Source organism: Agelaius phoeniceus, chromosome 31 (genome assembly GCF_051311805.1).
Source record: "Agelaius phoeniceus isolate bAgePho1 chromosome 31, bAgePho1.hap1, whole genome shotgun sequence".
In the NCBI taxonomy this organism is placed as follows: Eukaryota; Metazoa; Chordata; class Aves; order Passeriformes; family Icteridae; genus Agelaius; species Agelaius phoeniceus.
The window spans coordinates 555,997-769,971 of record NC_135295.1 but is presented as its reverse complement, the minus strand read 5'-3'; the positions used below and the strand labels follow the sequence as shown (position 1 = coordinate 769,971).

Sequence of the window (213,975 nt, the reverse complement as noted above, 5' to 3'; positions counted from 1 at the left end):
CCTGGCTGCCCTGGATCCTACACACTTCATCTTGCCCATGGCTGTGCCAGGAGATGGCAGCACGGCCAGCATGCCTCACCAGGCTGGGTGCTCCACACCAGATCCCTGTCCCAGCACAGCTCCTGCTGCACCGTGCCGTGTGCCACAATGCTCCTGGCCGTGTGGCACAGCCCTGCAGCAGCAGGGACAGGAACCTGCCTGGGCTGGGTGCAATGCTCCCTGTCCCATCCAGGCACCCCAGGATCCCCGTGTGCTCCCCAGCTGGGAGGGCCCTGTCCCCCACCTCCCATCCCTTCTGTGCCTGACCTTGGTGTCTCCCAGCCCCAGGGCCCATCAGTGCCTGCTCTGGCTCTCTTATTGACAGGGCTGGCGGCTGCTGGGCCAGCACCCCTCCCCACAGCCCTTCATTAGCTCGGCTGTCAGGCTGCATCACATCACCCAGCGCCACACACGCCCCCGGCTCTGGCACTGCTGCTGCCACGTGTGTCCCTGCTGTCCCCACTGCCACCTCATCGTGGCTGAAGCCTCTGACCCCCAAGGCCGGGCTGTGTCCCTGTCTTTCCCATGGCACTCAGGATTCTGGCTGCCCCATGTCCTGTCCCATTAGTCCCTCAAAGCCTGAGCCCCCACAAAGCCCCTGGTGCAATTCCCAAGGCTGATGTGTCCCACTGCAGCAAAGCACTGCTGTGGTGTGGGAGGGCTGTGCTTGCAGCACTCTGTGATATCCCATGTGCCCTCATCACTGGGCACCACCACCTTGGTCCCAGCAGCTGCCTCAGTGTGGATTGGGGTCCTGCCTCAGTCACCCAGCATGGATGGGGCCACATCCTCAACCTGGATGCAGCAGGGTGACAGGCAGCCCTACCAGCTGCTCCTTGGAAGAGACACCCCTGTGACTTCCAGCAGCTCCCCAAAGCAAGGGGATGTGAGGCACAACTCCCCCGTGTCAATGGGGCTCGTCCTTGGGCAGGGTCATGTGCAGCAGCCCCTTGGTGGCACAGGGCCCACAGGCCAGGGCTGGCCCCCGGTATTGACAGCCCTGCTAATGACAGGGAGTGTCACCAGGGGCAGGAGCAGGCGGCGCGGGGTCATCGACCGCATCGACCGCAGCAAGGGCGCGGGGGTCCGTGGAGGGGGCAGGGGGACGTCAATGGGTGGTAATTAATGGGAACGAGGCCACGTGTGTGGGGCCAGGGCTGTCGCTGGCCACGTCCCTCTGCTCGCTGCAGCCGAGCGCGGTTATAAACGGCAGCCAGGCGACCCCCAAGCCAGAGCGCAGCAGAGTCCCCCAGGCTGGCCCAGGTAAGATGGTGATGGATGTGGGGTCCCTTTGGCCCCATGGCATGCTGCTCCGTGCCAGTGCATGTCATGGTTTGCCCTGCCATGCCATGCCATGCCACGAGACCAAGCCTGCACTGCCCTGCTCCTGCTTCATCCCGGCCACAGGACGCCTCCTGCTCCAGCACTGCATCCTGAGCAGCCCAGTACCAGCACAGCTGCCCAGCAGGCTCCAGGCACTGAGGTGAGGTTGGGTGCTGCCTCTGCAGTGCCTCAGGGGTTATACCTGGGGCCCAGTACCAGCACAGCTGCCCAGCAGGCTCCAGGCACTGAGGTGAGGTTGGGTGCTGCCTCTGCAGTGCCTTGGGGATTATATCTGGGTACCCCTCCCACCCCAGCTCTCAGCATATTCTTCTTTTTCTCTTACAGGCAGCTGAGCTCCGGGTCCTCCCACCTCTGTCTGCCCCTGTCTCTGTCTGATATGTTTGATATTAGGTTGTTTTATTGGAAAACCAACTAAATATCAAACATATTCTTACAGCGCCAGGGATGCCCAGCACCGACTTGGCCAGATGCTGCCTGTGCCGTATCTCAGGCAGGGGGACCCTCTGCACCCTGTCCTGCATCCTCTGCTAGTCCTCACTGCCACAATAAAACCTGTCTGCCCATCTCCATGGGATTGAGAGGGGGAGCCCAGAGCCGTCCTGGGGGTTGGCGGAGGTTTGGGATGGCAGCGGGGTCAGCGCTTGCCACCTGTCCCCCCGCTCACGCCAGGGATGATGACAATACAAAGGCCCGTGGCCCTGTGCCCAGCACTGCCTCCACTGCCCTGGCATGGGGGTGTTATTTATGGAGGTGCAGCCACTGCTCAGGGCCCTTGGTAGGCACTGTCCCCCCTCCAGTGCCCTGCCCAGGGTACCTAGAGCTGCCACCAGCTCTCTGTTCCCTGGGTCCCTGGGTGCTGACCCCTTTAGCCCTCAACATCTGTCCCTGGGTGGGAGCAGTGGATTTTCCATGGGAGATCCTAACCTGATTTGTGGGGCCGGTGGGACCTGTGGGCCAGCACGAGGAGGCTGCAAATCCCTCAGCTGCGGACGAAGTGTCACCACTTGCCCTGAGAATTCCTCCCTGCGCCTGGGGAATGTGCTCCTCCAGCTGCCAACAGCATCCTCCCCCTCAGCACCAAGCACCACCACAGCTGGAGCTGGGCTTGAGGCTCAGCAGGCTCCTGGGGGGCTCTGCCCCTGGCTCTGGGGGCAGTTTCCCCTGCTGCTCCCTGCAGAGCCAAACACTCTCGGCCAAGCCCCTGCTCCCAAAATAGTGCCAGAATGATCTTGCCCTTTTCTATGCCGCCCCCAGGCAGGGGTAAATGTCAGCCCAGGGCCACCAAAACATCCCAAGGAGGAGGCAAATGGGGGGCGAGGACTTCATGCCAGTTCTGCACGGACCCAGTTCAGCATCCTGAGGAAGCACTTGGGGCACCAGCCAGGGTGTCCTGTTGCACAAGGGGAGGGGGCACCTGGAACAATGCAGGACCCCCTGTCACAGACCTGCTGCTGCTTTTTATAACGCCCCAGCTGTCCTCGGGAGCCCAAATAAGGCTGTGACCACCCGGAGCCCCCAGGACACACAATGGGTCCCGAGCACAGACTTTTTGGGAAGGTGGGGAGGCGGGTCAGCCCAAGAAAGGCAAAGGCACTGTGCTGGGCAGAGCTGATAAACAGTCAGTGGGGCACAGGCACCACAGCTGCCCTAGCCACCCCATTGTCTGTGTGCATCCCGCTGCCCGTGGCCCACCGAGGATGGAGGCCATCAAGAAGAAGATGCAGATGCTGAAGCTGGACAAGGAGAACGCCCTGGACCGGGCAGAGCAGGCAGAGGCTGAGCAGAAGCAGGCGGAGGAGCGGAGCAAGCAGGTACGGCAGAGAGCCACAGCCCCCAGCCCTCCGGACCCTGTGCTGGGTTATGCTGAGCCCAGACCCAGCAGAGACTCTGCCTGGGGTATGAGAGTGTGTTGTATTGCACTAAATAGTTTATTTAGTTGTAAGTGTGTGACAGCTGCCACTATCCCCCAGCTCAAGGGCACTCCGAGGGTGGGACAGCCCTGGGGTGTGGGAATGGGGTGGACACTGTGGGGCAGAGCTGGCCCCAAGGAAGGGGCAGGAGGGATGCCATGGGGCAGAGCTGAGCCTGGGATGGGGCAGGCAGGGTTCTCTCGGGGTGCAGGGGTTCAGAGTGGTGCCCACCTGTGGTGACACCACTGTCCTTCCAGCTGGAGGATGAGCTGGCTGCCATGCAGAAGAAGCTAAAGGGGACAGAGGATGAACTGGACAAATACTCTGAGGCCCTGAAGGACGCCCAGGAGAAGCTGGAGCTGGCAGAGAAGAAGGCGGCGGACGTATGTATGGGGTGCAGGGTGGAAGCTGAGTGCTGCCTTGCCCCCCTTCCTGGTGGGACCGCAGCCCTTCCCTACGCCCTGGGGACACAGGAAGGTCCCTGTCCAGCTCAGTGTGCTCCCGGAAAAAATCTGTAGGTGCCTTTGAGCAGAGAATGGCCCTGTGAAGGACAAATCCGGAGGGCAGAGCTGGGCAGTGAGTGTGGGATATGGGGTCCACGTGTCCCCGGGAAACTCTGAGTCACGGCTGGGGGTGGTGGAGCCGAGCTCCGGGAAGGAGAAGGAGGAGGGGAGAGCTCTCCTGCCCCTGCAGGCGGGGGCTCATGGGCAGCGTGAGCATTGCACAGCCCGGCTATTGTTGTCCGCTGTTTCCAGGAAAACAATGGTGCGAGCGGTGCAGGGTTTCAGCCGGCGGCGGCATCGAGAGGCATGAGGCCCCGCTCGTCACCTGTCAGGACCTGGCTGTCCTTGAGAGGCCGGGATGCCTCAGGGTCCGGTGTCAGAGCCACGCAGCCCAGCTCTGATGCAGAGAAGGCAGGAGCCGCCCTCTCCCACCGTGCTCGTGGGGAAGCGCCTGAGCCCCAGCGCAGCGCCTGGGCTGCTCTCGCCGGGAGCTCCAGAGCCCTGGAGCTTTGCTGCAGGTCCCTGCGGCCAGCCCTGCACTGGAACTGGCTTGTGTCGAGTGCAGCATTGCAGAGCTCTTCCTGCCCTCACACCCTTCTTGCCCCACCTTTGCTCCTTGTTGGCATTTTCCCTGCTGTCACCACATCTCCGCTTGGATCCCTCTCAGTGCACCTGCAGCCCCTTTTTCCCGGCTGCTGCCGCCAGGGTGGCCCATGGGGGTCCCCCAGTTTCCCCTTGGCTCTGGGAAGTGGAGAGATTTTGCACCCTGGAGCACTGAAAGGGCAGAGCTGCCTCCCGGGTGCTTCCAGCCCGACAGAGCCCTTTGGATTCCCACCTGACCCCTGGAAACATGCCGTGCCATACTGTGCCATGCCAGGCAAATGCTCCTGCAGCAAGTACCTGCCTGGCTGCCGAGGGTTTCAGGCAGGCAGCTCGGAGCCCTTCCCTTCTATCCACACACTTGAAGCATTGACAAATAGGGGAATGAGAGCAGTAACAGGGTTCGGTGATGTGTTTACCGAGCTCTTGGGGGGCTCCATGACCCTCATGCCACGGAGGAACACAGCTCCCAGCTCTGATCTTCGCAGAGTTATCCTCCTGACACGGGAGGGTTCTCACCGCGGGATTTCACACATGGAAGTGGAGCGGGAGCCTGGCGGCCACAGCCCTGCCCTGGCTGGGAGGAAGGAGCGGGATGTGCTGCAGGGCTCCGAGCCCCGCAGACTCCGGAGGCTCCCGGAGCCCGTGCCCGAACCAGCCCCGGGGCGGGTGTGAGGGGGGTTCCGTGGGGCAGGGCCCGTGTGGATCCTCCGGGCCCGGTGAGGCCGTGCCTGCTCCCCGTGACACACGAGGCCACTCCCGGTGCCCCCACGCCCATATCGGGCGGGTCCCGCTGGACCCAGGTGCCCGTGGGGCACACCGCGGTGTTCTCCCCCGGCCCGGTGCCGGTGCCCTCATTCCCGCCGGTGCCGATGTGCGTCCCCCACCCGGTGATGGTGCCCTATTCCCGCCCGGTGCCAATGAGTATCCCGCCGCCCGGTGCCGGTGCTCCATTCCCGCCCGGTGCCAATGAGTATCCCGCCGCCCGGTGCCGGTGCTCCATTCCCGCCGGTGCTGATGTGTGTCCTCCGCCCGTTGATGGTGTCCCATTCCCGCCCGGTGCCCCCATTCCCGCCGGTGCCCCCGCCACGCCCCGGGCGCGGCGGCCGCTCCTCATCTCCCCGGTAACGCGCCCGCGGGGCGGGTCGGAAGTGACGTCACTTCCGTCCGGCCGTTCCGGGCGCGGTCCCGGTGTCTGGGGGTGGCGGGGCTGGAGCGGAGGCACCGAGCATGGCCGGGGCCACCACTATCGAGGCGGTGAAGCGCAAGATCCAGGTGCTGCAGCAGCAGGCGGACGATGCGGAGGAGCGGGCGGAGCGGCTGCAGCGGGAGGTGGAAGCCGAGCGCCGCAACCGCGAGCAGGTACCGCCGGTGCCGCCGCCGCCGCGCGGGGGCAGAGCCGGGCGGGCGGCGCGCCCGGGGCCGGGGGTCGCTCCGAGCCGCGGGGATGCCGGCCCGGGCCGAAGGGTCCGCCGGGAGCGGCGCTCTCGCTCTGTGTCCGTGGCTCCCCCTGGGACCCGCCCGTGGTGCTGAGCAGACACCGGGGCCGGGGGGGGCGGCCTGGCGTTGTTTCGCTGTTCCCGGTGTCCCGGGACGGACAGCAGCGGCGGAGGAGCCGGCCGGGGGGAGGAGGGGGAGGCCCCGGCCATCTTGTGCGGCCCCGAGCCCGGAGCTGCGCGGGTAAGATGGAAGGAAGGAGCGGGTTCCCTCGGGATGCGGCCGGCGCAGGAGCCCTCCCGAGCCCCGCATCCCGCCCGGCCCGGCGAGCGGGGCTCTGCGCTACCGGTACCGGCAGGGGAGAGCAGGGTGGGAGCGCCTGAAAGGGAGGAAGGAGCGGCGACAGCAGGATCTGAGCTGGCAGCGCTGTGCTCACCGCCGGAAAGGCCGGGGACAGGGGCGAGGTGACACGGGCAGGACCTCGAGGTGACACGGGCAGGACCTCGAGGTGGCCACGGGCAGGACCTCGAGGTGGCCACGGGCAGGACCTCGAGGTGGCACAGGCAGGACCTCGAGGTGACACGGGCAGGACCTCGAGGTGACCACGGGCAGGACCTCGAGGTGACACGGGCAGGACCTCGAGGTGGCACAGGCAGGACCTCGAGGTGGCCGCCTCACTTGGGTCTGGGACACAGGCAAAGCTGGCAGCGTTTTGGGGACAGGGATGAGGTGACACAGATGAGGTCCTTGCTCGAATCTAAGCGTGACTCTCGTTGGATTTGCAGTGATTTTGCTGCATTTGATGTGAAACTGGGTGTCCCCCCGAGTGCCCGAGCCTGTGTCTGTGACAGAACTGTGGCACTGCCAGGGATGGATCAGGCTCTGCTGCCCAGATCCATGGCAGAAGCTCCTGCCACTCCCAGGCCTCAGCTGGCTCTTTCTTTGCAGCCACATAAGGAATTCTCTTTGCAATAGCAGCATTGTCACGGGTACAGGCGTATTTTTCCCAGCTCCCTGAATCTCCTTCAGGGGAGAGAACCAGTGCTCCCAGTATGGTGCCCAGGACTTGCCTGGGTCCTGGGGAGTCCTCTTGACTCTCTTGGGACAGCAGTTGTGAGTTCTGAAGGCCTGGATGAGCTTCTCCTTTGTTTTGCTGGGCTCCAGGTGCTCCCTGGTTCAGGGCTGCCTTTGTGAAGGAAGCATGGAATAACAGAAATGTGCCCCTTGTACCAGGGGCGTCTGAAAGAGTCACCTGGAAGTGTCACCCCATGCTCTGGGGAAGCCTGACAGTTTCATCTGTATCTAGAGAGAAGCAGCAGAACAGGAGGTATAAGGACCCTGCTGCAGCAGGGGAGAGGCACTTCCTCAAAATGCAGGGTGGTTTTTGGGTGGTTTTTGGGTTGAACGCTGCTTGCAGGAAGTCAGGGCTGAGTGATGCAGTTCAAAGGGTCAAGAAGTGGAGGCCCACTGCACTGGGAGAAGGAAGGAGGAGGTCCTCAGCAGCTGGTAGCCCCTTTAATAGGGCAAAGATGCAGTCAGGCATCAAGTCTCCTTCTGGTTCTGTTTAAGGTATTGCTGTGCTCCTCTTCAAGCAGATCACTTCCCCTTTCAGCAGGGTGGGTGCTGGCTCTGGGCACCAAAGGGGTGTGGGTTTCTCCAGAGCTGGGTGTACCTGCATGGGAGCTCCTCTGTGCCCTCCCAGCCTGGCCTTGGAACCTGCCAGGGGAGCCTCGGTGGAGGGAAGAGCTCAGACAGCTCCTCTGGGAGCTGGATGCAGCCAGTGTGGGACCCCACTGTAACACTGGTGCCTTTCATCACTCTGCTCCTCCCTCCTCGGCGTGGTGTGGCTGGGAGGGTGCTTTGTTATGTGCAGCTGGGGTATTTTGTGCCTGTGCCTGGGTTTCTGCAAATCACAGTGCTGGCCTGGAATGGCTGCACTCCTGCCTGCCTGCCTGCCTTTGTAATCCTGTTGGGGAGCAGGATCCTGGACTCCCCAGGGGGCTCCAGTGGGATGTCAGAGTTCCTAAAGCATCTGGGCTCCCCTGGGCTTTGGCTGGAGTGGATGTGGCTGTAAGCAGGGGCCTCATGGCCAATCAGGTCATGCCCCCAGGGTCCCAAAAAAGATGGCAGCGAGTCTGTAGTTGACTGTTTAGTCTGGGTCTGATCCAGAAGAGGAGTGCCGCTGAAGGGATTTTCATCCTTGGCCTTGAGGTGCTTTGTTTTCAGCAGCACTGAAGGGCAGTTCCTGTCCTCTGTATCTGCCCTGGCTGTGTCCTGACTCGAGGCTGGAGCAAGCCACAGGGTGATGGCAGTGCTGTATTACCAGTGGCTCTGAGCATGGTCTGTGCTCCCCACCATAGCCCAGCACTTTGGGGGCTGGCTTGTACCTTGTGGCCTCTTTGGAGGCTGACTAGGGCATGGATTGCAGTGCTTGGGGTGGGGGGTGGGATGGCCTCTGATCTGTGCCAGTTCCTTAAAGCCCCAGTCACATTTCTGGCAAATGTCTGCAGGCTGTCAGCAGTTTCACCAGCTCCCAATGTGTATGACTGAACCAAGGCACCTATTGCTGGGGAGCAGCCTCCTTCACCTGTCTCAAGGCTGGAGAAGGCTTTTGCTCCTTCTCTGGATTTGCTGGGAGGAAGGAAGCCTCAAGCACTGCAGGCTCTCTGTGGGGCTGTGGGCTCTGCAGCAACAAGCCCTGGGGCTGGGCAGCACCTTGTGAGCAGCCCAGCTTGCCAGCAGCACCCAGCACAGCCTGGCACATCGCTGGACATGTTAATCCTTCTCACCTTGCTGGTGAGAGGGTTTGCCTCAAGCAATGCTCATGTCCAGATCACAGCAGTAAGCTGACTCTCTGCTAAGTGGCAGCTGTCAGCACACTCTGGTGTGGTGGATAAACAGGACTGATGAATGGCCTGGCAGGATCCTGGCAGCTGCAGAGGCAGCCCTTGGTGTAAATCATCTCCTTCGTGTTTATGGCCTAAACTCAGAGCAGTGCAGGCTGGCAGCGAGAAGCCTGCAGAGCTAAGTGTGCTGCTTTCCTCTGGGAGAGTGGCTGAAGCATCCTGGGTTTGCTTTGTGTTCCTGTGTGCTGCTGCTGCCCCCGTGGCAGATCTCAGCTGCCAAGCCTGCCCAGGCTGAGTGCCCTCCTCTGCTCCCTGCAGGCTGAGGCAGAGGTGGCATCTTTGAATCGCCGGATCCAGCTGGTAGAGGAGGAGTTGGACCGAGCTCAGGAGCGCCTTGCCACAGCTCTGCAGAAGCTGGAAGAGGCAGAGAAGGCAGCAGATGAGAGTGAAAGGTGAGCAAGGACTCCTGCTTGCACTCTGTCAGACACTGAGGGTCCGGTGCCATCAACTTTTTGGTGCCATCAACTTTTTGGTGCCATCAACTTTTTGGGGGAAGAGATCCCACACCAAGGCTTGAGGGAGTCAGTGCCTGCTCAGAGCAGCTAAACCAATGCTGATGAACTTGAGGCTGCTGATGGCCTTGATTGTCCTGGAACCTGAGGCAAGGGAGTGAGGAAGTGCCATGTGCCACCATGCATCCCCTCCTGCAAAGGAGGAGAAATACACGGGTTCAGGGACACCACTGCCTTGCAAAGGTGGCTGTGGGTGGGGCAGCCTCTGTGCCAGCATGCTCCCTAACTGGCAGATGTCCCCTGACCTGGCCTGTGATTCAGAGGGGAGTGGTCCATTTCCAGCTGTCTGATGTGCTTCCTCCTGCACACACCGTGAGCAGCCTGACCCAGCTGCTGGCCTGCCATAGAGAGACTTGGCTCTTCTTCATTCCAGATGGGGAAGTGCTTGGCTTGGCTGTGAGTCCCTAAGAAAGCTGGGCTTGTTCTCAGCAGCACTGCACTGCCCTTGGCCTGGGAACCCAGTGGTCTGCTGGGGGAATGTTCCACAGAACAGTTAATTCCAAGCAATTGAGGTTGCTGTATTCACATCAGCCCAGAGGCCTCTGCCTTCTGCATTCAGAGGAATCATGGTTTATTGAGAAGCACTGTGCTTCCTGGGACTGCTGCTAATGCTCTGCAACTCATTGCACTGCTGGCTTGTCCAAGATTGTTTCCCACATCTCCCCTCCTTGTGCTTGCTTTTGGGCAGAGGCATGAAAGTCATTGAAAACAGAGCTCTGAAGGATGAGGAGAAGATGGAACTGCAGGAGATCCAGCTCAAAGAAGCCAAGCACATTGCAGAGGAGGCAGACAGGAAGTATGAGGAGGTGAGACCTTGAATCCTCTTCCTGCTGACAGCAAGTCTGGCTCTCAGCAGAGCCACATCAGTGCTCTGCCTGGCCAAAAGCTTCCCACAGCTCCAGTGGCTCCTGCAGGCATTCCTCCCTTCAATGCTCTGCAGAGCCTACAAGCTCAAAACTCTCCTCCTTCCTCTTGACTCTGCTTGTCCTTTCCAGGTTGCTCGGAAACTGGTGATCATTGAAGGGGATCTGGAGCGCACTGAGGAGAGAGCTGAGCTCGCAGAGTCGTGAGTAGTTCTGCTTGCATGCACCTGCCAGGTCTGCCTCTGCATGGGCACTAACACTGCATTGCCAACCTTGTTACACAAGGCCTGAAGCACAGGGTGGGTTTGGATCTGCAAAGAAAAGCAGTGAAAGCACTTCCCTCCTTGAAACAGGATTAGTTCCACCTAGGACATGGAGTTGGTGATGTGATTTGCCTTGGGTGGAGACACTCTGGCCCTTTGCATGGACTCACTCCCTAGTCATGGAGGCTGCAGAGCCTTCCTCAGCTCAGCATTCACAGCACTGCTTCGTGTGTGCAGTCACAAGATGGTTCACAGTGCTTGTACTCAAGTGGCAGAGGCCTCCTGGGCCAGGGACTGAGGCGCCCTACGGAGTGGCTGAGGCTGCTCTCTGGGCCTCTCCAAGTATTTGCAGTAACCACTACAGGCTTCTGCACTGCTGAGCAGAAATCTGGGCTTCCTCTGCTCAGAGCAGAGACACAAATCCTGGTGTTTGGGCTCCTTTCATGTGTCCAGGTGCTTTAGCTGATCCTTGAGGAGCTGGTCAGGGCCTTTCTGTGCTCTGGGCCTTGTCTAACACAGTTGGTGTGGATGCAGCAGCAGCAGCACTGTGCTTCCCGCCCAGATGTGCATGTTGTGACCATGACTTTTTTGTGTTTCCCTTCCCCACCCTTTTTTGCTCTGTGGTGGTGTGGTTCTGGTGCTCCTTTTGACCTTGCCCCCACCTGGCTTGTGCCCCTGTGTGACCGTCACTAACAGTCATTGCCGGGAGCTGCAGGAGCAGATCAGAGTGATGGACCAGAACTTGAAGTGTCTGTCTGTTGCCGAAGAAAAGGTACTAACCTTTCCCTTCTTGAACCATTAAACCAAAACTCATGTGGTCTCCTCACTATGCTCCTCCCCTCAGCTTAACTGCGTCTCTCTCTTGCTCTCTCCTGGAACATTCTGTCTTCTCTGCCCATAAATGTCCCTTTTTGAGTGGTGGTGGTGGTGGCTGTCCTTCTGTCCATCAGAACAGCTTCCCTCCATACAGCACACTAAAAGTGAAGCTTCTCCTTGGAGACTCCAAGTCTGGCAGAAACCTGTGTCCACATCTCGCTGCTCAGCCCTGTGCCCCGTGCATGTGCTGGCAGAACATCTCAAACATGAGCTCAGAGGCCAAAAGGGAACTTGCTTTCTGCACAGGTGCCTCAAAGCAGGGTCCCATCCAGTCTGATCTCAGACAGTCTCCTAAAGAACTTCCTGATCTTCCCTGCACGTGGATTCACTTCTTGTCTCCTGTCTTTCCCTCCCACTTCTTCTTTTCCTTTTTTTTCCCCCCTTTCCTTACAAAACCCCACAGTAAATGTTCCGAGCTGGAGGAGGAGCTGAAGAATGTCACCAACAATCTCAAGTCTCTTGAGGCTCAGGCTGAGAAGGTAGGGCTGCCTGTCCCAGGGCCAGAAACATTGCTGTTGTGCTAGGAGGGTAAACAGCAGAGCACCCACTGAGGTGGAAATGATTCAACTGCAGTCTTAAGCAAGCCAGGAGCACTGTGCTTGCTCTGCTGGGAGGGCTGAGGTATTTCATTGGAGGGTTTGGAAGCTGGGGTGGGGGAAGCCTGGCTGCCCTTCCCTGCCTTGGGGCAGACTCAATCAGCCAGGATGTTTAAGCTGCTAAAATGTTAAGATGAGAATTTTTCTGCATCCAAGTTTGTGTTCCATGCGTGATGTGAGACTTGCCACCTGCCCCAGTCCTGTTGGATTTGGGTGAGGATGTGAACCACTCCCAGGTGGAAAGTTTCTGCTGTCATGTGTGCTGCAGTGAGGAGTTTATGCTGCCCTCTGTAGTTGTGGGCTCTCTGGAGAGGGAGGTATCTGGGGCTGCTGACTGCTGACTCCTTTTCCACAGTACTCCCAAAAAGAGGATAAATATGAAGAAGAGATCAAGATTCTGACTGATAAACTCAAAGAGGTGAGTGGCCATGTCAGGATGGCCCAGCTGGGTGAGCTGGCCTCAGCTTGACTGGGAAGAGGTGTGAAGTCCCTGTCCTTGGACTGGTGCCCTTTCCTGTTGCCCTCACTGGTTTATTTCTGTCTGGCAGGCAGAGACCCGCGCTGAGTTTGCTGAACGCTCTGTAGCCAAGCTGGAGAAGACCATTGATGATCTGGAAGGTACATTCTGGGGATAGGAAACCAAGCAATGGGTGTTGAGTGAGAAGCTGAGCAGGGCTGTGTCTCAGGTAGCTGGAGAGCAGGCAGGCTGCTGTGCTCCTCATTGCTTGGAGCATTGTCCCACTTGGCCTCCATGGTGAGGCTTGGCAAGAGTCCTGCCCTGTGCCTCTGCTCTGAAAACAGTTCCCCTGTGCTGCAGCAGGTCTCAAGCTCTTGATCCAAACACCTGGCCTTATCTAGATAGCTTCTGTATTTTGGTGGTGATGTCCTAAGGAATGTAACTAGATCCCTGTGGCCCAGCTTAATCCAACTCTTTTAGGAGTGGCATAGGAAAGAAACACCTGCACTTGTAAGAATTGGTCACAATAACATACTTGTGTTATGCACAGAACATCAAGCACGTGCTGGCTGCTGCAAATGGGGTCTTGCAGGTCAACCCCAGGAGTCAGTGAGTGTGAAACAGCCCCCATGAAGGCTCAGACTGCCCAGTGTGAGTCCTGAACCAAGGTTAAATCCCCAGCAGTTCAGCCCACAGGGTAATCAGCCTGTGCCAAGGGGGGGTTCCTTTCCTCCTCCCATCCCTTCACACAGTCCTCCAGGAGGACTCCTGAGGCCAGCCATTGCAGAACCTTGCCCCAAGCCACAGAAGGAGAAGGGTTCAGCTGCCTCCCTTAAATCTGGGACCGTGGCCAGATTCTTTTGTGGATTGCTGTGGCTGGAGTGGTGATGCTGGGAAACCAAAACCCTTACAGGTCTCCTACCTTGACCACAGGTGTGCCTTTGTGGTCTTCTAGTGCCAGCTCTTGGAGATACAAAGCATTATCCTGCTGTCTGGAGTCACTCTGGAGGTTTATTATCTAGAAATAGCAATGGTGTCAGCTGAGCTGTTCCAGAACTGCAGCCAAGCAGCAATCTGAGCCACCTCATGGTCCAGGACAAGCTTTTATTTGGAACTGCAAAAAGTCCTCCAAATCCCTGCATGCTCCCCTTGAAACCTGTTGATTGAGAGTTGGCTCTGGTCTACAGCCTTGCTGCTGAGGTGACCTAGTTCATGACAAATGACAAAGTTGCCCAGGCTCTGTGAGGCTGTTAACAGCATGCCCAGCTGTACTACAGCCCAGCTGCCAGAGCTGGAGCTGTCTGTGCCAGCTCTGCAGGGCTCAGGGATGTGTCAGCACAGTTCCAGGCCCACCCCTCCCTGGAGGCAGAGAGCTGCCTGTCTACTCCATTATCTGATGGAGAACACTGGTGTGGCCAGTCTGCTCCCCCACCTCACTGCATCCTGCAGGATTGGAATTTCCTCTGATGCCCAGCTCTATTGCATGACTGACTTCTCCCAAGCCAGTCTTTGCATTAAGACACAGGTGAGAACAAAGCACCTCAATTATCAGTGCTCTCCTTAGGTGTAACAAGCTTCTCTCTAAGTGGATGGAGTTGCCTTTCCCTGCTGCTCCTCCTGACACTGGTTCCTGCTGACCTAGCTGGACAGCTTGTTTTTACAAGGTGATGTGGTTTGAGTGCTTGGCTCTGCTGCCCTCGGAGCTGGATTGTAATCCTGGAAGGCACTTGTGGGTCACTTGGGTCCTCAGGCTGCTGGAACCCTCCTGTTCATTGTTGGGGATGAGCACAGAGTCGTGATGGCTCCACATCTAACTTCATTTGCTTCTGTTCGTGTACGCCATCGTGCTTTTCCCGACCCGGAGTGTTGGAAGAACTCTTTGCCTTCCCTCATTGTTTTCCTTTTGTTCTCCTCCTAAACCTCTTCTAGATGAGCTCTATGCCCAGAAACTGAAGTACAAAGCAATTAGTGAGGAGCTGGACCACGCCCTGAATGACATGACTTCCATGTAAATATGAGCTGGCTGGCGTTCGCCTCTCGCTTCAGCAGCCTGGACCGCCAGTGCTTGCTTGGTTTGCTGTGGTTTCTGTAGTTGGAGAATTGTCCAGGTTACTTCTACAGATCTGCCCAAGGAGCCCCAGCATGCCATCCTCTAACTCTAGGTCCTGGTGGTCTGCATGTGTAACCAAGTGCTGTGCTGGCCTGAAAGGGTTCTGACTTAAATTTGAGTGCAATTCCCATTCCCACTGGGAAAGGCTTTCTCAGGAAATGTGGCTTTGTCATCTGCTGGAGCCACTGGGCCATGGTCTCAGGATTCCTTCTGGAAGAGGCTGTGGATAGTGCTCAGGTGGATTCCTTAGGAATTGCCACAATAGGCTTGAGATGGGCCAGATCATGAACTGATCTGTGGAAGTAGCTGAACTTGTGTGTTTCTGCAACTTTGCTCCTTAGCTTTGTTCAGATCTGCAGTGGGTGCTGCTAACAACTGCTCCTTTTGGTCCTTGCACTAACCCAGGAGAGGCCAGGTCCTCACCCCACAGAGAAGAGCCTTAACACGAGTGTCCCAACGTTCCCCAAGCAGAGTTTGCTGTGCACAAACACCGAGGCTTTTCTTAAAATTAGTGTCTCCTTCTGTCTCACACAGATAAGTCTTGTGGTTCCAAACTCCACTTTGGATTTGTCTCTCTGCTTGGTGGCTTGTTCTGCATCTGCACCCGGCATTCACGCTCTCTTCATCTCACTCTGAATTCCAGTACCTCTTTCCAGTTTCTGTGCACAGGGCATCCCTGGGAATGGGTGCTGTAAAGACACAGAAGCAGCAGCCCCCCAGTTCTGCTGCACTTGCTCCCAAACAAAGCTTCCTCTGTGTGACCTGATGTGCCAGACACAGCCTGCTCTGAGGGGCTGCCCTTTCTGTGTCGGGGGAGCGGGGAGGATGTTGTTCTCATCTGCATATCTTGTGTGGAGCCATAAAGCTCTTTTTGTATTTCTCTTGCCTCTTGCTCGAGCATGATGTCACCTTTTTTTAAGGAAAAACAGTTCCTGTATAAATGGCTGTTGCTTTGGAGAAATGGGTTTCTAGTGACCACTTGCTGCTTTAGAGTAACTGTCTCAGCATTGCCTTCCAACTGGAGTCACTCTCAGTGGAGCACAGACCTCACTTGCACGCTGGATTTTTCTTTGAGGTGTGTCACTGGCTCCCAGATGTGATGGCAGCTTTGCAGACAGGGCCTGTGGGGTCAAACTGGAGGCTGGGGGTTGCAGCAGGAGGCCCTGAAGCTGTGCCTGACTGAAGACACTCCTCATTCCTGCCTGCTTTGGAGTGCTCACCAGCACTGGTTGCCAAGCACTGGCTTGCAGTGGGAGGTCACACACCTGATAGCTGTTAGCCAGGGCATGGAAGCCAATAAATCCTGTGTGAGCTCTGGCTGGTTTCCACTGGGGCAGAACTGGTTGGGTGTGAGGTGCTGCCTGTGCCAAGGGGAAGGATGTGTGGCCTCTTGCTTCAGGAATGAGAAGGCACTGCAGCAGGGCTGTGAGCATCTGAGCCAGGGAATCTTTTGCAGAGCCCTTCCCTCCCCATGCAGGGGCTGGGGGCTGCAGGATCCTTCTAGAAATGTGGCATGGAGCTTCCCACTGAGCACTGGCACTGGGCTGTGAGTGCCTGGCGTGTGTCACTGCTGGAGCTGTTGCTGGTTGATGTGGTATGATAAACACTGGTCACCCTCAGCACAGTATGTGCTGCCTCATGGTGGTTGGTCAAATTCTTTTTCCTTTCTGGATCTGTTCATCTGCCCCAGTGCCCGAAGAGCCCTCCGTGAGCAGAGTTCTGATGCCATGGCACACTTCCCGTGGCTGTCTCAGGTTTGTGCCCTTCTGCTCTCCACGTGACAGCACTGGCAGTCAGGATACTCTAGACACACTCATCTGCCCCAGCCTGTCCCACTCTGCCTTTGGTGGCAGGTGGGGAAGGGAGGGAGCATTCAAGGGATCTCAAAAGTGTGGGCTGACTCTCCTGGCATGTGGGGCTGTGCCCCATCAGCACAAAGCAGTGTCCTAGTTTGAAAAGTGAGTGAGTTTTTTGGGATGCTGTGGTCAAGCAGGAACACAGAACTCTTCAGTAACCCCACTGCAGCTGAGTTGAGGATCTGGATCCTGTGGGAGGGCAGGGCTTCTGTAAACGTGAAGGTTTCCAGTCCAGTGTTCCACTGTCAGCTCTCAAGACAATAGGGACACCATCATTTTCTGCCAGTATTTCAAGGGAGGGTGTCAGAGGAGGGACCAGGTTCTGCTCAGTGCTGCCCAGCAGTAGGACAGGCAAACATGGAAATGGATGCCCAGGAAGTCCCACCTGAACACAAGGAAGGATTTCTTTCCTGTGTTGGTAACTGAGCACTGAGCAGATTGCCCAGATACCGTGTGAAGTCTCCCTCACTCGAGATATCCCAGAATGATCTGGACACCATCCTGTGCCAGGTGCTCTGGGCTGACCCTGCTTGAGCAGGGAGGTTGGACCTGAACCACAGTGGTCCCTTTGAACCTCACCCCTTCTGTGATTGTCAGTGGTGGGAGGTGGCAGCCTCACACAGGGTGGTTGCACCCTGCCTCTCGCTGTGGGGAGCTGGTGGCTCTGCTCTGCTCAGTGGTGTTCCCAGGAATGTTATCTAAGGCTGGGCTGTGGCAGGCCCTTTCCCCACTCATCCAGAAGGAATCCACTCTGGGTGGTGGATGGGGATGTGGGTGGGTGATGCAATGGTTACCCTGGGAGGTTTTTGGAGGCATCTGGTCTGACTGGATTGCTGGGCCTGTGCAGGCTGGTTCCAGGGAGCTGTGCTGTGCTGTGGGAGTGCTGCAAACTCAGGTGAACTGACCAGGAGGGCCAGCTCCTGGGGCTCCCCACGTCCTGGGGCTCCCTGAGTGCCAGGGATAGCTGGTGAGGCTGCCCTGGGGGTGGGCAGAGATAGGAGCAGGCCAAACATGGTGTGGCTGCTGCAGACCTGGCCAGGTGTTCCATGTGGAGAAGCTGTTCCTGAAGTGTGGGAAGTTTAGTCATGCTAAACACTCCAGTCTGCTGCCTTGTGTGGGTGAATCATCAGCTCCCTGTGCACAAGCAGGAATGTTTGCTTGGGAGCTGCAGCTGTTGCACCAAGTTCTGCTGAGCACAGTTCACTCTCATCCTCTGCCACTGGGGAGGCCCAGGACCAGCCTGGATCTCTCAGGTCTGGGGACAGACATTGGGGCTGCTCAGAGCACCATGGAGCCAGAGTCCCTCACAACAGCAACAGCAGCTGTTGTGCAAGGCATGGGCCAGGATGCCACGCACCCACAACTTCCCTCAACTTCCCCATTGTGGTAGGTCAAAAATCAAGTTCTCTGCCTGTGCCTTGGTCCCTTGGTAGGGCCAATCAATCAGCATTACTGCCCTCTCCTGCAGAGTGAGGTGCAGTTAGAGGGTCCTGAGGGCTGAGAGAAGCTGAGAGTGAAGCTGAAGTTGAGCTTTCCCCTCTGGGTGCTGGTGTTACACTGGAGGGACTGAGCTGAGACTCTGGGGAGGGTGATGTGCTTTGACTCCTCCATGTAAACCACTCCACTTTCTGGAATTTTACCCAGCTAGGTCTTGTTCAAGAGCAAAATATTCTGAGATTGAAAGCAATGAGGACAGGTCCCCTTCAGGGGGTGCCCGTCACTCTTGCAGTGAGAATGACACAGGAACAGGCAGGAGGCAGGATTGTAGAAAGAGCAAAGAAGGTTTTATTCAAGAGAACCACGTGGTTTAAATAGAGTGATACGATAGATTCTATTTGATTGGCTAACTAACAAAAACATCTTCCTCACACACTGTCTTTGAGAAGAACAGAAAGACGAAAAAACACCACCTGCAGATTGTTTATACTTCAAAAGTTATCACATCCTTATAACTCCCTAAAAATTCTCACAAGCCACTGTGAGAAGCAGTGTTTGTTTCTCTCTGTCTGTCCCATGGCATCCACAGGTGCCTGAGAGTCTTGGGGACCTCATGGCACAAAGATTAGAGGGGAAGCCAAGGCCAAGGCTGTGCTCTGGGCTCACTCCTCCAGCAGAGGCATCACACTGTGTGTCACTGCAGGTGGTGCTGGTCACTTCTGCCAGGCTGGAAGATGATGTGTAAGGGGTTTATTTTCCTGCCTGGAATTCCCCAAAGTGCAGGAATTGGAGCTGTCAGGCTGGGAGGACTCTGCCCATGCAAATGAGCAGGAGAGATGCTGAATGTGTTCTCTGTAGTGGCTGGACATTGCCACCCAGCCCTGAGAAGTGACAGATCTGGAAAGGGACCAAGCTTGCTGATGAGCATGAGTGTGGCTGCTGGACCTCTGTGGGGCTCTAAGGACAGGGACTGCAGAGGCCACAGCTGCAAAGGCAGTGGCAGCTTGTGCCTTGCTCATGGAGCTGTTCTGGGGCAGATGTAAAAGAGGACCCTGTGCTCCAGAGGTCCCTCTGTCCTGTGCCTGAAGCTGCCTCCAGTCCTAACTGGGCTGTTGGGAGCACCAGGCATGTTCTCAGAGGAGGGTTCTCCAGGGCAGGGATGAGATGTTCCCACTCTCAGTTCTTCTGGTGTGCCTGTCCTGCTGTTCAAACCCTGTCATTCCCGCTGCAGTGTGGTGTGGCTCCCTCTGGAAGCTGTTTCAGGTACAGCTGTGGCAGGACTCGTTTCTGCAGCGTGCTCCACAGGCTTAAAGCACATCCCAGATCTCTGTCCTTGCTGGGGTCCAGCCCAGCCCTGCCTGCAGGCTCCTCTTGTGGGTGTCTCTTCTTCCTTTCTTTGCCTTTGCACATCTTGGGCAGCACTTTCACTTCTGCCCACACTTGGCTTCCTCTGTCATCTTCCTGGGCTGAAGCACAAGTTAGAGAAAGACAAACTTTTGGGAATAGCTGTCTGTCCTCAGAAGCACACACTGTGGAGACAGCTTGTTTGATGTGCTCATCTTGGTGCTCTACTAACCTTTCCCTTTCTCTCTTTTTCTCTTTCCCTCTTGTTTCCCTTATCCTGTCGCTGCTGCAGAGCGCCTGTACAGCCAGCTTGAGAAAAACCGCCTGCTCTCTAACGAGCTGAAGTTAATGCTGCATGATCTGTGTGACTGAGAAGGGGCCCACTAATCCCATTAACAGCTTATTGCCACCACCACTGCTGTGGACCACACTGAAATCTGATCATTAACACTGGCAGACTTGCCAGTTTTATGCAATTGCTGCTTTTTAATGAGGCACTTGGATTTATCCTGTAATTTATTTAAGCTTTTTTTTTAATATATAAAGGTAACTTCTATTCTTGGTGAAGTCACCCCCAGGCTTGGCTGGGTTTTGACCAGTCTTGTTGGCTTGTCCAGGGGGTCCTGCCTGGCTCCTCCATGGAACCAGAATTGCTGCACCTCCCAAATGAGGGGTGGGCTGAAGTTAGACTTATGTCTGCTTGAAGCTGCCTGTCAAGTGCTACAACTTAATTTACTATTAGCTGAATGACTGTAGGATTTCCTGGTGCATGGAATGATGGCTTCTACCAATAAAGGACTGACCCTGTGGTCTGTGAGACACTGCACACCTGTAGTACGTTCCTATTTAGGGGAGCCCTAACTGAGAAGGTTTGGGGGCAGCAGTAATTTCCCAGGCCCGACCCCAGTGCAGCTGGAATGGGTTGGGAAAGCTCACAGACATCTTGACAGCAAGTGCCAAAATGCACAGCCTGGAGCTGTGTCCTGGGTGCCTGCAGGGAGTATTGAAATGCTGCTGCTGTTGCTCATGCTCGAGGAAGGCTGTTCTCTCTCTGTGCAGTTTCTGGCCCTGGGGAGGTTGGGAGTGGCTTTGGCAATCTGCCTGTACCTAAAGGACGTTTTTCCACAGCCTGTCTGTCCCGTGTCCCAGCGTGTGGATGTCTCCAGTGATATGGGTGGGCTCACCTTTGGAGTGAAGCCTACTTAGAGCACTAGCTGCTGATCTGCTCTCCTCCTGGCTTAAGGAACATGTGAGAATTGACTGCACAGCTGCCTGCAGTGTTGGGCAGGCTGCAGCTCCCTCACTCCTCACTCTGCCTGTCACTGCCCCAGCTCCTGCTGCCCTTGGGGCTGGTGGTCTGCTCCCTGCTGCTGCCCTGTACCGAGGGGAAGGGGGGCACAACCAGCTGGAGTTCCAGGGGTGTTTTGCTCTTGGGTGCCTTGCTGGGCCACTGTGTGTGTCAGCTGTGGAGGTGTGGAAGCCCTGGGAAGAGCTGGCTGCACTCAGAGACGCCTGCATGTGAAACACTGACCAGAACTCTGGCTAAAGGTGCACCGTGGCCATTCTGGGAGCACCAGCAGTGTGAGAGGCGAGGGCTACACACGAGCCAGGTAACCTCAAAGCTTCCAGCTGCACCCAGCCAGGCTTCCAGCTGCACTCCAGCCCCAGGATCGCTGCAGCTGCGTGGGCAAGGGGCTGGCACAGGCTTTCTTTGGCAAAGGACTCTCCCTTGTCTGATGCTGATTTGTAACTCTGGACTCTTGTTCTTGGCAGATAAACTGAAATCCACCAAAGAGGAGCATCTCTGCACGCAAAGAATGCTGGACCAGACCCTGCTAGACCTGAATGAGATGTAAAGGATCCCTGCCACTGCCTCTGCCATGCGATGCCAGCCCAGCTGCTGCTGCCCTCTAACCCTGGCACCAGAGTTTACTTTCTGTTGCCAACTCGACCAAACACAAATCTCCTTAGTTCCAGGGTTAAAGGCCACCAGGTTGGGCAGAGCTTCAAACAGCATCATTAAGGGAAGTAAACAATGCAATAATGTTTGGAGAGCATGTTTGAGATGTACACATTTTGTAACTACCTTTTTTTGTAGCGACCATTATAAACATTCCAAATAACGTGTGAGGCTGGTGAGCTACACTTCAGAGCTCTTGGCTTTAGAATTTGGTATTAACCTTCTGTTAATTGGCTCTGGGCCACCCTGCTTTGGCAGGGCAGGAAACAGATACGATGGTTCTGGATGTGAGTCAGAGTAGCCAGGCTAGGGTGACAGCCTGTTGAGAGAACTTCCTTTTCCAGGAGCTGTTTGCCAAAAGCACAGTTCAGTTTTTCAGCTTTAAGGTAGCTCTGTGTTGGGAAGGAACAACTTGGGTGAAAGGTGTCCTTTTTCGGGGGTTGTTGTTTTTTTCTTAAGCCAAGCCAGTCATCTGAACAATTGAACCAATTGAACTTCACAGGGATTGTGTCCCTTTCCCTCCACACCTGAAGGGCTTAGAGAAGCCACTGTCCCTGTAACCCATTGCTACCCTGGAGCTGACTTTGCCTTCACTAAGTGCTGATGCACCAAGCTTCACTGCTCATCACTGGGTTACACTTAACAACTTAAGAAAAACAGCCTTGTGTCCTTGGAGAAGTGTTTTTGCCTACCTGGAGGGAGGGAGCCAAGCCTTCCCTCCTGCCCAGGACTGCTCTTAATTGTCTTAATTGATTCCAAGCCATCTCTCTGTGCATTGCTGATGTGTTGTGTTGTGAGGTGTGAGTGTGGCGCTGCCATGCTCGCAGTAACTTGTGGTTGGAGCATGCTGCCTGGTTGTAGCAGTTTTTGGGGCCAATCTGGAGACAAAAAACATATCCAGTGTTTTGATACTAAATTGAAAAATTGTGTTACTGTCTTTTGAAATAAAAACTGATCCCTCCACATGGCTGCTGGCTGCAGAGCTTTACTGTGTGGGCTTGTGGGGGATGAGGGTGGGGATGAAGACTGGTGTAGGTGCCCATCCCTGTAATGGTGTTCACAGGGGTCTGAGGATGAGGGAAGAGAGGAGGAGGATCTGACTCCATGTTTCAGAAGGCTTGATTTATTATTTTATGATATATATTATATTAAAACTATACTAAAAGAATAGAAGAAGGGATTTCATCAGAAGGCTGGCTAAGAATAGCAAAAGAAAGAATGATAACAAAGGTTTATGTGTTGGACAGAGAGTCCGAGCCAGCTGGGCTGTGATTGACCATTAATCAGAAACAACCCCATGAGCCCAATCCCAGATGCACCTGTTGCATTCCACAGCAGCAGATAACCATTGGTTACATGTTGTTCCTGAGGCCTCTCAGCTTCTCAGGAAATGAAAGGATTTTCCATAAAAGATGTTTGTGTCACATCCCTTGGGGCTGGGAGCAGGCCCAGGGTAAGGAGCATTTCCCATGGCAGGGGTGCAAAAGCAGGACTGTGCTGATGAGTTCCTCAGCCAGTTTGGAGCCCACTGAGTTGGGTGGAAGTGTTAATCTGCACAGCCTGGCTCCAGTAGCGTGACAGTCAACAAAGCCAAGTGCCAGGGACTGTCTTTGGGTCACCACAACCTGCTGCAGTGCTCCAGGCTTAGGCAAAAGTGGCTGCAGAGCTGGAAAATAACCTGGGAGTGCTGGTTGGCAGCAGCTGCACACAAAACACACAAACTGGGGTGTGCCCAGCTGGGCAGGAGGCCAAGGGCCCCTGGCTGGTACCAGCCATGGTGTGGCACTGGGAGCAGGCAGTGCCTGTCCCCTGTGCTGGGCACTGCTGAGGAACCACAAACCCTGGGGTCACAGGGGAAGGGTTCCCCTCCCTGAGCAGCAGCAGAAGAAGAACTTGGATGATGAATGACCCAAAAACCCCCATGCCCTGTTTCCCTGCACTGCCAGTGGGAAGGAGGGAGGGGCTGGGGGGAGGAAGGTGTTTTAAGGGCTTGTTTTACCTCTCATTATCCTCCTCTGATTCTGTCAGTAATAAATTCACTTTGCAACCCTTAGCTGAGCCTGTTTTGCCCTTGAAGTGTTTTCTCCCAGTCCTTATCTCAATTCATTAAACCCTATATTATTGTTTTTTCTCTCCTGTACCCAGCTGTGCCAGGGGAGGGTGAACCAGTGGCTCTCCTGGGTGCCTGGTGTTGGGCCAGTGCCAAACCATTGCAATCCAATCTAATCCCTGCCCTCTGGCAGTGGGAAGCCATCCCCCCTCATGCTGGCACTCCAGGCCCTTGTCCCAAGCTCCTCTCCAGCTTTGTAGGAGCCCCTTTAGGCACTGAAAAGCTGCATTTTCCTGAGCTGGGGAAGGTTCGGAGAGTAGAAGGAACCATCTTGAAAAAAAACCCCAAATTTTGAGCTCAGGGTCTTCCCATGGGGAAATGGGCATGGCTGTGAGGCAGGAAGCTCTCACCTGGTTTAGTGGCCTGGAGGTGCAAGAGGCTGCTGCAAATCTGACAGGAGTGGGGCTGAGGGGATGCTGTCCTGCCTGGTGTCAACACCAAACCTGGAGCTGAGGGACAGTCAGAATGAAACAAAAGTTCTTGCACACAATTAGAACTTGCCCTTAAACACGATGAATCTGAATATTGCTGTCCTCTATTATGGCACCTTGAGGGTCCTGTGCTCCCCCAGAGGTTGGGCAGAGCTGTGCAAAGTGTGGGCCTGGCACTGCATCCTCCTCTCTTTGCTCACCTGAGTCCCCCTGGCACAGAGCTCCAGCTGGATCCGATCTCCCAGTGTGCCCCCATCCTCATCTATGACCAATCTGACTGGTAATAAAAAGAGGCTGTAAAGGCAAACAGGATATTTTGGAGCCTCATTCCAAGTTTCTCCGATTTTCTTCAACCGGATTCCAAGTTTCTCCAAGTTTTTTCAACTTCCCTGAGTAGTTAGTTGGGTGCTCTGAGGACATGCCTATTCTCTTTTGATAAAATAAAAATAAAGAAAGAATTCTTGCACCACAACAAGGATGTTCACATGTTAGCCCATTTGCTCTTCCTGATTGCACTGTGCTGTAGAAGCTGAATTTTTAGGCAAAGTAAGTAAATTATAAAACTCAATTATAAATCCCTTATGTTTCTTTCTTCTCCAGGAATATATTCTTTCTTTGTAACAGCTTCCATCCCATTGGCAGTGGACAGCTCAGTCTTCAGGCAGAGGCAGCTTGAAAATGCAGTGATTTGAAAACCGAAGCTGGCATTTCTCCACCTGATGGGCTTCTCTCTAAATCCCAGCAGTTAACTCAGCTGCAGACTGGCAGCAGTGGGCCCCAGAGCTGGGAAAGCCTCTGTCAGGGTTGCCTTTGTGAGACTTCTCTGCTGCTTGCTGTTTTTTTTTTTTTTCACTGTGGAGTGTTTGGATTCAGGAATTAGTTGTCAAATGATTTGGATACTTAGAGGATGAAGAATGAGAATGCTTCTGCTTCAGTCCCTGCTTCCAGAAAAGTTTCACAGTGACCATTGTGCCTGTTCCTCGCTGAAATCTGGGCTCTGGCAATGGGAACATGTGTCTGGTACAGAAATCAGCATTGCTGCCACTCTCATTGCTCTGGGACAAAGCCTAATGCAACTTCCAGCTTTCCAAACCAATTTTGGAGTGCTTCCACTATTAATCCTAGGATTAATAATTCTTAAAAATAGACTTGCATTTCTTAATGAAAACCACGTTCCCAAGTTGTTGCTGATGGCTCTTGGGAGCAAACCTCGTGTTTTATTTCAGGTTTCACCATCTGCACAGGAGACAGGAGGACGCTGCAAGTGAAGCTGTATCTGGTGGCTCTGTGAGTTTATGACACCAAAGTGTATTTATCTGATGGGAATATGTGTTTACTTAACAACGAGCAGCTGCCAAATGGAGTGCTGTGGGTAATTGGGCTACAGATTTTAGCACTAATAAGGAAAGAAGAGAGTAAGAAGGAACTTAACCCTCGCTGTGATGTTATCTCAGTCTCTCCCTCACACACAATTCTATTCCCATATATTCACCAAAAATCCTCTGTGTGACAAACCCCTACAGAAATGCAAAATTCTGGGAGTATTTTTGGAAAGTGCACTGGGTTTTCCTTGGAAGGGAACACACTGTCCACTGGCTCTGACAATTCACAGAACCTGACAATAACCCAGCACTGTAAAACAGAATTGTTTTCTGTTCTGCAGGTAAGAGGCAAAGGTGGTAGTAATTTTCCTCAGGTTTTTTTCTCTCTAGTCCCTCAGGCCATATAGGAACACTCTTGTTCACATCTGTGTGAAAGAAACTGCTCCCTGCTTCAGGTTATGCCATATTCCATAGAGTTCAAACACTCACAGACTGCTTTGGGCTGGGAGGCACCTTCAAGATCAACCCATTCCCCCCCTGTGCCATGGGCAGGGACATTTCCAATGAACCAGGCAGTTTCAAATCCCTGAACGCTTCCAAGGATGGGGCAGTCACAGCTTCTCTGAGCAAACCCAGGGCCTCACCAGCCTCACAGGGAAAAACCCCCAATATCCCACCCAACCCTGCCCTTTGGCATTGGGAAGCCAATGAGTGCCTTGTTCTGACATTCCAGGCACTTCTCCAAAGTCTCCCTACCTTCATCTTTTCCCTCCTGCTCCTCACCCAGACAAAGCTTCTCCATGATGCTGACTATTGTTAGGAAAATAAATCCACAAACACCAGAGGTTTATGTCCAAAAAGGAGATAGAAGAGTCCTTTCTGGCTTTATCAGAGTAAAGGGAGAGGCCATGGGGCATTCCCCTGGGATCTCTCAAATTTCTGGAGGATGCAGCCTCCTTTTTATCCCAATTTCCTGGCTGCATTTCCCTTCTCTCTTTCCCCATTTCTGAGGTACTTGAGAGGTTCAGACTTCCCAGAACACCTGATACCAGAGACTTCCCTCTAATGTATAACCCTCCCTTTTAATTTTTAATTCTTATGGAATTTAGGGGGTTTTTCTTCCCCATTGTTTCTTTCACTTTTCAATGTCTAATTTCATTTATCAGCAGACCTAAAGTTTATTTGCAAAAGCAAATCTCTTTTTCCACTCATCAATCAGTGGAATCCTTCCCATCGTTTCTTTTATCTTCCAGAGCTAGTTTTATCCACCAGCAGACCCACAGCTTGTTTGTAAAGACAAATCTGCTATTCCTCTCACTATTGTGAAAAATGCATGCATTTTATGATTGGCTTTTAGCAAATACTAAAATGGGTACTATATGTGTTAGAAAGTAATGCTGTATTAATTCTCTTAAGTACTGTGTTAAATAGAGTTTTAGGTTATAACAAAATGGTAAAATAGAAACTATGCTATGTAAGATACTTTTTTTTTTTGGTAAAGAAAGGACTTGCAGTGAGATAGCAGCTACAGGACACCTCAATCTTTCAGAGAAAAAGAATTTATTGCTCATTATCAGCAGAAATGAACTTCTTCCCACCTCAAAGGCGCTGTCAGGATTCAGAGGAAGAAGTTGATGATGACCAGACAGAATCCTGTGTTTGAATGGAATTTATGCATCATATATGAGGTGTATGAATATGCAATAGGTTATTGTTTTTAAGGGTTAATCCTTTGTTAATGTGGAGCCTTTTTCGGGCTCGTGCTGCCCAGAAAAAGGCACCTGGACATCCTAACTCTTTGTCTCTATTGTCTCATATTGTCCTAATTCAATTTGTCCAAATTGTTATTACTCTTAATTGTATTACTAATTTTTTAATAACCATTTTATTACTGTTAAACTTTTAAAAGCTGGTGCCATGTCACCCAACCCAGCTTCCTCCCTCCTGTCCAACCCAACTGCTTTGTGAACTGGGTGCTGAAGCTCCACCAGGATGAAGAGGAGGGACAAACAGAGTGAGACTGGCTATGCATGGACCCAGGAGTGGGGGATGTAGGGCTGGGAGAGGGACAGTCTGGGGGAAACAATTTTTTCTCTCTTGGAAACAGAATTTTGAGGCTGGATGATTGCATCCCGTAGGAGAAGCTCTGAGTCATTCTGTGGGAAATTTAACTCACCCTCTGCAAACCAGCCACAGAGCTGCTTGGGAAGGGCTTTATTGGGCAAAGCTGGTGCCAGCAGGAGGGGAAGCAAACCCCACCCATTCCCAGGGAACAGGGCTCGGTGTGTCCTGCTCTTGTTCACCTTGCAGCAGGAGCCTCCTGGTGCAGAGGGTTTGCAGCCTGGTTCTGTGGGCCCAGCAAAACCTCCCCGTGTCCAGGCAGGGAGCAGGGGCCCAGCAGGATCTGCCAGCACCCCTGAGCTGTCAGGACTCTTGAGGCAGGGCATGAAGGAAGCTCAAACCCACAGGATCCAGGCAGCCCATCCTGTGGCCTCCCTCAGCCCCAGTGGCGGAGTTTAGCTCTGCTCTCCTTGGGGTGGCTCTCGGGCGTTGGCGCTGCCAGGGAGAGGAGGTTCTCAGGCTCCAGCACAAACATGCCATACAGGTTCCAGAGCAGCATGGCCAGGAGCGGCAGGAAGGTCATGCTGAAGCCAAAGGCACGGAAGGAGCGGCCGATGGCGTAGGACATCCAGAAAATCAACCTGGAGAAGGCAGAGGGTGCGGGCTGAGAGCCAAGGTGATGCTATGGGGCTGGCACTCAGTGCTTCTGTAGGAAGAGGAACCCTTCCTGGCTCTGGTGAGCTGCTGCCAGAGTGGGAGTTTGCTCCAAGGGGTGGTGTTGGCACTGACAGAGCCTGGGGTGAAGGAGCCCCTTACCTGGAGATGGCGAAGAGCCCTGTGAGCAGTGGGATGAGCTTGAGGAGCTCCTGTGGGAGGTAGGTGGCCAGCACAGCCATGTTGAAGAAGTAGAGGATGAAGAGGTGGACAGACTGGGAGACGTAAGTGCGGTGGATCTCCACCTCCCTGTGGAGCTCTCCAAAGGGCTCCAGGGCAGAGGAGCAGAGGCGGGAGATGCCGCTGACGATCATTCCTGAGGGACAGAGAGAGGGGCTCAGTGCGTGCCCAGAGGAACCACAGTGGGGTTTGGGGAGCACCAGGAGGGGAGAAAAAACCCCCATCTGCTGCTCCTGGTGGGAGCAACAGAGCCACAAAGAGCTCAGCCCCAGGGCAAAGCGCTCAGGCCCCAGCCCGTGGCTCACCCAGCACGATGGGGAAGGTGGCGAAGGTGGCACAGCGCAATGTGTAGACCAGGCGGGCGCTGACGGTGGGCAGCAGCGGGGCATCGAAGGGCAAGAAGATGTAGGCTCCATAGAGGAGGCAAGGGCAGAGCAGCAGGGCCCCTGCCACCGCTGCCACGGCCTTGAGGTTATCAGTGCCACAGTCCCTGGCGCACGGGCACTGCGAGCCCTCGGCCGGGGGCTTGGCCACGCGCCCCTCAAAGCCCGGCGGGTTCCTGTAGCGCGAGGGGCCGGGGGGGAGGAAGACCTGCTTGTGGTGGAGGCTGCTGGGTCTGTCACTGGGGGGGACACTGGGGGGAACGTCCCCCCTGCTCTCCTCCCGGGGCCGTGGGGTTGGGTGCTGCTTCTGCTTGAGGGGCCTTTGCTCGATGCACTGCGGGTCAATGGGCACAAAAACGTGGGATGCCATCACGGGCAGCTGGGGAGCTTCCTCATCCTCAGCCTCGACTGTGGGGCAGGTGGGAACAGCTTCCTCTGGGTCTTCACGGCTCCCCTCAGGACTCGAGCGCTTCTTGGTCTCCACGAGCTCCAGCTGGCCCTGGGCATTGTGCTGACTCTGGTCCCAGGGCAGGGTGGCATCAGGGTCCCCCAGGTGCTCATCCGGGGCTGGTGGCACCTTGTCCAGGGCCACCTTCCCCAGGTCCAGCAGAGCCACCTCCTCAGGGGGCAGGACAGGGTCTGCAGCAGCCATGAGAGTGTTCAGTTCCACACTGCCAGGGAGGCAGCCAGGGGCTGCTAACACTGCTGCCTGCACTTGAGGTGTTCAGAGGGGACAAAGTTCCTGTCCTTTCTGCTTTCACCCTGGGGAAAGGAGACAGATAAATTTACATCAGAAATGAGAGGCTTGGGGTCACGTGCACAGCCCCAGTTACAAAGTGGGAGCAAACTGGCACTCCTGGAGCCCCCAACACGCACCTGTCCTTGCACTAGGAGGGGAAAGCAGTGCCTGGTGTCCCCTGGCAGCGGGGTCAGGTTCTGTCCCTCCCAGGTGCACCCTGGAGGTGCAGGTCTGGCTGCAAAACAGGGGCAGCCTGGGAATTGCTTCCCCTGCTGAACAAACATCCCGGGGGTTCTGGTGGGCACAGATACACCTGGCTCCTCGGTGGCTCCCTCCTGGGCCAGGACCAGCCAAGCCCTGGGGAGAGGTGACCTGGCTGCTCCCCAAAACCGTGGGGACAGCGTGCACGGGCCAGGTTTGCTGCCTCTTGTAGCTGAGGCTGATGTGAGGTGGGCAAAAGGGGCTGCAGGGTGCCCTTCCATGGGTGCAGGAGGCACAGGCAGAGCTCCCATGTTGTTACCCTTCAGGAGAACCTTGCCTCTTGCCCTGTCCCACATGTCCCCCCTGTCACAGCAAACTTATCTTAGCAGTATTACAACTGAGAAAATCAAAGTAGATTCTCTCTTTCCTCAACAATTTTAAGTTTGTCCAGAAGTTTGACAAGGAGAAAACTTGAACAAAACATCTGTTTGAGTGTGCTCGAGTCCAAACTGAAGGAAGGGATTTTTTTTCCTAGAATTGCTGGAGACAGAGCTAACCAGCCCTAAGTAAATAAATACTCTGACAAAAACTGGCAGCCATATGAATTAGATACTCACAACTCTCACTCAAGTTCATTTCCAGTGGAGGGCTGAGATTTTTTCCCCAACGAACTGCCAATAATCCATAAGCAGATTTTAACTATCAACAGGTTATATGGGAAAAGACTGGAGCAAAACCAAAGCACATTCAGTGCACCCTCAGGAGCCCATCGGGCGTGGGGAAACTGAGGCACGGAGCCACTTAGGGCTTCCTCCGAGCTCCACACACGGAAGAAAGGCTGAAACAGCTTCTTAGGCCTCCCACGCCTCCCAGCACCCGATCCGGGACCCCAGCCCCAGTCGGAGCCCCCAGCCCCAATCGCAGCCCCCAGCCCCTTCCCCTGGCCCCATCACTCACTCGGGCACAGGCCAGGGGCCACGGGGGATTCCAGCTCCATGGATCCCCAGCTCTGCGGGACCCTGCGCGATCCCAGCCGCCTCCGCACCTCAAACCTGCCCGACCGGCTCAGGTGGGGCGGGAGCTCCGCCCGTCCCGGCCCCGTGTGAAGCACAAAGCTGGGGTTGGTGGCAGGCGCGTACGGGCAATGCGCGTGTGAAAAAATGCGTGTGTTTTATGACCGGCTTTTCGCAAATATTGAAATGAATATTATATGTGTTGTGTTAGGAAGTAATGCTGTATTCATTCTCTTGTGTTAAATGTAGTTTTAGGTTATAAAAATTGTTAAAATGGAAACGATGCTGTGTAGGACACTTTTTTTAAAGGACTCGCAGCGAGATAGCAGCCACAGGACACCTCAATCTTTCAGAGAAAAAGAATTTATTACTCCATTATCAGAAGAAACGAACTTCTTCCTGCCTCGAAGGCGCTGTCAGGATTCAGAGGAAGAAGTTGATGATGACCAGACAGAATCCTGTGTTTGAATGGAATTTATGCATCATGGATGAAGTGTATGAATATGCAACAGGCTGTTGTTTTTAAGGGTTAATCCTTTGTTAACGCAAATCACTTGTTTTTAAAATTTTAAAAGTTTAATAGTAATAAAGTGGTTATATAAAAATAGTAATACAATTAAGAGTAATAACAATTTGGGCAAATTGAATTAGGACAATATGAGACAATAGAGACAAAGAGTTAGGATGTCCAGGTACCTTTTTCTGGGCAGCACCAGCCCGAAAAAGGACCCCCGTTAACAAAGGATTAACCCTTAAAAATACACATCTATATAAAAATAAAATACACGTCTAATACACATCCCAGCCTACATTAGCGTCACCTAACACAATGCTGGAAATACCAAGTATTTTTATTTTATTGAGCAACTTTTCTTACAGAAATTAGAAAAAGTTACGTGCCGGCATAGTTATGTTTACAAAAGGTGAGAGAGAAGGTTCAGCTTGAAGACACCACTTGGGGGAGGACCCGCACGGGTGCCTGGCCGGTCCCTCGGGACCCCCGGCACAGCGGGATCCCAGAGCAGGGAGGGATTCCTGCACCTTCCCCCCGCTCCCGGCCCCACAGCCACGGAGGGGACTCTGCTCCAGCCCTCGACCGGGACAAGGGGACTCCAGACAGGGGGTCCCGGGCCCGCCCTGGCCCTCAGCCCGGCCGTGAGGCGGCCGCCGCCATGTTGCCAGCACCAAGTGCGGGCGGCTCTCGCGCGGCTCTCGCGAGACGAGGTCGCCCCCGCCGCCGCCCTGCCCGCCCGGCGCGGCGCCGCCGCCGCCGCGGGAAATCTCGCGAGAGCTGCGAGGGACAGGGGGCAGCCATGGCGGCCGAGCGGGCCCGGGGGCGGCGGCGGCGGCGGCGCGGGCGGTGCTGAGGGGCCGCGGGGCCGGGCCGGGCCCGCCGCGGGCGCCATGAGCCAGGGTGGCGGGGCCGCCAGCGAGAGCGGCGAGCCGGAGGCCAAGGTGCTGCACACCAAGCGGCTGTACCGGTGAGGAGAGGGGCCGGAGGGGATGGAGGGGCCGACAAGAGGAGGGACCCGGTGTCGGGAAGGGGCTGGGGCGGCTCCAGATGAGGCTGGGGAGAACCGGAGTGGAGGGGGTCAGGGGGTTACTCAAGGGGACGGGGAAGGATCTGGGGAGGGAGGGAGGGAGGGTAACAGGGGGTGCCCGAGGAGAGCAGAGGGAGAATGGGGCTGGGCAGGGTCCGGCGGGGACTGTGGGTGACGGGAGGGAAGGGGATTGGGGCGGGGGAGGTCGGGCCAGGCTGGGGAGGACCAGGGTGAAAGAGTTGGCGAGATATAGGGAGGATAAAGGAAAGGAGATGGGGGAGTTGTCAGTGAGGATGGAAGGAAAGGAGATGGGGGAGTTGTCAGTGAAGGATTCGGGTGACTGAGGAAGGAGATGGTGGAATTGAGGTAACAGCAGGGATGGATGGGGTTGGGGTGCCTCTGGAATCCAGGGGAATCCAGGAGAGACTGGGGGAACGAGGGCACAGGGGATCAGAGAAGGTGGGGAAAGGAGATGATGGAATTTAGGGAAGATTGAAGTGAAGTTGTGAGGAAATCCAGGGAAAGGATGCAGTGCAAAGGGAGAGGAGAAGGGGGAGGTTTAGGGAAGACCAGGGAAAGGGAATGTGGGGAAGGGGAGTTGTATGAGATCCAGAGGGGACAAGCAATACGTGGAGGGGTTCCAGTGGGGAAAAGGAGTCTGGTGGCTCCAGGTCAGATGAATCAGACCAAGGGACTGTGGGAAATCCAGGCCAGGTGGGGGAATGCAGAGATGGGGGAAGGAGATAGGTGGGAGAGCAGGAAAGGGATCAGGGGTAAGGGCACACCAGGATGATGAGTAAGGACATGGGAGGTGGAAAAAGGAGTTCTGTGGGATTCAGGGAGAACGATGGGGGCTGAGTGGAAAGGAGTTGTTAGGATACAGTGGGATAAAGGTGAGATGTGGGGTCATCCAGGGAGAGGGGAGTTGGAGAGCGTGTCCCTGGCTTTGGCAGTAGGCAGGGATTATGTGAGAAGTGCTGGAGGAGAGGATGTGATAAGCAGGAGTGTGAGCTGGGGAACTTTGCTGCTGTGTGGAGGACAGCACAGCTCCAGCTGCAGATCTTTCCAGTTAATACTCCCTGGGACTCTGGTCCCACATTTCCACACTCCTGCTGGCCTTGGTGAGCTCAGTCCCCCTCTGCTCTGCTCCTGACCTGTTTTGTGAGGGCAGCCCCGAAACTGTTCACTTCTGGCTCAGGTACCCTATCAGTACAACAGATCCACAGGAGTTCCAGCAGCAGGTCTCAAAGATGAGCAAAGTGATGGAGACAAGAGATGAATTTTACACGGGGGTCCATTTCTTTTTGTCTTGCTGACATTGGCTGTGTCCTTGCACCTCGTGGCACCTCACTGCCTGCCCTCCTCTAGAGCAGGGCAGGGTTTTGCCTCCCCACCAGTAACTGCAGCTTTGGGTGGTGGTTATTTTGCCTTGGAGCACCTCGGGCTGGGGGCTCTGTGTCTGCTGCTGCCACGCTGAGACACCTGCAGTGATCTCCAGCTGGAGCAGCAGAGTGTGGGACAGGCCTGGAGAGGATGTGCACCAGGTGTGTGCTTCTGCCTGCAAAACAGAAGGGGTCCTGTTGAAACCATGCTTGTCATGGTTCCAGACCTGCTCTGCTTTGCTTTCCTGCTGCTGCTCAGCTCATCTGTCAAGTGGAACCTCACGTTCTGCTGCAGAGAACAGCCTGTGGCCAGATGAGGGATTGTCATCCTTGCAAGGGAGGGCTTGTTTTCTCTTGGAATTTTTGTAGCAGGATAAGGTGTGTGGTTGCTTTGGAGCGTTTTTACAGTAGAAAAAGAACCACCCTCTTCCTTTAGTGAGGAGGAAGCATTGTGATTTTAGCACAGGATTTATAGTGCCTGCAGTGGCCTCAAATTTCCATCTCTGTGGCTGACAGTTCTCTGAGCAGTTCCCACCTGAACGTTCTCCTGTCAGTTCCCACTTCAGGCTGAAACAGAGAGGAATTTGGAATTTCCTGCCCCCCCAGCTGCCCGTTGTGTGCTGAGTGTGGCCTGAGAGCTCATGACTGTCACACTAAGTGGCGCCTTTGAGTCACAGATGCGTGAATGCCCCAGCTCTGAACGGCGATCCCATGGGATCAGCCTGTGGGAGCTGAGCTCAGGTCTCCAGGGTCCTTGGCAGCATGTTGGCTGTCAGAGTGTCCTGTCAGAGATGAGGGTGCCCATTGCTGCTCATAGAGCACCACTTAGATCTTTTCCAAGTCTTTCTAGGTTGACAGTTCCCAGGTTTCACCTTGGAATGTGGCAGCTGCATTACCGTGGGTGTGCTTTTACAATGCATGTTGTAGCATGAGGTGACCAGGTTTATTTTACAGCTTTCTGGGTAACCATTAGCTCGTGGACTCAGTGCTGCTGTGGCTGTGTGGAGCCTGTTCCAGGCAGTGTGATTTGTGGACTGACACGTGCCAGAGCACAGCTAAATGACTTGCAGGTCTTTTCTCTTAATAATATCTTACTCCTCAGACACTGTGCCTCTTAGTGATGTCCTAAATAAAGAAACAGAGGGGACAAATAATTCTCCCTGCTGTCCTGCTCCATCCCAGACTGTTCATGGAGGAGAAGGGACAGATCAGTGTCTGCATGGCTCGAGAGCACTTGGCATTGGCCTCTTTCCACCCTGCTTGGCACCATGTGCTGTATTTGTTTCCTTTAATAGACTGGCATCTGATGTGCCTCCTTTGTGGCTCTGATATGCTGTCTGAAAGCAGTGTTTAAACACAGCAGGTGGAAAAATGGGTCCTGGGATAGGATTTGTGCTCTTAACTGCTAGGGAAAGTTGGGAAAGTTCAACCCTTGGTGTTGGGCCAGTGAGGGCACAGATGCTAAAGTGCATTTCCAGCAGTGCATGGTCCATAGCACCTGTGTTGGTGTTTCCCAGCATTTCTGGAGTGAGGCTGGCTCCTGTCCCTTTTGTCCTCACTGAATCCTCTTTCCTCAGCACCACAATTGTGGGATCCTGGCAGGGAACTGCCAGCTGTCACAGATTCTGCTTTGCTCCTGCATCCTTCTCTTGCAGCAGCACCACAGGGCCTGTGTGGATGTGGACAAGGCAATGTTTCAGCCCTTAGGGCTGGTGAACCACATCCCAGTGTGTCAGCCTTGCTGCTCTCTGCTCGTGAGCTCTGTTTCTTTACAAACACTGAAAGAACAGCAGAAATATCAAATGTGTGCGTGTGCCCATCCATGGGCTGTTGTAGAAAATCAGGTTGTATGGCAGATGCCCTCTGGGCCACCTTGAGGGGAAGTTGATACCCTTCTGTCCCTAGAAGGAAACATTTCTGTACTTCTCATTTGGCAGGCCACTGGGATCATTCCCCACATGGGCTGTCATGGACACCTGCAGCTCACACACAGCTGAGATTTGTTGCTCACAGAATGTTACTTTACAGCTGCTTTACTGCCTGTATTGTCAGGAATCAATAATTGGAGCTTATTTGTAGTTCTCTCTCTGGGAATCAAATGAACCAGCAGTTCCTCTTTCCTCTGCTCACCCTTTGAGAGGAATCCAGTCAGCTCCTGTGTGCTGGAAGGGACTGTGCAGTCCCAGGCTACAGGAAGGAGATGTGCATTGCCTGTGCTTTGTGAGGAAGCTAAACTGGGAGCTTTTTGGATTGTCCCAATATGAGCTTGCAGGGATGCTGCACTCTCAGTGCCTGTTACCTGTAAACCAAAATGTATTTTATCTGCTTCTTCCCTTGCTATGAGGGTATGAAGCTGTCAGAGTTTGCAAGTGCCCTTCAGGCCATATGAGAAAGAGGACAGTGAGTAGGAGGGGCTGGATGTCGAGAACATAACAGGATTTTTTGTGTGATTCTTACTATCTCCTTGGTTTTCTTCATGATTATACAGTAGGAAATTGGTTCAAGTCCATGGTGTTCTCCCAAGGCATTGCATGAGATGCTTCTATTCCCTTTTCCTCTCAGTTTCTGTGGTTTCTGGAAACAACTGAGATTTCTTTACCTTGAGTGAGAGGCATAGCAGGAGATATGGGACATTTTCTCTGTGAGCTCTGGAGTGTCCTGGGCCTTTTTTCAGGGGGCTTCCTTTGGGTGTAGTGAGCTTGTGAAGAGAGATTTGCCTTGCTGGGAAGGTGCTGGCGTAGGAAACTGTTGGTTACTTTGCTGTAACATCTTTAGTTCTCAAGGAAGTGGTGGTGGTTTCAATCTCCCAGACCATGGGCTTGCAGGCTTTGGTTTGGGGGTGCCCTGTGCTCCATTTGTCCACCAGCAGTGCAGGCTCAGTCTCTGTGAGGTGCTGGGGGTGTGATGGGGGAGTTCCCAACCTGCAGGAGATTTTGGGAGGGGCAGCAGACTGGCTGCAGCCCCACTCTGCTCTGCTTGGTGGGAGTTTGCTCTGCTCCTGCCTTCTTTTGTGTTCCCAGCACATCATGATTGTCTTCAGCTCCTTGTTCCAGCAGCTCTTGGTGGGACAGGAATTGGAGCAAATGAGGAGTGGCCGTGGGTGGGGTAGGTCTGAAGCTGAGGGGGAGAACAAGGACCACTGGGGTTTGGTAGCTGGGTAAAGTTAACTTCAGGAGAGGCTTTGGTGACCTTGGATTCAGGCAGAGCAAAGGCAGAGGCTGGAGGTGACCTCTTGTGCAGGAAGGGTTGACAGTTCTTGTGCTTTATTGAGCTGTCCCTGAGCTGTTGGTGAGGTTCAGCACTAATGGTGCTGAAAGTCCTGGCTTTGTTTCACTGCAGCCTTCAGAGCTGTGCTGTGATTTGTTCACAGCTACAAACTTTGGAGTGTTTGAGATTTCCACCCAGTGTGGGATTCTTCCTCCAGGAGCAGGGTCTTGGACAATGATTCACCAAAGTACTTTTTTGCATGGCTCAAAGGTTTGGAGGTTGTTCACTCTGTCTTTTGAGGGAGAAAACCTTGAAACAAAATTCCTCTCTTAGGCTGGGTTTGAATATCTGTTACCTGTCACTGAGGGAACTTCAGGGGTTCAACCAGTGAATCCCTGTAACAAAGATGAGGAAGTTTTGGCAAATGAGAGACTTGTGTTGCCTTCTTTTGTAGGCAGATTGGTAAGAAAACAGGAGTTGGTGGAGGTTTGAATCTTACACCATTAAAACTTACCCCATCAAAACAGTAGTTTTTAGAATTCAATCCATTTTTTTTTAATCACAGAGTTCAAGACATTTAAATTAATCTGAATGTAGGTATAGCAGGTTTAATTGCTGAAGTTGCCAATGAGTCCAGAGACATTTCTGATTTTGCAGCTGTAGAAATAATTGATGTATTTGGTCAGACAGGCACCTGCAGAAAAATGCCTATAATGTGTGTAACTCTGCTTTTTCCTGTGTTCCATAACCTCCTTCAAACAGAGTGCAAAAAGGAGATCAGTGTGTGTGTGGTGGGTGGTACAGGGCAGTGTGCTGACAGTGGGACTGAACAGGCCAGTGTGGTTCTTTGTGCAGACTCTGTGCAGTGATCCCAGGTGAATTCCTCTCCTGAAACTCTTGGTTCTCATGCAGGGCCGTGGTTGAGGCCGTGCACCGGCTGGATCTCATCCTTGGCAATAAGGCAGCTTACCAGGATGTGTTCAAGCCTGAGAACATCAGCTTGAGGAACAAGTAAGTCGGGCAGCATGCTTGTGTTTTGGGTTTGGCTGGGGAAAATCCCTGTGAAGCAGCACATGGAGCTATTGAATCTGCAGTTTTAATGTTTATTTGGTTTGTAGTGCACCTGTTGACCTGGGATCCTTCCAGGTTTTGCAAGCAGAGGCTGGGTTTCAAACCTGTATTTGAGCAATGCAATCCATGGTTTTCCTGGATATCACTGATACAAATAAATTGTCTTTGTGTTGGTCAGTTCTTTCCTTGTAATAAAAACTGTGGGGCAGAAATTTCTTACACGTGTGTAAAATCTTCTATCAGGGGTCAGGGTTGCTGAGCAAGGAGGATTATTCTTACCAACTTTTGAAGCTGTCAAGCCAATTCTTGTCATTGCTGCACTTCAGGAAGTCACTGATGGCCAGCTGAGCCCAGAGAGCACTGCTTTAAGTATTTTGCTTTTCCTGGTGCTCTTGTGTGGGAGTGATCCAGGCAGATGGCCTGGCTCAGCCCTTGTGATGGATTTGGATTTTCCTCTTCTGTGCTTCTGTAGTGGCAGCTGTGTTTGAGGCTGTAGGACTCACTGACAATGCTCTGCTCTCTGTCCCAGGCTGAGGGAGCTGTGTGTGAAGCTGATGTTCCTGCATCCAGTGGATTATGGAAGAAAAGCAGAAGAACTGCTCTGGAGAAAGGTTTACTATGAAGTTATCCAGCTCATTAAAACAAATAAAAAGGCAGGTATCTATGGCTCTGGCATGAGAAGGTCTCTCTGTGCAGTGGGTGAGGCAAAGTTCAAAGCTTCATTTGCTTGGAGGAGCTGGGCACTCTCAGATTCCTGTGGGGCTGCCCTGTGCCTTTGTGTGGCAGTGGGCAGTTAAGCACTCATGTGCTGTTGAGGGACCTGCCATTACAGAGGGCATTCCAACAGAATTTGCTTTTTTTTTTGTGTTCTCCTTTTCATGAGATAGACCTCTCCAGGTAGAGTGGTTGTTTTAAGAGGCTTTATCAGTGCTGATTGTTTTTACAAGAGTTGATCACTGGAAGATCCTCAGTGCTTTCTGATTCCATCAGCTCTCCTGGCTTTCCAGGGGTCTGGGTGCATTTAAGGTGCTCTAACCAGATACTTTGATTTTATTGATTTTATTTTTACAAGTATTTCTCCTTGATGCTAACCCTTACTAAATACTACTAGGGGAGCACTGTTGAGCAGGAGGAGGTACAGAGCTGTGCAAAACCAATCTCTTGCTTTCCACTCAGTACAGCTGAGCCTAAACTGTGCCCAGGGCTGCATTAACGTGCTCCTTTTCCCTCTCCCAGCACATCCACAGCCGCAGCACCCTGGAGTGTGCATACAGGACTCACCTGGTGGCTGGCATAGGATTCTACCAGCACCTCCTGCTCTACATCCAGTCCCACTACCAGCTGGAGCTGCAGTGCTGCATTGACTGGACACACGTGACAGACCCTCTCATAGGTTTGTGCTCAAGGTGTTTGGTTCATAAATTCATGGGAAGTCACCCCCACAGGTTACTTCCCCTTGCACTAGTCCATCTTTGTTTCAGCATTCAAGGGAATTTTTTTTTTCTCTGATTAGCAAGGTCTCTGTTTAGAACTGACTGTCCTGCTTTCTTTTCCATGCCACTTTTTCTTTGAAATAGTACTAAATTAGGGAAGACAGAAGGGTTTCTGATAGAAAGAAAACATTGTGAGAAAATTCTTTACTAAAAGTGTCTGGTGATGGCAAACTTTTATGGAAAACTGGAGCACTGCTGGCTGTATAGAATGATTTTAAAAGCTTACTTAAAGCAGACAAACAGGGGAATAGCTTCTTGAAATCAACAGATTTCTGTCTGTACATCCTATTCAGTAGATGTAAGACTCTTCCCCCTTTTGGTCCCTCTCCTTGTAGGCTGCAAGAAACCTGTTTCTGCATCAGAGAAGGAGATGGAGTGGGCACAGATGGCCTGTCACCGGTGTCTGGTTTATCTGGGAGATCTAGGTAAGGGCACCATTGCCTCTCAGGGCAGCCTTTACAATGGCAAAAAGATGCTGCCTCTACCCACCATGTGAGGCTGGTGCTGCTGGGCACCAGCCAAGGTTGCTTGCAGGTTTTGTTTCCCTCTGACACCTTTGTCACAAGCTGAAATCCTCATGGCTGAACTGCTGCAAGTTACAGGAGCTCTGTATTTGGTCAGGTAGATGAGGAATTTGCTGCTGCTAAGCAGCTGTAGCCATGGCTGTGAGAGTGGAAACCTTTGCAGCACGAGGGATCAAAGAGAGTTCACTTCAGACTGCTTAGTTGTGACTTAAAAACCACTTCCATCAGCACCAGTGGGACTGAAAATCAGATTTAGGCAATATTGTGCATCAGTCCAGAGTTTTGCCTCTGCAAAGCTCCAGTGTCATTGTGCTTGGCTGTGTGGCATCCTTTTTCTAGCAGGCATGACTGTCCCACAGTCACGACCTCCTGAAGTGTGTGGTAAGTGTGTCAGCTTCTTGATAGTGAGCATGTGGGAGTAAAGGCAGGAGGGAGCAGCTGTGTGGAGAGCAGCTCTTGGAAGAGTGCTGCAGGTACATGTGTCTGACACTGCAGCCTCCAAGCTGCTGAAAGCTCTTTGGCATTAGTGTTGCATATGAATCAGCCTAAGAATGGCATTGCAAATAAATGCCTTGAGGGGGTAGTAGGAATGACTTACCTGAGTGGTGGGAGAGAAATGTGCTCACCTTTTCACAGTGCTGTCACCTAAGGTTTCCAAAATGCCTACATTTGTCAAAAAAAAAAAAAAAAGGGGGAGAAAATAAATGAATCAAGCTCAGTCTAGCCACAGTCAGGTATTTTAGTAAGTCAGCTGATTTGATTTCACACCCTGATGTTCTAGAATAGAGTCTGAGGGACAGGAAAATGTACACAACTCGGAGTTACTTCAAGGATAGGTGACTCAGCACTTAACACATGGAGCAGAAGAACAAATTCCTTTTGCTCATGTGATGCTGCAAGTGTGGCAGGCTCTGCCCTTGGCTGGAAAGGGCAGGAATTGTGGTGTGTGCTGTGAGCAGGTGGAAGAAAAGTGGTTCAGACAAAGCCTGTGTGTTGCAGGCTTTGCCAAGAGCAGTTCTTTGGTGGATTTGTTGACTTGGCCAGTGTCTCAAGTTTTGTGGTGTTGCTAATGGGGAAGCTGTGCTGCTGTGCAGCAGGTGCTGCCTTTGGGTTTGTGATGCAGGGTGTGTGTGGTTTCCTTTCAGCTCGCTATCAGAATGAGCTGGCAGGTGTGGACACGGAGCTGCTGGCTGAGAGATTTTACTATCAAGCCCTTTCTGTTGCACCACAAGTTGGTGAGTGACTTCCCATGAATGTATAGTTGTTAAAATCGTGTTGCTGCAACATAAGAACAATGCAGTGCTACACTGGTTATATCCTGCAGCTGAGAGAGGACTGGTTTTATCCTCTGGTTAAAGTTGCTTCCTTTGAGAACTTTTTTTGCTGGGCTTTTAGATTTTTTTAATTGGATTTTCTCTGTCTCTGCTGGGAGGTTTTCAGGTGATTTTTCTTTTGCTGGCAAGCCAAACAAAGGAGTTAAAGCCAGGTTGCTCTTTGCCAGTGACCTCACTGTACTGATCTGAGAACCTCTGAGAAGCTCAGACTTCCCTGACTGTGGTGATGCTGCACCTCTGGGCTAAGCACAGATGCCGCTCTCCATTGCCAGGAGCAGAGCATTATCAGTCACCTTCCCCTTTTACCCATGAAAAAAAAAAAAAATCTCATGTGCTGCTTCCTCCTTCAGAAGTGCCTCCTTCTGGGAACCCATCAGTGCTGGAGTAGAGGCTGTGTCATACCTAAAGTGTGTGATTCCAGCCAAATGTTCTTTACATGCTGTCTTTGCAGAGTTCTCACTGAACTGTTTGAAAGGCTGTTCTCAAATAAAAGTGGCAAAAGTTTCTGCACCACAGGAGCTGCAATAGAGCTCTCAGATGCTGATAAGATGATTCTGTCAGGGAATATGGAGTCAAGGCCACACCACTGTTAATACAAAGGAGGAGGTGTTTGCTCTTCTCTCTGTCATAGATAACTGGCACAAGGTGGGGAGGATCTAAAAGCTCTGTAAAATGGAAAACAGACCCTGGATGGTGGAAGGATTGAATAGTCCAGAGCTTTGTGCTACAGCTTTACTACTCTTTGTGTCTCCTGGCTTCCCTCCTATGTGGAAATGTAGTGAAAGGATCTACTTTCTAGCCAGGGCCATTGGAGAATTCCAAGTAAATTCCATTGCCCCTCTCCTTCCTGACAGGAATGCCCTTCAACCAACTGGGGACATTGGCAGGGAGCAAGTACTACAATGTGGAAGCGACCTACTGCTACCTACGCTGGTGAGTTCCTGCACATCTGCATGTCCTGAGCAGGGAGGCTGTGCTCTGCTGCTCTGGGGGCCAGATCCCCTTCTCCTTACTTTGAACTTGGCACTGGTTTTGGCAAATGAATTTTAGGGGAGGGGAGAGAGATGAGTTTGGTTTGCCCTTGAGTAGGACTGGTAGTAATGAGAGTGAGCCTCGGTCAACCCCAACCCAAACCCAACCCAACCCAAACCAAACCCAACCAAACCCAACCAAACCCAACCAAACCCAACCCAAACCCAACCCAACCCAAACCAAACCCCAACCAAACCCAACCCAAACCAAACCCAACCAAACCCAACCAAACCCAACCAAACCAAACCCAACCAAACCAAACCCAAACCAAACCCAAACCAAACCCAACCCAAACCAAACCCAACCAAACCCAAACCAAACCCAACCCAACCCAAACCCAACCAAACCCAACCAACCCAAACCCAACCCAAACCCAACCAAACCCAAACCCAACCAAACCCAACCAAACCCAACCAAACCCAACCAAACCCAACCAAACCCAACCAAACCATTGTGCTGGTTACTAATCAGCCCTGGAGGGCTTCCTCCAGGCTGGAAGTGGGCTGGAGGTGCTGAGGGAGGCACTCTGTGGTGTGAGCAGGGTAGAATTCCTGGCTTGAAGGCAGTGATTTGAGAATATGTGTGTAAGCAGGGCAGGTGGAAGCTGTGAGGCAGCTCAAGTGCAGTTTGCAGCCATTGGTGGGAGTTTGGTTGCCCAGCATGTCCAGAAAGCAGCACTGGGTACCTGTGCTCATGCCTCAATGCCTGAATAACTTAAAGCCCTAAAGTGTGAGCAGCCTTGTGGAGAAATAAAGAACTTTGGCTGTGTTCTGTTTTGGTGCTTTAGCATCCAGTCTGAAGTGTCCTTTGAAGGTGCCTATGGGAACCTGAAGAGGCTGTATGACAAAGCAGCCAAGATGTACCATCAGCTGAAGAAATGTGAGACCAGGAAGTTGTCTCCAAGCAAGAAACGGTAAGAAGGGAAGGAAAAGCAGAGGTGCAGGCTGAGAGTTTGCAGTGGGTTGAGAGTAATGTCCTTGTGGGGAGTGGAGCTGGTGGATGGGCCATTTAGCACAGTGACTGTTCCCAGAATTTTGAAAGCCTCACTCTAGATCCCAATCTTGCTGTCTTGGGTCATAATTTCAGGAGAAAACCTAATGCTGACCAGGTGTAGAGTTTGCATTGAGAGATTTTCTCACTCTTCCCTGGAGCTGGGGACTGTTCATGAGGGTTGGGGCATAGTGGTGAAAGTTGGCAGTGTATAAACTGTCTTCTTTCTCTCCAATTTCATCAGAATGGGCTTCTCAGTTGAGACCTGATTTACCTGCTAATAGAGTTCTGTATCTGTGATAGGGCACCTGCTTCACAGTGTTTTCTCCTCCATCTTTTTAGAGGAAAAGACATTAAGAGGTTGCTGGTGAGCTTCATGTACCTGCAGAGTCTTTTGCAGCCAAAGAGCAGGTAAGGTTGTGCTGGATTGTGTCTTCTGTTGACAATCAGTTCACTGCACTTGGAAGTCTGTAACCAAACACCCTGTTCAAAGAAACACCAAAACCTGGTTGTGTTGGAATAAATGGGAAGCTTTGTGTAGCTGTGTGATTTTGGGCTTTTAGATTTTTTTATTGGATTTTCTCTGTCTCTGCTGGGAGGTTTTCAGGTGATTTTAAATAAATCTTTTACTCCTTGAAACAGAGCAGGTGTTTTAAAGGGCTTAAATACAAGCTGTGGTTAAATTCATTGTGGAATGGTTTAGGTTGGAAGGGACCTTTTGGGGGTCTGGTACTTCCCCCAAGTGGTGTTCACTGTGAAAGTAGATGCAGATGTGAATTTGGATGAGCTTGCTCAGAGTTTCATCACACTGGGTTTTGATGGATCCAAGGACAGAAATCCCACACCTTGCTGGTCCCCTTTCCAGTCTTTGACCACCTTCAGCACAGAATTTTTTTCTCCTTGCATCTAATATAAATTTTCTTTTCTGCAGTGTGTAGCCATAATTTCTCTTCTTTTTGCTGTGCACCACTAAGGAGAGGCTTATTGAGTCCTCTGTAATCACAGCTGGAACAGAAGACAACCCTCCTATGCCTTCTGTCTTTCAGGCTGAACAAACTTGATTCTCTTTGCTTCTTGTCATCCATCAGTTCCTCTGCTGGACTAAACCCAGTTTGTCAGTGTGGTTTTGTTTAATGTTTCTTTTTGTCCTGTGGATCCAGAGCCTGGGTACAGTGCTCCAGATGCCACCTTGAGTGCTGAATAGAGAGGGAGAGCACGTCCTCAACCTGCTGGCTCTGCCCTTGGTCATGCAGCCCAGTATGGGATTGGCTTTCCAATGCTGCCTTGTACTGAGGTGGAACTACAAGGCTCCTGTAATATCCACTCAACTTGTATTTAGAACATAAGAAATTTGGGAATTACTTTAATTTCCCAAGCAGACTTTCCCCTGAGAAGGCTTTGCTGGAAATTTCACAAGCAGGTCTGTTTTATTGTAACTAGGAGGCTCCCACAGCCCATTGGATTGATCTCATGGATGCTTCCTTTGGAGGACTGAATAGCTGTGGAGGATTTTGGAATATTCTGGGCTGTAGGAGAGACATGGGAGGAGGAAAAACTGAATCCTGTGTGTTTGGCAGTGTAATACTTTTCACTGAGCAGTGCATCTAGAACTTTTGCTCCCTTTAGCATTTAAGTGCCTTGTGTATCTTAATGGCCACTGCTGAGCTCCCAGGGGGAAATTAATCTGGTTTTTGGTGACCCTCTCTAGGTATTGTTTGTCTTTAGTTAAGCAGCTTTCAAAGAGGAAAACATAATCTGATTAATGTCATTTACTTCCCTGGTGCTTCATCCTGCCTGGTGCTAAAGAACAGCCTGACTGCCAGTTCTGGTTCAGTTTCTGGGCAGACATGCCAGGAGCAGAGTCTTGAGTTAATAATGCTTATTTATTTTTCACTCTTTTTTAAGCTCTTTGGATTCTGAGCTGACATCTCTCTGCCAGTCTGTGCTGGAGGATTTCAACCTGTGCTTGTTCTACCTGCCCTCTCCTCCTAACCTGAGCTCAACCAGTGAAGATGAAGAAGAGTATGAGAGTGGCTACTCCTTCCTTCCTGATCTCCTGATCTTTCGCATGGTGATCATCTGCCTCATGAGCGTTCACAGCCTCAAGAGGGCAGGTAAGCAATGCTTGCTCTGCTTTGGGAATTTCCTGGTGAGCATCCAGCAGCACAGTTAGTCTGGGGAACTGGTGTCTGAGCTGGTGCAGTGCTCACCTCCTCCATCATCTCACTGTGCTGTCTGCTTGCAGGTTCCAAGCAGTACAGTGCAGCCATTGCCTTCACGCTGGCTCTCTTCTCTCACCTGATAAATCACGTCAATATTCGCCTCCAGGCTGAGCTAGAAGAAGGGGAAAATCCTGTCCCAGCCTTTCAGAGTGATGGCACAGGTAAGAGAACAGAGGTGGCAGCACCTGGGTCTCCCAGGCTGCCTGCCTACAGGGCTGTCTTTCCCCTTTCTCCCCTGGGCATGGGTTTTGTAGTGTGTATTGATTTTTTATTTCTGGTGTGGAATCCCCAAAGGGGGTTGATGTGCTGAGTTGTCTCCACTTGGATGCTCTTTCTGAGTATCTGAATCACCTCAGGATGGACATGTTACTTTCTTTATAAGGAGATTGCTTTCTGCACCTCTTGGCAGCTCATTCATCATCTGTTTATCCCAATCTGAGATTTTATTCTCTGCCTCTGTTTGCTGTTGGCTGCTTTCCTGCTCCACTGAGGAGATGATCTCGGGTAAAACACTTGGGCTGAGGGAGGCAGAAGGGGCAGAGTGGGGCTGAAGGAGACAGGCCCTCTCAGCATACCTCAATTCTGCTTAGGCAAGGGGGTTTTATTGAGCAGTGACTAAAACTGCTAAACCTTTCCCCTGCAAACAGTCCATTGGCTATACCTCACTGAATGCAGAGTGAGGGAGTTTCTGGTAAAAGCAGCAAGGAATGACCCCTCCTCTGCACGTTTTGAAGCTGGCACAGTGATTCAGGGCTGCTAGAAAGGCTCCATGCATGTTGGTCAGGTCAGTGTAGTTACAGAGCACGTGCTCAGTGGGTCACTCAGCTCTGACTGTAGACAGCTGGGGAGGAGAGTTGGAATTCAGCTCTGTTCTATTCTGGTGTAGCAGCCTTGAGCACTGAGGCTGCCTAGTAGCAGAGTATTACATATATTATATATAGTACTATATATATATAGAGTATTATATATATTATATATAGTACTATATATATAGAGTATTGTATATATTATATATAGTACTATATATATAGAGTATTGTATATATTATATATAGTACTATACATAGAGAGTATTATATATATTATATATAGTACTATATATAGAGTATTATATATATTATATATAGTACTATATATAGAGTATTGTATATATTATATATAGTACTATATATATAGAGTATTATATATAGTACTGCCAGCTTGGGCAGTAGGAATTCTGACTTCCCAGGTGCTTTTAGAAAGTGAATCTTTCTTCTGGGGTTGCTTTTTCTGTGGTGGAAGACACTGATGGAAGTGATGGCTGACCTCTGCAGCCCTGGACCCAGGGCTGGCCAGCAGCAGCCTGTGGAGCACACTGTGACTTTACCTTTTATTCTCCCTGGAAATGCAGATGACCAGGAGCCACGGGAGCCTGTGAACTCAATAGAGAAGGAAGCTGAAGCTGAGCTGGCCAATCATCAGCCCAGTGAGGAGCAGAGGAAGAACGACTGCAAGAAAAGCAAGAAATACTCTCGTCTGTCCTGCCTGCGCCGCCGCCGCCACGCCCAGAAGGTGGATGAGAGCGACCTGAGCGAGGGCTTTGACTCTGACTCCAGCCAGAGCTCCATCAAGGGCAGTGATGGCTCAGAGAGTGGTTCAGAGAAGAGTGATGAGGAAGCAGAAGCTGCTTTTGATGTGGAGACAGACTCCGACATGAACAGCCAAGAATCTCGGTCTGACTTGGAGGACATGGAGGATGAACCGGGTGAGGAAGGCAGCAGCCAAGGCAAAAGTGGGCCCAAAGAGGCCTTAAAAAACTGTGTGGATAGCAGTGGGCTGGGAGACTCCAAGAGCCCAAGCATCTCTAAAAGTGAAGCTGTGGATGCAGCAGTCAATGGGCCAGCTTCCCTGAGCACTAATGATGCAAGCATAGCCAGTAACCTGCAGGCCATGTCCACCCAGCTCTTCCAGACCAAACGCTGCTTTCGCTTGGCTCCCACCTTCAGCAACATCCTCCTGAAACCCAGCAGTGAACCACCTGCCTTGAAGGATGGCCTAGAGAGCAAGCCATGTGTCAATGGAGATCTGGAGAAGCCCAGCTTGGCAGAGCAAGGTAAGGGCCTTGTTACTGCAATTATGTGTAGGAAACTGCAAACTGTAGCAGTCTGTTTGCTAAATTCAACATTTCCCATGGTGCAAGCTCTCTCCTTTGACTGGGTCTGGAGGAGCAGGTTGCCTAAGTAGTGGGCAGGCCTTGGGTTGGACATTTCCTGACAGAGAAGCTTTACTTTTACTGCCCAGCATGCAGGAATTGTGCACTGAGCAAAGGAATCACCTGTGGCCAGCCAGGGTTACCAGAACTACCACTGTTCTGCAGACTAAATGCTGAGCAGCTGTGATAATCACAGGCTCACAGGCTAGTTTGTTTGGAAGGGACTTTAAAGCCCATGTCATTTCATCCCTCTTTCACTAGGCTGCTCCAACCTGGCCTTAAACACTTCAGGAATGGGGCAGCCACAGTTTCTCTTGGCAACCTGTGCCAGAGCTTCACCACCCTCACAGGGAGCAATTTCTTCCTAATACCAGATCTAAATTTACCTTGCTTCAGTTTAAAGCCATTCCCCCTTGTCCTATCCAGGACCTTGTCAAAGTCCCTCACCAGCTCCCTGGGAGCCCCTTTAGGCCCTGGCAGGAGCTCTGAGGTCTCCCTGGAGCCTTTACTCCTCTAAGCTGAACACTCCCAGAGTATTATATATATTATATATAGTACTGCCAGCCTGTGTCCAGAGCAGAGGAGCTCCAGAGCCCTCAGATCATCTCTGTGGCCTCCCCTGGACTCACTGCAGCAGCTCCTTGTCCTCCCTGTGCTGGGGAGCCCAGAGCTGGGGCAGCTCTGCAGGGCAGGGTCTCAGCAGAGCAGAGGGGCAGAATCCCCCCCTCACACGCTGCCCACGCTGCTGGGGATGAGCCCAGGGCAGTTTTGGCTTTCTGGGCTCCCAGTGCACGTTACCACAGCGTGCTGAGCTTCTTGTCAAAGTCCCCACATCCTTCCCAGGGCTGCTCTCCATCCATTCTCCCCCAGCCTGTGTTTGTGCTTGCCCCAATGCAGGTTCAACATTTCTCCTTGCCCTTGCAATTCCTTCTGGGCTTGGCACAGACCCAGCCCTCTCCAGCCTTTCCAGGTTCCTCTGGTGCCATCCCTTCCCTCCAACATGTGACCCCACCACACAACCCTGTTGTCAGCAAGCTGGTTGAGGGTAAACTTGATCTCACTGTGACACCAGCAAAGATGTTAAAAAGTGCTGGTCCCAAGCCCTGAGGATGCCCCTTGTCACTGCTCTCCACTTGGACATGGAGCTGTTGGCTGCAGCTCTTTACCCATGACTATCCAGCCAAGTCTTTGTCCATTAAGTGGTCTATCCCTCAAATCCAGTAAAGAGACAAGGATGTTGTGCAGGACAGTGTCAAATGCTCTGCACAAACCTAGGTGGGTGAGCTCAGTTGCTCTTCCCTCATCCTCCACTGCTATAACCCCATTGTAGAAAGCCAGTGAATTTTTCAGGCATGATTTGCTGTAGTGAAGCCATTTTGGCTCCAGAGGATGATTCCAGCAGGTATTAAAAATTGCATCTTCCATTTTTCCCTTTGTGAAATATCCAGTCAGACACTTACTGTTGCTTCTGGTGACAGGAAGTTGTCCATGAGAGGACAGATTATCAGCCCCAATGCTCATGTGGAAATTTGTGTGGAAGATGTGACCCAGGTGCACGTGAGAGGTGTTGAGGGTCTCTGTGTGACCCCCCAGATTTGCCTCACTGACTGTTCATGCTGAACCCCTGGGAGATGTGCAGCAGGTGGAGCTGCCATGTCTCCATTACCACTCACCTTACACACCTGAGTGATGTTCTGGGCAAAAACAGCTGCAAAGGGAGATCTGATAAACTACAGGGAATTGTTTGTGCTTCACATAAAACTACATGGGCCTGTTCAGTCTTGTTTTTCACTCCTCCCAGCTTCCCTGGAGCAAGGAAACATTCTACATCCTGCTCCCAAATCCAGCTGGCCTACAGCACTGGCAAGATTCAGGCTTTGCCTGGGCCAGCATTTGAAGGCACAGTATTAGATCATGTTAGTGTTGACTGGCTCCTGGCACTGCTCCATGGCCACATGAGAGAGATGGGGGAAGAAACAAATGGGCTTTGGTGTGTTTAACCCTTTCCCTCAGTGTTATCTTGCTGTTGTGTGGCCACAATACCTTTCCAGGTGTAGAAAATGAGAGATGGAATGAGTTCAGGGTGTACTTTTTAGCTTTGAGCTCTCCTCATGTGTGCTGTATCCAAACTGCTTTTTCATGGTGTAACACTGTCAGTGGTGGGTTCTGAATAAATCATTTCCTTTCTTGTGATTCTGAGGCTTTATGGAATGCCCACAGCTGTGCTGATGGGAAGCACTGGTAGCACTTGAAATGAGGATCTGTAGCAAAATGTGTGGGTGATTCCCACCTTGACCTCAGGTCACCTGTGTCACATGTGATTCCCACTGGCAATGGCTTTGAGAACCTCAGCTCTGGAGAGCCAGAAGAGTGTGAAGAAAATGTTCAATATTTAAAATTCTCTGACTCACAGGACAGCCCTGCCATTTCCTGCTCTTGCCTGGCTCCCAGCTGGGAGCATGTTGGCCTCAGGGCTCTGTTCCCTGCAGGAGCTGCTCTGGGCCCTGGCACTGCCCCACTCTGTCAGGGTGGAGGCTGCTGCAGAGCTTAGGCACTGGTCAGACCTTCACAGGGAGATTTTAACCCTCTTATCTCAAGGAGAAGGAAATGCAGGGGTGATACACTCCAGTAACAGCACAGGGGACAGGGACTGGTTTTTTGAGGATGTGTGGAGGCACCCAGTATTTCAACTCAACTGTTACAAGCCCAGTGCTGTTCTGACTTGACACCTCAGGGGATTTAACAGCTGCCATCTTGTGCTTGCCTTTGTTTTCCAGATGATGTGTCTGACTCTGAAGAAAGCATTTCAAGTAACAAATCCTGCAGAAATGAGCGATCCCTTCAGGAGAAGTTGGAGATTGTGACCAATGAAGGGCTGCTGCTTACTGTGAAAGTGTTCCTGGACTGGCTGAGGACAAACACAGACCTCATCATTATGTGTGCTCAGGTGGGGATGGGGTCAGGGCTCTCTACAAGCTTGTGTCAGCTTCCCTGGGCTGGTTGCAGCCATGGCCCCAGTCCTGGGCAAAGGGTGATTTATGTCCCCCAGCAGCTGAATTCAGCTACTCTGGGCTAAGAAGGATGGTGAGGTTTACTCTTTATAAAGTGTTCTGAGGGTTGTATACATCTGTCATGATATTATATATGGCCTTTTGTGTTCTGTTCCTGCAGAGCTCTCAGAGCCTGTGGAACAGGCTGTCTGTGCTCCTGAACCTTCTGCCTTCTGCTGCAGACCTGCAGGAATCAGGTACTGGAGAAAGAATGGCAATGTCATGTTTTACCAAGCCATCAGTGATTCCCAGGGTGTGTGAGAGCCCAGGGAGGGAGATTTCCTAGTAGCAGCTTTTATAAGCACTATAGGAAGTAAAACATGCATGTGTGTTGTTGTTTTTTGGTTTTATTTTTTTTGTGTAAGCATCATTCCAGTTAAATACTCTCCCATAGTCTTTAGAATCATATAATCACAATAATCACAGAACATCCTGAGTTGGAAGAGACCCCTCACCTCGCTCCAGGATTGAGTTCAACTCCTGGCCCTGACATTTCAACTCCAAAAACCACACACAAAAAATGCTATATCAATGCATTAATGTGGCTGGCAGCATACTGAAACACTGGCACCAACGTGTGAGAATCCATGTGTGGCCAGCAGGAGTGAAATTCACTGCCAGTAGCAGGAGTAAGGCTGTGATTTTACCATGGTAATCCTGGAAAATAGTTTCAGAGCTCCAGCTGCTCCTGATGTGCTCTGTGCCTCTTCAGGGCTGAGCCTGAAGTTCCCAATGGTTTGTGAGAAGCTGAGTTTAAACAGGGTTGCTCATCAACAGGTGGGAAAGTGTCCCTCCAAACAGGAGATTCCCCAGAGTCCCCTGGCAGATTGTTTGGGGGAGTTGCTCTGTATATTGTGGGTGGTCTGATGGTTCCTCCTTCCTCAGGTGCTCACAGATCACGTTTCACTAACACCTCTGCCCCACCATTACAGACCATGTCCCTTAAAGACTTCTCCTCTTAGCCCCCTCACCAGCTGTTCTGCTCTCCTCCTTGTCCCTCCTCTCCAGGGCTGGCCCTGTGTGATGAAGTCAAGGATATGCTGAGTGATGCTGAGCTGCCAGACCTGAAGGCCAACCTGCTGCTCCCTGAGGACGTGGCCCTGCGCAATCTCCCCCCTCTGAAAAATGCACACAAGAGGTTTAACTTCGAGCAGGATCGGCCCATTTTCTCTGCAGTCGAGGAGGTGAGTTGGGCTAAATCCTGGAAAAAAAAAACAGATACAACCTGGATTGTTGTGTTATGTGGTTCCTTTTCCTAGCACTGAAGGCTTGAGCAGAGGTTTATGGGGCAGGTGTGGCAGGGTGCTGCTGATTTTTCCTGATTTTCTTGGGTTGAGGAAACCCCAGACTTGCTGGCACTGTGATGGTGTTCACAGGGGTCCGAGGATGAGGGAAGAGATGAGGATCTGACTCCATGTTCCAGAAGGCTTGATTTATTATTTTATGATATATATATTATATTTAAACTATACTAAAAGAATAGAAGAGAGGATTTCATCAGAAGGCTGGCTAAGAATAGAAAAAGAAGGAAAAAATAACAAAGGCTTGTGTCTTGGACAGAGTCCGAGCCAGCTGGGCTGTGATTGGCCATTAATTAGACATATCCAACATGGGCCAATCCCAGATGCACCTGTTGCATTCCACAGCAGCAGATAACCATTGGTTACATTTTGTTCCTGAGGCCTCTCAGCTTTTCAGGAGAAAAAGTCCTAAGGAAAGGATTTTTCCTAAAAGATGTCTGTGACACTGGCACCCCTGAACCTTCTGGCCAGCTGTAGCCTTTCCTGCAGTCTCTGACTTCAGAAGAGATGACAAACATCCATCAGAAGTGGGCATTTAATATCAGTTCCTGCCTTTTTCAAGAGTGTGGGCTGCAGGTGGGCACTGCCTCAGGCACAGCCTGAGTGGTGGCTCTGACTTGGAGCTGCTCCTCCCTTGCAGTCTGTCGTGCGCATCTGCTGCATTCGGAGCTTCGGCCACTTCATCACCCACTTGCAAGGCAGCATCCTGCAGTTCAACTCAGAGCTTGGGATCTTCATCAGCATAGCACAGTCTGAGCAAGACAACTTGTTGCACCAGGCCCAGGCTCAGTTCCACATGGTGAGTTGGTAGAGGTGAATGAATCCTCTGTATTCTCTGTTTCCTGTAGGTTACTATGAGGTTGTAACTATAATCACAGATCTTTGGGAGGAGATGAAAGTTCTGTTTCTTAAAGCTGTTCCACTTTTCACTCTGGAAGTGTATATTAGTGTCAGCTGGTGTGTTTCCTGCTAACTGATATGGAAGTTTGGTTTTGCAACTAGGCTGCAGAGGAAGCTCGGCGGAACAGGCTCATGAGAGACATGGCTCAGCTTCGGCTGCAGGTAGGAGACTCCAGTTCCAGCCTGAAAACCAGCAGGGTACTGGCTGGAATGTCAGAACCTGGGAAGGGAAGGGGGAACTCTCTGCTCCTGTCCCACACAGAGGCAGTAAGTCCATTCTGCATAGGTTGAACTGTAGAGTATCTCGGGTTGGAAGGGATCCTATAAGGATCAGGAGTCCAAGTCCCTGCTCCTCACAGGGTGCTTTGAACTGAATGCCCACGAGTGTAGTTCAGGCATTCCTTGAGCTCTGGCAGGCTTGGTGCAACAGCCACTTTCCTGGGGAGCTTGTTCCCCCTCTGGGGGAAGAACCGTTTCCTAATGTTCAGCATGAACTTGTCCTGATGCAGCAATGAAGCTAGAAATGAAATGTTTTTATATTTCCTCCTTGCTAGTCACTGGAGAGAGGATGTCAGCACCTCCTGCTTGCTGACCCCCTCAAGGAAGATGCAGGCTGTGATGGGGAAGTCACCCTCAGCCTTCTCTGCCCCAAGCTGAGCAAACTGAGTGACCTCAGCCACCTGAGGCCTTTCACCATCCTGGTTATCCCACTCTGGGCACTCTCTAATATTTCAATGCCCCTCTTACATCAAAGTGCCCCAAACTGTTCCCATTACTCAGGGTGGGGCTGCACTGGGCAGTGCAGAGTGAGATCCTCTTCTCTTGCTCACCCTCTGCTGCATCCAGCCCTCTGTTCTGTGTGCTTGGAGGCTGAAAGGGCCTGGTGGAGCTTTGCAGGGCAACTCTTGTCCTGTTTGATGATTTGTTTCAGCATCAATGTGAAACGAGTCTCTTTGCCATGTGTGTTTTCAGCTGGAGGTGTCTCAGCTGGAAGGCAGTCTCCAGCAGCCCAAGGCACAGTCAGCCATGTCTCCTTACCTGGTTCCTGACACCCAGGCCCTCTGCCAGCACCTGGCTCTTGTCAAGCAGCTGGCCACAAGTGGGAGGTTCATCATCATCATCCCTCGAACAGGTATGGGGACTCCACAGCAGGTAACTGCCAGTGGCTGCCCCCTGACCCTTCTGTGCTGGGAGCAGGCCCCAGGGGCCTGCCTGGGTGCTGCCTTTCCCTCGTCCTGCTCTTAGCCTTCACTTCATCTGGAACAGTTGCAAAACCCTTTTGATGTGTTGCTTTTGGGGCCTGTTCTGTGTGTGTGGCCCATGCTTGGGATTTTGACAGAGTGTGTCAGAAGAGCTGAGAGGAGAGAGGTCCTGTTCCCCCCGTGCCTCTCCTGTGGCAGCTGTACACTGGGACAGTGTTCTGTGCAATGGGGAGTACTTGGCACCTCTGGATTAGTTTGCAGAAGTAGAAGTGTAAACAAGATGGTTTTGGTTTTTTGTTTTTTGTTCCTGTTAGTTATCGATGGCCTGGACTTCCTGAAAAAGGAGAACGCCGGTGCTAGGGACAGCATTCGGTATCTGGAGGCAGAATTTAAAAAGGGAAACAGGTGAGAGCAGGACAGGGGTGGGATTTTCCTTTGGTTTTGGAATGGGTGGGCTTTGGGTGGGAACAAGCAGTGGATTCCTTGGAGCAGACTGAGGAGTGGGCCCAGGAAGAACCAGAGTTCAGGAATGGGAAGGAGCAGATGCAGCAGGTGGCTCTTCAGCTGTGAAGTGCAGAAGCTTCTGAGCAATGGTGGAGTTGCATCCCTGTTGCTGTATAAACTGGAGCAGTGACCTTTGCCACTGCACTGAGAGTGCTGGAAGAGCTGAATTGTGCCTGGGTGCTCTGCAGAAACACAGCTGAAAGGACAAACTGCATCTCTGGGGTCAATGCCAGGCCTGGTGGTGCTGTGAGCACCGTGTGGGAATGGTGTGAGGCAGGGAGGGGATGGGAGGGATTCACAGAGCATTCCTTGCATGGATGTTTGGGTGTTAAATTTGGGTTGGGGGAAGGCCTCCAGCACCCAGAGGAGCTGCTGTGGAGCACTGACTTCAGCTGTGTGAGTCTCCATATGAGCTCAGAGATTCTGCTTTTCCTTAGGTACATTCGTTGCCAGAAAGATGTTGGGAAGAGCTTTGAGAGGCATAAATTGAAGAGACAAGATTTAGATGCCTGGTAAGATTTCAGCATCTGAAGGTGCCTGAGCTGGGCTCACAGCAGGCAGGTGGCTTTGGGGAGAGCTGTTAGCACTGGGAGCAATTGCAGAGCTTGTTCTATGTGAGTCATGATGGAATTCCTTGGAGATAAGGACAGCCACCTGTGCATGCTACACAAAGCACTCTGTGCTCAGAAAGATCTCAGAAAAGTCCTTAATGGCCACAGGAAAGCAACCCTGCTTTCCATTTATTGTCCTGAGCAGATGTGGCCTTCCTGCTGACCTTCCCCTCTGTTTGTCTTTTCTGTCAGGAATCTCTATAAAATACTGGACAGCTGCAAGCAGCTGACAGTGTCCCAGGGCAGTGGGGAGGATGACACCACGGGCATGGTCACCATCATCACAGGCTTCCAGCTGGAGGACCCGAGCTCCTTCTCAGTGCCCATGCAGGTCAGTAGATCTTGTCTGCCTGAGCTGAGCCGTTCTGTTTCCTAGCAAGGATATAATGTGATTGATTGGAAAGAGATTTTTAAAATGTTTTTCACTTTGGCTAATCCCCAAAGTTTGGTTTCCCCAAAGTTACTTTATATGTTGAGATTCCTTATTCCCTCAAGGCTTCTTGATTTTATGATACAGAGTATTCTGGGACAGGTGAGAGAATTTAATCCCATGTCTGTGCAGGCCTCTTGTACCAGAGCAATGAGAATTGGGAGGATTTGGCCTTCCAGCTGTGCCAGGCTGCCAGAGAGTCCCCAGGCTGGGAACGGCAGCAAGTTAAAAATGAACCCCCTTTTTTGTGTGTTAAAAATGAACCACCTTTTTTCTGTGTTAAAAATGAACCCCCTTTTTTCTGTGTTAAAAATGAACCCCCTTTTTTCTGTGTTAAAAATGAACCCCCTTTTTTGTGTGTTAAAAATGAACCCCCTTTTTTGTGTGTTAAAAATGAACCCCCTTTTTTGTGTGTTAAAAATGAACCACCTTTTTTGTGTGTTAAAAATGAACCACCTTTTTTGTGTGTTAAAAATTAACCACCTGTTTTCTGTGTTAAAAATGAGCCACCTTTTTTGTGTGTTAAAAATGAACCACCTTTTTTCTGTGTTAAAAATTAACCACCTGTTTTTCTGTGTTTGCTTACAGTCTGCCATCCAGGCAGCTGCCAACGCCAGCATAGAGATAAAAAATGTTCTGGAGTTCTACAAGCAGTGGAAAGAGATGGGCTGATGGTCAGAAAGGCTTCGGGTTGGTGAACCTTTCTCTCCCCCTCTCGCAACGTGCAGCGTCTGAACGAAGGAAACAACAATCTGGGCGACACTTAAGACACGAAGAAGCAGCAGCAGCAGCAGCAACAGCAACAAAAATACCTACCCAAATGAATTAAAAAAAAAGAACAAAAACAAAAACAAAACAAAAATGCAAAGTGGGCACGCACACTGACACCCTCCACCTGCATCCTGAGCAGACGGCTGTACAGCTCTGATGGGCCCAGCTGCTCTGAGAGAGGCCCCTCGGAATGGCCGGGGCAGAGCTCTGCCCTTCTCCCAGTGGGCAGAGATGGGCGAGAGACAGGCAGTCCTGCATCCCCCTCCTTCCTCCCAAAGCTTGCTTGGCCAGCAGAAGCAGGCTGGTGGTTCAAAGCATGGACTTCACTTCAGCAAAACCAAACCAGCGCAGCAGGAACGGAACCCTCCGGCTTGGGGAAGAAGATGCAAAGAGTGTTTTGCTCTTGTTTGGCAATCTGGGGACAGGAAAGTGGATAGTATTTCTCTCCCCCCCACCTCCTCCTTTTGAATTAATTTTTTTTTTTTTCCAAGGGTTTTTTTTTTCCTTTTAATTTTTAGTTTTTATATATATGAATAATATTACAAAAAAAAAAAAAAAAAAGAGGAGTTCCTTTGGGGTTTTGGATACTCTTCCAACGTCAGAAAGAAAAGGAAACACTCTATTTAAAAGGGGGAAGAAGCTCTTAATATAATTTTTTTTTTTGCCTTAGAACAAGCATATTTATTTCCTTTCCCAGGCCCCCATGGAGCAGGCTCAGTGCAAAGGGATGTTGGCCTGTGAGGAGGGAGCAGCCCCACGTTGCACTCCACTCTCCCTGGGAGCTGCACGCTTCATGAGCAACACAAGCTCCACCACGCTGCTCCAGGGAGGCCACAGGACTCTGCCTCCATCCCCAGCTTCTCCCACTATGCATTAGACCTTGGAGAAAAGGAGGAATCTGGCAGAACTGCTGAAAGAGAGAGAAGAGCCGGGTGGGATTCATACACCATTAAGGCTCAAATGCTTGGCTTGAGCACTGCAACACTGGGATGGAGCAGATGTCTCCAAAGGACCCAAAGCCTCTTTTTCATTGTTTCTTTTTTCCCTTTTTTTTTTTCCCCACTAAATCTTTCAATAGGGTGTGGAGGAGGAAGGAGAATCTCAAAGCCATTATCTTCTGCTGGTTGTTCAATGCACCACTGCTGCAATGCTGTGCTAGAGATGGTGACAGAGCTGGAGCGTTTGTGTCCCCTTTTGTCACATCCCTCTGGGCTGGCAGAGGCTGTGCAGGAGCACTGAGCTCACAGACTGCTCCCTGCTTTTGGCATCCCAAACAGGAGGGCTGGTGCTACCTGCAAGGATGCTGGGAGAGCCCAGGGGAGCTGGGAGGGATCCTGCAGAGCTCCATCCTGGCAGCATCTCCCTCAGCCTGTGTCTGACACGCTGTCCCTCGGCCGGTGCTCGCATGTGAAGCTGCAGGTTGCTCCCAGGGCAGCAGGAGAGGGGCTGGGCAGTCTCCTCATGCTCCCTCTTCTTGCCTCTGTGTGCCCATGAAGAGATGTCTCCATCCACATGAACCAGCAGCAGCTATGCAAGTACAAACCACTGGAGTCTTCTATCTGTGTTCTCACATGGGCCAGCCAGAAACTGCTACAGCCAGAGAGCAAAACATGAGAAGTGGAGTCACATCCTCCACTCTGTGCAGGCTCTGAGCATGGTGTGTTGGACTGCAGGGGCAGGGTGTTCCTTGTTTTCAGGTAAAAACTAAAAATACCAGCACAAGTACCAGAGGATTCATTTCTGTTCCAGTTCCAGCTCCTTTACAGCGCAGCAGAGGGAAATGCCAACCTCCCTGGTACAGCTGGTCCATCCCTGGCTGTGAGGGACAGGGGTTTCCCTGCAGGATCTTCTCCTGGAACTCACAGTACTTTGCTTGGCTAAGCCAAGAGAAGGTCACGTGCAGGTCAGAGACTCTGGCACACCTGGGGGATTCTTGGAGATCTGAATGGGTTGTGAAGCTCCCAGTCACTCTTCCCTCCAGTGGTTTTATTTGGAGTCCTTTGTTTGTGGAGCTCATTATTTCTGTTCCATGGGGTGGAAAAACAAGAAGGGAATCTCCTTGTGGGACTGTTGTTGAGGTGAAGCCCTCCTTGTCTGGTGGGGGGCACAGAGTTGATGTGCTCTGCTTTTCCCTGCTGCTGAAGAAACCCCCCCTGATCCTGGCTGCTGAGCACAGCAGAGGGGCTGAGCTTGGAGTGTTTGTCCTGAGAGCCTCAGTGTCACCCTTGTGGCTGCTGGAGAGAAGCATTGCAGGGCTCTGGTCAAAGCAGTGAGGAGCTGGGGGCAGCCTTCAGCTTCACCCTGGGCTGAGGTTGAGCATTCCTTGGCTCCTGGCTGGACCTTGAGGGGAGAGAGAAGAGCAGTACAGGTAAAGCAGCGGCCCAGAGGGAATTCCTGTCTTGCTGCTGGCCAGTGTTTCTCTTGATGGCAAGTGTTTTCAGTTCTTGCAGCTCCCACAGCTGTGCAGGGTGGCGGCTGGGAGCCAAGGGCTGGGCAGGCTGAGGAGGAGGAGGAGGAGCTGTGTTCTGAGCCACTGAGGCCTTGGTTGGGCACAGCATCCAGTTTAAGAACAAAAGGAAATAAACTCATTTTCTGTAACCAGAGGCAGAGGAGCTGCTGTGAGCCCATGTGGCAACAACAGGGGCTGCTCACAGCTCTCTCTCAGTCACTGCTCTCCTCCTCTGAGGGGTTGGTTTAATATCCCAGGGGTTTGCACACCTGCAGGGCTGAAAGAAGCCCCTCACCATGCAATGGGCAATCCTGACTGCCCCCATGGCACCTTCCACTCTGGGCTGCATGGGGAGGGATTGTCACCTTTAAAAAGGACACCTGAAGGGTCCCTGTGCTGCCCTCTTCCTGTCCAGAGCACTGTGCTTGAGGAGCTGGTGAATGGTTTTGGATTTGCATCCCCAGTCAGAGATGGCTGGAGCTGAACACCTGGGAGGCTCCAGAGTGTGGGGGCAGCCTTGGGGAGGTGGCACTGAGTGTCCTCCAGCAGGCCTGGCCTTCTGAGGGGGCTCAGCCTATCCTCCCCTGGCCTGGGGTAAAGCAAGGCCCTGCTCCTATCCCAACGCTCAGGATGAGCTGGAGTTTCCTCCTTGCACAGCTCTGCTCTGTCCCAGGGCCCTGAGTTTCTCCCCTGGCTGCTCAGAGAGGCTCTGGGGTGGAAGCCAAGGGGTTGTTCTGTGGAAGGCTCTGTGGTGCTGCAGTGGGGGCTCCCTGAGAGCCCCCCAGCCTGTGCAAGGCAGAACTGTGAGCTGCCTCACCAGGACAGCATCAGGCAGGGTGGAGGCTGCAGGCTCTGCCCGTGGCTCCTCCTGCACCAGCTGTGAGCCAGTCCAGTAGTGCCTGCTGTGCTGGGAAGGAGAGCAAACAGACAAACCAGCTTGTGGGCTGAAAACAAGAGTTTTCATGTGTTCTGGTGTGTTTCTTGGGTTTGGTTTTTCTCTTCATTGCCACCCTGTTGAGCGGTTCGGGGTTGTTGGGGTGACCCCACGCTGGGAGGACACAGGTCTGTGGTGGCTGAGGCTGGCTGGGCTGTCCCCAAACCATGGTGGACACAGTCACTGGTGCTTGTTGGGCTTCTGCTCCATGGTTTCATGGGCTGTTCCAAGCAGCTCCTCTGCTCCCATCCTCGCTTGGCTTGAGGCCGCCCGCAACGCCTCGGATTTTGTCTCACATCTTCAATTTTGGGCTCTTTTCCTTGTGGGTGTGCAGCAGCAGCGGGCAGGGACAGGGCAGGCTGGCACAGGGCTGGTGTTGCTGGCCTTGCACTGGCACTGAGGGGATGTGGGTTGGAGGCGAGGGACAATCACCTCTCCTCAGCCCTCGTGTGGCTCACGGGCCTGCAGAGCCAGGGAGGACTGGGGGGACACGGGGCCCAGCTGGGCGAGCAGGGGCTGGGGCTCCCAGCGTTTGTCTGACCATGGTCTGAGCACAGCAACTGGCTTAATAAAATACCAGATGTTTGTACTGTGTGTCCTGTGCTCATTCCCAGCCCATCCCACCTTTGCTGAGCAGCCCAGGGGCTGAGTGCATTTTCCATCTGTAAATCCACCCAAATCTGCTTTGCTGACCAGACTTTCCAGGAAGGGAAGTGCAGGTGGGTCCTTCCTTAGCCCTGTGGTGGGAATAGCATTTCCCTTGCTGTCTCTGTGATTTGGGATGACTTCATCCTCTTGCTAGGACTCTGCTGCCACAGGAGCACCCCTGGCCTACCTCATCAGGGCCTTTGCAGCTCCACTTTTAATGGAGGAAAGGGGGTGGAGAAGTGGGAGACAGGGAAAGTGTAAATTTTTAAAATCTGTGACTTCCCAGTGTCCATTCAAGGGGCTGGGAGAGGGTGGGCTGGGGGCTTCAGGCTGCAGATTGGGCTGTGTGAGGGTCCCACCATGCCCTGGTGCCAAAGGAGAGAAAATAAATGAAAATTCCTGCCCTGAATTCATTGCTGCCAGAGCTCCCTGATCTGCTTCCCCTGGTGGGGAGCACTGAGCACTGCCGTAATTCTCTCTCCCTCTTGGCTTCTTTGGAGGCTGCCACCGGGCAGGAAGGTCAGAGGTGTTAAAAGGAAGGGAAAGGGGCTGGGGGTGAGACCTGCACCCTCTTTTGGGTGTTGTTGGGTGTCCTGCAGTGTCCCTGTCCTGCAGTGTCCCTCTCCCAACTCCCTCTGCACCCAGTCTGTGCCTCAGCTCTTCCAGTGCAAAGATTCCATGAATTCACCCCTTAAATTCCCTTCTCCAGCAGTGATTCCACGAATTTGGGGTCCCCACGGTGGACCCAGCAGTGTAAGCGTGCACGTGTCAAGGTTAATGAGTAATTAAGGTGGTTTGTGATGGAATTCCGGGGCAGGGGTGCATGGATCAGTAACCCCACACTGGGAGAAACAATTTTCAATTAAACGGGAACGATGATGGGGCAGCTCTGGGCTGGGAGCAGGACCTGGGGCTGGTAGCACCGCTCCTCCTCGGAGCCTGGGGGTCACAGGGAGGGAACCCCGGCCTCCTCAGCTGGGTGGGCTTGGGTGACACTGAGCACACCCCGAACCCTCCCAGCCACCCACACCCCAGCCTTGGGGAGGAACTGGCTCCACGTTTGCATTTATTTCTTTCCAGGGCGAACAGAAAGGGTGGGAGGGTGCAGGTGCAGAGGGGAAGGGGCTGGCGGGGGGGTTTCTGGAGCTCAGCCCCCTCCCCGAGCAGGGCTGGGCTTACACCAGCCCATAGTAGCGCCGATAGGCTTCCTGCAGCCCGATCTGATCCGCCAGCTCGTCACAGTCGGGGTTGAGCTCGCACACCTCGCGCTTGGCCTCCAGCGGGTCCGGCGGGGCTCCAGGGCCGCTGCTGGGGACAAAGGGGGCACCCAGGGGGTGTGAGGGGTCCTGGGCCGGCAAATCTCCCCCAGCCGGAGCCCGCCATGCTCACCTGCCATAGCCGAGATTGCGCTTCTGCCTCTGCACCAGCTCGGCGCTGGCGCGTCTGGAGACAAAGGCTGCGGGGACAGGGGGGTCAGGGGGGTCCCATCCCCTGTCCCTGTCCCTGTCCCCAGGGCAGTGGGGCCGCGTCACTCACCTGCGGAGCCGGGCGAGTCCTTGGTGCCGGCAGAGCCACCGGCAGCTGCGGGTGACACGGAGAGGGGTGGGCTCAGAGGGGGGGTCCGGGCTCAGAGGGGGGGTCCGGAGGGGGGGTGGGCTCAGAGGGGGTGACACGGAGGGGGGGTGGGCTCAGAGGGGGGGTCCGGAGAGGGGGGGGTGGGCTCAGAGGGGGGGTCCGGAGGGGGGGTGGGCTCAGAGGGGGTGACACGGAGGGGGGGTGGGCTCAGAGGGGGGGTCCGGAGGGGGGGGTGGGCTCAGAGGGGGGGGTCCCGAGGGGGGGGGTGGGCTCAGAGGGGGGGTCCGGAGGGGGGGTGGGCTCAGAGGGGGGGTCCGGAGAGGGGGGGGTGGGCTCAGAGGGGGGGTCCCTCTCTTCCATCCTGCTCTGCTCTGACCCCGCTCCTTTTGGAGCTCCCATCCCTCCCCGAGGCCCCCTAATCTGCTGAAGGATGTCCCGGTCCCTGTCTCCCCATTGCAGCCCCGTGCGCCCTGCCCCAAAGCTCAGCAGAGTTTCCCCAGTCCCTTTGCTCCCTCCAGAGCCCTTCCCAGGGCACAGAATCACCCCCAATATCCACAGAATCACCCTCAGGGTACAGAATCACCCCCAGTGTCCACAGAATCACCCTCAGAGTACAGAATCACCCCCAGTGTCCACAAAATCACCCTCAGTGTCCACAGAATCACCCCCAGGACACAGAATCATCCCCAGTGCCCAGAATCACCCCCAGTGGGCACAGAATCATCCCCAGTGTCCACAGAATCACCCCCATGGCACAGAATCACCCCCAGTTCCACAGAATCACCCCCAGTGCCCACAGAATCACCCCCAGTGCCCAGAATCACCCCCAGTGCCCACAGAATCACCCCCATGGCACAGAATCACCCCCAGTGCCCAGAATCAGCCCCAGTTCCACAGAATCACCGCCAGTGTCCACAGAATCACCCCCAGTGCCCAGAATCAGCCCCAGTTCCACAGAATCAGCCCCAGTTCCACAGAATCACCCCCAGTGCCCCCACCAGCCCTCACTCCCCCCTACCTCTGCGGCAGAGGCCGAGGGTGAGCAGGGCCAGGAGGGTCAGCAGGAGCAGGGACTTCATGGTGCCTCCCTGTGCTGGGCTGAGCACAGCCCTGGCTCCCTGGGTGTCTTTATAGGGTCCTGTGGCCTGGGCAAGGGGGGGGCCTGGCCTCCCCAGGGTTATTTCCAGCACATCCGCCATGGCCGGAGCTGCTGGCAGAGGTGGCAATTGTGGTTTGGGATGAACTTGGTCCCCTGTGCCCAGCCAGAGCCCACAAAGGGAGGGAGAAGCGGCCCCAGGCCAGGGGGGATTTGCTGGTGGGCCCAGCCCTGCCAGCCTGGCAGTGCCCAGTCCCCATGGGATGGGTGAGGGGGCACTGGGGGCTCCTCTCCCACTGCTGCATCCCAGAATCGTCTGCTGGGACACAGGGACACTTTCCTGCCAAAACCTCGGGGTTCCCTCCCTGTGCAGGGCCAAAGGGAAGCTGCTGGCCCAGTTTTGGGGGAGCAGCAGCTGCTGCTTTTGGGCAATGTGGCCCTGGGGGAGGGTGGGCTGTCGCAGACATCTTTCATGAAAAATCCTTTCTTAAGATTTTTCCTTGTGAGAAGTTGCAGTTTCAACAACCAAAGTAAACAATGGTTATCTGCTGCTGTGGAATGCAACAGGTAGACCTGTGATTGGTCTCCTGTGGGTTTTTGGATTTCTTGACCACTCATGGCAGAGCTGGCTCTTGCTCTGTCTGAGACACAGATCTTTGTTATTCATTCTTTTCTATTCTTAGCTTAGCTAGCTGCTGAAGAAACCTTTTCCTTTCTATTGCTTTTAGTATAGTCTTAATGTAACATATATCATAAAATAATAAATCAAGCCTTCTGATCATGGAGTCAACATTCTCATCTCTTCTTCATCCTGAAAACCCTTGTGACCACGGTCACAGTGGGCAGGTGCCCATGGCCTTGGGCTCTGCACAGCTCCTCCTGCCACGGGCAGAGGCTGCAGGGCAGAGCTCTTGAGTAACATTTCTCTTTCACATCCTGACCAGTTTTTTTTGATCCTGTAAATCCCAGCCCTGTCTTGGGAAGCGGAACTGGAGGGCAGACAGAGCTGCTGAGGCAAAGCCTTTGTCAGACAAAGCCATAAAATACAGAGTACGTGGGCCAAGAGCACAGCAGGAGCCAAGCTGGGAACAACCAGCCCCAGTTTATTGATGAGATTCCAGCACAGTGAGGGGAGGCAGAGGGGAAATGCTGCAGCCACTGTGCAGCTCTAATTGCTGACAGAGGTTGGGGTGTGGTGGAGCAGCCACGGCCCCTCCCCAGATGGGCACAGGGCAGAAACCTCGGAGCTGTGCCCTCAGAACCTCTCCCAGCCCTCAGCAGGTGCAGGGGGACTCTCCTCCCTCCCTGCCCAGCCCCAGGACAGCCTGGCCATGCTGGAGGAACACTCACAGGTGGGGCTGTGCCAGGGAGATCCCTTGGCTTCCCCAGCCCACAAACAGACGAGGCAGAACAGACAACTCTGGGTGGGGAAAACCAGCCTGGCTCCGGAAGGTTCCACAGGAAAAACACGAAAACCCTGTGCTACAAACCCACAAAGTGGAGGCAGGGCTGTTCCAACCTCTGCACGGATCCCTGGGTATCTCAGGCTGCTGGGAGGGGACCAGGGCTAGAAAATAACTTTAGAAGAGAACAGAATGAATTGGAACGAGGAACTTGGGGCAGCAGCTGCTGCCACATCTGCAAGGGCAGTGAACACAGGCAGTGAATGAACCTGCCAGCAAAGGCAGGAGCCTTGGCTGTGACCCACTTGTGGGCTCCTCAGGCCTGGGCACAGCCTGGCCTGGGGCTTAAGGCACTGCATTTTGTCTAACACACACCTAAAACAGCTACAAACCCCCAAATGTGGCTTTGGAAACTGGAATCTGGCCTGTCCCAGCACTGAGTGGAGCAGAGGAGAGCACAGACACACTTTGTGGCACTCCTCTGTCTAGCTGAGCAGGAAACAGGGAATTGCCATCCATTTCCAAAGATCCCAGTGGGGCTGTTTTTGTTTCTTTTCTTTTTTCTTTTTTTAATCAACCCATGCCAGTCCAGCAGCTGTTTCAGTCCCTCTGCAGTCTCCAGATGGGGTGATGGGGTGATTCTCAGTTTGGGTTCTGCACACACCTTGTCCCATCAGTGCTCTGGGATGATGAACAGCCTCAGCAGAGCCTGTGGGACATCACTGGGGCTCCTGGAGTGTCATGATGAGCTCTCGTTGCTCCTTAGTGATTGCCTGGAGGGAACACAACCCACAGAGCTCAGCACGATGCTTCTCCCACCCTGCCACACTCCTCAGGGTGGAATGTCCCCTGCAGGCACAGAACACCCCCTCACCTCCCCTGGGACCACCCCACACCCCACCCACTGCACAGGGAAAAGCACCTGAGACCCCCAATGTCCACAATAAAGTTGCAGCAGGACTTGGCTGCTGGGAGGTCCTGGGGAAGTGGGGGGGTTTGAAAGACATTGCAGGCCCCACTGCAGCAGGTGCTGTGAGGAGGAGGTTGGGTTGGGTTGGGTTAGGTTGGGCTGGTTTGGTTTGGGTTGAGTTGGTTTGGATTGGGTTGGGTTGGTTGGTCTGGTTTGGTTTGTTTGGTTTGGGTTGGTCTGGGTTGGTTTGATCTGGTTTGGGTTGGTTTAGATTGGGTTTGGTTTGGTCTGGTTTGGTTTGGGTTGGGTTGGTTTGGTTTGGTCTGGTTTAGATTGGGTTTGGTTTGGGTTGGTCTGGTTTGGGTTGGTTTAGATTGGTTTGGGTTGGGTTGGTTGAGATCGGGTTTGGTTTGGGTTGGTCTGGTTTGGGTTGGTTAGTTTGGTTTGTGTTGGGTTGGGTTGGTTTGGTCTGGTTTGGGTTGGGTTGGTCTGGTTTGGTTTGGTTTGGGTTGGGTTGGTTGAGATCGGGTTTGGTTCGGTTTGGTCTGGTTTGGGTTGGGTTGGGTTGGTTTAGATTGGGTTTGGTTTGTTTGGTCTGGTTTGGGTTGGGTTGGGTTGGTTTAGATTGGGTTTGGTTTGTTTGGTCTGGTTTGGGTTGGGTTGGTTTGGTTTGGTCTGGTTTAGATTGGGTTTGGTTTGGGTTGGTCTGGTTTGGGTTGGGTTGGGTTGGTTTAGATCGGGTTTGGTTTGGTCTGGTTTGGGTTGGGTTGATCTGGTTTAGATTGGGTTTGGTTTGGGTTGGTCTGGTCTGGTTTGGGTTGGGTTTGTTTGGTCTGGTTTGGGTTGGGTTGGTTAAGATCGGGTTTGGTTCGGTTTGCTCTGGTTTGGGTTTCTCTGCCGTGTTTTACCTGCCAGGCCTGCTGGCGCGCCTGGATCCTCTGCTGCAGCTCTGCAATGCTGTCCCTCCCCGTGAGCACATCCTGGGCCAGGCTGCTGCTCCTGTGCTGCCGCTCGTGCAGCGCCCGGCGCAGGTGGGAGCGGTGCCGCAGCAGGAACGGCACCAGGGCGCTGCGCACGTCCTGCGCCGGGACCCCGCTGGGCCGCCTGCAACGGAAAAACAGCAACAGAGCAACACAGAAACACAGAACACAGCACACAGCATATAGCACACAGCACACAGAACACAGCACACAGAACACAGCAACAGAGCAACAGAGCAACAGAGAACACAGCACACAGCACCCAGCACATAGCACACAGCATACAGCACACAACACACAGCAACACAGCACCCAGCAACACAGCACACAGAACACAGCACACAGCATCCAACACACAGCAACAGAGCAACAGAGCACACAACACACAGCAACAGAGCAACACAGAACACAGCACACAGCACACAGCATATAGCACACAGCATACAGCACACAACACACAGCAACAGAGCACACAACACACAGAACACAGCACACAGAACACAGCACCCAGCATATAGCACACAGCATACAGCACACAACACACAGCACCCAGCAACACAGCACACAGAACACAGCACACAGCATCCAACACACAGCAACAGAGCAACAGAGCACACAACACACAGAACACAGCACCCAACACACAGCAACACAGCACCCAGCATATAGCACACAGCAACAGAGCAACACAGAACACAGCACATGGCACCCAGCACACAACACACAGCACCCAGAACACAGCACACAACACACAGCACCCAGCAACACAGCACACAACACACAGCAACACAGCACCCAGAACACAGCACACAACACACAGCAACACAGCACCCAGAACACAGCACACAACACACAGCAACACAGCACCCAGAACACAGCACACAACACACAGCAACACAGCACCCAGAACACAGCACACAACACACAGCAACACAGCACCCAGCATATAGCACACAACACACAGCACACAGCACCCAGCACACAGCACCCAGAACACACAGCACACAGCACACAGAACACAGCACCACAGCACCCAGCACACACAGCACCCAGCATCCACAGCACACAGCACCCAGAACACAGCACACAGCACCCAGCACCCAGCCTGCCCTGGGAATCAGCATCACAGGGGCTGGGACAGCTGCAAAATCAGGCCTCAGAGACAGCACAAGTGTCATCAGAGCTCAGCAGTAGCCATGAGATTGGTCAGCAGGAAAGTTACGTGAGAAGGAGGAAGTAAGGATGAGAAGAATGGTCTGGGTATTAACATGTCGCAGGCATCTTTTATGAAAAATCCTTTCTTGAGGATTTTTCCTCCTGAGAAGCTGGGAGGCCTCAGGAACAAAATGTAACCAATGGTTATCTGCTGCTGTGGAATGCAACAGGTGCATCTGGGATTGGGCTCATGTGGTTGTTTCTAATTAATGGCCAATCACAGTCAGCTGGCTCAGACAGAGAGCCCGAGCCACAAGCCTTTGTTATCATTCCTTTTTTTTCTATTCTTAGCCTGCCTTCTGATGAAATCCTTTCTTCTATTCTTTTAGTATAGTTTTAATGTAATATATATCATAAAATAATAAATCAAGCCTTCTGAAACATGGAGTCAGATCCTCGTCTCTTCCCTCATCCTCAGACCCCTGTGAACACTGCCACATTAACAGACCATTGCACCTGTACTTTTGTAAACCTGGGAGGCTCCAGAGTGTGGGAGCAGCCTTGGGGAGGTGGCACTGAGTGTCCTGCAGCAGGCCTGGCCTTCTGAGGGGGCTCAGCATATCCTCCCCTGGCCTGGGGTAAAGCAAGGCCCTGCTCCTATCCCAACAATCAGGATGAGCTGGAGTTTCCTCCTTGAACAGATCTGCTCTAAGGGCCAGAGCAGATTCACAAGGATCTTCTACTTGTCTAGAATAGCTCCCTAAGCTAAAGAAAAGTACATCTAGCAAGATATTAGGAAGTTCTAAGCTTAATAATGGAGCTGTGTGCATTGTGTTTTAAGGCTTACAAGCAGGTACTGTATTTGAAATAAGCAAACGTTGTTCAACCAAAGGTGCTTATAGTGGTTGGATAGAACTACTGTCAATGTGCTTTTGCTTTGTGTGATTGGTCAAAAAACTTTGAAAGTGAGTTGTAACATTGAGTTCTTTGTCTGCTGCCTGGGACGTGAGCTGCTGGCATTTCCCACTGTGATAATCATGTAATGAGACTGATGCTGGAAAATAAAACAGCTCAGGCAGCAGTCCCGTCCCATTTGTGATTTGTACACAAACCCTGGCCACAGATACTGCCCAGCACTGGTCCCACACAGCTGCTGAGCTGCTGCCAGCTGGGATCAGCTCTGTGGCTCCCACAGTTTCCTCTGGCACAGGGAACCCAGCACAGCCAGAGCCCCACTGGAGGGCACAGGGAGCTCTTCCCCAAGCCTGGCCCTAAGTGGGTGCTTGGAACAGGCAGGATGTCCTCACCCCCTCAGCACAGACACACAAAATTTTGTGTTTCTGGTCACAATCCCCAGCCTCTCCAGTGTCTGCTGAGGCCCTGAGCCAGGGACACAAAGGGCACACAGGGGGACTCTGCTGTTGGACAGGTGCTGTGCCCAAATCCCATCAGCCCTCGGGATTGTCCCCCCAGCTCAGTGGCACTGACCTCCCTGCACTAAGGAAATGAGTGGAAATGGATCCTGGACCCAGAGAAGCACAGATTAAAGTGATTTCTGTGTGTTTTAGGCCCAGTGACACTGCTGTAAAGATACAGCACCTTTCAGACCCTTCCTTGCAGCACGAGGCCAGCAGGACACCCAAACACAGCCCAGGAAGTGCCCGGTGCCCTTGGGGGAGCAGCACCCCCACCCCTGGCCCTCCATACCACGCTGGCTCCTCCCGGTCCTTCGCCTCCTCCACGATCTTATCCAGCAAACTGAAGAGTGCCTCCAGATTCCCTTCATCTTTCACCTCCTGGATCTCCTCCTGTGGAGGAAGGGACACGAGGTGAACAAACACAGGCACCACTCTGCTTGTGAGCCTTTGCTGCTCATGGAATCAGGGAATTGTTTGGGTTCAAAGGGACCTTAAAAAGCACATCTCGTTCCACCTTCCACTATCCCAGCTTGCTCCAAACCCTGTCCAACCTGGCCTTAAATTCTGGGCACCTGTGCCAGGGCCTCCCCACCCTCACAGGGAAGAATTCCTTCCCAAAATCCCATCTAACCCTGCCCTCTGGCAGGGGGAAGCCATTCCCCTTGTCCTGTCACTGCATCCCTTATCCAAAGTGTTTCTGGCTTTGTCCTGGATGAAAAGCTGGAGTCCTGGATGATGAACACCCTGGGAATCACAATTCCTGGGGGTATTTAACAGATGTGTGGATGTGGCACTCAGGGACATGGTTTAGGGGTGGCCTTGGCAGTGCTGGGGAAATGCCTGGACTCCAAAGTCCCAGTGGTGTTTTCCTGAACAATCCTACACATTTTTCTAGGGAATGCAGAACTCTGGAGAGCAGCCTCAACTTTCTGCTTTACATTTAGGAAATATATTTGCTGCCCTTAATATCAACCTGTTCAGCACTTTTCCACTGGGCTTTGAACCCCCTTTTGGACACTCCAAACCCCTCTGCAGCCCCTCAGACCCCCGGGTGGCTCCCCTGCTCACCTTTATGGATGTCTGGAGCTGGGAGATGAACTGATCGTAGATGCTCCTGGTCAGCTGCGGCTGCAGCTTGTAGAAGCAGCGGTAGCAGCTGACAAACCTCTGGTAGCTGCAAGGAGGGCAGGATCAGGACCGGAGCCAGGTTAGCACTGGGGTCACGGCACGGCTGGGACTGGGGTCATGGTGGGGTCGGGTCAGGGCCAGGCTCAGAACCGGGTCCGGTGGTGTTACCGGGGATCCGGTGAGCCCAGGATCACAGCACGGCTGGGACGGAGTCAGGGCCATGTTCAGAGCCGGGTCCGGGGCTGCTCCCGGGGCTCCGGTGGGCTCAGAGTCATGGCAGGGTTGGGGCCGGGGGCACGGTGGGGCCGGGTCGAGTCAGGCCCAGAGCCGGATCCGGGGCTGTTCCCGGGGGTCCGGTGGGCTCAGGGTCAGGGCCAGGCTCAGAGCCGGCTGCTCCCGGGGCTCCGGTGTGCCCAGGGTCACGGCACGGTTGGCACCGGGCTCAGGGCTCCCTCCCCGCCCCGCAAGACCCCGCTCCCGCCTCACCTCCCCGCGGCCACCAGTTTCTCCAGGAACGCGTCCACCACGGTGCTGAACACCTGGGCGCGCCCCGGGGCCGCCGTCGGTTCCGGGCCGTCCCCGCCATCGGCCCCGCCGTCCTCAGCCCCGCCCGCGCCGCCATCGCCGCCCGCCGCCGCCATGGCCCGGCGCGCGCCGCCGCCGCTGCCGCCCATTGGCCGGGGCGCCGGGCCCCGCCCACAACGGCCGCCAGCGCGGGAACGGAGCGCGGAAAGCGCGCGGGAAAAACGCGCGGGAATGGAGCGCGGGAAGCGCGCGGGAACGGAGCGCGAGAAGGGCGCGGCCGCTCCCGGTCCGAACCAAACCGCGACAAAAACACCGCGGTCAGAAACTGCCGCCTCCCGGAGCGGGGCTGTACCCGGTCCGAACCAAACCACGACAAAAACACCGCGGTCAGAAACTGCCGCCTCCCGGAGCGGGGCTGCGCCCGGCCCCGAAGCGAAGCAGCGTGACCAAACCGTCCTTCTCTTCCCAGTGCTCGCCCTGCCCCCCAGCGACTTTGAGTGAAATAAAACGATCAAGCCTGAAGAGTTCAAGGAGAAAAGAAACAAAGTTCAGCTCGGTTAGAGAATAAAAAAAGCGACATTTCCCATGGAACAGGCAAGCAGGAGCCAGCCCGCGGCTCTGGGTCACAGCTGCTTGCAGGCGTTCCGCGTGCTCCAGCCGGTTCTCGCTCAGCCGCTGAGCTCTCAGGCAGCTCACGTCCCTCTCCTAGTCCAAAGGCTAAGGGTGAAACCCTTCCTGTGGCACGACAAAAAGCAGCAGCCTCCCCACGCATGGAGAGTCATGTGCTTTTAAACGCAGGCACCAAACTGAAGGTCTCTCAAGTTTTATTAGTTGTCAAGAACGTTGCTGGTTACGAGAGGAACATTAAGTTTGACAGTGTCTCCCCACACTGGTGCTGCCGCCCCTCTGTTCTGCACACTGCACCTGGCAGAGGTGGATCGTTTTTGTTCCTGTTAATATCAGTGTTAACATCCTGCTGCTTTGTGGTTTGGGGTGCTGTTGTTCTGCTTTTGAGAGCAGAATCTATTATTAGAGCAAGAGCCGACTGGTGTCAACCTTTAAACAACAAACAGGTGAGTGGAGCCGGTGCAGAAGGTGCTGCTCCGACAACTCCACCAGCGGCTCCAGCATCCAGTGCCTTTCTGAGCACTGCAGGAACCAAAACTGGGATGAAGAGGGCTCTCACCCACAGCCCCATCACAGCACTGCACCTTAGAATCAAGCCCTGCCCTTAGCAGAGAAGCCTCTCCCACCTCAGCAGCAGCTTCAGCACTCTCCATCTCCAGCCGGGCAGGAACAACACTGGGGTGAAGGGCAGAGCCACACTTGGTGAATCCCCTCGGAAAGAGACAGCAAAGTGGAGCCCAGCAACAGCCATGGGTCAGCAGGATCAACACCTCAACCAAAATTCCTGGTTATGGCAGAAGGGGAATGGAGGTGGTGCACTCTGTTGTGTGGAGGTGCACCCCAAACCCCCCCAGGTAAGCACCACGTGTGGGCTGGCAGCATGAAAGGCAAATCTCAACCACCAAGAGCAGCAGAGTGCAGTCAAACAACCCCCTCCCTCCCCTCCCCAAAAAGCAGCCTCTGGTTTCATCCCCCTGAAGTTTTCACCTGGTAAAATACACAGACCATAGCTCAGGCTTCTGATCCAGCAATTGTGCAAAACATTATCCTTGCCCTTCCCAAACTGGAAGAGCAGAATTTAAACTGATGAAGTGAACCATCACTTCTTATTCAATATAAACATGCCTGTCAGGTTTGAACTGGATCAAAAGCCAGCACAAGGTTTTTCCTTCCCCACGTCCCATCTAATTGTAGCTCAAAGCCCATTCAGTTCTCAACCAGCTGCTGGCAGCACCACGATCAAACACTTCCAAGCTGCATTTCTGGGCTTAAACTAACTAAGGTGGGAAGTGGCCACAGCCACTCTGAACATGCAGGATTGACACACTGAACGAGGCCACAGGACAACCATTCAGTACTCCAGAAATCAGAATAAGCTTCCCTAAAATAATAATAAAAAAATTAAATTACAACAGATTAAAAACACAGGTTAGGTGTCAAAACTGCCATCAGCTAATTCCAAACAGCCAGCTCAGCTTCCCCACTTGCTATCAGCCAGCTTGCTGTTTGGAGGATGAGAGACAGGGAACATTTTCCAAGAATATACAAAACAAGTATGTAGATCTATTCAAAACGCAGGAAATCAGGTCTGAAGTGGTTCCAGGTTACTCTTTGTCTCACATCTTCTAGAAATAAAAGCAGGTAATTGGAGAAAGTCACTTGTCTATTTTCTGCTTCCAGCTTCCCACAGCACAAACTGCCACTAGAGACATCCCAGCAGAGGGTCCTGCTGCAGGCTGTGAGACTCCTTGGAAGTTTGGCAAAGATGAAAATAATTTAAAGAGAATAAACTGGCTTTTTGCTTAAGCCAGTAAGTCTTTAATTAAAAAAAAAAAAAAAAAAAAGGAATTACTAACTTGCCAGGATGCATTCACACACCTGGAATGGACTGTTCCAGGCAAAGAGCACTGCCAAAGGTCACAGTTGAAGCAAAACCAGCAGCAGACCATTGCATGACACTCAGATCTAAAGAGGTGAAGTGCAGCTGCTTTTGCAACTGCCTTGTGCTGTGAAAGCAGCCAGAGACCAAGGCGCAGCAGCTGCGTCGCATCCCAGGCTCTCCCCTGCAAGAGTCCAAACTCAGAGAGTTCACAGGAAGGTTCTTCCTTCCCCCAGCTGCCTCTACCAGTGCCTTGAGTCCACCAGCTCTGGGCGCAGGCTCAGCTTCTTCAGCGTTTCATAGCCCACCACGATGACGATGGTGGAAGGAGTGGCCGAAATGATGCGGGCAGAGAGGCCTTTAGTCAGCCCCCAGGGACCTTCCTCTGCAATGAGCTGTTTGAAGGTGAGAATGATGGAGCTCTTGCCTTCCACCTGCAATGCCAGAACAAACATTGACAGAGCTGCCAGGCTCCATGCTGAGCTGCTCTGGGGCTCTGCTGCAGCTGAACACTCTGGAGACAACAGATCAGCCTTGATCTGGTCTCCAGAAGTCCCTGAGGAGGGCAGCAAAAAAAGCACCAAGTCCTAAGAAGGCAGCAGGAAGCACCTCTCCCTTTCTGAAGGGAAAGCCTGTCTGAGCAGGCCAGGCTGGCACTGCCAGCCCGGGCTCCTCTTGCTAATGCTGAGGGCTGATTAAGCAGCTGCTTCCCAGGATGAAAGGCCCAGGGAGAGAAGGGAAATAGCTCATCTGAAACCACAGAGATGAGAGAGCCCAGGCTGAACCCCACCCTGCTGTGTGCCAAACAGGCTGAGCTCTTACCTGGACCCGAGCCCTCACCACATCCATGGGGTTGGTGAGAGTGGAGGCTGTGGCAGCTGCAAGGGGCCCCGAAATCGCCTGCAGAAGGAGGTGGGGACAGTCTTTAGGAGTCAAACTCGAAAGCTGTTCTGGGAACAGGAGAGAGAGGAAAGTTTCAGACTTTCAGTTTATAACTTCCTTAACTCCACCCACTAAACTCCAGCTGATTTGCAGCCTGCCAGCTCCTCTTGCAGAATCTCCAAGTGGTGCTTCCTAACCAACCAGAAAGCTGGCACAGCACAGGGAGCAGGACTCATCACACTGCTGGCTCCAGGACACTCCCCATGCTTTGTGCCACAGCCTCCCAGGCCTGTGGGGCAAACTGGACACAATCAGCTTCCACACCCCCAAAAGAGGGCATGAAAATAGCCACCCTCTTTAGAAGGTGGAGGAAGCCTTGAGACAAGGCTCCACTGGAAGGTGTCTGCAGAGATTTGTACAGAAAGCTGTCACTACTGGGCACACTGTCCAGGAGATAGCCTGGTGTAGTGCTGATCCCACATCTCCTGACTCTGCTCCTGCTGCCATGGCCAACAGGATTTGAATCTCCCACACTTGGATTGGCTGAAGTTGGACAGATGAGTGTTCTGCAGCCCCATTTTTTGGACAATGAGGAAGCCTGGCTGGCAGGAGGGACGGAAGCAGCTCTGTTTGAGACTTTGAACACTGACTGGAATCAGGGCCAGCAGCGTCCTTTGAACCCAAGGAGGGTTCAGTGACCCCAGCTGCTGCTGCTGCAGGGACAGAGCACTGGGAAATGCAGCCAGAGCAGATTCATTGACTGCTGGGGTTTATGTTTCCCAGCATCTCAATTTCTACTGAGAAGACAGGAAAAGAGCAAACACCTGAAAGCTGAGAGCTTTGGTTTCTCCATATCAACTGCCTTTTCTTACATGCTCTCATTTGAGCCCTTTGGGCATGAAAATCTTACAGTTAGTACACTGGGTTTTGGTCTTATGAACAGTTGACAGGGAGACTGATGGGAACACTCCCACAAAGCACAGACCAACGTGCCAAGCTGCCCCTGCCATTTAAATGCAGCCTGGATGCAGAACCAATGCTTCCTCTAGCTACCAGAACTCTGGAAAGCACACAGGACCTTTGAGACATCTGGGTTTTGAAGAATCCTCCAAGATGTACTTTAGGCCCAGCACAGCAAAACCCAAACTGCTCATTACCACCACCTTTTGTCAGAAATTAGGTAACCAGATGCCTAAAGACCATGTGCAAAGCTGCAGGGCAGAAATCTAAAGGATCATCAGAGGTGGAAATAAACCTCAGCTGGCCAATACCTTTAGCCTTTGGAAACAAGGAGTGCAAGAACTGAGCTAGGGAGAAAGAACTTCCTACTGAGTGCAGTTTTCCATCACAAGACTCAGTGCCAATTTTGAAGTTGCCAAAACTGAAGCAACACCTGACAGAAATCCAGGGGAGATTCAGCCCTTGTCTCTGCCTGTTGTTTGGCTTTGCCATGAGAATTGTGGCTCTAAAAGTCCCTTTGCCATCTATGAGATTGCTGAGTTCACCTGAACTGAAAGATGAACTATACTTACATGATGGCTCCAAAACTCTGCCTTCCTCACTCCTGTGGAGAAGGCACTACTTGGGATTAGTGGGAGAGAAAGTTAAAGCAGATGCATAAAGCCCCACTTGCTTGGAGCCATCCAGTTTGCAGTCCTATAGCACCCAGACCCCTTGCTCTGCATTGAAACACTGCTGCTCTGTTAAATTCCCACCCAACACCTGCAGAATTCCCAGATGCAGCTCCTTAGTTCAGGGCAGATTCTGCTCCCACCCCCAGAGAGAAAGCAAATCCCGCTGAATCCACAGTGCCAAGAGTCCATCCAAGGGGCTCCTGGGATAAGATACATTTCCAGCCTCCTTTCACTTACCAGCATAGAAGTGGTAGAAGGGCCACCAGACCGCACTGTTGGGAATATAAGTGAGCAGCGAGGCCACATAACCCCGGTAGAAACCTCTCAAACCGTCAGCCTTGAAAATCTGTACAATGATATCCTTGGTTTGGCCAAAGACCAGCAGACGTTTGCCATCTTGGTTCTGCACCTTGAACCTGCCCATGCTTTCCCCTTTCCTCTGCATCATGAGGTGCTGGGAGACGACATCGATGGGCACTGTGATGCTCTGGGCCACCAGGGAGGCCGAGCCTCCGGCCACCAGGGATTTGACGGCGTTGTTGTTGTTGTAGCGCGAGACGTATTTGCGCGTCAGCTCGTAGGTGGTGACGTAGCACTGCCCTGAGATCAGCGTGAAGGTGTTCACCAGGAAGCCTCGGTACAGCCCCGCCGTCCCTTCTGTCCGCAGGATTTTCACAAAGGCATCGAAGGTGCCGTTGTAGAGGCTCTTGCCCTTCTGGACCTGCAGCCGCGTCCGGATGAGCGTGAAGGGGTAAACGCTCACCCGGATCATCATGGTCATGCAAATGCCAAACACGTAGAATTTCCTTTTGTCCAGGTGCTCCCACTCGATGATGGGGATGTTGCGTTTGTCCTCCATGGCTCCCCTGGGGTCAGGCAGGACAGGTCCAGGTCTCCCTCAAAGGTACAGAGCAGATCCAGGCCCAGCTTTCCAGCCTTGAGCAAGCAGACTGCAAGTGCTGGCACCTGAAATGAGAGACCCCTTGGGTAGAGGACAAAGCCCCACTCTCTACAACCTCCCACATCACCTCAACCTTGGCTGGCTCTCCTCGAGCACACAGCTGTAGCCATGATATTTTCTGAAAAATCCTTTCCTTAGGATTTTTCCTCCTGAGAAGCTGAGAGGCCTCAGGAACAAAATGGAAACAATGGTTATCTGCTGCTGTGGAATGCAACAGGTGCATCTGAGATTGGTATTAATGGCCTGTCACAGCCCAGCTGGCTCAGACTCTCTGTCAGACACAGACCTTTATTATTTATTCCTTTTTTTTTCTATTCTTAGCCAGCCTTCTGATGAAATCCTTTCTTCTATTCTTTTAGTATAGTTTAAATATAATATATATCATGAAATAATAAATCAAGCCTTCTGGAACATGGAGTCAGATCCTCATCTCTTCCCTCATCCTCGGACGCCTGTGAACACGGTCACACACAGCAAGCCTTGCACAGCACAGAGCATGTGCCTGATGGTGACACCTTCAGATGTCACTTTCTGTAACCTCCAGAGGCAGGGCCCTACCATGTGCCTGATGGTGACACCTTCAGATGTCACTGTGGCTGTTTTCTGAGCTCCAGCAGCAGCTCTCAGCACAGCCCAGGCTGCTCTGGGGAAAAGCAAAGCTCCCGTGCTCTCAGAAGCAGATGAGCACCACTCCAGCAGCACACACACCTTTTGATGGGCACACAAGATCAGGGATGGCCAACCAAAGCAGCTTCTCCCCAGTCATTCCAGGTCTGTCATGCTCCCAGGTGTCAGGACATCACTTTTCAGTTCCAGGATCTGTACAAAGAAGAAAGTCACAAGTCCTTTTGTGTTCCCTGCAATGAATTAGACCCATTTCTTTGGCCACTTCCATTCTTATCTTCCTAAAGCTGGAGGGCGATGAGAAGAAAAGAACAACAATGGGAAAACAAGGCAAGACAACCATGTAGAGTCTCCACATTGATGACCAGGATCCTGAAAAGAAAGGGTTAAATCACAGCCCAGGATCTCTCTGTGGAGCTGCTTGTCAGCTACATGAGCAAAGTTCACCCTCCCTTCCAACACTCCACTGCTGCTCCTGGTCTGATAACCCCCCTTCCACTGCTGGCTGTGGAATGGGGAGGATGAGGAGGGAGGGGCTGGTTCAGCCTCCCCCAGCCCCAATTGCTGCAGCTCATCACCAGGTCCCAGCAGGCTCCTGGTACTTTCAGCTGCTGTAATTAGTAAATTAACTTGCTGCACGATTAACCAAGCTTGGGCTAAGGGAACCTACACACAGGGCCAGGCAGCAGGAGAAGCACAGCTCAGAGAATTACCCAAAACAACATGGACCAGTTCACTGCCAGTAAGGACTTACTTTCACATCAAATTTAAAAAAAAAAAATGGGGTGTTTGGGTGGCTGAACTTTTGGGAAAGGCTTGACTGCAGCTGGATCATAACCTGTATTCCAGGCACTGGCAGTGTGTGCCCAGGCAGGAGCTGAAGTGCTGGAGAGCAGAGCCAGAGCAAGGAACAGGAACAAAGGAGCCAAAACCTCAATCTGAAAACAGATTCAGCAAGTGAGAACTCAAAGGGATGGGCAGCCAGCACCACACACTGATCTGGGGGCATTCACATCACCAAGCCACAAGATCAGTGCCTAAAGGAGCTCCAAGGGACAGGGACTTGGGACAAGGGGACAGGACAGGACAGGGGGAATGGCTTCCCTCCGAGCAAGAGCAGGGTTAGGTGGGATATTGGGGAGGAATTGTTCTCTGGGAGGGTGGGCACAGAGAAGCTGTGGCTGCCCCATCCCTGGCAGTGTCCAAGGCCAGGCTGGACAGGGCTTGGAGCAAACCTGGATAGTGGAAGGTGTCCTGCCCATGGCAGGGGGTGGGATGAGAGGAGCTTTAAGGTCCTTCCAACCCAAACCAGTCTGGGATTCTTAGGGAAATGTTGAAACACTTCAAAATTGATGAAGAACTCACACAGGCCAGAGACATTCTGTTAGAAACACAGTAACAAAACAACTGGAAGTTGTTTACCTCTGGCACAGAGAAGAAATTGCAGTTATGAAATTAAGGCAGATCAGAGGTGGGTGTGCCATAAAGTGACCATTTCATTGCCCATTGGCCAACAGAATATTTGCTGAACAGGAGCAAACAGCATTACAGACTACCACAGCTCCTGCAGGTGGACAGGGGAGTTAAAAACACCCAAAATCCCACCTTTTCACCATTGTAAAGAGAGCTACACTTCATCCTGCCAGCCAAGGCACAACAAACACCCCAGCCTGGATTGCTTTAGTTACAATTACAGCCCGACTGGGTTTGCCAATGTTGACATGATTTGACACACAAAGCTTCCTGCACAGGAATTATCTGTGCATAGCACCTATGAAAACACAACTTGGTTCTTGTTAAGAGTCCCACTAGCTTAATGTTTCAATTAAAAAATTAAAATAGATTCTAGCCAATATGATTCCCTAGTGAAGCCTGAGGGTTTAGTCCATACTCCAAATTCCTCTGCCACCCAGAGATGGAATTGAGCTCCCCACAAAAGAAAGGGAAGGGCTGCCTGCAAAAAACATTCTCATCACTGTAATATGGAAAACAAAACAACAACAATAATAATAAGCCCTTGATCTTTATTTAGTTTTATGTGCTCTAGTGCTTTGGGTTCAGAATTTCAGCCACAACTCCTTGAGGAAACAGCTGTACTTTCTTTGGACTCCCACCAATAACTCCTCTCATTCAGGATCTGAATTAGACAAAGTCACTTTAACCCCTTGCTCTGAGGCACTCAAAGTCCCCTCCTGTGTGGAAGAAGGAAGGGATCCTGGCAGCTCCAGGGATGACCAGCATGGCTGCAATTCTTTCTTTGCCAACACAAAAAAGCATTTCTTTTGCTCAGAGCATTTTAATCTTCCAGAAATCTGGACCATGGCCTTGCTCAGGGATCCCGTCACACTCATTAAGATTTGATAATCTTTCAAGTAATTTTAGGGAGACTGATATAAAAGTAATCCAGCTCCATCTCCTAAGAATTGACCTGCCCTCCAAAACAAGGTACAAGCACACAACACCTCACACATCCTTAAACTCTGGAGCAGCTTCTGTGCCAAAACCACCCCTCAGTGGTTCCTTCCCACCATGCACAAAACAGCATTTCTTGAACTTCTGCCTGGAAATCCAAGCAGGGGGTACCAAGCAGGGCATCCCTGCTCTCTCATCTGGGCACAGCCTCAGTCTCCCACACACAAAATTCAGTATAAACCCCCCCAGTTCATGTTCTTTAATGCCACCCTGGCAGTCTGGTCCCCAAACTGCTCGTTGCTGCAGCTGGAGCTCAAGATACTTCTCTGGCAAACACAGACAGGGCTTTGTGTGCCCCGGGCAGGGATGTGCCCTGCCCAGCATGCTAATGCCTCAGCACCAGCCTGGGAACCATCTGCAGCCAGCCCGAGGCTGCCTGGCACCTCCAAGGGCACAGAATCACACAACAGGCCGAGCTGGACAGGGCCCAGCAGGGGCCAGCTCCGGAATGAATGGATCGTTTGGGGATGGAGCCCTGACCTTGGGGTTATCAGCACCACATCAGCTCATGGAGCTGGGCTGAGGCACCACATCCAGCTCAGCACATCCAGCTCACTGAGCTGAGCTCAGGCACCACATCCAGCTCATGGAGCTGAGCTCAGGCACCACATCCAGCTCATGGAGCTGAGCTCAGGCACCACATCCAGCTCATGGAGCTGAACTAAGGCACCACATCCAGCTCATGGAGCTGAGCTCAGGCCCCACATCCAGCTCATGGAGCTGAGCTCAGGCACCACATCCAGCTCACCAGATCCAACTCATGGAGCTGAGCTGAGACACCACATCCAGCTCACCAGATCCAGCTCATGGAGCTGAGCTAAGGCCCCACATCCAGCTCACTGAGCTCAGCTGAGACACCACATCCAGCTCACCGAGCTGAGCCAAGGCACCACATCCAGCTCACCACATCCAGCTCACCACATCCAGCTCACCACATCCAGCTCACCACATCCAGCTCACCACATCCAGCTCAACGAGCTAAATCCGCTCCTCACACTCACCCCGCGGTGGGAGGGGATCCAACCCCTCCAGGGAGGCAGTCCTGGCTCTCACCCCAGCCCCGCTGACAGCCGCAGCTCCCGGCACAGCTGTGGCTCTGTAAGCGATGTGGCAGCGGCGCTCTGGGGACAGCACTGCCTTCCCCAGCACCCCCGCGCCGGGGCACGAGCCCCCCGATCCCACCCCCGGGTGAAACGCCCGCCTCCGATCCCCGGCCACAGGAGCTCGGCCGAGCTCTGGGGCAGAGAACAGCGGCACAGCTCGGTCCGGGAGCTGCTCAAGGTCACTGCGTGGCCGGACGCGTCCCCAGCCCCGCGGCTCGGTGTCCCCGCTGTCCCCAAGCCGCCGTATCCCCTACAGCTCTGGGGGGCTCCGGCCGCTTCCCCACCCATCCCGGGGAGGGCTTCGGCCTCTGCCCTGGGGAGGGTCCTGGACCCTCCAGCTCCTCTGCCCGCGCCCATTCAAGCCCTGTCCCGCCCGCCCCGGGGGTCTCACCGAGGGGGCTCCGGGCCCTTCCCCGCCCGCCCGGGACCCTCCGGGCCTCTCTCCCGGGGTCTTCCAAGGCCAAAGGGTCTCACACCAACCCCCTCCCCGCTTTACGTGGGCCCCCCGTCCGCCGCCCCTCTCCTCCACCTGCCGCCCTCCCGTCCAGCCGCGCCGCCTCCACACCTGCCCAGACCCCGCTCGGCAGCCGCCGCCCGCACCGGCGCCGCACCGGGCCGGGCCACCACCGTCAGGCCCTGCCGCACCGCGGCTGGCCCGGTCCAGGCCTCATCCCGGCCTGGCCCCGGCCCTGGTCCCGGTCCCGGCAGCCGCTCACCTGACGGCGGCGGGAGGGAGCCCCGAGGAGCCCCCGGCCGGGCCGGCCCCGCCGCCCCATGGCCGCTCCCCGGCCGGAAGTGACCGGCGGCGTCAGCACCGGAGAACTGCCGCCATCTTAGGAGCGGGCAGAGGTCGCACCGGAAGTGTCCACGCGCTTCCGGCCCGCAGTAAAGAGGGCGGCCGGGCCTTAAAGGGACCGCGCCGAATTACGGCTCTTAAAGGGCCAGCGGCTGGAGGGGGAAACAGCACGGGGGCACCCACAGGAAGGAGTGATGGGTGTGAGAGAGCTGTCCCCCCTCCCCGCTCTCCCTGCCCCTCGCTGCATGTGCACGCTGCACAGGAGCACAGGTCCCTGCACGCCCACGAGTGTCCCTGCCCACTCACGGGTGTCTCTGAATGCCTACAGGTGTCCCTGCACACCCACGAGTGTCCCTGCACAGCCACGAGTGTCCCTGCACACCCTCATGTGCCCACGCGTTCCCCTGGCCCAGCCTTGCACACCCCAAAAGGCCCTCAGGGCTTCTCCACGGACCCAGCAATGTCAGGCGTTGAGTTTTCCTTTTTTTAATAAAAAAAGCAAAGAGCAGGAAAATGTACAGCTGGGTTGGCTTTGAAAAGGCGGCTCAAGGATGCTGGAAATGGGGTGGGGGGGACAGTCAGGGAGCAGTGGGGGCACCCAAGGGACCATGGAGCACTGAGGGGTGGGTGGCAGTGCAGGGTGGGTGCCCACAGGGCTGGATTAGGGAGCCCATCCAGCACAGCTTGCCTCATCCTGAGGTTTTTATGGAACCTGTTTTTTCCTGGTGTCAGCATCCACCATTCCCAGCCATGCCCACCCCATGGTGACATTTCTCCTCTGTGCCACATCCTTTGCCTGTCCCCATGACCTCTTTCCCTGTCCCACTCCCTTGCTCCCAGGGCCCATTCCACCCTCACCCCCGGAATGTGAACCTTAGGTTAAAACAGGTGTATTAAATAAAACAAAACAAAAAAAACCCCCATGCTGAGGTTTTTATACAACCTGGGTTTTTTTCCTGGTGTCAGCATCCACTGTTTCCAGCCATGCCCACCCCACATCCTTGCCCCACAGTGACATTCCTCCTCTGTGCCACATCCATGACCTCTCTCCCTGTCCCACTCCCTTGCTCCCAGAGCCCGTTCCACCCTCACCCCCAGAATGCGAGCCTTAGGTTAAAACAGGTGTATTAAATAAAACAAAAACAAAACCAAAAAAAACCCTTTCACAGTCCCACCCCTCCCCACATCCCCCCTCCCCAGGGTCTCCCTGACCCACTGCCAGTGTCACGCCGTGTCCCCTGCCGGCACGTGCAGCCTGTTGTTGTCCACGTCGACGTCCCCACCAAGCTGGAGGCAGCACGCCTGGGAGCCTTCGTCCTCCTCCTCCTCCTCAGTGGCAGCTCCGGGTGCCGGGGGCTCCCCGGTGCCCCCGTTGAGGGGCACCTTCTCCCTCTGGCGTGACGGGGGGCTGTGGGGCGTGCTGCAGCCCCTCACCTTGCTGCGAGCTCTCAGCTGGTCCCGGTAGGCCATGAGGGCCAGGCAGGCGGCCCCGGCCAGCGTCACGGCCAGCAGCACCGTCACCGTGACAAACTGGGACCAGTACGAGCGGGGGGGCGAGCTCTCCTGGCCCAGCTGGGCCGCGCCAGAGTCCCTGAGCTGGTAGCGAGCCACGGTCCAGGTGTAGCCGTTCTCTGTGGCCTGGCAGGTGTAGGTGCCCTCCATTCCCTGCTGCATGATGACCACCAGAGTGTGGTCAGGCTGCACCACCGTGTGCCCCTGGGCACTGCCAGGCTGCTGCCAGCTGTAGGTGGCCAGGGCGGAGCGGCGAGGGCACGGCAGCTGGACCACGGCGTTCAGCGCGGGGCTGAGCCCTGTGGGTGTGGAGAACAGAGTGATGTGGGTCACCTGAGGCATAGTGGAACATTTTCTAGGGTAGAAATCTATTTTGATTTAGGTAGAGTGTACATCTTTAAGTATGTAGCTTGCTGCGTAGTCTAGCGGCAAAAAGCCTAAGTGTTGCAGATATCTTTTATGAAAAATCCTTTCCTTAGGACTTTTTCTCCTGAAAAGCTGAGAGGCCTCAGGAACAAAATGTAACCAATGGTTATCTGCTGCTGTGGAATGCAACAGGTGCATCTGGGATTGGTCTCATGTGGTTGTTTCTAATTAATGGCCAATCACAGTCAGCTGGCTTGGACTCTGTCCAAGCCACAAGCCTTTGTTATCATTCCTTCTTTTTCTATTCTTAGCCAGCCTTCGGATGAAATCCTTTCTTCTATTCTTTTAGTATAGTTTTAATATATCATAAAATAATAAATCAAGCCTTCTAAAACGTAGAGTCGAATCCCCGTCTCTTCCCTCAACCTGAGACCCCTGTGAACACCATCACACCTAAGCTCAGAGAAACTGCTTCAGTGAAAGACAGAGATAAGGGGGTAGGAGACAGAAAGTGATAGAGAGAGACAGAGACTGCTGTGAGAGCAACTCAAACCTGACCTAGGAATTTTTTCTGATAAAGAAGAACTAGCGGGAAATGTCACGCGAAATTCGTAAAAATAAATATGTAAATATTTATAAAATATAATATGAATATTTATAAATGTATAATGTAAATATTTATAAATATAAATGTCAGTATTTATAAAAGAAATATTGTGAAACTGTATGCATGTCTGTTTGAGAGGGGGACCTGAAGTTCCCAGAAGTACGCATGTGACCTTAAGGGAACCATTCCCACATGCATCCAGCGCTGTAATAAACATACCGGCTTTACAACTTCCACAAAAGCTGTAGAGTTTTGTTTATCCCTGCAAAACACACCCCATCAGCCCCATCCCACCCCCCGTGTACCCCCATACTCAACCCTGCACAGCGGGATCCTCCGGTGCCCCCCAGGAGCGGGGCATGGCCGCGCTCCTCCCGCGGTGGCACACGGCGTCCGGTCTTCCCCTCTCAACATCCTGCAGCCACTCACTCCTGCAGCCAGGAGAGAGGGGTCAGCAGCATCCCAGCGACCCCCAGAGCCCCTCCAGCACCCATCCTGCTGCTCACTTGTTCTCACTGGCCAGGTGGGCGGGCAGGCAGGCGCCCCTGGGGCTGTGCCAGGCGCAGTAGGGGTCCCGTGCCAGCACGCACTCGGCACAGCTCTGGTGCAGGCTGCAGTTGGCCAGCGGGACCTGCAGGACTCCTCTGGAGTAGCCCACGTAGAGGATGCCCTGGGGAGGGAGAGGAGCAGGGCTGAGCTTTCCCCCAGTGCTGGTTTTGGGTGGCTGTTGGGTGTCTGGGTGCTCACACCTGCCCTACCTTCCCTGGTGCCAGCAGCAGGTTCTTCACCGGCTCTGGCGCTGCAAAGAGCTGGATGCTCTCCACGATGTGGGCACTCTCAGGCAGCTCCACTGCCTTGTGCAGGAGACCTTTGTCTGTGGGGCATGGGGGACATTGCTGAGGCTTTGGAACTGGAGGGGATGGGATGGGTGACCCTGTGTGCCCCCCGTATCACCCCACCTGTGGCCAGGAACATGACACGGTACTTGGTGCCCAGCACGCCGTGAGTCTCGTGCACCGTGATGCGCGTGTAGGTGACATCAGACTTCACCAGGAGAGGCTGCCCATGGAGGGGTGACACCTTCCCGTCCATCAGGAAATGGTTCTTCATGAAGCTGAGGGCCATGTCTGAGGAGGCACCCATGGAGCACTGTGGGGGAACAGAGGGGTTTGTGCTGGGGTGGGAAACTGAGACACGAGGAGGGGAGGATGTGCTGCCAGAACCACGCTGCCCTGGCCAGCATCAGTGGGGTGCAGAGGGACCCCTCTCCTTTCCCATCCCACCTGCAGGTGTGGGCACACAGGGATACACAGAGCCCATCTCCTGGGGACCAGCATTGTCCCCTGGTGGGGAGCACACCCCTGAGTGGGCAACACTCACACTGCCAGGCCGGGGACTCATGTCAGGGCCACTGTAGACGGTCCAGCGAGAGCTCTCCTTGTTCAACTCCTTGTACTTGCCCTCGAAGACCTCCTCCAGATCCTCCTGTCTGTAGGCACAGACAGCGGCGCTGCCCGCCCTGCCTGCCTGCCTGCAGGGAGGGAGGGACAGCTGGTGGGCAGCAGCAGGGCACGGGCCCCTGGGCTCCCTCCACAGCCCTGGGTGCTCATCAGTGCGAGGTGAACAGCCCTGGGCACTCCCCAGTGCCAGGTGAACAGCCCTGGGCACTCCCCAGTGTGAGGTGAGCAGCCCTGAGCACTCCCCAGTGCCAGGTGAACAGCCCTGGGCACTCCCCAGTGTGAGGTGAGCAGCCCTGGGCACTCCCCAGTGCCAGGTGAACAGCCCTGGGCACTCCCCAGTGTGAGGTGAACGGCCCTGGGCACTCCCCAGTGCCAGGTGAACAGCCCTGGGCACTCACCACTGTGAGGTGAACGGCCCTGGGCACTCCCCAGTGTGAGGTGAACAGCCCTGGGCACTCCCCAGTGCCAGGTGAACGGCCCTGGGCACTCACCAGTGTGAGGTGAACAGCCCTGGGCACTCACCAGTGTGAGGTGAACGGCCCTGGGCACTCACCAGTGTGAGGTGAGCAGCCCTGGGCACTCACCACTGTGAGGTGAACGGCCCTGGGCACTCCCCACTGCAAAGTGAACAGCCCTGGGCACTCATCAGTGTGAGGTGAACAGCCCTGGGCACTCACCACTGTGAGGTGAACACCGCGTAGAAATCGGCGCAGCCGTCGCTGTCGCTGTCGTTGCAGGGCAGAGCAAAGGCATGGTGGATGACGTTGAAGGGGAAGTGGCCGGGCTCGGAGCACTCCAGCTGCGCCTTCAGGAAAGTTGTCCACTTCTTCTGCAGCACCTTGTCCCCCCCTACATCGCTCTGCAGGAGGGTGATCATGACCAAAGTGACAAGACCCCTTTGCCATTATCCCCCATCATCTTTGCTATCACAGTACAACTATCATCCCCATTATGGTCTCTTGTCACTGTCCCTGTCCCCTTGTCTCCTGTCACATCATCATCGTCCCCCACTGTCGCTCTGATTTTTTAAGATTTTCTAAGCTTTCTGATGTTGACGTTCTTGTAGCAAACTTTCTCACACACTTTCTGTAAATAACTCATTGCTTTGCATTCTTTTACAGAAGAAATTTGATAGACTGTTAGTTTGTCCAGTGTCATTGGAGAGGTGGCACTGTCACCCTCCAACCCACTGTCACTTTTAGAAAACTATAAATGTTAAAGCCAGATAATAAACTTCCCTTTTTTTCTTCTTCACCTTGAGAGCAGCAGCGTGCGCTTGTGTTCTTTCATGTCCTACAGTGACAGCCCATCGCTGTACCCCCAGTGCAGCCCACCACCATTCCCTGCCGTCACACCTTGCAGACACGGGCCACCCGTGGCACCAGGAGCCTCTCAAAGAAGTCGAACTCCTCCGCTGTCTCCTCGAAGAAGAAGTAGACCTTGTCATCCCGAGGGAGGCTGAAGGAGGCCACGAAGGCGGCGTCGGCTGCAGGCACAGGTGGGTGAGAAGCTGGAGCCATGGAGGGCTGCAGCACCTCCCTCCCCAGGTGCAGCACCTTCCCTCTGCTCACCCGAGAGCCAGCGAAGGAAGTCGTCTGTCTTGAGCAGGGTGCGGGTGCCCAGCGAGCGGGAGATGATGGGCTCGTTGCCCTGGAAGTTGTTCATGGTGCCAGCATAGAGCTCTCCATCTGCCCAGGGACACAGAGGGCGCTGAGCCATGGTGAGGACCCCCCACCCTCGCCCTCCACTGCATGGGAGCCCAGCTGAGAGGCCACTGGGCCCATACTCACCCACCAGCAGGGCCGTGTAAGTGTGCTGGGGATCGAAGGGGCACTGGCCCTTCCCGTCCAGGAAGGACTGTCCTCTGCCACTGGTCAGTGTGAAGCTTTCCAGGTGCTGTGCAAAAGGGGAGAAAAATCAGCCAAAGGACTGAAAACAACCCCAAATCTGTAGGGAATGAGTGTGGAATACCTTGCAGACATAGGGTGGCCCATGTCTTCAAGGTGGGTGCAGGGATGATGACAGAGGATGCTGGGGGTACCCGGCTCCTGTCACCTTCCCCCATTTTCATTTTGGGGAGTGGCAGTCCCCACCACGTGCTCAGCATGGAGGAGGCTGAGGCAGGGACAGAGAGCCTGGAGTCACCTGAAGGGACCCAAAATTGGGGTTTCCCTGCCCAGAGGAGGAGTTGCTGGCAGCTGAATGAGAATCACCAAAGGCTCCTTTAGCAGATGGGACACCAAGATGTCCCTTGGGGGGGACACCCAGCACCCCCATGATGCAGCTCACTTCTGGGCCCATATTTTGTGGGTCCTCACAAAATACAACCCCAGAGAGCCCCAGGATCCTGGGGAGGACACTCACAACGTAGGTGCATGCAGGGCTGAAGGCGTAGGTCCCACAGGCGTAGAGGTGGGTCTGGTTCAGGGCCACCAGGACTCGGATGAAGTTGAAGCACTCAGTCTGAGGGGGAAAGAGTTGGGTGCTGAGCACCCTCATAGCTTTGTGGGACCCCTGAGCCCCCCCAGGGCCAGCTCACCTCTTGGCTCTTCTTCTTAAAAGCACATTTAGATGTTTTCTCATCTGTGGGTCCCCACTTTATCTACAAAGGAAACTAAGATGTTCCTGGGCTGTCGAGCCCAGCCCTACGGGAAAACCGAACCACAGCAGAGGCGCCTCCCTCTCCCACCTCCCCAAAAGGTGGTGCTGCTGCTCACCGAGGCTTTGGCACGGATGCTGCCGGGGGTGCCAACGGTGAGGGCCAGCAGCCAGTCGCGTGCCCCCACGTAGAGCTCCTCCTCGCTCTCATCCAGGAGGAAGATGTCGTAGTGGGACACGTTGTCCTGGCTGAAGTGGGTGAGGGTCCGCCGGGGGTCCCCTGGCAGGAGCAGAGGGGGTGAGGGGAGCCCAGGGGTCTCACACACCCACACACAGCCCCACCACCGCCCTCCGTGTGCGGATGTGGCAGCAGCTGTCAGTGCAGCTCTGTTTAGCCTCACCACAGGAAATGGGGTGCAGTTCTTCCCCTTCAGATCTCATATCACCATCACCCCTTCACCCTCCAGCTCCCCACTTCCCACTGTCCCCTCCAGCTCCTGCTGCAAGAGCTGAACATCCCCAGGCTGCAGACCGCCAGAAATGGGGTGCATTTCCCCCCAGGCTGTGCCTGTGATGCTTTGGGGCCATGGCCAAGGGTAGTGCTCTGTTTGGGGGATGCACTGCCCCAGAGTGCCACCCTGGAGGGGTTACAAGCCCCTGAGGTGCCAGGTTTGGGGTGTCACCAGCCCCCAGGATACAGCCAGAGATTGCAGATTCTCGTTCATCCCCAGCAGGCACCGAAACTGGGGGATTTTTGCAATTCTGGGCATGGCTGCATGGGGAAAGGGAAGTGACAGCGCAATCAGGGCTGGAAAGGCACGACCCTGCCATGGGGCACAGACCCTCCTGATTGGCACATCACAGCCCCCCAGTCCCCTGCTTTGCCACCATGCCGTGCCCTGTCCCTTCCAGAGGCAGCTTTTCATCCCCCCAGGGTGACCCTGAGCAGACCCTGGCTGCCAGCTGGGTGACAAAATCACTGTAGGATCTGCCCCATTGGGTGTTGAGGTGCCAGGAAACCTCATCTACTCTCATCCCCTCCACACCACCTGCAGCCACTGGTGCTGTCCCCAACCCACTGAGCATCACTGATGGGCCAGGGGTGGCTACACTGGGGAAAACCCCAAGGTTCCTGATGCTGTCACTGTCCCCAGCCCCACTGAGGGTCACTGATGGGCCAGGGGTGGCTACACTGGGGGACACCCCAAGGTTCCTGATGCTGCCACTGTCCCCAACCTACTGAGCATCACTGATGGGCCAGGGGTGGCTACACTGGGGGACACCCCAAGGTTCCTGATGCTGTCACTGTCCCCAACCCCACTGAGGGTCACTGGTGGGCCAGGGGTGGCTACACTGGGGGACACCCCAAGGTTCCTGATGCTGCCACTGTCCCCAACCCCACTGAGCATCACTGATGGGCCAGGGGTGGCTACACTGGGGGACACCCCAAGGTTCCCGATGCTGGATGCTCAGCCCTGGGGATGGACACTGTCCCACGCAGAGGCTGTGTGCCCCCGTCCCCAGCTGTGTGCCCCCGTCCCCAGCTGTGTGCCCCCCTCCCCAGCTGTCCCCGCTGTCCCCGGGCTGTACTCACCGCTGGGGAAGGCGAGGCGGGGCAGGGGCTCGGCGCAGAGCAGGGCAGCCGGCACCACCACCCCGCAGAGCAGGCGGAGGGCGGCGGGCATGGCTGGGGGCGGCAGGGCTGTGCCCCAGGAGGGTCCCACCACCATCCCTGCGGGGAGGGACAGGGTTCAGGACTCACGCTGCTGCTGTCGGGCTGGCTGCGTGTCGCTGCACCCGGCGGAAACCAGAGGGGGGAAGCGGCACCCGAGAGAGGGAGGGGGGACGGGGGTGCCTGCAGTGCTTCCCCCCCCCAGTTTGGGCACGAACTTCCCATTGCCAGACCAGCACCCAGAGAGGTGCCCTCGGCCCCTGGGCTCCTCACCAGCATCTCTGGCACGGTCAGGATGTCCCCTCGCCGTGTGGGGCTCCTGTAGCACAATGTCTGGCACAGAGATGTCCCCTCACCCTTTGGGGCTCCTCACCAAAATCTTGGCACAGTCAGGATGTCCCCTCTCCCTCTGGGTTCCTGCACCACAATCTCTGGCACAGTCAGAGAAGTGCTGTCAACTTCTGGGGCTCCTGTACCAAAATTCTGGCACAGTCAGAGATGTCCCCTCACCCTCTGGGGCTCCTCACCACAATCTCTGTTACAGTCAGGATGTCCCCTCACCCTCTGGATTCCAGCACCAACATCTCTGGCACAGTCAGAGATGTGCCCTTGTCATGTGGGGCTCCTGCACCACAATCTCTGGCACAGAGATGTCCCCTCGGCCTCTGTGCTCCTGCACCAACATCTCTGTTACAGTCAGAGATGTCCCCTCGACATGTGGGGCTCCTCACCAACATCTCTGGCACAGTCAGAGATGTCCCCTCACCCTTTGGGGCTCCTGCACCAACATTTCTGCACAGAGATGTCCCCTTGCCATGTGGGGCTCCTGCACCAACATCTCTGGCACATTCAGAGATGTCCCCTCACCCTCTGGGCTCCTGCACCACAATCTCTGGCACATTCAAAGATGTCCCCTCTCCCTCTGGGGTTCCTGCACAGGACTCTGGCAAAGAGGCATCCAGAGGCTCCTGCCTTTGTCCCCAGAGCCTCAGAGCCCATCCCCACCAGGGATTCCTCTGCCTGGCTCCATCAGTTATCACAACATCCACAAAATGGTGAGGAACACACACAGGAACCCCCTTCTTGCAGCTCTTTCTGCAGCACCGGGGAAAGAGCCACATCTGCAGAAGCTGGCGGCGCCCAAACCCCTTTGCCCATGGCCACCGCGTCCCCAGCGAGCAGCATTACCTCTCTGGCAGCCGAGGACGGAGCCTCTCACCTCCAGCCCTGCCACAGGGGCCCCAGGCAGGTGCCCGAGCCCCGGGGGCTGCGGCCACGAGCGTCCCGCGGCTCCATGCCCGGATCTGCTCCAAGCTCCCAGCCCGGCTCTGCTGAGCCCGACCCAGCCCAGCCCAGCCCCGCGTGGCTCCGGGAACCTGAAAGTCCTGCTGGAAGAGGACGAGCCCCGGCAGGTTGGGGCAGTGGGTGCCTGAGCCCGCCTCCCCTGCCTCGCACCCCCGCGGGGACAGCAGCGGAGCCTGGTGGAGGCAGCCGGGATGGGAACCGGGATGGGAACCGGGATGGGAACCGGGATGGGAACCGGGGAGCTCTGCTCCTCCAGCTGGGTGCCCAGGGGGTGGCAAAGTGGGGGACAAGGATGTGCCCATGTGCCAGGCTTTGCTCGCTCAAAATCTTTGGGGTGAGGAAAATAAACGGCATTTTTCCTGTGGATTGTGCGGGCCAACAGCAGGCCCGAGCATCAACCCCAAAACAGCCCCATGGGGACAGGCATCACCCAGAAAACCTGCACCCCAAAAGAGCCCCATGGGGCACCCCAAAACAGCCCCATGGGGACAGGCATCACCCAGAAAACCTGCACCCCAAAAGAGCCCCATGGGGCACCCCAAAACAGCCCCATGGGGACAGGCATCACCCAGAAAACCTGCACCCCAAAAGAGCCCCATGGGGCACCCCAAAACAGCCCCATGGGGCACCCACAAACAGCCCCATGGGGACAGACATCACCCAGAAAATCAAACCTTAAAACAGCCCCATGGGGCACCCCAAAACAGCCCCATGGGGCACCCACAAACAGCCCCATGGGGCACCCCAAAACAGCCCCATGGGGCACCCACAAACAGCCCCATGGGGACAGGCATCACCCAGAAAACCAAACTCCAAGGGGGAACAAGGCTCCCCAAAATAGCCCCATGGGGACTCCCACAAACAGCCCCATGGGGCACCCCAAAACAGCCCCATGGGGACAGGCATCACCCAGAAAATCAAACCCCCAGGGGGGAGCAGTGGTCCCCAAAACAGCCCCATGGGGCACCCAAAAACAGCCCCATGGGGCACCCTCAAAGTGCCCCGTGGGGACAGGTATCACCCAGAAAACCTGCACCCCAAAACAGCCCCATGGGGCACCCCAAAACAGCCCCATGGAGCACCCTCACAAAGCTCCCACAGCTGTTCCACAATCCCATTTTCCCCTGGAGATTCCATCCTCAAGCCCAGGCTGCTCTGGGATGGCTGTAGGCGAGAAACCCCCCAAAACCAAAGCCCTGGAGCTGCTCAGCATACCTGAGGCACCCCAATATCCCTGTGGACAAGGCTGAGGAGCATCCTGCCCTGCTGGGGCCTCCTTACCTGCCTCTGCCACGGCCCGAGCAGCCCAGGGGAGCCCCGGGAGGGCAGAGCTGTGCTCAGCACCTTGCTTGGCTGGGACAGAAGCTCCTTGTGAGCACAGAACACAGAAAGTAGGTTACTCTGCCCCGGATTTCCCACTTGGCACGGGGCTGCTGGGGGACGGGGCCGCACGGAGCCTCGGACCGGCCCCATTGTTCTGCCCTGGGCTGCAGCCACCGAGGCCGTGGAGGGGGGGATGGAAACGGGAGCAGAGGCTCCTCAGAGAGGCTGGAGATTTGATTTGGCTCCTCAGAGAGGCTGGAGATTTGATTTGGGGCTGTGGCGAGGCTGAGGAAACCACCAGTGTTGCCCAGCGTGAGGCAAGGCTGACGCAAGATGTGAGGTGACCGCAGCCCCAAGGCTGCCCCTGGAATCCCCTCTCAGCCTCGTCTCTCCTCTTTTTTGGGCCCCCTGGTCATGGTGGGCTGGGGATGTAATTTACAGGGTCCCTCTGTAGGATTTGGCACACGGGAGGGAGACCAAGGGTGGTTCAGTTCCCCCTGGTGCTTTCAGGCTGAGCACAGCTGGGGTTTGTTTCGTGGGTCTTGCTCCTGCTGGGGTCTCCTCCTGGAGGATTCCCTCTAAGGCAGGGAGCGTTGTGCTGTCAGTGAGCACAGAGCCACAGGATGGAGCCAGGCCCAGCCCTGGTGCTCCCCAAGGTGGGCTCTGAGGGGTGCAGGGCAGCTGTGGAGCTGGTGGCACCGATGTGCCGGCTGCTCAGGCATTCCCCCTGCCTCAATTTCCAAGAGTTTGGTCCTTCTCTGCAGCAGCTGGGCTGCAATTCCCTGGCCATGTCAGCTCCCAGGAGCATCCCCGTGGGGTGGGGGTGCAGGAATGCTCCCAACACCCACGAGGGGCTGGGGCAGCTGGGCCTGGGGGAAGCCCCGAGATCCAGATGTGTGGGGGAAGCCCCGAGATCCAGATGTGTGGGGGAAGCCCCGAGACCCAGATGTGTGGGAGATGGAAGGCAAGGCAGGAGGGGGAGGGCCAAAGGCACGGGAGGATGGAGGGGAGGAATCTGGGGGCTGATTGTGCCGGTTGTGTGGGGTTGCTCCGTACAAAGGGTGGGGAGAGCTGGGGGGTGCGGGTCAGAGAGAGGAGGATGCACGGGAGGGAGCTGAGGGGTGCAGGAGGTGTGGAGGGGTGCACAGCAGGTGGGGGAAAGGGAAATTTGGGAGGAATGTGAAGGCAGGGGGTGCGGGGGGTACCGGGGGGGTACCGGGGGTCACCCCAGGGCCGCCGCCTCATCCTCTTTGTTGTTGTTGCTGGCAGCATCAGCGCTGGGGGTCCCCCAAGCCCAACCCCACTATGGCGATTTCCCCCTTCCCCCTCCACCTCCCGCCCCCGCCGAGCCTCCCCAGAGCCCCCGGGGCCCCCCGGCCGCCCCCGGCCCCGGTGGCGGAGCGGCGGTACCGACCTGCGGCGGGCGGGCGGGAGCAGCATCCCCCGGCCCCGCATCCGGCTCACGTCGCCATGGCTACGGCTGTACCGCGGCCCCCCCGCACCGACAGACCCTGACGGACGGACGGACTGACGGACACGGGGCTGCGCAGCCCAAACAGCCCCGCACCGACAGACCCGGACGGACGGACGGACTGACGGACACGGGGCTGCGCAGCCCAAACACCCCCGCACCGACAGACCCTGACGGACGGACTGACGGACACGGGGCTGCGCAGCCCAAACACCCCCGCACCGGGGCACGGAGGGGCCTCTACCGCCCCCCACCCCACACAACACCGAGCCGGCAGCCCCAGGAGGGGCAGGGACACCCCTCTGCCCCCACGATGTGTGTTACATCCTCTCCTGACACGTTCCTGTGTCCCCAGAGCTACGCTGGGGTCCTTCATCCCAGCTGTGCCCTCAGCTTTTGGCAACAAGTCCCTGCACCCCCATCTCAGCACCCCCAGATCCAGACCCCATCCCTGCACCCCCAAACCCACACCCCATATGTGCACCCCCAAACCCACACCCTATATCTGCACCCCCAAACCCACACCCCATCCATGCACCCCCAAACCCACACCCCATATCTGCACCCCCAAACCCACACCCTATCCCTGCACCCCCAAACCCACACCCCATATGTGCACCCCCAAACCCACACCCTATATGTGCACCCCCAAACCCACACCCTATATCTCTACCCCCAAACCCACACCCCATCCCTGCACCCCCAAACCCACACCTTATATCTGCACCCCCAAACCCACACCCCATATCTGCACCCCCAAACCCACACCCCATCCCTGCACCCCCAAACCCACACCCCATCCATGCACCCCCAAACCCACACCCCATCCCTGCACCCCCAAACCCACACCCCATATCTGCACCCCCAAACCCACACCCTATATCTGCACCCCCCAAACCCCATCCCTGCACCCCCAGACCCCATCCCTGCACCCCTCCACACCCACATCCCATCCTGCACCCCCAGACCCCATATCTGCACCCCACACCCCATCCCTGCACCCCTACACACACACCCCCCATATCTGCACCCCCCAAACCCCATCCCTGCACCCCATTCCTGTCTCAGCCCTCCCACTGGACCCATCTCAGGTGAGTGCTGCTGGCTCTGGCTTCCCCTGCTGTGGATTTGGGGGGTCCCTGGAGCGCCTTGGGGTGCAGCCGTGGCACCAGGCTGCACTGCAGGTCCCCCCCCTTGCCCCCAGCATCCACAAATTCTGCTTTAGGGCATTTCCCCCTTGGAATTCCCCTTGCAGGAAGCCTGGCCTGGCTGGAGCTTGCAGACCTCACTGTGGAGCTTTCTCCCTTCCCCTTCCCAAGCTGTGTGGGAACCCCAAAACAGGATCCCCAGGCACCACTTCCTCCCCCCTGTGCAGCCACCTCAGCCCTGCACAGGAGAGGTGCCAGCCCTGCACCAGCTGGGGAGCAGTGGCAGCACCCCAAAAACCTCCAGCATTGCCCTGCACCAGCTGGGGAGCAGCAGCAGCATCCCCAAAACCCTCCAGCATTGCCCTGCCAGGGCTGGAGAGAAGCAGCAGCACCCCAAAACCCTGCAGCATTGCCCTGCCAGGGCTGGGGTGCAGCAGCAGCATCCCCAAACCCTGCAGCATTGCCCTGCCAGGGTTGGGGTGCAGCAGCAGCACCCCCAAACCCTGCAGCATTGCCCTGCCAGGGCTGGGGAGCAGCACCAGCATCCCCAAACCCTGCAGCATTGCCCTGCCAGTGCTGGGGTGCAGCAGCAGCATCCCCAAAAACCTCCAGCCTGCAGCATTGCCCTGCCAGGGCTGGGGAGCAGAGCCAAGTGCCCCTGCAGCTGCCAGGCTTTGGGAGGTTGGAGCCTTGTGCAGGCATCTGGAAGGAGTTGGTGCCTTGTGCCCAGCAGCACTGGCAGCTGAGCTGGAGCTGGACGCTCCTCAAGGCTGAGCTGCAGCCCCTCAGCCCTGTCTGGACACCCCCAGGGTGCTCTGGGGGGCTCCTCTGACCTGCAGCACATTGGGGTGCAGCTCTGGGGGGTAGCAGTGGCCACAGGCTCACATCTCAACCCCCCCTTTGGGATTAGCAGGGTGGCTTGACCTTAATCTCCCTGGGCATGCAGGGGCCTGGAGGGGCTGCCCTGGGGCTGGCAGGGCCCCCAGCACCCCTGGGCCATGCCCTGCCTGGCAAACCCTGGTGCCTTGCCAGACACTGGAGTCAGGCCCAGCTCTGCCCCATCCCAGTGGTTGCTCCTTGTGCTGCACTTTCCCCCCCCAAAAAAATCTGGTGGTCCTCAAAGCCCAGGGTGCCTCTGAGAGACCCCAACGTGGCCATGGCCCTGCTCTGGGACCCCCATCTCCCTGCTGCCACAGCCTCAGGGCTCAGATCCGTGGCACAACAGGAGGAGAGGGACAAACCTGACCTCGAGTCAAGGCTTTGGCTGGAGTAGGGCTGGGGCTCTTCCACGGGCTCTTTGTCCCCACAGGGCTGTGTGAGGTCCCTGTGGGCTGTAGCTCCCTCTGGGCTGTGTGAGGTCCCCATGGGCTGCACGTGGCTCCACAGGGATGTGCAAAGGTCCCTGTGGGGTTGTGCAAGGCCCACACCAGGGTGTGCAGGGTCCCTGTGGGGAGTGCATGTGCCCCATGGGGCTCTGTAAGGAGCCCAAAATGTCTGCATGGTCCTTACAGGGCTCTGCAATGGCCCTGGAGGCTCAGTAAGGAACCCAATCATGTCAATATTGTCCTTAGAGGGGTGTGCAGTGTCCCTGGGGCTGTGCAGAGACCCCAAGGGGCTCTGTAAGGAGCCCAAAATGTCAGTATTGTCCCCTGGGAGCTGTGCAGAACCCCCATGGGGTTCCAGCTCAGCCTTTGCCCAGTGCCAGGACACCGTGTGCCCGTGGGGGACATGGGGAGGATCCAGGGTTCAGTTCCCTGTTGCATTTCCCCATGGCAGTTCCCCATGGCAGTTCCCGTGTCTCCTGAGCTGTCTCCTCCCAGGAACAGCAGCACAAGATGCCAGCAGCATGGCTGGCTTCCCCCATCGCTCCAGAACTTGCTGTTTTGGGCACAACCTCGTGACTTTTGGGGGGCAGGAACCCTGGGGAAGGGTTGAATGCCCACGGAAGGGGACAGGCTGTGGCAGCAATGCGGGGGTGGCTGTCCCAGCGTGGTGTCCCTGAGCTGGCAGGAAGGGGAGGCAAACAGCACAGAGAGGGGCTCAGCGTGTCCCCTCTCATGCTGTGGGCCTCTGTCACCTCCCTGCTCCCCTCTCCTGGAAGGGGAGATGGCACCTCGCCCACCTCGCTGCTTCTCCACAGCCTCCCTTGAAGCTGGGAGGTGGCACCAACACCCAGCACCCCCTGGCACCCCCTGCGCCCCCAAACCTCAGCCCTGCTGAGCCCAAACCTGGGGTGATGCGAGCCCACACAGCACGGGGGACCCGGGCACCCAAGCACAGGGGCAGGGGTGCCCCCAGGCTGGGCACCCCGGGCACCTACCTGGCAGTGCCTGCGCCCCGGCCGCCCGCCCGCCTGCGTCCCTCGCTCACATCGCGGCTCCGCAGCGCTGTGCCTGGTAAAGCCGATTATGCAGCGGCTTTACAGCTCCCCTCCCCAGCGTCCTGCCTGGCTGCAGTGCCTGGCACGGCCCGGGGGCACGGGGGGTCCCTTGGCAGAGTGGTAGGAGCAAAGCTTCGCTCGGGTTCTGTGCACCCCTAGCCCATCCCAGCTTGGGGAGTGTTGGGTCTCCAAAACCCCCAAGAGGAATCTCTGAGTCTTTACCTCAAATTCCAGCCCATCCCATCCCAGCTTGGGGATTGTTCGGTCTCCAAAAGCCCCAAGAAGAATCTCTGAGTCTTTATCTCAAATTCCAGCCCCCCCCTCAGCCCATCCCATCCCATCCCAGCTTGGGGAATGTTGGGTCTCCAAAACCCCCAAGAGGAATTTCTGAGTCTTTACTTCAAATTCCAGCCCCCCAGCCCATCCCATCCCATCCCATCCCATCCCATCCCATCCCATCCCATCCCATCCCATCCCATCCCATCCCATCCCATCCCGGGGATTGTTCAGTCTCCAAAAGCCCCAAGAGGAATCTCTGAGTCTTTACCTCCTGTCCAGTCCCTCTCCTGGTCCAGCTCTTAGCAACCCACCCCATTTCCCCCCATCCACAGTGGGTGCTGAGCCCCAGCCCAGCCTGTGGGGTGCAAAGAGATCCCTCTGGGGGCGTCCCTTTGCTGCTGGGGGGGCAGCACAGCACCCCCAAATCCCCCTGGAGAGCAATGATGACAGCACACAGCATGGGAAGGGTTCAGCTGTATTTTGGAAGAAAGTACAGGCAGTAATACAGAAGCTTTGCAAGCATAGATACATAACAACCTCCCCAAAACCCACTGGAGTGGGGGGCTTGTCCTGGCACCTTCTCCAGCTCCACCCCTCTGCTGCACTTGAGGTCGGGGGGGGGCTGCAGGCGTTTCCCAATCAAGGCAAAAAGCCAAGAGATCTGCCAATGGCTGGATGGGCTCCTGCCAAGGGGGCAGCTGCATCTATCAGAGCCCCAAATCTGCCCCACTCGAACAAAAAGCCTTCCTAGATGCTTTCCTGGCAAACCAGCTCTGACCTGGACTGAACATCTTTCTCTTAATCCCTGAAACAGCTCCTGAGCTCCGGCCACCAGAGATGAGCCCGAATGACTGCAGGAGAGGGAAGGTGGGGGTGAACCCCTCTGGATCAGTGGGGGATGAACCCTTTGGGGGATGAACCCCTCTGGATCAATGGGGGATGAACCCTTTGGGGGATGAACCCCTCTGGATCAATGGGGATGAACCCCTCTGGAGAGTGAACCCCTCTGGATGCAGTGGGGGATGAAACCCTCTGGGGGATGAACTCCTCTGGATGCAGTAAGGGATGAACCCCTCTGGATGCAGTGGGGGATGAACCCCTCTGGATGCAGATGGGGGTGAACCCCTCTGGGGGGATGAACCCCTTTGGATGCAGTGGGGATGAACCCCTTTGGATGCAGGGGGAATGACCCCTTTGGGGGGTGAACCCCTCTGGATGCAGTGGGGATGAACCCCTCTGGATGCAGTGGAGGTGAACCCCTCTGGGGGGATGAACCCCTCTGGATGCAGTAAGGGATGAACCCCTCTGGATGCAGTGGGGGTGAACCCCTCTGGGGGGATGAACCCCTCTGGATGCAGTAAGGGATGAACCCCTCTGGATGCAGTGGGGGTGAACCCCTCTGGGGGGATGAACCCCTCTGGATGCAGTGGGGATGAACCCCTCTGGGGGGATGAACCCCTCTGGGGGGATGAACCCCTCTGGATTCAGTGGGGATGAACCCCTCTGGGGGGATGAACCCCTCTGGATGCAGTGGGGATGAACCCCTCTGGATGCAGATGGGGGTGAACCCCTCTGGATTCAGTAGGGGATGAACCCCTCTGGATGCAGGGGGAATGACTCCTTTGGGGGATGAACCCCTCTGGATGCAGTGGAGGTGAACCCCTCTGGGGGGATGAACCCCTCTGGGGGGATGAACCCCTCTGGATTCAGTGGCTCTCAAAGAGGGGGCCTGGGGGGCCCTGCTGGGGCTGAGCTGGTGGGACTGAGGTCCATCACCCAAATCCATCTGGTCCCAAAATGCAGCTCCGGTCTTTTCACTTGCCCTGCTCCATCTCCACTCCAGTGGGGCTCCCAGCCCAACCCCAACCTCAGCTAAGGCACAACTTGGCTGATTTAGAAAAAGGGCAAGAGGTGCCTGGGATGGGGAATAAGGGGGATACAGTACATAGAGCAGGGAGTGCAGGCGGGCAGGGGGCTGGGGAGGGGGCAATGCCCACACAGGGACGTGGGCATCGCCCGCGAGCTGCCGGGAGCCCCCGCGCCAGCACCGCCAGGAATCACAACTCAAAAACGAGACAAAAAAAAAGGGAATTTTGGCTTCAGATCCCAAGAAAAAGGGTTGTAAAGGCACTGTGCTCCACTTGGGACAGGACAGCAGGCCCTGTGGCACGCAGCTCCAGTGGGTATGGCTGCGCTTCTCCCTGTCCTATGTAAAAAGCTTTGGCAAAAAAGGTACAATGGAAGGAGCATTTCAACTACAAACTCCTCCTGCATGGCTGCTCTGTAAACACAGTTCTTTGCTGTCTTTGGCTGAAGTTCTAAAAAATATTTGAAGCTGAAAAGCTATTTTTTGGTTTGGTTTTCTTTATATAGAAATAGATTTTTTTCTTTACAAAAAAAAAATCAAAGCATCTTTTAGCACTTTTAATATATATATATATAAAATTCCTGCTATAGAAAAAAAAACACCTTGGTTTTTGATATCTTGTTTTTTTAAAGGGAAAAAAATTTCTGTTGCTTTGGGAAAAAAAAAACAAACCTAGCTGGAGACGGGCAGGAACCACAGGAATGCGCCATGGAATTACATGATGCTGCAGTTCTGCACAGCCTGAGCCTGCAAGGGAGAAAGAAAAAAAGAGAGTTAAGAAGACCCCAGTGTCACCATCCACTTGCTCTGCCTGCAAAGTGTCCAGTGGGATCCTTTGGATGCCCACAGTGCCCCCACACACTCCTCCATCCTGGCCCTTGGGGTGTGATAAATAAATCCTCCCAAGCTGGGATGTTCAGAGTTCCAAAATTTGAGAATTAGTGGTAGGTGATATATGAGGATTATAATATTGACTAAGAGTATCAATATAGAATATATTGTATATTAATCTAATATATAGATACAAGGTGCTGAAATGTTCACATTACCAGCATGAGTGCTCAGCAGCAGTGGAATGAATGATGTGGTGTCACAGACATCTTTTCTGAAAAATCTTTTTTTTAAGATTATTTTTCTTGAGAAGCTGAGAGGCTTCAAGAACAAAATGTAAACAATGGTTATCTGCTGCTGTAGAATGCAACAGGTAGATCTGTGATTGGTCTCATAGAGTTGTTTTTAATAATGGCCAATCACAGTCAGCTGGCTCAGACTCTCTGTCCGAGCCACAAACTTTTGTTATCATTCTTTTTTTTTTCTATTTTTAGCTAGCTTTTTGATGAAACCTTTTCTTTTATTCTTTTTGTATAGTTTTAATATAATATATATCATAAAATAATAAATCAAGCCTTCTGAAACACGGAGTCAGATCCTCCTCATCTCTTCCCTCATCCTAAGACCCCTGTGAACACGGTCACAATGGGGAATGCTCTGGGGTGCCGAGTGGGGATGAGTGTGAGATGGAACGGGGTGGGAAGCATCACTTTCCAATCCCTCTCAGAAGCTCCCATCCCTTATAAAGAGGTTTGTGTGAGCTGGAAGAGGAAGAGCGGGGAGAAGGAGAGCAGGGAGGGGGACAGCATTGCAGAGAAAGGACAGTGCCAGGACAGGGCGCCCCAGCAGCACGGGGCCGGCTGGCACTGGCACTGGCACTGGCACTGGCACTGGCACTGGCACTGGCACTGGCACTGGCACTGGCACTGACCTGCCTGCGGGGGCTGGAGCTCCCCAGGAGGTAGTTCCTGGTCACCAGGCTGTCCCCGAGGCCGATGCCAGAGTCGCCCATGCTGCGGTAGCTGCGGGTGACGGTGACGCTGGAGCTGGACGAGCCCGAGGACATGGAGGTGATGCCGGCGTTCTGGGAGCCCGACTTGTCAGCTGGCTGGCCACACGTGCCACACACCACGGTGCGGGAGCGCAGGTTGTACTCGCCAGGGTCCCCAGAGCCACTGCAGCCCTGCACACGGGGGGACAGACGGACAGAAGGGACTCAGGGCCCTGCCAGAGCGTGCCCTGCACAGAGTCCCTGCCCTGGGGATGGTGGCAGCACCAGGGTGACACAGGAGAGCTCTTGAGGAGAGCCTGGCTCACCTGTCCTCTCCATCATGTGGTTTAGAAATAATATTTAATTAATAATAAATAATGTAATATAATATAATGTAATATAATGTAATGTAATGTAATGTAATATAATATAATGTAATGTAATGTAATGTAATATAATGTAATATAATATAATATAATTGCTATATTATATTATATTACATTCTATTCTATTCTATTCTATATATAATATATATTATAATTATATATATTATATATATTATATTTAAAATATATTACATATATACACATATATATACATATATACATCTATACATACAACATATACATAACATATATAATATAATATAATATAATATAATATAATATAATATAATATAATATAATATAATATAATGTAATGTAATGTAATATATTTGTTTTTATTTATTTATTATTTAAATAATATTTAATTAATAATTAATAGTATTTAATTACTGCGTTTCTAATCCCAAGTGACTGGGGCCAGCACGCTGCCAGTGGGTGATCAGGAGAGGACAGAGCAGAGTGGGTGATCCTCAGTGAGAGGACAGAGCAGCTGCTGACAAGAGGTGTCATCCATCAACTTCCCACCATCCTATCCTCCAAGCAATGCTCAGCCTCCCTCTGACTCTTCTGAGCCTTTTCATGGCACGTCAGGGTTCTTTAGGCTTGGAGACGACTTCCAGCAAGGTCTTCAGAGCTTTTTTAGTGAGCAGCACTCTGCTTCAGATGCCAGAGGTCTGTGTGGCTTCTCTGATGCTGCTGTTTCTACAGCAGCCTCCCCACTGCCTTCTCCTGTATGCCTGATCCTGCTCCGAGCTCCCTCCCACCCTCCCTGAAGCTGCACCCCCTTGGAACCAGCAGCACCCCCTACCCAGGGCCCTACTCACATGGTGGTGGCGGTGGTGGATGCTCATTTCATCATCATCCTCATCCTCATCGTCATTGATGATCACAGTGCGCACCAGTTTCCTCATGGCCACCTCCTGCAGGGGACAGGGGGTCAGTTGGGAGGGTCAGTGCCTGCCACCCCCCATCCCCGTGCCAGAGCTGCTCTCACCTCCCCGTTGGAGTTGATGAGGGCGGTGCGCAGGCTGTCCCCGGAGCCCCAGCTGCTCTGGGCTTTCCACACCAGGTTGCTGGGGGGGCTGTGGGTTGCTCCAGCTCCCGAGGCCCAGATCTAGGGAGAAAAGCAGGAGCAAAGTGACTTCTTCTGGTCTGCAGACTCCACAGCCTGGCGGGTCTATCACCACACACCAACCACTCCATGTGAGTGGCCTGGCAAGGTTTGGGATCTTGGCAAGGTTTGGGATCTTGCCTGGATCCTCCACCAGGCAGGGACTCACCGTGACCACCTGGCCAGCCTTCAGGGTGAACTTCGGGGGGAAGCGGTAGGTGAGGGGGGGATCATCCCCATTCTGCCTCTTGATCTGCCAGTTCCCCATGGCCTGGTCCTGTGAGAGAGAGCAGCAACCCTCAGAACCCTGGTTCCTCCCCAGCTTGTCCCATTCACCTCCTGCCCGTAGGGTGAAGCAGGGCTGAACCTCACCCCTAGGGTGTCAGCACCCAGGACACCCCTCTGGCTGTCCTGAGCAGCCCAGACCCTGCCAGGGGGCTCAGGGAGCCTGGCACAGAGCCCACAATGCCTGTGTGGGTTTGATTATGACCTGTGGAGCAAGTCACCAACCTTGTATGAAGATCAGCAAGCCATGACAGTTTAAGTAGAATAATAGTGAAATTATCACAAGGTGAAAAAATAGATTTTGGGGTTTTCAGAATGGGGGTTCAGGGGCAAGATGGAGGGATTTGGGCGTGTCCAGCCTTTCTCCTTCTTCTTCTTGGTCTCTATCTTCTGCTGTGATGGTGGCACTTTTGGCTTGGTTTAGAGTAGAAGCTCAGTGTCTAACATAGGTGATAGGTATTGGGAAGTAATTGTAAATATTGTACAGGTAGTTTTTAGTATAAAAAGACAACACCACCCTGGGGCAGGGCAGAGTGGTGAGAGAACACCTGAACAGACCTCGGCAGCACAGGAGAAAGAATTTTATAGATAAGAAACAATTAACAACCTTGAGACCAAGAAATGAAGAGCCCTGACTCCTTCAAGCACCGGGCTGGGAAAAGAGACTTTGGATCTCACCCCAAAGGCAAACTCACCTCGTTGGACTTGTTCCTGAGACGGACAAATTTGCCCTCCAGGTCCACCTCCTCCACGCCAACACGGCCACTGGTCCGGGCATGGTGGGAGAAGCTGGTCCGGCTCTCGCTGTCCTCCAGCTTCCTCTTCTTGGAGGAGCCTGGGGTGGACAGGTGGCTTCGGGATGCACCTTTGTGGGATGAAGGGCTGGGGGACAGCCTCAGCCTGGCAGGGGAAGAAGAGGAGATGAAGCCAGTGAGGACACAAAGGTTGGGACCCTGTTGAGGATTGCAATGCAAGGTGTTTTTTCAATTGCCATCTGCATGGCAGATTATCTTTGTCAAGTGGGCAGTTTGCTTTATCTCTCTCTTTGAGTGACCACATTCACACCTCCCTGGGAGGGGACACTGCTGATAACAGCTATGGAATGTCCCTGCATGGCTGATAAGAAGTATAACATCCCATTGGGAGATGCCCCGCCCAGAGGGAGGAGCCAAGCATTGCTACCCGGATATAATCCAGAGGTTTGGAGACACCAGCACGGCTTCTCCACGGGATTCCCCAGAGGAACAGCAGCAGCCTCTCCTTCCACTGGATCCTCAGAGGAAGAATACATCCTTCTCTGCAGGACCCCCTTGCTCCAACAGAACCACCCCCTGACACTGCAGGAGGGCTGCAGCCACATTTCCAATGGGACTGCCACCAACACCCTGACCCACAGGGTGTCAGGCTGGGTTCTGACTCTGGCAGTGTTGTTCTAGTGCACTGCATTGTTTATTTTATCCTTTTTTTTTTTCCTTTTCCCTATTAAAGAACTGTTATTTCCTACTCCCATATTTTTGCCCGAGAGCCCCTTAATTTAAAATTTACAGCAATTCAGAGGGGTGGGGAGGGTTTACATTCTCCATTTCAGGGGAGGCTCCTGCCTTCCTTAGCAGACTCCTGCCTTTCCAAACCGAGACAGACCCGCGTGGCCCAGAGCTGGGCACAGCACCCTGAGCTCACCGCTCCTCCTCTCCCTCCAGCAGCTTGCGGTAGGCGTTGATCTCCATATCCAGGGCCAGCTTGATGTCCAGCAGCTCCTGGTACTCATCCAGCTGCTGCTGCATGCGCGCCCTCATCTCGGCCATCTCCCGCTCCTTGTCGGACAGCAGGCGCCGGTTGGTCTCGCGTTCCCTGGCCAGAATGTCCTCCAGGTCGTGCAGCTTCGCCTCCTTGGCAGCCAGCTGCGGGGAGGGGACAGATTGGTCTCCTTGAGCCAGGTCTTATAAGCTCTTGGAGGTCTATATGACACCCGAGATAGCTCAGCCACCTCAGAGGGCATCAAATCGGCAGGAAGAGTTTTAATAAAAGGCCAAATAGCAGCTCTTTACAGAGAAAAACCGGGTCAGGGGCATGAGGCTCTTGCTCCTGGTAAAACACCTCACAAAAGCAATTACTGCCTTTGTTCTCTTCTTTTTCTAGTAAATTGCCTAGATGGGACTTTTTGGCTTCTGTCCAATTGGCTATCCTTAAATTTGATGTGAAGTCCCCAAGTTCCTATGAGGTGTCTTTTCACCCAACTGAGGAGAGAAACTTCTGAGCTTTTTTCCTTTTTTAAAGAGACAAAGGATAATTTGGTCACTCCATCAACAGGGGGGGCACATCCCTGCAGGGTGGGAAGGTGAGGGCGAGCCACCCCACCTGGGACCATCCCTAGGGCAGACATCCCAAGGAACCCTTTTGTCTCAACCCACCTGCTTCTGCAGCTGGCTGACTTCTGAGGAGAGGTTGTCAATGCGGATTCGGGTCTGCTGCAGCTCCTCATGGGCAGCACCCACCATGTTGCTGTTCCTCTCAGCTGACTGCTTGGCATTCTCCAGCTGGGGGACAGGACAGGGACATCAGCACCTCATCACCCGCCGCCCACCTGCCCTCTTTGGGGTTGGAGGGAGAGGAGAGGAGAGGAGAGGAGAGGAGAGGAGAGGAGAGGAGAGGAGAGGAGAGGAGAGGAGAGGAGAGGAGAGGAGAGGAGAGGAGAGGAGAGGAGAGAAGAGAAGAGAAGAGAAGAGAAGAGAAGAGAAGAGAAGAGAAGAGAAGAGAAGAGAAGAGAAGAGAAGAGAAGAGAAGAGAAGAGAAGAGAAGAGAAGAGAAGAGAAGAGAAGAGAAGAGAAGAGAAGAGAAGAGAAAGGAGCGTGGGGGATCTGCTCACCTTCGCCCCGTAGGTTTTCTCCAGTTCCTCCTTGTAAAGCCTGATCTGGGCCTCGTGCTGGCTGCGCAGCTCCTGCAGGGCCTCGGACAGTTTGCTCTCAAACTCGCGCTGCCGCCCGTTGTCGATCTCCACCAGCCGCGTCTCGTGGCGCCGCTTGGTCTCCCGCAGCTCCTGGGGACAGCAGGGGACACTGGGTTGTCACAGACACCTTTCATAAAAACTCCTTTCCTTAGGGTTTTTTCCTCCTGAGAAGCTGAGAGGCCTCAGGAGAAAAAACGTAACCAATGGTTATCTGCTGCTGTGGAATGCAACAGGTGCATCTGGGATTGGGCTCATGTGGTTGTTTCTAATTAATGGCCAATCACAGCCCAGCTGGCTCGGACTGTCTCAGTCACAAGCCTTTGTTATCATGTGTGATGGTGTTCACAGGGGTCTTAGGTTGAGGAAGAGACGAGGATTTGACTCCATGTTTTATTATTTTATGATATATATCATATTAAAACTATACTAAAAGAATAGAAGAAAGGATTTAATTACAAGGCTAGCTAAGAATAGAATAAGAAAGAATGATAACAAAGGTTTGTGGCTCGGACTCTCTATCAGAACCAGCTGGGCTGTGATTGGCCATTAATTAGAAATATCCAACATGGGCCAATCCCAGATCCACCTGTTGCATTCCACAGCAGCAGATAATCAATGGTTACATTTTGTTCCTGAGGCCTCTCAGCTTTTCAGGAGGAAAAATCCCAAGGAAAGGATTTTTCATAAAAGATGTCTGTGACAATCATTCTTTTTCTGTTCTTGGCCAGCCTTCTGATGAAATCCTTTCTTCTATTCTTTTAGTATAGTTTTAATATAATATATATCATAAAATAATAAATCAAGCCTCCTGAAACATGGAGACAACGTTCTCATCTCTTCCCTCGTCCTGGGACCCCTATGAGCACAGCCACACTGGGTCACCTCAGGGAGGGGACACAGCACAGCCAGGGGGTGATCCCAGCCCTGTGATGTGGCAGCACCTCACAGCTCACCTCGCTGTAGATGTTCTTCTGGAATTCCAGCTCCTCCTTCAGGGTCTGCAGCCGGTTCTCGGCATCCACACGCCGCAGCATCTCATCCTGCAGCTGCTTCTTGGCTTCGCCCAAGGCACTTTCCAGCTGCCAGGGGGATGGAGAAGGAACATCACAGAGGGCTCTGGGCATTGCTGGGGACCCACCACCCAACTGCATCTGCCCCACAGCCCCAGGCAGCCCCAGGCAGGGGGGTAAAAAGGGATCCTTGGCTCAGCTGCCGCTGCTCACCTTGGCCACCTGTCCCCTCAGGTCCCGCACTTCATTTTCCAGATTCCTCTTCTCACCCAGGGCCGTGGAGAGTGCAGCCTCCTTGGAGTTAAGCAAAGCCTCCACATCCTTAAGGCGTGCCTGGGCAGTCAGCAGGTCCCCTTCCTTCTTGGCATTCCTGCAAGGCAAAGGGTGGCACAGGTGAGTGGCACAGCAGGAATAATCACAGTCATCAGGAAATTGTGGAGCTGCTTTGGTTCAAAGGGACCTTAAGGCTTATCTAGTTCCACACCCTGCCATGGGCAGGGACATCTTTCACTATCCCAGGTTGCTCCAAGCCCTGTCCAACCTGGCCTGGAACACCTCCAGGGATCCAGGGGCAGCCACAGCTGCTCTGGGCAACCTGTGCCAGGGCCCCACCACCGTCACAGGGAAGAATTTGTTCCCAATATCCCATCCATCCCTGCTCTCTGGCAGGGGAATGGCTTCCCCCTGTCCTGTCACTGCATACCCTTGTCTGAAATCCCTCTCAAAACTTTCTAGTCCCTCTAAGTACTGAAAGAGACTCTAAGGCCTCATCAAACTTCTCATCCACCAAAACCTCCCAGTTCTTCTCCTCAGGGCTGTTCTCAGAAAAGCCTTTGCACTGCACCCCGAGCACAAAGAGTGTCACTGCAGCTCCCCTCTGATCACTCCCAAAAGGGCTGCACTGCTGTCCCTAAGAACCACCCACAAGAGGAGCAGCACATCCCAGCCAGCACAGCCAGCCCTGGCTGGGACACTGGGAAGCAGGAAGGGCTGGGGATGACGGGCAGGGCAGGAGGAGGGCCAGGCTGCAGCACCCAGGTGCAATCTGCACACCCACAGCACGGCAGGAGAGCAGGGCTGAGAGGCTGGGGCTGGCCTGGCCCCGTGTGCTGGGCAGGGTGGTGGGACACTGCAACTCCCTGGCACCCCCAGAAATGGTAAAAGTCTCTTTTCCCAGCCTGGCTGTTGAAGAATGAGTTGGAACTCTTCAGTTCTCAATCTCAAGGTTGTTTATTGTGTCTTATCTATAAAAAATTTTCTCCTGCCCTGCTGAGGCCCATCCAGCAGGGCAGTTCCAGGCACTCTGCCTGCCCCCAGGGCAGGGTTATGTCTTTATACTAAAAACTACCTGTACAATATTTACAATTACTTCCCAATACCTATCACCCATGTTAGACACTGAGCTTCTACTCTAAACCAATCCAAAAGTGCCACCATCACAGCAGAAGACAGAGACCAAGAAGAAGAAGGAGAAAGGCTGGACATGCCCAGTTCCCTCCATCTTGCCCCCTGAACCCCCATACCAAAAACCCCAAAATCGACTTTTCCGCCCCGTGATAACTTCACTAATATTCTACCTAAACTGTCGTGGCTTGCTGATCTTCATACAAGGTTGGTCATTTGCTCCATGGGTCAAATAATCAAAACCACAGGTGTTTTGGGCTCTGAGCCCCTGGCAGGGGTCTGTGACCGTGTTCACAGGGGTCCCAGGATGAGGGAAGGGATGAGGATCTGACTCCATGTTTCAGGAGGTTTGATTTATTATTTTATTATATATATTACATTAAAACTATACTAAAAGAATAGAAGAAAGGATTTCATCAGAAGGCTGGCTAAGAATAGAATAGGAAGGAATGATAACAAAGGTTTGGGGCTCGAACAGAGAGTCTGAGCCAGCTGGGCTGTGATTGGCCATTAATTAGAAACAACCACATGAGCCCAATCCCAGATGCACCTGTTGCATTCCACAGCAGCAGATAACCATTGGTTACATTTTGTTCCCCAGCTTCTCAGGAGGAAAAAACCCTAAGGAAAGGATTTTCCACGAGAGATGCCTGTGACAGGGGTCTTGGCCGTTCTGGACAGCCAGAGGGATGCCCTGGGCTCCCACTGAGCTCAGCTGGTGCTCAGTGGACGCGGAGCTGTGGTGCCTCATCCCCCCAGCCCCACCTCTGCCATCCCCACCCACCATCCTGGCCCCTCTCTCTGTTCCAGCCACTCCTCATCCCCGCCGTGTGACCGGGGAACCTGATCTGACTGCGCACCAAAACACAGCCTGAAGCTATTTCGGTCGCTCCTATAAAAAGAAAACACCCAAGGGCTCCCCAGCAAGCCCGGGCTGGGACTGTCACCCCCTCGTGGGGCCAGGAGGGAGCACCAGGGCTGGGACACGGCGGTGACAAACCCAGGGAGTGGCTGAAGCACTCGGCCCATCCATGGCAGCGCCCAGAGCCCATCCCAGAGCACCAGGAGCAGAGCCAGGAGAGGCGGGACGGCGCTCCCAGACTCGCAGGGGAGGGATGTTGGAAGCTCCTGCATTGGCCAGCAGCAGATTTTCCTGCATTTCGTTTTGTTTCCCGCCCTGAGAAGTTCTTCTGTTATTTTGGGTTTCAAAAGCCCGGGTTTCAAAATCCCAGGCTACTGTTTTTAAGTGCAAACCTCCCTTCAAATCCCAGGATATTCCATGTTAAAAGAGCAGGAATTCCACTTAAGTACAGTTAAAAAAAAAAAAAAAAACAAACAAAAAACCCCACAATTCCTACACGTACAGTAACAAAATTCAGAATCACTCAAAGTGCTGCTGTCAGGAAAAGCAGAGCCCAAGGGTCTCTGGGAATCCAGGAGCAGCTTGCAGACTTTTTCTTGGAAGTGAGTGAAGATCTGTATTCTGCCTCTCTCTCAATTTCTGAGAGCTCCTTTCCCAGCCCAGAACACTCTTTATTGTGGTGCAAAGGGCTCAGTGTAACGCGTTGGGTCTGTACTGAATTCTAGAACGTATCTGTGGTGGGATTTTCATATTTTAATGTTTGGGGCTCTCAGGTAAGAGGGTCTCAATGCTATGCACAGAGTATGATTTCATAGCCCATAAATTCCATAAACCAGCCTCTTTTATGTCTAAATAGCATTTCAGCAGTCTAGAGAATTTGGAATTTTGCCCACGGAGGAATAACTGACCAAGAAACGCTGCTGGTCCCTCTTTTCCAGTAAACCACAGTCTCATTTGCTGCTGGAGCTCTTTCCTGTCCAACCCCCTCCTTTGGTGCCAGTGACTCACAGGACAAGAATGCCAGCTGGGAGTGGGTCCCAGGCTGCTCCAAGGCTCGCTGAGTTTTCCCATCTGGCCCTGGCTCAGCCCCGTGGCCAGCGTGGCCACCCCAGCACGGCTGGTGGGGAGCAGCCCTGTCCTTCCTGAGGAGTGATGGGGCTGCTCCTCATCCCTGGGGTTTGGGGTCCTCCTCATCCCGGGGTTTTTGGGGCTTCTGATCATCCCTGGGGCTTGGGGCTGCTCCTCATCCCTGGGGTTTGGGGTCCTCCTCATCCCTGGGGTTTGGGGCTGCTCCTCATCCCTGGGGTTTGGGGCTGCTCCTCATCCCTGGGGTTTGGGGCTGCTCTCTGCTCATCCCTGGGGTTTTCCTGCTGCTCTCTGCTCATCCCTGGGGTTTGGGGCTTCTCCTCATCCCTGGGGTTTTTCTGCTGCTCTCTCCTCATCCCTGGGGTTTGGGGCTGCTCCTCATCCCTGGGGTTTGGGGCTGCTCTCTGCTCATCCCTGGGGTTTGGGGTCCTCCTCATCCCTGGGGCTTGGGGTCCTCCTCATCCCTGGAATTTGGAGCTGCTCCTCATCCCTGGGGCTTGGGGCTGCTCCTCATCCCTGGGGTTTGGGGTCCTCCTCATTCCTGGGGTTTGGGGCTGCTCTCTGCTCATCCCTGGGGTTTGGGGCTGCTCCTCACCCCTGGGGCTTGGGGTCCTCCTCATCCCTGGGGTTTGGGGTCCTCCTCATCCCTGGGGCTTGGGGCTGCTCTCTGCTCATCCTTGGGGTTTGGGGTCCTCCTCATTCCTGGGGCTTGGGGCTGCTCTCTGCTCATCCCTGGGGCTTGGGGCTGCTCTCTGCTCATCCCTGGGGTTTGGGGTTGCTCTCTGCTCATCCCTGGGGTTTTCCTGCTGCTCTCTGCTCATCCCTGGGGTTTTCCTGCTGCTCTCTGCTCATCCCTGGGGGTTTCCTGCTGCTTTTTGCTCATCCCTGAGGGTTTGGGTACAGCTGGAGGACTCTGGCTCGTTGGGATGGGGCTCCAGCACGACCTGGATGGTGTCACTCTTTCAAGGGACAGCAGTTCCATTAACCAGGGACAAACAGAGGGAAAAACACTGAGGGTTACACTGGTGCCTGCAGCAGATTTGCCTCTCCAGGGACCAGAAGCATCCAGGGCTCTGGGCATCAAGGCCTGGAAAGCCCAGCCTCAAAGACAAATCCCTTTTGCTCAGAAGCCTCCTGTGCTCAGCTCTGGGTTCCAGTGTGAGGAGGAGAACCAGGAGCCTGGAGCTCACCAGGCTGAGCTGAGACACAAATCCTCTCCTGTCCTCTGTTCTGGGGGGTCCAGTCAGGCTCCCTGGGCCCTGAGCATCTCCCCCATGCTCCCTCCACACACACCCTGACCCCAAAGGTGGCAGCAGCCTCTGGATAAGGAATCAGCACACGGGTGAGTCCTCTCTGGCTATGGGGACCCCAACCACTTCAGGCCAGCCCTGGTGATCCCTGCTCCAGCCCAGCCAAGGTTTGAGTTTTCCCCTCTCCTGCCCTCAGGTCCTGCTTTTATTCCAGGGAAGCCTCACGGGCTCCAGCTGGCGCTGGGCTAAAAATAAAAACTTCCATGGCAGCTGTGTCACTCCCACTTCCCTGGAGAGGAGGACGAAGGCAGACCTTCCTCCTCCTCCCCAGAGGGTTTCACTGGTCTCTGCCAGAGCCTACAAGATCCCAAATTCCCCAGTGAAAGGGGAAGCAGAGACTCATTCTGGAGGGCTGGGTGCCTCCAAATCCCACAGGATTTGATCCCCTGTGCTGCGAGAGCCACGGGTGAACACAATCCAAGAGGAGAAAAAACAACAGAGGCATCAAATCCCCAAGAAACAAATGTCTCAGGAGAAAAGATGGAGGGAAAAGGGGCCTCAAGACATTTTATTTTTAGCTTTTAAAAGCAGGAAGAAGGGAAAAAAAAAAAAAAGATTGAAAATTGCAGCTGAGCTGCCAGAAAATCCAAATGTTAATGGAAAGTTGGATCTGCTCTGGCTGCGCTCAGCACAGACAGACACGAGGCTGTGAAGTCAGAGGGGGCTCAGGGACAGCCCCACTGAGCTGCATCTGCTACTGCTCCCCCCTTCTCTGCCCCAAAAACCCCAGCCAGGAAACCTGGCAGGTCTGGGCTCTCCCTCTGGAAAAGTCAAGGCAGGCCAGAGTTGTTGGAGCAGCTCCAGGCATGAGCCCACCAGGCTGCTGGAGAGGTGCCAGCCCTCCCTGAGATGCCAGAGCCCACTCAGTGCATTTTCAGGAAACACTCTTTGGTTTCCCTCTCCACTATTGATCCCCACAAGTGTCGCTGAAGCATGGGCAGCACTGAGCTTTGTGCACTGGGAGAGGATCAATGAGTGGGATGGAGCTTGCAGAGGCACAGATCCCCTCCTTCCCTGCCTCCCAACGGCAGCTGCCCCACCCTGGAAAAGCTGCCAGCTCAGGGAACTCGCTGGCTCCTGCCCCATCCACAAATCTTCATGGAGCTCTGCAAATCCATGATTTGGGAGGCCCAGCCTGCAGGTCTCAGTCCCACCTGGCTGCCAGGGCCCACAGCTGCCAGCTCCTGGCTATCCCAGGAAAGGCTTTCACACATTTACAGCTTGGGAAGGAGGGGCAGTGTGTGCCCAGATCGCTGGGAGGACCCAGGAAATCTGCTTTGCTCCACCTTGGGCAGGCTGCTCTCCGTGGCACTGCCTCCAGTGCCAGGGATGTGTGCCAGGGTCACCACACTGCCATGGTTGGACGCTGGCACAATGCCAGTGTCCCCATGAAAATGCATCGTCCCTGGTGTCTGCTGTGAGATGTGACCAGGAGCAGAGCAAAGCAGGCTCCAGCTTAGGGATCAAGAGGAGAAAACTTTATTAACCTACAGCTATATGTAAAAAAAAAAAAAAAAAAAGAAAAAAAAACCACACAGAAAGAATGAAAACCTTCCAAAAAAACCATTCCTCCTCCCCTCACCAAATTTCCAGCACATCTATCTCTCAGATCACTAACTCTCAGTCCATCACCACCCTTTAGATAATCAATTCTCAGTTCATCAGGGAGTGAGGAGTCTCTCTTGTGTTATAGGCTTCTTCAGGAAACACAGCTGAGACCCTGTGTGTGCTCCATGTCACACGTGGCACCGTGTCACAGCCATGCCAGGGACCATCACCCCACTGCAGGCATTGCTCCCCACTCCCAGGGGCTGTTTCCCCTTCAAGGATTGTGCCCCCACCCCAGAGAGCAGGGCCCCACAGGATGAGGAGAGGCAGAGCTGGAAAAGCCCTGCAGCAGGGCAATGGGAATGTGGCAAAGCAGCTTCTCCCAGCTTCTGACTCATCTGTGCCGCAGCAGCTCTGCCAAATCACCAGGATAAACACGGGCTGGTCTCCATGCAGGGGAGCTGCAAATAGCCAGCATGATGCACAGCAAGGACAGTGTCTGCACGGAGCCAGCATCCTGTGGGGCACCAGAGGCAGCTGGGCATGCCAGCACCAGCTGTGGGCATGGAAACAGCTCCCACATCTGGCACCGGTGGTGCCAAGGACCCCTCCCGGTGCCAGGGTCAGCGCCGGCCCTGCCACACGCTCCTGATGCACTCATGGCCATGGGGCTGAGGGGCTTGTCCAGCTCCACACGGCCCCTGTGGAGCACAAAGAGCTCACTGGCACCTCCCAGGAGCTGGGCTTCCCCTCCTGGGATCGGGATCTGGCCTCTCATTGCGCCCTTAAAATGAACCAAAACTGCTGCTTCGGTGGGAACCAGGACAAAGCCTTTCATGGGGAGGCAAACAGACCCCCCTGTCTAGGATTCCCCAAATCCAAGATGTTCTTAAAATCAACCAAAACTGCTGCTTAAAATGAGCTTAAAATGAACCAAAACTGCTGCTTAAAATGAGCTTAAATTGAACCAAAACTGCTGCTTAAAATGAGCTTAAAATGAACCAAAACTGCTGCTTTGTTGGGAACCAAGACAAAGCCTTCAATGGGGAGGCAAACAGACCCCCCTGTCTAGGATTCCCCAAATCCAAGATGTTCTTAAAATCAACCAAAAGTGCTGCTTAAAATGAACTTAAAATGAGCTTAAAATGAGCTTAAAATGAACCAAAACTGCTGCTTTGTTGGGAACCAAGACAAAGCCTTTCATGGGGAGGCAAACAGACCCCCCTGTCTAGGATTCCCCAAATCCAAGATGTTCTTAAAATCAACCAAAACTGCTGCTTAAAATGAGCTTAAAATGAACCAAAACTGCTGCTTCATTGGGAACCAGGACAAAGCCTTTCGTGGGGAGGCAAACAGACCCCCCTGTCTAGGATTCCCCGAACCCAAGATGTTCTTAACATGAACCAAAACTGCTGCTTAAAATGAGCTTAAAATGAGCTTAAAATGAACCAAAAGTGCTGCTTAAAATGAGCTTAAAATGAGCTTAAAATGAACCAAAACTGCTGCTTCGTTGGGAACCAGGACAAAGCCTTTCATGGGGAGGCAAACAGACCCCCCTGTCTAGGATTCCCCAAATCCAAGATGTTCTTAAAATCAACCAAAACTGCTGCTTAAAATGAGCTTAAAATGAACCAAAACTGCTGCTTCATTGGGAACCAGGACAAAGCCTTTCATGGAGAGGCAAACAGACCCCCCTGTCTAGGATTCCCCAAATCCAAGCTGCTCCTGTCCCTCCACAGCTCCCATCAGCAGGAGCACATCACCTGGAGGCTGTGGGTGCACACCTGACCATGCTGACACCCTCAGGAATCAGCCACACACGTCCCTCTGAAGGTCTGGAGAAGCTTTTCTCCTCCTGGATGCAGCAGAACAAAGACCTGTCACCCTTCACCCTCCCTTCCTGCCACGGGAGAAGCACTTCAGCCTCAGCAGCACCACAACAGCCACGCTCTGCTCAAGAGCTCCGAGCACTTTTCTGACAATAAACAGAATATTAATTGTTCAGAATTAACAATGCTGCAGCTCAGTGCTGGCTGGGGAGCCCCAGAGTGGCTCACTCCCTGTCCAGGCTGTCACGCCAGCTGGTGACTCACCAGCAGCTCAAATGGAAATCCCAAATCACCAACTGACGCTGCTGCTTCTGCTGCTTGGGCTGAGTCCCCCACAGTAACAGCCCCTGGGTTTGGAGGGGGTTCCAGAGCTGGAAAAGGGGGTTTTGCCCTTTTGCCACGTGGGAGTCATCAGGGGAATGGGAAGGATTTGGTTTTCCATGGCCCCACGTTGTGGTTTTGGGAGAGGTTTGTGTCAGGCATAAATCTGAGCCTCTGCACAAAGAGCAGGACTTGCCCTTCATGCACAAGTGTCCCAGCTTGGAATATGCATCACAACACCCCAGTTTTGTGCCTGCCAGATCCTGGCTGTCTGGGAGACCCTCTGGCAGCTTGGGACCCCCTGTTACCCACCAGCTCCTTTTCTCAGCTCCCTGCCAAAAGCTTTTCCAGGGTGCAGCAATGCAAAGAGAGGGAGACAGATGCAAAGAAGATGCAAAGCGCGAGGAGGATCAGCCCTGGAGTCCCCAGTGCTGGGGGCAGCACAGGGAGCCCAGCAAAATGAGGGCAGGGTGTCCCTGTGGGGAATTCTGCCACCAAGCCCTGGGTTACCTGGAACCAGCCTGGGGGGACGTGCAAAGTGCTGCCAGTTGAAACTTGATTTAGCACAGCTGGCCCAGTCCCAGGTCTGTTAGCAGAGCTGGTCCTGAAGAGCTTGGGGATTACAAGGCATTGAGAAAACCTGGCCCGTGTCTGTGCAGGTCCTGAGGGGGTTGAGCCTGGGGTTTCCTTGCTTGGAAAAACTGCATTTTCCACTGGAAAAAATCACCAAGCACCTGAACAGGCTGCCCAGGGCAGTGGTGGAGCTTCCCCCTTCCTGGAGAGATTTAACAGACAGGTGGATGTGGCATTTGGGGACAGGGCTTAGTGGTGGCCTTTGGGGGAAGTCAATGATCTTGGAGCCAACCTGAATTATTATTTGATTTTATGCCTTTATGAACCTGAACATCTCAACTTCTCAGAACACCAAGATCAAACATTGGCCAACCCCACTGCAGCCCAGGCTCAGCACAACCCAAACCCATGCACTCCAAACAGGCCAGCCTGCCTTTTCCTAGCTTGCCATGAAATCATGAATTGGGTCAGCTACAAGACACTTGATGGCCTGGGATTGAACCATCCTAAATATAGATTAAAGCAATAATACCCTTTATCAAGAAAAAAATAAACTTGCTAACGAAAGCTGAGCTGGAAAGTGAATTTTTTTAGACACAACTCAAATATGTTAATACACCACCTTCCACACTGCTCAAATCCACCTTCTGAGGGCAAGATTTCAGTGAGAAAAAAAAGCTTTGAGATCATGGAATATTCTCAGTTGGAAGGGACCCACAAGGAGCACAGATTTCAACTCCTGCACAGGACAGCCCCAAAAACCCCCACCATGTGCTCGAGGGCGTTGTCAGCTTGTTTTTCCCAATCCAGGATTTGCTAACGGTTTGCAGTGCTGTCTATTGCTGACTAAAGCCAAAGCCTTTGGGAAGAGGAGGGAAGAATGAAATTCCAAGTCTTGATGCCACTACTCTGAACACTCACCGTTTTAACGAGTCAGATTTGTACCATAAATATGGTTAAATTACACAATTAAGTAATAACAAATTAACAATTAAGCTTTGGACTGGATGAAGTAGAAGGAGTTTTGCCCAGCCTTGATTATCTTACTCCAAACACAGCAAAAGCAAAAGCTTTTGAATAATTGAGCTAAAACTTAATGGTAAAGTTGTGGGTTTGGGGTTTTTTTTTTTCCCACCCAGAGCAGCTCTGAGTGCTGCCCCTCCAGGGAAGCCCCAGAACATTCCGTTCACTCCAACACATCCCAAACCCATAAACCAGCACCTCAAAGCATGAAGACAAAGCAGAGATTCCCGGTGTTTCCCTGGGAGATTGGGCACGGTGGGAGCCTTACAAAAGAAGTTAAAAACAGGGAGCTGAGTCACTGTGTTAGTCATGCCTTCAGGACAGGAGCAGTGGGGGAAAACAACCCTAAACTGGTGTTGAGCTGGGAGCTGGTGACACAGCCAGGATGTGCAGCAGGGATGCAATGCCAGGGAGGCAATCCCAGCCCCAGCAGCAAGGAAACACGCTGCCACTGTGCAGATGTGGCTACAAATCCCTTCCCTCTGCCCTCATGTGCAGCTCCTGAGCCCAAAGTGGGGTGGGAAGGATGAGGATGTCACCCTGTACCTGCTGCACCTGATCCACAATGGAAACCTGTGCAAGGTGGGACAAGGCAGAAAGGAGGCAAGAGAGGTAAAACAGCCCCAACAGCAAGGAAACACGCTGCCACTGTGCAGATGTGGCTACAAATCCCTTCCCCTGTGCAGCTCTTGAGCCCAAAGAGGGGTGGGAAGGATGAGGAGGTCGCTCTGTACCTGCTGCATCCTGATCCACAATGGAAACAGGGCCCTGTGTCAGCTGGGACAAGGCAGAAAGGAGCCAAGAGAGGAAAACCAGCCCCAGCAGCAGGGAAACACGCTGCCACTGTGCAGATGTGGCTGTAACTCACTTCCCTCTGCTCTCATGTGCAGCTCCTGAGCCCAAAATGGGGTGGGAAGGGTGAGGATGTCGCTCTGTACCTGCTGCATCCTGATCCACAATGGAAACCTGTGCAAGCTGGGACAAGGCAGAAAGGAGGCAAGAGAGGTAAAACAGCCCCAGCAGCAAGGAAACACGCTGCCACTGTGCAGATGTGGCTGTAACTCCTTCCCTCTGCCCTCATGTGCAGCTCTTGAGCCCAAAATGGGGTGGGAAGGGATGAGGATGTCACCCTGTACCTGCTGCATCCTGATCCACAATGGAAACCTGTGCAAGGTGGGACAAGGCAGAAAGGAGGCAAGAGAGGCAGAGCAGGGGATGAGTTCAAGGCCTCCTTTTTCTCTTCAGAAGCAGCAGCAGCTCGCCCCGTTTTTCATAAATTGGGTACGCAAAGCTTCTGGCCAGCAACATTTGCTTAAGAAACAAAGCAGGGGATTGTTGGGTGCAGATGCCACGCATTCTCCCGGGAGCAGAAGGCTTTGCTAGCCGGATCCAGCAGCAGATAAAGGCACACAAGGTGTTTACATTGCCCACAGGGTCTGTTTGCATGTGGCGGCGGCTGCAGCGAGTCACTGCCGGCACCGGGAGCTCCAGCTGCTGCTGGGGTGGCTCTGGGGATGGATGGGGATGGGATTCCAGCAGGAAAACGCGGCTCAGCACAGGGATGGGCAGCCACCAAGGTGCCTTCTGCACTGTGCCTTGTGCAGGGCTACCACGGAGCCCAGACCTGCTTGGCACGTGGGCAGGAAATCAGCACTTCCCCAGAGCGAGGGCTGCAGTTGTGGCATCCCTAGAAAGCACAATTTAACCCCAATTGCTGCTTGCACGGGACTGCCCGTGAGCAGGAGCACCGTGAGATGCTCCAGCCTCCCCACCAGGTCCTTCCTGCCCAGCCTCACCTGCCCACCACACACCCACCACCCAAACCCACCCCAATCTGGGTTTTTTTGCCCTGGAACTGGCACAAAGCAGCATCTCTGCCCTGAAAACGGGGCCTGGTAGGCACCCAAACAGCAAAACACAGTGGCCAGGGCTGAGGCTGCTCTCCTCAATGCTCCCCTTCCCCCTAAAGACCCCAACACGGAGGCTCAACTTGGAAACCCTCCCCAGTTTGTCCCAGTATAGCCTGGTGCCTGGCAGGGGAGCATCCTGGCAGCCCAGGGTGCTGCTGGGCCCTGTGCCACGGTGCCAGGAAGGAAGGAAGGGGCAGAACTGGGCTGCAGGGCAGGGGGGCCCCCCCAAAGCACAGCCCAGAGCCAGATGCTGGGCATGAGTCACCTCCCTGCTCTGCCCTGAGCCCTGGCACGGGGCTGTGATGGAGGGCACACGGCTCTTCACAGAGGAGCCATGGAAAATGAGATATTAGTGAAGACTGGAATTGAGAGAAGTCGATTCTGCTCTGTTTGGGTGGCATCAACAGTGTTAATTGCAGAGGGAGACGGGCAGTGGGACCAGGGTGTGCTCCAGGGCTTTGTTTGTCACCAGGGCTTTGTAGGATTGAAAAATGATTTGCATCAGGTCAAGAAGCAGCTTCTGACATCTGGAGGAAGCTGTACAGTTATTTTCTCTCCTTTTCCTCAGTCAGAGTTGTTACAAAAGGCACAGTTGGAAGGCAGTTATTTTATTTCTTTTTCTCACTCAAAATTCTTGCATTGCCTGAGGTTTTATCTTGAGCCCTTGGCTGTGATTAAAAATCGTTTGAGTGTTGATTGGGATCGGTGAGAGGAAGAGATGGGAGGGGTAAAAGCAGAGGGATGTGGTGTGTGGGCAGAGTTTGGTGCTAGAGAGCAGGGACAGGATCCCAGGGATGGATGGAGAGGATCCCAGGGATGGATGGAGAGGATCCCAGGGATGGATGGAGAGGATCCAAGGGATGGATGGAAAGGATCCAAGGGATGGATGGAAAGGATCCAAGGGATGGATGGAGAGGATCCCAGGGATGGATGGAGAGGATCCAAGGGATGGATGGAGAGGATCCCAGGGATGGATGGATGGAGAGGATCCCAGGGATGGATGGAGAGGATCCCAGGGATGGACGGAGAGGATCCCAGGGATGGATGGAGATAATCCCAGGGATGGATGGAGAGGATCCCAGGGATGGATGGATGGAGAGGATCCCAGGGATGGATGGATGGAGATGATCCCAGGGATGGATGGAGAGGATGCCAGGGATGGATGGAGAGGATCCCAGGGATGGATGGAGAGGATCCCAGGGATGGATGGAGAGGATCCCAGGGATGGATGGAGAGGATCCCAGGGATGGATGGAGAAGATCCAAGGGATGGATGGAGATGATCCCAGGGATGGATGGAGAGGATCCAAGGGATGGATGGAGATGATCCCAGGGATGGATGGAGAGGATCCAAGGGATGGATGGAGAGGATCCAAGGGATGGATGGAGAGGATCCCAGGGATGGATGGCAAGGGATGGATGGAGAGGATCCCAGGGATGGATGGAGAGGATCCCAGGGATGGATGGAGAGGATCCAAGAGATGAATGTAGAGGATCCCAGGGATGGAGCAGCTCTGCTGTGGAAAGAGGGGACTGGCAGCTGGCCACCCCTCGGTGCCCATGGGCACAGGGGCAGAGCTTCCTTTGGGCTCCCACCCCTTTTGGAGCCCACTTTGCACCCCCACACCAACAGCTGGGATGTTTGCTTGGGCTCATGTGACTGCAGGGGGCTTTAGGGAGAAACTGTGTCAGCAAGCTGTTAATAAATAACCACAAGAAAGTGAAAGTTCTTAGCTCCAGTTGAGCGCTGCAGCTGCAGCGTGGTCATGCCAAGCTCTGCCTGACCAGGGTGGTGGCACTGGATTGGGTGGCAGGAGGACAGGCAGGAGGACGTGTGTGTGTGTGTGTGTGCAAAGCAGCAGCCAGAGCAAGTGCCTGGAGGTGGCTTTTGTGCAAGAGGGAGGAGAGACCTCTGCTATCAGAACCTTGCTCCTACAGAGGTGCTTGTGAGCCACTCACAGCCCGACAGAAAAATTCAACAGGAGAGCCCGTGTTTGTTATTGTAGAGCTTCAGGAGAGCCCGTGTTTGTTATTCAGCAGCTTCAGGAGAGCCCATGTTTGATATTCTAGAGCTTCAGGAGAGCCCATGTTTGTTATTCAGCAGCTTCAGGAGAGCCCATGTTTGTTATACAGCAGCTTCAGGAGAGCCCATGTTTGTTACTCTAGAGCTTCAGGAGAGCCCATGTTTGTTATTCTAGAGCTTCAGGAGAGCCCATGTTTGTTACTCTAGAGCTTCAGGAGAGCCCATGTTTGTTATACAGCAGCTTCAGGAGAGCCCCTGTTTGATATTCTAGAGCTTCAGGAGAGCCCATGTTTGATATTCTAGAGCTTCAGGAGAGCCCATGTTTGTTATACAGCAGCTTCAGGAGAGCCCATGTTTGTTATTCAGCAGCTTCAGGAGAGCCCATGTTTGTTCCTACCTGGCTCTGCCACCTCTCTGCAGAGACACAGCACCAACGCCTGCAAGTTGCAACCCCATAATTAAAGAAGGTACAGTACAGGCAGGGCAGCACCCACCCTGTGTGCTGGGGAACTTTGTCCCTGCTGTTGCTGCAATTCCCAGCTCTGCTAACCATGGGAGGCAGAAATAGAGCGTTGGCTGCAGCCTGGGGGACACCCCAAGCCAAGGGCTCCTTCACCTTCACTGGAAAAAGGTAATTGCTTTATGACAGAGAACCTGAAATGTTGACTCAGCCTCACCAGGAACAGAGGTGTCCCAACCCCAGCTGGGTTTTGTGGTGTCTCTGTGGGCTGAGCTCATTGCACCTCATTAACCAACTTCCACACCCTTTGGCTTTCCCCAACACCCACACAGCCCTGGATACCACACCATGGCTCATGGACATGCTGAGACATCCTTCATGTGCAGGAACAAGGAAAAATGAGGGGATTTTATTACACTCTTATCAAGGTTGTGGAGTGACTGGGCGAAGCAGAATGACTTTAAAGTGGGAGGACAATTTAGACAAGGTATTGGGAGGAAACTCTTCCCTGTGAGGGTGGTGAGGCCCTGGCATTGCTCAGAGAAGCTGTGGCTGCCCCATGTCTCGAAGGTAGATGAGGGTCTGGCTGTCACAGAGATGTTTCTGCAGCCAGGGCTGCAGCTGCCACTGCACCAGGCAGGGCTGGGGGACCGTGCCAGCCCCCACAGTTGTTCAGCCTCACACTGGGGACATTCAGGCCTGGGCAGGGAGGGGAAGGGAGCAGAGGCAGGTGGGCAGCCAGGCCTGACACCGTGCTGTGTGATGGCAGCTGTCAGCAGGGACAGGTTTTACATGGCACCAGCCTCAGCTGTTTGGGAACATGCTGAGCTGGTCACAAAGGAACAGGCTCAGCAAACAACCTCACAAAGAGCAGGATGGTGAAACAGGTAATGCAGCCAAGTGGCAGGACAGTGGGAGGTGATTCCCAGCTCACCCTGAACCCACTGGGCTGACACTTCCTGGGGAATCCTCCATGACAGCTCTAATTTTGGCCAGGACCAGAGGGAGAACTCTGGTGACTTCCTCCTTTCCTGGCTGCCAGCAGCACAAAAGGAAACTACCCCTCCCAAAGGGCATGAATTCAGCAGAATAAGGAGCTGGCAGCCGTCCCACATGTCCCACCCTGGCTGTGTCACCTTCTCTGTCTGCCTCCCTGAGCACCACACAGGGGAACTCCCCGTTCTCTGGGCTCTGGAGCTTGAGTGTTGATGGGATTCTGAACAGTGAAGTGACACGTGCAAGGCTGAAAAACACTTGTGGCAGCATGTGAGACCAGGCAGGCTGGGATGGATCCCTTCCCACACCAAACACAGCCCTGAATCTCTTGGCAGTCGCTTCTCTTTAATCCCCAGCTCCAAAGAAAAGGTCCTTAATTTTCCAGAGGTCCTAATTTTTTCCTCTCATCCTAAATATATTTGAGGCAACAGGATTTCCTCTGACTCCCCTCATCCCTGGGAAAGGTGAGGGCATGAGCTGTGGCTGGCAAACACAGCAATGGGAGCGAGGTCACAAACCAAAACTGCCGGAGCACGTTTCTCTGCCACAATTTTTTTCTTGGAAAAAGAGGGGCTGGGTGTTTGCACAGGCAAGAATTCCTCTCCACTGGGAACAACTAATGAAAACCTTCTCCTGGAAGAAATGCTTTGCCACAGAGCCCTGCAGCGTGCCAGGAGGGCTGGAATGCCCAGCCACCCTGAGCTGCTGGCTGCACGTGTCAGGGGACACCCTGTGCGTCCACAGGGCCGCAGATTCAGGGGGGCTGGCGTGTTTAAGAGGGTCCCAGAGGGCCACAGAGGTCTGGATCAGCCCAGCCCTGTGCTGATGGCTCCCCCCAAAGTATCCCCCAGCTGCACAAGCTGCTCTTTGTTTGCTCAGAAAGGGCAAGGCCTCCTCCCAGCCAAAGCATTCCCTCCCTGGCAGGGATTCCATGAGGCAGACGGGGGAGAAACCCAGGAGCCTGAGGTTTCACCCCACGCAAAATGTTCCAGCACGAGCTCATTGCTGCTGAAGGAAGTGCAATTCCCTCCTCCCCCTCCCAGAAGCACTGAGCCTTAATTCTTTTTCCTCCCTTTTTTTCAACTGAACAGGTTTCATTTACCTGTTCCTGCCTGGAGGGTCACAAAGCATGGGGCAGAACCCCCTTGGGCTGGGGAAGGCTTGTGGAGTTCTCCTCCTGGCATCCCAGGGCTGCCTCCCTGGCTCTGCCCTTGGATGAGCTCCCCCCTCCACAAGGGGGGAGATTTGTCCTCATTAGGGCCAGGGAGGAAGAGGCACTGCCAAGGCAATGCCTTAATCAGGTTAGGGGCTGCAATTCAGGAAGGCATTGCTCATCAGTGTGCTGCTAACGAGGGCTGGTTCCTGCCTGCAGAGGGGAGCTGGTCACCCATGGAGTGGGCACTGAATTCCTCAGGGCTCTCTCCTGGGACTGAAGGTGCCAAGGGCTGTGTTCTACACCCCCTGTGTCCCCAGGCTGGGGCCTGCACTGTGGGATGGGATGAACGCCCATGGAGCAAGGCAGGGGCTGTGGCTCTGTTCACCCTGTGAGTCAGAAGGCAGCGTAAGGAGAGGGAGCAATGGGCAGCACCCAGCACAGAGCATCTCTCCAGCTCCATGGAGGTGCCCATGGAGGTCTCCAGGAGCATCTCTCCAGCTCCATGGAGGTCTCCCAGAGCATCTCTCCAGCTCCATGGAGGTGCCATGCTGGAATCCAGGTGTCCTCCAAGGACGGGACAGAAGCTTGAGGACACCAGGGACGGGGCATTTCAGACTGGTCTGGGAGGGGACGATGCCGGTGTTGCCAGCACCCCTGAGTCACCAGGCACCCTCCCCACACCCTCTGCCTCTCCTGAAGCGTGGCCACAGCATAGCCAGAGGCCATCCAGGGCTGGGGAAAAGCAGCACTGGGAGTGAGGTCACAAACCAAAACTGCCGGAGCACGTTTCTCTGCCATCATTTTTCTTGGAAAAAGAGGCACCAGGACAGGCAGGACTGCCCAGAGGGGTCCCTTGTCCTGGGGTACAACCAGAATCAGGCTGCTGAGGGTCCCTGTGCCAAGAGCCAGGTGGGCACTTTGGGAAACCCCTCCTGGATCACCACAGGCAGTGGGAAGATCCCACTGGAAACTTTCCCAAGAGAAGATCAGTTGGCCAGGAGCAGAGGGGAGGCAGCCCAGCTCCTCTCAGACCCTCCTCCACCCATGCAGCTCTTGCACTGCTACTGGTTAGACTGGTCTGTGTTTGCCCAGCCTGTCCCCCTGCAGCCAGCAGCTCTTTCCCCACCCCAGACAGAGCACGCAGCACCCGGGGCCGTGTCACATCATGCCCTGGCATCCCGGCCCCCCGCCCTCCCTCTGTGCTGGCCAGACAACCCCTGCACCAGGCAGCGGCGATGCTGCGGCTGCTGATAACGCAGCGCCGGGAGCCTGCCCTGAGGGAGATACCCGCGCTTCTCCGGGGCTGACGGGCACAGCGAGGGGCGCAGAGAGCTGCCAGTTACTCATTAGCCAAAGTCTCACCGTGTCAAGGACGGTGAAACGGCCCCAGGGGTGACACAAGGGCTCAGGGTGGGCGGGGAGAGGCGGCAGAGCGGGCACATCCCTGCCCAAGTGGATGGCAGGGAGGAGAACAGCGTCACAACAGCGGGGTCCTCCTGATCCCCCCGACAGCTCTGACCCCTCCGCGGGGCTGGGCTCGTTGCCTCACGCCCCAAAAGTTCGGGACACCCCAGTCAAAGTGAGCACAAGGAGCAGCATCGCAGCTCAGCAGCCGATTGTGCTGCCCTCTGAGCAGCCCCGGCACACCGGGCAGGTGCCCGGGGACACAAAATGAGCTGCAGCCTCCTTGTAAGGGTTTTGGGGTTGGAGAGCAGCCCTCACACCGCGTCCTAAGAAGACGGGACAAAGCAGAGGCAGGAATGAACAGCAGCGGCTTCCCCCGCATCTCCGCTCTTCCATCGCGCCGTGACTCAGAGGTGACTCAACACAGAAACAGCCCTGGAAACACCCCTGGCCCCCCGAGCCCGCGCCCCTGCTGCTCTCCCAAACCCACCGAAACCCATTGCTCGAGCACAAGCTGCTCTCGGGGAACCCCCACGAGTCACGGCACTCTTTCAGGGGCACAGTCTTTCAAGCACAGCAGCTCCCGGAGCGCAGGGAAAAATTCCACAGCCGTTTCCCAGCTCCCCTCCAGCCGAGGCTGCGGGCCGGGCATTTTTTCCAGCCCTCGAAAGATCGTGGCCAAGATAGTTCTGGGTTTGCATAAAGCAGAAAAAAAGCCTTTTAGACAGCTCAGCTCCTCCTCTCAGCAGCATCCGGATCCTCGAGATCCGGGAACAGGGATCTGCAAACCGCCTTTATCCGAGGACGAAGCAGCGGCGGCGCACGGGAAATAGAAAGCTAAATATAAACGCACACGGCTCCAACAGGCAGCACAGTCCCTCCCTCCCTCCCAGGTAGAATATTTATGTCATCTGCTAAGGAAGTTAATTTTAGCCTCATTTGGTACAGGCTCGAAACGAGGAGTCCAGAATAAGAGGCAAAAGATCAGACGGAATAAGAGGGGGCAGTCCCGCCGCTGCCCAGCCCGAAGGCGGCTGCGAGCCAAAGGTGATGACGGAAAGGAGCGGCACTCGGCGAACTGAGCGCCACAGGGACATGTCCCGACTCTGCACGGGCTGGCAGAGCCCGGGGGAAACCCAGCGCCAGCCTCTGCTTGGCCAGCAGCGACATTGGCCAGGGAGCCCCGTGTCCTCAGGGGACCTGCGCCGGTAACCGGGGACAGCCCCGAGGAGGGCAGGGGCACCCGGTGGCAGCAGGGAGGGGTCCACGAGGGGGGCATTTCAGCCGGCAAGGAGGGAAAGAAACGAGCCCGGAGGAATTCGAGCCTCAACGGGAGCCTCAACATCACCCGGTGACAGCTGCTGGGAGGGGGACACGAGCGCTGCCCGCATATTTCTTCCCCCCAAAACCAGGGACCCCACAGGGTGGGAGCAGCTTGGCACAGGGAGGGTTAAGGCAAACAAAAACCTGGAGCAGGTTCTTTAACCGGTGCCAAAGACAGCAAAGGAAAATAGGACGAGCAGGCGAAATCCGTAGGCAGGACAGAGCCAGCTGGCTGGCACCGCTTCCCGGGCTGTGCCGGAGCGTGTTTAGGAATAGCTCCAGCATGACGAAGGCAGAGGGGCCGCCAGCCCGGCGCTTGTAGCCCGCATAACACAGACCCTACCCGGGGCCCAGAGCGCGTCTGCTCAGCCCCTGCCCCAAGCGAGCCCAGCTCTGCTCCCAAATCCCCGCTCCAAGGGCATCCCGGCCAAAGATGGCGCTTGGAAGGAGAGCAGGAATGACGAGAGAGCTTCTCTCCTCTTATGGTCCCTACCACAGACACCCCAGCCCCGGCCAGGCCAGGGATTTTTCCTCTCTCCGGGTCACTCCTTCCTCCCTCCCGGCTCCCTGCCAAGCATGACGGCAGCAGCCGCCATCCCCAGGGCACTCACCGGGCTTTCAGCTCCTTGTGCTCCTCCCGCACTTTGCTGAGCTCCAGCTGCAGCCGAGCTCTCTCCTTGGCCACCGAATCCAAGGTCTTGCGGGCATCCGCCAGCTCCGACTCGTAGGCAGCCTTGATGCCCGACACCTCGCGGCTCACCACCTCCTCGGACTCGGTGATGCGGAGCCTCAGGCCGGCGTTCTCCAGCTCCAGCGAGCGCACCTTGTCGATGTACACGGCCAAGCGATCATTGAGCTCCTGCAGATCCTCCTTCTCCTGCAGCCGGGTGATGCGGGTGGGGGACAAGGGGGTCCCCGAAGCCCCGCTGCGGGTGCTCCTTTTTTGCGAAGGTGTCGCCATCGGGGGTGCGGAGTGGAGGCGAAGGGCACGGCTCAGGTCACGGCGCGATGTCCCACGCCACCCGCCCAGCTGTCGCGGCAGCTCCCCGCTGGCTGAGTGACTTGCTTATATCCCAGCTGGGCTGTTCACTGGGAGGAGGAGCTGAGAGGCGGCGGCGGGTGGAGTTATCCAAAACCTGGGTGGAGACAACTCGCATCGGTCCCAGCCCTTCCTTAGGAAAGGCTGGGAAAATATTCCTGGGTAAAGGGGCCTCGGGAGGGGACACGGTCCGGGGAAACCCCCTTCCACACGCTTTTCTAGGGAGATTCCCCCGACAGAGGCTGGATTGCAGACTGGGGGGACTTGGCCAGGGAAAAGGGCACCTTGAGAGGGGCTGCAGTGAGGAGGTGAAGCCGGGCACCCCCAGGACATTGCAGTCCTACTGGACAGGGCAGGCAGCATCCCAGCAGCTGACCCCAGGGTGTGGGGGGGTCCTGGCACACCCCGAATTCAGGATGCTGGGGTACCTGGAACTCTGGGGGCCAGGGACACAAATACAGCCCTGAAACATCCTGGTCTGGGTTCCCTGAATCCTGAGGTCTCCCACACAAAGAGCTCTGGGGCACCACAGTGCCCCCACCCACCTGCCCACTTCCCCGCACTGGTTTTGCCCGCTTCTCTCAGCACTGGAATTCCTCATTTCCCACCTCTCCTCAGTGCCAGCTGTGCCAGTTTGAAGCTCCACAACTTCTGAGCACCCCAATTCCCTGTTTCCTGTTCTCCTGCCTCCCAGCCCTCTCCAGTCCCACTCAATCCCCTTCCCAGTATCTCCAGCTCCCAGCAGGGGCGATTCCCAGTCCTCCCAGCAGATGTGGGGGATGCTCTGTCTCCCTCGAAGCTCTGCTGAGACTCGGGCAGCTCGTGATTTCCAGATCTGCCAGATGCTTCCCGGCACTCCCAGTGCTGCCAGAGAGAGGACGGCCCCTCCCGGGACGTCATCCCCCTCCCTGCCTTGTGCTGTGGAGCCAAACCCTCCCGCGTGTGAGGAATGGGAACGGAAAATCAACCCTTTTGCACCCTAGAAATGAGGGGAGGTGGGCGGGGGTCCTGGGGAGATCCAGCTTCCTCCTGCTTGGAAAACTGGGCTCTGTGGCGAGGAAAAACGGGAAAGCAGCTGCACCTTGAAGCTGGGGACACTGGCAAGAGCCGGAGCACCCTAAAGCACAACCTCCCCCAGCCATTCCCGGAGAGCAGAGGGGTCCAAGGTCAAGGGCGCCGCCAGCCCGAGCCGCCCCCGGAGCCGCGGCTCCTCCCGTCCCCGCCGCGATCCAAGCTCAATTTGCTTTTCAGCTCAGGGAGGGCAGCAGAGCCCCGGGCGGGCTGAGAATGACTCACACAGCAACGGAGCAACACACGCAAACACGCGGGGCACACACGGCAAACACGCGTGTGCGCTGCCCGGCAAAGATTAACCCGGGCTGGGGAAAGGAGCCGGCGACAATCCAGGGTCAAACTTTGAGAAAGGAACAGCTCCATGCTGGGGAAAGGAGCCGGCGACAATCCAGGGTCAAACTTTGAGAAAGGAACAGCTCCATGCTGGGGAAAAGGGCCGGTAATAATCCAGGGTCAAACTTTGAGAAATTAACAGCTCCATGCTGGGGAAAGGGGCCGGTAATAATCCAGGGTCAAACTTTGAGAAAGGAACAGCTCCATGCTGGGGAAAGGAGCCGGCGACAATCCAGGGTCAAACTTTGAGAAAGGAACAGCTCCATGCTGGGGAAAGGAGCCGGCGACAATCCAGGGTCAAACTTTGAGAAAGGAACAGCTCCATGCTGGGGAAAGGAGCCGGCGACAATCCAGGGTCAAACTTTGAGAAAGGAACAGCTCCATGCTGGGGAAAAGGGCCGGTAATAATCCAGGGTCAAACTTTGAGAAAGCGACAGTTCCGTGCTGGGGAAAGGGGCCGGTAATAATCCAGGGTCAAACTTTGAGAAAGGAACAGCTCCATGCTGGGGAAAGGAGCCGGTAATAATCCAGGGCCAAATTTTGAGAAAGGAACAGCTCCATGCTGGGGAAAGGAGCCGGCGACAATCCAGGGTCAAACTTTGAGAAAGGAACAGCTCCATGCTGGGGAAAGGGGCCGGTAATAATCCAGGGTCAAACTTTGAGAAAGGAACAGCTCCGTGCTGGGGAAAGGAGCCGGTAATAATCCAGGGTCAAACTTTGAGAAATAACAGCTCCATGCTGGGGAAAGGGGCCGGTAATAATCCAGGGTCAAACTTTGAGAAAGGAACAGCTCCGTGCCGCGGATCTGCCCCAGCGCCACGTCAAAGTCGGGAGGGAAAAGGGGAAAAGGGGAAAAGGGGAAAAGGGGAAAAGGGGGGGCAATATTCGGGTCAGCCCTCCTGGCACTGCCATGGGGAGGGGTTGGGGGTCGGGATTCCCCCTCCTTCCCCCTGCCCCGGCCTCGCTGCAGCCCCGTCCCCAGCCTGGCTCGCAGGGTAACCCTCGGGGCCGGGAGAAGCCCCCCGAGTGCCGGAGGCATTTCTGTGCCTTTGTTTCGCTCAGCACTGATCTCCCTGCGGCTGCAGGGGGGTTCTGCTCTCCTTCACGCCATTCCTCTGCTCGGTTCCACACAAATCCCTCCTTTCCTGCCTCCTTGCCTGTCCCGGGATGCTTTTCCTTCCTTGCTTCCCCCTCGCACGGGCACAGCTCCTTCCGTGCGTGTCACATGGGGCAGGTGTGAAAAATGCACGTATTTTATGACTGGCTTTTCGCAAATATTAAAATGAATATTAGATGAGTTGTGTTAGAAAGTAATGCTGTATTAATTCTCTTAAGTATTGTGTTAAATATAGTTTTAGGTTACAAAAAATGTTCTTTGTCTCTATTGTCTCATATTGTCCTAATTCAAATTGTCCAAGTTATTATGACTCTAATTGTATTACTATCTTTATATTATATTTTAATATATTTATTTATAAGATATAGTATATATTTATAATATAATTTTATATATTATATTTGCAATATATGTATATGTTTTAATAATATTTATAATATATAATAATATTTTAATATATAATTATCTATAATATATAATATATTTATAATATAATAGAATTTATATATAATATGTTTGTAATATATTTATAATAGGTTTAAATAATATTTATGATATATAATATATTTATAATATATATTTATAATATATAATATATTTATAATATAATAGAATTTATATATATTTGTAATATATTTATAATCTATTTTAATAATATAATTTTACTACTATTTTAATAACTATTTTAATAACATTTTTATTACCATTAAACTTTTAAAATTTTAAAAAACAAGTGATTGGCGTTTTTCACAGCAGGGATGGTGCCCAGGGATGTGCCCGGGGATGGTGGATGGTGCCCCGCGGGCAGAGCGGATCGGAGGGCGGGCTCCGCGCTGTTTTCTTTCAAATCCCTGGCGGGAAGGAGGGAAATCCAAAGGCCGTTTGGCCCCAGGGTGCTCTCTCAGCAGGAGGTGCCCGCCTGCCTCCAGGGCATCCACGCTCCAGGACACAGACCTTGGAGCGCGGCCAGGGTCACCAACGGCGGGGCTGAACGAGGGAAACGGCATCCAGGGTAAAGGCGGGAAGGGACCGGCTTGGGCAAGAGCTGGAAATCACAGCTAAGGGTCACTGGCACAGCCTGTCCTTGATCTGGCACCTCCTGCTCCCTGCACAGCCCCTGCGGTGAATGGGACCCCCCGGCTCAGCATCCCACCCTTCCCTGCCCGGGGGATCAAAGCTGAGGGGTCCCTCGGGCATGGAGGGGGGACCTGGGGGAGCCTGCTTGCTCCAGAGCCCGAGGGGTTCTCGGCAGCCCACAGGGAAAAGCCCCCAGGGAGGGGCAGACTTCAGCTCCTTTGCAGCAGCTGCTCCTGGGACAGGGGGGACAGGGCTGTCCCCACACTGCTCCTCTGCAAACCTGTCACAGGCGTCTCTCATGGAAAATCCTTTCCTGAGGATCTTTTCCTCCTGAGAAGCTGAGAGGCCTCAGGAACAAAATGCAAACAATGGTTATCTGCTGCTGTGGAATGCAACAGGTGGGTCTGGGATTGGGCTCATGTGGTTGTTTCTAATCAATGGCCAATCACAGCCCAGCTGGCTCGGACTCTGTCCAACACACAAACCTTTGTTATCATTCTTTCTTTTTCTATTCTTAGCCAGCCTTCTGATGAAATTCTTTCGTCTATTCTTTTAGTATCGTTTTAATGTAATATATATCATAAAATAATAAATCAGCCTTGTGAAACATGGAGTCAGATCCTCATCTCTTCCCTCATCCTCAGACCCCTGTGAATACGGTCACACAAAGCCCCTTCTCCTGGACATGGAGATGTTGCTGCCTTTCCCCAGCAGCCCCCAGGGACAGGGAGTTAACACAGCCTGAGCTGGTCCCTGGCTCCTGAGCAAGGCAGGAAAGCTGAACTCAAAACAGACGAGCCAGGAGGGCTGGCTGTGCTCCACAGCTCCGGCACAGCGCTGTGCTTCAACCCACAGAGGGATTTCTCCATTATCCACCAATGTGGATTTCTCCAGATCCACCAGAGTGGATTTCTCCAGGATCCACCAGTGTGGATTTCTCCAGGATCCACCAGTGTGGATTTCTCCAGGATCCACCAGTGTGGATTTCTCCATTATCCACCAGAGTGGATTTCTCCATTATCCACCAGTGTGGATTTCTCCAGGATCCACCAGAGTGGATTTCTCCATTATCCACCAGAGTGGATTTCTCCATTATCCACCAATGTGGATTTCTCCAGGATCCACCAGTGTGGATTTCTCCATTATCCACCAGAGTGGATTTCTCCATTATCCACCAATGTGGATTTCTCCAGGATCCACCAGAGTGAATTTCTCCAGGATCCACTACATTGATTTCTCCAGGTTCTGTGGGCATTGAGGAACTTGGGGTGCAGAACATGCAGCAGAATAATGGACAGTGAGGGACAGGAGCTGGGGCTTGAGGAGAAGCCCTCAGCAGAGGCTGCATCTGACTCACATGACTCAGAAGGCAGAAAGCAGCCACATCCCTGGAATTTCAACGCGTTTCCGGCTCTCTAGCCTCCAAAACCAGCCCAGTTTTGGGCCTGTGATTGATGCAATTCTGTGATGCAAACAATGTAAGGGCAGTGTTTGGGTTTGGGAGGACAAGAGGAGCTGCAGCTCCAGGCACACCCTCCCTCCCTGGCTGCTCCACTGGAGGGCACAGGAAGGGATGAACCATGGGGTCAGGCAGTGTCCCTGGGGACACCCCTGGGGGCTGCTTTGCTGATGGCCTTTCAGGATCTTTGGGGTTCACTTTTTAGACTGCACAGCTTTTCGGCACCTGCTTTTGCAGGGCTGAGCCACCCCTGTCTCCCAGACACCTTCCAAGTTCTCTCCTCAGTCAATGCATTCCCCTCAACCCTGCTCCCAGCACAGGGCAATTTCTCCTTTCCAGGGCAGACAAATCCCATCTCCAAGTGGGGCTTTCCCCCTTTTAACCCATCCTTAGGGCCCATCCTTAGCCCTACACCCCCATCTGCCCCACTACCAGGAGGAGAAGATCCCAGCCTCCACATTTCTTCCAATCTGACCCCAGAAAGTGGAAAATTCCTGGGTTGGATGCAGGCAGCAATCCTGATCCCTTATAGCCCTGGCTGGGTGACACACCCAAGAATGAAGAGACAGGTGGTGGTACAGGCAGGAATGGCACATGGGGAAGGCTGAATGGCTTTAAATTGAAAAATAGAAGGTTTAAAAGCAGGAGATGGTGGGAAGAAATTGTTCCCTGTGAGTGTGGTGAAGCATCAGCACAGGTTACCCACAGAAGCTGTGGCTGCCCCTGGATCCTGGGAAGTGTCCAAGGCCAGGCTGGACAGGACTTGGAGCAACCTGGGATAGTGGAAGGTGTCCCTGCCTATGGCAGGGGGTGGGATGAGATGAGCTTTAAGGTCCCTTTAAATCCAAACAAGCCTGTGATTCCATGATCTCCCCATCAGCATCCTGACCCATCAGGCTGACCTCGAGACCCAGCTGCAAAGGGCTTCCAGTTCCCCCCCTCCAACAATCTGTGCACATAAGGGGCTTGGGGTGTGTGCACAGAGGAGTTTTAATTAGCTAATAATCTTTAATAGGGTTTAATTGCCTTGTTATAAAAGGTAATTACAGCAATACATCAATTAGAGCTGTAAAATTAATAGATTTACCAGTTGTATTTATTGAGGAGCTGCGACTGGCAGCGTGCAGCAGCCAGGGCAGTGCTGCTGGTTCTGTTCTGATACCCAGCAGGGGGAAGGAGAGCAGCCACCAAAACTCTCTGGCTTGGGCCCTGCCCCTCCAGCCAGGACAATCTGAGACCCAGCAGCACCAGGACAGGCAGAGCAGACGGACAGACAGGCCAAAGGGGAATATGAGGCCCACAGTGTCCCTGCCATGTCCTTTGGGGACACTGGAACAAGTCCCCTCTGCTCTGCTGGAGATCCTGAGATGGGAACAGCTCTGTCTGCCCGTGCTGGGGCAGGTGGCTGTGGAGGTGCCCATGTCCCCCCTCATCCCCACGCTTCACTTTCAGGAGAAAAGAGAAAAGCCATGCCCAGGAGCCAGTGTCTGAATCTCTCTGTAGGAGAGACCCATGGGAGCAAGGATGGGAGCCCAGACACAGTGGAGGGCACTCTGGGCTGTGCAGCCTGCTCCAAGCTCTCCCAGACCCTCCCAAACCCCGAGCACGGGTGCTGTGGTCAGACTGCCAAGTGGCAAGGGGTGACCCAATGGAAAATGCATCTCAGGGCTTCCCAGAGCCCTCCCAAGGGCAGGGCTTTGAAGGAAAAGCTGTTTTCATGTGTGCTGCTTTGTGGCTTCGTTATTCAGTTCAGGGGTTAAGCACATGGGGGATCAGGGATGAGGGGTTGAGCCCTCCCACCTCTCCAGCTTTGCTGCTCCTTCTCCCAAGCAGGATCAGCCTCTTTTCCACAAAGTCAGTGGACCACACAAACATCTGCTCGAAATATCCCATTTCACTGAAGGAAGTGGTTCTGAATATGGGGTCCTAAACAAGCCAGTTTCCTGCTCCCACATCCCCCAGCCCCAGTTTCCCACTCCCCACATCCCCCAGACCCAGTTTCCTGCTCCCAAAGCCCCCAGCCCCATTTTCCTGCTCCCACATCCCCCAGACCCAGTTTCCCACTCCCCACATCCCTCAGCCCCATTTTCCTGCTCCCACAGCCCCCAGCCCCAGTTTCCCACTCCTCACATCCCCCAGCCCCAGTTTCCCACTCCTCACATTTCCCAGCCCCATTTTCCTGCTCCCACATCCCCCAGCCCCATTTTCCTGCTCCCACATTCCCCAGCCCCAGTTCCCCACTCCCCACATCCCCCAGCCCCAGTTTCCCACTCCCCACATCCCCCAGCCCCAGTTTCCTGCTCCCAAAGCCCCCAGCCCCATTTTCCTGCTCCCACAGCTCCCAGCCCTGCGGGGCTGGGTCAGGCTCACGTTCTCATGCCCAGCTCTCCCAAAGCTGTGAGCTTGGTGGCTGCAGGAAAAGCCAAAAGACAATGGGCTGGCACAAGACCAGGCCAGTGTGGGGCACAGGGATGGAGGCTCACACACACAGCACCAGCCTGGGATGTGCCCCATTGAATGCCAGTTTGGAACAGCCCCCAAACCTGCAGGGACTGATGGGATCAATCCTGAGGGGGGACTCAAAGGAGTTAAAAAATCCCTTTGAGCTTTGCCCAGACACCTGGGGTAAATTAAGGGACTCTCAGCACAGCTGGAAATGAATCTTTGCTTCCCACACTGCAGCAGCAGAGTCATGTCAGCCTTGGAGAGAGCTGGTTGGTGCAGCAGCTGGTGCTCTCTGTGGGCACACAGTGCCCTGAGGCAGAGCAGGGACCAGGGGCTTCACAAAGAACCCGGCAGAGCTGCCTGGGGTGACTCCTGCCCCCTCCCACAGCTTCTGCTAGAAAAGCTCCAAAGCAGGGATGTCCCTCAGGAGATTGCCAGGCAGGGATGGGAGGTCCCTTGGGATTCTCCCAGGCTGGGATGAGCTGGGAACCCGGCCTGGAGCCCCCAGGCAGTCCCATGGCAGGGGATGCCAGGACAGGGATGTGATTTGAGGAGGTTGGGGATGCCAGGACAGGGATGTGATTTGAGGAGGTTTGGGGATGCCAGGACAGGGATGTGATTTGAGGAGGTTGGGGATGCCAGGACAGGGATGTGATTTGAGGAGGTTTCCTCCTGCAGTTAATGTGGATTTGGGCCTGGGAGCAGTGTCCAAACACTCCTGGAGCTCTGGCAGCCTTGGAGCCTGACCATTCCCTGGGCAGCCTGGGGATGGATGGATGGATGGATGGATGGATGGATGGATGGATGGATGGATGATGGATGGATGATGGATGGATGGATGATGGATGGATGGATGGATGGACACCATCACACCATCCTAGGGCATTGATAGACACCAGACCAAGTCATTGATGGACACCAACCCAGGGCATTGATGGACACCAGCCCAGGGCATTGATGGACACCAGCCCAGGGCATTGATGGATGGACACCAGCCCAGGGCATTGATGGACACCAGCCCAGGGCCCTGATGGATGGACACCAACCCAGGGCCCTGATGGACACCAGCCCAGGGCATTGATGGACACCAGCCCAGGGCATTGATGGACACCAACCCAGGGCATTGATGGACACCAGCCCAGGGCATTGATGGACACCAGCCCAGGGCATTGATGGACACCAGCCCAGGGCCATGAGGCTGCTGAGCATCTTTCCCCCTCTCCACACTGTATTTTCCTGGAGATTCGCTGCCCATAATTCCACCAGCAGGAAAAGCTGCACGGGGCAAACCCTGCCAAGGTGTGTCCACAGCCACTTCCATCCCTTTCCATCCCCAGTCCCTTCTGTTTTCTGCTGTTCACTTCTCTGCTCCCTCCTGGCCTGCTCAGTGCTGCCGCTGGGGTGGGTGGAGGGCAGCGTGGTGTGACTGGTTGGCTTTACCACATTCAGTGATCCAAAAAGCCAAATTTAAAAAAAAAAAAAATTGTACTCAAAATAGTACTGAACCTAAGTGGTGGGAGAGTCCCTCAGATGAAAGGAGAAAACGAAACTGGGCTCAGTTGTTTGAGTTAGAGCAGGAGGCTGCACGAAGGTGGAGTCAGAGCATGGTGCAGAGGGGGTGTGGGACTCTCTGTCAGCCCTGCCCAGGTAGAACAGCCCTGAGGCTGGGAGGTAGAAATCTTTTCCCAAAGCAGGGTGAACAAATCTGCTTTTCCCAAAGCAGGGTGAACAAAACAAAGATCTGTGTGTTGGCTCTGGGGAAGGGCCTGGAGCCCCAGAATGTCCCCAGGGAGACCCTGATTTGTGATTTGCAGGGGGAATCCGGGTCTGGCAGCACGGGACAGAGCCAGAGCAGCTCAGCTGTTCTGCCCCTTGGAGCTGCTCCTGCAGCACCCCCCAAACAGCAGGGTTCTCCTAATGGGGTTTGGATGCAAAAGGCAGCAGAGGCTGGAAGTGAGCAGATTAACATCAAAGGAAAACCATGATAAAAAGGTTCTCCATGCAGTTTGTCCCAGGCAGGAGAGGCCCAGTGGCCAAGCCCCACCATGAATCACCAGGCTGTGACGAAGGCAGTAAGGAGCTGTTTGTTTGCCTGTTGCCAAGGGCCCCGTGGCTGTGGGCTGGGATCTCTGAGCCCTGTGATTCAGCCACTCTTTCAGGAGGGTTTGGGATGGGGAACCCAGGGGATCCCTGCTGTGGTTTGAGGGTAGAGCTGAGACCACAGGGTGGGGTTGGACTGGGCAGGATGGAGCTCGTGGTACCAGGACAGGGGATTGTGCTGGCTGGAGAGCCCAAGTGCTGCAGGGAGCAGTGGGATGGAGGCTGTGGCAGCAGAGGCAGGGGGTGCTGTGACACACACCAGCCCCAAAAACCAGTGTACAAGGAGGGCTGCAGGACAGATCCCACTGGGAATGACTCATGGACAATCAGAAAAACACCCTTGGCTCCAACGACAAAGACAGAGAGCACCAAACTGCCCTCCTGCTCCATGCTGGAGGTGAGTTTCTCTTTCCACTGCATCCATTTCTACCTTCTGCCCTTCTCTGTGCAAAGCCTGGCCCCACTCACTGGATGCTCGGATCTGCCTGGTCTGCAGTGCCCAGCCCAAGTGCTGAAGCATCCCCTCCACCCTCCACGGAGCTGTGGGGTCCTCAGAGCTCATCTGTCAACGATGCAGAGCCCCACGCCTCCATTTGCCAGTCTGGGTCCAGCATATTCTGCCATTTTCCCCTTCTTCCATGACTCTCTGAGCACCTGGGGCTTTGTCTGCTTAGAGATTGTCCCTTCAAGCATACAGAATCTCAGAATCACAGGCTGATTGGGGTAGAAGGAGCCTTAAAGCCCATCTCCTTCCACCTTTGTGCCACTGGAGCAGCTTGCTCCAAGCCCTGCCCAACCCTGAGCACTTGCAGGGATGGGGCAGCCACAGCTTCTCTGGGCACCCTGTGCTGCTGCCTCAGCACCCTCACAGGGAAGAATTTCTTCCTAATATCTAAACTAAACCTACTCTTTTAAAGATTAAATCCGTTGCCATTTGTGCTCTTTGCATGGTCCCTGCTCCCCCTGCCAGTCCATTTAATTCTTGCCCTTCCAGTGGACCTGCAGGTCTCCCCCCAGCCATGCCAGTCTCTTCTCTTCCTTTCCTGATTTCTTTCTCGTGTGGATTGAGAGTTTTTGCACTCTATGGAAAGAGCCCTTGAAGAGCAGCTAACTCTGTTCTGCCCCCTTGTCCCTCAGGGCAGTTTCTTAGGGGTCCCAGTGACCAGCTTGCAGTTTGCTTTCCTAAAATTCAGGGTCCTGTCCTAATCTTAGCCTGTCCCACATCCCCCAGGGCTGTGAACTCCGCTGGTGTGTGGTCCCTGCAGCCTCCAATCTTGATGCTGCTGCTGAGCTCACCTGGGTTGGTGACCAGCAGGTCCCATGGTATCTCTGTCCTCTCTGGACAGAGGCTCCTTGCAAAGCCAAGACCTGCTCTCCTATGAGGATGCTGGAAATTACCACAATGCAAATAAAGCAATGTATTATTAATGATAATTATTAATGTATTCATGATAATTCAGCATCATAATAATTACCTGATTACCTAAAATGTATTTTAGAAGTTGCTTACCGACAGGTGCATTTTTGATTAATTCCATGTGAATTGTTTTTTACTCAATGGCCAATCCCAGTCCAGCTGAGCTGGACTCTCTGGTCAGTCACAGGTTTTTATTATCATTCTTGTCTAGCCTTCTGATGTCTCCTTTCCCTTTCTTTAGTATAGTTTTGGTATATAATTTCTTATAATATGGTATGATATATGATATGTGATATATGATATATGATATGTGATATGTGATATATGATATATGATATATGATATATGATATATGATATATGATATATGATATGATATGATATGATATTATATTATATTATATTATATATTATTATATGATATGATGTGATGTGATATAATATAATACAATATAATGTAATGTAATGTAATGTAATGTAATGTAATGTAATAATATAATATAATATAATATAATATAATATAATATAATATAATATAATATAATATAATATAATATAATATAATATAATATAATATAATATAATATAATATAATATAATATAATATAATATAATATAATTAATATAATATAATATAATATGGTATAATTAATATAATATATCAGCCTTCTGAAAACTTGGAATCAATTCTCATCTCTCACCTCGTCCTGGAAACCCCCACAACACCTCAACACCCCCAGCCCCTTCCCGCCCCCCCGAGGGGAGCCTCCAGCCCCGGAGGTGATGCCAAGGTCACTCCGTGGCCCGCCCGGCCGGGACCAAGGCTCGGCCGAGCGCATCCCGAGCCCGGCAGGGCACAGGAGGGATCGGCAGCTCCATCTCGTGTCTGATCCCCGCAGTACCGAGCGGGGAGCCCGGCCCCGGGACAGCGCTGCCCACCGGCGGGTGGAAGCCACGGGCAGCGTCACCCCGTGTCCCCGAACGGGCTGGGGCTGGGGACAGAGGCGTCTCTCGGCTCTGCCAAGTGCCAGCCTGGAGGCTCGGAACGGCGTGGTGACCGTCCGGCCGCCGTGCAGAGCCTGGAGGCTCCCAGCAGCGCGGGGGTGCCACCCCTCGCTGTCCTGTGCCACCTCCTCACTGTCCCGTGCCACCCCCTTGCTGTCCCGTATCCCCCCTCATTGTCCCGTGCCATCCCCTCGCTGTCCTGTGCCACTCCCTTGCTGTCCCGTGGCACCCCCTCGCTGTCCCGTGCCACCCCTCGCTGTCCCGTGCCATCCCCTCGCTGTCCCGTGCCACCCCCTCACTGTCCCGTGCCACCCCCTTGCTGTCCCGTATCCCCCCTCATTGTCCCGTGCCATCCCCTCGCTGTCCTGTGCCACTCCCTTGCTGTCCCGTGGCACCCCCTCGCTGTCCCGTGCCACCCCTCACTGTCCCGTGCCATCCCCTCACTGTCCCGTGCCACCCCTCGTTGTCCTGTTCCACTCCCTTGCTGTCCCGTGCCACCCCCTGGCACAGACCCCCTGCTCTGGCCGCAGAGCACGTGGCACCGAAGGCTCAAGCACATTTTCATTTTTACAGTCACGGGGCCAAGGCCGAGTGACTGCTTCTCATTAGGGAAAAGCAGGAAATGCTCCCAAGCTCCCATTCTGGGCTGGAGGATTCCCAAGGGGATGAGGGGAGAAGCCGTCCCTCATCGGGGTCTGCACTGCTGGCTGCACTTGGCCCTTGTCCCTGAGGCACTGAACACCCCGAGTGGGGGAACACTGGGGGAACATGGGGGGAACATCGAGGGAATATGGGGGGAACATGGGGGGAACATCGAGGGAATATGGGGGGAACATCGAGGGAATATGGGGGGAACATGGGGGGAGCATCGGGGGAACATGGGGGGAACATCAGGGGAACATCAGGGGAACATGGGGGGAACATGGGGGAACATAGAGGGAACATCAGGGGAACATGGGGGGAACATGGGGGGAGCATCGGGGGAACATTGGCGGGAACATCGGGGAAACATTGGGGGAACATTGGGGGGAACATCAGGGGAACATGGGGGGAACTTTGGGGGAGCATTGGGGGAACATCCCCTTGATGAACAACCATGTCCCCTGTGGGCACTGCCCTGGCATCTCCCTGCTGCTGTGGGCACTGCCCTGGCATCTCCCCGAGCAGAAATCAGCCCTCCTGCTCCTGTGGGCACAGCCCTGGCATCTCCCTGAGCAGAAATCAGCCCTCCTGCTGCTGTGGGCACTGCCCTGGCATCTCCCGGAGCAGAAATCAGCTCTCCTGCTGCTGTGGGCACTGCCCTGGCATCTCCCCGAGCAGAAATCAGCCCTCCTGCTCCTGTGGGCACTGCCCTGGCATCTCCCCGAGCAGAAATCAGCCCTCCTGCTCCTGTGGGCACAGCCCTGGCATCCCCCAGAGCAGAAATCAGCCCTCCTGCTCCTGTGGGCACTGCCCTGGCATCTCCCCGAGCAGAAATCAGCCCTCCTGCTCCTGTGGGCACTGCCCTGGCATCTCCCTGCTGCTGTGGGCACTGCCCTGGCATCTCCCAGAGCAGGAATCAGCCCTCCTGCTCCTGTGGGCACAGCCCTGGCATCTCCCCGGGCAGAAATCAGCCCTCCTGCTCCTGTGGGCACAGCCCTGGCATCTCCCCGAGCAGAAATCAGCCCTCCTGCTCCTGTGGGCACAGCCCTGGCATCTCCCCGAGCAGGAATCAGCCCTCCTGCTCCTGTGGGCACTGCCCTGGCATCTCCCCGAGCAGAAATCAGCCCTCCTGCTCCTGCCCTGGCCGGATCGCGTTGCTCCCGCGGCAGAGCGCCAGGCGCTGGGGATGGAGCGGGCCAGGCTGGGCTGCTGCAGGTGTCGGGCTGGCGGCAGCACCTCCCGCTGCTCGGGGCTGCTCCGGTTTCCAGAAATAAGATCTCCAGGGAGGCTGACCGGCCCCAGCACCAACTGGCAGACGCGGGGTGGGGATGGCCCGGCAGCGAGGTGCTGCTGCACTCACCACAAGCCTGCCGGCCACGGGGCTGTCGCCTTTGGAGCATCCCCGAGGACTGCGAGGGGGTGGGACAGCAATGAATAGCGGGATTTTGGTGTTGCTTCAGCCAGATGGTGGCCAGCACCCACCTGCTGGTGCTGGCTCTGTGCTGCTCCAAGGCATGGCCCGAGGTGCCCACGGCATCCCCTGACAACAGGGTCAGGAACAGGGCCTCGTGTGTCTCAAAGGGGCGGGAGGGGCCTCAGACAGCTTGGGGAGGGTCCTTGCCCAAATGCTGAATTCTTGCCACGCACAGGAAACTCCTCCCTGCGCTCACCCGCCCTCTCCAGGGCAAACCCAAGGTGGAATTTGAGGCAGGAGCAGGGGAACACCTGGGATCAGCGTTGCTGCCCTGAGTGTCCCCCCCCGTCCGACCTCACAGCCTCCTCCTCTGGCATGGCCCAGGGGCAGGGTGACACTGTCCTGAGCCACCTCCCTGCCTCCAAGGTGCTGAAAATAAAGAGTGGGAGGCTTCAGCCACTTGGGGGTCTCCTGGATTTGCCAAAACAGAGCCAACAGCTGCCCTGTGCTCCACAGAGGGGTCTGAGCCCCGGGCAGCAGGGTGACACTGTCCTGAGCCACCTCCCTGCCTCCAAGACGCTGAAATGAAGGAGTGGGAGGCTTCAGCCACTGTGGGATGCACTGGGGGTCTCCTGGCCTTGCCAAAACAGGACCAACAGCTGCCCTGTGCTCCATAGAGGGGTCTGAGCCCAGGGCAGCTTTTAGGGGTGAGACCCCCCCAGCTGGGGCTGTGGAAACCTCGGGAATTGCCTCCCAATGCCCTGCCCCGTTCCCTGCTGGCTGTGTGCGTGTGACAAACGCAGAGCCCCTGTGCCTCATGCATGGCAGGGACTGGGGGAGCTCCGGGGTGTCCCCACAGCCGAGGCCATCCCGGCATTTTGGGAAGCAGCCCCCGCTCGGATTTGCACCGCCGGGACGGCTCTTTGCTGCTTGCCCAGGCTCCGAAACGATCCCAAGCCCCCCTGCTTTGTTATTAAATCAAATCCATCTGGCCTCGACCACGGACGGTTGTTATTCGAGATCCCTCTCCTAGAGGAGCTGGGATTAGCTCCGGGCATGGGGGATTCTCCCTCCCTCTCTCTCTCCCACCGCTCCCAGCCCTCCTGCCTCCTCTCTTTTGTGTTCCTTCACTTCTCCAGGAGCAGGGGGAGGCGCGGGCTCGCTCGGCAGCTTTTGTGCAGCCGGAGCTTGGCTGCAGGACGTCCCCGCAGTGCCACCGCGCTGCCCCTGGGTCCCATCGGGACATCCCTGCACCCCCCGAGCCACATCAGGGCAGCCAGAGCCCCCCGAACCCCGCGAGCTGGCACGGGGGGTGACAGTGACACCAGGGCTTTGTCCCAGCCACCTGCCAGCTCCGTTTTTGACCCCAAAAAAGCTGCCGGGGGCTGCTTTGCAGGGCTGAGCTGGGTAATCCCCTCTCCCAGCCCCGCAGAAGCCAGGAGAGCTGGGTGAGCTGGAATGGGGTGGGATGTGCTGCCGTGGAGCGAGTGCTTTGAGCTTTACAGCGAGTGCCCTGAGTGCTGGGTGTCACTGCTGTCACCTCCTTCAGGCTGCAGCTTCCAAACCCCCACTGAGGAGCTGCTGCGTCGAGGATTTGGCTTTTGGAACCCTCACGAACACGACGGATTTGACAGCGCAGAAAGCAGTGGGGGAATTAGCTGGCGAGGAGCTGCCAGCAGGAGGCAGAGGCAGGGGCACCCCGCCGCTGTGGGGATGTTTGTGTGCTCCTGGAGCAGCCCTCGGGGCCACCTGGACCGGGATAAGGTGACAGCATGTCTGGCTCCAGCCCTCCAGGGACTCTTTAGGTCGGGCAGATGGAGCCGTGGTCCCCACGGGCTCTCCAGTGCTGGGCCTTGTGTTCTGGCTGGCAGCAATTAGTGTTCCAGCTTGTTTTGGAGTGATCACCGGGTATGGGCTCTCCCTGAGCAGCCCTGACAGACCTCTCCTGGCTGAGCTTGACCTTGGCCTCTTGCAGCTCCTCTGCTGTAAGCTTCTCTCACAAGGACACAGCCCAAAAGGCAGGACAGGGTCACAGTGCCCATGAAATGACACCCCAGAAGCTGTGCATGAGGCACATCCCTCCTGGGAGGAGTGACTGTGGCAGTGAGGGTTGAAGGCACAGGGTCAGAGGCCAAATTTAAGCCTGGGTTCAGTGTTTAAACCCCTTTAGTGTATAAACCTACAAAGCAGGGAGCACTTCCCAGCCTTGGCAAAGCTTTCACCACACCCCAGGAGAACCAGCACCAACCCCTGCGTTTCCCTCGGACCACAGAGATACCTGGAGCAGGGCCTGTAGACAGCCTGGACTGGGAGCATCCTGGATGGTCCTTCCAGCACCCCTGGAACCACTGCAGCACCTGCTGAGGCTCAGAGCTTCCCTGCACACCAGCAGCAGCCCCCGGCTCACTGCAGCCCTCCTGCAGCCAGGTCTGCTGGACTCCAGCCTGGCTTCCAAGAACTGCTCCTTCTGCAGCTGACTGGAAAACATAAAAGGAGACAAGGCACTTTCTGAGGGAGCACTGGAGCCCAGGGAATCAGCAATGTGGGAACTGACACCTTCACTCCTGGGTCACACCGAGGCACAAACATTACCACACCTGCTCTGCTCTCTTGGGGCACAAAGTCTGCATCCCACAGGAGCTCTGTGATGGCACCAGGGACTCTCCAGGGACAGAGATGGTGCTCTCATCTTTCACTGGGTGGCCCAAAGCACAGCCCCCTCCATCACCCAGCCCTGCAGTAGGCTGCCAGCCCGTTGGGGAAGAGATGGGAAAGTGTCCACTTGATGTGCCTGAAAAGCAGCACACATCTCCCTGTTGCTATGGAAACACTGCTTTTAAAGCAAATTAATAATAATAATTAACACCATCTATTAAATAATGGTAATAAAAGCATTAGTAATGACTTGTAATTGGGAAAGCACTGGGAATAATGTACACTCACCCTGTGACCTGCTCCCAGCTCAGAGCTGGGGCTGGGGGCGGCATCTCCCACCCGCAGGGGAGCCCTGGCCGAGGGCGAGTGCCCTCTGCCTTCAGTGCTGCACAGGCAGGGGCTTAGTGGGATTCAGGGAGGGATCAGACTTTTATCTGGATAATGAGGATGTCTAGACTGATAAGAAGAAGGGGTAAATTGGCTCAGGGCCTGATTCTGCCTCGCTGTGTGCTTGGAGCAGCAGCACGTGCTGGTGGTGGTGGTGCTGGTGGTGGTGCCCGGGCAAAACTGAGGTGGGTTGAGAGCAGGAATCTGTGCCAGGCTGGACAAAGAGCTGGTTCCTCCCAGTTTTTAACCTAGAAATCAGAGTGCTTCCAGGACTGTTAACCCCTGGGAGGCAGAGGTGAAGAGAACTCTAAGAAACTTTTAATGTGCTCCAATTCAGCCTGGAGAAGGGAAAGCTCCAGGGAGACCTTAGAGCTGCTTCCAGTGCCTAAAGGGGCTCCAACAGAGCTGGAGAGGGACCTTGGACAAGGGCCTGAAGGGACAGGACAAGGGGGATGGCTTCCCACTGCCAGAGGGCAGGGTTAGATGGGATTTTGGGAGGGAATTCTTCCCTGTGAGGGCAGAGAGGCCCCTGGCACAGGTGCCCAGAGAAGCTGAGGCTGCCCCATCCCAGGCAGTGTCCAAGGCCAGGCTGGACAGGGCTTGGAGCAACCTGGGATAGTGGAAGGTGTCCCTGCCCATGGCAGGGGTTGGGACAAGATGAACTTTAAGTTCCCTTAGGCCTTGGTTGCAGCCAAGGGGATGTGGCAGCCACAGCTTCCCTGGGTCCCTCTGCTCTGCCTCTCACACATCAGGTCCTTGTGTCCCACTCATCAACCTGCAGCACCAAAAGCAATGTCCAGAGCAGAGCAGTGCGAGCCTGAGCCCAGAGCCATGATAAAACACCCTCTTTTCAAGCTGTGAGGTGCTCCCAAAAGGATCTGGAACTGCAGAGAGAAAATCAATGCAAAGACCTGACAGCGTCACCCGCTTGTTTGTGCCCAAAGTCCCCATGCTGACAAGGTCTCTGCACAGCAGAGCAAGGACCTGCTCTCTCAGAATCACTCAGCATTCCCACAGGAGCCTGCCCAGACAGGCAGAGCCAGGATGTGAACACCTGGGAAAACCTGGCTCTGAGTTTAGGTGCCTGCACGGGACTGAGCTGCTTGGAAAAGCAGGTCCCCACTGTCCCTGCTGTGCTTCTGGAGAGGCATCAGCCATCCCTGGACTGGCATAAACAAGTGCAAAACAGCTAAAAAAGTGCTGAGATGTGTTCCTTAGACTTTTCCCAGCAAGGTCTGACACTCAGACTGCCGGGCTGTGCAGGATGCCAGAGCAGAATTAGGATTGCAACACACCTGCATGGCTCAGGCTCCATCCCAGCAACTTCCACCACGAGACTAAAATTAGCAGCGACAGGAAGAGCTCTGGAGCACGACAGGATGATTAGAGCCTCCCTGGAAAGGAGGCATCACCTGCAACGTAATGACTTTGCTCACCTCTGTCAAAATGTGCAACGACCGGTGCGGAATATGATGGGGAAAAGTGAGGCAGTGAGACAGGGGAAGGTGCTTCTGCACAAAATTGGAGTGATAGCACTTGTCCAGAGGAGGAAAAAACCAGGATGCTGGATCTCTGGACTACGCCCTATGTGACAATCATACCTGAAAGGTTGTGCCCTGGACCTGCTGCATGACTTCAATCAAATTGCTTAGAAAGACACAAAAGACTTGAGGATTGTGCATGCCAACTCCACCCAAGATTTATAAACAGCAAGAAAACACCCAGATTAAAGGTAAAAAAAAAATCTCTTTTACTTGTATTTAACTGTATATGTTGTGAGTGTGAATAATCGGTGTCACTCTTCTCCAGCACCAAATCCATGCTTCAAAACTCTTTGTTGGCCTTCTTTGGCTAAAAATAGCCAACACCACCCACATCCATGTTCCTGAAAGAATGGGATGTCATTGGGCATCACCCCTCCTATAAACTTGCCCTGTTTTCATTTAAAATAACTCATAACTAGAAAGAGCATTAAAAGTGGGTGCACTGAGCCTCCAAGTGGGAAGATGTGACTGTGCTGAGGGAGCTCTTGTGTAGCTCACGGAAATGCCAGTGCCGCTCTTGCTGCACCCAGTGCAAGTTGGTTTCACTCCATGACTCACATTCCTGTCTTGAAACTGGAATTCATGGAACCATAGAATCATGGGGTGAGTAGTGTTGGACACGACCTTAAAGCTCATCAAGTTTCATCCCCCTGCCATGGGCAGGGACACCTCTCACTATCCCAAGCCCCATCCGACCTTGAACACTTCACCTCCCTCACAGGGAAGAATTTCCTCCTAATAGCTAATGTAAATCTCCCCTAATTTTGGTTTGAAACCACTTCCCTTTGTCCTCAGAACATGGCTCATCCCTCTCTCTCCTGCAGCCTCCTACAGAGAGCTTTCATTTGTTAGGAAAACAGGAGACAGGCAAGTGCCTAGGATGAAGAAGTGTTCCCCTCCAAGATCTCCTGGACAGAAATACGCGCACATGCGCTGCACAGCTTGACAATGAACACGCAGCAAATCCAACCCACCCTGGACATGTTGGATCTGCTGGGCACACATGGACCATCTGGCCAACACATGGGCCTCGGGCTTGACATGTCCAGGAAGCATCTGAGTGATGGTGGATGCAGCAGGCAGGCAGAGGGAGCACACGCAGGAACCCAGCCCTGCTGGCACCACGGTGGGTGTGATGCTCACAGAGCTGATCCGTGGCACTCCTGGGCTGATTTCTGGAGATTCAGACACAGGTAAGTGCCAAAACCCCAATGTGCCCCTGGACAAAATTCCAAAGAGGATATACCCAAGGAAACTCACGGTAATTCTGATGGCCTAGAAATTGAAATCGGGAATTATCTGCTTGCAGAAGGTGGGATTCCAACGGGAGGAAAGCGTGGTCCTTGGAAAATGAGCTACATGTACAAGCAGCAGGAATAAGGGGAGAGTGTGACCTTGAAATTGAGCACCCCCTTTTGATCCCAGACATAAAATGATCCAGATTTCAGCAGAAGTTTCTTCAGCAACCTTAGTGCAGGCTTTAAAAACAAACCCCTGGAGATTAGAAGTCCAAACCCTCCACGTTCTGAACACAACCAAGTCTGCCAAGGGTGCGGCACCCGCGATCCCAGCGCCAGATTGTCCCTGTAGCTTAGCACCCATCTGCAGCCAATATGCTGAGCTCTTAACAAAATTGAGGGGTTTTAAAAGCTGCTCTCCTGGGCCTGATCCCATGGACCTGGGCTCACCAAAACCAATGGACTTCAAGGAGCTTTGGATCAGGCTTTGCGCTAATTTACTTATCTCATAGAACAGCTTAATTAACAAATGTTTGCAAAGCACTTCAGGATCCTTCCACGGATAGTGAGACTCCTCTTGCTGCCAGTCCCATTGACAAAGCAAAGAGGTTTAATGTCAACAGGCAGCAGATGAATTGTATGGACACAGACAGGGGTGGAGGGACATCCCAGGTGGATTGGCCACCCTGGACTCCCCCCTGAACCGTGTCCTACAGGGAATGGCCAGCACATGGGCTCAGCGTGGAAGGGAGCCCTTAAAGCCTCCCAGCATTTGGGATACTTCTGTTTCATGTGCACCTGAGCAGTTCTTGGAATGACCTGTCCAGGGACAGGGATATGATGTCTCAAAGTACTTGTGGCAATGGTATCCCAGCCTGAGCTTTCTACCTCGGGATATTCTATGATTCTATGCAAGATGAAAATGAAGAAAAGCCTAAAAAAGGTGTCCTGGTTCCAAGCAGGTGTTTGCTCCGCCTGTCCTCCCCACCACCAGCTCATCACCTCAGTCTATGGAACATGGGATGCCTCCACAGCATTAAATCTTTCCTAGGAGCTGCCACCTTTCCCCCAGGCTTGGGCCCTGTCGGTGGGCAGAGGGATGCAGCACCGGGAAGCGCCAAATTCGCCTTCACACCGATGGCACAAATTCACCCAGAAAGTTTCTCCCTGCATTAGCTCCTGATGGTGACTCTCAGCCACTGATCTGCCTGAGCACGGGCTGCTGGCACCTCCTCAGTCAATGTCAGCTTCATTCCTGCCTCCCACAGAACTTTCTGTCACCAGCCGCGGTGCCCGGCCACCCCTCCCCGATGGCGCTGGCACCAGCAGCAGCTGCAGTTTGCAGTTTCTCCCTTTTCTTTGATCCTTCTGCAGCCTCCTGCCTCGGCAAGGGGCACGTGATGCTGCTGCTGCTGCCTGATCCCGACCTCTCCTCTCCGAGGACTCTGCCGCTGTCCCTGGCTTTAATTAATAATTCTTTTCTCCCCCCGACAGCAATTCGGGGATGTGGATTTTAAACCATTTGGAAATGCCCGCTTTTTAAACTAGAAACGCTGAGTTTCTGCCAAAACCTCGGCAGGGTGTTTGCTGAGTGGATAGAGCTGTGCAGAGGCTACACCCATGGTTGAAATCCTCACTCACAACCCAGCACTACCTGCCCCCCCCAAAAAATCACCTTTTACCTCTCCATCCATGGAGCTGGGAATGCTCCAGCCCCCAGCAGCTCCACAATGTCAGCCCCTATGACCTACTCCAGCTCAAGCCACCTGGCAGAGCTAACTTTAACCTGAATTACTCCTGAAATCCAGCTTCCCCAGAGGCAGCGATGCCAGACGGGAGGTAAGATCATTCCCAAGCAGCTGCTATCACTGGGAAGAGGATCAAAGTCTTGGTTGTAGCCCAGCTACGCCCCCAAAATATTGTATGAACTGAGAGATGCTGCTATCAGGGACCCATCAGGATTAGTCACTGCCCATGTTGCCAATTCCTGTGATTTTTTTTTCTAGGAGCGTTTCTGGTTGCCTTAAATTCCCAGCTCTGTGAGTCATGTGAATCTGCCTGAGTATGAATTTTTGGTTTTTAAAGTAAGTTTCTAGACCTTGTGGCTGTGCAGAAAAGCAAGGTGATGTAAGCAGAGTGAAATCCGACAGCCCCAGGAGAAGGCAAATGAGAAGAAACTCAATTTTCAATTTTTTTTTTTTTTTTTTTTGGAGTCACACAAACTTTTTAGTCAGTTTGGTGATTTCTGGGCCTGGCTCATGCTGCTGGAATGCTGAGAGCTGGAGGTCTTTTTCCCTTTTTTCCTTTCACTTTCTGATTTCCAGGAGCACTTTCTTCTCCCAGGACCTCCGTGACAGAACTTAAAATGGAGGTGGAAGCAAAACCATGATGTGCTGCCTCCAGAGCAAGCATTGCTGCCAGCCTCATGCATGAAATCCAGCTTAGACAAGTGAAAAGTCCAGAATTTACAGGGCAGAACTCCTTTAAATTCCCACCACCAGCACATGGGCATGCACACAGTCCTCACCCACACTGGGAGCACCCCTGCGTGTGTGCACACAAATACCTCACAGATAAACACGTGTGGTTCATGTGATATTTCAGTGTACATAATTCTGTGTGTTACACCTGTAACTCGTGCTTACACACACACACACACAAGGGTTTCACCTGGTTGTAAGTGTGGAGTGAGCCACAGCCAGCAGGTGTGTGAAGGGAACCAGCAGTGTGTGTGTGTGTGAACGTCCATGTGCATTAAATGCACATTTTTGGCCATTTAATGGAGCACACCCAGCCAGGTGCCTGTGTTTAAACTTGCCCTGGGATGTGTGTGTGCCCTATGGAGCCACCATCCATCACATCCCAACACAGACAGAACTCTTAGAAGAAGGAATATCCCAAACTGCCACAAAGGAAAACATCCCAAACTGCCACTCTCAGGACTCCCACCACCACACAACAGTGAAAAAAAGAAATAAAGCCCAATTCAGGACGCTGTTCTACAGCATGACCAAAATGAGCTGCATGAAACACAGCAGTGGGTGGGTTCTCCTGCCCTTAGCTTTACTTTTTTCCCCTCTTTTTTTGTGCGCAGCCACCACAAGCTCTAACCCACAGCAGCTCCACGCCGGGTCCTGCGCAGAGAGGACCTGCCCCTCCCAGCATCTCCCCGAGTTTGTGCTGCACATCAGCGAACCTGGAAGCCAAAAACTAAACTGAAAGCAAAAATTTCCCCTTCCCAAAGTGCCTGGGCAAACTCACGGGGAGAGCTCCAGCAGCACCTTACCGGCTGAGTCAGTGGATGAGCCATCTCCTTGTGCTGGCTGCCCCATCTGCCGAGTTTAGCCGCAGCTGAGATCTTCTGCTGGTAGACCCAGAAAGGGGAGGTGGGGGGAAAAAGAGAAAAAAACCCTTCCCGTAAGGATCCCAGAGCCGGAGAGAGAGAGAGAGAGAGAGCAAATGGCACAGGATACAGCGGGGGGATGGAAAGGTCCAGCCCCGGTGACAAGGCAGCGGTGCCACCACCCCCCAGCCATTCACTGCCACAGCTGCAGCGCGATGTGGCTCGGCGGGAGCCTCGCATCCCTCCGCATTGTCCCTCTCCAGTGTGAGCTCCGGCAATCTCATTTCATGGGAGACATCTGGTTTGATTCAGAGAGAAGAAAGGGGCGAGGGGAGAACGGCGCGCTCACACGCTCGCCGCCCAGCCCGGCTGGCTGGGAGCTGGGGAGCGATTGTCAATGCTTCCCTCCTTCCCTCGGCGCTGAATCCTCCTCATTTCAATGAGAAAGGCCAGCCCGGGAGCAGGGCTGTCCCACGGCTCCCCCCCAGCATTCCCAGTCTGCAGGAGGGGGCTTTGCTGGGGCACAGAGCTAAGGCTGTGGAGCTGAGCCCCAGCAGCCTCACCAAGCCTGGCTCTGCCTGGAGCCACTGCAAGGCCTTGGGGGGCTGGGGGGGCTCCCCCTTCTTGTTTCCATAATTCCCAGGCCTGGTGAACAGGCAGTATCGTCCCTCAAATGCTTGTGGCTGTGTCAGGGGTGTTCCCACTGCAAGACTGAAGTCCTCATGTTTTGTGGGGAACCCTTTTGGAAGGCCACGTCCTCCTTGACAAGGATGAAGCGGGGAGCTCCTTGGCCATGGCAGGGGGGTCCTGCCCCGTTGTGCCACCATTCACCCCGCTGGCCCTGCTGCCCTGTTCCCAAGGTGTCCCTGCCGAGCCACCGCTCCTCCCAGGGATCCCTGTGGGTCTCTGGATGGATCCCAGCCCTGGACACCCCTCAGGAGTGGGCAGCAACAGGTCCCCACACGAACCCTGCTTCTCCCATGACCCCTCCACAGTGTGGGCCACATGGTGGCTGCCCACACAGACCCCCTCCACTGCTGGGTGCACCCAGTGGGTGCCCTCGCAGACCCTTCGTTCCTGGGACCCCTCTCTGCCAGGGTGTGCACAGAGAGTCACTCATGGAACCCAGGGTGGGTCTCCATGCAGCCCCCACGCCCCCCCAGCGCATGGTGGGTCCCCAGGGAGCCCCCTCCACGTGTGACTCCCACTGCAGCCCACTCCAGCCATCGCACAGTGGTCCCACCACAGACCCTTCCACCCATGGCATGGCACATCTGCGTTTTGGGGGTGCACATCTGCGTTTTGGGGGGCACATCTGCGTTTTGGGGGTGCACATCTGCATTTTGGGGGGCACATCTGCGTTTTGGGGTTGTGCTCCTGTGTGTGCACATCTGGCCATGGCTCAGGACACCTGGGCACACCTGGATGTGCATCATCCTCCAGCTGGGTCACAGTGGATTCCCCCACAGTCCCCTCCGCCCGTTCAGTGCTCGGCTGGTCCCCTCTCACCTCCCTAACCCGTGTCACAGCAGGGACCCCCAGCCTGTCCCCATGTCCCCCTGCAGCCCCTCCACCGGTGACACGGTGGATCCTCCTGCATCCCCCTCCCCTGGTGGCACCGCCTGGTCCCCCTGTAGCCCCTCCACGCTCTGCACGATGTCTCCCCCCAGCAGCCTCCCCTCCGTGTCCCAGCGGTCCCCACACCACCCTCCACTCGTGTCACCGCGGGTCCCCTGGAGCCCCCTCACCGTGTCCCGGCCGGTCCCACACATCCCACATCCCACATCCACTCGGGTCCCGGTGGGTCCCCGCATCCCCCTCGCAGTGTCACAGCGGGTCCCCCATATCCCACATCCCACATCCACTCGTGTCCCGGCGGGTCCCCGCATCCCCCTCGCAGTGTCACAGCGGGTCTCCCATATCCCACATCCCCCACATCCCACATCCACTCGTGTCCCCGCGGGTCCCCGCATCCCCCTCGCAGTGTCACAGCGGGTCCCCCATATCCCACATCCCCCATATCCCATATCCCACATCCACTCGTGTCCTGGTGGGTCCCTGCATCCCCCTCGCAGTGTCACAGCGGGTCCCCCACATCCCACATCCCCCATATCCCACATCCCACATCCACTCGTGTCCCCGCGGGTCCCCACATTCCCCTCGCAGTGTCACAGCGGGTCCCCCATATCCCACATCCCCCACATCCCCCATATCCCACATCCACTCGTGTCCCGGTGGGTCCCCGCATCCCCCTCACAGTGCCACAGCGGGTCCCCCACATCCCCATATCCCATATCCCACATCCACTCGTGTCCCCGCGGGTCCCCGCATCCCCCTCGCAGTGTCACAGTGGGTCCCCCATATCCCACATCACACATCCCACATCCACTCGTGTCCCCGTGGGTCTCCACATCCCCCTCGCAGTGTCACAGCGGGTCTCCCATATCCCACATCCCCATATCCCATATCCCACATCCACTCGTGTCCCCGTGGGTCCCCACATCCCCCTCGCAGTGTCACAGCGGGTCTCCCATATCCCACATTCCCCATATCCCACATCCCCCATATCCCACATCCACTCGTGTCCCCGCGGGTCCCCGCATCCCCCTCGCAGTGTCACAGCGGGTCCCCCATATCCCACATCCCCCACATCCCACATCCACTCGTGTCCCGGTGGGTCCCCGCATCCCCCTCGCAGTGTCACAGCGGGTCCCCCATATCCCACATCCCCCATATCCCACATCCCCCACATCCCACATCCACTCGTGTCCCCGCGGGTCCCCGCATCCCCCTCGCAGTGTCACAGCGGGTCCCCCTGCCCACGCCGCCGGTCCCCGCCGCCCCGGTGGCCGCCGCCGCGGGCGGGGGTGTGCCGCCACCGGACTACATCCCCCATCAGCCCGCGGGCCGGGCCGCTCCCGCAGCGCCCAGCCGCCTTCAAACAAAAGAGTTTCCCCCCGCGGGGCCGCGCTCCGCTCCGCGCCCCCCGCACCCCCCGCACCCCCCGGCGGCGGCGGCCGGGGGCGGGGGCGTCGGCGGGGGGACCGCGGTGGAGGCGGCGGGCGCGGGGCTCGGGTTACACGGGAAAGGGGCTTGGCCAGGCGGGGGGCGGGGGGCGGAGGGTCCTTTTCTCTCTCTCGTTCTCTCTCTCTGCCTTTTTTTTTCCCTTCTCCCTCCCGAGCTCTTTGTGTCCCCCCCCTCCCCTCCTGTCGCCCCCCCCCCCCCCCCCCCAGCCCCCAGCCCCCTCCCAAGCCTTTGTTAGCCATGCCTAGCCTGGTAGTCCCAGGGATAATGGAAAGGAACGGGGGTTTCGGCGATTTAGGCTGTTTCGGTGGGAGCGGCAAAGACAGAGCGCTGCTTGAGGATGACCGGGCGCTGCAGCTCGCCCTGGACCAGCTCTGCCTGCTGGGGCTAGGCGAGCCTTCCTCCTCCTCCTCCTCCTCGGCCGTGGTGCTGGTGGAGGACAGCAACAACAACAACAATAACCCGCCGCCGCCGCCGCCGCAGCAGCCCCCGCCGCCGCCGCCGCCGCCGCAGCAGCCGCCGCCGCCGCCGCCGCCGCCGCCCCCGGCGGCCCCGAAGGGCTCGGCGGCGCCCAGCGCCGGGGCGGCGGAGCCCAAGTTGTGCGCGCTCTACAAGGAGGCCGAGCTGCGGCTCAAGAGCAGCTCCAACACCACCGAGTGCGTCCCGGTGCCCAGCTCCGAGCACGTGGCCGAGATCGTGGGACGGCAAGGTGAGCGCCGGGCCCCCGGTACCCCCCGATGTGCCCCGGTGTCGCCGCTCGCCGGTGCCGGGACACTCCCCCCGCGGCCGGGGGGCCCCGCCGCCGCCCCCGCCGCTCCCTCCCGCCCCATTGTTCGGGGCCGGGGCCGCTCGGCCCCGCCGGGGACAAAGCCCGGGGCTCCCGGGCCGTGGGCGGGCGGCCGCGCTCCCGGCACGGCGGATCTGGGGAAGGCTGGGATGGGGGCTCTGCGGGAATGCAGCGGGGGCTTGTCCGGCACCGGAGCCCCGCGCGCCGCTCCCCGCTTCTGCCAAAGAGCCCATCTCGACCGCGCTCTCCTTAAGGGAAAAAAAAACACCAAAAACCCACAAAAACCTGGGAATAAGGCGGGGGAAGGGCGGGGGGTGCAGCCTGAGCCCGGCCCCGCGCCTCCGAGCCCCCCTTTGTTGGCCGGGCGGAGGGGGTGTGGTGGTGCCGCCGGGCTCGGTCCGAGCGGCCGGTGAGCGGGTGGGAGCCGAGCTCCTCCCGCCGCCCCCCGGGAACGGAACGGGGGGGACACCTCGGAGCGAGGGGACCCCGGAGCGGGAGCCGCCGTCCCGCGTGGGCCCCCCGCAGCCGCTGCCCGCGCGCCGCCACAGTGATGCTTTTGTTCTCACGGCTCCGTTCGGAGCGAGGTGGAATGGAGGAGGGCTTTAAAAAAAATTACATCTATATATCTGTGTGTGTATATATATATATATATATATATATATATATATATATTTATATATATATATCCCCATACCACACCCACTCTTAAGTCACCCCTCGCCCACCCCCACCACTCCCGGGTGTGCGGTGCGGGGCCCCGCGCCTCCCGTGGGCACTGCGGGAGTCGGGGCACGGCGCTGCCGAGAGAAGTTTTGTGTCGCTACAGAGAAAAAAAAAATAATAATAGTGAGGCTAAGTGTTGGGCTTTTTTTTTTTTTTTTTTTCTTTCTTTCTTTTTCTTTCTTTCTCTGAACAAGTAACTTGACGCTCTGGAAGTGCGATGGGCAGAGCCTGCGCGGCTCCGTGGGCAGATGCTCCCCTGTGGGTTGGGATGGAAGGGCCCTGAGCAGGGGGTTTGTGGTGGGAGCCGGGGGGTGCTGACCCCCAGTGCCCCGAGAAGGGCTGAGGTGGGCAAGGGGAAGCCACGGGAGAGGGACACAAATGGCTCCTTGCTGGACATCTCTGACGCTAGGGCGTGCGGTTGGAACAATGGGGCCTGCGGAGGCTCTGCTTGCTCCCAGCCCTGCAGCCAGGGTCCGGGTCCACGGAGCGGCCCCGGCTCTCCGGGATGCAGAGCGGGCAGCGGTCCGGGGGTCTGAGCTCCCCAAAACTCGGGGCGTCTGCAGCCGAGGGAGCAGCTCTTGCTGTGCTGCTCACACCGGGATGGGGGCCCCTCACTGGGCAGGAAGGGGTGAAGGTCTGGCCCGGGAGATCCCACTGGCCCCGATCCTGATCCTGATCGTGATCCTCCCTTCACATTGCAGGCACGGTGGGGCTCAGCACCAGCTCTGCGCTGCTGTGTGTGTGTGAGGCCATGGAGAATCAGGCCCCCTTTGTTTAATAAAGTTGGGAAAGAGGATTCGGCAGGCGGAACCAAGGGGAAATGTGCCAGGGCTGTTTTGTTGCAGGATCTCGGCGCTGCCCCAGACTCCTGAGAAGGGGGTGTGTGCTCAGAACGCAGCACGTGCCTCTTGTGTCCAGAGCCATGGAGAGGAACGTGGAGACCTGGATTTTTTCCACCATTTTTTTTGTGTGTGTGTGTGTGTGAGTGAGTGAGGGCTTTCCCACATCTGGGAAGCTGAAATGTCAGTGTGCTGGAGCTGTGGGGATGCAGCTGTGGCTGTGCTCCTGTGGCTGGTGGGGCAGATGGTGCAGCCTGTGCCCCACCATGGAGGTGGGTGGGATGGATGCTGTGCTGGGCATTCCTTCAGCACCTATGGCTCTTCACTCCAGCACAGATCATGGCCCACACTTGTTTCTAAAGGCCTGCAGGGATGTCTCCACTGTCTCCTGTGCCTTGTTTTTGTGTAGAAGGCCGGATTAAGAGGGTCTGGAGCTGGGTGTGGGGCTCCCAGGGGAATTGATTCCTGGACTCCCATGGATGCTTGACCAGAATCCCAGAATGCCAGATTGTCATCCCTTGGTAGTACTGCTCCTGCTGCAGATGGTTTTCTAGGAAAACAATTGTTTTTATGGGTACCTTTGAACAGGGTGACAAACATCTTGAAAAAGGGGGAGGGGGGAAAAAAGTAATAATGAAATAAAAAATCATTTCACAGCTTTAGTTGGTAACAGGGTTTAGCTTTTTCTTCAGCTTATTATTTTCTGAAGAAACACACTATCCCTTCAGATTATTTTATAATAATACCAACCATCTATTAAAGTGTTCCTCACAGGCAGGTGAGGCATGAGAGGCCTGGATCTGGGGGCCCTGGCCACAGGAATTCCACCTGCTATCAGGCCACCTCTCACTTTGCCAAAGCACTGCAAAGGCACTTAAGTGTAAATAATGCTCAAGCCCGATGTGTTTTTATTGGAATGCCTGTTGGGGTGGTTTGTGGAGAGGTGTAATCGTGGCAGAGGGGGTGGCTTCACTCCAAGCAAGGATGTTGCAGGAACTCAACCTGAGCTTGGCAGCTCCTGCTTTCCCCAGGAGCTGTGAACGTGCCCTGGAGGAGCCAATGGCCTGCTGGAAGCCCTGCTCCAGTTTGTGCTGGGGCTGCTTTGTGCTCTGAATCTGAGCCACCAGCTGGCTGGGGTGAGGTGGTGGTGGCTGTGGAAAGGGGCATTGGTGGGAGCTGCCCAGGCTGGCTCCTCCACTGTGCCCCAGGGTCCGTGCTAAAGAGCTGGGTGGCTGGTGGGATGTGCCAAGGGCTGCTTTGCAAGCTGGGAAAGGAAGAATGAGGGGATGAAGTCACAAGAATCCCTTTGACTGGGCATAGTTGGTGGTGACACCCCTTCCCTGGCTGGAGGAGGAGCCGTGACCTCCGCTCCTGTCCTTCTGTGGGGTGAGTCTGCCTGAGTCAGGGCTCCTGCAGGTCATCCCTCCTTCCCCTGGCATGTGTGTGAGCTCCAGCTGTGCTGAGTTTGGGTGACCAAAGCTCCTGGTGTGTGCCACGGCACGGCCAGTGCTCCCTGGGGCCTGCCAGGCCCATCAGGGTGCTTGGTGGCTCTTGTATTCCTCCTGCCACCTCTCGTTTGTGGGTGTCCTGCCTTCAACAGCCTGTCCCTGGATGTGCTGGCTCTCACAGCCACGCCGGTGAAATTGTAAAGACAAAGCTCTGGAGGGGTTTGCAGCAGGGTTTTTAGGAGACAGGTGGGACATCAAGGGATGTGGGCTGAGATGGGGTTGTGGGTGCTGGGAGGAATGCAGAGTGTCTGAAGGGCACCGTGTTTTGGTTGTGCAGCCTGTGAAATGAGGAAGGGGCAGAAATCGCTGCAGTTCTTCCCTAGAAGCGGCCCGAGGTGGGTGTGGATTAGCCAGATCAAGATTTGTATCCAACTTTTCTGCCTGCTGTCGCTGGAGCCTGGGGACAGGCTGAAGGGCACGTTTAAGGCCAGATGTTGTGGTTAGGGAGACACGGTGCTGGTTCTTTGTGTGCCTGCTGTGTGCAGGTGTCGGCAGAAGCTGTGGGGTTGCTTTGGCTTCGTGCTGCGCCCACTCCCAGATACGACTTTCCCTGTAAGGATTTTTGGACTCTCTAAGGATTTTTTGGTTCCTTCTGAGGGTTCTTGGTCTCATCACAGTAATAGCATCCATTGTCACCTGTACTCACAGACACCCTTTGATGCAGCATCTCCCAGCCTGCTCCAACCAGCCTGTTGTCACCAGGAATGAGATTATGCGAGAGAGGATCTTAACATGAATCGCTCTTTCTTGGCAAGGTGAAGTCAAATAACAAGAGGCTCCACTAAACCCAGGTGATTGGGTTCTTTGTGTAGCTCCAAACATGCTCCAATGCTTTCAGCATTTAAAAATAGTCCGAGGAAGCCTTTTCCATTGAGGAAGTCTGATGATGGCAGCTCCCCCACCCACCCTGTGGAGGTGGATGTATGTACAGCATCCGAGGAGCAGCGAGGGGGGCAGCTCTTCTTGTCTCCTTGTTTCACGGAAATCTTGGCTCGAAACCCACCCGATCTGCTGGGCTCCAGCAGCTCGGGATGGGCCCGAAAAGGGAGAAAGACATTGCGGTCGGTATCGGCTTGTTACAAAGTGTTAACGAGAATTACTCCGAATTTACACCGGGGGAAAAAGTGCGGAGCGGCATCGACTTTGCGCCGTTTGAACCGGAGGTGGGAGGAGAGAACGGCTCTGGGAGAGAGAGAGAGAAAGAGAGAGAGAGAGAGAGACAAAGGGAATTTTCTCCGAGGGAGCCACGCGCGCTCCCCGCGCAGCGCTCGGGCGGCCGGTGCGGCGCTGACCGAGTGAACCGCAGCGCAGCCGCCCGGAATCTAGGGCAGTGGGAAAGAAAGCAGTGCTGGCGTTGGGTGGGGGCCCCCGCCTTTGTCTGGCAGCCCCGTCCCTCCCTCCCCGCGTCCCCCTGCGCTCGCCATGCCCCGCTTCCCCCGCTCTGCCCGGCCCTGGCTCGGCTGGAGCCGTGCGGGACCGAGCCGTGCCACGGGCACACCCACTCCGCACCGGGGGCTTCGCTTCCCAACTTTCCTCCGTCGCACGAGGATTGTCCGTGCCTCTAGGCTTGATGCTGTTTGGTGGGGTTTTTTTCTCCTTTTTCTTTGTGTTTTTGTTGTTTTTTTTTTTTTTTTTTGTTTCATAAACAACTTTCATCACAATGTGAAAAAGCGTAAAATCGCCGCGCTGGAATGAAGCAGTCGCTGGTTTTCCTGGCGTGGTGCGTTGGGTGGTGTTTTTTTCCCCTCCTTGTAAACACAACTTGCATCATCAGGACAATAAACCCTCCGTGCAAAGAGATTTAGTTGGTTGGTTGTGGTCCTTTTGTGTGCGTTCGTGTTTTTTTGGCACCGCTTTCATCAGGTTTTTTCAATGCAGCAAAACCTTACCCCACAGGCCGTCAGGAGGGTTTATTTGTGAAGTTCTTTGTGTGCTTGTCTTTTAACAAGGCTTTCATGTTAACGGGGAAAAGAATGCCCCACCTTACCCGAGGTAGCTGGGGGTTGTTTATTTTATGATCCTCTTCAATTTTATGACCACAATAGAAAAAAAGACCAAGTTCTAATTTGCCCTTAGACCCTCTTGCACCCCACTAGCAGTGCCAGAAGGGCCTGCATGGGGCATTTGCAGGTGTAATTTGTATCTGTGCAGTGTAACGGCACCTTGCCAGAAATGAGAAGAGGCCTTAAAAAAGCTTTTGTCTGTAGAGATTACTTTGTATCTGGTGAAAACAAGAAATATCAGGACCCGGAGTGATTTGTGGGGTGTGTTTTCCAAAATAAAACCACAACGCAGTCAATCGAACAAAAAGATCCAGCTTGGGGTTGGCTCTGGAGCTGTTTGCTGTGGCTGGTTAGGGTTAGGGTTAGGGTTAGGGTTAGAGCTCCTCTGGTGCTCCCAGGGTCAGGGTCGTGCTCCTGGGCTGGAGGTGCCAGTTGGTGCCAGGTGGGAGCCTCCAGTAGCAGAATATACCTGTGCAGGACCTGGCCTTGTCCCAGCACCGAGGAGAAGGTCACCAGCAGGTGTAACTCTGAATTTACACCAAAGCGAAATTATTTGAGGGATGTGCTCCACAGGCAGGCACAGCTGCTCGTGCCACTGCACTGCCCTGGTGGCATTGTCACCGTGGTGCTGTGCTGGGCACTTCCCTTCCATGCACTGATCATCCTCTGCCCAAGGATGGGGCAGCACCTTGGGGCCTTGGGGTAAACCCTGCTGAGGTCCTGTGAAAACACCACTGATTTGGGGCTGCTCAGAGTGAGAACATTTGGGATGGGTTCATGCCAAGGAAACGACAGCTAGATCAGATGCATCCAGCACCCTGGTGTCCCTTGTGAGCAGCTGTCTTTGCTGGAGAGGTGAACCAAGCTCCTGGAGCCTTCTCTGTTAATTCTGATGGATTCGTTGCCCTGATGCAGGGGAAAGAGAGAGAGAAGGTGGCTGTGCATCCAGATCTCCCCCTGACCCCCACCACCCATCTTGGCAATGTCTAGACTCAATTTATTTCTGTGTTTTCAGCCAGAGATGGCTGCTCTGCGGATTAATTCCAGTTAGCTGACTGGTCTGGGCACCAGAGGCTCTGCACTCCTCCAGGGTTTGGTCCTGTGTGGGAATGTTTGTGATGTACTCAGGTAATTTGCAAACACGTTTACTTTGAGTCAATTGGCAATCAGTGAAATTAAAGGGAAAAAAGGGTGAGGGGAGGAACTGAGCTTATAGCCTCCTTCATGGAATGCTTTGGGATCTGCATTATTGACAAAACCCAGGATAATAGAAGGTGGGCTGTGGAAACACAGTGAGAAAGGGCTTAATTTTCTGTTTAATATAAAAATCCAAGTGGCAGAGGTCTGCCAGGGATCGACACTGATGTCTGTGTGCTGCCACAACGAGGAGAGCATAGACCAAGTTATGTTCCATGGGTCCCTTTCTTCCCTTAGCTTCATTTTGACACCACCTGCAAGGCAATCCCCTCCCTTCCACCTTTGAATAATCCCCTGAGTAAAATGCTTTGTTGCACGGTGTTTTCAAATTTCAGTTATGCACGAAGGGAAAGTGTCAAAAACCACCCCATGCACGACAAATTTTGTTTGGAATAAGCACATGGGGGTGTGCTGCCCATCTGGCTGGGATGTCACGGGCCACATCCTGATCCAGCTGTGCTCCATCAGAGCAGGGTGACCTCAAAGGAGGCTCAGCCCCTTTTTAGTGTGCAAAGCAATCAGGGATGGGGCTGAGATGGGCCTGTAGCCTTGGCACTCAGTGAGTAAATCACGTTTAAGCCCAGCCTGGTTTTAGCTGATGTAAAGAAGCAGTGCAGCACCCCTGGAAGTTGAGGAGTTCTCTGCATTTGGGCTGCTGATGGTTTGGCCATTGTCTGTGCCAGTTCAGAGCTGCTGGAGGTCAGGGCTGCTGAGCCCTCTGGACTTGCTGGAGTTGGTCTCATTTCCTAGGAGGTGATTTTCTCCTGTTTTTAAGCACAGGATCCCCATCTGTCTGTCTCCACAAAGCTGGCTTTCCCGTCTGCAGGCCTGCACAGAGACCCTCCCTCCTCCCCCCCTTCTCACACCACCGACTGCACCACGCGTCCTTTTGTCCGTTCCACATCCTCCTTCCCCTCCCTCTCGCCGTGCTCTCTCCTTGCCCACCTTCCTTTTGCCCTTTTGGGGCGTCCTGGCTTTGCTCCCACACACCTCATTCTCCTCCTCCCCTTGCAGGCATCAGGGTGTGCCTCTCCCTCAATTTCCACCACCTTTGCTCCATCCCCAACTCCCTCCCACTCCTCCAGCTCGCGTAACGTGCTTACATTTGCCCTCATTCATGTGGATTCCTTGCCACTGCTCCCTTCCATCTGTCCCCAGCATGGAGCCCTGGTCCTTTGTCACAGCTCTGCCTGCCTGACCCTCCCTGTCGGCTCCGTGATTGTTTCCTGTCCTGCCGGGCTCAGATCCCTGTCCCCCACACACCAGCATTGTCCCACAGCTGAGAACAGCACAGAGCCCAATCCCAGCCCCAATCTCAGCCCCAATGCCAGCCCCAATGCCAGCCCCAATCCCAGCTGTGCCACACGCCTGCCCGAGGTCTTTTCTGCACAGGAGAGCGAGCCTGGCTCTAGAGGCAGAGCTCGGGTCACTGCGGAATTCCACGGAGCTCCTGCAGCCCGGGGTGATGCACAGGGAGGCATTTTCAGCTTGATGCTTGCAGTGAACACCCCCTGTCTTTTCCATGTGATGCTCTGGTGATATCCCTGGGGAAATGGTGGCATCTCGGTTAATCTTCCTAAGATGGAATCTCCCTCTTTGGAGAGGGAGGGAGCAGCACAGGAGAGGGGCAGGGAAATGTCTGCCAGCGGTGGGTCAGGGACAGCCCACCCTGCCAGGGCTGCCAGAGGGCATGGGTGACCTCTCAGGGATTTATCCAGCTCTCCTTGGGATGAATCTTTATTATTTATTATTATTTATGCTATAGTTGAGTTGTGCCTGGCTCCATGAGGTCCTGTCCTTTGAGTTTCCTGGAGCTGGTAGCACACCACAGGGTGACCACTGGTCCACACAGGCTGTTTGGAAACTTTACTCAACAAAGCATCACAAATGCATCACCTCACGGTGCAAATTCCGGGGAGTAACCCACGAGCTACAATGAACTCGGCAGAGGGTGGATTTGGTTTGAATTTGGGGATTTTCCCAGATCCTTCTTTGTGGCATTTCCATTCCCCAGGAACACGGAATTCCTGTTTCAGGGATGGCTTGAGTGCGACAGCGCTGTGATGTGGAGCGCTGAGCGGAGATTTTGCGGGAGCACAAGGCAGCGATTCCTGCTCCTGAAATGGGAAACAAGGCTAGGGGAGCTGAGGTGGCTCTGAGGGGTTAAAAATCACAGCAGGAGTTGACAGTGAAGTTCTGATTTACCAGCGTGTGTCGCGTGCTGCTGCCAAGACCCTGCGAGGGGCAGTGGGCTCACGGCTGTGCCAGGGGCTGTGTGGGGCTGTGGTTGGCCAGGGCTGTGCCTGGTGCCTGTGTGGAGCCATGCCCATGCTGTGCTGTGCCATGCCTGGTGTCCATGCAGTGCCATGCCTGTGCCATGCTGTGCCTGGTGCCTGTGTGGAGCCATGCCCATGCTGTGCTGTGCCATGCCTGTGCCATGCTGTGCCTGGTGCCTGTGTGGTGCCATTCTTGGTGCCCCTGCGGTGCTGTGCCCATGCCATGCCATGCCCCGTGCCCACGCAGTGCTGTGCCCCATGCCCCTGCAGTGCTGTGCCCCTGTGGTGCCCTGCCCGGTGCCCACGTGGTGCTGTGCCCGGTGCCCCTGTGGTGCCACGCCCGGTGTCCCTGTGGTGCCATGCCTGGTGCCCATGCAGTGCCATGCTCATGCCATGCCCGGTGCCTACGTGGTGCCATGCCCAGTGCCCCTGTGGTGCTATGCCCGGTGCCCCTGTGGTGCCGTGCCCGGTGCCCCTGTGGTGCCATACCCGGTGCCCCTGTGGTGCCATGCCCGGTGCCCCTGTGGTGCCATGCCCAGTGCCCACATGGTTCCCGGTGCCCCTGTGGTGCCGTGCCCAGTGCCCCTGTGGTGCCATACCCGGTGTCCCTGTGGTGCCATGCCCGGTGCCCCTGTGGTGCCGTGCCCAGTGCCCCTGTGGTGCCATGCCCGGTGCCCCTGTGGTGCCATGCCCAGTGCCCACATGGTTCCTGGTGTCCCTGTGGTGCCATGCCCGGTGCCCCTGTGGTGCCATGCCCGGTGCCCACATGGTTCCCGGTGTCCCTGTGGTGCCATGCCCGGTGCCCCTGTGGTGCCAGCACTGTGAGCGCAGCTGGCCAGGCTGAGCGCCCTCCCTGCCGGGCACTGCTGGATGCAGCGGCTGCCCTGGCACCTGGGAGCCCAGGGAGCTGTTTGTGCCAGCTCTCGTGGCACCAGGCTGTTCCAGTGCCACAGGTGTGGGTTCAGTTCTTGCCAACGATACGGGGTGCTGGCATTCCGGGGGGCACCCCGACGTCACCAGGCTGTGTCTCACCAGAGGGGCTGTGCATGAGTGGCAGCCCTCAGCTGCCAGCCTGAGAGGTGCTGTTATTTATCAGGATCTGTATAAATAATAAAATCCCAGCCCAGGAGCTGAGGAATCTGCGTTCGGTGGTTGCAGGGGCATCGTTTGCAGGTCTTTGTGTGTTGAAGTGTGGTGTCAGTGGAGTGTGAGGAGGAAAAGCTGCTGGTGTAGGGTAGTCAGAGGAAAATGATCTTTTCTGGGGCGGGAAGGTGGGGTGGGAGGTGCTGGGGGATCTCACAGACGTCCCAGTGCTGTGTCCTCATCCTCTGGTTCTGTCAGACACCCAAATCCTCGGGAAACCTCAGCAAAGTGCTCACCTCACTTCATCTGCACTGGAGAATCACAGGTTTTAACTTTCCTTTGAGATCTGAGCTCAGAGCACAGCTCCTGCAGAGGAACCCCCAGCCTGAACTGGAGCTTGGTGCCAGAAATGCCTTGGGGCACCAAGTGAGGCTTTTTGAGGGGCAGGACGGCAGCAAGGAGGGCTCCAGGAGTAGTTTAGAGAACTGTGCCACATCTGTAAAAACTCTTAGTTGCTTGATGTCATCCTGGTGTCATCTGGGAATCTGAAGCCAATCAGATGGATCAAGACCCTCCAAAAGATCATTTGGAAGCCAAAACACACTGGAAAGTCTTTTGTCCTTTTTGGGAAAGCAGAAGGCTGTTTTCTGAGCCGTGAGGAGCTGGGGGAATGGGCTTGGTCAGTTCTGGGATTTGGGGAATGGGCTCAGTGTGCTCTGGGATGTGGATACTGGTACACAAAAGCACCACTTGGCCAGTGATCTCAGGAGAGGGTCTGAGCACCTGGAGCAGGAGTCTTTGCACAGCCCTGCCCCATTTCTTGCTGTTTCAGCCCCAAAGCAAATCCTGGCCTCCTGCTACCCCTGGCCATCTAGCTCTGCTGGCATTTGCAGTCCTGCCCTATCTACAGTGGGGAGGCCCAAACTGCTGCATCTCTGCAACTCCCCTCCAAACTTGTCCCCCTGAAATTCATGGTATTCACCCCAAAACCTCCTCAGTAGTACCAAAATCCTCTGGAGTCATGGCAGGCGACTCCCCTTGGGAGGTGGCACAGGGTGGCCAAGGGGCTGCACATTGGCAATCCAGGCTGTGGGACCAGCATCCCTCTGTTCTCCTGTGGCCTCCAGGCCGCCCCATCAGGGCATCAGCCCTGTCCCCAGAGCCCAGGGATGACCATTGTCTCTGGGGAGCCACTCTGGGGCTCTGGGGACAGGCCTTGTCACAGAGACCCCTGACACCTGGGGTGCATTCCCCGTTGCCCCGTGGTGTTGGGGTGGGTGGAAGGGAGATCTTGGGGATGACTGCTGAGGGAAGGCAGTCGGGGGGATGGTGTGGGGGGCTGCAGCACACAAAATGGTGACCCCCGTTTTGGGGGCTGGGGTAGCATGGCAATCCTGAGGGAGGGAGTCTCTGGGAATGGTGAGGGTTGAACCTCCCTGTGGTGTTTTCCATCAGGGTTAGGGGGATGGGGCCTTTCCCTTGTTCCATGTCCTGCACAGCGGCTGCCAGGTGGCGCAGGAGATGGTGGCCCGGTGTCCTGCAGAGCAGGGCGAGCGGTGGGGCAGCCTCATTAACTGCTGCGCCTTCTTCTTTCTCTCTCTTCCCAAGGCTGCAAGATCAAAGCCCTGCGGGCCAAGACCAACACCTACATCAAGACCCCGGTGCGGGGGGAGGAGCCGGTCTTCATGGTGACAGGGCGGCGGGAGGACGTGGCCATGGCCCGGCGGGAGATCATCTCGGCGGCCGAGCACTTCTCCATGATCAGGGCCTCGCGCAACAAGGCGGGCACCACCTTCGGCAGCGCGCCCACCCTGCCGGGGCAGGTCACCATCCGCGTGCGCGTGCCCTACCGCGTGGTGGGGCTGGTGGTGGGCCCCAAGGGAGCCACCATCAAGAGGATCCAGCAGCAGACCAACACCTACATCATCACGCCCAGCCGGGACCGGGACCCCGTCTTCGAGATCACCGGCGCGCCGGGCAACGTGGAGCGAGCCCGCGAGGAGATCGAGACGCACATCGCGGTGAGGACGGGCAAGATTCTGGAGTACAACAACGAGAACGACTTCCTGTCCAGCAGCCCTGACTCCGGCATGGAGAACCGCTACTCGGAGGCTTGGCGGGTGCACACGCCGGCGCCGGGCTGCAAGCCCCTCTCCACCTTCCGCCAGAACAGCCTGGGCTGCATCGGCGACTGCTCCGTTGACCCCGTCTATGAGACCCCCCGGCTGAACGACCAAAACGACTTCAATTACGGTTACCTCTTCCCCAACTACGGTGTGAACAAGCAGGATTTGTACTACGGGGTGCCGGAGTCGGGGGCCCCGATGTGGGCCGGGCAGGAGAACACCAACCCCGTCTCGGTGCTCTTCTCGAAGCAGCAGCGCTCCAGCAGCACCGGCGCCATCCATCCCAACTCGCACCGCTCGCCCTCCTCCTCCATCCCCGAGCCCGGCCTGTCGGGGCTGCCGCGGCGGTCGCAGGGGGAGCCGCTGCAGGGCTTCTCCAAGCTGGGCACGCCCGCCGCTGCCCGGACGTCGGTGGGCAGCAGCCGCGAGTGCATGGTGTGCTTCGAGAGCGAGGTGACGGCCGCGCTGGTGCCCTGCGGCCACAACCTCTTCTGCATGGAGTGTGCCGTGAGGATCTGCGAGAGGACTGATCCCGAGTGCCCCGTCTGCCACGCGGCAGCCACTCAGGCCATTAGAATATTTTCCTAAAGAGACAGAGCAGGGTGTTGTTGGGGAGGTGGGGGTAGGAAGGGAGAGAGTGGGGAAAGCGGGGGGCGGGTGGGTGTCCGTGAGAGAAAAATGATGGTGATAATAATAATAATAATGATAATAATAATAATAATAATAATAATGACATCTGAAGAACAAAAAAAAAAAAAGAATGAAAGAATAAATTAATTTAAAGAAGAAGAAGAAGAAAAGAAGAAAAAGAAGAAAAGAAAAGAAATTATTTTACAAGCAATGTATGTTATTTTTTAAAAAAATAATAAGTGAATAATAAAATTAAAATGAATAGCAAAGCCAGAAATTTTGAAGGGCGAACAATGCTCCAGCCTGCAATGTCTTTTGTAAACCAAGTACTCAGAACGCACACTCGGATCTCGCAAGCAAAGCAGTTCAGTTCAGTTTTTTTTGGTGGTGAGATTGGGACTTCTTGGCGATGACCAAGCCAGGCCACCTGGATCGAGCGGGGAGGGAGCAGGGATGCAGGGAGGGCCCTGCCAGCCTTTCTCCAGCCACCTTCAACCTTTGTCTTGGCTTGAAGCCCCCACTCTCCTCCCCGCAGGGTTGTCGGCCCAACTGGGAGCTCAGAAAGAAACAACAGAAAGAAAGGAAAACGGATGACAGGGATTGGGAAGAACAAGAAAGAAACCATCAACCTCTGGGAACCTGTTAGAACGAGGGCACAACTGTATTACCTCAAAGATTTAAACAAAAAAAAAAAAAATCACAGCTAAAGAACTTTTATTGTTTTCCTTTTTTTCTAAAAAAAACCCGAACAAAAAACACAAAAAAAAGAAAATCAAAAAAAGAAGGTGAAGAAATAAAAACGACGCCAGTGAAACTGAAGAAGGTTTGGAAGAACCTACTGGGATCACACCAGGCGACGAGCATTTATTTTGTTATTCTGAGCCACCGTGGAGTCTGGAACTTTGTTCTTTTTTCCTTATCCAAGCAGGGATTTGTTCATCAGTCCAATCAGGAGTCACTAACAGGGTATTTCTAAAGCACTCCCGAGTTCCCGTCCATGGGGGGAGTGCATCGACTTCCACCTTTCCGTAGGTCACTCTTCATTCTTTCCTCCAAGTGATGCCAGCTGCAGCTACACACACACACACACACACACAGAGAACATTGTGCTTTTCTTTTCTTAAAAAAAACCATACCTATTGCACCAAAACCTAAGAGAGACGATCATGCAATACAGGCAAATGAGCCCATATGAAACCAACATGCATCCCAACAGAGAGCAAAAAAAAAAACCCCGAGTTTATAGAGATAATTTTGTTGTCGTCGTTTTTAAACTGGACCAAAACTTTTGTTATCCAAACCAAGTAGGGGAAAAAAAAAAAAAAACAAAAAAAAAAACAAAAAAGAAGAAAAAGTATTTCTTTATGGACCAAAACCTCTTCAGCTGTCCTTTTCCTGGATCTTCCTGAGGTTGGCCACTTTTATATATTATATTTTTTTCAGAACGAAACAAAACAGAAAAAAAATTGCCTTGTTGAACATCCTTTAATCATTTCAAGACTCCTGGTTTTGTTAAATGAGATACTTTAAAACCATTGGGAAGTGGGAGAGGATGGGCTTCAGATCTGGCTCCCGTGCCAACGCATGCAAGGTGCAGGCCAGCGCCTTCACTCCATCAGGTTTGTTCAGCTGGTCTGTGGATGCCAAAATGCTGTGATGTTCAAAATGTGTTGGATTGACCTATTGAGTACCAGTACACCCAGCTATAAATATATGTGTGTATATATATATATAGGCACTTAATTAATCAAGCACCTATATATATATATATGTGTGTATATAAACCCATATATATAATTTTTCTCCCACTACCACCACTTCCCCATTTCCTACCCCTCAACTTCTGCTCACAGATCCTGGACTCTGATTTAGAACTGAACCAACAAGTTTCACAACTTGGCACAGACAGTTCTAACATCAAAAAAAAAAAAAACAACCCCAAACAAACAAGCAAAAAAAAAAAAATCACCTGAGATTTTTTTTTTATTCCCTTCAGTTACAGGAGACTTTCTTTTCATCGTGGTAATGTTCCTGGGAACATCCTCCCTTCTGCTTGGTTTGCTGCCTGTGCCCTGGCACAGCGGGCTCAGGGGCACAGTCACTGAAGGGCTGAGCTCGCTGTGCTGGGGCAGGTGCTGCTGGTGCTCTGTGCTGATAAAAATCCACTTTTGATCTTCAGATACCAGTTAGAGGGTTGGAAATGATGGTGGGATGATGGGATGCCTCCACTGGTTTTTTGCATCGACAGTAACGTATTCCGTAGGGGCAGATTGGAGGGGTGGGCAATGTTCCCAGGCTGTAGTAGATGCTGATGTTTTGGAAACAGTGAAGACAAAAGTTAAAATGCTGTGGTAATGGGACACTGCCAGGCAGGATTGGTACTCCCCTCCTCCCCAGAGCTTTAGGAAATCCCTGGCCAGGCAGTTGTCCCAGCCCTGCAGCCCAGCCTTTCACACCAGGAGCGGGTTGGGATGCGAGCCCTTCCTGGGGGAAGGCGCCGCGTTTTGCACCCTCTGCTGTGGGGCCTGTGGGGTCAGGGGGGGCTGGGGTGCTCTGGATGAACCCCCAGAGCCCCCACGTCCCGAATTTTCCTGGGGCACAGCCCATCCTCAGCAAAGGAGCCCTGGCCAGCAGTGGCCGCATCCTTCCTAAAACTGCCCCGTTCTCATTCAAAATCTGGCCTCAGCTCGGTCCCACTTAAGGGAAGGGAAGGGAAGGGCAGGGAGAGGGGGGCATTGCCGTTCTCGGGGAACCTCTCCCCTCCCCAGTGCCACCTCCTCCATCCCGCCCTGCCCTCCCCACCCCAGGGCTGTATTTTATCCGTTCATGGCGCAGAATTCTCCCGCTGGCGTAGAGAGAGTGGTGGAAGCACGAGCTGGGGGGCGGGGGGTGGGCAGGGGGGTGGGCAGGGGGATCAGCCACCCCTCAGAGGGGCGTTCAGAAACGTTGGTGTTGGTGCTGGAAGGGCTGAGCTGGGGGCTCGGCCGCTGTGTTAGTGAGTGAGTAGTCGTTCTTGGCTGAGTGGAGTCTGTTCGTGGTAATGTGAGCAAGTTCTTGATCAATGTCTTTATTTGATGCCAGGTTGTGAAGAGGTGGGGTGGGAGTGGGGAGGGGGGAAGGAGACCCCTGAGTTGGGGACCTGGGGTGGGGGGAACCTGTTCTAGCACTGACTGTAGGGGGTGGGGAATGGGGAAGGTACAGGGGGCTCACCTCTGCTCCTTGCACCTCCTCCCTCACCTTAACAAGCGAAAACGATGTAAAAGCCTCCTGCATGCTGAAAAAAAAAATGTTAGAGAAAAAGACAAAACCCCTTTCTTTAAAAAATTAAAAAAAAAAAAAAAGAAAAAAGAAGGGAAAAAAAAAAAAAAGAAGAATCATGACCCAAACAAACGTCCAATGCTTGCTGTTGGGAACCAGAGTGGGGCTGTCCTGGGGGGGCTGCCCCTCTCTGCAGATGAGGTTCCTACTCAAGTCTCCAAGTTGGCCTTTAATAAAATCTTCAGTTCCAATAACCTTTATATATATATATATATATACACATATATATATACATATACATATATATTAAAAAAAAAAAAAGCTTGATGTAGCAGTTCTAGTTTAAAAATAAATAGAAGTATTTCGGCCCCTGTTTTATTTTGATTTTTTTTCCCTGTCCCCCCTGCTTCCCGCTGTACCCCCCACCGACTCCATATTTTGATGTAGCAACTTTGGAAGAAAGAAAAAACAGGCGCTGTAAATGCACCGAGAGCTACCTCTGCCTCGAGTGGGGGCTGCAGGGAACTCGGGGGGCTCGGGCCTCTCCCTGGCCCCCTGGGGCACCCAGAGAGGGGCAGCCCGGGCCCTGCCTGTTGGCATCCATGGGGAGCCCGGTTGCGGGGCTTAAACAACAAAAAAAATTTGCGTAATTTTTTTTTTTTTCCTCTTTTTAAATATATGTATATATATAAAAATCTTTAAAAAAAAAATAATAAAAACAAAAAACAAGAAAAATGCCCATGACCTTAACTATTTGCTCTGACTTGTATCTTCCTTGATAGGTGACTAAAAATGGCTTGTTGGTCTAATTCACCAGCAATAATGATAACTAAATACAGCCCCCTCCTCCTGCACCCATCCCTTTTCTGCAGCACCCACCGAGCCAGGTCCTTGCACTTCTCCCCTTCCCTCCTACCACGAGGATGCCCTTGGTGACCCCTTCTTGCAGTGTGAACCAACTGGCCTGAACCTCGCTGGCTTCAGCTGCCCCACGGTCCCTGCCAGGCTTTTGGGATACCCCCCTTGGGGTGTTGAAGCCATGGGGGCTGGAGGGAGGCAGGTGGAACTGGGACCCCCATACACCAAACTGGGTCTTCCTCCCTCTGGAGTAGGAGCAGCAGGACCCTTGTGGGAAGCCTGGTCCCTGAGACCATCCCGCAAAATCACATCCCAGCAAAGCAGGGTGGGCTCCTGGGAGTGATGGTGGGGAGATCCCTGGGGTTTGCATTTGGAGCCGGGGTGGGGACCGAGGTGACTCGTGCCATGCTGTGCTGTGAGTGTGTGTGGTGGTGGTGGTGATCTTTGAGAGGCAGTGACACGAGGGCACAAGCAGTGGCACCGAGGGCAGGTGCCCAAAACCCAGGGCTGGGAGCAGAGAGGGCAGAGCTGCGCTGGAAGGCGCTGAGCTGCTGGCAGGACGTGGCCAGGTGTGGGCAGGAGGTGTCCAGGATTGTTCAGGACATGTCCAGGTTTGTACAGGACATGTCCAGGTGTGGACAGGACATGGCCAGGTGTGGGCAGGAGGTGTCCAGGTTTGTTCAGGACGTGTCCAGGTGTGGGCAGGAGGTGTCCAGGTTTGTACAGGACATGTCCAGGTGTGGGCAGGACATGGCCAGGTTTGTTCAGGACATGTCCAGGTGTGGGCAGGACATGGCCAGGTTTGTACAGGACATGTCCAGGTTTGTTCAGGACATGTCCAGGTTTGTACAGGACATGTCCAGGTGTGGACAGGACATGGCCAGGTGTGGGCAGGAGGTGTCCAGGCTTGTTCAGGACATGTCCAGGTGTGGACAGGACATGTCCAGGTTTGTTCAGGACATTCCCAGCTTTGTTCAGAACATGTCCAGCTTTGTTCAGAACACGTCCAGCTTTGTTCAGAACACGTCCAGCTTTGTTCAGAATGTGTCCAGCTTTGTTCAGAACGTGTCCAGCTTTGTTCAGGACATTTCCAGGTGTGGGCAGGATGTGTCCAGCTTTGTTCAGAACGTGTCCAGCTTTGTTCAGGACATTTCCAGGTGTGGGCAGGATGTGTCCAGCTTTGTTCAGAACGTGTCCAGCTTTGTTCAGGACATGCCCAGCTTTGTTCAGGACATGCCCAGCTTTGTTCAGGACGTGTCCAGCTTTGTTCAGGACATGCCCAGCTTTGTTCAGGACGTGTCCAGCTTTGTTCAGAACATGTCCAGCTTTGTTCAGAACGTGTCCAGCTTTGTTCAGGACATGCCCAGCTTTGTTCAGGACATGCCCAGCTTTGATCAGAACGTGTCCAGGTTTGTTCAGAATGTGCCCAGCTTTGTTCAGAACGTGTCCAGGTCCAGGCAGGCTCAGCCCCAAGGGAGGGCAGAGGGGCTGTAGTGAGGTGCCCACCCAGTTGTTCAGCACTGGGATTTCCATTCATGCTTTGCCAAACTGCCGCCGAGTTCAGCACTGGCTGCAAATAAGGAGTGGGGGCTTGGGGCTGTGCTGGGTTTGGGACTCATCCTGTGACTTTGTGACCTCCTGGGTGGAAGTGAGCTGTGACAGGGCTGTGGGAGCTCCCCACTCCCGTGTCGGGGTCCTGCCATGTCCCCAAACTCTGTTTTGGGGCGGTGTTTGAGAGCTGCCATGGGGGGGACAGCACCTGCTGGACAAGGGACGGTGCAGGGGAGCAGGTGACACAACATAACAAAGGGAAATGGAGGGATAAAGTAATATCATGCTGTGATGTCATCCTCATCGACATAAATTATATAGAGAATAGTGTGTATTATAATGCATAACAAAAGAAAGAAAAAAAGAACCAAAATTGGATTTATAGTTAATGAGGAGATACTATAAAAATATCTTGTCCTAGCTCCCATTTGCAAAAGTATTTTTCAGCTGGAGGGATATCTATTATTTTTTTCTCTTTTCTTTCTTTCTTAAAAAAAATAATAATCTTCATACATACAAAGGCTCAGACTGTTAATATTGTTAACCTCTGAAATCAAAATACTCCAACCTGTTTTGTTTGGTGTTTGAAGGGTTTATTTTGATGCATTTCCTGGTGTTTTTTAAAGAGAGAGAGAGGAGGGAAAAAAAGATTAAGATTTTAAAATTAGAACATTTCTTTATAATTTAATATTCTATTTTAATAAATGCATTTATTACATGTAAATGTAGCAAGGAACTGGGCTAATAAAAATACTTTTTATTAGGTAATTTATTATAAGAAAAAAGGATATTTTATTTTATGATAAAGTGATCCTTAAAAGTTTAGAAGGTTTAGAATATATGTAGGTTAAAAAATACATTTGTATCCAGAGTATTGCTTAAAAAGTGTTTTTAATATATGTTTCATTTTTCGTGTGTGCGTGTGTGTATGTAAAGGTGATAGTTATGGTGCAGATAGCCCTTTCCACAAATAAGAAATTAACACAGTTGGATGTATTTAAACAAAAAAAAAAAGATTAAAAAAAAAAGGTGATTAAAAACAGAGAAGTAGAAGAGAAAAAAAACCACTATAAACCCAAGCCTGTGCCCCCATCCTGTGGCTGCTCCATCTGGGAACCCCCCTGGAAAGGGCTGAGGTGTGGGTGGACCTCAGGGCTGGCTCTGGGGCAGTCCTTGGGTGGCATCACCCCACACTGGCCCTGCTGTGGCACAGAGGAGGCTGTGGCACAGCCCTTGCTGGGCACCCTGAGCATCCATGCCAGGCTCCCACCCCACCCCGTCCACCTGCCAGGCTGGGGAGCAGCCTTGGCTCCTGCTCTGCTTCCCTGGGGCTTGTGGAGAGCCAGGGAAGGGATCCTGCCCCCTGTGCTGCTCGCAGGGCAAAGCTGGCACTGCCAGCTCCCACCCTCCTCCTCCTCCTCCTCCTCCTCCTCCTTGTTGCCAGCACTGCCAGCCTGGTCCCATCCCGGGGAGCCAGAGGAGTTTTGGAACTCTGGGCTCTCTCGCTCTGGTTGCAGAGAGCGCAGGGTAATGCCAGGATTCGTGGTCCTTTCCACAGCCTTGCAGCCAGGACTGATGGACACTGCTGGCACAGACACCCCCTGGACGCGCTCCTGGGGGCTCTGGGTGCTCTCTGGTGCCCCCCTTTAGGCTTTGGCTCTGTCTCTTCCTGTGCTGGGTGGGCTGCAGGGACAGGAGGGTTCGGTGCCGGCGTTCAGGCCGGGCAGGATCTGAGAAGTTCCGCGGTCATTCCCTTGGAGCTTGTGCCACACCAGAGCCCTGCACTCGTCCTGGTGCTCTGACCAGCCAGGGCTGGGCTCACACAGAGCTCCTGGCCAGCTCCAGCCCATCCTAGGTGGGAACAGGTCCCATCTGCTCCCCAAGGCAGCGTGGGCACAGCTGGACACCCATGGCAGGGGCACCCTGGCTGGGTTCTGAGCTTCCATGAGTCCAGGAGAGCACCTCAGCGTGGCCCCAGCACATCCTCAAGTGTCTCACAGGATCTTGTCTGCTTTAGGGATGTGCTGAGCAGCCACCACCTCCCTGTGGGCTGGAGAAGGGGGGAATTCTGTCCCACTCACACCCCAAATCCAGCCCCTGCCCTGCAGCAGGATGATGGGGTGATGTTTCTGCTCTGTTGCCTTTCAAAGAAGCATTTTAAAAATAAGATTTTTTGTTTTCTGTTTGTTTGTTTGTTTTTAACCAAAAATGAGAAGGAAAAAAAAAAAAAAGGTTTGCTTTGATGGGTATTAAAAAAATGTTAATAATAATAAACACTCAAATTTATTTCATATAATCCTAGAGTAAAGATTAAAAAAAAAATTAACTAGTTCAAATAGTAGATGCTATCCATATTGTTTAATCTATAGTAGATCCAAGTGATCCCAGACAGAGCAGAATGTAAAATAAACTTGTGAACACGATAATTGTTAACTTCCCCAGGAATTCCATCTTTTTTTGGTACTATTTTTCTGAAGCAAACAAATAAATGACCGAAAGCCTAACAAAATAACAACCACCAACTGGTACCTTCTGTCAATCAAAGTCCTGAAGTTATTTTTATAGAGGGGAAAAAAAAGACAAAAAGAGGGATCTAATAATATGTATTTTTTTAAAAAGATACGTTTGGGGGTTTATGTTGCTTTTTTAATAAAAAATAGACAGATTTGGCTAGTCATGGAACAAAATAAGGAAGTTTTAGGCCATTAATTTTTGCCTTATTCTGACTTCCAGCCTTGGGCTTGGAGCAGGAAATTGCAGAAAAATGTTCAAAGTTGCTGTTACTTTCCTTGGGCTGTTCTTGGTTTTTGAACTTCTCCAAGCACCAAAGGTGTGGGAAGCTCCTGGGCTGGGCAGGTGGGGCCATCCCAGGTGGGAAGGAGAAGGAAAGGAAGATTGGGTGATCTCCCCTCTGTAAGGTGACAGACAGAGCTCGAGGGCAGCGAGGTGCCAGGAGGAGGCTCTGCCCTTGCACTGGGCGGTGCCAGGGCATTAGGGTTGGTTTGTTCCCTCTTTGTTTTCTTTCTTTTTCTTGGTTCTCTCTCACCCCGGTGCTGTGCACCTCGAGATGAGCTCATTGCTTCACACGCGGCATCTTCCAGGAGATTGGGTTTGTTGGGTGTTTCTTTGCCCCCAAACATCAGCTTTGAGCATTGGAGCTGCTGTGAGATGTGTGGAAAAGCTCCTGCTGGCCTTCTCACAGCCCTGAGGGGCCACCACACCCCTGATCCCACAGCTTTGCTTCCTGGCAGCTGCCCTGGCACTGTCCTGCTCAGGGCACAGTGACGCTCGTGGCACCTGCCTGGTTTTGGCTGCAGGAGCACAGAGGAGGCTGAAGGCTGTTCTTAGCCAGCACAGCATGGTGTGGATGGATCTGAGTCCCTGCAGTGCTGAGGGCAGGAGCAAGGGCTCCTGGAGCTGGCAGCAGGCAGGGGGTGATGCGATGGCAGATGGGTTCAGATGCTGAACCCCTGGCACCAGCACTGGGGCAGGACGTGGCCCATACCCCTGCCAGCTGCTCCATTCACTCCACAGAGAGGCCAGCACTTCTCTCTGGAGCACTGGTGATGCTTTTCACTGCACCAAAATCTCTGCTTGAAGGAGAGAACTCAGAAAGGAAACATCCACAAGGCAACGTTGTCATGAGCAAAGAAAACCCCCTTGGAAGTTGCTTCCCTCTGGGTTTAGCCTTTGCCTCCTCTCCTCTGAGCTGTGGCTCAGCTGTAGCAAACCCACGGATCTCCTGCAGCTTGGGAGCATCCACACAGATGCCTTGAGAAGCACGGTGGCCTCCCCTTGCCCCCTGCCTGCCTCGGGGGGCTGGGGGGGCCTTTACCAGCATTCATCACTCAGCAAAGCCATGCAATAGGTCAGGACAGGAATGAAGACAGTTCTCATTCGGTTTCTGAGTATAAATAGCACTGTGAATCTGAGATATCCCTCCCCTGGGACCCTCCTTGGTGCTGGGGTGTTTTGGGAGGCAGGGCAGGATGGCTCCTGCACTTCTGGGGGGTTCACGCTCGGTGAATCAAGCGCCTGGTCCTTCCCTGCCCGGGTGGCGAGGCAGCCTGTTTGCTCTTTCAGTTTGGTTTTACCTCATTTTTTTGTTGTTTTTTTTTTTTAATTTGATACTTGAAGAAGCGTCAGTGATGGACATTGTGCAGTGGTGCCCTGGGCTGGAGAGTGGATGCACTTTATTGTCACTTGTGTGCCACAGTGGCTCCATCCCACCCCTGCGAGCCCCAGCCAGGTGCCCTTGGTGGCAGCAGAGCCAGCACGGGCTGGTTCTTCCAAAACCCTTTCTAGGATGTTAGGGAGCAATCTCTGTGTTTTAGTGTGGGTTTTTCACATCCTGTAGAAACTTGAAGTCATGTTCTGCTGTCAGTTGACCCAGTGGAAAATTCAGCTGGGCAGATTTTGGTTTGCCCATGCCAGAGGTTGGGCAGCTCCTGCCTCCCTCCCCCTGTGACTCCCCTGTTCCAGTGGGTTACTCTGCTGGAATCTGGAGTCTCTGCAGCCCTGGCAAGCTGCAGCATCCCTGCTGGATCTGCTCCAGCATCGCTTCAGGGCTGCTAATGGAGCAAATTGAAAGTCACCCCCAGTAAAGTGACACTAATGTAAAATCTGGAGTAGTTCCACTACTCTGTGTGAAAATGAAGTCCCCCTCCAATGGTGGCACCGGGTTGCTGACAGCAGGATGTGCTTTCTGGGCTTATGATGATGCTTTTGGAACAACTTGCAGAGAAAAGGAGCAGTGAGAGGTAGCAGTGTGGTGTGGCCACTGAGATCTGCTCCAGGCTCCCAGGAGCTGGGGCTCAAGATGTGCTCACAAGCTGTTCTTGCTTATCTGTGAAACCATCAGCATTCCTTTTTTCCTTTTTCTTTATGAATCCTGTTCAAGATAATCATAAAAAAAAAGGGTGAAAACAAAAGACCAGGGGCTGGATCCTGTTTTGCAGTATGGGATTTGCTCCTGAGTTAGAAAGCAGTGTTTAAGCAAACATGAAAGGCAACGGGCACAAGGGCTGGCAGCTCTGGCAGAGCCAGCTCTGATCCCAGCCCCAGGCAAGCCAAGGAAATGCCCAGGGATGCCCAGAGCATCCCTGTGCTGCTGCAGAGGGCTTCCCCTGGCTCTGCCCTGGTATCAAAGACCCCCAGGCTGCAGCTGCTGCCCTGGGACTGTGGCAGAGCAGCTCCTGTGGGATTCCCCACTCAAATGAGCCCCAGGCCACGGGGTCCCTGCAGAGCTGATCTCCCCCACGCCCTGCCCAGCCCTTCATGGCTTTGCTTGCACAGCACCACGTTGGCTTCCTCTCCCCAGGCTGATGATGCACAAGTGGGTGTGTGCCCGCTCTCCCTGGGCTCTGGGGCTGGCACAGCTCCTGCCCCACGCTTCTCCCACCTCATGCTGAGCCAGCTGGGCACGGAGCCCCCTGGCACTGCCAGCTCCGTGCCCCTTCCATTCAAAGTCCATTCCCTAGTATTTTTATTTTGTGTTTGCTTTATTTTTGTTTGTTGGTTTTTTTTTTTTGTGTGGTTTTTTTTTGTTTTTTTTGGGTTTTTTTTTCCTCTTTTCTTTTAACATCATAGGAAACCTGTAGTCGGGATTGTTACTATTGGAAACCGATCACATGTTCCATCCAGGTATTTTCATCTCTCTGGCAAAAATAAAGGCCTGAGAGAGAGAGATATAACCGAACATAGAAGTAGAGTTAGGCTTGTTGTCTGAGTTTTGAGGCATATAGTATAATGGGAGAAGGAAAAAAAAAAATTAAAATAAAATAAAATTAAAATAATGATGTTGCACAACTTGTAGAAAACAAAGAAGGGAAAGGGTTAATGTATTAAATGTGCTAAATTACATTAAGAACTTAATTTTATTAAAGTATTATTACTTAAGAAACTTGGTGTCTGCTCTTGATTTGTGTCTGTTCACGCTTTAGGAAGGGCCAGGAGCAGTGGTTGGGAACAAGGCCCTGCTGGGCTGAGCTCCAGGGCGGTGGGGCTGGACCTCCCTCTGCCACCCCTCCTGCATCTCCCACCAGTCCCCTGCTTTTGGCAGCACTTCTTGGGGTTCATTAGAGCACCTGTGAGATGATGAGGCAGCTGCTTCTCCCAGAGCTGGGGCCAGCAGGCCCCACGTCTGTGAGCCACCCCTGTGCCACATTTCACCCTTCCCACGTCTTCATCCCAGCAGAAAACACCCAAAAACTGCAAAGCCCGGAACAAAACTGAGTTGCTGAACCCAAAAGTGCCATAAATGAGCTCAGCAGCGCTGTGTCCCTGCCAGTGCCTGGCTGATGGCACATCTCATGACAGTGGGGCCCGAGGGACACTTGGCACAGCCCTGTCCCTTTGTGGAGCAGCATCCCTGCCCCTGTGCCCACCTCTCCAGCCCCTGGGGCTGACATCACCTCTTGGCACTGTGCTTTGCTGTGGGCAGATGGTGTGGGAGGAGGTGGTGCTTGGCACTTTTTTCCCACTTTTCCTGCACGTTTCCAGGGCTTTTCCAGCCGAGGTGGGCATGGGGGTAAAGCACAGGCACCATCCAAGCTGGGGCCAGGGTTTTACAGCAGAGCCAGCCCAGGGCTGAGGCTGCCTCTGGAGGGGCAGTGTGCCATGGTGCAGGGACAGTGCCAGGGCTGGAGCCCAGGTGAAGGCGCTGCCAGGGCTGGGGTGGCTGCACTGGGTGGATAAAAAGGGGCACCCCTATGGTGGGGCTGCTTCTGAGCCCCATTTTGTGCATCCCTGTGCTGGCAGCAGGATCCAACCTGTTTTAATCCTGAATTTCAAGCTCTTCCCCCTCTGGCCTCCCAGCAGGACACAGCCATGTCTTCCTCCCAGCCCTCCTCATCCTCCATTGCCTGGGGATGTTTCCCAGCTGCCCCACGTGGGGCTGGCACTGCTCTTGCCTCAAGGAGACGCCTGGCAGAGAGAGAAAAGGTTTCAACAGCAGCTTTATTTGGGGATTTTGCCTCAATTTTGTGTTTCATTGACAATTCATGCCCCAAGGGGAATCCCGTGGCCCGGATCCTACTGGCACAGCCAAGTGAGTGTGCCCCAAGCAGAGACTGGGGGCAGCTGTGGAGAGAAAGATGCCCCAAAACCCCCCTGACAGGGGCCACACTCCCAGTACTGGGTCAATGGGCAGGCCTTCCTACATGCACCCCTTTGATTGACACCTGCCAATCACCCTGACAGCAGCACGGGGCTCAGCAGGGCCTGTCCCAGTGCCCTGGGGGATGCCCACCCTGGGGGATTGCTGCTGTCCCCCAGGCAGGGGACAATGCCACTGCCACCTGCTGCTGCAGCAGGCACCCCATGCAGTGGTGGCACGTCCCCAGGCTGGGCCACGCAGCCACCAGCCCCACACTGGAGCAGGGAAGGGCCCAGCCATGCCAGGGGGACCTCAAGGGGGTCCCCAGTGCTGGCCCTGGCTCCCAGCCCACAGGGAGCTGTGCAGAGGGACCATGTGCCTGCCCTCAGCACCTCATCCCTGCCCTCACCCCCAAATCCCTGCTGTCCCCTCCCTGGGGCTTCCCAAAGGCCAGATCCCCCCCCAGCCCCTGCTCCCATCCCTTTCCATGGAGGAGCCACAGCTTTTCCCTTTGCCCACAGCCCTCCCTGGCTGGCCCCAGCAGCAGCACCCAGAGGCACTCCCAGCTCTCAGGGATGCAGGGCTGGGCACTGCAGGACTCATCACTGCTGGCTTCAGCAGGCAGGAGAAGGGTGCAGCCAGTGTCCCCTCCACACCCATCCCTGCCCTCACCCCCAAATCCCTGCTGTCCCCTCCTTGGGGCTTCCCAAAGGCCAGAGCCCCCCCAGCCCCTGCTCCCATCTCTTTCTGTGGAGAAGCCACAGCTTTTCCCTTTGCTGGGGGGGAAAATCACTCTCAGGGATGCAGGGACAGGGCACTACAGGACTCATCACTGCTGGCTTCAGCAGGCAGGAGAAGGATGCACGCAGTGTCCCCTCCACACCCAGGGTGTCACCAAACAGGGACTCACCAAGTTTGGGCTTGTTCAGTGCCACCCAGTGAGTGTGCCTGCAGGGCTAACAGGAGCAGGGACACAGGGGCTGGCATGGAGAGAGGGGAAACACCCTGCTGCTTTGCCTCCCTCTGTTTTGTGGGTCCTACACAAACACAGGCAGAGCAGCACAAGGGCAGGGGGCCGGTGCCCACAGCAGCAGGCAGAGCTCAGTGCCCTGCCCAGGGCTGCAGGCTGGCTGGGACACGATGCCCCCGTGTGCTGGGGGGGCACGCTGGGGGCAGCCCAGGGGCTCAGATGTTCTGGCAGCACGGGGCCTGCCTGCCCTCCTGCTGCGTGGGCAGCACCTGGATGGGCTCGATGGAGGTGGAGGGGCCAAACTCAGACTCGGGCTGTCCTGTGATCTGCCTCTGCGACACGATGTGGTAGATCTCTGCCAGAGAGAGAGAGGGGAAGGGGAAAAAGCTCTTTATATAAGTATTTCAGTGGGGGATCTGCTCCCTCCCGTCACAGGCATCTTTTATGGAAAATCCTTTCCTTAGGATTTCTCCTCCTGAGAAGCTGAGAGGCCTCAGGAACAAAATGTACCCAATGGTTATCTGCTGCTGTGGAATGCAACAGGTGGATCTGGGATTGGGCTCATGTGGATGTTTCTAATTAATGGCCAATCACAGCCCAGCTGGCTCGGACTCTCTGTCCAAGCCACAAGCCTTTGTTATTCATTTTTCTTTTTCTATTCTTAACTAGATTTCTGATGAAATCCTTTCTTCTATTCTTTTAGTATAGTTTTAATGTAATACATATCATAAAATAATAAATCAAGCCTCCTGAAACATGGAGTCAGATCTTCATCTCTTCCCTCATCCTAGGACCCCTGTGAACACCATCACACCCTCCCCAAACACACAGCTCCCACCTCTCCCCAAGAAGAGGGGCAGGATTCCAACCCAGACCCCACCCAGGCCCCCAGGGGCTGTCCTGAGAGGGCACAAGGACCAAAGCCATCCCTGCTGCTGTCCCTCCCTTTCCTGGCTGCCCCTTACCCGAGAGGATGTTGTGGAAAGCTGTCTCCACGTTGGTGGAATCCAGAGCGGACGTCTCAAGGAAGGACAGCCCGTGCTTCTCTGCAAGAGCAGCGTGAGCTCAGCTGGGTGCCAGCATCTCCAGCCAGATGGGAATGGAGCGAGGAAGGGCCAAGGGGAAGGGCCAGTCTGTCCCAGTGCCCTGGGGATTGCTGCTGTCCCACCCATGCAGTGGTGGCACGGCCCCAGGCTGGGCCATGCAGCCACCAGCCCCACACTGGAGCAGGGAAGGGCCCAGCCATGCCAGGGGCACCTCGAGGGGGTCCCCAGTGCTGGCCCTGGCTCCCAAATACCCTCAGCACCTCATCCCTGCCCTCACCCCCAAATCCCTCATGTCCCCTGTCCCCTCCTTGGGGCTTCCCAAAGGCCAGAGCCCCCCCAGCCCCTGCTCCCATCTCTTTCCGTGGAGGAGCCACAGCTTTTCCCTTTGCTGGGGGGTTACAGGGAGGGGCTGCACAGGATGGGGAAAGATGTAGGGGGATAGAACATAAGGAAATAAAGGGAGTATAGAAAGCAAATAAAGGGAGTATAGAAAGCAAATAAAGGGAGTATAGAAAGCAAATAAAGGGAGTATAGAAAGCAAATAAAGGTAGGATAGAAAGCAATCTTACCCCCTAAAGAGTTGCAGCTGGGTTAATTATTAAAGGTTAGAGCAGGCCTGATTTTAACAGGCTACACCCGTAGCCAGTAAGAAGAGTGTTATAAAAGAGTGGAGTGGTTTTTGAGGGGACTGGAGTCAGTTGGCTGGTGGGAACAAGGTAAAGTCAGTGAACAAGGTAAAGTCAGTGCCTAGAGGAGATGCCCACAAGAAACGTGAAGGAGGTACGAAACTCTATCAGTATGGAACCCTTGGAATATGATGACAACGGGAAGATACCTGCAAAGCTCCTGGCCTCATCGGTGGGCACGGCCCTCAGGTGCCTCAGGTCACTCTTGTTGCCCACCAGCATGATGACAATGTTGGCATCAGCGTGGTCCTGCAGCTCCTTCAGCCAGCGCTCTGCGTTCTCGTACGTCAGGTACTTGGCAATGTCATAGACCAGCAGAGCTCCCACTGCCCCTCGGTAGTACCTGGGTGTCGCAAACATCTTTGATCAAAAATCCTTTCCTTAGGATTGTTCCTCTTGAGAAGCTGAGAGGCCTCAGGAACAAAATGTACCCAATGGTTATCTGCTGCTGTGGAATGCAACAGGTGCATCTGGGATTGGGCTCATGGGGTTGTTTCTAATTAATGGCCAATCACAGCCCAGCTGGCTCAGACTCTATCAGACCCACAAGCCTTTGTTATCATTCTGTCTTTTTCTATTCTTAGCCAGCCTTCTGATAAAATCCTTTCTTGAATTCTTTTAGTATAGTTTTAATATAATATATCTCATAAAATAATAAATCAGCCTTCTGAAACATGGAGTCAGATCCTCGTCTCTTCCCTCGTGCTCGGACCCCTGTGAACACCATCACAGGGAGGGGACAGGGAGGGCACAGGGTCACAGCAGAGCCCCAGGCAAGGGCTCCAGGGGATGGAGAAGGAGACTCACGCGGAGGTGATGGCGCGGTAACGCTCCTGCCCGGCCGTGTCCCAGATCTGAGCCTTCACTGTCTTGTTGTCCACCTAGGTCACAGACACGTTTCACGAAAAATCCTTTCCTTAGGGTTTTTCCTCCTGAGAAGCTGAGAGGCCTCAGGAACAACATGTAAGCAATGGTTATCTGCTGCTGTGGAATGCAACAGGTGCATCTGGGATTGGTCTTATGTGGTTGTCTCTAATTAATGGCCAATCACAGCCCAGCTGGCTCGGACTCTCTGTCCAAGCCACAAGCCTTTGTTATTCATTTTTCTTTTTCTATTCTTAACTAGATTTCTGATGAAATCCTTTCTTCTATTCTTTTAGTATCGTTTTAATATAATATATATATATAACAAAATGATATAATATATATAATAGATATTATATATATAATACTATAATATATAGTATATGAAAATAAAATATAAAATATAATATATATAATATATCTAATATAATATGATATATTATATAATACTATATATAGATTTATAGCATATTATATAATATATATTTTATATATTATATATAAATATATAATAATATAATATATATTATATAATATATAATATATAATATATATAATATATAATATATGATATATATAATAATATAAATATATAATAATATATTATTATATAATAATATAAATATATATTATATATATTATATATAAAGTATATATACACTTTATATATAGTAAAATATATATTATATTAAAACTATACTAAAAGTATACATCAATAAATAGAATATATAAATAAGAATACACAGAATATAAAAATACATATAAATAAGAACATCTATCAATAAATCAAGCCTTCTGAAACACGGAGTCAACATTCTCATCTCTTCCCTCATCCCAAGACCCCTGCAAACACCACCACACACCTGGATGCTCCTGGTGGCAAACTCCACCCCGATGGTGCTCTTGCTCTCCAGGTTGAACTCGTTGCGGGTGAAGCGGGACAGCAGGTTGCTCTTGCCCACCCCTGAGTCCCCGATGAGCACAACTGGGTGGGCACAAGCACAGTGTCAGCTCTGCCAGGAAAGGGGAACCCACATCCCGGCAGGGATGGGAATGCCCCCCATCTATCCCCTCACCTCCATCTCACCCAGGAGGAGCTGCCTCCAGTCCTGCCAGCAGCAGCACTGCTGCCTGTAAATCCCCCTTGAGAAAATCCCCCTTGAGAAAATCCCTGCCATCACTGGGAAGTTACCACCACAAGTGGAGGGGTTAGATGCACCCCCCCAAAAAACAAAACACAACCCTAAAAATAAAACAAATTCCTCTCTCTGAAATCCATGACCTGAAAAAGCATTGTTACAAAATTTAACTCCAGGAATGCCTAACTCTACCCTCCTTTCCCTCCCCCTCTGGGATGGGAAAGCACTGAGGATATGCACTGATGTACCCAAAATGGGCAGAAAAGCAGGGTCAGGACTGTGCAGGGAGAGCCAGGCAGAGCTGGGGCCCTTCTTGCCACCCCTGAGGGGACACTGCAGGACTTGGAGACGTGGTTTGAAAGGGAGCATCCTCCTCTGCTGCTGCTGCTGCTCCAGCCCATCAGCTGGGGAGTCCCTGGGTGTGGGTTAAATGCATTTTGTGCCTGTCCCAGATCAGGCTTGGTTCCTGTAAAACCTGGTGAAACAGGCTTTGGGGAGCTTTATCACACACCTCCCCAGTCAAGTTTGTTCAGTTTATGACTCAACAGGTTTTGGGGTTATTTTTTTAAGTTCCTTTTTAATTCCTTTACTGCCTATCCTGCTCATTGCCCATGTGCACTCAGAGCTGGTGCTCCCAGGGTCCAGCAGAGAAAAGGCAGAAAAGGGAGATTGGCACAGCTGGAAGCAGCATTAGATCCCCAGTTGCACTGAAATGGGAGCACCAGCAAAGCACAATTGCAGCTGTGCAAGGTCCCTTCCTGTGCTGCTGGAGGGTGGCTGAGGAGCAGCTCTGGCCATGGCTGCTCCTCACACCCTTCCTTGCAGCCCTGTGATGAGCTCCAGGCTGTTTCCATCCCTGCAGGGAGGACACAAAGTGCCAAATGCTTCTGTGCCTGGGCTAGGGGGTGCTGCTCCAGCTCCTGAAGCCATCCAAGCTTGGAGACAGGGGCTCATCACCCCCACAGGCTGCAGCACCCACCCTGCATGCCTGGTGTGGCCCCAAGCCCTCTGGAGCCTGCCTTGGAGCGTGGTGGCACTGCCAGGATGGGCCCTGTGGAAGCAGCAGCTCCATGGCTTGGATAACTCCTTCCCCCAGCTCCAGCTCGTAGCTGTGGCTCCCCTGCATGGTGCAAAGCCTCCACCAGTGCAGCTGACAAAACCCTCAGGCTGGTGCCAGGAAACCCAGCAGGAACTGGAGCAGCTCTGTGGGAGCACTGCAGTGTGCCAGGACAGCCAGAGAAGGAGCCAGGGGCAGCCCCTCCACTGCAGCACAGAATGCTTGGGGTGGCTGGGACAGTAAACCCCACCTTGTTCCACCCCTTGGTTCACCATCCCATGCTCCAAGCCATGTCCAGCCTGACCATGGACATTTCCTCAGCTTCTCTGTGCCAGGGCCTCCCCACCCTCCCAAAATCCCATCCATCCCTGCCCTCTGGCAGCAGGAAGGATTCCCCCTTGTCCTATCACTCCATCCCTTATCCAAAGTCCCTCTCCAGCTCCCTTGGAGCCCGTTTAGGCCCTGGAAGGGGCTCTGAGGCATTCCCAGAGCCTTTTCTCCTGCAGGCTGAATATCCCCAGCTCCCCCAGCCTGGCTCCAGCCCTTGGAGCATCTCTGTGGCCTCCTCAACTTCTTCATGGAGCTCCACACCTTTCCTGTGCTGGGAGACCTCACCAGAGTGGAGCAGAATCTCCCCCTCACCCTTTTCCCAGCTGCTGGGGACAATTCTCAGCTGCTGCCCACTGCAGGGAGGTCTGAGAGGACCATGGCAACCTGGATCACCCTGGAGAAGGCAGCAGGAAACGCAGGCCAGGTTCGTTAGCACTTTCCCTGCCTCGAAGTTTTGATGCGAGCTCGGTTTTTTACCGACAGGAAATTGCTGCTTCCCCAGCCCAACTGCCACAGGGCCCATCCTGGCAGTGCCACCACGCTCCAAGGCAGGCTCCAGAGGGCTTGGGGCCACACCAGGCATGCAGGGTGGGTGCTGCAGCCTGTGGGGGTGATGAGCCCCCTGTCCCCGAGCTTGGATGGCTTCAGGAGCTGGAGCAGCACCCTCTAGCCCAGGCACAAGAGCATTTGGCACTTTGTGTCCTCCCTGCAGGGATGGAAACAGCCTGGAGCTCCTCACAGGGCTGCAAGGAAGGCTGTGAGGAGCAGCCATGGCCAGAGCTGCTCCTCAGCCACCCTCCAGCAGCACAGGAAGGGACCTTGCACAGCTGCAATTGTGCTTTGCTGATGCTCCCATTTCAGTGCAACTGGGGATTTAATGCTGCTTCCAGCTGTGCCCATCTCCCTTTTCTGCCTTTTCTCTGCTGGACCCTGGGAGCACTAGCCCAGCTCCAAGCCCCTGGACATTGCGTTTCCATTTGACTTTGCTCCTGCTTTGGAAGGGATGAGCTGCCCTTGCATTAAAAACTGAGTTCTCCTTTTCTTTTAAGGGCTCCAGAGACCACCCTGAGACCCAGGAGGGGCACGAAGAGCCTGTGGTGAGCTGCTCCCAGGGGAAGAACAACAGGGGATGCACAGACACAGGAGCAGCATGTGCTGAAGGCCCCTCAGCTGGCACAGCACCGGCTGGGAAACGCAGAACAAAGCAGCTGGGAGAGCTCCTGCCTGGGCATCCCACTCCAGGCACCACTCAGCACCAGAGCTTCCCCCAAGCAGGTGCCAGAGTAACTCCAGGCAGGAGGATTTTCCTGGGCAGCAGCCAGGGGAGGTGTGCAGGGAGCCAGGGGCTGGAATTACGTCCTGGCGCTGGCTGGAATTACTCAGGGCCTTGCAGGCAGGCCCGTGTGGGTAGGCTGACTCACAGGTGAGCTCACACCCTGGGTTTTATGGTTCAAGAGGCTGTGGCATTGCCAAGATGTCCCTTTGCTTCCCCAGCACTGCTTTGGCCCCAGCAGAGCGCATGGCATGCACAGGATGGGGGTGCCAGGCAGAAATGCCAGTGTGGTGTCTCCAAGAGCCTGTCCCTGTCCCCCACCCTCCCTGGGCACAGCAGAGAGGTCAGAGCATGACCAGCACCAGGAAGGATCCCTGGGTGCTCTCCCTGCTCTGCAGCTGGGGTTCCTCTCCTGGGGGAGAGCACTCGGCTCTCAGCTGTGCTCCCTTCACCCAGCGCCGCAGAGCAGAGCACCCATGGGTGCTCAGGGGGTGACACAGCACCCACAGAGCCCCACGGAGCAGCCCTCCCCAGCACCCTGCCCTGGCTGTGGCCACCCTGCCATGGTCACAGCCACAGTCACAGCCACAGTCACCCTGCCATGGTCACAACCATGGTCACAGCCACCCTGCCACAGTCACAGCTACCCTGCCATGGTCACAGCCATGGCTACAGCCACCCTGCCCTGGCCATGGCCACAGCCACCCTGCCACGGTCACAGCCACCCCGCCACGGTCACAGCCACCCTGCCCTGGCCACAGCCACCCCGCCACGGTCACAGCCACCCCGCCATGGCCACACCTCAGCCTCACCAGCACCCACCCTCCTTCAGAGCTCACTGGAACACCACAACAAACCCCCCCATCCCATCCCATGAACTGGGAGCTGAGTGCTCTATCCCAGTCCAAACCCCCACCATGAACTGGGAGCTGAGTGTTCTATCCCAGTCCAAGCCCCACCATGAACTGGGAGCTGAGTGCTCTATCCCAGTCCAAGCCCCACCATGAACTGGGAGCTGAGTGCTCTATCCCAGTCCAAGCCCCTTTCTATGAACTGGGAGCTGAGTGCTCTATCCCAGTCCAAGCCCCCCTCTATGAACTGGGAGCTGAGTGCTCTATCCCAGTCCAAGCCCCCCTCTATGAACTGGGAGCTGAGTGCTCTATCCCAGTCCAAGCCCCCAGCATGAACTGGGAGCTGAGTGCTCTATCCCAGTCCAAGCCCTACTCTATGAACTGGGAGCTGAGTGCTCTATCCCAGTCCAAGCCCCACCATGAACTGGGAGCTGAGTGCTCTATCCCAGTCCAAGCCCCCCTCTATGAACTGGGAGCTGAGTGCTCTATCCCAGTCCAAGCCTCACCATGAACTGGGAGCTGAGTGCTCTATCCCAGTCCAAGCCCCTTTCTATGAACTGGGAGCTGAGTGCTCCATCCCAGTCCAAGCCCCCAGCATGAACTGGGAGCTGAGTGCTCTATCCCAGTCCAAGCCCCCCTCTATGAACTGGGAGCTGAGTGCTCTATCCCAGTCCAAGCCCCCCTCTATGAACTGGGAGCTGAGTGCTCTATCCCAGTCCAAGCCTCACCATGAACTGGGAGCTGAGTGTTCTATCCCAGTCCAAGCCCCACCATGAACTGGGAGCTGAGTGCTCTATCCCAGTCCAAGCCCCTTTCTATGAACTGGGAGCTGAGTGCTCTATCCCAGTCCAAGCCCCTTTCTATGAACTGGGAGCTGAGTGCTCTATCCCAGTCCAAACCCCCACCATTGAACTGGGAGCTGAGTGCTCTATCCCAGTCCAAGCCCCACCATGAACTGGGAGCTGAGTGCTCTATCCCAGTCCAAGCCTCACCATGAACTGGGAGCTGAGTGCTCTATCCCAGTCCAAGCCCCTTTCTATGAACTGGGAATTGAGTGCTCTATCCCAGTCCAAGCCCCCCTCTATGAACTGGGAGCTGAGTGCTCCATCCCAGTCCAAGCCCCTTTCTATGAACTGGGAGCTGAGTGCTCTATCCCAGTCCAAGCCCCACCATGAACTGGGAGCTGAGTGCTCTATCCCAGTCCAAGCCTCACCATGAACTGGGAGCTGAGTGCTCTATCCCAGTCCAAGCCCCCACCATGAACTGGGAGCTGAGTGCTCTATCCCAGTCCAAGCCCCCACCATGAACTGGGAGCTGAGTGCTCTATCCCAGTCCAAGCCCCCCTCTATGAACTGGGAGCTGAGTGCTCTATCCCAGTCCAAGCCCCAGCTCCCGTCCCACGCCGGGGGTGCCCGCAGCGGGCTCAGACCGGGCACGGGCACGGCGGGCACGGGCAGCAGACGCACCTTTGAAGAGATAATCGTACTCATCGTCCTTGCCCCGCATCTCTCCCAGCACCACAGCCCCGCTCCCACTGGGCCAACTGGGATTTCCGGCCCTTTCCAGCCCTGCCAGGGGCTGTCCCAGGCACCCATTGGTGGCCACAGCCTTTCCTGCTCCGCACCCATTGGCGGCCGGGGCTGCCCGTCACACTCAGGTGTGCTCACCTGGGCAGGTGAGGGGGGCAGGGCCACGCCAGCACCTGTGTGCGCTCCTGATGGGGACAGGGCGCCCTGCACAGAGCCGTGCGTGGGACACGGAGCGGGGCTGCTGCAGAGGGAAATCGAGGGAAGGAAGACGCGAGAATCCAGCGGGAATTATCCCGATTCCGAGGGGTTTCAGATAACCGGCAGAGGCTGCGTCATCGTCTGAACTGATAAAGATCAAACAGGGCACCCAAACCGGGAAAGGCTGCGTGGAGAGGGGGCACAGGGGGCACGGCTTTAGGGTGGGAAGGGGCACAGGGGGCACGGCTTTAGGGTGGGAAGGGGCAAAGAAGCATGGCTTTAGGGTGGAAGGGGGCACAGCTTTATGGTGGGAAGGGGCACAGGATGAGCCCAGCTTTAGGGTGGGAAGGGGCACAGGATGGGCACAGCTTTAGGGTGGGAAGGGGCACAGGGTGAGCCCAGCTTTAGGGTGGGAAGGGGCACAGGGGACACGGCTTTAGGGTGGGAAGGGGCACAGGGGGCACGGCTTTAGGGTGGGAAGGGGCACAGGGTGAGCCCCAGCTTTAGGGTGGGAGGGGGCACAGGGGGCCATGGCATCGGGGTAGGAGGGGGCACAAGGGAGCCTTGGCATCCAGCTGGGCAGCTTTGGAGGCCACGATCTTCAGCACATTATGAAGGTGGGGAGACCCAGGGCGTGGACCACAAACACGCAGGAATTCCAGCTCAGTAAAGCTGCATTTCACAAGTCCTTTAATGATTGTGTCACGCCCCTGCTGGACACAGAGCTGCTCCCTGCCCCGTGGCACCGGGCCCTGCTGGGACAGCCAAGGGCTGAGTGCTGCCACTTCACACCCCAGGGCAGTCGCTGGTGGGACAGACACCTGTAGGTCAGCCTCATCCTCAGTGCAGGGCACAGGGTGGCCCTACAGGAGCACCCCCAGGGCCACAGGTAATCAGAGAGGCTCCTGTTGCTGGCATGATCCTGCCCAGAACCTACTGGCTTCTTCCCCAGAGGATGTCCTGGTCATTTTGCCCCTGCAGGTCCAGAAGGGCTGGAACGGAGCGTGACAGTGGTGATGCTAATCAGGGCCCAGCAAAAATGCAACAGAGAGAGAAGAGCTCCTGGAACTGGTGCTTCTCACTGTTTATGGCACAATTCGAGCCCTGTCCAGGCTGCTGGACCCCACTGCACCAGGACAGGGGTGGCACTGCAGGCAGGGTGACACCAGCGGGTGCTGGTGGCCACTGGGGTGTCCCGGGGTTGTGGGGGTCCCTGGGGACATCCTGGGATGCTCAGAGGGCCACGCAGCACGGGCGCCTCTCTGCCTGTGCTGGGGCTGTGCTTGCAGGGTTCTCACTTGCAAGTGACACCGTGTTGCTTTGGCTGCTCCTCTGCTTCTGCTTCTGCACTTTGTGGAAGATTTCTGCAAAAGAAGAAGTGCTGGTGGGGAGGTCTGTGTGTCAGGCAAAGCCCCCTGGGGATGCAGAGACAGCTTCAAGACTGCTCGGTGTGCTGGTGGCTCTCCTTCACCTCTACACAGCACAGGGGTGACAAGATGTGGAGGGACAGAATGTAAGAGAACAGTGCAGAAGGCAATCTCACCTCTGAGGAGTTGTAGCTGTACTAATTACCAAAGATTAGGAACAGGCCTGCTCTTAATAGGCCACAGAAAGGTTGAGTGCTATAAAAGAGTGGGTTAGATGGTCAAGAAGAGAGCTGGAGTTTGTTGGCTGTGCTGTGAGGAAGAAGGAGTCAGTGCTGTGAGGAGCTGCCCATGAGCAATCACCAAGAGTGTATGGAACTTTTGCAATAAGATAAAAACAACAAGGGACGAGGCCTGCATCCCTGCAGCGCTTGGGGAACACCCTCCTGTGCTTGGGCCATTTCCTCTTGCCCAACCTGGGATTAGTGCTTCACTGGGCCAGGCTGTGCTCAGCACAGCACAGCATGGCATGGAATAGCACTGCATGGCTTGGCACGGCTCAGCACGGCATGGCACACCTGACTGCCTGGATGCTGCTGGCTGCCATTCCTGGAGAGCTGCTCTTGCACTCCATCCCTGGCCCCCCAGGTCCCCACAGCTGGTTTGGCAGGATGCTGGAGACACCAAGTCATGAGCCCAGGACAACAGGAAGGAGACTGGAGATTATGGGGGAGAAGCAGCCCCTGGGGCTTCAGGGATGCCCAGGGGCCGTGAGAACAAAGCTTCGGGTGTGGGGAGTGAAACGCCCAGCACCAAAGGCTGAAAACCAAAGCAGACAGAAAGGCAACACCAAAGACCTCATGAAAATAGCCCCAAATAGCTCAAGTGGAGCAGGGAGGGAAGTGCTGCACATCATCTGCCCAGCCCTACATCCCTGGGAAAGGGACCCTGAAACGCCCAGCACCAAAGACTGAAAACCAAAGCAGACAGAAAGGCAACACCAAAAGACCTCATGAAAATAGCCCCAAATAGCTCAAGTGGAGCAGGGAGAGAAGTGCTGCACATCATCTGCCCAGCCCTGCACCCCTGGGAAAGGGACCCTGCAATGCCCTGGGACCTGCTGCATCACAGCACCAGTGCCTGTACCCTTCAGGATGGTCTCAAATGCTTCCTCAACATTGGTGGAGTCCAGCGCCGAGGTCTCAACAAACAGCAGCCCGTTGTTGTCTGCAAGGACAGGAGACCCCGGAGATGATGCAGACCCCATGGCTCCAATCTGGAGCACCTTTAGAGGTGTTCAGGTGCCTGCACTGGTGCAGGTCCACGCTGCTGGGGAGCTTCTCAAGCCCCCAGCCCTTTGGGGGGTGCCAGCCTGTACCTGCAAACATTTTGGCCTCCTCCATGGGCACCTCTCGAGACTGTGCAAGGTCAGTCTTGTTCCCCACCAGCATGACAACGATGCTGGCCTCAGCATGGTCGTAGAGCTCCTTCAGCCAGCGGTCCACCACATCGTACGTCTGGTGCTTGGTGATATCAAACACCACCAGAGCGCCCACAGCCCCCCGGTAATACCTGAGAGAGAACCCCAGCATCATTCCCTGCTCCCATCCTCACCCGTGGGGCTGCAGCCAAGCCCAGCAGAGCAGGCTCGGAGGTCCTTACGCGGAGGTGATGGCGCGGTAGCGCTCCAGCCCGGCCGTGTCCCAGATCTGAGCCTTCACCGCGGCGTCTCCCACCAGGATGGTGCGCGTGGAGAACTCCACGCCGATGGTGGTGCGGCTGTCGTGGTTGAACTCGTTGCGGGTGAAACGAGACAGCAGGTTTGTTTTTCCCACCCCAGACTCCCCGATCAGCACAACTGTGGGAGGAAGGAAGGAAGGAAGGAAGGAAGGAAGGAAGGAAGGAAGGAAGGAAGGAAGGAAGGAAGGAAGGAAGGAAGGAAGGAAGGAAGGAAGGAAGGAAGGAAGGAAGGAAGGAAGGAAGGAAGGAAAGAATGGAAAGGAAGGAAAGGAAGAAGGGAAGGAAGAAAAGAAAGAAAGAAAGAAGAGAAAGGAAAGGAAGGAAAGGAAGAAGGGAAGGAAGAAAAGAAAGAAAGAAAGAAGAGAAAGGAAAGGAAGGAAAGGAAGAAGGGAAGGAAGAAAAGAAAGAAAGAAAGAAGAGAAAGGAAAGGAAGGAAAGGAAGAAGGGAAGGAAGAAAAGAAAGAAAGAAAGAAGAGAAAGGAAAGGAAGAAAGGAAGAAAGGAAGGAAGAAAGAAAGGAAGGAAGAAAGAAAGAAAGAAAGAAAGAAAGAAAGAAAGAAAGAAAGAAAGAAAGAAAGAAAGAAAGAAAGAAAGAAAGAAAGAAAGAAAGAAGAGAAAGGAAAGAAAGGAAGGAGGAAAGAAATCAATCAATCAATCAATCTCACTGTGCTGCCTCAGCTACCAGCACTGGTTGCACAGGCATCGCTGGCTTTGTCTGGTGCCCCAAACTGGGCAGCTGTGTGGGCTTAACCCCTGGTGAGGTCACTCCTTCAGCAAACAGGGTCCCCGTGGGAGCCCAGCTGTGCTCCCTAGTGCTGGTCAGGGGGGGTCATGGCTGCTGGGTCACCCTGCTGCAGTGGGCACCCAGGACAGGTGCCACACCAGAGCCTGTGTGTCCCCACTCACCCAAAGGGAGCACTGAGCCCCAGCAGAGTCCAGCCAATGGCACCTGGCAGTGACCAGGTGGGCCCAAGGAGCTCAGCATGGGAAGGGTGAGGCTGTGCCCCCATTTCTCCAGCTCAGCTTTGACCCCCATGCCCTCTGCATGTGCCACTGCCCAGGTCACTGCAGCAAATGACTTTTCAATGCCCACTCTTCTCAGGGCTTACAGGCTCTCATCTCACACACTCAGCCCCAGCTTTCACAGCCCCTCCTATCCCATAACAGCAATTTATAACAGCAATTTGCCTGGCACTGCACACCTCCAGCCTTGGGGTGAGTGTGGATCCCCCCGGGTCTCTGTGGACCTTGCTGCCTCTCACCAGCCCTGGCTGGCCTCACTGCTGTCAGCAGAGCGTGCCTGCCCCCCAGTGCCCTGACCCTCCACAGCTCCCGATGCCCACCACAGCAGCAGGGCAGCTCAGGGCACAGCCGCCCTGCGGAAAGGGCACCCTGGTTCCCTCCCCGCAGCCCCTGGATTTCTGCTCCGCTCCTTTTGGGGAAGGGAGGGTCGCACCGAGCGCAGCACTCACCCTTGAAGACAAAGTTATAATCCTCCTCGGCGCTGCCCATGTCGCCCCGGCCGCCGCCCGCCCTGCAGGGCCGCCCTGCCTTTGCCTTTCCTCCTTCCCGCTGCCGAGCCTCGAGCACCCGGCGGGGCGGGCCGGGCTCCCGGCGCCGCCGAGGGAGGGCACGGAGCGACCGAAGGTTCCTCTGTGCCGGGAGCGAGGGGGGTCCGGGGCAGCGGAGGGTCCGGGACAGCGGGGACGGAGAGGCCGAGCTGGCGACAGCGCGGCCGCTTGACTCAAGGGGTGGGACCGGGTGTCGCAGCGCAGGTTGGGCAGGTAATGTCACCCCTGGGACCGTCACGGGGCGGCTGGAGGAGGAGCCAGGGCACGATCCCGAGTGCGGGCGGGCTGGGGCAGCGAGGGCAGCACCGGCAGAACGGGCAGGGAGGGTGCGAGGGCAGCACCGACAGCACGGGCAGGGAGGGTGCGAGGGCAGCACCGGCAGAACGGGCAGGGAGGGTGCGAGGGCAGCACCAAGAGCACGGGCAGGGAGGGCAGCACCGGCAGCGTGGGCACGGAGGGTGCGAGGGCAGCACCAGTAGCACGGGCAGTGTGTGCATGGAGGGCAGCACCGACAGCACGGGCAGGCTGGGGCAGCGAGGGCAGCATCAACAGTACGGGCACCGTGGGCACAGAAGGTGCCAGGACAGCGCGCACAGGACACCGGGGGCATCACGGGCAGCTCGGCAGGGAGGGTGTTGCCCTGATTTTTTAAGATTTTCCAAGCCTTCTGATGTTTACATTCTTGTAACGAAGTTTCTCACACGCTTTCTGTAATTTCGCATTCTTTTCTGGAGGAGGAGAAATCTGACGGACTGTTGCATTGTCCAGTGGCACTGGAGAGGTGGCACTGTCACCCTCCAATCCACTGTCACTTCTGGAAATCTGTAAATGTTGGAGTCAGAAAATAAACGTCTCTTTTTTGCCTTGAGAACAGCAGTGTGTGCGTGTCGTGTTATTTCGTGTGCTGTAGGGACAGGGAGAGTGCGAGGGCAGGACGTGGGGGCATCACAGGGAGGGTGGCACGGCCGGGAGGGCAGCACGGCGAGGGGACGGGTGCGATGGCATCGGGGGCAGCTGTGCCAGGAGCAGAACCCCCGCTCAGCCCGGCTCCCACCGCTCTCAATCCTCGCCTCTGCTGCCATCGTGTGAAAGCCAGGGAAATAAGGATGGGAAGGAGCCCCCAACACCCCCAGCTAGCCCAGTGTGACCAGCAGGGCTGTGCTGGGGCTCGGCTCGGTTGAAACCCCTCTCCTTTGACAACAGCCCCTTGCAACTTCTTATCTTTCCTCAGGGCAATGGGCACCTCCCAAACACTGCCCAGCGTCCAGGATTGTCAAGCGAATTGTATTCTATTTACCATAAGTATGGCAGTTGTCTTCTGTTAAGTGGGCAGTTTTCCTTATCTCTTCCACGACTGGGGAGACATCTGCTGATAACAGGCTACTGAATATCACTGCATGACCGATAAGAACTACAGCATCCCCGTGTGAGATGCTCCACCCAGAGGGGAGAGCCAAGCATTCTACCCCGATAGAATCTGGAGATTCTGGAACACCAGCACGGCTTTTCTCTACTGGATTTCCCAGAGGAACAGCTGCTCTCTTCCCCTGGATCGTCAGAAGAAGAGTGCACCTTTTCTACAGGATCCCTGCTCCACCAGAACCACCCCTGGCACTGCAGGAGGGCTGCAGCCACGATTCCAATTGGACTTTTACAAGATTCCTGCTCCACCAGAACCACCCCTGACATTCCAGGAGGGCTGCAGCCACAATTCCAACGGGACTGCTACCAACACCCCGACCAAGAGGGTGTCAGGCTGGGTTCTGACTCTGTCAGTGTTAAGTTTACTGCAATGTTTATCTTTTTATTTTCTTCCCTATTAAAGAACTGTTATTCCCTGCTCCCTTTTTTTTTTTTTTTTTTTTTTTTTTTTTTTTTTTTTTTTTTTTTTTTTTTTGCCTGAGAGCCCCTTAATTTAAAATTTATAGCAATTTGGAAAAAGGCAGGGGGAAGGTTACATTTTCCATTTCAGAAGAAGCTCCTGCCTTCCACTAGCAAACACCTGTCTTTTGAAACCAAGACACCCAGGCACCTCCAGCCCAGTCAGGCTGTGTTACCCCTCAGCTCCCCCAACAACAGACACAATGGACACAAGCATCAAACACTTTTATTCACCCCAGATTCTGGATTCCTGCCACCTTATTTTTCAGACCACACTGGAGCTCTGGGATGCCTGTGGGGCCACTCCTGCCCAGCCCACGGTGGTGATGGTGATGCTGTCAGGGCCCTCCCCTGCCTGCTCACGATGCAGCCACCTGCGTGAGCGGCTCCTCCAGGTACTGCACCAGTGCCTGTGCCTGCAAGCAGAGAATGGCATGAGCCACGCTCAGGTGGGTTTGGCAACACGTGTGCCCACTGCCCACTTGTTTATTGTCATTTATATTTCAGTTTAGAACCCTAAAAAGGTGTCATAAAAGGTGTCAGGGCAGGCACAGGGGGGACGGAGGAGTCTCTGCAAGGTGCAAAGAGTGGCCCAGGCACGGCAGCTTCCTCCAGCCCTTCCACCCCAATGCTCTTCAACAGCTCCTCCCCACACCAGAGCAGGGATGCAGCCCTGCAGCCTCCCCAGCCCTTACCTTGGCTTTCAGCATCCCAAATCCGACCGTCTCCTTGGCGTACATGCAGAGCAGCAGGTTTGCCACCCGTGTGATGGCCACTCGCCCCTCCTGCCCAGGGAGAAACAGCACCCATTGCACCCCAGCTTGGCCTGGAGCCCCAGTAGGGTCCTGGCACCTCGGGCACGTCCCCAGGGAGGGCAGGGCAGGCTCCAGCCCCACATACCATGCAGTCCATCAGGATGAATTTGAGGTTGTCCTCATTGAACGCCTGGTGCCCGTTTTTGTCATAGGCCACCCAGATGTTGCTGGCGATGGCTGCAGTGACCCTGGCATCAGTGTCCCCATAGCCAGAGTAGGCAAGCAAGGAGCCCTCGTTGTTCAGCAGCCTGGCAAGGACACAGCAGGGCAAACTGATGCCTCTAACACCAGACCCCCCTTTCAGCACCAGGGGAAGAACAGACCTCCCCACCAGTCCCAAGCACTGTTCTCAACACAATCCCAATCTGCAGGGCTTTGGCAGGGGGTGGGGGGCTTCAAAGCCAGAAAGCTCTGCAGTGTCCCCAGGCCCGAGCAGGGCAGTGCAGGATCTGTCTGTTGAAGCAGTAGGACCTGCCACAGGCTGGGCATGAGCCTGGGGGACAAACACTGTGCAAAGCCCCAGCTCTGTGCATGGCCCTTGCACTGTGCACGAGGCATCCCAGCACCAGGCATCAGGAGCCCCACACACTGTGCACAGTGCCAGCACCATCTGTAGCCCAGCTCCATGCAGGGTGCGTGGTGTCAGCCCCATGCCTGCCCCTGGAAGGGCCTGGCCCCTCGCCTTCCCAAGGCAGACACAGGGAGCATCCCTGGGAAGGGGCAGGGGCAGGAGCAGGGGCTGGGGAATGGCAGGAGCATCCTTGAGCAGGGGCAGCATTCCCAGGGCAGGAGCGGGGAGCATCCCCCGGTGCAGGGACAGGGGCAGCATGACCGAGGCAGGAGCAGGGACAGGGACGGGGGAATGTCAGGCAGCATCTCCGGGCAGGGGCAGCATCCCCTGGGGCCGGGACAGCGGGCGTATCTGCCGGGGTCGGTACGAGGGAAACATTCCCGGGCAGGGAAAGCATCTCCCCTCAGTGGCGTCACCCCGCATCACGGAGCGCCCGGTGCCCGCGGTGCCCGCTCGGGGAAAGGCGCCCCCCGCCCGGCTCCCCGCACTCACAGCGTGCTCTGGACGCCGCCGGTGTTGGCCTGGCTGAGCACCTGCGTCAGGGCCTTGGGCCGCAGCATGGCCGCCGCCGGCACCGCGGGGCGGGGGTGCGGCCGCGCCGGGCCGCGCCGTCACGGGGCCGCGCCGGGCCCGGAGCATTCTGGGGGCTGTAGTCCCGCCCGGGCCCCGCCGCTGTCCTCGTGGACACCGGGACTCCAGAGGGGCCTCGGCAGCAGAAGGGAGCGCGGGGCAGGTGACCGCGGGGAGCGGGGATGGGGCCGGTGAAAGGGGGGCCGGTGAAAGGGGGGTCGGTAGGGGCACCGGCGGCACCCCCGCCCCAGGCTCCGGCCGCCTCTTTCCGCTCCCGTTCCGCCTCCGCGCCCCGCGCTGCCGCTGTTCCTCCGCTCCGCAGGGAGGCGCTGTCCCGGGCCGAGGCGGTGCTGTGGCGCCGCTCCCGGCTCTCTGTGGTGGCGGTGGCCCGGGCTGGCGGCGGGCGGCGAAGATGGCGGAGCCGAGTGGCGGCGGCGGCGGCGGCGGCCCCGGCCCCGGGTCTGGCGGTGAGGGCCAGGCGGGGCCCGGCGGGGCGCTCATCCGCGTAACCGTGAAGACCCCCAAGGACAAGGAGGAGATCGTCATCGCGGATGGCGCCTCCGTGCGCGAGGTGGGGGCGGCGGCAGGCCGGGGAGGCGGAGAGGCCTGGGGGGCGCTGCCGCGGGTGCTTAGGGGCGGGGGCGGCTTCTCCGCGGGGGCTGAGGGATCTAGGGGTGCCGTAAAGGGTTTTTGGGAAGGGGCCTGAGTTTTGGGGCCGGGAAGGAATTTCGGGCGCGCATGAGGAGCGGGGGAAGGGTGCTGTGGGCTGGGGGGCGGTCAGAGGGTCCGGGGGACCTCTTGAAGACCCGGATCAGGGCTGGGGCTGCGTTCGGGGGCTTTTCGGGGCAGCCCCGGCCTTTGGGCCTTGCTGGAGCCAGGGTGGGAGGGAGCGGGGAGATCTGAAGGAGGGCAGGTGCTAGAGGCCTTTGGAGGGGTCTGGGGGGGCTCACCTGTGGGAGGGGTCGTAGGTGTCCAAACCACAATAGTTGAGGGGCTCGGAGAGCGGCCTGGGGGGTGGTGGCGGTGGGAAGGACCGGGTGGGGTCTGGGGGCTCGGCCCGTGGGCTGGGCTGCGGGGGAGAGCGTTCCCTGGGCGGAGGGGCGGGAAAGGTGCTGGGCTTGTGGGCAGAGGCGCTTGGGTGCGTGGGGGGCTGCCGGGGGGATATCTGGGGGTCCTGGCGTGCGTCTGGACTTCTCTGGAGGGAAATTCGCCGGGCAGATGTTTGGGGCCAGCGTTGCGTGAGGTGGAGGAAAGCAAACATCGGGTGGGCTGGGGGGGGGCCGTGCACCTGCTAGCGAGCGGGAGAGGGCTGGGATTGCCAAGAGCTGCGCTTAGCAAAGGCTGCGATTGGCAGGGGCGGGCTCAAGGGCTGGTCCTGGCGTTGAGGAAGTGGCGATGCCCACTGGGACAAGGTGTCATGGGCTCTGCCTTGGGCTGGCTGGCGCTTTGGTCGGGCGTAGGGCACGAGGTCGGCGTGTGAAGGGCCTGGCAGGGATCTCTGGGCAGCAGTTCATGCTGTGAGCAGGAGCTGTGCACGTGTGGCCCTCCTGATCCTTTCCCTCGGGGGGAGCCCCTTGGTAAGGGGGTGTGGAGAGGGGGCTTTGTGCAGGGAGGGCACGGAGCTGGGTGGGGAGAGACACAGACAGGGTGATCTGGGGCCAGGGCTGTGCTGTGCCCAGCCTTGATTTTAGAGTTCTGCTGGGAAGGCTGAGAGCTCTGTAACCAGCGTGTGTTTCACTCTCCATCCTGGCCTTGCCCTCTGAATTCCCTTTACTTTGTGTTTTCATCAAATTCCCTTCCCCTCTATAACCAGCGTGTGTTTCACTCTCCATCCTGGCCTTGCCCTCTGAATTCCCTTTACTTTGTGTTTTCATCAAATTCCCTTCCCCTCCATAACCAGCGTGTGTTTCACTCTCCATCCTGGCCTTGCCCTCTGAATTCCCTTTACTTTGTGTTTTCCAAGTGCAAGGCTTTATTTCCTCCAAATCAATCTGGGGATGCCCTGGCAGGGCCAGCAGTGAGAGCTTTGCTTGCAGGTGTAAATCCCAGCACACAGTAAGGATGAGGTGTCCATGCTCCATGGCATGCTCACAGGGAATTCAGTTGCAGAAATAGGAATTGGAGAAGACCTAGTTTATTTCCATTGGCTGATAAAGGATTATTGCCTTTTCCATAGAGCTCTGTCCTGTATTAAATCAGAGCTTGGCTTTCCTTAGGAAAAAAAAAAAAAAACTCAAATGAGCAGATGAAACCAGTTCAGTCATTCAGCATAGAAGGTGTGTTTGGGTTAGGCCTGAAGCACAACTGGTCTGGCTTTGGAAGCCTTCAGGGAATTCCTTCAGCATCTTCTGAGGGAATGGCTCTGGTTTTTCCTGAGATTTCCTCCACAGTTTGTGATTTCAGAGCTTGTCTTTGCTTTGGTTTGGTTTTCATTAACACCTCAGACATCATCAACAACTGGTGACTGTGTGGTACCTTCATGGGCTCTGAGGGCTGCTCAGTTCCTTGGGCTCTTCCTAGACTACAAATCAGCCCTGGAGCTTTATGTTCCTGCTACCAATCCTTTGCCTGAAAAATGCTGTTTGTTTTTCAGTTCAAAGAAGAGATTTCTAGACGGTTTAAAGCCAAACAGGATCAGCTGGTTCTGATCTTTGCTGGGAAGATCCTGAAGGATGGAGACACGTTGAATCAACATGGGATCAAAGATGGGCTCACTGTTCACTTGGTCATTAAGACTCCGCAGAAGTAAGAGCTTGGTTTTGGGGGGGCTGGGGTCAAATGGGGGTGGGAATTACTGATTGTGGTGATTTTTACCTGCCCCAGCTGTGGGGTTTGTCACTAACCTGTCCATGGATGACACAGCTGTGATGGTGTGGGGCTGGTCCTTTAACATTACTCGTGTGTGTGTCTTGGAAGAACCCATCAGAAATGGATACTGGTTCTAGCAAACCAGCAAAAGTTCTAGGAAAAGTTGCTGATAAAAGAAATTACTTTCCCAGTGAATTTGTGTTAATACCTGGGTTTTCTGGCACCTCTCTGAGGTGCCCTGCAGGCACAGCTGCTCAGGCTGGTGCAGGCAGTGGATGCTGTGCAGCCACGGGGCACTGTGGGCTTCACTCATGTGGCTGCCCCTGGGCAGTTCCCTGTGGGGATGTGGCTCAGGAGCACCACAGAGCTCAGACTGAGAACAGGACACAGGGCTGACCTCAGGGTCCTGCAGGTTTGGCTCTTCCCAGCCCTTTCCAGAGGGGTGGTGGGCATGGAAGGGTTTTGGGAACAGCTGCTGTGCTTTAGTTGCAGCCACATTTCATTGATCTTGGAAGGCCCTTCACAGCCATGCCTCAGGCTCTGGCCACAGTGAGCCCCAGCTCCCAGGAGCTCCAGGGCTGTGTCTCTGTGCAGTTCTTCTATCCCCTGGGGGAGCTGCATTAATCAAGATGGGCTTTTTCCCTTTCTTGTTTTTGGTTTTTTTTTTTTAATTCCACCTGTTCTTTTACAAAGACAAGGAAGTTTGCTGCCAGGTTCTGCAGCCTCTCCTTGGATTCTGCCTCTCCAGGCAGCCTGAGAGCCTGGTGCTGTTTCTGCTGTCTCCACTATAAATGTGGTATTGGTGAGCCATTTCAAAGAGGGAATCAGAGCTGTCCTGGGCTGCTCATTTTTCTCCTGCTAATAGTTCTAGAAAAGTCCTTACTGAAGACATTACAGCCTCTTCCTGTGAGAAGAGGCTGAGAGAAACCAAGTGTCCTTTCTCTGGCTTCCTTCTTTCTTTCTTATTCAGCTTCCCATTTGCTTTGTTTTCCCACTCTTTGCCTCTCTCAGTGGCCACTGGTTTTCAGCAGCACTCAGGTTAGTCTGGACAGTGGACAGGGACCTTCAGGGTTGATTTTTCAAGTTTTAGAAGAGTGAAAAAGGAAAGGGAGATAAAAAAATGAATAATTCTTGGTTTGGAAAAAAAAAACCAACAGGAATTAATTGTTCTTATTGTCAGAGGCATAACAGCATTATTGAGGTGAGTAAAGTGAATTTTGTGGTCTAATTTAATGAAAGCTCTTCAGCACTAGTCCAAGGCTCACTGTTGTGACTGCACAGGCTTCAGAAAATCTTTAAATGTTCTCTTCCAAATTCCTGTAACACTCTTGAGGATAACTGTGGTAAGAAGGTACTAACCTGGGTTGGTGTATTCAGCAAAGCTGATGTCCAGCACCTGCTGTGTGGTGGCTTACAGCACAGTGTCTGTGTGGGTGGGTTAAAAGCAGCTCCAGACAATTTGTGTTGGAGCAGGAGCCTTGCATCAAGGTGCAGCCAGTGGCAGAGCTGGGAATTTGGAACCCAGCTGGCCAGAAAGGTTCCATGGCTTTGTGAGACAGGTGCTGGCTGCCTCGTGCCTCAGTTTCCCTCTTTGTACAGTAATGCTGATGCTTCTTTTTGCCCCAGAAGCACTGATAGGAATATTCAGAAGTGAACATTGTTGTTTACCCCATGCACTAGCCCTGCTGTAACCTCCTGTGGTTTCTGTGGGAGCAGCAGAAGGATTTTGCTGTTTGAAGCACACTTATTGCTCAAGGATATGGCTGCAGTAAATAGTTCAGTGGGATTCAAGGAAGAGCTGGAGACAACGCAGGGTAAGACCCATCCAGGAGCTCTGCGTGGGCCAGGACATGTCAGGGGCTGCAGTGCTGCGGGATGGAGGCAGATTGCAGCAGATGGAAGCATCTGGGAGCACAGCTGTGCATCAGTGCAGGCAGACACGGGGTAGAAGCTGGGCTGGCTGCTGTGCTGGGAGCCTGCTCACTGTGTACCCACAGAGGACTCCCCTTGCTCTTCCCCAGTACCAGGAGTTTAATGCTTTTTATCCTTTACAGGGTCCAAGATTCAACATCTGCTGCTTCTGCCCCTAATGCTGCTTCTGCCCCCACTGCAAGCCCTTCTTCTCCTGCTGCCCCATCTCAGCCCTCCACATCCAGCAGTGCTGGTCCGGACGCAGGGAGCGGCAGCAGACGGAGCAGCGGGTCAGGGAGCGTGGGAGGCCCTGGAGATGGAGGCCCCAACAGTGCTGCATCCATCCTGTGTAAGTGGGCACTGGGAGAAGGAAGAATCTTCTGGGATTAGACCAAGGACTTGGGGTTCTTGACCCCTGTTGTTGTCTGTGCTTGCCATGGGTTTTGCCTGAGTCACTCCCATGGCACAGCTCTGTGTCCCTGCTCAAGGCAGTGCCACTTGGTGAGGTGTGTGTGTGTAGGGATGTCCTTACTCAGAGCTGGCTGCTGTAGGAATACAGGATAGCCCTGGCTTTGTGGGGATGCAGTGCTGTGCCTGGCCTCTCTGACAGTTACTGACTCATGCCTCTCTTCCCATGTGTTGTCCCCTCTCCAGCTGGCTTCGGTGGCATCACTGGGCTGGGCAACCTCGGCATGGGCTCTGCCAACTTCATGGAGCTCCAGCAGCAGATGCAGCGGCAGCTGATGTCCAACCCAGAGATGCTTTCCCAGATCATGGAGAATCCCTTGGTGCAGAACATGATGTCTAACCCTGACCTCATGAGGCAGATGATCATGGCCAATCCCCAGATGCAGCAGCTCATGGAGCGAAATCCAGAGATAAGCCACATGCTCAATAACCCAGAGCTCATGAGGCAGGTGAGTCACACCAGGGCTCAGTAAAGACTGTTGAGGAGAGTCTTTGTGGACCAACATCAGTGTCTGCACTGCAGAGGAGGAGTGGGAATGCCAGGGCAGTGGTTTTTGGAGATCTCTTCCTTCCTGCTGTGAGCTCCCCACAAACAGATGGTGGTCTTGAGTTATGTGAATACTAAATGCTCAACCCACATCCTTGCAACTCTTTTCTTCCTTCCAGAGCTATTGAATTCATGGTGCATTGGGAAAAAAGGAGATGCTGGGATTTTCCTTGCAAGGCTACTGTGGTGTGATTCAGGAATGGGAGTAAAAACAGTGCTAGAGAAGTGAAGCTATTGCAAAAGCTCTTTGTTTCTCTCTAGTTCTCTTGACAGATTATGTAGAGACTCTAGAGTTGTACAGTGAATGTTTCACTACCTGTATCAGTGAGGAGCATTAGTGTAGGCTGGGATCCTAGAGGGCTATAATTTTTCCCCTGTTTCCCCTTCCAGACTGAGTGTCTGGAAGACCAAAGGTTCACTGCAAGGGAATCCTAAGGGATCAGTGGGAATCAGGGTGTTAATAGCCATTAACAGGACTCTGCTGTTTCCTGGGAAGGCTTGTGAAGAGGGTTGTGCTGAACAGGCCTCATTTCCATCTGCTTCTCAGTCATTCTGCTTTCAGCTGTGTTGACCATACATGAAATTCCAGAGCTGCAGGACTAAATTGTGAATAATCTGTACTTGAGCAGATCCTCAAATGAGACCTGGATATTTTTTGTGCAGGGGAGACTCATCAAAAGTCTGGAGAGGGTGGAAGGATCCATCTTCCCAGTTGTTGTATGTAGTCCATCCAGTCTGAGTGGGAACATATGGCTGTTGGGATGTCCTGATACTGCTTAGGAACAGAACAGTCTCATGGAGCTGGACTGAGGCTGAGAAGGAAGAGAGCTGAGCAAGGCTGGGGAGGAGCCTGGATCCCTGGTCTGTCTCTGCTTGGATAAATGATCTCTCTGCTCTCTGCCTGTGAATTGGGTTTAATTATCTCCTCTCTCTCCTGGGAGAGGAGCTTGAGCTTTCCACCTTTTCCTCCTTCTCCCAGACGATGGAGTTGGCTCGTAACCCTGCCATGATGCAGGAGATGATGCGGAACCAGGACCGTGCTTTGAGTAACCTCGAGAGCATTCCAGGAGGATACAACGCCCTGCGCCGGATGTACACGGACATCCAGGAGCCCATGTTCAGTGCAGCCAGGGAGCAGGTATGGCTGTGCTCTGTCAGTGGGGTGTAGTGTGGGAAGGGGGTCTTTAGGGGGTGTTTTTCCCTGTCCCCTCTGCTGATGGGGCAGTTTTCCTACAGCGTGGCTCCACTCCAGGCAGGCACTGGCTGGAGAACATGGTGCAGTGCCTCTTGTGACATGGCTTGAGGTGTCAGAGGAAAGACCTGCTCTGGCTCCTGCAGTTCCCCAGCAGGCTGGATGCCAGCCCTGACTGATAGGCAGGCCCTGTCACTGTTAGCCCAGCCCTCTGCTCCCTGGATTAGCTGGAGCCTGATGCCTTCAGTACGGAGCTGGCTCAGATCCAGCTGGCTGGTAGTGCAGGAGGAGGGAGCACAGGCCTGGCTGCAGAGGGCTGTGCAGACACACTCCAGTCCAGCATTACCCACTGCTAGGTCTGGGTGCTGGTTTTACAAGGGCATTTTGAAGCCCTGCATTTGGGAGCTGAATCTGAGGCTGTGGCCACTCCTGAGCCCGTTTTTTTCTGAGTGAGGTGTGTTGTGGATTGCAGATTTCTCAGGAGGCGGATCATGGCACATGTTTAGCAAATTCTGGACTTGGCTGAATATGATCGGCTGTTCCCTGGCTCGCTCAGTGCTGGGGTTGGGGTTGCTCTGCTGGGACTAACTGATTCCATCTGTTCCTTTTTTTTTTTATTCCCTAGTTTGGCAGCAATCCTTTCTCTTCCTTGACGGGGAATTCTGACAGCTCGAGCTCTCAGCCTTTGCGGACGGAGAACAGAGAGCCATTGCCAAACCCCTGGAGCCCCACACCCCCTGCTTCCCAGAGTCAGGCACCCAGCAGTGAAGGGAGCACGGGCTCAGCAACCACCCAGGGCACCCCAACTGTGTCCAACCCCTTTGGGCTGAATGCTGCCAGCATCGGTGCTGGTACGTAAGGGAGGAGCTGGAGGGTGCAGGTCACCCAGGCTTCCTTGGAGGGCTGGTTCCTCTGGCATTTAAGCCCTGTTTGTGGCTGTTATTCAGAGGAATGGGCCTAGCCTACTTGCAGAAACCAATGAGTTACTCTGATGCATTTGTTGGATGGTTCCTTTGGGAGCTCTGCTCTCCCTGAAGCTCTCAGGAGCAGGAGGGTGGCCAGCAGGGCACTGCCATGGCTGTCCACAGCCCTGTTTGCTGCTGGCTGGGGGATGGAGTACAGGCAGTGCTGTCACCTGTCACATTGTGTTTTGTCTTCCCTTCCCCTTGCAGGCATGTTCAACAGCCCAGAGATGCAAGGACTCCTGCAGCAGATTTCTGAAAACCCTCAATTGATGCAGAATATGATCTCTGCCCCCTACATGCGGAGCATGATGCAAACTCTTGCCCAGAACCCGGACTTTGCGGCACAGGTAAAAGTGTTGCAGGTGTCTGCTGTTGCCAGGCAGGCCATGAGCTCAGTGTGAGGTGTCAGTCTGCTGCTGGGGTCAGACTGGTTCCTCCTGCAGACACTGGAGCAGAGTGAATACACAGTCTGGTTGTGTTTCTCAATAGCCAGAAGGCAGCCCCAGCTCTGAGCCCAGTGTGTTTTGCAGAGCCCCTAACACAAGAGGTGGCTCTCAGAGGGACATGGGAATGGCCCTTCTCTTTGCCTGTGGCCAAGTGGCCCCTGTCCAGCACTGCTGTCAGGAATTGAGCTGTCCCATTTTGATTCCCCCATAGCAGGGCAGCATGTTGAAAGCCCAGGGAGGGAGTCAGGGGCCCCAGGAGTGACCTGTTCTTCATGGCTTAGTTGCATAGGGTTTAACAGCAAGTGGCAGCAACCCTCTGACCCTACCTACATGTGCTGTCTCTTGCTAGATCATGGTAAATGTCCCCCTCTTTGCTGGGAATCCACAGCTTCAAGAACAGCTCCGCCTTCAGCTCCCTGTCTTCTTGCAGCAGGTAAAGGCCTCTGGCTGGCCCTGTGCTGCCCTCAGCCCCTGGCTCCAGAGCTTCTCCCCCACTGTGGCACAGGCAGGATCTCAGCTGCTGGTTGAGTGCACTAGGAGGAAGCATGTGGGCTTGGGGGGCCGGGCTGAGCGAGGAAGGGGGTTGCACAGGAGGAAGAACATGGTTAGACAAGGTGGTCTGAATTAACTCACCTCAATTACTGAAAGGTGGACTCCAATTCAGGCTTACTTGGAACCCTATGTAGACACTCCCTCACTGTGTTGAGTTTACACAAATGACACAGTTCATTGTGCTAGAGCAGCTGTTCTCAGGTAAATCAGAATCCAAAGGCATGTGTCCCCACTTCTAATCTGATTCACCCAGTTCCTTTAGGAAACTGATGTGAGCTCTGTGAGTGTCCCTGCAGGTGAGCCCTGCAGTCTGGAGCCTTGGAGGAGGATCCAGGCACCAAGGGCAGCCCTGGCTGCGGGCAGGAGGTGCAGCTTGGCGCCGGCCCAGGTGTGGCAGTGCTGCAGCTCTGGCTGCCTGAGCTCTCGCTGGTTGGTACCGTGTGTGTCTCTGCCTTGCTCCCCAGATGCAGAACCCGGACTCGCTGTCCATCCTCACCAACCCCCGCGCCATGCAGGCCCTGCTCCAGATCCAGCAGGGGCTCCAGACGCTGCAGACGGAGGCCCCCGGATTAGTGCCAAGGTACGGAGCGCTCCAGAGCAGAACTGCTGTGCCCAGAGACCAGCAGGCAGAGCTGGCTCTGCATTCATCCAGGGGATCTGCTTAGGGCAGTCTGTCATAGGGACTTGTGCTGGCCCCTCTGAGCAAGCTCATTAGCACTTGCTGCTTGCTTGTCCTTCACTGGGAAGTCCTTGACCCTTTGTTTTTGGAGAAAAGGTTTGGAATGCACTTGGTCCTTCCCCCGTCCTTTGTTTGCTGCATTTAGTGTGGACCGAACTCAAGAGTTCTATCTCTGGAGAGCAGTATGAGATGGACAGACACAGACACAAGGCTGGGTGGCTGTGCTGGGGCAGGCTGATCTACTGGCAGTCCTCAGCTCTCTGCTTACTGTCACCACGGTCCTGCTCCATCACAGCAGTTCTCTGCAGGCTTCTGCTCACTCCCAGTTCCAGGCGTGACCAGAACATGGATGCAGCTGGTTCAGTTTGCAGAGCTGCCCTATAGCAGGGCCTTCAGTGAGGGCCAGCCTGGCTGTTCCTGCTGGCTGCCCCGCTCTGGGGAGGTGCCCAATGCCACCCTGAGCATGCCCTGCCTTCCTCTGCAGCCTTGGCTCCTTCGGCATGCCCCGGATGCCCCCGTCCTCCACAGGAGGAAGCACAATCCCGGAGAACCCCGTTCCCTCTGCTTCGACGCCGGCCAGTGCCTCTCCAGCTGGGGGTGGTAACCCTCAACAGCAGCTCATGCAGCAGATGATCCAGCTGCTGGCCGGAGGAAGCTCTCAAGTACGTAACCCCCAGGGGGTGCTGGCATGGGCAGGGAGCTCTCCAGGGGGGTCCTCACCTCACCCCACTCAGGGGATGTGGTCCCCAACAGTCTCTTGTGGCTGTGGTGCTCTAGGCCAGGTTTGGTGTTGGGGTCTGGCTGATCCTTTGGGGTGTTGAACCTTTAAGAGGTTTAAGCTCAGCGTGCTGGAGATCCTTCTGCCTGCACTGCTGCCTCTGTCAGTACAGAACCAGACTCTGGTGTGGCTGCTGTGCCACATCCCAGGGGGACATGGAGACTGTCCCCACACGACCCTGAAGCTGAGCTTGGGGTTCCTGCACGGGCTGCTGGCAGTGCCCGTGTTGGGATGCTGCATGTGCTCTGTGACTGCAGGCTCTGTGTGTGCTCTGTGACTGCAGAGCCCATGTGTGCTCTGTGTGTGCTCTGTGTGTGCTCTGTGTGTGCTCTGTGTGTGCTCTCTGACCCCAGGCTCTGTGTGTGCTCTGTGACTGCAGAGCCCATGTGTGCTCTGTGTGTGCTCTGACTCCAGGATCTGTGTGTGCTCTGTGTGTGCTCTCTGACTGCTCCAGGCTCTGAGTGCTCTGTGTGTGCTCTCTGTGTGTGCTCTGTGACCCCAGGCTCTGTGTGTGCTCTGTGACTGCAGAGCCCATGTGTGCTCTGTGTGTGCTCTGTGACTGCAGAGCCCATGTGTGCTCTGTGTGTGCTCTGTGTGTGCTCTGTGACCCCAGGCTCTGTGTGTGCTCTGTGTGTTCTCTCTGACCCCAGGCTCTCTCTGTGCTCTCTGTGTGCTCTGTGTGTGCTGTCTGACCCCAGGCTCTGTGTGTGCTCTCTCTGTGCTCTCTCTGTGCTCTGTGTGTGCTCTCTGATCCCAGGCTCTGTGTGTGCTCTCTCTGTGCTCTCTCTGTGCTCTCTCTGTGCTCTCTCTGTGCTCTCTCTGTGCTCTCTGACCCCAGGCTCTGTGTGCTCTGTGTGTGCTCCGTGTGTGCTCTGTGTGTGCTCTCTGACCCCAGGCTCTGTGTGTGCTCTGTGTGTGCTCTGTGTGTGCTCTGTGTGTTCTCTCTGACCCCAGGCTCTGTGTGTGCTCTCTCTGTGCTCTCTGTGTGCTCTGTGTGTGCTGTCTGACCCCAGGCTCTGTGTGTGCTCTGTGTGTGCTCTGTGTGTGCTGTCTGACCCCAGGCTCTCTCTGTGCTCTCTCTGTGCTCTCTCTGTGCTCTCTCTGTGCTCTGTGTGTGCTCTCTGACCCCAGGCTCTGTGTGTGCTCTGTGTGTGCTCTGTGTGTGCTGTCTGACCCCAGGCTCTCTCTGTGCTCTCTCTGTGCTCTCTCTGTGCTCTCTCTGTGCTCTGTGTGTGCTCTCTGACCCCAGGCTCTGTGTGTGCTCTGTGTGTGCTCTGTGTGTGCTCTGTGACCCCAGGCTCTCTCTGTGCTCTCTCTGTGCTCTCTCTGTGCTCTGTGTGTGCTCTGTGACCCCAGGCTCTGTGTGTGCTCTGTGTGTGCTCTGTGTGTGCTCTGTGTGTGCTCTCTGACCCCAGGCTCTGTGTGTGCTCTCTCTGTGCTCTCTCTGTGCTCTGTGTGTGCTCTGTGACCCCAGGCTCTGTGTGTGCTCTGTGTGTGCTCTGTGTGTGCTCTGTGTGTGCTCTCTGACCCCAGGCTCTGTGTGTGCTCTCTATGTGCTCTGTGTGTGCTGTCTGACCCCAGGCTCTGTGTGTGCTCTCTCTGTGCTCTCTCTGTGCTCTGTGTGTGCTCTCTGACCCCAGGCTCTGTGTGCTCTCTCTGTGCTCTCTCTGTGCTCTCTCTGTGCTCCGTGTGTTCTCTCTGACCCCAGGCTCCGTGTCCTTCCCCTCGCAGGCGCAGAGTCCCGAAGTGCGATTCCAACAGCAGCTGGAGCAGCTCAATGCCATGGGCTTCATCAACCGTGAGGCCAATCTGCAGGCGCTCATCGCCACCGGTGGGGACATCAACGCAGCTATCGAGAGACTGCTGGGCTCTCAGCCTTCCTAAACTCTGTCCTGCTGCCCCACAGACGTCAGCACATGCATCCATACACATGCACAGGGGATCTTTCCGGAAAGCCCGCCATCATTTTCATATCTGACAGCTGTCCATGTATTTAAAACAAAAAGATACAGCTTAACCCTGACCTTCCTACTAAGTTAAGATTTCATGTTGAAATGCTCTTTAACTGGCTTGTATGTGGATTCCAGTTCTCATCGTGGCCACAGAGACTTCAGATGTGTATTTTTTCCTAAATATGCCCTGTCTCAGACACTCTTCTCTCTCTCTCTAGATGGTAGAGGCGATACTTCTAGTTACTTACCTGAATGATTGTGTTTTGAGTAGCTTGATTTTAACTGTACATGATTCCTTCCCCTAGCCCTCCTTTCAGGCAAATATTTAAAAAATTGAGCCAAGTTTGGGGATTGGTTATTTCTCTCAGTGTCTTATTGGGAATGGATCAAAAGAAAAAATTGAAATTACCTGAGAATTTCTGATGTCATTTGTCTTAATGTTTCCTGGGATGAACCGAGCCCATGTCCCTCACTCACAGGTGCCTCCAATCTCCTGGCAGAGGGTTAATGGGTGAGAAACCTGCATTTGAAGTGTGGCCTCTTTACACCTTGGGGGTGGTGTAATGGAACCCAGGGGTGTGCAGTGACCAGGTGTGCTGTTCTTGAGCTTGAGTTGAAGGTGCTGTGCAGAGGAAGGTGTTTGGAAGGTGTGTTTCTGCCCAAGTCGTGTGGTTCCTGGTCAGAGGTGTCCAGGGGCATTGACTCCTGTGCTCAGTGGGTTCATTTGTACAAGTGTGAAAACTAAAAAGGAAATGGAGAAATAAGCTAACGGTCTTTTCGCTTCACTGGAAAATGTTGGAAGTTCATGTTCTTCCCAGTTTAGATCCATCCTCCACCCCCCTTCCATTCTGGTGTGTTTGAATGTTCAGACTGTCCAAGAGCCTCCCTAGGACCAGCAGGGTGGTATTTCCCAGGAGCCTCCATGGCTGTGTAATTTGCATACACCATTTTTATCAAAGGAAAATAAATGCGCACAACCATCTGTCTCCCTGCATCCCTGTCTCATCCTTGCCTGCCTTGGCTCAGCTGGGCCACTTCCCAGTTACTTGGGATTAATCTGTGCTGTCCTGTTCCCCTCCCCGAGCTCAGCTCAGTGCAGGCACGGGGGTATCACCCCCTCCCTCCTGGCCAGGAAACCTCTGACGCTTGAGGAATGCTGCTGCAGCTTCCCAAACACTGCCCCTAAAGTGCCGGCTCGGAAGCTCCCTTTGAAGCAGAATTGGCAATTAGCAGCCGTTGAGAGCTGGGAGTCAGTGTTGTTTGAGAGTTTAGAGTTTCTCTCAGTGTGGGAGGATTGGGCAGAGAGGGAACAGGAGGTTTGCTGCATACCTGTAAAACCTGCTGCACCCAGCTGGAACCGGGAGCATCCATGGGTGTTGGTGTTGCTGAGAGTGTAGGTGGTGCTGGTGGTGGAGACAACACGGGGCTGGAAACGCTCCTGCCTCTGTGTGTGCATCCTAATGAGACTGCAGTCCCTTGGAGGAGGATTTAGAAAGCAGCTTTAGCCTCTTCTGGAGGCTGTGCACAAATGTGTGCAGTGCTTTGTGCAGCCTCTCCTCAGACGTGGGAAGTTTGCACAGAGCTGTGTAAGGATGGGACTGGAGATCCCGATTGGCACTGGCAGGGTCAGAGCTCTTCCCAAATGTTCCTGACTGGCCTCTTTTCAGCTCAAAACAGGCTCCTGAGAGTGCCTGTGTGAGCCTTGAGAGCTCTTCAGGGCCCCTTGATGGCACTAAAATCTGCACGGGCCAGCTCTTGTAAGGAATGTGCTTGTGGGAGGAGAGGATGGATGGATGGATGGATGGATGGATGGATGGATGGATGGATGGATGGATGGATGGATGGATGGATGATGGATGGATGATGGATGGATGGATGGATGGATGGATGGATGGATGGATGATGGATGGATGATGGATGGATGGATGATGGATGGATGGATGGATGGATGGATGATGGATGGATGGATGGATGGATGGATGGATGGATGATGGATGGATGGATGATGGATGGATGGATGGATGGATGATGGATGGATGGATGGATGGATGGATGTGGGGATGGATGGATGATGGATGGATGGATGGATGGATGATGGATGGATGATGGATGGATGGATGGATGATGGATGGATGATGGATGGATGGATGGATGGATGATGGATGGATGGATGATGGATGGATGGATGGATGATGGATGGATGATGGATGGATGGATGATGGATGGATGGATGGATGGATGATGGATGGATGGATGGATGGATGGATGATGGATGGATGATGGATGGATGGATGATGGATGGATGATGGATGGATGATGGATGGATGGATGATGGATGGATGGATGGATGGATGATGGATGATGGATGGATGGATGGATGTGGGGATGGATGGATGGATGATGGATGCATGGATGATGGATGGATGGATGGATGGATGATGGATGGATGGATGTGGGGATGGATGGATGATGGATGGATGGATGGATGATGGATGGATGGATGATGGATGGATGGATGGATGGATGATGGATGGATGGATGGATGGATGATGGATGGATGGATGGATGGATGATGGATGATGGATGGATGGATGGATGTGGGGATGGATGGATGATGGATGGATGGATGGATGATGGATGGAGGATGGATGGATGGATGATGGATGGATGGATGGATGGATGGATGGATGGATGGATGGATGATGGATGATGGATGGATGGATGGATGGATGGATGGATGATGGATGGATGGATGGATGGATGGATGGATGGATGGATGGATGATGGATGGATGGATGGATGGATGGATGGATGGATGGATGATGGATGGATGGATGATGGATGGATGGATGGATGGATGGATGGATGATGGACGGACGGACGGATGGATGGATGGATGGATGGATGATGGATGGATGGATGGATGGATGGATGGATGGATGGATGGATGATGGATGATGGATGGATGATGGATGATGGATGGATGATGGATGGATGATGGATGGATGGATGGATGATGGATGGATGATGGATGGATGATGGATGGATGGATGGATGATGGATGGATGGATGGATGGACGGATGGATGGATGGATGGACGGACGGATGGACGGACAGATGGATGATGGATGGATGGAAAGCAGGGAAGGGAGGGTGCACAGGGTCACAGGGAGTGGGGACATAGCCCCGTGGCGAGTTTAAAATCCCTGAGGAGCAAAATGAATGGCAGCAATGTTGTTTCTGGCCAGGCAGAAATTCTCCTGGCACCCCTTCAGTGTGTCAGCAAGGTGTGGGTGTCAGTCACACAGTGCAAGGGCTCTGTGTGTGTGCTGGAACAGGGCCTTGGAGGGATGGAGCAGGTTGGTCACTCCAGAGCTGGCTGGAAATAATGAACCACCTTGGTCCCTGCAAGGTGGAGGGATCCTCTGCAGATGGCTGTGAAGCACTGAGGGGAGTCCACAGGAGTCTGAGAATCCCAGAAATGTTTGGGTGGGAAGAGCCCTCATGGCTCATCTCATCCCATCCCTGCCATGGCAGGGACACCTTCCACTATCCCAGGTTGCTCCGAGCCCTGTCCAACCTGGCCTTGGGCACTGCCAGGAATGGGGCAGCCACAGCTTCTCTGTGCCAGGGCCTCCCCACCCTCACAGGGAACAATTTCTTCCCAATATCCAGTGTAAATCTTCCCTCTTTTGCTTTAAAACCATTTCTCCTTGAATCATCATTATCTGTCCATGTAAAAAGAGTTTGTCCATAATATTAACAAGTTCTCTTTAACTCCTGAAAGGCCATGTCCTGGTTTAGGGAATGTCACCCTAGGACAGGCCATGATGAGCCCTCAAAGGCCATCCAGTCCTTGGTTAAGTGGGAAAAACAAATTTCTCCTGTCTCTCCACATTGTAGCATCTGCTCCTGTGCCACTTTGGGCTCATTCCTGCCCTGCTGCCAGCCCAGCAGCCAAGGTGCTGAAACAGAGACCCAGGGCAGGCTGCAGCCTCTGGTGCCCACCCAGTGCCAGCTCGCCCAGCAGAGCTGCCCGTGCCACGCTGCTCCCAGGGGCTTTGCTGCACTGCTCTGTA

At 54.6% G+C, this 213,975-nt stretch overlaps 13 protein-coding genes across 28 annotated transcripts; 4 read left to right on the top strand and 9 right to left on the bottom strand.

The window, feature by feature from the left end:
- The first annotated feature begins 5,535 nt into the window (after nucleotides 1–5,535).
- Nucleotides 5,536–21,980, top strand: TPM3 (tropomyosin 3). Of its 9 annotated transcripts, XM_077192195.1 has the most exons (10): nucleotides 5,537–5,758; nucleotides 8,998–9,131; nucleotides 9,940–10,057; nucleotides 10,247–10,317; nucleotides 11,657–11,732; nucleotides 12,205–12,267; nucleotides 12,398–12,467; nucleotides 14,236–14,314; nucleotides 16,107–16,170; nucleotides 20,182–20,816. In XM_077192195.1, exons 1-10 carry the CDS (start codon nucleotides 5,627–5,629, stop codon nucleotides 20,257–20,259), a joined length of 885 nt encoding a protein of 294 aa, XP_077048310.1. In that variant the 5' UTR covers nucleotides 5,537–5,626; the 3' UTR covers nucleotides 20,260–20,816. The 9 variants fall into 9 exon arrangements, with proteins under 9 accessions (XP_054507045.1, XP_077048310.1, XP_054507049.1 ...); XM_077192192.1 differs by lacking the exon at nucleotides 16,107–16,170 and having other exon boundaries at nucleotides 5,538–5,758; nucleotides 20,182–20,815; XM_077192193.1 differs by lacking the exons at nucleotides 16,107–16,170; nucleotides 20,182–20,816 and adding an exon at nucleotides 20,827–21,980 and having other exon boundaries at nucleotides 5,539–5,758.
- Nucleotides 21,981–27,373: 5,393 nt separating this feature from the next.
- Nucleotides 27,374–28,957, bottom strand: TMEM79 (transmembrane protein 79). Its single transcript, XM_054651375.2, has 3 exons — nucleotides 28,137–28,957; nucleotides 27,754–27,967; nucleotides 27,374–27,578 (listed from the first exon to the last, which is right to left on the bottom strand). The coding sequence occupies exons 1-3, from the start codon at nucleotides 28,864–28,866 to the stop codon at nucleotides 27,374–27,376; spliced, it is 1,149 nt and encodes a 382-aa protein (XP_054507350.2). The 5' UTR covers nucleotides 28,867–28,957.
- A 2,482-nt stretch (nucleotides 28,958–31,439) lies between these two features.
- On the top strand, nucleotides 31,440–59,894 carry SMG5 (SMG5 nonsense mediated mRNA decay factor). Its single transcript, XM_054651178.2, has 22 exons — nucleotides 31,440–31,648; nucleotides 37,210–37,308; nucleotides 37,898–38,021; nucleotides 38,605–38,761; nucleotides 39,197–39,286; nucleotides 40,531–40,620; nucleotides 41,574–41,652; nucleotides 42,539–42,664; nucleotides 43,084–43,152; nucleotides 44,647–44,855; nucleotides 44,987–45,124; nucleotides 46,353–47,054; nucleotides 49,931–50,100; nucleotides 50,325–50,400; nucleotides 51,212–51,387; nucleotides 52,145–52,303; nucleotides 52,507–52,566; nucleotides 53,377–53,536; nucleotides 53,921–54,011; nucleotides 54,548–54,622; nucleotides 54,914–55,052; nucleotides 55,740–59,894. Exons 1-22 carry the CDS (start codon nucleotides 31,572–31,574, stop codon nucleotides 55,821–55,823), a joined length of 3,150 nt encoding a protein of 1,049 aa, XP_054507153.2. The 5' UTR covers nucleotides 31,440–31,571; the 3' UTR covers nucleotides 55,824–59,894.
- Nucleotides 59,895–61,001: 1,107 nt separating this feature from the next.
- BGLAP (bone gamma-carboxyglutamate protein) lies at nucleotides 61,002–62,727 on the bottom strand. 2 transcript variants are annotated; one of them, XM_054651130.2, is made up of 4 exons: nucleotides 62,547–62,727; nucleotides 61,490–61,534; nucleotides 61,343–61,409; nucleotides 61,002–61,261 (listed from the first exon to the last, which is right to left on the bottom strand). In XM_054651130.2, the coding sequence occupies exons 1-4, from the start codon at nucleotides 62,725–62,727 to the stop codon at nucleotides 61,129–61,131; spliced, it is 426 nt and encodes a 141-aa protein (XP_054507105.2). In that variant the 3' UTR covers nucleotides 61,002–61,128. The 2 variants fall into 2 exon arrangements, with proteins under 2 accessions (XP_054507105.2, XP_054507106.2); XM_054651131.2 differs by having other exon boundaries at nucleotides 61,002–61,258.
- PMF1 (polyamine modulated factor 1) lies at nucleotides 62,612–70,805 on the bottom strand. 2 transcript variants are annotated; one of them, XR_013185687.1, is made up of 6 exons: nucleotides 70,105–70,805; nucleotides 69,559–69,664; nucleotides 68,780–68,880; nucleotides 65,846–66,041; nucleotides 64,692–64,800; nucleotides 62,612–62,735 (listed from the first exon to the last, which is right to left on the bottom strand). XR_013185687.1 is itself a non-coding variant. In XM_054651129.2 (5 exons), the coding sequence occupies exons 1-5, from the start codon at nucleotides 70,290–70,292 to the stop codon at nucleotides 64,747–64,749; spliced, it is 645 nt and encodes a 214-aa protein (XP_054507104.2). In that variant the 5' UTR covers nucleotides 70,293–70,805; the 3' UTR covers nucleotides 63,708–64,746. The 2 variants fall into 2 exon arrangements, 1 of the variants encoding a protein (XP_054507104.2); XM_054651129.2 differs by lacking the exon at nucleotides 62,612–62,735 and having other exon boundaries at nucleotides 63,708–64,800.
- A 145-nt stretch (nucleotides 70,806–70,950) lies between these two features.
- Nucleotides 70,951–81,200, bottom strand: SLC25A44 (solute carrier family 25 member 44). Of its 2 annotated transcripts, none has more exons than XM_054651125.2 (5): nucleotides 81,042–81,200; nucleotides 76,835–76,945; nucleotides 75,403–76,131; nucleotides 73,472–73,599; nucleotides 70,951–73,083 (listed from the first exon to the last, which is right to left on the bottom strand). In XM_054651125.2, exons 3-5 carry the CDS (start codon nucleotides 76,022–76,024, stop codon nucleotides 72,892–72,894), a joined length of 942 nt encoding a protein of 313 aa, XP_054507100.1. In that variant the 5' UTR covers nucleotides 76,025–76,131; nucleotides 76,835–76,945; nucleotides 81,042–81,200; the 3' UTR covers nucleotides 70,951–72,891. The 2 variants fall into 2 exon arrangements, with proteins under 2 accessions (XP_054507100.1, XP_054507102.1); XM_054651127.2 differs by lacking the exon at nucleotides 81,042–81,200 and adding an exon at nucleotides 80,891–81,019.
- An 847-nt stretch (nucleotides 81,201–82,047) lies between these two features.
- On the bottom strand, nucleotides 82,048–96,947 carry SEMA4A (semaphorin 4A). 4 transcript variants are annotated; one of them, XM_077192044.1, is made up of 15 exons: nucleotides 96,904–96,947; nucleotides 89,259–89,396; nucleotides 87,784–87,944; nucleotides 87,606–87,668; nucleotides 87,431–87,529; nucleotides 86,857–86,962; nucleotides 86,638–86,754; nucleotides 86,422–86,552; nucleotides 85,744–85,925; nucleotides 84,987–85,137; nucleotides 84,566–84,755; nucleotides 84,365–84,480; nucleotides 84,113–84,276; nucleotides 83,925–84,037; nucleotides 82,048–82,932 (listed from the first exon to the last, which is right to left on the bottom strand). In XM_077192044.1, the coding sequence occupies exons 2-15, from the start codon at nucleotides 89,392–89,394 to the stop codon at nucleotides 82,346–82,348; spliced, it is 2,316 nt and encodes a 771-aa protein (XP_077048159.1). In that variant the 5' UTR covers nucleotides 89,395–89,396; nucleotides 96,904–96,947; the 3' UTR covers nucleotides 82,048–82,345. The 4 variants fall into 4 exon arrangements, with proteins under 4 accessions (XP_077048159.1, XP_054507200.2, XP_077048158.1 ...); XM_054651225.2 differs by lacking the exon at nucleotides 96,904–96,947 and adding an exon at nucleotides 93,379–93,620; XM_077192043.1 differs by lacking the exon at nucleotides 96,904–96,947 and adding an exon at nucleotides 91,923–93,169.
- A 1,866-nt stretch (nucleotides 96,948–98,813) lies between these two features.
- Nucleotides 98,814–127,007, bottom strand: LMNA (lamin A/C). Its single transcript, XM_054651124.2, has 12 exons — nucleotides 126,509–127,007; nucleotides 106,884–107,040; nucleotides 106,614–106,739; nucleotides 105,580–105,750; nucleotides 105,125–105,250; nucleotides 104,394–104,614; nucleotides 103,409–103,613; nucleotides 102,598–102,705; nucleotides 102,312–102,431; nucleotides 102,142–102,237; nucleotides 100,872–101,123; nucleotides 98,814–99,856 (listed from the first exon to the last, which is right to left on the bottom strand). The coding sequence occupies exons 1-12, from the start codon at nucleotides 126,856–126,858 to the stop codon at nucleotides 99,824–99,826; spliced, it is 1,965 nt and encodes a 654-aa protein (XP_054507099.1). The 5' UTR covers nucleotides 126,859–127,007; the 3' UTR covers nucleotides 98,814–99,823.
- Nucleotides 127,008–153,115: 26,108 nt separating this feature from the next.
- Nucleotides 153,116–167,081, top strand: MEX3A (mex-3 RNA binding family member A). Its single transcript, XM_054651371.2, has 2 exons — nucleotides 153,116–153,918; nucleotides 165,234–167,081. Exons 1-2 carry the CDS (start codon nucleotides 153,450–153,452, stop codon nucleotides 166,337–166,339), a joined length of 1,575 nt encoding a protein of 524 aa, XP_054507346.2. The 5' UTR covers nucleotides 153,116–153,449; the 3' UTR covers nucleotides 166,340–167,081.
- A 13,006-nt stretch (nucleotides 167,082–180,087) lies between these two features.
- On the bottom strand, nucleotides 180,088–188,866 carry LOC129132200 (ras-related protein Rab-11A-like). The gene is made up of 6 exons (XM_077191891.1): nucleotides 188,827–188,866; nucleotides 183,574–183,695; nucleotides 182,654–182,727; nucleotides 181,996–182,189; nucleotides 181,080–181,160; nucleotides 180,088–180,469 (listed from the first exon to the last, which is right to left on the bottom strand). Exons 1-6 carry the CDS (start codon nucleotides 188,864–188,866, stop codon nucleotides 180,330–180,332), a joined length of 651 nt encoding a protein of 216 aa, XP_077048006.1. The 3' UTR covers nucleotides 180,088–180,329.
- An 894-nt stretch (nucleotides 188,867–189,760) lies between these two features.
- Nucleotides 189,761–195,542, bottom strand: LOC129132192 (uncharacterized). The gene is made up of 5 exons (XM_054651221.2): nucleotides 193,663–195,542; nucleotides 192,114–192,309; nucleotides 191,830–192,023; nucleotides 191,598–191,678; nucleotides 189,761–190,451 (listed from the first exon to the last, which is right to left on the bottom strand). Exons 1-5 carry the CDS (start codon nucleotides 194,369–194,371, stop codon nucleotides 190,321–190,323), a joined length of 1,311 nt encoding a protein of 436 aa, XP_054507196.2. The 5' UTR covers nucleotides 194,372–195,542; the 3' UTR covers nucleotides 189,761–190,320.
- Nucleotides 195,543–195,850: 308 nt separating this feature from the next.
- LAMTOR2 (late endosomal/lysosomal adaptor, MAPK and MTOR activator 2) lies at nucleotides 195,851–197,676 on the bottom strand. The gene is made up of 4 exons (XM_054651135.2): nucleotides 197,521–197,676; nucleotides 196,543–196,705; nucleotides 196,338–196,427; nucleotides 195,851–196,058 (listed from the first exon to the last, which is right to left on the bottom strand). The coding sequence occupies exons 1-4, from the start codon at nucleotides 197,586–197,588 to the stop codon at nucleotides 196,002–196,004; spliced, it is 378 nt and encodes a 125-aa protein (XP_054507110.1). The 5' UTR covers nucleotides 197,589–197,676; the 3' UTR covers nucleotides 195,851–196,001.
- Nucleotides 197,677–197,963: 287 nt separating this feature from the next.
- UBQLN4 (ubiquilin 4) lies at nucleotides 197,964–210,882 on the top strand. 2 transcript variants are annotated; one of them, XM_054651132.2, is made up of 11 exons: nucleotides 197,964–198,169; nucleotides 200,192–200,343; nucleotides 202,461–202,666; nucleotides 202,972–203,234; nucleotides 204,312–204,470; nucleotides 205,150–205,375; nucleotides 205,697–205,836; nucleotides 206,285–206,368; nucleotides 206,952–207,067; nucleotides 207,651–207,828; nucleotides 209,676–210,882. In XM_054651132.2, exons 1-11 carry the CDS (start codon nucleotides 198,011–198,013, stop codon nucleotides 209,826–209,828), a joined length of 1,836 nt encoding a protein of 611 aa, XP_054507107.1. In that variant the 5' UTR covers nucleotides 197,964–198,010; the 3' UTR covers nucleotides 209,829–210,882. The 2 variants fall into 2 exon arrangements, with proteins under 2 accessions (XP_054507107.1, XP_054507108.1); XM_054651133.2 differs by lacking the exon at nucleotides 206,285–206,368.
- Nucleotides 210,883–213,975: the final 3,093 nt, after the last annotated feature.

What these genes read in the sequence shown, in the direction of transcription:
- TPM3 (XM_077192195.1), top strand. Translation starts at nt 5,627, where the DNA reads ATGGCCGGGGCCACCACTATCGAGGCGGTGAAGCGCAAGATCCAGGTG. An exon ending in AGAGCTGAGCTCGCAGAGTC is followed by an intron (nt 10,318 to 11,656) that starts GTGAGTAGTTCT and finishes AAAACCCCACAG; the next exon opens with TAAATGTTCCGAGCTGGAGG. An exon ending in TTGAGGCTCAGGCTGAGAAG is followed by an intron (nt 11,733 to 12,204) that starts GTAGGGCTGCCT and finishes CCTTTTCCACAG; the next exon opens with TACTCCCAAAAAGAGGATAA.
- TMEM79 (XM_054651375.2), bottom strand. Translation starts at nt 28,866, where the DNA reads ATGGCTGCTGCAGACCCTGTCCTGCCCCCTGAGGAGGTGGCTCTGCTG. An exon ending in CACCTTCCCCATCGTGCTGG is followed by an intron (nt 27,968 to 28,136) that starts GTGAGCCACGGG and finishes TCTGTCCCTCAG; the next exon opens with GAATGATCGTCAGCGGCATC. An exon ending in GGGCTCTTCGCCATCTCCAG is followed by an intron (nt 27,579 to 27,753) that starts GTAAGGGGCTCC and finishes TGCCTTCTCCAG; the next exon opens with GTTGATTTTCTGGATGTCCT.
- SMG5 (XM_054651178.2), top strand. Translation starts at nt 31,572, where the DNA reads ATGAGCCAGGGTGGCGGGGCCGCCAGCGAGAGCGGCGAGCCGGAGGCC. An exon ending in CACACCAAGCGGCTGTACCG is followed by an intron (nt 31,649 to 37,209) that starts GTGAGGAGAGGG and finishes GTTCTCATGCAG; the next exon opens with GGCCGTGGTTGAGGCCGTGC. An exon ending in CTTTTGCAGCCAAAGAGCAG is followed by an intron (nt 43,153 to 44,646) that starts GTAAGGTTGTGC and finishes CTCTTTTTTAAG; the next exon opens with CTCTTTGGATTCTGAGCTGA.
- BGLAP (XM_054651130.2), bottom strand. Translation starts at nt 62,727, where the DNA reads ATGGCGGATGTGCTGGAAATAACCCTGGGGAGGCCAGGCCCCCCCCTT. An exon ending in GGACTCGCCCGGCTCCGCAG is followed by an intron (nt 61,410 to 61,489) that starts GTGAGTGACGCG and finishes CTGTCCCCGCAG; the next exon opens with CCTTTGTCTCCAGACGCGCC. An exon ending in CGCAATCTCGGCTATGGCAG is followed by an intron (nt 61,262 to 61,342) that starts GTGAGCATGGCG and finishes CTTTGTCCCCAG; the next exon opens with CAGCGGCCCTGGAGCCCCGC.
- PMF1 (XM_054651129.2), bottom strand. Translation starts at nt 70,292, where the DNA reads ATGGGCGGCAGCGGCGGCGGCGCGCGCCGGGCCATGGCGGCGGCGGGC. An exon ending in AGCTCCAGACATCCATAAAG is followed by an intron (nt 68,881 to 69,558) that starts GTGAGCAGGGGA and finishes CTTCCTCCACAG; the next exon opens with GAGGAGATCCAGGAGGTGAA. An exon ending in CGCGCCAGCAGGCCTGGCAG is followed by an intron (nt 64,801 to 65,845) that starts GTAAAACACGGC and finishes TGTTCCCTCCAG; the next exon opens with GCAATCACTAAGGAGCAACG.
- SLC25A44 (XM_054651125.2), bottom strand. Translation starts at nt 76,024, where the DNA reads ATGGAGGACAAACGCAACATCCCCATCATCGAGTGGGAGCACCTGGAC. An exon ending in CTTCTACCACTTCTATGCTG is followed by an intron (nt 73,600 to 75,402) that starts GTAAGTGAAAGG and finishes TCCTGTTCCCAG; the next exon opens with AACAGCTTTCGAGTTTGACT. An exon ending in TGGTGAGGGCTCGGGTCCAG is followed by an intron (nt 73,084 to 73,471) that starts GTAAGAGCTCAG and finishes CTGGCATTGCAG; the next exon opens with GTGGAAGGCAAGAGCTCCAT.
- SEMA4A (XM_077192044.1), bottom strand. Translation starts at nt 89,394, where the DNA reads ATGGTGGTGGGACCCTCCTGGGGCACAGCCCTGCCGCCCCCAGCCATG. An exon ending in TTAAGAAGAAGAGCCAAGAG is followed by an intron (nt 87,530 to 87,605) that starts GTGAGCTGGCCC and finishes TTTCCCCCTCAG; the next exon opens with ACTGAGTGCTTCAACTTCAT. An exon ending in GGAGGATCCCGCTGTGCAGG is followed by an intron (nt 82,933 to 83,924) that starts GTTGAGTATGGG and finishes CCACACCCACAG; the next exon opens with GGCTCAGCCCCGCGCTGAAC.
- LMNA (XM_054651124.2), bottom strand. Translation starts at nt 126,858, where the DNA reads ATGGCGACACCTTCGCAAAAAAGGAGCACCCGCAGCGGGGCTTCGGGG. An exon ending in CACAAGGAGCTGAAAGCCCG is followed by an intron (nt 107,041 to 126,508) that starts GTGAGTGCCCTG and finishes TTTGCCTTGCAG; the next exon opens with GAATGCCAAGAAGGAAGGGG. An exon ending in TCAGGAACAAGTCCAACGAG is followed by an intron (nt 102,706 to 103,408) that starts GTGAGTTTGCCT and finishes TCTCTCTCACAG; the next exon opens with GACCAGGCCATGGGGAACTG.
- MEX3A (XM_054651371.2), top strand. Translation starts at nt 153,450, where the DNA reads ATGCCTAGCCTGGTAGTCCCAGGGATAATGGAAAGGAACGGGGGTTTC. An exon ending in CGAGATCGTGGGACGGCAAG is followed by an intron (nt 153,919 to 165,233) that starts GTGAGCGCCGGG and finishes TCTCTTCCCAAG; the next exon opens with GCTGCAAGATCAAAGCCCTG.
- LOC129132200 (XM_077191891.1), bottom strand. Translation starts at nt 188,866, where the DNA reads ATGCGGGGCAAGGACGATGAGTACGATTATCTCTTCAAAG. An exon ending in GTACGATTATCTCTTCAAAG is followed by an intron (nt 183,696 to 188,826) that starts GTGCGTCTGCTG and finishes GTGCCCACCCAG; the next exon opens with TTGTGCTCATCGGGGACTCA. An exon ending in TGAGGCCAGGAGCTTTGCAG is followed by an intron (nt 181,161 to 181,995) that starts GTATCTTCCCGT and finishes CTGCTCTTGCAG; the next exon opens with AGAAGCACGGGCTGTCCTTC.
- LOC129132192 (XM_054651221.2), bottom strand. Translation starts at nt 194,371, where the DNA reads ATGCCCCCGGTGTCCTGTGCGCGCTGTCCTGGCACCTTCTGTGCCCAC. An exon ending in TTATAACTTTGTCTTCAAGG is followed by an intron (nt 192,310 to 193,662) that starts GTGAGTGCTGCG and finishes TTCCTCCCACAG; the next exon opens with TTGTGCTGATCGGGGAGTCT. An exon ending in GGAGGCCAAAATGTTTGCAG is followed by an intron (nt 191,679 to 191,829) that starts GTACAGGCTGGC and finishes CTGTCCTTGCAG; the next exon opens with ACAACAACGGGCTGCTGTTT.
- LAMTOR2 (XM_054651135.2), bottom strand. Translation starts at nt 197,588, where the DNA reads ATGCTGCGGCCCAAGGCCCTGACGCAGGTGCTCAGCCAGGCCAACACC. An exon ending in GGCGGCGTCCAGAGCACGCT is followed by an intron (nt 196,706 to 197,520) that starts GTGAGTGCGGGG and finishes TGTCCTTGCCAG; the next exon opens with GCTGCTGAACAACGAGGGCT. An exon ending in TCATCCTGATGGACTGCATG is followed by an intron (nt 196,428 to 196,542) that starts GTATGTGGGGCT and finishes CTCCCTGGGCAG; the next exon opens with GAGGGGCGAGTGGCCATCAC.
- UBQLN4 (XM_054651132.2), top strand. Translation starts at nt 198,011, where the DNA reads ATGGCGGAGCCGAGTGGCGGCGGCGGCGGCGGCGGCCCCGGCCCCGGG. An exon ending in CAGTGCTGCATCCATCCTGT is followed by an intron (nt 202,667 to 202,971) that starts GTAAGTGGGCAC and finishes TCCCCTCTCCAG; the next exon opens with CTGGCTTCGGTGGCATCACT. An exon ending in TCCCTGTCTTCTTGCAGCAG is followed by an intron (nt 206,369 to 206,951) that starts GTAAAGGCCTCT and finishes CTTGCTCCCCAG; the next exon opens with ATGCAGAACCCGGACTCGCT.